The 282,394-nt window shown below is 46.4% G+C and overlaps 13 protein-coding genes across 30 annotated transcripts; 5 read left to right on the forward strand and 8 right to left on the reverse strand.

Annotated features, from left to right (window-relative positions):
- Positions 18,950-26,674, forward strand: MCAM (melanoma cell adhesion molecule). Of its 2 annotated transcripts, XM_018059666.1 has the most exons (16): positions 18,950-19,016; positions 20,833-20,957; positions 21,047-21,251; positions 21,337-21,407; positions 21,520-21,607; positions 22,676-22,855; positions 22,958-23,079; positions 23,164-23,326; positions 23,422-23,540; positions 23,614-23,755; positions 23,893-24,014; positions 24,122-24,263; positions 24,352-24,423; positions 24,582-24,729; positions 25,020-25,137; positions 25,618-26,674. In XM_018059666.1, exons 1-16 carry the CDS (start codon positions 18,950-18,952, stop codon positions 25,645-25,647), a joined length of 1,914 nt encoding a protein of 637 aa, XP_017915155.1. In that variant the 3' UTR covers positions 25,648-26,674. The 2 variants fall into 2 exon arrangements, with proteins under 2 accessions (XP_017915155.1, XP_017915156.1); XM_018059667.1 differs by lacking the exon at positions 25,020-25,137.
- Positions 27,043-115,498, reverse strand: CBL (Cbl proto-oncogene). 2 transcript variants are annotated; one of them, XM_018059664.1, is made up of 17 exons: positions 115,194-115,498; positions 95,249-95,496; positions 59,846-59,992; positions 57,560-57,716; positions 56,614-56,735; positions 56,144-56,281; positions 54,162-54,249; positions 53,671-53,802; positions 53,273-53,476; positions 48,901-48,960; positions 48,144-48,275; positions 47,678-48,058; positions 45,869-45,963; positions 37,985-38,125; positions 37,500-37,600; positions 36,402-36,584; positions 27,043-35,415 (listed from the first exon to the last, which is right to left on the reverse strand). In XM_018059664.1, exons 1-17 carry the CDS (start codon positions 115,380-115,382, stop codon positions 35,135-35,137), a joined length of 2,799 nt encoding a protein of 932 aa, XP_017915153.1. In that variant the 5' UTR covers positions 115,383-115,498; the 3' UTR covers positions 27,043-35,134. The 2 variants fall into 2 exon arrangements, with proteins under 2 accessions (XP_017915153.1, XP_017915154.1); XM_018059665.1 differs by lacking the exon at positions 48,901-48,960.
- On the forward strand, positions 122,105-126,418 carry CCDC153 (coiled-coil domain containing 153). 4 transcript variants are annotated; one of them, XM_005689542.3, is made up of 7 exons: positions 122,117-122,198; positions 122,500-122,581; positions 122,985-123,050; positions 123,444-123,563; positions 124,261-124,353; positions 125,819-125,949; positions 126,221-126,418. In XM_005689542.3, the coding sequence occupies exons 2-7, from the start codon at positions 122,512-122,514 to the stop codon at positions 126,347-126,349; spliced, it is 609 nt and encodes a 202-aa protein (XP_005689599.2). In that variant the 5' UTR covers positions 122,117-122,198; positions 122,500-122,511; the 3' UTR covers positions 126,350-126,418. The 4 variants fall into 4 exon arrangements, with proteins under 4 accessions (XP_017915160.1, XP_005689599.2, XP_017915157.1 ...); XM_018059668.1 differs by having other exon boundaries at positions 126,226-126,418; XM_018059671.1 differs by lacking the exon at positions 122,500-122,581 and having other exon boundaries at positions 122,105-122,198; positions 122,980-123,050; positions 126,226-126,418.
- Positions 126,950-132,430, reverse strand: PDZD3 (PDZ domain containing 3). 2 transcript variants are annotated; one of them, XM_018059674.1, is made up of 11 exons: positions 132,333-132,430; positions 131,929-131,956; positions 131,705-131,778; positions 131,163-131,374; positions 130,676-130,868; positions 130,448-130,584; positions 129,998-130,202; positions 129,569-129,765; positions 129,248-129,472; positions 128,905-129,105; positions 126,950-128,653 (listed from the first exon to the last, which is right to left on the reverse strand). In XM_018059674.1, the coding sequence occupies exons 1-11, from the start codon at positions 132,412-132,414 to the stop codon at positions 128,624-128,626; spliced, it is 1,584 nt and encodes a 527-aa protein (XP_017915163.1). In that variant the 5' UTR covers positions 132,415-132,430; the 3' UTR covers positions 126,950-128,623. The 2 variants fall into 2 exon arrangements, with proteins under 2 accessions (XP_017915163.1, XP_017915164.1); XM_018059675.1 differs by having other exon boundaries at positions 127,794-128,653; positions 130,676-130,742.
- Positions 132,851-149,115, reverse strand: NLRX1 (NLR family member X1). Of its 2 annotated transcripts, XM_018059672.1 has the most exons (10): positions 149,014-149,115; positions 147,066-147,193; positions 146,438-146,507; positions 145,877-145,965; positions 144,744-145,363; positions 143,549-144,364; positions 135,600-136,195; positions 135,273-135,359; positions 134,256-134,507; positions 132,851-133,928 (listed from the first exon to the last, which is right to left on the reverse strand). In XM_018059672.1, the coding sequence occupies exons 2-10, from the start codon at positions 147,133-147,135 to the stop codon at positions 133,607-133,609; spliced, it is 2,922 nt and encodes a 973-aa protein (XP_017915161.1). In that variant the 5' UTR covers positions 147,136-147,193; positions 149,014-149,115; the 3' UTR covers positions 132,851-133,606. The 2 variants fall into 2 exon arrangements, with proteins under 2 accessions (XP_017915161.1, XP_017915162.1); XM_018059673.1 differs by lacking the exon at positions 147,066-147,193 and having other exon boundaries at positions 149,014-149,094.
- ABCG4 (ATP binding cassette subfamily G member 4) lies at positions 155,479-169,814 on the reverse strand. Of its 3 annotated transcripts, none has more exons than XM_018059677.1 (15): positions 169,604-169,814; positions 168,622-168,874; positions 163,476-163,593; positions 163,233-163,365; positions 163,051-163,101; positions 162,526-162,671; positions 161,251-161,374; positions 161,010-161,124; positions 160,668-160,810; positions 159,628-159,726; positions 159,258-159,426; positions 159,071-159,171; positions 157,646-157,804; positions 157,350-157,468; positions 155,479-157,127 (listed from the first exon to the last, which is right to left on the reverse strand). In XM_018059677.1, exons 2-15 carry the CDS (start codon positions 168,857-168,859, stop codon positions 156,935-156,937), a joined length of 1,908 nt encoding a protein of 635 aa, XP_017915166.1. In that variant the 5' UTR covers positions 168,860-168,874; positions 169,604-169,814; the 3' UTR covers positions 155,479-156,934. The 3 variants fall into 3 exon arrangements, with proteins under 3 accessions (XP_017915166.1, XP_017915165.1, XP_005689597.1); XM_018059676.1 differs by having other exon boundaries at positions 155,479-157,212; XM_005689540.3 differs by having other exon boundaries at positions 156,959-157,212; positions 169,522-169,782.
- HINFP (histone H4 transcription factor) lies at positions 185,289-194,884 on the reverse strand. 2 transcript variants are annotated; one of them, XM_018059679.1, is made up of 10 exons: positions 194,779-194,884; positions 191,296-191,480; positions 189,036-189,265; positions 188,665-188,776; positions 188,313-188,465; positions 187,718-187,795; positions 187,512-187,632; positions 187,288-187,426; positions 187,071-187,195; positions 185,289-186,259 (listed from the first exon to the last, which is right to left on the reverse strand). In XM_018059679.1, exons 2-10 carry the CDS (start codon positions 191,468-191,470, stop codon positions 185,842-185,844), a joined length of 1,551 nt encoding a protein of 516 aa, XP_017915168.1. In that variant the 5' UTR covers positions 191,471-191,480; positions 194,779-194,884; the 3' UTR covers positions 185,289-185,841. The 2 variants fall into 2 exon arrangements, with proteins under 2 accessions (XP_017915168.1, XP_017915169.1); XM_018059680.1 differs by lacking the exon at positions 194,779-194,884 and adding an exon at positions 194,338-194,769.
- Positions 199,511-209,555, reverse strand: C2CD2L (C2CD2 like). 2 transcript variants are annotated; one of them, XM_018059681.1, is made up of 14 exons: positions 208,775-209,555; positions 206,694-206,789; positions 206,006-206,125; positions 205,732-205,842; positions 205,528-205,644; positions 205,319-205,430; positions 205,068-205,176; positions 204,096-204,160; positions 203,875-204,002; positions 203,611-203,785; positions 202,588-202,689; positions 202,307-202,443; positions 201,934-202,219; positions 199,511-200,634 (listed from the first exon to the last, which is right to left on the reverse strand). In XM_018059681.1, the coding sequence occupies exons 1-14, from the start codon at positions 209,126-209,128 to the stop codon at positions 200,423-200,425; spliced, it is 2,124 nt and encodes a 707-aa protein (XP_017915170.1). In that variant the 5' UTR covers positions 209,129-209,555; the 3' UTR covers positions 199,511-200,422. The 2 variants fall into 2 exon arrangements, with proteins under 2 accessions (XP_017915170.1, XP_005689695.3); XM_005689638.3 differs by having other exon boundaries at positions 199,537-200,634; positions 202,307-202,440.
- DPAGT1 (dolichyl-phosphate N-acetylglucosaminephosphotransferase 1) lies at positions 213,264-218,885 on the forward strand. Of its 3 annotated transcripts, XM_013969550.2 has the most exons (10): positions 213,266-213,532; positions 213,648-214,338; positions 214,638-214,758; positions 214,924-215,137; positions 215,405-215,551; positions 216,720-216,804; positions 217,354-217,542; positions 217,857-217,944; positions 218,111-218,266; positions 218,350-218,885. In XM_013969550.2, exons 2-10 carry the CDS (start codon positions 214,178-214,180, stop codon positions 218,413-218,415), a joined length of 1,227 nt encoding a protein of 408 aa, XP_013825004.1. In that variant the 5' UTR covers positions 213,266-213,532; positions 213,648-214,177; the 3' UTR covers positions 218,416-218,885. The 3 variants fall into 3 exon arrangements, with proteins under 3 accessions (XP_017915171.1, XP_013825004.1, XP_005689595.1); XM_018059682.1 differs by having other exon boundaries at positions 213,264-214,338; positions 215,017-215,137; XM_005689538.3 differs by having other exon boundaries at positions 213,266-214,338.
- On the forward strand, positions 218,978-220,943 carry LOC108637680 (histone H2AX). Its single transcript, XM_018059684.1, has one exon. The coding sequence runs from the start codon at positions 219,704-219,706 to the stop codon at positions 220,133-220,135; it is 432 nt and encodes a 143-aa protein (XP_017915173.1). The 5' UTR covers positions 218,978-219,703; the 3' UTR covers positions 220,136-220,943.
- On the reverse strand, positions 221,246-228,563 carry HMBS (hydroxymethylbilane synthase). Its single transcript, XM_005689536.3, has 14 exons — positions 228,346-228,563; positions 225,926-225,979; positions 225,507-225,579; positions 225,090-225,139; positions 224,945-225,000; positions 224,486-224,563; positions 224,198-224,275; positions 224,008-224,083; positions 222,776-222,889; positions 222,494-222,532; positions 222,254-222,373; positions 221,973-222,026; positions 221,753-221,839; positions 221,246-221,666 (listed from the first exon to the last, which is right to left on the reverse strand). Exons 1-14 carry the CDS (start codon positions 228,376-228,378, stop codon positions 221,493-221,495), a joined length of 1,086 nt encoding a protein of 361 aa, XP_005689593.1. The 5' UTR covers positions 228,379-228,563; the 3' UTR covers positions 221,246-221,492.
- Positions 231,630-242,255, reverse strand: VPS11 (VPS11, CORVET/HOPS core subunit). Its single transcript, XM_005689535.3, has 16 exons — positions 242,007-242,255; positions 240,861-241,009; positions 240,628-240,763; positions 240,142-240,305; positions 239,301-239,548; positions 238,359-238,560; positions 237,809-237,960; positions 236,468-236,654; positions 235,655-235,801; positions 235,172-235,360; positions 234,905-235,066; positions 234,347-234,486; positions 234,052-234,254; positions 233,753-233,924; positions 232,288-232,510; positions 231,630-232,165 (listed from the first exon to the last, which is right to left on the reverse strand). Exons 1-16 carry the CDS (start codon positions 242,191-242,193, stop codon positions 232,001-232,003), a joined length of 2,826 nt encoding a protein of 941 aa, XP_005689592.1. The 5' UTR covers positions 242,194-242,255; the 3' UTR covers positions 231,630-232,000.
- HYOU1 (hypoxia up-regulated 1) lies at positions 242,381-262,949 on the forward strand. 5 transcript variants are annotated; one of them, XM_013969493.2, is made up of 26 exons: positions 242,381-242,399; positions 252,335-252,431; positions 252,675-252,768; positions 252,958-253,036; positions 253,187-253,341; positions 253,465-253,541; positions 253,979-254,160; positions 254,400-254,515; positions 255,595-255,787; positions 256,003-256,137; positions 256,290-256,372; positions 256,465-256,597; positions 256,747-256,934; positions 257,211-257,349; positions 257,872-257,932; positions 258,070-258,149; positions 258,661-258,846; positions 258,992-259,164; positions 259,247-259,334; positions 259,457-259,579; positions 259,711-259,844; positions 259,925-260,009; positions 260,639-260,879; positions 260,972-261,019; positions 261,293-261,346; positions 261,460-262,949. In XM_013969493.2, the coding sequence occupies exons 2-26, from the start codon at positions 252,341-252,343 to the stop codon at positions 261,528-261,530; spliced, it is 3,009 nt and encodes a 1,002-aa protein (XP_013824947.2). In that variant the 5' UTR covers positions 242,381-242,399; positions 252,335-252,340; the 3' UTR covers positions 261,531-262,949. The 5 variants fall into 5 exon arrangements, with proteins under 5 accessions (XP_013824947.2, XP_017915176.1, XP_017915175.1 ...); XM_018059687.1 differs by lacking the exon at positions 242,381-242,399 and adding an exon at positions 251,271-251,362; XM_018059686.1 differs by lacking the exon at positions 242,381-242,399 and adding an exon at positions 251,369-251,500.

The raw sequence follows: 282,394 nt of genomic DNA on the forward strand, positions 1-282,394 counted from the left end.
TTTGTCTTCCTCTTCCTTTTGAGATTTCCCCTCTTTCTCGAACCACCAGACTCCAACTTTCCATTGTTATTATTTGTTTGTTTATTTCTACTGCACTGGATCGTCATTCCTACATGCAGGCTCTCTCTAGTTGCAGTGCTCGGGCTTCTCACTGAGGCAGCTTCTCTTGTTGCCCAGTATGGGCTCTAGGGCATGTGGGCTTCAGTAGTTGTGGAGCCCGGGCTTAGTAGTTGCAGCTCACAGGGTTAGTTGCCCCTTGTCATGTGGATCTTCTGGGACTAGGGATCGAACCCATGTCCTCTACATTGGTAGGCAGATTCTTAACCACTGGACCCCCAGGGAAGTCCTCCATTGTTGTTTGATATACAGAATAGTCTGTTTCTACCCCCAATTCCCTCTAAACTGTAGCCACAAAATCCTCATTTCTCTACACAAAGGAGAATAATATAAAGATTTGTTTAACCTTCTGTCCATATCACAGTCTGTTGTGGTTATTGTTGCTGGTGGTTTTTTTTTGTGGGTTTTTTTTTTTTCATTTTCCCCTAATCTGAAATCTTAGCGAAAATGCCCATCTCCTCTTCAAGATACTTGATCCCACCACCCATAACCTGTCCTCTCCAAAAATTTTACTTGTCCAATGAATACTATTGTGTTTTTAATCTATCTTCCTGAAGCACTTGACACCAGTGACTTCCTCCACCGTTGGCCTCTGGACCTTACCCTCTCTTGTCTTCTTTCTGTGCTCACCATGGCCCCCTCTCCTCTCTACCAGTGATTCCCAAATCTGTGTCTTCAGCCTGAATTTGTCTTTCAAAGTTCAGGTTCCAGCTGCTTCCTTAACAGCTGCTGGATAGCCTACTGGTGCTTCAAACTTAATGTGTCCAAAATCAAACTCAGCAAATTTGCTGTGCCTACACTGTGTGTACTTAACCAGCCAGCTTTCTGCACCAAGAAAGACCTTGAAGCTGGCAGGATCCTCTAAGACAGTATTTCTATTAGCCTGGGACCAAGGCCTTACCTTTGTGATCTGAGACATCCTTAAACAAGACACAGCCTTGGACTCTGTTGGCATTCCAGCAGTAGACAGCCAGAGGTTACCTGTGGTCAACATTCTTTGGGTAAATTACTATGGGTGAATTACTGCAAAACGCTCTCCATCCCTATGCTAGAAATATAAAGTACCATGTGACCACAGAGCAAATGAAGTGCTGGGATGACAACCCCCTCCCCCCCACTGCTTGGGAAAACCAAGGCACTTCTTGATTCTGAGAGGTTGTAAACACTCCCTTTGAGGTGATTGTTGTGGTTTGGACTTAAGCACTATCTCTACTGACTTGATAATATTTCTTTCTCTTCCAGGACTGTGTTTCAGATAACAGCTAGTTCAAACCCACTGCTGCCAAAGCAGGGGTCATCTCTATTTGAAAATATTTTTTAATGTTTATTTTTATTTATTTGGCTGCTCTGGGCCTTAGTAGCAGCATGTGGGAACTAGTTCCCTGACCAGGGATCAAACCCAGGTCTCCTGCATTGGGAAAATGGAGTCTTAGCCACTGGACCACCAGGGAAATCCCCATCTTCTATTTGAAGGCTGGAAGACTTGAGAGTATTGGTCAAAAGAGCTAACACCAGGCTCCCCTGGTAGTCCAGTGATAATCTACCTGCCGATAACAAGAGACATGGGTTCAATCCCTGATCCGGGAAGATCCCACATGCCACGGAGCAGCTAAGCCCATGCGCCACAACTATTGAGCCTGAGCTGTAGAGTCTGGGAGCCTCAACTACTGAAGCTCATGTGCCCTAGAGCCTGTGCTCTGCAATATGAGAAGTCGCTGCAACGAGAAGGCCACGCACTGCAGCTAGAGACTAGCTCCCACTCGCCACAACTAGAGAAAAGTCTGCGCAGCAACGAAGACCCAGCCAGAAATACATAAATACATAATTAAGTCAATGAATAAAATTAAATTTGAAAAAGAAAGAACCAACAGCAACTGACTTTAGGGAGGAAGTTCAAATTGCTTATGAGTGTGAGTTGTAGTGGTTGAGAAAAAAGAAACCAGATCTGGAGAAAACTTAATGCCTGGAGGCGCTATCCTTGCAGAATTGTGTCATGGAAGATACAGTGGTATGATCTAAAATGCTCAGGCATCTGCCCAGGGGCCTGCTGCAACAACAGCTGGTTTCTGCTGTTGTGCCAAGTGCAGGGCTTTTGTGCTGCTAGGTGAGAGATACGGGCTGGGACAACAGAGGGGGTTTTTAGAGGTTGTTCAGGCTTGAAGAGATGGGGTGAAACCAGAAAGACTGTCTAATTTAGGAGTTTTGCTTTGTGGCGCTGTGTCTCCTATAACCCTCCCTTTTATCTTCCCATCATGTGTTCAGTAAAATCCGTATCACTGCCATGGTCTTAAGAGTTTGATATTTTTTTTCCTTTTTGATTTAATTTGGCCTTTTAATTATGCAGATCATTTACCAGATCCCCAAAGTCAAACTATATGAAAAGGTATATTCCTAAAAGGTTTGTGTCATGGTCTGTGTGTGGATTGGAAAAGTTTCCAGATATGAGGCAGAATGAGAAGAGACTGAAGTTTATTAGAGTGGGAGACACAGTTAGAACAGAGAGCTGGCTCAAGAGAAATCCAACCCCTTTCAAGGGCTAGTAGGCAATTTTTATAGCCTCAAGACTGAGAAAATTCCTACTGGAAGGGTGGCATTCAGTTCAATTCAGTTCAGTTCAGTCGCTCAGTCATGTCCGATTCTTTGCGACCCCATGAATCGCAGCATGCCAGGCCTCCCTGTCCATCACCAGCTCCCGTAGTTCACTCAAACTCACGTCCATCAAGTTGGTGATGCCATCCAGCCATCTCATCCTCTGTCGTCCCCTTCTCCTCCTGCCCCTAATCCCTCCCAGCATCAGAGTGTTTGCCAATGAGTCAACTCTTCGCATGAGGTGGCCAAAGTACTAGAGTTTCAGCTTTAGCATCAGTCCTTATAAAGAAATCCCAGGGCTGATCTCCTTCAGAATGGACTGGTTGGATCTCCTTGCAGTCCAAGGGACTCTCAAGAGTCTTCAACACCACAGTTCAAAAGCATCAATTCTTCAGCGCTCAGCTTTCTTCTCAGTCCAACTCTCACATCCATACATGACCACTGGAAAAACCATAGCCTTGACTAGACGGACCTTTGTTGGCAAAGTAATGTCTCTGCTTTTAAATATGCTGTCTAGGTTGGTCATAACTTTTCTTCCAAGGAGTAAGCATCTTTTAATTTCATGGCTGCAATCACCATCTGCAGTGATTTAGGAGCCCCCCAAAATAAAGTCTGACACTGTTTCCACTGTTTCCTATCTATTTCCCATGAAGTGATGGAACCAGAGGTCATGATTTTAGTTTTCTGAATGTTGAGCTTTAAGCCAACTTTTTTCACTCTCCTCTTTCACTTTCATCAAGAGGCTCTTTAGTTCCTCTTCACTTTCTGCCATAAGGGTGGTGTCATCTGCATATCTAAGGTTATTGATATTTCTCCCGGCAATCTTGATTCCAGCTTGTGCTTCTTCCAGCCCCACGTTTCTCATGATGTACAATGCATGTAAGTTAAATAAGCAAGGTGATAATATACAGCCTTGACGTACTCCTTTTCCTATTTGGAACCAGTCTGTTGTTCCATGTCCAGTTCTAACTGTTGCTTCCTGACCTGCATAAAAGTTTCTCAAGGGGCAGGTCAGGTGGTCTGGTATTCCCATCTCTTTCAGAATTTTCCACAGTTTGTTGTGATCCACATAGTCAAAGGCTTTGGCATAGTCAATAAAGCAGAAATAGATGTTTTCTGGAACTCTCTTGTTTTTTCGATGATCCATCAGATGTTGGCAATTTGATCTCTGGTTCCTCTGCCTTTTCTAAAACCAGCTTGAACATCAGGAAGTTCACGGTTCATGTACTGCTGAAGCCTGGCTTGGAGAATTTCGAGCATTTCTTTACTAGCGTGGCATTAGTGATTGGTTAAGATACTATGGTCATTTCCTTGGTGGCTTAGATGGTACAGAATCTACCTGCAGGAGATGCAGGTTTGATCTATCCCCTGGAGAAGGGAATGGCTACCCAACCACTCCGGTTATTCTTGCCTGGAGAATTCCAGGGACAGAGGAGCCTAGCAGGCTTACAGTTCATGAGATCACAAAGAGTCAGACATCACTGAGCAACTAACACTTCACTTTTTAGGATGCATTGGGTGGGTATTTTACTTAATATGGGGTCAGGGAACTGGCTAGTTTAGATCCGAAGGCTTATGGCAGTGGTAGATACAGGGCTCCGTTAGTGGCAGAGATTGCTGTCCTGTGACCTGGGTATAGGGCTCCACAGTTTGCTCTCACCCTGGCCCCTCCACCCCGTTCCCTTCGAGTAACACCCTTAGCCCCACAAATCGCAAACACACTGAAAACTATTTTCCTCAATCGGCATCTGAGGCTTGGCACTGGCACAAGAGAACCCAAACCCTAAACATCGGCTCTAGTAATAACACTGTTCAGGCCCAGAGAAGCACTTCACATCTCATAACCCGTGTCCTGGAAACATGAGGTGACTGTATCCAAATGACACAAAGTTCTATGGTTTGTGCCACGGGAGAATTTCAGCCACTGAAGCACTTAGGGAAGAAAAGAAATACGTTAATTAACTAGTCAAATCCTCTTGCTTTTCCTCCTGTTCCAATTTGTGGTTCCAGAAGTACTCCGAAATTAATGTGGTATATGCAATAGTGGCTGAGGAACATTTGTAATATTAATTCATATTTTTTAAAATTTGTCTATATATGCGTCTAGATGAAACATGCTCGCGATTTTATTGGCTTTAGTCCTATTCTGATTTACAGGAAGGACTGAAGAAAAGCAACTTACGATTTTAGGCATTGATTTAAAAGGATGTTGAAGGTAAGTTGATAATGCGATTGACACGGTTAGTAAAAATAAAGATGGACACGGTTAGTAAAAGTAACATGAACAAGGTCATTTTTTTCACGAAAATCCAGAAACCTTTTTTTGTACCGTATGCCATGTATGGCACATAGTTATTTGTTACTATGACCTGACCTCAAGTGTGGTCATCATGGCTTTCTTTGGAACATTAAAAAGATTATATACAGAATTTTCTGGATCTTCCCAAAGATGAAATATCTTAGGAAAACACATATCACATTTGACTTTACAACACTCTTGGACACATGATGAGAATATTGGCTAAATGCTATTAAAACAAGTAGATTTAATTAACACATGATACTAAAAGAAGAGTTAAGCAAAACAACAGAAAGCTCTCAAATAGTTTCCACGTGGTCCCAAGTGGAAAATGAAATTATTCTTGAATGTGTGCTACCCACAGATATTTGAGAGGGACTGTTTGTTAATAATATTGAGAAAAGTTTAACGAATCTAAACCTAAGTTTGATTGTTTTAGTTTCTTTGTTTTTTCACAATTGATGAGCTAATACTAATACATTATTATTACTAACTGAGGTCCATAGTTTACATTAGTGCTCACTTTTAATGTGGTGCATCCTTTAGGGACTTCCCTGGTAGTCCAGTGGCTAAGACTCGAAGTTCCCAATGCAGAGGGGTGGAGTTTTATACCTGGTCAAGGAACTAGATTCCAAATGCCACAGCTAAAGATTCCCACATGCCGCAGATCAGATCCAGCACAGCCAAATACATAAATAAAAATAAATATTTTGAAAAACCCTGAAATCTGCTGTAGATCCTATGGGTTTTGACAGATGTATTATACCATGGCCTACCATTACAGTATCATGCAAAGTATTTTCCCTGCCCTAAAAATCCCCTGTGCTCCACAAGGATGACCCTTTCTTGCCTCCCCTCCAGCCCCACTTCGTGGCCATCACTGATCTTTTTGACATCTTCTTCGTTTTGCCTTTTCCAGAATGTCATATCACTGGAATCATGCAGTATGTAGTCTTTTCAAATTATCTTCTTAGCAATAAACATTCGGGCTTCCTCCATGTCTTTTTGTGACTTGATAGCCCACTTCTTTTTAATCCCTGCGTAATTCCATTGTATGGATGCAGCTACCAGTTTGTTTATCCATTCTCCTATTAAAGGACATCGTGATTGCTTCCAAGTTTTGACAATTATGAATAAATCTGCTACAAACACCCATGTGGAGGTTTTGTGTAGGACTAAGTTTTCAATTCATTTGGGTGAATACCAAGGAGCGTGATTAATGGATCTTATAGTAAAGGTATGTTTCACTTTATAATAAACTTCCAAACTTTTCCAAAGTGGCTGTGCCACTTTGCATTCCCATCAGAAATGAATGAGAGTTCCTATCGCTCCACATGCTCTCCAGCACTTGGTGTTGCCCGTGTTTTTGAACTTTAGCTATTCCAATAGGTGTGCATTGCATCTCACTGTTTTAATTTGCAATTCCCCAGGCTTCCCTGGTGGCTCAGACTGTAAAGAATCTGCCTGCAATGCAGGAGATATAAGAGACACGGGTTCGATCCCTGGGTCGTGAAAATCCCTTAGAGGAGGGCATGGCAACCCTCTCCAGTATTCTTGCCTGGAAAATGCCCTGGACAGAGGAGCTGGTGGGCCACAGTCCACGGGGCCGCAAAGAGTCAGACACGACTGAAAAGACTGGGTACAGCTAAGCACTCACCACTACTGAACTGTATGTTTAAAAATGGCAAAGGAGTTAAATTTTACCTTTTTTTTAAAAAAATTACCATTAAAGAAACAAACAAAAAACTCTACTTATGCTTTTACCGTTTGACCCAGAAATCCACCTCTAGGAATGTACCGTTAAGACACTTTCAACAAAATGAACATTTATTGTCACATTATTTATAATTGCAAAATACTGGAAATTGTTTTTGGCCCCTCCTGTATGGATTGTAGAGTCTTAGTTCTTGGACCACAGCAGTGAGAGCGCCACGTCCTAACCACTGGGCCGCCAGGGAATCCTCTTGCGTCATTTTGACTTTTGGAAGCATGTTAATCGCCTACACACTTAAAATATTAAACTAAATCAAAATATGAGAAAAAAAGAAACTGAATGCAAACAGAAACAAATGAACCCAGCTGAATTTCATATGAGTGATATAACCACATAGCAAGGAGGGAAGTATACCCTGTGTCTCAGACGGTAAAGAATCTGCCTGCAATGCAGGAGACCGGGTTCCGTCCGTGGGTCAGGAAGATCCTCTGGAGGAGGGAATGGCAATCCACGCCGGTGTTCTTGCCTGGAGAATCCCATGGCCGAAGAGCCTGGTGGGCTACAGTCCGTGGAGTCACAAAGAGTCGGCCATGACTGGACGACAACAGCACACCACACACCCTCAACCTGGGGGAAGTAAACACCTCTTGGACTCACTTTACTAGGCTTACTTTTTATAGTGTATGACAATTTTGAAATATTGTTGGGAGCCAGAGTTCTTCGTTTGGATAAAGGGATTCATGAATATGAAATACAGGAAGGTAGAGAACCGCATGAAACTGGATCAAAATTGTAAGCTACCAGTATAAACTCATGCTTTCTATAATAATAATATATATATTAGATATACTATATATTAGCTTAGATGTATTATATACATAGTATATGTGATTATGTGTGTCCATTGAAAGAACCTAGAAGCAATAAAACCCTAGAAGCAAGACGCATACCTAATACTCAGATGTTGGTTTCTACCATTCCCCACTAAAAGAAACAGGGTTCCTGGGGAAAAGAGTTGATTATAGTGGCTGATTATAGACAGAGAAGGTAGAAGGTTGACAATTCTGCCAGAAATTAAGTAGCACCAAAAATTATGGGGCAGGGGCCAGCAGACTGGGGGTGGGGGTGGCTGTGTCAGAGGATGCAGAAGCCAGATCAAAGGTGGCCACATCTGGGTTGATTTCAGCATCAAAATGAAAAAGGACCATAATGGAATAAAACCCACTGAATAAAATGGGAGTCCATGAGTCCAAATATATTACAAAGAATATAAATAAACAAAAACTAGAAAGGAGGGCTCTTGTTTACAATGGAACACTGACTGATACAGAAGGAGGGAGGCTGACGGGCGAAAATTGTCATTTCAAACCATCAGAGTGACTTCCCGAGGGGTCCAGTGGTGAAGATGCTGCAGGTCTAATGCAGGGGGTGCAGGTTCAATCCCTGGTTAGGGAACTAAGGTCCTGCATGCTATGGGGTGTAGCCAAAAAGTTTAAAAATCATAATAAATAAAGCCACCATGGTAAAAATTGGTTCAGACCAGAACCATTACGGGATGCTAACGTATGTATTACTTATATAATATTTCAGCCTGGGTTGCATAACCCTACTTCATGCACAAGATTACAACAGACAAACCCGGATTGACAAATATGAACGCAACGTCTGAGGAACCGTTGCAGATTATAGGGAAATAACGAGACCTGAAGACTAAAGATAGTAGAGAAAACTGGACTGCATCCTATCCTAGAGAGAAAAGACCAGCACTACAGTGGACGTCTGGGACTCTTGTCAAACTGGATATGGATTATAGACTAATGTTTTGTATCAGTTTAAATCTTCTAAATTGGATAACTGTATTGTGATTATATGGGACAATATCCTTCTTCTCAGGAAATATTGAAGTATAAAGGGACCTACGAGCACACTGTATGCAATCTACTTTCATGATTTAGAATAATTATACATATGTACACACATCAAATAAAACATTTTAGTTAAAATTTAATATAAATTTTAATTTAGAGAGAATAAAAAAGCAAAATCTGGGGAACTCCCTGGTGGTGCAGTGGTTTGGACTCTGAGTTTTCACTGCTGAGAGTGTGGGTTCAAATTCTTGGTGGAGGGACTAAGATCCCACAAGCCAGGTAGCTTGGCCAAAAAAGAAAAGAGCAAAATCTGTGCAAAACATTAATAATCATCTTTGATTCTAACTAAAGAGTATACAGATATGGAATTTAGAAAGATGGCAATGACGACCCTGTATGCAAGACAGCAAAAAAGACACAGAGGTGTATAACGGACTTTTGGACTCAGAGGGAGAGGGAGAGGGAGAGGGTGGGATGATTTAGGAGAATGGCATTGTAACATGTATACTATCATGTAAGAATCTAATCGCTAGTCTATGTCCGACGCAGGATACAGCATGCTTGGGGCTGGTGCACGGTGATGACCCAGAGAGATGTTATGGGGAGGGAGGTGGGAGGGGGGTACATGTTTGGGAACACATGTACACCCGTGGTGGATTCATGTCAATGTATGGCAAAACCAATACAGTATTGCAAAGTAAAATAAAGTAAAAATAAAAATTAAAAAAATAAATAAATAAGAGTATACAGGGAGTCTACACTATCTCTGCAAACTTTCTGAATGTTTGAAATTATTTCAAAATAAAATTAAATATATAAAAAGAGAAGCTAAAACAAGGAAATAAAAATGTTTGCAAGGGCATAAAGGAAAAGACTCACATGCAAATAATCCCCAAACTAATTTCTCTTGAGACTAACTTCTGGCCAAGTTCAAATTACAGCTTCAATTGCAGAGAGATTTTAAGAAATGTAACAAAACAGTACTCTGGTGTTTTTTTAAAATAAGAGCTCAGCATTGAATAATTTGCAAGTAGTAAAATTTAAACAGCAAATGGATCTAGATATTGCTTTAAAGGCTGTTGAAAATTATTATGATAAAGACTAACATGATGAAAAAGTATTTTCAGGGGTAAAATATTTATTATCTGTGACTCCTTTATAATGTTTAAATGTGAGGTGCAAAATTTATGATTCAGTCATGAATCCAAGCATTGCTTTAAAATTGTTAGTAATAATTTCAGTTTGGAGCAACATTTCTCTAAATTTAAATTTATTTTTTAAAACAGCTAAAAACAATAACTCAAGAAAAGTAAATTAACTTGGCATTCCTAGCAACAGAATATGCATTATGAGATTTTTATTATACAAAGTAATTAGGGATTTTGCCAAAATGAAGACAAGAACATTTTATTTAATGGAATATTATATAATAACTTATGAGTTGCACGTGCCTTTATTATCCATCCCAACGTTGCTGGCCCTTCTTGAGGACACCCAGGCATGCATAATGAAAATTAAGTTAAATTATCTTGAATATTTTGCTGACTTTAAGTCATACAAAAACTGTGCCATTACATATCTTTTAATTTTGTCATTAGAAAGCTTATTTGTCAAGGTAAGAGGGTAGAGCATGTTTAAGAGTTAGCTAGCCTTCAAATTGTTCTTGCCTGGAGAATCTCAGGGACAGAGGAGCCTGGTGGGCTGCCGTCTGTGGGGTCACACAGAGTCAGACACAACTGATGTGACTTAGCAGCAGCAGCATCCTTCAAATAATTCAAACAGCTTGACATACAATATGTGAACCTTCATTTATATCTGACCTGGCCACACAAGTATTGTAGGTTTTGGTCCTTTAATTACTTCTATTTGAAAGTACAAATAGATGTTGATCATATAAAAATATTTATCTATTTTTATACAAAAGGTAGCATTCCACATATAGCACTATATATCAAGCTTTTAAATTTAGAACTATATTCCACACCAACCATACCTTAATAAAAATGTCAATGAGCCTCAAGTAAATAAATAAAATTATATTCCAGTGATCATTCCATATCAACATATAGGGAGTGTCCTTATCCTTTAAACAGCTGCGCAGTACTCCAGTGAGTAGAGTTAATTCAAGGACTGCATAGGGGACTCAGAAGTGTTGTGTCCCATCTCAAGTCAGATGTGGTAGAGGGAGAAGGCTGCCAAGAGAATCTCAGTCATGGTGGGTGACATAAGGGACCAGATTCCTCCCAAGCTTATGTTTTATTCTAGTGTGAAGCTTTTATGATCAGATGGATTGGCATGTTCAAAGTTAAAATAAGGCCATACCCCAGGTAGAGCAGGTATAACCCAGGTAAGCAGCAGCCTCCCAGAAGCGGCTGGATGTTTCCAACCTCAGTCACCAAGAGACAGGACAGATCTGGGAGGGGAGACAGGACCTTAGAAAGTGGAACTTTTGGGGGGACTTCCCTGGTGGTCCAGTGGCTAAGACTCCATCCACGCTTCCAATGCAGGAGGCCTGGGCTGATCCCTAGTCAAGGAGCTAGATCCCACAAGCTGCAGTTTTAAAAAGATCCTGCATGCTGCAGCTAAAAAAAAAGATCCCGCATTTGGCAACGAAGATCTCCCATGAGGCAACTAAGACCTGGCACAGCCTAATTCATTAGTTTAAAAAAAGAGAAGAAAAATGAGACCTTTGGTTCTGTCCCTCTGTGCCTGAACTCAGATGGAGGTAAACTGATTGGCAGGAGATCCCCTGCTCAGAACCGTTTATACACACCCTGCTGTGCTAAACCATTTATCAGGGTCTACAAATCCGGTGTAATCTGGCCTCATACCTCACTAAATTCATTCCTCCCTTGCAGGATATGAACCAACCACTAGCCGTCTCCTGCACAGAGGATGGTACCATACCCTATTTACCTGGTTACCTGCCATTACCCCTTAAAATGAAGGTAGGCGTCAACTCTTCCAGGAAGCCTTCCTTGGCCACTTAAGGCTGAGTTAAGTAACTGTTTGCATTTGTGCACCCTAGTACTTGCACATTATATTCTAATTGTTTACTTGTCAGTCCCCCTCACTACGGCTTCCTCAGTGGCCCAGCATTCACAAATCTGCCTGCCGTGCAAGAGAGGCAGGTCTAACGAGGCAGGTCTAACGCCTGGGTCAGGAAGATCCCCTGGAGGAGGGCATGGCAACCCACTCCAGTATTCTTGCTTGGTAAAATCCTGTGAACAGAGGAGTTTGGCAGGCTACAGTTCATGGGGTCACAAAGAGTAGGACACGACTGAAGCAACCAAGCACGCATTGCCTCACTAGAGCACAAATCTCTTAAGCCCATGAACCTTGTCTAAATTATGATCCCATCCTCCGCCCCCAAGCTTAGTATCTGACACACGACATCCTAGTTCAATGATGAGACAGAGAAAGGAGCTGCCACAATGCCCTTTTCCTTCCCCCTCTGTGCACACGTCACCTCTGTTTGTACCGCAGTGTTGGCATCACTCAGGATGAATTGAAATGAAGCCTAAGACTCTGGCTTCTCCAACTGATCAGTTCTGTTTTTCCATCCTCCCATCCTACCTGCTTTCTGTAAGATGAGAGAACAATTTAAACTAGGGGCACCAGGGGGCGCTCTCAGGCAAGAAGAAATAGAGAAACCCTTCAGTTCAATGGCTCAGTCGTCTGACTCTGCAACCCCATAGACTGTAGCATGCCAGGCCTCCCTGTCCATCCCAACTCCCGGAGCCTACTCAAACTCATGTCCATCCTGTCCATGATGCCATCCAACTATCTCACCCTCTGTCGTCCCTTTGTCCTCCTGCCTTCAATCTTTCCCAGCATCAGGGTCTCTCCCAATGAGTCGTTTCTTCGCATCAGGTGGCCAAAGTATTGGAGTTTTAGCTTCAGCATCAGTCCTTCAACTGAATATTCAGGACTGATTTCCTTTAGGCTGGACTGACTTCCTTTGGGATGATTCCCTTTAGGATGGAGAAAGCCTTATAAACCTCAATTCCAATTTCGTTACATCATTGCTCAAGAACTTGCAGTGGGTCCCCACTGCCTTTTCTATCTTAAGATCCAAGTTCCTCCCGCCATGACTTTACCCCACCTCATGTGCCCAACCTCTCCCGTGGATGCACCCTCTACCCTCTTGAATCTCTAGTTCGCCGTGTAACACTTTATTTTAGCACCAGCTGTTTGTATGAAGGTGGTGCCAATAGGTGGTAGCGGTGGCTGACGCTCTCCTCAAGACACTCTAAGTAAACATACAATGAAAGTGAAAGCGGTGAGCTGGCTGTGCAAACAGCAATTCATGTCTGCCGGCCTCCCGGCGTCAGCCTGACCTTCTAGCCAGATGCTGATGCTGAAACTCTTTAATACCAAAGAAGCAGCTGCCACCGTGTGTGTCCCTTTCTTCAGTCTCCCCCTTCCTCTCCTTGTCTGTGCCATTTGCTCTGCTTGGAATGATCTAGCCTCATTCCTCCCCTATCTAAACTTGACTTTTCGCTGGAGCCTCCACACGTTCAGAAAGGCTTTCCTGGCTAGTGCAGGCACCGTCCATAGATGTTCCCTCTTATGAATCCCTGTTGCATTTCCTGTTTATACCACATAATTCGTTGGTATTCAATCTGTTGCTTTCTTTTCCATGATGTGTTTACTTAATCCAGCTGCAAATTATCACAGGTAGGGGGCCCATATTTGAGAGTTGGATCAATCTTGGTTCAACTTTTAGTTCCTTGGAGTGATCAAAAAAGTTCTGGAACTAGACAAAGGTGATGACTGCATAACATTGTGAGCAGGTTTGATGCCACTGACTTGTACACTTAAAGTGGTTTAGGTTATGCGTATTTTACCCCACTGAAGAAAATGTAGCTCCATTACTCACAGGCTGTGCGACTTTAGGTCATGTAACTCTTTTCAGGTCAGTTTCCTCATTTTTTTGTTGCAAAGATCAAGATAAACATTAGCAATGAAAATGATCCTTAAGTCATGGGCTGAGTTGTACAGCCCTGTGAAAATCTTAGCTATGAGTAGCTTCTTCTCTCATTCTGAGCACTGCCATGTCCCTTCTCAACAGTCACTGGTTTGGCCACTCACCCAAGATTAGTTAATTAAGTGGCAGGGAGATCTCAAAGCCACCAATTCCTTCATGGAGTTTACAGCCGGGTATTGGAGACAAGCGCTTCTGAGGTGGCTCGGTTGGTAAAAGAATCCACCTACAATGCAGGAGATGTGGGTTCGATCCCTGGGTCAGGAATCCCCTGGAGGTGGGCATGGCAACCCACTCCAGTACTCTTGCCTGGAGAATCCCACGGACTGAGGAGCCTGGCGGGCTACAGCCCACGGGGTCACAAAGAGTCAGACACGACTGAAGGGCCTGGGCACATGTGCGTGCTCACACACTGGAGACCAGAGCTGAACTAGCTCTTTCCAGTGTGATCGGGACATAGAAGGAAGGTGCCAGGGAGAACGCAGGCCCAGTCTGACCTGGTCTGGGGATTTTCTCTGACTCCAAATCCTGTGTTCTCTCCACTTTTCAAGTTCCCTTGAGGCCGCGGACCCTGGAGACAGGGTTCAGTGTCCCTCTCCCCCCAGCTTGCTGTTCCCTTCCCCCCACCTCTCTGGCAACCTCCAAGGCCAGCTGTGGCAACAAGAGAAGGGGTCACAGGCCCTGCCAGAGTGCAGTGGAACAAGGCTCCCCTGCTCCGGGGCTCTCCCTGGGTTGTTCATAGCTCTAGGTGTCTCCAGGGGTGTAGCAGAATCTGGGATCACTAGGCTTCCTACAGGCTCCTCTCAGTAGACTAGCTGGCCCTTCCTCAGGGACAACTCAAAGTCAAAATTTAAACAGCTCTCTGGGGACACTCCTCCTCCTGGGTGATGGTATTTGGGGAGCGGATGTGAACTTCCCCGAGGGGGAGAGATGTAGGCTCCAGCTTCCGGCCCTTTGCCCTCCTCCCTGCCCCCAGCTTGCTCTGTTCTCCAAATTTAGGATGGGAGGAAGAAGTGGGAAGACGTTTGGGTCCTCAGAGGCCAGAGAGCAGAGACCCAGGACCAGAAGCAAGACAATCCTTTATCACAGCTGACAGGAGCCCCCAGCCCTGTCCGAGGCTGAAATCCTGGCTGGATCATCCTTCCCTCCCTTCCATCAGAGGTCTCTGCGCACCCCCCCAACCCCCAGAGGCAGTGCTCAGGGACTCCCCATGTCATGTGGCTCTCTCTCCAAACTCCACCCGACTCCCACCCTCAACTCAGCTCCCCCTTCTTTTCCCAAAGCAGAGACTGAATCACCTCTACCGGCCCTCGCTGGGAAAGGCTTGGAGACCGGATCTGGGGCTTCCGGAGAGCCCCCAAGGTCCCCTGCCTGAGCCCCTCCCCGGCCCGCAGCAGCCTGAGCATTTATGGTAATGTTTGGATTGGGGCAAGCTCAGCCGGATGCCCCGCCTTCCCCGGGCAGGACCTGGGATCCCCTGGGCTGAGGCCTTGGGTGCTGGAGGGCGGCCCACGTGGAGAGGGAGAGGGACCTGGGGTCAGAGAGGACTAGAGGGGACAGTCCAGGCCCGAGGGACGGCTCAGCAGGGCTGGGGACTAGGATGGGAGGGATGGGTCCCCCTCTGCACACCACACTCACTGCGAACCCTCCCTCTAGTTTATGGGTCCCTAATCCCCAGGAAGAGTCCCCATGCAGCCACATCCTCTTTTCCCTCTCTCCCCCCACCCACTTAGCAGGGAAGGGGCTGAGAGGAGAGGCCGGCAGCTCCCAGGGGAGTCGCTGGAATGCTGGGAGCCTGGGAACGGACCCTGCAGTGTCCCTGGGAAAGCCAGGCTGTGGGAATCCCACCCACAGCCCCCTCCCCAGGATGCGACACCGGATGCCAGAGACAGATCCCACCTCCCCAAGAGGGGCTTCTGTGAGAGTGGGAAAACCCCCCTGTCCCAGCCCCAGCCTGGCTCGACCCCGGAGTTCAGTAGGCCAGCTGTGATGGAGACGCCCCCTCCCGCGCCCTCCTCTCCCCACTCGGCTCTGATATAATCCCGGTCATTGTGCCACCTCCCCTCCCCCGCCCCTTCTCTGGACCCCTGTACAATGAGGCCTTTGCCTCCTCCAGCACTCAGGGTGGAGATGAACTCACTGACGGTTTCTCCAAGTTTAAAAATAGCCCCTCCCATCTCCCCCCCCGCCCCACCCACCACCAGCAGCACAAGTCACCCTCCTCCTCTCCCATGGTGTTTCTGGGGCGCAGCTCAGTCCAGGCCACATCTCCTTCCTGCCTGGAGTCAGGTGCGAAGGACATGGGTGAGACCACGTCCGGCCAAGACAGGGGCGGCTTCCCCCTATTCAATCTCTTCCCCAACATTTTCCACCCAGCCCCCCAATATCCGGTTTCCTGGCCCGAGGCTGCCTCAGCAGCAACTGCCCCCCACCCTCCTCCTACCCCGTTTTTTCACTCCCTTAGCACAGTCTCCTCCCAGCTCAGAGCCCCCGACACTGGAAAAAATTCTCTTACCTCCCCTCCAAAGACTCAGACTGAACCCTATTTTTAGGCCAGGCCGGGGGGTGGCGGGGGGAGGATTCCCCAGCCTCAGTCATCGCCAATATTGCTGGCCCACCCCCTCCACCCCATAGTGCCTTCTCTTACTGCAGATGTAAACTTGTCTTTATCAGCTTCCTTCCTCTGCTAAGCCTGACCTTCTCATATCCTCCTGGTTAAGGCCCCTCCACCGGACGGGGCTGGTGGGAGACCACTGTACCCAGTATGAGAGAGGACTCCTGGGTTTAATCTCACCCCAGCAGGGCTAACCCCCCGGGGCAGGACTAGCCTTGTCTTTTTACCTCCACCTCCACGTGGGGGATGGGGGTGGTCCCACATTGTACAATGAAATGAAAGCCCCCACTCACCCCAGAGACAGGAGTTGAGGGACTCAGACAGTGGCCACCACCCCTCGCAGCCTCAGTTTCTCTACCTGTGGTCAGACTTATGCCCAAGAGACACACCAAGGGCCTTCTGCACCCCCTGGGTCTGCCGTGGGAGTGAAGAAGGCAGCCTTCCTACCCATTCCTTCTGGAGAGAAATGAGGCAGGGGAGTTAGGGCTCTGGTCAGGGGCTCTGCTGATCCTGGCCTGCATCTGGGCAAGGCTACCTCCACCAAATCCAGGCACACCAGTGTCTGCAGATGGAAAGCCCAGAGTGGCCTCCTTGGCGCTCCCCTTCTGCTGGACCTCCATCCTCTCTTGCTGAAAGTTCTTCCCCAGAGTCTGCTTCCTCTCTTTCCTGCAGATGCCCATCTCAGACACCCTCCACCTCCCGCTCCTTCACCCTGTGCTGCCCTCATTCTGCTTGCTTCTGCCTCCAGTCCCCTCTGAAGCCTCTCCAAGGACCTGACCTCTTTGGTTTGGAATCCTAGCGCGGCCCCACTCAATGAAGCCTTCTTGAGGTTGTCTGCCCCCTGACCTCTACCACCCACTCCCTGGCAGCCCAGAGCACCTAAACTACTGGCTTCCCTAAAGGACAGTCTCTCTGCTAGTTTGGTGGGGACGTGTGGGACACAGAGGTCACCCTGGGCTCTATCCTCACTTCCCTTTCACCGCAGAGGCAGCCCCACCACCCCCTCCTAGCTTCACTCTTCTCACAACGGAAGAAGGATTCTGAACCGACCGTCCTTGGTGGTTAGCTGGCTTTGCTCTCAGGCTGGAGAGAGGAGAATGATTAGTTAATGGTGTTAAGAGAAGGCAAGGGGGGTGGAGGCAGGGAAGCAGAATACTATGCCCAGCTCTGAGCTTGCCAGGGCAAACAGCATCCTTCAGCCATTCCCATTCCTGCCCCTGCAGACAAAAACAAACGCATCCATTCCATTCTGGGCCCTGGGCCAGTCCATACATTCACTCTGGAGGAGGAGGAAGCACCATCATTCTCTTACCCCCCACCCCCACCCTGGGCTCCAAGCCCCTGGCTTGGCCTGCCTGGCATGGCCTCTGGCTGAAAATTAATGTAGACGGAGGAGGGGAGCAGCAAGGATCTGAAAGATGAGGGCTGATGTGGCTCAAGAGTCATCTCGGCGTCATCAAAACACCATCCCGGAGCATCCTCTAAGTCACCTGCCCATTTGCTGCCTCACCCTGCTCCTCCCCCACCCAGCGGCAAGGCTGCCCTGCCTAGGACAGGACTCTATTCCAAATCCAGGCCTCCTTTAGACCATCCCAGTTAGAGGGGTCCCAGCTGATGTGGACCCCTTTCCCAGGGTCAGGGAGCTGGGGGTCTGTCTCTATGAGACAAGAATCAGTCTCGCTCTCCAGAGCCTCAGTTCAGGTTCAAGGGGCCCGAAGACCCAGGTATTGGACATAAGGGGAGATGCAGGTCCCCTCGCCTCACTGGGACAGATTCCACTTGGGCAGGGCAGCCTGGAGTCAGTTCTGATTCCTCCTCCAAACCCCCCACCCTCAGCTGCTGGGGGGCCAGAGCCCTGCTGCAGGGGGTTCCATCAACCCTCAGCAACAGCAACAGGTATGGGGGGAGCAAGCTGGAGACCTTGTGCCAATTAACTCATTTTTCTCCCTCTTTTCTTCATTCAGGGGAAACTGAGTCCCAGGTTGGGTTCAGTGAGTGAAGCCAGAAGAAGCAGAAACCTCAAGATCCAGGCTCAGTGGGACAAGTGTGACAACTTCGGGCCTGTGAATTCAGCCCCTCCCTGCTTCCTCTGGTCTGAGACTTGCAGGAGCTGGGGATGAAGGGACCACCCTTAGCGCGCCGTCTCCACTCCCCAGTACAGATGCCTCTGGCTCTGTGGGCCTTGGGCCCAGGGTTCTTCCCTCACAGCGGCCAGGACTGCAAGACTTGGGGGCAGTGCCAGGCCGCCGGCCGCCGCAGTGGTGCAACCGTTCTGGGAAGCCCGATTTCTCTGGGGCAGAGGTCCGGGGGAGTGGAGGAGGCGGCGGGCAGAAGAGCTTAAAAGGGAGCGAGGTCCCCATCAAGGACACTAAGGACCTGCCAGTGGCTCTTCCGCCAGGAGGTCCCCCAGGGCTACAAGGGCTGGCTGGGGCTAAGCGGGGTCTCTGACCCGGCGGGACTCCAGCATCCGGGCCAGCTTCTCCCTGCAGCCGCCTCGGAGACACCTGTCACCGCCCCCTGTCCGTTCCCTAGCGGGGGGCTGGGAGGAAGGCTCCGGCCTAACCCCGCGCCGCGCTGTTGCAGCTCCGGGCATCTCGGCGCCGGGCCCGCCCCCTAGGGCTACGGCGCGCCGGGCGGGGGGTGGGCTGCGCGGGGCGTGGCGGGCGGCCCGGGCGCCCGGGCCCCCTCCCCCGCCCCCCTGACGTCAGCCCCCGGCGGCCGCGAGCTCCCTCACTTGGCTCTCGCCCTCCGGCCGGGAAGCATGGGACGGTCCGGGCTCATCTGCGCTTTCCTGCTCGCCGTCTGCTGCTGCTCTCGCCGCGCCGCGGGTGAGTGAGCTCGCTGGGGCCTCGCACCCCGAACGGTCCGGCTGGGCGGTCTTCGGCGGAGCGTGCCCGGGAGCAGAGCCCGCATCCCGGCGGGGGCCGGGGCTTTGCGCGGCGGCGTGCGCTCCTCCTCTCCGGGTCCCCGGCACCCGGCGCCTTGCGCGCGTATAACTCTTCTTTATGGCCAGTTTGCAGCCTCTGTTCCAGACCATCCCGGGAGCAGGACTGGGGAGACGGGGAGGGGGCTGCTGCCTGCAGCGGGAAGGGGTGGAGCAGAGTCCCTTCGGGCTCTGGGGAGAGTTTTTCTTCAGGTGCTTTCTCGGGGGCGGGGGGCGGGGAGCGTGATTGGAGCCTTGGCGGGAGGGGCAGCTACAGCGCATCCCCAAATCCTGAATTCCGCGCCCGCCTGTTGCTGGAAAACGCAGCTTTCTTAGCTGGAGGGGTGCACCGACCCCTCCCTTTCCCGCCTGGGCTTCGAGCCAGGCTAGAGGTGAGCGCGAGGGGGAGGAACGGCGGCTCCCGCCCTGCCAGGGCGTTGGCAAAGACTGGAGCGCCGTGTGGGTCCCCTCGCCCCTACCCGGGTGACGGGGTCACAGGTGGCAGGGACTAGGGATCGCAGAGTCCCGGAGTGCGAGCGCCCCAGACTTGTTTGTTACACGTCCCGGAATGGGACCAGATTCAGGTGGGAAAAGGGCCCCGGCACCTCGGAGTTTTTCTCTGAAACTGCCTAGGAGCCGGGCGCTCCCGGGCTCACCCTACCCTTGTATGGCCGCAGTGGTGTCGCTCGTTTCTCTTGGCTCCGTTTCCCGGGTTCTAGCCGCTGGCTGGCTGGGAAAGGGGAGGTCTGGGCAATACCCAATGCCATGGCTTCGTGCCCATGCCAACAGTGTCCCTGGGGTACCCTCGGTTGCTGCCTTCAAAGTCTTTCTGGGGGATGGAGGGGAAAGGGCTGCATGGGGCTCCAGTGCTGCAGAAGGTCCAGCCCCACCCTGCCCGGTTCTTCTAGGGCTGGGGAAACCGAGTCAGGGAGCTGAGGCTTTTGCTCTGGGCTGAAGACCACTCCAACAGCCCTCATTGTATGGGAGCCAGCCCAGGGCAACCACCCAGGCACCCAAGTCCAACCAGATGGTATGGAGTGACATCACCTCCTTGTGGGGCGGGCAGGACACTGGCACCGCTGACGTCACTCTTGCCCACTGCCTGGCCCTTGCCCTGACCCCTGACCCCGACCCCAGGGAGAGGTTCTGGCCCCTCCATGACTCTGACCCCTCCTGTGCTCACAAGACTCCCAGGATGGGGTCCCTGAGAGTGTGGGAATTCACAGAGGTGCTGCTTACGGAGCAGGAGATAGGGGTCTCCTGACCAGGGCTGCCCACTGGGGTCTTATGGGGGGGCGTTGGGGGGCAAAGGGTAGAGTAGTGATGTCTCACCCTTGTGGGGACAAAAAGGGCCTGTGTGCCTGGGCCTGGCACGTGCCTTGCATTCCCTCACTCTGAGCTCACCCAGGGAGGAGGGGGCCTGGAAGGAAAGGGGCCTTCCTCTTGGCCCACCCTCTGCCAGCCTCATCTGGGAGTTCCTGGTGCTCAGGGTCTCTGCTCCAATGACCAGAAATGTCCATCCCCAGCTCCCTTGAGCCAGAAGAGGGCCAGTCCCCAGGTTGGGGGGTCATACAGAGTGGTTGAGGCTTAGAGAGGACAGCGTGCCCTTCGAACCCTCACTGAAGTGGCAGAGGGAACAGCTGCTACAAGTGGGTGTGAGCGAAGGGCATGGTGAGCAGCTGGAGCTCACACAGCTGCTGGTGCCCCCCCGACCCCCCCAGGTGTGCCCGGAGAGGCCGAGCAGCCGGAGCCCGAGCTGGTGGAGGTGGAAGTGGGCCACACGGCCCTTCTGAAGTGTGGCCTCTCCCACGCCCAGGGCAACCTCAGCCATGTGGACTGGTTTTCTGTGAGTGCAGAAGAGGGCAGCAGGGGCGGGAGGCCCTGCCCTTCATGTAGCCCCAGGACCCTCACCCCCGCCCTGCTGCCTCCGCTCAGGTCCACAAGGAGAAGCGGATGCTCATCTTCCGTGTGCGTCAGGGCCAGGGCCAGAGCGAGCCTGGGGAGTACCACAACCGGCTCAGCCTCCAGGACAAAGGGACTACTCTGGTCCTGACCGGCATCACCCCCCACGATGACCGCATCTTCACGTGCCAGGGCAAGCGCCGGGCTCAGGAGCACCGCATCCGGCTCCGTGTCTACAGTGAGTGCCCTGTCCGTGCCTTGTGGGCAGCGAGGGGCATGGGAAGCGGTGGTCCTACATGCCTCCCCATCTCTCTCCCTTGTAGAAGCTCCAGAGGAGCCAAGCATCCAGGTCAATACCTTGGGCATTTCTGTGAACAGTAAGGAGCCTGTGGAGGTGAGGTCTGCTGGGGTGGCCCGGGGTTGGGGGAGGCGGGTAGGCAGGAGCTAAGAAGGGGCAGCTTGGCCAGGTCACAGAGTTAGGAAGCCTCACACCCTGCCCTCCTTAGGTTGCCACCTGTGTCGGAAGGAATGGGTACCCTGTTCCTCAAGTCACCTGGTACAAGAACGGCCAGTCCCTGAAGGAGGAGAAGAACCGTAAGTCATCCTCTCTGCCCTTAGAAGCCATGCTTGCGGCACTGTATGGGGACCGCTTTGCACTTTTACTTTGTGTTTTTGACTGCACTGTGAGGCATGCCGGATCTTAGTTCCCCGACCAGGAATGAAACCCATGACCCCTGTGTTGGGAGCATGGAGTCTTTAATCACTGGACTGCCAGGGAAGTCACTATTGTATTTTTTTTTTTCAAGTACACAAGCCATCCATGAAAATATCATCATTAGGGTTCAAACTGTACAGAAAATCTAGAAGGAAAATTTTCCTTCCTGCCCCAGACCCCCCTCCCAGAAATATCTCTGCTGTCAGTGTGTATGTATTCTTTCAAGCCTATTTCTAGGTCCTTACTCACCCATGTAAATATATCTAGGACTATATAGAGTTTTGTTTTTTATTACTTAAATCAGTGGTTCTCTTCTAAGGCTGATCTTGCTCTCCTCTGGGACACTTGGCAGTGTCTGGAAATATTTTTGGTTGTTGCAAATAGCGAGATGCAACTGGCATCTGGGGGGGGGTTAGTGAGGCCAAGGATGCTGTAAACATTCCACAGGGCACAGAGTACTTCTGGCTCCAGATCTCAGTGCTGAGGTGGAGAAACCCCGATCTGAATGGCACGGCCTGCCCTACACTGTTTCCCTTTTGACAACAAGTCCTGGAAATCTTGCTGGATCGCTCTGTTTAGAACTACCTGATTGTTTACCTACTGCCCAGCATTTCACAGGGCTGAGCTATAATGTAATATATAATATAGCTATAATATGATCTAGCTAACCATTCATTCTGGTTAGTAGATGTCCAGACTGTTTTCTCTGTATTTTTAAATCACTGCAGTATTATTTGCACACACCCTTGTATGAGTGCCCACGTGTGTTTGGGGTAGGTAGCAAGCAGTAAAGAGCTGGGTTGAAGGGTTGCAGGTGGCATTCGTAATGATCCGTGGCCCTCTACAAGGGCTCCCTGCCATTCCTTCCCCGACTCAAGATGCCACAGGGTGGGGATGGAGGCGGAGCGGAGACTCACCGAACCGTTCTCCCCTTCCTCTCTGCCCAGGGGTCCACATCCAGTCATCCCAGACGGAGGAGTCGAGTGGTCTGTTTACCTTGCGCAGCGTTCTGCAGGCGCAGGTGTCCAAGGAGGACAAAGATGCCCAGTTTTACTGTGAGCTCAGCTACCGGCTGCCCAGTGGGAACCACATGAAAGAATCTAAGGAGGTCACCGTCCCTGTTTTCTGTGAGTACCGACTCTTCACAATGGGGCTGAGTCCTGCGAGCATCTGCCCACCCAGCGCAGAGGCCGCTCTTGGGCTGAGAACTGTCCCCTTTGCCTGTGCAGACCCGGCAGAGAGAGTGTGGTTGGAAGTGGAGCCTGAGGGGATGCTGAAGGAGGGGGACCGTGTGGAAATCAGGTGTTTGGCTGATGGCAACCCCCAGCCCCACTTCAGCATCATCAAGCAGGTGCGGGGCCCCCTGTTCTGGGTGGAGGCGGGCATGCAGGAGTGGCTGGAGGTCTGCTCTGATCACACCTTCGTCCTCCCCCAGAACCTCAACACCAGGGAGATGGAGGAAGAGAGGACGGATGACAACGGGGTCCTGGTCTTGGATCCTGCACAGAAGGAGCATAGTGGCCGCTATGAATGTCAGGGCCTGGACTTGGAGACCACAACATCGCTGCAGAGCGACCAACAGGAGCTGGTGGTGAACTGTGAGGGGCTGGGGGCCCAGGACAGGGGGACCAGGCTGGGGCAAGAGGGAATCCAACCCGCCCTGTCCTGCCTGACCCCACTGCTGCACCCCCAGATGTGTCTGATGTCCGGGTGAGCCCCGCAGCCCCTGAGAGCCAGGAGGGCAGCAGCCTCACCCTGAACTGTGAGGCCGAGAGCAACCAGGACCTTCAGTTCCAGTGGCTGAGAGAAAAGGTACCCAGGTGGGCCCAGGGCTCTGGGGGTTGGGTGGGCCTGGGAGTGACCTCTGACCCATCTCTCACCCCAGACAGGCAAGTTACTGGCAAAGGGGCAGGTGCTCCAGTTACACAGCCTGAAACGGGAGGAAGGGGGAGGCTACCGCTGCCTGGCCTCTGTGCCCAGCGTTCCCGGCCTGAACCGCTCCCAGCTGGTCAACGTGGCCATCTTTGGTGAGGCCCTTGAGTTGGTCAGTGTTTTCAAGCTCTTTGGGGGCCAGAAATCACCTGTTGCCCTAGGGCACTCTGGTGTGGGAGTGGGTGGCGGGCGGGCAGAGTGTGCTGTCTCAACCTGCCCTACCCTTACACAGGGCCCCCGTGGATGGCATCAAGGGAGAAGAAGATGTGGGTGAAGGAGAACTCAGAGCTGAATCTGTCTTGTGAAGCCTCGGGGCACCCTCGGCCCAGCATCGTGTGGAGCGTCCACGGCACGGTGAGCAGGCACACGGCAGCCTCCCAGGTGCTGGGCCGTCCCCTTGCAGGCTCTGCAGCCACTGCCCGACACCCTCCCACCCCTGAGCTGCGTCTCTTTCCTTGCAGGCAAGTGAGCAAGACCAGGAGCCACAGAATGTCCTGAGTGTCCTGAACGTCCTGGTGACCCCAGAGCTGTTGGAGACAGGCGCTGAGTGCGTGGCCTCCAACTCCCTGGGCAGAAACACCACCATCATTTTCCTGGAGCTGGGTAAGGGCCGGGTCCTGCAGAGGGGGCGGGGTCGGGCTCATTCCTATCCCACCCTTGACCCCAGTCCATTTCATGTCTTCCACCCCAGATTCCAACAGAACCACCAACCTCAGTACCTCCACCATCAGCCCCCCTGCCAGAGCCAACGGCACCTCAACAGGTGAGCTGGGCTGGACCGGGCATCCTCATTCTGCCCTGCCCAGCCCAGGGGAGCCCTGGGCAGCTGCCTACCTTCCATCAGCCCTGGACTGGGCAGGGCAGTGATGGTAATGTGGCAGCCTGGGGCAGGGAGTGACTCTGAGTGTCTCTGTGGAACAGAGAAGAAGCTGACAGAGCCGGAAAGCAAGGGTGTGGTCATCGTGGCTGTGACCGTGTGCGTCCTGGTCCTGGCCTTGCTGGGCGCTGTCCTCTATTTCTTCTACAAGAAGGGCAAGCTGCCATGTGGACGGTCAGGCAAACAAGAGATGTAAGCACGGTACCTGGCGTCTTGCACACCCACCCCCCATCTCACGCTGCCAGCTTGTTGCCTCCTCAGGGACGTTCCCCCGCCAGCCCCTGGCCCACTCGCCCGGGACACCTGCTTTCCCACCACTACCCAGCTCCTTCCACACACTGCTTCCCTTCTTCCCTGCTGCCCTTCCCCAGCTGGCCCAGAACACCCAAGGGCCCGTCATCACCCAGTGCCCCATCCCTCCTGACAGCCCCCCTTCCCTTGCCCTCAAGTTGCCAACCTCTTGCCTCCCTCCCTCCTCCCAGCACGCTGCCCCCGTCTCGTAAGAGCGAATTTGTAGTTGAAGTTAAGTCAGATAAGCTCCCAGAAGAGATGGGACTCCTTCAGGGCAGCAGCGGTGACAAGAGGGCTCCAGGAGACCAGGTAGGAGGCAGTTCCCGTGGCCAGAGCCTGACAGTCTTCAGGGATTGGGAGCAGCAGGGGCTGACGGTTGCTGAACACTAACTCTGTCCTTCATCCTTCCCCATCTCCAACGGGGAGCAGCTCCCACCTTGTCTCCCTAACACTACTCACAGCTGGTAGGGCCAGGCAGGTGGCTGAGGGACCCCGGAGAAGGTAGCCCCCAGGACCAAGAGCAAGACCCAGTCTATCACCACTTCCTGAACGGCGCTGGTGGCTCACATCACTAGGTGTGACGTGCGGCCCAGTGTGATTTGGGGTCTCATCTCTCATTCCCTGCCCTGCCACCCCCCGCCCCCACCCCACCCTGGCTTCTTCCCTCCAGGCGCTGCACCTAGTCCATCAGCTGTGGCTTCGGTCCCTCCTCCCTTTTAGTGCTCACACCTAAACCCTGGTCTGTGTCTCCGAATTCCTGCCTCACTTCTGCTCTTCACCCCTCTTTAGGGAGAGAAATACATCGATCTGAGGCACTAGCCGCTGAATCACACTGCGCTCCCTGTCCTGCCTGGAACCTCCCCTGTTCCCTGCTCAGCCTCCTCCCCAGCACTCAGGATGGTCGCCAAAGCCTCTAAAGTGGACTACTGAAGTGGAGAAGACACCCCCCGCCCCGCCCCCAGCTCACCTGCAGACCCTGTTTCAGAGGGCACGTGGGCTGGGACCTGAGCTGTCCTGAGAAAGACCTCATGTGGCCCTGGAGGCCCCCTCTTTGGGGACCTGTCCACCACAGTCTCAATTTGTTCAGACCAAGGAGGGGCCTCAGTATCCCCGAAATGCATAGGAGAGTTTCTTACAGAACTTGTTTTCTCTTTACACATTATGGATGTAAGTACCTGTCTTCTACCAGCAACCAAATTAGGTAGCCTGTTCATCTTGAGCTGACTTCCTGCTCCAGGGCTGGCTTCATAATCCAGTTGTATCGCTGAAGTGTGGTTGCAGTGAGCCCAGGCCTCTCTCCGCGGGTGAGGGTTGCTGCTCACTTCAGCTCTGGGGAGACCCCCCCCCCACAGTAAATGGAAGCAGCTGCCTGCCTGCTCCTGGAGTCCCTTTTGCGACACTCCTTTCTTTCCCTGGGCAGAAGCCAGGACCTGGTGGTGGTCCTTACAGGACAGTCAGTAAGGATGCCGGGCACAGCTTTCCAGAGTGAAGGCCGTTGGGCCCGAGCACCCTCATTCACTTGGCTCCCCCCACCCTCTCTAGGAATCACGTTATGACTGAACGCTGGGGGTAGGGGCTGGAGATGAGGTCCAGATTGTCCTTTACAAGGGTTAAAGCTATAAAGTTATATTAGCACCAGGGTTCTAATGAGAGAATGGTACTTGGAGATGAGAAATGGGCCTGGCTAGAGCTTTGGGGCGTGTATGTGTATCTGCGTGTATGTGTGTATGCGTGTGTGTGTATATATACAGTTTTGTTAGGTTGTAAATTTGCAAATTGTTTCCTTTTTATATATGTGTGTGTATATATATATATATATGAAAAATAAAGCTTAATTGTCCCTTAATCTTCACTGTTTTTATTCATCATGGGTACCACAGCAGCCTGCGGCCTGCAGTTGGAACCATGCCAAAAGGAACACAGAGCCCTTTGCAGTTGGGAGCAGGGACCAGAGGTCATCTCTGCTTCTCAGCAGAGGGCTCGAGCTCTAACACAGAGGATAAGCTTGCTCCTTAGCACAGAGCTGCCCTGATCAAGGCAGCTTGCAGAGTCTGGTGAGCTGTCGGCAAGAGTTTTTGCCCCTTTCCTGTCGCTTAGACGGCCCTCCAGGAAGCAGAACAGACGTCTGGTGATGAACTGGTGGGGTTATACATCTGACCCTGTAGTTTCCCAAGGTATTACTCCCTGACCCAGGAATGAGCAAGAACTCTGGTCTGCTACAACAAAAGAAACTTTATTTAAAAATATTTTTTACAGACATGGGTGCCTGAAAAAGCTCTTTAGTTAACTGTGTATGGAAGTGAAAAAAATTAATAAATAACATTAGTATAACAGAACCTCTAAACATTAATACATTGGCAAAACAAAATGGACTTAAAATGAAAATGACTCTTAAAGCTCTGCTATTCTCTGTAAGAATATTTACCTTCTGTTTTATTCTTTACAGGTGAGAATGATTAAATACTGCTAATATAATTTTTTTATATTAATGACACATTTTTAAAATAGTCCACAAAAATCTCATCTAAGGTTTCATGTTGTTTTATTTTTAACACTGATATACAAATGGGACTCTTCATTCTGGAGAAAGCATCAAGTTCTCTCCAGCCCCACCCAGGCCAAGAATGTCAAAATCCTGAATAAAGGAGGACTTTGAAAAGAACTGTTTCTATCTCCCAATTCTTTATTAAGTTAAAGGCAAGGAAGAACTGAGAAGAGGGGAAGAGACAAGTAAAACATCATTATACAGAAAACTTTTGTTGTTGAGATCTACAGTGGCCACCATACTGAGGACAGGCTTCTGTTCCGGCACGTGGTCCTTGCCACCCTGCCCAGGGGAAAACTCACCCCTGCAGAGGCACTATCTGCTTAATGCTCTACGACTGAAGTTTTCAAATGAAAGGAAAGCCAAGTCTTAAGAGAGAGGCAGGAGGTCTAGGCCAGTTCAGGATCCAGCATAAAGACAAGACATAACCTCCTCTTCTCGGGAGTCCACCCGACACTGTTCCATGTAGTTGGGTCATTGACGGGATCGGGAGGCTGGGTCACTTGAGGCAGTCCAGAGGATCCCTGGCAGTCATGGAACGTTCTGTCTCCTCCTGAGTACAGAACATCCAACCTGACAATTAAGATTCTGACTGGAGCCAACCAAACCATCCTGGGGTACAATGCTCATTTCTTCCAACTCAGCACTGGGGCTGGGAGAAGGGACCGCTGACCCGCTGCACCTGGGTGCCACCACCCCGGCCGCACGGAGACACTTCCTCTCCCCTAGACTGGAGAACTAATGACACTCAAGGTAGAGGAGCTAAGACTCTGGTATTTCCATATTAAGTCCTAAAATGCAGCCTGGGATACAGTGCTGCCTTAGAAAGGCACAAAATGTTTGGTTTTTTTTTTTTTTCAGTGTGCTAAAAATTGTTTTGTTTTGAATAAAGGAAAAAGATATATAAGGTTAAAAATACCAAGTCACCACAGCCAGAAAGCAGAGGGAGGAGGTACCTCCTAGCTGCCACGCCCCTGCCACACATTTCAGCAGGAGGCCAAGGCCAAGACACTAAAACAAGGCTGAGACAGGCAGGTCAGGAGGCATCCACTCTTGTGGGCCTGGCGCCTGCAGGCTCACTCACCCCGACAGCAGAAGGAAGAAGCCAAGGAAGAGAATACACGTGGTCTACAGCCTTGTATGCAGTCCCCTGCCTCATCAGCTTCCAGACAGCCGTAAGCGCAGCTTCCTCAGCCACAAAACGCGGTCAGAGGGAGGTGGGGAGGGGGGACTGACACACAGGGCACGTTAGCACCTATGTCAGAGCGCTGGGTGCAGGCATACACATACCCCAGGCGGGGACCCAGCATGAAAGCGGCGCCAGGCCTGGGGAGGCTCAGACAGCCGGTACCGAGCAGGATCCCCTGGCCTCCCAAAGTGATCCAGCGGCAGAAGGAGAATTTGTGAAGGGCGCCTCTCACATTTTGGGGGCCAAATAAGAATCTGGGGCCGGGCATGAGAACTCTGATTTGTTCCACTGCCAGATCAGTAGGTTGGCGTTCAGCCTCTGCTCTCTACACACACAGCGAGTGGTCAGCTACATTTTTCTCAAGCAATGAACAAGGGAAGGGGCAGCAAGATGTCCAAACAGTTGTTAGTCTGTTAGTCAACAGCTGGCCCTTTGGCACCGTGTTCTCCAGAAGACTGGCAGGGGGCCTCCAGGCAGGCCTGGCTCTCCCCACCCCCACTCCCCCACTCACTCCTGGGCTACTCTGTGGAAACAAGAAACACTGGTGCTCCCTCTCTGAAACCAACCCAGACTTCCTAGGACTCAGTGAAGGCAAGAGGCACTGCTGTCCCTCTGCCCCTGAATTCTGGAGCCTAGAAGGGAATTTCAAACACACAGGCCCCAACCTTCACCACGGGCCTCAGCGTGTATCTTTGGATTATTAGGTGACTTCGATGTACATCAAATGACTCCAGTAGTTTAAAAAAGTTTTGAGTAATTATGAAATGCATTAATAACAAGGGACAGGCTCTGGGATGAGAGAAATAAGATCAGAAGATTCAGGCAAGCAGAAACATGGCTTTAAAAAAACAACAAATAAAGGCTTTACTACAGGACGACAAAGGAAGCAACCGGACAGAGAGGACAGATGCATCCTGTCGAAAGAGCTCTCAGCAGCAACTCTCAACTGGAATCTATACCTAATTCACATCCTGGCAACTGTCCCAATGCCATAAATTCTTACTGCAAAGTAGTTTCTGAGGTACCGCAGAAGGCCTGCCTAAGGACATCACTGCAGAGGAAAGACTAGATGAAAGGATGGGGAGGAGGACATGGAAGGACTGAGGCCACGCGCCCGGAGAATGAGTATGTTCTCAGCACTAAAACCTGAAGAGCGCCCAGAAGTCCACGGGCAGGGGTGACAGGGGATTTGTGATCTGCTCTCTGAAGAAACCGAAAGACAGCCAGAAACCTGAGATTAAATGAAGGCTAAGAAATGTCACCTAAGAACAGATTAGCTCTGGAACACGAGAAACGGGTCCTGAAGAAAGAGGCAAGAAATCTTGGATGCCAGGACTCATAAAGGAAAGAAAAACAGGCCATAAAGAAACAGTGAAGACAGTAACCCAAGTTAACGTTAACCTAAGCGTTTCTTCAATGTCCCAGACACAGTCCCACGCCTGCCTTTCCCCTCTCGAGAAAGCAGTATGGTAAACTTTACTACTAAAGCATTGGTTTGGCCAAGAAGCGCATCTGGGTTTTCACATCATGACATCACACACAGAAGCTGATTGAACTTTTTGGACAACCCAGAATGATTTAGGGTCTCTCTCACCTCCAGTCAGAACCTCCCACTGCCCCTTCTTCCCGCCTGAACTAACATGCGGCTGCCACCCTGTGTGGCAAAGGCTGACTGGTTGGGTGTCCACACCTGATCAATATGCTGGGCTGATGACAGTCTTCCTTGAGAATATGAACAAGAGGAGCTGGGTATCTGTTAAAGTGATGCTCCCTAGAACTGGGGGGTCATGAGGACTTGAGGACTAGGGTTCCGATTTCAGGGCCACATATTACTGACAAACAGATTTCCTTGGAGGAGAAAGGTCAAGTTGCAAAGTTTCTCAGCTCCATGCAGAATCAGCTGTACGGCTTCGCTGGGTTCTGGGCGACAGTCTGCATCCTGATGACTCCCTCCTTCCTTCTGCTTGAATTCTTCTGTTTCTTGTATCCGAAGGGCTGCTCAACAGGATGGTCAAACATACAGCCTTGACCTTCTTCCACTATGCGCCCTCCTCCATGCATTAAGTGGCAACATGCCTTTCTAACATGAGGCTGCTAATGTATACTGAGATCAAAGTAAGAGTAATGCTTTATGCTGAGAATACTTCAGATCGAATTTCTAGGGCACGAAAATCCAGGAGAATTATGGGTTGACTCTTACACTAAGTTCCAGGGTCTCTCAGCTCCATACTCCTAGAGATACAGGCTGACATTTTTGAGAACTGAGTTCAGGCTACCTCACTGCCTGGCTCTTGGGAGACCAAACAACTGGTGGACGATCAGGACCCAGAGACAGGTGCTCATCCTCCTCTCACAACTTCAGCCCTTCTAAAGAGACACAGGATTAGCAGAAAGGTTGTGGAATGACTGAAAACCAATTCCACACAGGATGGGAGATGGCTAAGAGGTCCCAGAAGGGTCATAAGAAAACCTCCCAATAAAGGAAAATAGGAATACAAGCAGCTGAGTAAAAAGATCAAGGAAGGCACTAGAGTGGAAAGGGGACTGTAGGCAGATGCTTTCCTTAAACATCTGACTGCCCTACTGTGCAACTCTGAGCCGATGAACAGACCCACCAAACAGACTGTAAACACATAAAAATGGTGGGTAATCCATGAGACTTACATGGAGGAATCTCCCAGACACTGTCAAAACTATAGGAAGATAACAGGGGTTAAGGGGAGCATCTTGAACTGATTCTTAACCAGGACAGCTCTATAAGGAAACGCATGTCTGCACAGAGCTGTGACTATAAACTGCACAACTGAACCGGGAATGGGTATTTTAGGGCCAAATGGACATGCTAGACAGTCCAAGTACAGTTCCTCAACATCAGTAAACCGCCCTGTGGAGGCAGGGGAGAACACAGAGCTGGCACTTCAGGCTCATGGTGTTCACTCATAACCACCTGCTGAATGACACACACTCTGTGAGACCCAGGCCAGTGGTCAGAATATCATTATTCCATGGGCAGTGCTCACTGCAGAGTCAGAAAGGCCAACAGCCTGAGAGGAGATTTACAGTTTGGGAAGAGGGCCTGTACCCCTTTGCCTCTCATGACGTGAGGTAGGAGAATATTCTGCACTAAAACCATTGCTGGTCACATGCAAAAAAGGTCTAGATCTTGTTAAAGGGAACATACAGCTGGTCCCTACTTTGCAAGCAAACATATAAAATTCATGTGTGAGGTTTCTGATTGGACCATAAAATATATTTTACTTTTCTATAGAGGAAATAAATATTTTAAGTATGAGAAATAGCAACCCCCCTAATTTTTCTTCTAAATCCACAAAACAGCTAAATGATACTAGCAGTACTATCCCACGCCCTGGGCCCTGGTGTTAAGAGTCTGCATGAGAAGCAGAAGAACAGAAGGATGGCACAACACGCAGAGCAGGGTTGGGGGCACAGAGAAGATGGAGGATGGGGGAGAGAATGGCCACCCGCAGGTGGCCATTTATATTGATATAAATATCAACAGATAAATGCTGAGACGACAGACTGCCAAATCTATTATTTACCTAAAGGGAGGTAGGTATATCACTGAGCCCACAGGTTTTTCCCACCTTGAGAACCCCTGACTTTAATGGAAGGAGTATGGCAGAGGCAGTGGATGAAACAGCCACCCAGCATCAAGGAGGGCTGTGGAAAGTAGTCCAGGGAGACATGGGGAAGTAGGGTTGAACCGAAGAGCCTAATGCATTTGAGCAAAGGGAAAACAGCAAAGTGGTTTTTACCTTACTTACCTGATAGCTAACAGAGGAGGAACCATTTGTAATTTAGAGGGAGAAAGGGGATGTGATTGCTCCAAATGGCAAAATTCAAAGCCCACTTGTGAAAGGGCAATAGCAGAACCAAAGAATTAAAAATTGCCACACAAACTGAGGATGAAGAATGGGTGACTGGTGCCTCAAAGGAAAATTTAAGAAATTTTGGTTTTGGAAATATCCTCAAAACAAGAGCCATGCAAAAACTTGCCTGAGGCTCACCTGGCAATCTCAGGCTCAGACCCAGGCATGAACTCAGAGCACCCTAAGGAACCTCTCACAGAAAGGTCTGAGACCTGAGTGCCTGCAGATAAACAACCAACAAGCGAAGAACCAGGCCAAGCAATGGTGCATATGTTCAACACCAAGTCTGAGGGCTGACCCAATGAACCACACAGGTACTCAATGAACTGTTGAGTACTGAATGACCCAATGAACCATTATGGAAAAAAAAAAGAATAAGCTTGCCTTTAGCATATATACGTAAGGACATAATCTTCAAAGAAGATTCTGCACGCACTCTGAAAAGACGAAGGACTTGCAGGACCACTGCTTTGCTCTCCTGACAGATCTTCAGGCTACAGGCAGTATCCGCAGACGAGGAAAAACTCCAGCAGCAGAGGCATGCAGGCTGCCGCCAGGTTTTCTAGTTCCTCACCTAGGCCTTCCACATCTAAACAAAGTGCAAAATGAATGCTGCCGCAAGTGAAACACTACACTGGCTTTGAGTGGGAGACACTACGGTCCTCTTTCCTACTCTCTGGCTCTTTCCTCTGCCCCTCCACCCGGATTCAGGCCCTCCTGCACCTGCTGGGGGCTGTGTCATTTTCTGCCACAAAGAGAAGACAATGGGTAACCACGGCAATTCAGCAAGAATCCCCAAACCATCCACTCTAGGAATGCAAATGGCTCGGAGGCAAGAGGAGAAAAACAAAAGATCTAAGAGTAACTGAAAGCCAAGAAAAGAGTTAGGAAAAGCTTTAAGTCCAAAGATGATAACATGGGAAAGAAACCAGATGCGAAGTCATTTCTGTTTGGATTGTGAGACAAAACCAGGTTTTAGATTGTGAGGCAGGTGGGTTTATCAAGGAGCAGGCTTGTTTCTGACCAGGAGGAAGGCCACCCACTGCCAGGGAAGTCAGTTAAAAGGCTCGGGCTGGAGAACTAACTGAAATCAAGAGGTTCCTTGGCAGCATCCACAGGACAGACGAGCGAACTCCGAGTCTTCTTTACCAGCTGGCAAGGGCACAAGCTGCAGGGCTTGTCATGTTGTCTGAGTGCAGCAAAGGCATTGATCACACCAGCGATGTCTAAAGACCACGGGGAACGCAGTCCCTAAAGAGCATCTGAGAGCTAGAGGGAAAAAGAATGGGGACGGGGAGGAAGAAGGAAATGCTACATTCCCAAAGCCATAGGCACAAAGAGAAAAGCGAGTCGCCAGGCAGCACCAGTGTAGGGTTGGTGCTAACTGTCAGCAGAATGCTGTGCTACCCTGGAGTAATACCCCCAGCTCCTTAAAGAGGAAAGAAAAAACTCATCTCTGAAAATATAACCTGGCTCATTATCACAGGGAGACACCCATATAAGCTGAAATTCACTGGGAAGAAAAGCTGAAGAGAGAAATCTTTATTGTCTGCTGTGTGCATTTTATGTATAACAAGGTAGAGAGCGTGTGAACGGAGCTTCCTAAGTGCTTCATGGTATTTGGGCCAGAAAGCCATGCTGGAAACAAATGATTTCCCCTTTCCATTAAGTAGAAAATCTCATGACCTACATTAGAACACATACCTGGCACCAAGGCAACTGACTCCCGCAGACTACTTTCTGGGGAGAGCATGGAATGTATCTGAAGGCCTCTATCTCATATCAGTCATTATGTAATTACGATAATTAAAACATCTTTTTAAAAACAGATTCAATGTTCCTATAGAAACAGTGCTTCGGAGTGACCAGTGTTCGCTGAGAGTATCAAACAGGACCATGACAGAGCAACAGTACTTTTTCCCCATCTATCTACCAAACAAACCAACACCATCACACATTATAAAGAACATCCTATAAGCTGCTTGGCGTCAGTGAGGCTGATCATAGCAAGCCCACCGCCAATGACGGACACTAAGGAGAAGGAGGACCGAGGAGACAGGGAAAAGACAGAGCGGGGTGGGGGTGGAGGGGAGGTGTTCTAAAAATACAAGACTTCAGCTATGCACATGGTAATCTAAGCCAGAGGGGAGTGTCTGAGTTGCAACGCACGCTGGGGTTGGGGAGAAAACCACAGTAGATGGAAGTCTTTAAGATTCCTTCCTAAACCTCTTGTGCTAATTCCCTGCCTGGAATTTACACACACAGCAGGTTAATCTTATAATCACAGGACACACAACCACAGACAGACGGACAAAACGCACACAACCATATCCTTAACCCAAGAAAGTCTTAAGTCCTCAATTAGGATTTACAGCACAGTACTTCTGCTTTCTGGACTGTTCCCCAGGTAGGCTACCATTTCACAAAAATCCACTCTTTCCAAGTGGGAACTGAAGGACACCTTCAAATGCACTCTTAAAACAAAGAAAAGAATCAAGCCTCCTAGCTGTTCCGTCCTCAGTCCACTGCTTTGAAATCTTGGAACCACAGATGTGATACCCCACAGACAGGGTAAGATCTCACTGTGAAGTTTCCAAAGGAACCTAGCCGCCCTTTCAGGTGCTACTTGAGCAAGAGCTCCCGGCTCCTCGGTCTTCTAAGCTGCAGCAGGGAGGGGGTGTGCTAGGTGGCAACATGGGCTGGAGAAGAAATAGAAACGAATTCCCGGAGGATGTTTTTGGCCATTTCAATGTTGTTGTGGGCAATGACCAAGGCTTTCTGAATGTCCTGATAGGAGTAGCCCTGACTCAGGAGGCTCTCGATCTCGCTGGAGAGCTGCGGGGAGGCGGCGGCTGAGGCGGCAGCACTGCTCTGCTGACAGCTGCCTGCTTTCCGTTCAGAGTTGATTCTCCGAGGGAACGGCTTGGGTGGCCTCTCAGGAACCTGGGCACTCTCAGTGAAGTCTGGAAGAAACCGGAAAGAGAATATTTGCAAATCTGGAGGTGGGTGGGGGTGGGGAGAAAGCCTCATCTAATAACGATGTGTTAGTATGAGATATTACTGACCCACTGTCAGTCGGCTCCATGTGTTCTTCAGTCACACGGCTGGGTTTTTACAGCTTTAAGGGTTTTAGTGTACAGCCTTCCTCTCATGGCAGGACAACTTTCTAAAGACACCATGCACTTGCCCTACTGACAGGGACCACGCTGCCCTGCACACACATCTGCAACACACTTTACATTGAGCACCAAATTTTCACATGCATTACTGCCTAAATAAGTCAGAAAACATTTCTGAGGGGCCAGAGCAGACACTAGATTTCTCCTTTTACAAATCAAGGAATAGAAATAAGCCGAGGTCACAGTGAAGAAGCATTAAACAAGGCTGGGTGGCAGGGAATCACTGCCTGTTTGGGCAATGGATGCCATGTATCTTTTTTCACCAGCTGTCCTAAAGGCTGTCTTCCGTTACTAAAGTGACAGAAACTCTGGCCGCTGCGTTCCCAAGCGGCCACAGGTGCAAGAAGGACAGCCCTTAACAGTCGAGGTCCAAATGTGGGCTGGCTCCAGGCCCACTCAGTGTGCTCTCCAGAGCCAGCACGCCTCCCTTCCAGCGGGACAGGGCCTAAAGTCAGGAATGTGTGCTCCGAATCATCAAGCTGAATTATCACTGTCATCACGGATGCTCAGGTGAGCCAGAAAGCCTACTACCCCCAGCATATGCAGAGCCAGGGTGTAAGGAATAACCTTATTTCTAAGTCAGGCAAAATTCTCAAGAGTCTAAATCAGCTTTAACTTCCCAATTTGGGCCCCAGGACCAGCTTTCCTCCCACTTTGGTCCACTCCTTTCGGCTACTGACTTACTGTCACTTGGCAGCCATCTCTGTTTTGATATAAATAGGGAGCCACACAGCATTTCTAGGAAAACCTGAGGGAGCCTGGAGACTCACGTGCTGGGGGATCACCTTCCAGGGACAGCCAGCCAAAGGAGGAACTGGCGTTGGAGATGTCGGAGAGCGTGCGGCGGGCCAGCACCGCAGGCACGGGTGGCTTGGGGACATCATACCCGTCCTCTTCATTTTCTGACTCCTCAGGGCCAGTGTTGGCATGGGCTGCAGCCAAATTCCCGTCACCTAGAGAAAAGTTCGTGCAGTCATCCTCTTTTTCTAACGTACTTCTCTAACATTTCAGGACAGGGACATCCACTCATCGAGCATATATGGCATCAGTTACTGAATATCCATTATGGGCCAAACACTGTGTGGCCCTGTGGGTAGAAATAAAAGAAACAAGGAACCTAAAATCTGCACCAATCCTGCAGCTCTACTTTTCTAAATATGTCAAAAGCTACCCTGGCCAAGGTTAACAGCCACTGAAATCCAAGACTCAAGCACCACTTTACAGCATTCAGTCAACATTTTCATCTGCATTTCACCTTGGAAGATCAGCCAAAGGGCCCTGTTGTATGTACTGCCTTCCTGAACTTTCAACTTGGTAAGCTAGTTAATATGGGAATTGAGTATTCACCACCCACACACACAAGAATTTCATCAATGTTGAAAAGCAATGGGAGTAAGAGGGAGCTAGCTGCCAGCACTGCAGGTCCAGGCCATATAACACAAGGGCCGCCAGGCCCTGCAAGGATGAAAAACCCAAATGGAACTGGCTGTGTGAATGAGAAGTAAAAGAGAAGAAAGGCCTTTACTGCCATAGATCAAAGATATTTTGCAAAGAAAATTATTTATGAATATTCCACTTAGGTCAAGCTCTCATTGGCCAGACATTACCAGCTCATTCCTCCGGCACATCAGTGATTGTTAAAGCAGCAAAACTGGGGACTTCCCTGGTGGTCCCGTGGCCAAGACTCTGTGTCTCCAATGCAAGGGGCCCAAGTCTGATCCCTGGTCAGGGAATTAAGATCCCACATGCCACAACTGAGAGTTTGCATGCCACAACTAAAGATCCCACGTGCTGCAACTAAGACCCGGCATAGCCGAATGAGTAAATAAATTTAAATAAGTAAATAAAGTAGCAGAATGACTACTCACCAAAGGTACCACTCTCTGTGACGGACGGTGCCACCTGGGACTGAATATTATACATGGCTTCGTATGTGCAGCTATCCATCTGCTGGTCACAGTCACACGTTCTGGACCGGAAGGAAAGTGGCATAATGATCTTCAGAAACAGAACTCTGTTATCTGCAGACTTAGCAGGAGTCACTTACTCACAACTTCTCTAGACCCTGATTCTATCGAGATAACACTCTCCCTTCACCAGTGCCACTACTAGCAAATATCATAAGATTGACTCCTATTGTGAGTAACAGCTGTGAATGTTTTTGAAATTAACTGTGATGCTGAAGAAACGTTAAGTGGAACTGCTTGCAGCTGCAAGAAGCTTAAGACATTAGCGGCTACACACATCTTTCTGCTGTATTTCTGGCTGGATAACGCTATGTGCAGGCAGCAAGCCAAGCAGGTGAGTGAGTTGGTGTCAACTGAATTCCCAAACAGGACTGTTGTGAACCTACCGTGAACTCTGCGCTATCTCCGGAGGCCACTTCACTTCTGGCTTTTGAAGTCCCACGGGCCTAGAGGAAGGAGTCATATACTCTGTGTCCTCTTCACTTTCACACTGCTCCCCAGGGGGCAGCTTTGGCACAGGAAGAGGTCTGGAAGAGGAAGAATAAAAAAACAGAAAGAATGAACTGCTTTGCAATTACCTGAAGTAATTCGAAAATCACTGTGGCAGAAGAAATATATAACATCCTCAGACGTTCAAGATACTCCTAGTAAAAAACAGCAAGCATGATTCTAAACACATAAGAATGGCAATGAGTATATTACCTATTGCCAATTACTGTCTGACTCTAGGTGGTAAGATTCTGCTAACTTTCTTTAGCATTGCTCACCTGTGTTTTTTAAATATTCTTATAACACACTATTTTCATAAAGAGAAAAAGGTCATTAAAAGGAAAATTTTAATTACAATTCTTTTTGTTGATGTTAATAAAATATAAAATTGCACCATTTACTCATTAAGCATTTTGGCAATACATACGTTGAAATATTCACATTCTTCTGTCACAGTAATTCTACCTTGGCTCCATCTCTGGCTATGTAGAAAGACACACTGAAGTCAAGTCACTACATTAAAAGCTTTCACACAAAATAAATAGCCAACAACAGGAATGATTAAATATGCGATGTCATAAACTTGCGGAAGATAGCGAAGGACAGGGAAGCCTGGCGTGCTGCAGCCCATGGGGTCGCCAAGAGTCGGACAGGACTGAGCGACAGCAAACCAGTCATGGCACGTGATGATACGCAAGTGCCAAAAGTGAGGATTTTGAAGAACTTTTTAACTGGAAGGAAGAAGCGCCCAATATATAATGCTAAGTTTAAAAAAAAAAAAGGGAAAACATAACACTATATTGATCTCAAACATAAATGCATTTTACATCCCTGCAGCCATGGCCAAGTAGCAAGTATTGTCTGACTGTCTGTCTGTAACAGGCAGCTATAAAAGCAGGAAACTACACAGAAGAAAGAAGCAGAGGCATATTCTCTTTCCAGAGGCAAGGAGAATACGCTGCAATAAGCCCCGCATTAGGAGCTCTGAACTTGGGCTTTCGGTGTAGTTTTCAACAGACTGAGGAGAGAGGGACTGGAATCTGGGAATACCCCGATGGCCAAGACACAAGGAGTCAAAAATCAGACACAGGTTTGAAATGCTGCCTGCAATTTTCCCTAGAGCTACTGTGAATCCTTAAACCATATATGCATGGGACAAGATCCTGAGAAACCAAGCAAAAAGCAGCAGTACTTTGGCTGTCTTGCCAAACTAGAGAGACAAAGTTGAAATATGGCCTTTAAAATAGTTATAGTTTATATGTGCAAGAAAAAAGAATTTTATAAGAAAGCTATACATGAAAAGTCTAGAACCTAAAAACACAGTATTTGTTAGATGGATTCCAGGGCAGATTAGAAACTGAAAAAAAAAGAAAGAAAGAAAAAGATTAGGCAAGTGAAATAGAGTAAGAACTATTCCAATTCAAGTAGAGAGAGGAAAAAGAATGGAAAACATGGAAATGAGCAAAAGAGCTACACGAGGTATGACGAGAAGACTGACTTTCAGGTAACTGGAGTCACAGAAGAGAGACTGCACTGCTTCAGTCTTCCGAAGAAACGGTGCACGCTGGAAACTAAGCCGACACTGTGAGTCGACTACACTCCAATAAAAACGTTGAGAAGGAAAAGGGAAAGAGTGGCTGAGATTTCCCATGCTGATTTTTTTTTTGGGGGGGGGTTGGAGAGAAGGGGGCTGCACTGCACGGCTTATAGGATTTTAGTTTCCCAACCAGGGACTGAACCCAGACACTTGGCAGTGAGAGCACAGAATCCTAACCACTGGGCCACCAGGGAATTCCCAGTGACTGAGATTTCCTAAAACTGATTAAAAACATGACAAAATCCATAAATTCAAAAACCTTAAGCATAAATATAAAGAAAACTACATGGGCACATTATAGGAAAACTACTGGGATCCAAAGACAAAAAGGTGTTATAAGTAGTCAGAAAAGGAAACATTACCCTTAAAGGAGCAACATTACGCTCATTTTCCAACAGAAACAATAAAAATCAAAAGGCGGTGTGATGATATTTTTAAAGTGCTGAAAGACATGGGTTTAAATTGTATTGGTCCACTTTTATACACATTTTCCCCATAAATGCGTATTATAGTAGTACACAATCCATACAGTTGGTTGAATTTGGATGTATAAGTGTGGATACAGAGGGTATATTGTAGTCATATCTGGATATTCCAATACATAGTGGGTTGGTGACCCTAACTCCTGAATTGTTCAAGGGTTGAATGTACTATATTTAGAAAAAATATCTTTAAAAAATGAAAGATATAAAAAATAAAAAATTTAAAAAAAAATAAAAAATGAAAGATAAAAGATATTTTAGGTCAAAGAAAATTTAAGTGAATTCATTAATAGAAGATATACTAATGCAGCCTCCTCTTTCTCTCCCTCTGTTGCTCTAAAGGAAGTTATTTAGGCAGAAAGAAGAAGATTTCAGATGGAATGGTGGCAAAGCAGGAAGAAATTAAAATACTAGAGGATAAATACATGGAAATTTAAATGTCCTTAAAGTGTTAAGAGGCCCTGATTCCAAGTGGACTCTAATGATCACGAGTCAAGGGTATATGTTGGAATCCCGAAGATAACTGTTAAAAGAATATAAGGAGTGAAATGGTATAATAAAAACTATTTTACTCCCAAAGAAAGAAACTAGGGGGAAAAAAATGAGCAAAGACAGGAAAAATGGGGCAAAGAGTAGGGAACACATATTTTAAAACAAAAATGCTAGACAGGATTTAAGGGGGAAAAAAGCCAAAAGGTATATCTATATATACTGCTTACGAGAAACATACCTTCAAACATCCCCTCAGCAGGAAAGTTGAAAGTAAAAGGATGGAAAAAGTTCAAGCAAACACTAAAACAGAGCTGAGTCCAGGGGTTAGGACTATGATATAGACATTTTAATATAAGTCAAACTCCATGGGGTCACAAAGAGTCGGACAGGACTTAAGCAAATGAACAATAACAATAAAGCAAACTAAAGCTAGTTAGAAGGACAATCAGAGAGTGAATGGACTAACAAGAGCAATGATTATTTAGTCAATAATTCTCAATTTCTGTGTACCCTAATTACATAGACTAATACACATACAAGTACACAGAAATAAGCAGAAAAAACAGAGACCCACAATTATAGGTGGAGTTATTAACATAATGCCTCTTAGTATTTGGCAGAACATGTAAATTAAAAAAAAAATCAGCAAGGAAATAGTACATTTGAATACTATTAACAAACGACATATACAGAATGTTGTGTCCAACAACTGCAGAATATTCAGTTTTATAAAATGAAGGTGGTAATAACACATATGGAATTTACCATAAACTAGTCAATAAGGAAGGTCCCACAAGTAGCACATATTTAAATCACAGGGTATGGTTTCTGACCATACTGGAAGGAAGCTAGAAGGCAGGAACAGAAAAATAACTAGAAAATCTTCAATATTTGAAAATCAGGGAACATATAAACAACTGATGAGTCAAAGAAGAAATCACAAAGGGAAAATCATCATATAATTTGAAGTGAATGATAAAGAAAACATGACTTGTCAAAATCTGCGGTTTACAGCTATAGCATCTGCTATGGCCTGACTGTGTGGATCCTTCCCAAAACTACTGTGCTGAGGCCCGAACCCCCAGTGTGGCTATACGTGAACATGGGGCATCTGAGGCAGTAACTAAGGTTGGATGAGGTCATGAGGATGGGCCCCAACCCAACAGGATGGTGTCCTGATATGAAGAGACACCGGAGAGCCTGCTGTTGCTCTCTATACCCCTCCCTCGACACATGGATGAAGGAAAAGCCATATGAGAACACAGTGAGAAGGTTATGCGAGCACGTAAACCAGTAAGAGATTCCTCACCAGAAACCAAATAGCTGACATCCTGATAGATCTTGGACTTCCAGTCGCCAGAACTATGAGAAAATTAGATTCTGCTGCTTAAACTGCCCAGTCTGCATGCAGTATTTTGTTATGGCAGCCTGAGCCTATTAAACACAGCAGCCAGCTCATGGAGCTAGAAAACTAACAAATAAAGCCTAAAGAAAGTTGGAAGAAAAAAATATAAGAGGAGAAAGCAATGAAACAACTAAAGCAGATACCCAATGAGGATTCTGGGAAGATGGTAGAAGTTGTCTGATGTAACCCTTTTGGAACTCCAGAGTCTGTTGAAGGCTTGTAACTGCCAGGTAAAGGTCAGGATGCTAAATTGCTATTAATTTCAGTTCTGAGCATAGTAGCAGCTATCCATTCCCAGCCCTTGTCACAGGGCAGGCAGCTCTACAAACGTTCCTAGAGCAGCCCACACATAATATTCAGGAGTTAAGGTGGACAAAAAGGACTCAGCCCCTCAAGTATTGGGAATCTGTGTTCTGATCACGGATTGCTGCTCCTGTTCACAGAGGTGCTGACAAAGGCCACTGCTGCTGCGCCTCCCTGCCCTGTTCTAAGTCCCTCCCATACCGGCTGAAGTGACTTCTGTGAGACTTAAAGGAAGATATGGAGAAAAATCAACAAAACCCTGTGGAACAAAATCAAAGTATCAATAGAGACAGTAACACCTAAGAAGAAACAAAAAAGAAATTTTAGACTGAAAAGTACAAGTGAAATGAAAAAAAAAATCACTAGAGGCATTCAAAGGTAGACTTGAGCAGTGAGGAGAAAGAATCAGTGACCTTGAGAGAACAATGGAAATTATCAAGGCTGAGGAATAAACAGAAAGAAAAAAAGACTGAAGAACACCAGAGTCTAAGGGAGCTGCGGGACATACCACCACCAAAGGACCAACATACACACTGTGGGGGTCCTAGAAGAGAGAGAGAAAAGGGGCAGAGAGAATAGATGAAGAAATAAGGGCCCCAAACTTCCCAACTCAACGAACACAAACATCTGGGAAGTCCAACAAACTCCAAGTAAAAGGAACTCAAAAAGACTCACACTCTTAAAAGACAAAGACAAAGAAAGAAGCAAATCAGCAGACATGAGGGATCCTTAATGGGATTATGAGCAGACTTCTCATCAGAAACTTCAAAGGCCAGAAGACAGTCAGCTTATATATTCGAAATGCTAAAAGAAAAGAAGCTCTCAACCAAGAATCCTACACAGGCATACCTTATTTTACTGCACTTCACAGACGGCACTTTGTTGGGTTTTTTAATAAATTGAAGACCTGTGGCAACTGTATCGAGCAAGTCTACTAGCACCGTTTTTCTAACAGCATTTTTCCACTTCATGTCTGTGTGCCACATTTTGGTAATTCTCAAGATATTTCAAGGTTTTCCATTATTATGTTTGTTACAGTGATCTTAGTTTTTTAGCAATGAAACATTTTACATTAAGGTAGGTGTGTGTGTGTGTGTGTGTGTGTGTATAAAAGCTAGTATTGTTGTAAGAGTGGTTTGTAACTGTACCTTTTTTTTTCTACATGATTAACAGACCAATGCATTTAAAATGAAAAAAATACATAATTAAATAGTGTAAAAGCCAGTATTACTGTAACTTTGGTTGGCACCTCTAAATCTCTCTTTCTGTATAAATTTTAGGAAACTAATGCACTTAAAAGAACTAGATCATAATCTAGTTTAAAAGAACTAGGGGCACACAATATATCAAGATGTAATTTACTGACTCAACAACCAAAGGGGTGTGGTGGAGCAGTAAAGGAGCAGAGTTTTTTACATGCTACTGAAGTTAAGCTGGTATAAATTCAAATTATATTGTTACAGCTTTGGGATGTTACGTATAATCCCTATGGTAACCACAAAGAAAGAATCTATAGAATATACACAAAAGGAAATGAGAAAGGAACTTAAAACATTTCACCACACACACAAAAAAACTAAACACAAAAGAAAGTAATGCAGGAAATGAGGGACAAAAAAACTACAGGGAATACAAAAAACAAACAGCACAATGATAGAAGTCCCTCCATATCAGTAACTGCTTTAAATATAAATGAGCTAAACTCTCCAATCAAAAGACAGAGACTGGCAAATTGGATTAAAACACACGATCCAATGATACGCTGTCTATAAGAGGCTCATAAGAGGCTCATTTGAGACTCCATGACACAAACAGGCTGAAAGCCAAAGGATGGATTAAGTTATTCTGTGCAAATAGTAGCCAAAGGGGTGCGGGGAGGAGGGAGCTATGCTAATATTCAGACACGATAGACTTTCAGTCAAAAAAGGTTACAAGAGACAAAGAACATTATACAAACTGAAAAATTTAACAATTATAAACATTTATACACCTGAGATCAGTCCTGGGTGTTCATTGGAAGGACTGATGTTGAAGTTGAAACTCTAATACTTTGGCCACCTGATGCGAAGAGGTGACTCACTGGAAAAGACCCTGATGATGGGAAAGAGAGGAGAAGGGGACGACAGAGGATGAGATGGCTGGAAGGCATCACCGACTCAATGGACATGGGTTTGGGTGGACTCCGGGAGTTGGTGATGGACAGGGAGGCCTGGCGTGCTGCGGTTCATGGGGTTGCAGAGTGGGACGTGACTGAGCGACTGAACTGAACTGATACACCTAATGACAGGGGATCCAAATATCAATATGTGAAGCAAAACCTGACAGAACTGAAGGGAGAAACAGACAGCTCTACAACAACAACCGGGGATTTCAACACCCCACTCATAATCATGAACAAAACAATCAAATGTAAGATAAGTAAAGAAACAAAGGACTTAGTACAATAAACCAATTAGACGTAACAGACAAACAGAAAAACTCTGCTCAACAGTAACAGCACACACGCTCTTCTCATGCACAAACAGGACACCTTACAGATGGACAACATGTTAGGCCACAACTAAGCCTCAACAGATTCTTTAAAATATCATACAAAACATTTTCTCTAATCACAGCAGATAGTTACAAATCAATTTTTTAAAAAAAGTAATACTGAAAAGTCACAAAACTGTGGAAATTAAATGACACACTCCTGAATACCTGTGTAGCTGAAACCATACTGGCTCCATTCTGTGAGCTCCATCTACACCTGCAGTCCCGCGCCCTCCCCTGCTCTGTGACTGGGTTTAGCCTGCTCACAAGGAATAGGCCCAAGCCAGGTAAGTTCCCTATCAACCTTTACCTGTATTTCATCTGATATGAAAACTGAACAGCAGCTTCGGCTGACACAGATGATTAATGGTCTGTGAGGAATAATGGCAAGAGATTCTCCCCACAGCTCGCCCCACCGGGTTCCTATTGCTACAGACACACTTCTCCTTTAGGAGCCAGATTCTATCTTCAGCTTTAGCCCCTTTATACCCCCTTGTTCCCCTTTCAGCGGCGTGCAGCACAGCTACAATGCCTCTGGATGGCTGTCTGCCCAATATCCTGCCTATATGAAAGTTTTCCACAATACACTCCACGTTGTACCTTATTTTGCTTTTTCGGTCTCAAAGTTCCTTCTCATTTTTTGTTGTTGGAAGAGGATGTTTGCTATGACCAGTGTTTGACAAAACTCTCTTAGCCTTTGCCCTGCTTCATTTTTATTTACTCCAAGGCCAAACTTGCCTGTTACTCCAGATATATCTTGACTTCCTACTTTTCCAATTCTACTATGTACATATGCACAGAGAAGATAATGGAAAGAAACAGTCCAATACGTGACAATTTTTAAATAACAGAAATACAGGTCGATTTTTATTTTCTTCTTTACAACCCTCTGAGTTTTCTAAATTTCCTATAAACAAGTTGTTTGAAAGTATCAACTCCATTGTATGAAATACAGTTTTAGGAAACTTACCTGGCAGCCAGAGAATAAATGGCATTGGCAGATGCGGAAGGTTTGATTTTGGGATGCTCACACTCTGCACCTGCTAATGGGCTGCTATTCATATTCTGCAAAGAAAAGAGTTTAAAAAAAAAACAACAATATTCTTAATATAGCTAAGCATCTCCTCTTATTTAATCTATACAAAATAACAAGAACAGTCATATAGACAGAGACCTCATCCTCAATGCCATGCTTTGGGCTTACTATATGTGACAAAAGTATAGCTGAAGGTTCAAACATAAGGGTTAGGGAGGATAGATCTAAAAATGAGGCAAGGAAATGGGAATTGTCTGTTTTGATTCTAGAAAGATTTGAGGAAACTGGCTGTCTGCACAAATACCACCCTAGCTTTAAAAATCTATGTATTTTTCTATGTTGATGCCACTGAAAGTCAAACCTAATCCATTCTCACTAATTGAGACTGCCTATCCCATAAATGCCACTTAAATGCTAAGTTACGTTCCCCCTTCCCTTTCAACCAAGAAATACACAGTTCATTTAAGGACCACAGCATTTCTCAACTTTACCCTTCAATTCGATCTTCTTCTTGGGTTTCTAACTATCCACTGGCCAATTCTTCCTTTAATGGCTCGTGTCAAATTCAACATGTCTATCCCTAGTTAGCCAGGTTTAAAACCTCGGGTGTGTGCATATGTGTATATATGTATATGCGACCTCTCATACTTTTTTCCACTGACCAACTGCTTTCAAGACTCACTGGGTCTTTGTTTCATGCTCCCTAAAGTCTCTATCTATAATCAGGCTCCCCCTTCTGCTCCTGGACCAGGAGTCTCCCTCTCGTTTACCCTGTACCAGCTATGTGGAACCTCTCTGTGATTACAACCACAGACTCTCCCCAACTCAATCTGCTTTCCCTCCATCCCCTGTTGCTCCAAGTCTTTGCTCAGAAATGTATGTCGCCCCTTCATGTCCCTCCCTGTCCCAACTCCAGCTTTCTCTACACCATTTTCACCCTATTTTTCTCCACAGCATTCATCAGCATCCAATATCTTTTCTATTTTATCGTTTATCCTGTTTATTTTCTATCCTTCCTCCAGTAGAATGTAAATTTTTTGAGGGCAAGATTTTTTGCTGAGTGCATAAAGAACCAACAAAAGAAGGAATACACCGCTCCCACCCCTAGTTCTATCCCTTATCTCCTGCTTATCCAATGGACTGCTAACCTGTCTTCTTTCAATCCATTCTCTTTCTAATCCATTCTGCGTTCTATTCCTAGATTCCGCTCTTTAAGCCATCATTTTGGTCACATTACTGCACTAATTTAATCTTTACGTACACCAAATAAATTCCAGTTCTTCTGGGAGAGTGCCCTCTAGTCTAGCAACAGTGTTCCTTTCTAGCCCCCTTTCCTACTCTGATACACAAAACTTCTCCTCCTCTCAAATTAAACACTTCTTATTCCACAATACACCTTAAGCATTTCTGTCATTGTAGGTCTATCTTAAAACAGTATCCACTTTGGAAAGGATACTTAAAATTCAGATGCCACTCTTCTCGTAAAGCCCTCATGATTGCTCTATCTGGAAATAATCTTTTCTTTCTCTAAAATTAAAATGTTTTCTATTTATATAACTCATGGCAGAAATATGCTTATTGCATTCACAAACATATTAACAGATATATTTCTTGGAAACAGGAATTATATTATCTCTGAATCCAGTATAAAACATACCATAGAACATTCCCCATCAATGTCATCCACAAATATTTGTTACTAAGAAAAATAATTTCAATAATTTCAGTATAATCAGGACTCACCATGGAGGTATCCAGATTGAATGTGCTTCCGAGCCTAGGCGTATCGGTTCTGGGTTCCATTTGTGAGGGCAATGAAAATGGAAGTGAATGCCGGTTGGTTAATTCTCTCCCTGTCCAGGGGTCACTAGGATTTGGGGCAACTACTGGTACTTTGGGGACTGGCCGATGCAGCCACGACGTTTCTCCAATGCGGCCAGAGGGGACAGGGGGCAGTTTGTCTCTGGAAGGACAGTCGCCCGGTGTACAAGGCAAGGGGCGTCTCTGAGGCCGGGTTTCTGCTCCACCAGAATACGGCCGGTCTGGAGGGGGTGGCGGTGGAAGATCTCGAAGAGTGGGAGGTATTGGTAATGGTTTGTCCTTATGAAGAGAGCCAGAAGGAGCCTATGGAAGCATGATGGAAGTAATCAAATTCCACTAATCCACAAAAAAGAGTCAGAAAAAACTGTAGAAATGGATAACGCTTTACCTTAGAAGCAGTTCCAAGAACAGAAGCACTTGAAGGGATAGATATTCGCTGCTGCAGAAGGTCAAGTCGTGGTGGCACTGGGGGAAGGGAAGCTTGCGGGGCCATGGAGAATGGAGAAGGAGGTCGTTCCACCTAATACAAGTGAAAATTTCCTAATAGGTTATTCTTGTTTGGAGGAGGGGTAACTCTCAACTCCTGAATATGTAAAGAAGTATAATATGAACAGTGAATATACCAATGAGCTTGACTTTGGCTTACAGAAGTGCTTTCTGAATTATTTATATGTTACCATAAGAGGGCGCTCTCAATCACAAAAGTACCATAAAGATACAAGCTACAAAGCTTCTATCTAGAAACTGCTGTGCTGTAAGAAGCTTCCAAGCTGACAATTTAAAAAAAAACTACGATTTCACATCTCTTAATCTTCAGAAGAAGAAAAATCTTTTCAAGATTAAAAAAAGAAAGTCGTATTAAAAGAAAGGGATACACATTAATCTCTCAACAAATCATCTAAGAAAATTATGCTTAAGGAGCAGAATGAAGAAAAAAATCAAAGTAAATAAACTCTCCAGAGGTTATCATGATTTAAAGAAAAAAAGAGATTTATAAGATAAAGTGATCGATGGTATTATTAAAAAGCATCTTGTGATCTTCCAAAGAAATGTTATTTTGATTCAGTAATTAAAAAGGATGATTTTTTTGTCAATTTGTATTCCAAAAATTGTGTCAAATCAAAAGAAACAAATAAATGTATAACCTTTTCCATTTCCCTGCCCACAGCAGGGTGATGAATAGCTGATAAGCTTGTCCAAGTAGGCTGTCAAGAGATATACGAGAATTTATACAAAATACTACTTTGCATTTGCATTTCCTGAAAGCAAAACAGATGGAAAATAGGCAAATATGTATTACAAGCACTTATGTAAAATGACAGAAAAACAACCATCTCCACATTAAGTCCTATCATTAATGCCAAGTGGGGAATGAGGGGAAAAGCCTGCATTACAGGCTGCTTGCTCTGACTCACACAAGAACACGGCCTCCACACCAACGGAGCATGAGCAGCGCCGCACCCCAAGGGTTAAGAAAGTGGAAAGCCACACTCACTCTCCCTCCATCACCAATATCTAGTCAGTCACTGCACCTTCCCAGTGGCTCAGACGGTAAAGCGTCTGCCTACGATGCGGGCAGACCCGGGTTCAATCCCTGGGTCAGGAAGACTCCCTGGAGAAGGAAATGGCACCCCACTCCAGTATTCTTGCCTGGAAAACCCCATGGACAGAGGAGCCTGGCGGGCTACAGCCCATGGGGCCGCAAAGAATCAGACTGAGTGACTTCACTTTCTTTCTTTCACTGTATCTTGTTATTTTTCCACAAAAGAATGGCATATCTGTATTTTCCTTTTCATTCTACTCACCAACCTCAGACCTAATTTATCAAAACCACCTTCTAACGATTCTCCCAACTTTCTAGTTTCTTATCTCGCCAAATCATTTTGCTCACCATTACCAGCTTAACCATCCTTAAATCCTCACTAGTTCAAAAACCATCCACCAGTAACTCCTCCTTTCCCATGTCATAAAATGTCACTTTCCTACCTGGCTTTCACGAGTCTAATTTGGTCTCCCTAACCAATAGCGTTTTCTGTAATTCTCTATTTTGGAATTCCTACCTCCTTAACTTTCTTCAAGTTGTTTCTCAGTTTGGAAGGTCCTCTCTGCCTATTTTGATCCCCCTCCCCAATCATCACTTCTTCTCATCCCTAAAGGGCAGAGGGTTGAGCTAATCAATCATATTCTTCAATTCATGCCTCAATATCATAACCAATCCCTAAAATGTTCTCTTATCTCAACATATAATAAAGCTCCAGAAAAGGATAAAAGTGCATACGAGGAAGAAATTACAAAAAAAAAAAAAAAGTATTTGCAAGACCTAAGGGATATAAATATCCATACAGAAAGTGTTCATTACATAGGTAGCCCAAAGAAAGAAAAGAAACCCATAACCAGCCAAACAACACCACCCTTTTCAGGGAATCAAGGATAAAGAAAATATTCTACGGCTTCTGAGGACAGAGAGAAAGGAGGCACCAAAGAGCAAAAATTTGCTAGAAACTAGAAGTCACTGAGGCTGTAACAATTCACAGAGGTGAAAATTTTTTTCAACCCAGTAAGTCTACATTTAGACAGTCTGAGGGCTGAATAAAGACATTTTTAAGATATCAGATGTCTCAAAAATTTCACCTCTCACCTTTTCACAGCATGCTATTTTGAGAGCATACTCTACTCAAACAAGGAAGTTAAAGCAAGAAACAGAAAAACATGGGAGTTACGAAATCCAACACAGATGAGAAGCAATGACGTCCCATGATGATGGCGAAGAGAGACTTCAGGGTGACAGAAGGCAGCACACCCAGTGGAAAACCAGTCCACACTGGAGCCAGAACACGACAGGCTCCCATACATCAGTATACCACATTATACAGTATCTACTTTATTAATACATGCATAGAATTTACTCCATAGAAAATTATATCAAGAGGATGTTTGGTAGTGACAGGTACAAACTGAAAACTAAGGAAATAAAAACAAATCAATTATTTCAGAAAAGTGGAAGGTTGTAAAACAAAGCAAAAGTAATCACATTATAGTATATACTTGAAACAATAGGGAGCAAAAATCATTTAAACACTGAATACTGACTGAACCAAAAAACATTCCAATTAACTACAGTCGGAAGTTAGGGAGTAGGAAGGAGGAAGATAAGAGATTCCAATCCTTTTCTAAACATATAACTAATATCGAAAAATCAGGAGAAAGCAGTATAGCCTATGGCTAAGGAACAGCTTTAGGAATGGAAAAATCTGAATGGGACATAGGAGCTCGAGGAGATGGAAGCAGATAACCAACATTTTTAGCAATTCTTTTCAACTTTAAACAACAACAAAAAAACCATGTGTATTTATCACAAGGATATTTTTAAAAGTAGATTCACTATTTTAACAACAAATCAAAATTAAGCAACAAAACAACAAGCTCCTGGGATGTGACGAAGCAGGTCCTCTCATAGTTGCATATACTTTAGGAGTGACCTTAGGACAAAAAATACAGGGAACAAATTTTAATGTCTATCCAAAAAGAGTTAAGAGATATTTTTACTCTAATATTTTATCCATACAAAGTAGATAATGAACTATAAGGTACAAAGAATAAGATGAAACACCCACATAGAACCTACCTTTCAGCTAAAAAAACGAAATACCATTGCTTTCTGAAATTCCCATATGCCCCAGCACTAATTATATCCCTCTCCTCTCTCAAAGAGTTTAAATGGACATACTCTCATCTAGCAATCCTACTGTTAGAAATTCACCCTATAGACAGACTTGCAAAAGAACGCCCATAAGGGTCAACTTCTAAAAATTTAAAATGCAGTACTCAAATAGTCCAGATTTCCTCAACTATCCATATAGCATAGACACATTTATGAATTTCTGTTTCAATGTGTTTTTAATTCCCAAACATCCAAAGCAATTACTATGTGCTCACTTGTGAGTAGCCAGTTACAAATGAGAGGTGACTCTTGCCTTCTAGAACTTACAATGGGAAATGATTATTTTTTGGTCACACAACATGGTGTGTGGAATCTCAGTTACCCAACAAGGGATCAAACCCAGCAGTGGAAGCAAGGAACTGTAACCACTGCCATGCAATTTCCAGGCATGGACTGCCATGCAATTTCCAGGCATGGACTGCCATGCAATTTCCAGGAAATACTTTTTATTGCCAGGTGGTAAATTCTATGGCAGACATTTCACAGTATCCCAGAAATACTCAGCCAGACCTAGATTATATTTGGGTAAATATGTGTGAGTTAGGGGTAGGAGAAGCAGGGTATAGTCTGGAAAGATTTCTCAGGATATGAAAACTGAGCTAAATTACATAGAAACTATCAAGACAAAAGCATGGAGAAATCTTTGATGATTCAGCTTCCATAAAACACAAAGTGGAAAGGATTATCAGGGCAAAGTGCCTAGAACAGAGAATGTACTGACTAACCCATTAAGTAATGAGAAGTCATTAAAGAGCACGAGGCAAAGGAATGACATGATCAAGGTGTGTGTTGTAGATCAATGACTCTGGAAACAGGGAGAACCTATGCTTCTGAGAGCCTGAAATAAGGCAGTGGCATTGAGGACAGAGAGGAAGATACAAACGGGACACAATCACTGAAGAGAATCCCACCCACCTTCTCAGGATTTATTGAGCACCAACCATGCACCAGGTAGCCAGGTGCTGACACAAAAGAAAGATTCTTCTGCACCAAAAAATGCCTCCTATGAAAGCTGTAACAGCCTAAACTACAGAACTGATAGCATATGAGAACTTCTGTCTGCCCTATATTTATTAAAATCTTCGGTGACTGCCTTACTTTGAATTAGCAAATAAATCTGTTTTATCCTACCACTGATGTAACAGAATCTGGTCACATCCTTTCTTGGCCTTTATCTTTCCTATCTTTACTAGGGCCTTTCTAGTTAGTTTAGTCTCTGTACGGTACCTCCTACCGCCCTCCAATCACTTTAGTTGCCATTTATTTAGTTGTTAACAAGGCCTTGTTTCTCCTGCCTAAACCTTACTTTCCATTGCCAAGACTCCACTAGAGAGAAAAACAAGGAGAAAATATTCTAGTCACAGTAGCAAGACACGGTCCAATTCTTTTACTCCTCCTTCATTTTCTCCACCAAGCTATCCGAATAGAACCCAGTTCTAAGATACAGACAGTAAGAGCATGGGCCTGGAAGGCGGGATGCCTGGCCACAGATTCTGGCTCAACTTACTAGTAGTGTGACCTTCAGCAAATTCCTTAACCTCATTGTTCCTTGATTTCTTCAATTGCTGGATGAGAATAATAATAGCTTCTACTCATAGGGTTACATGAATATGGATAAATATAGGATTATGAGTTAAAGTAGTCAAGTATTTAGCATGGTTCTCTTTCACATGGTAAATGTTCAGTAAATATTAGCTATTATTACTCCCTGTATTTTAGATGTTGTTAAGTGATTTACTGCTTTAGGACATAGCTGATGATAGATTTTGCCACAATCTATTAAACTGCAGACTTACCTTGGCACCAGCCAATTCCTTCATCATGAAGAGAGAATCATCAGCTCGTTCATCATCATCATCATCATAGTTTGGGGAGGGAGCTCCCTCTGCTCCTTGCCTCAACAGGCTGCCACTTCCTCTAGGATCAAAGGGATCAACCACAATGGGCTCAGTACCTTTAATTTCACATCGGCAGAAAGGACAGCCCTGGCCTTCTGATTCCTACAAAGGAAACAGACGCATCTGAAAGTTCTTAAAATATTTGTCCACTAAAAATACAGTACCTAAAAATGAAAAAAGCACCAAAAGTTTAGAACCTACCCCACAAACCATTCTTTATATCCATAAAGGATATACAATCCCCAATTCTTCACTGTGATTATTTAGCTGAGAAAAAGCATGGTTTGGATCCATACCTGCCAGGATGTTAGACAGGATGTGCACATGAGGTGGCCACAGGGCTCGATCTTCACATCTTTATCATTCTCAGCACATATTTTACACAGTTGGAATGTGGAGCCCATCTCACAGTATAATTCATATTGCTCCTTTGATTAAAAAAGAAAAAAGAGATTATTCGGTCTGCTACAAATATTTGTTGAATGAATGACTGCAACTATAAATGCTAAAAATAGGAAAACTGAAGATGGTTACTTGTTAACACTAATCTTTTGCCTGGAAACAGAGTGTCACAACAGTGAACAGGTAAAACAGAAAGCACCTAGTCTTGGTTCTATTTTAAGAAACAGGGTTTAAAAAGAGACCACATACACGTAAATTCACTAATCTAGTCGACGGTTTAAAATTTTAAGTGTTCCAATCACTTAATATAATTCTGTCAGTTCTACAGAGTAATATACAGAAGGTTGGGTCTAGAAATATGATTAAAATGGAAAACAAAACTCACCTGGGTCACTTTGATGTGGTCTTGAGGAGTTGGTTCACATAAGCCTGTCAGGTCGGGATTCTGATTCCGTCCATCAGGAAACAAATAGCTGTAAAAAGAGTAACCAATCTTGGGGGTCTACTGAAGCCAATTTATCACTGCTTACTAATACAGACAAATGTTATCTAGGAATTCTCTCACTCTAAAAGGGCAATTTAGGAGAAGTGCAAACAGAAATTTTATTAGTACTTCAAAAAAATTAAATAACACAGATCAGTTCTAAGAAGATACTCTTCAAACACTGACATTCTTTCTCCAGGGTGTCACAGGCTCTATTTTAATTAAGGGGTTGACAAGCGTTTCCTGTAAAGGGCCAGTTAGTAAATGTTTCAGGCTCTGCAAGCCACATAAGTCTGTGTCACATAGTCTTCGTGGTTTTTTTTAAACAACATTCTGAAAAGGAAAAACTATCTTAGACACAGACTAGAAGACCTAGTCTGTGCGCCATAACTTACCAACTCCTATTTTTATCTGTGGATGACCACAGATTAAAGTGTGAATTCTCAATTTAAAAAAACGACATTTGCTTCAACCAAAGACCTTAAAACACCCTTGTTTACAGATTTAACACTAAGAGACACCAATTTGAAAGAAAAGTAACAAGAAGCAAATTAAGCCACTGAGATCAACTACCAAGAAGCTTCTAGCATCCAATTGCTCTGACATCTAGTGAAGTACCCCTTTCAGTTCTAACATTACTGTAGAAATGATGTGTAGTGGAAAATGGATTTTCCTAATCACTTTAAAACACAAGTAGTTTTCTCATACCTGGTCAACTGTTAGTATTCTTAGTGGTAACCAACTGTTAATCAATTTGAATTCCCAAAGAAATAGGAATTCTAGAATAAATAGGAACTTAAGTCATAAATATTATCAGAGATTACAAAAACCCATAGCCTGAAGAAATTCTGCTGAATTAAAATGAACATAGGATGAAGGCCTGAGCCTGCTGCCATCAGGAACATTTAAGTCATCCTAATTTTGCCTAGTCAAATAACTGGTAACATTTTCTGCTAAATGGTATAGAAATACATTTAAAAAATATTTCTCTATTTATTTATTTGGCTGAGTCAGGTCTTAATTGCAGCATGGGAGATCTTCACTGTGTCATGAGGGATCTTTCACTGTGGCCCTGAAATCTCTAGCTGCAGCATGTGGACTTAGAAGCTCTGCAGCATGTGGGATCTTAGTTCCCCAACTAGGGATCGAACCCATGTCCCTTGCACTGCAAAGTGAATTCTTAACCACTGCACCACCAAGTGACACAGACTTATGTGGTTTGCAAAGACTGGTGAAATATTTACTATCTGGCCCTTCACAAAAAAAGCTTATCAACCCCTTGATTAAAATACAGCCTGTGGCATTGTGCCCTGGAGAAAGAATATCAGTGTCTGGAGGACAATGCTCATGTTGTCAGTGTTGTAGTAGCTCACTCCTGTCTTTGTGTCACTCTTTGTGACCCTTTGGACTTTAGCCCACCAGGCACCTCAGGCCGTGGGATTCTCCAGGCAAGTGGGTTGCCATTTCCTTCTCCAGGGGATCTTCCCAACCCAAGGATCAAACTCGTGTCTCCTGTGTCTTCTGCACTGCAAGCAGATTCTCTACCTGTTGAGCTCTAGGGGAGGCCCCTGTGTTTGGACAGTACTATATATTTTAAAATCTAATATAGACCTGAAAATAAGTTAACGTGTAGAAAAAAAAGAAAGATAAAATCTACTCAGGGTAACAAGGGAAATAGTAGAGGAAAAAATAATTTCACTCAAGGAATCCTTTTTAAATAAAAACAGAAGTCCTACAGAAGTTGAAAATTCAAACAATATAAGCTGTTAATATGTTTCCTGAATCTTAACCTGTAGAGAAAACCTGGAATAAAGTTATTAATGATGCAGTTTCACAGCCCTAAGTTCCTAGACTCTAACAGAGGATTAACAGTAGGTACTCACAAGCCTTCCCTGAAGCCATCAATCAGCGCTTGGAAGAGAGGTTTATTGTGAGGGATTGTCTGAAGAATGTTCCCATCAGCAGTGACATACCCAATAGCCCACTGACCCAGACGGGTACAGCTCAGCCGGAAAATGTAACTGAAAACAGAGAGAAACAAAACCTTGATTACATATGCTTGCATTAGGGGGAAGATGAGACAGAGACAAAAATCAAAAAGACCATCAATAATAGATTCTTCAGTGACTCCACACCAAAAGGAAAAGGCACAAAAGCTTAATTCTTAAGTGGCTTGAAAGCATTTATCAAATCATAGTATCTGAATAAGTCAATTCCTCTGATAAACAGACATCAACCCTACCACAGAAATGTAACCACTGGGGAACTAGGGAAAGATCATGTTTCCTCCTTTTCAGCAAAGGTCACAGAATAAAATTCAGGTGAATAAGCCTCTTTGCTTCATTCCACTGACCTGCCAGGTTTGTGAATGAATTTCTGGAGTCGTGCTTTCACTTCATCATATGTCAGGAAAGCCATGTAACCAGGATGAGTTACAGCAAGGCTATTCCAGTTCCTGAGCAAAGAGGACCAGGGCTAAGGAAACAAGAGACCAATCAGACCATCCGGCTCCAAACATACAACCAGCCTCAGAGCAATGAAGAACAAAAGGAAAAACCACCTCAACGCTCAAATATAAATTCTCCATTTAGTGTCACAAATTTTCAACCATATTGTTACTTTAAGGGAAGATAAACATGTTTGGGAAACAAAAACTTTGAAAAGCTAAGAAGAAAATAACACACAGGGAGAAGCCTAACTGTGCAAAATACAGAAAATTTTCAAGCAGCTCTAACCTGCTGGAGCTATTAGAGTAATGATGAGGTTAAACAACAGACAAAAACAGAGAAAACAGGGCAAGGCCTGATGTGCAAGTAATAAGTTCCCAATAAAGGTTTATGCAAGGTAGCATATACACACATTATTTTTAGAAAAGGAAAGGAGTTGTGAACCATCAATGCATCTCAGTATTAGTCAAGAATTTTAATACCACAGGAGAAAAAGCTGGAAACATACATAAATGTCCAGTAACTGAACTCAGGAAGTATATTATACCCATTTTCAGGGTAAAATACAACCATTAAAATGATGCAAAGAAAAAAAAAAATGATGTAAAGAAGAATATTTAACAACAGAGAAATATTATAAATATGAGAATAAGCAGATTATATAGTTACTCTTTTTACATATATATATAAATATAAAATACAGAGTAGTTTTAACCTTTTTTTAAAGTATAGTTTCTAGAATAAATACTTTTATAACAGGCAAACTCCCAAATGTCCAGATGTTATTTTTTTAAAAGCTTCCCCTTCAGAAAAGTGGCAATAATTAGTTCAGCCAACATTTTAGCATCCTACCTGAAAGAGTCTTGTAAAGATGTCGAATTCAAAAACTGAAATATAATCATTGCAGGTCAGATCAATAGTGGATTTCAGAGCCATGGCCTCCAGCCCAGAACTGATGGGATGTACTTCATGAAGGGCCTGTCTGAAGCTCTTCCAAGGGACTATCGTCCTAGGATTCGGGTGGGGGTGAGAGAGAAGGCACAGAATAAGATAGCAGATAATTCCAGGCATTACTACAGTCAAGGAAAACAGTCTCTTTAAATTCTCAAAATCTACTTCAATTTTCCTAGAGAAACTGAATTATATTTTGCATTGATAACAGAAAGGGCATAAATGATATGTGTCTTAACTTCCTGATGAGTAAATTAATAATAGAGACATCTTTTCCCACTTTTCTTTGGCAGAGTGCCACATGTTAATCCCCTTTCTCACCTTCAGACATTTGTTGTATTAGAGAAGCAGGAAGAGAGATGACATTATCCTTTTTGTATTAGAGATGTAACCTGCGGCCAGATCTTCACTCACTGTGTTTAAACTAACCTTTTAAAGCACATAAAACACTCTTATTCTTTTGAGGAACCCACACTATCAAGGACTAGACTTGAGGAATATAAAGCTTAAGGTACAGGAAGAAAAGAGTTCTGATACAAATGAAGAAGAAATTATTTAACAAAAGAATGATTAAACTCCAGATGTGGCTAGCAAAGGGTACTGCGGGATTTCTACTTCTCAAGATTAAAAAAATAAATAAAGTAAAATCTCATTGCCTTTATGTATTCACCTGCCTGAAAGTAAGAGATCAAGTGGCAATTCAAACTCTAGAAAGCAGATAGTTACTAAGTTAAAGTAACAAAGTTAAACTCATGCCTATCCTCTTCAACTAGGTTTTTTTAAATCACTAATTATTCTATATCTGATGCTTAAACACAACTTTTTAAAATAAAGCAAGCATTTAACATACATCAAATCAATATGCAGTATATACCTGAGACTAACTTAACAGTATACATCAACTATATTGCAATTTAAAAAAAAAAGCATTCAAAGAGAGACTTACATTAGGATCTGTATACTCAACTGAAAAATTTTATTGTTTTCTACTTTTTCAGTTCTTTAATTTAAAATTTCAGAGTATATTCAAGAACATTCATGTTAATACTTAAATCACGGGCTTCCCTGGTGGCTCAGTGGTAAGGAATCCGCCTGCTAATGCCGGAGACATGGGTTCAATCCTTGTTCCTATTCCAGGAGGATCCCACATGCCGTGGAGCGGCTGAGTGAGTCCCTGTGCCACAACTACTGAGCCTGTGCTCTGGAGCCGGGAATCTGAACTACTGAAGCCCTCATGTCCTAGAGCCTGTGCTCCACAAGGGAAGCCACTGCGATGAGAAGCCCATGCACCACAATCAGAGAGCAGCCCCTGCTTGCAGCAACTAAAGAAGAGCCTGTGCAACAGCAAAGACACAGCACAGCCAAGTACATTTTTTTTTTTAATAAAAAGGACAATATAACAAAGTGGAAACACAAGCCACAGACATCTCTAATGTTAGTGACTAACACAAGCCACAGACATCTCTAATGTTAGTGACTAACAAAGAATTAGTATCTTACAATAGGAAAAACACAAGTCTATAGGAAAACAGACAAGTCAGGAATAGAAACCGCCAAGTCAGAAAAAGAATCTAGACAGGTGACAAATGTGAAAAGGTGCTCAAGCTCCCTTGTCATTAAGAATATAAAGCAAAATATGATACCAATTCATATTACCAGAGTTAGCCGAATTGCAGAGCTACTGGAACACGTGCATGCTACTCACAGGAACAGAAACTGGTACAACCACTCTGGAAAGCAGTTAGGCAATGTTTGGCAAAGCAGAAGATGTGAAACCCCCTGACTCAGCAATTCCATTCCTAAGTATGTAAGTATTGAGAAACTCCTGCATATGAAAGCAAATACAATTTTGTTTTCTCCCCTGCATATGAAGGGAAATACAATTTTCTTTTCTGTAGCACTGCTTGCAATAGCAAATACTTTGAAATGTATGTGTTCATTAACAGCATAATGGATGAGGAAAAAGAGAACAGCATGGGTTTCAAGAGAACTGCAAAGGTCTATCTACTTCTCTAAGGAAAAAAACACAAACATGATCAGAACAACAACAACAAAAAAAACTAGGCTAATACCACAGTTGGGAAGTAGTTATGCATATATTCATTATTTTTCTGTTTCAAACTAAACAAAAACCCAAAACACAAGCTTCAGTTCTTCACAGTTCAAATTCATTATTTTGACACTTACTTTTCCCCAAAAGCTTTTCTCCAAAATTCTGCAGCATCTGCTTTAGTAATCCGAAACGTGTCTCCTTGAAAGAGTCCACTTGGGAAGATTCCTTTTAGTTCTGCCAGCATGTGGCTGAAGATCAGGGACAGTTTGGTCAGGTTTCGCCTAAAAATGATCAGAAGTGCAATGGTTAAATGAGCACATAAAATTATTTTTATTTTAAATGTGCTGAATCCACTACACCAGGTGTGTGATTATAATGCAAGAAAGACTGGTGCATTCACTAAAGTCCACTCCTGTCCCTCCGTTCAAATAGGCATTAACAGGTAAATAAGAAAAAAAAATTTTAACAGTAATCTATTTCAAGACTTTTAATCTTAAATTAATCAGGCCTAATAACTGAGCATAAACTTCTATGAACAAATCTACCTTTTTTAGGCTGATAGATAAAAGAGGACTCAACCAAAAAGTGTAAGAAGTTGTACACTGCTATAACCATTCACTCACAAAAGGGATGTTAGAAAAGCAAAATATATTATTTCCTGCTTTGCATAAACTAATCTGGATGTTTAACTTATCGCAACTCATCTAAATTAAAAATAAATAAGCTAACACCCAAACCATGTAAAAATTTCTAAATAAGTGCACATGCTACTACTATATTTTAACAAGTTAACTTTAGCCTGACCACCTCTGTTTAATGGTTGTGGTTATAAAGTACCAATTCAATACACCAGATGATGTCTCTGCTTTCAGGTGTGTACTTAAATCAGATTATCTCGGTAATCTTTAACGGTACTGCTACAGAACAAGATACAGATGTCTTAGATATTGCTATTCACCAAACCAGCTACTAGTGCAGTTGCTTAGTTTCCCTTGCCTCAACAATTAGTATTTATGTATTAAAAAGTCAATTCTTGTCATACAAGTAGACAATAAAATTTCAAGTCAATCCATGATCAATTTTATTGCCTCAAAATTCTCTTTAACACAGATTTTTCTTTTCACCATTAGTCCCATCTTTGTCCTTCCTAGATAAAATGCTGCACCAAGTCCCTATAGCCCTAACTTTTCTGCAAAATATTTCTGAAATCTTTCTAATCAGCTTTTCAACAAATCAGCTTAAGTTTTCTGGTATCTGTCTTTTGCACTTGAATCAAGTTTTACTCTTTCTAATTTTCCTATTTCTGAAAGCACCAAAAAAGTGATAAAATCAATATTCATTGAAGTCAGTCTAAAATAATTCATATGCCAAATAGCTCAAGTAAGTTGTAAAGCTCAAGTAAGTAAGTTGAAAAACACAATCACTTATCCAATCCCTAAACTCCATTAATTGTTTTCCTCTTGTTATTTTAAGAGCCTTCAATTGTTGCTGGTTAGGACAGTTACTGTTTTAATAAACAGGAAACAAAAACAGAGACTATTGATATATATAGATATATCTCACAGATAATAATATAGAAAATCTGCAAAGCACAAATTATTCCCAATGACTTCCCAAAGTCTTCAGCAGGACACCAGACTACACAATGCACTAAACCCTAATATTTACATAACATTTTCCCAAATGTTAATCCTTAAAGATAAGCAAGAGAGAGTCCTGATTCCCTTAAGATATGCTAAATTGCTGAGAACTATGTGTTGTAAAGAACTATGCTAAACAGCACAGCAGAGTAACATACATGACAGAAAATACGCATATTACAGTTACAACAGAGATCCTTTTGGAAGAAACAGTCTGAATCCTACTTCTTCCTGAAAATGTCTTTCCTTAGTTTCTCCGGTGTCATCCTCTCTTGGTTCTCCTACTTGCTTTTGTTCTTCCTTTGGTTTTCCTTTCTATCCTCCTAAAATAGCTATTTCCCAAGAATCTGCTCCGAACTGAAGAATCTGCTCTCCATTTCCTTTCTCTCTCCATGCACTCTCTTGAATCTTCCTTTGCTAACTCAAGGACTCAAAAACTGGTTTGCAAAAGATTCCCAAATCTTAGGGCTTGGTAGCTTTCCAACTGCCTACTGTATTTCTCCAATCAAACGCTAGCAACTCAAAGCAACATTCTCAGACTTAAAACTAACCTTCCTTGAGTGACGCGTTAATAAATTTGGAATTTGAGATTAACAGATATATACAGTTCAATTCAGTCACTTGGTCATGTCCAACTCTTTGCAACCCATGGACTGCAGCACACAAGGCCTCCCTGTCCATCACCAACTCCCGGAGTTCACTCAAACCCATGTCCATCGAGTTGGTGATGCTATCCAGCTATCTCATCCTCTTTAGTCCTTCTCCTGCCCCCAATCCCTCCCAGCATCAGAGTCTTTTCCAATGAGTCAACTCTTCGCATGAGGTGGCCAAAGTACTGCAGTTTCAGCTTTACCATCAGTCCTTCCAATGAACACCCAGGACTGATCTCCTTTAGGATGGACTGGTTGGATCTCCTTGCAGTCCAAGGGACTCTCAAGAGTCTTCTCCAACACCACAGTTCAAAAGCATCAATTCTTCAGCGCTCAGATTTCTTTATAGTTCAACTCTCACATCCATACATGACTACTGGAAAAACCATAGCTTTGACTAAATGAACTCTTGCTGGCAAAGTAATGTCTCTGCTTTTTAATATGCTATCTAGGTTGGTCATAGCTTTACTTCCAAGAAGGAAGCATCTTTTGATTTCATGGCTGTAGTCACCATCTGCAGTGATTTTGGAGCCCCCCAAAATAAAGTTTGTCACTGTTTCCATTGTTTCCCCATCCATTTCCCGTGAAGTGATGGGACCAGATGCCATTAAGTTTTCTGAATGTTGAGTTTTAAGCCAGCTTTTTCACTCTCCTCTTTCACTTTCATCAAGAGGCTCTTTAGTTCTTCTTTGCTTTCAGCCATAAGGATAGTATCATCTGCATATCTAAGGTTACTGATATTTCTCCCAGCAATCTTGATTCCAGCCTGTGCTTCATCCAGCCCGACATTTCGCATGATGTACTCTGCATATAAGTTATATAAGCAGGGTGACAATATACAGCCTTGATGTACTCCTTTCCCGATTTTGAACCAATCTGTTGTCCCAGTTCTACCTGTTGCTTCTTGACCTGCATACAGATTTCTCAGGAGGTCTGCTATTCCCATCTCTTGGAGAATTTTCCACAGTTTGTTGCGATCCACAGAGTCAAAGGCTTTGGCATAGTCAATAAAGCAGAAGTAGATGTTTTTCTGGAACTCTCTTGCTTTTTCGATGATTCAACAGATGTTGGCAATTGGATCTCTGGTTCCTCTGCCTTTTCTAAATCCAGCTTGAACATCTGGAAGTTCACAGTCCACATTCTGTTGAAGACTGGCTTGAAGAACTTTGAGCATTACTTTGCTAGCGTGTGAGATGAGTGTGATTGTGCAGTAGTTTGAGCATTCTTTGACATTGCCTTTCTTTGGAACTAGAATGAAAACTGACCTTTTCCAGTCCTGTGGCCACTGGTGAGTTTTCCAAATTTGCTGGCACATTGAGTACAGTACTTTCACAGCATCATCTTTTAGGATTTCAAATAACTCAACTGGAATTCCATCACCTCCACTAGCTTTGTTCGTAGTGATGCTTCCGAAGGCCTACTTGACTTCACATTCCAATATGTCTGGCTCTAGGGGAGTGATCACACCATTGTGGTTACCTGGGCCATGAAGATCTTTTTTATATAGTTCTTCTGTGTATCGTTGCCACCTCTTCTTAATATCTTCTGCTTCTGTTCTGGACCAGAAATGGACCATACCATTTCTATCCTTTACTGTGCCCATCTTTGCCTGAAATGTTCCCTTGGTATCTCTAACTTTCTTGAAGAGATCTCTAGTCTTTCCCATTCTATTGTTTTCCTCTATTTCTTTGCATTGATCACTGAGGAAGGCTTTCTTATCTCTCCTTGCTATTCTTTAGAACTCTGCATTCAAATGGGTGTATCTTTCCTTTTCTCCTTTGCCTTTAGCTCCTCTTCTTTTCTCAGCTATTTGTAAGGCTTCTTTAGACAACCATTTTGCCTTTCTGCATTTCTTTCTCATTTTACCTTTTCTTATACATACTACCCTGATTCACTTTTTCATCTCTGAATCACTATGTATTTGTTCCTTAATTTGAAAAAGACTCAGCTTAAATGTCACTTTCCTAAGAGGCTAGCTAGAAGTAACAAACCTCTAAAATACCCTGAGGATTTCCACTGCAGTTCTTCTCCATGGCATCTGAGCCCATCCTGTACTACAGTTATCTGTGTACATGAGGGCTGAATTCGTTTCTGATGTGTATTTATATCCTTCTGGCATCATTTCTAACCTTTAATACACCTCCAGAAAATATGTGACTGCATACTATTTGCTAGGGACAAGGGATGGATACAACAATGAACAAGACAAAATTTGAGTGGTAGCAAAAGCTTTTCTTTAATTCAGTATTTGAAGGCAGTTTTAGAGCACTGGTTTTACAGCACTCCCATTTCCTTGGTATCAGGGTTGTATGAGAAAAAGGTTTTGAAGAAAAACAAAGCAGGGCATGCGAAGAGAGGCCTGTATGGTTGCCGTCTTTAGAGAGGATGGTCGTATACAGTCCTCTCTGAGTGGTGATTTTTCAAGCCAATTCTGAAGTGAAGGTAGGAAGCCAGTGTTTGGGTGACTGGGCCATGTCAATATCTTTGAGTTTTCAAATAATTTTCCACTAAGAATCTACCAGGTATCCAGTACTATGCTGGATCAGAGATAAAATACACGAACCAAAATATAATGGGCCAAAAAGTTATTTTAATTTGTGGAGTAAGCCACAACAAGAAGAAAGTTATTGACCACAAGGATATAACGGCACTAGGTGCATAAGAACAATCTGAAGTGCTGGCTGACACAGTTACTGAAAATCAATTTAAAACATTTTCCTGTTCAAGGATGCATCCCCCAAAAAGCCAGCTTATATTTCTTAAAACCACCAGAGATGTGCACCATAAGCATCACACTTCTTAAAAGGAAAAAAAAGAAACTATAAAAGCCCATGCATGGATCAGAGTATTTGATAAGTGGTCTGAGTTGCAATTCTATTCAAAAACATTTTAAGGCAGTAGGCTTATGGTTCAGTGCCTTCAGGGCAGAATTTAACCAGCAAAATCTGTCTAAACTTATAAACTTAGAGCAATGAAGCATGATGGATATTTGGGCTTATTACAAGTAAGAAATTACATTTCAAAATTCTGTCAGCAGTTACTTCAATTATACAATGTGTTCTAACATTTCTCCAAAGATCCACAGAGGAATACAACTATTCAATTTTTCTTGTAAATGCACTGAAGACAAAACCTTTCTTAACTTTTGAGTGGTAGCAAAAGCTTTTCTTTAATTCAGTATTTGAAGGCAGTTATTCTTACTACCCTTAACACTAACCTTCACATCTAAGTAACTGCAAATTCTACTCTATTGCTTCCATCTTTCTTTTCTCTTGTCGTCTCACAACTTCCCCAGAATCAATGCTGATTCAGTATGCAGTGTCAGTTTTTAAAAAGGTTCAGAACTGGTGTGAGTTCTCCTCCCCAACCTCAGGTCCTACTCTAAAAGCCAAAGTACCTTTGTACCTCAGGCCTAATGTAACGGTATACATTTTTCCATGCATACTTTCAGCTAAAAGGGACTAAGATGTACGTGTCACCAATACATAAGGATATTGAAAATTAAATAACCACTGTTCCTGTTTTAGCTTCAAAAGTAAAAAGATAAATACAACCTGACAGAAACCACAATCACCATTTCTATAGATCAAGCAAGACAGTGTTGGAAAGTAGCCTTTATATTAATATGAAACAAACAGAAAACTCCTTAAAGGAGGCCAACCAATGAATTTTCTATTACACAAAATACTAAAACACAAGATGCCATGTTACTCTTGGCCACAAAGTACTTTGCACAAAGGAAATGGAAAAAAGAACATAGTATGGGGAGATGTATTAACCCTCTATATTAAAGCGTATCTATTAATGTTTAAGTTAAGTACAGAGAACAGTACCATTCTTTTTTGTTATAATGAGAATGTTCCATCCCAAAAAAAGTTTCAAGAAAAAGAAATTTATTAATTTTATATATTAATTTTGAGAAATTAATATTAAGAGATTGAGATCTAGAAAAAAATTTAATGATGACTTACAAAACAATCAGTCCAATGTATTCATAAAGATATTCCCATAGTTCCTTTTTCTGAAACTACATTTTGATAGTCAGCTGCTGTCATTCAGTGGCTAAACTGTGTAACTGACAAGCATGCTCTGTTTATTCTTTCTGCAAAACAGTACTTGAAAATATATATGATAATAGTCAAGACGACTAGGCACTTCGCTGGCAGTCAAGTGGCTAGGATGCCATGTTTCGCTACAGGAGGCACAGCTTCAGTCTCTGGCCAGGGAGCTAAGATCCCACATGCTGCGTAGCATGGCCAAAACACAGGGGGAAAAGACAACTCGAAATCTAAAATGCACTTCCTGGTCTCCCATTAACTTACTGTGTCCTGCAACAGTTATTTAAACTTTCTGAGCCTCCACTGACTCAAATGTAATATAAGGAAACTGGAACCAATTACTCCCAAAGGTACCTTTCCACTTATAAAAATGTATAAATGTATGTTAGTTATTATCACTGATTTGAAACTGGAAAAGAAACCTTAACTTCAGCAGTTTAACTGCATAAGACTGAAGAAGTCATGAGAGAAAGGCAGCACTTTACCCTTATATGACAGAGGGCTAGAAATAATGTCAAGAAACAAGAATTTTTAAAAGTACATTTTATTTCTGCCTGCAAAAATTTAATAAACTTACATCTTATGGAATTTAAAAAGTTAACCGTATATGGGGATAAATTAAAATATTGTTGTCTACTCCAGTACTAGGGGTCTACTAAATTCTAGAATATGTACTGAATTATTTTACTCAAAGAATTTTATCATTTCTGAAAAAATAACATCAAAAATCATCCCAGTTAAGTGAAAATATTGTCACATGTGAAAATGGTTCAAAGCGCAAAACTTTTATTTGTAAAAAGTCAAGGAAGTGCAACTTTCCTCTTGAAAACAATAATTTAGGTAACTGTAGCATCTAGGTGATAGGTATATAATTATTGTAAAAATTTTTCCCAATTTTTCTGTATGACTGAAAAATTTTATAATAAAACATTGGTGGGGAAAACCCCAATAATCTATTTTAATAGTATCTGTAGACCCAATGATCCTGTACTTCCCAGGAAGTAAATTTCAGAATGATTAACACTTAATACAATGCTTGACAAACAAGCTAAACACCATTATACAATACCATTTTGGAGCAGTCAAGTATTTCCCAAATAAGGTCACAATATAACTCCCTCTGCCACTCAGTCATGGTGTGAGCTGTAAAACCTCCACAGATGATGAGAAATAATCATACTGCTCAACAGTGACATGATCAATGCTTTTAGGTATTTCATTTACTGGTACCATTTCAGGGATAACTGTGTTGCTTTTTCTATTCATTAAACTCCAAAACTTTATATGCAAACACCAGTGTCATCCAAAGAACGCTGAGTGAGAACATACTGAGATGACATTTATAACTCAACAGCAGCATCCTCTGCTCACAGTAATCAGCTTTAAAAATAGATACAACGGAACTTCTTTCAGCAAAGCTTCACAGGAAGTCAATGAAGTACTGTTTAACTCTTATCTGCTTAAGCTGCTAAAAAAAAAAAGGAGGGAGGTGAAGCAAAAACCATCACCTATTGAGAAGAAAGTACTAAGCCAATATATCTAAAAATATCAATGACCTTTTTTACTTAACACATATTAAGTGTATTTGATAATATACTAATGGTCATGCTTTTGAGACCCCCCAAGTTACACGGTAACAGATTAGAACAGTATTATTCAGAGCATTTGGAGCCATTTCATAGAATTTTAAACCTGAAGAAACACTAATCTCATTCACCAGGTAAAGGGGAAGGCAGCAGCCTGCAAAACAATCTCCAACATGACCCTCTAATTCTATTACAACCTTAAAACATAGACTCAATCTCCTTAATCTCCCTACACCAAAATCCTCAATGATTTACCAATAACTACTAAAAATGTTCAAGCTACTCTGCTTATAAGTCTAAGCATGCACAGACTGATTCACTTTTCCAGACATACACTACTCAGTATTTCCCAAAACATTCTATATTTTCCAGGCCCCAGGCCTATGGTGATGGTGTTATATCAATAATCTATGTCTCTCTTTCTCATAGTAACATTAAGAGTTTACTATGGATCAGATACGCTCTTCCGGCGGCTCAGGCAGTAAACAATCTGCCAGCAACGCGGGGGACCTACGTTCGATCCCTGGGTTGGGAAGATCCCCTGGAGAAGGGAATGGCTACCCACGCCAGTATTTTTGCCTGGAGAATTCCACGGACAGAGGAGCCTGGCAGGCTACAGTCTATAGGGTCTCGGAGAGTCAGACACGACTGAGCAACCAACACTTGCACTTTTTTCATGCATCAGGTACTTTGTTAAGCTATATGTATACCTCATTTAATTCTCATAATAATGCTTTGAAACAGAAATTACTAATCCTATTTTACAAGGAGAAACAAAGACTTTAGTAACATCAAATAAGCTGTCCAGGTCACAGAGCCAGCGACAGAGCAAATCTGTGATTCAAGAGCTCAGGCTTGCTGGTGTGATATGTATCATTTCCTTTCCAAGGACTATGGTTACAGAAATCTTGCCCATTCAAAATTCATTTTAAATGCTATCTTCTCAGAAATGTATTCCCAGTCTTCATTTAGTGTCTACTTTCAAACTCAGACACACGCCTGCCGTGCCTCACAGCATCTTGTTCATACTTTGCACTGGCTTCATCATGTTCCACTGTGTATCAGGTGTCTTATTCCCCAACAAGATGACAACTCCTTAAGGGCAGGCGCAGTGAAGGTGTCTTATACACTCTATCCTCTGCAGTGGTGAGCACACTGCCTTGCACTTAGACAGTCCATAAATTTATAGGATTGAAAAATATTCCTTATTTTTTAAATAAACATTTTATTGTGGGATTTTAGATTTACAGAAAAGCGGAAAAGATGGTACAAGGCATTCCCCCATATACCCCTCATTCAATGGTTTCCCTTAATAGTACCATCTTATATTTCTGTGGTACATCTGTCAAAACTAAGAAACTATCAGTACAGTGCTATTAACTAAACCCTAGACTTTATCCAGGGTTTACCAGTTACTTTTTCCATTAATGTTCTTATCTATCCAGGGATCTAGTCTAGGGTACTACCTTATATTTATCCACACATCTCCTTAGTTTCCCCTGGTCTGTAATAGTTCTTCAGTCATTCCTTATTTTTCATGATCTTAAACTGTTTTGAGGAGTTACCAGTTGGTATTTTGTAGAATGTGTCTCAGTTTCTATTTAGCCAATGTTTTTCTCATGTTTGACTGGGGTTATCAGCCTTATGGTCACAATATCACAGAGGTGCCTATCTCATCACCTAATACTGGAGGGTACATGAAGTCCCAGGACATCACTGGTGATATTAACTTTGACCACCTGAGTTAAGGCACTAAGGATTTGCCATGCTTCTCCACTCACTACTGGAAAAGATTTACTATTTCTTCCCACAGATACATTCCTTCTTTCCTAACTCATGTAAAGCAGGTCACTTATACTCATCACTATTTTTAAATGACTAATGTGATATTCTCATTAAAGCACACACTATAAAAACATAGTATTTATAAGTTAATATCTTTGGTTTTTAGTGCATTTGGAAAAGACAAAAACAGCTTAAAACTCATTGAAACATTTAGCAAATGTTCACTAAGTTACATTAACTTAAGGTACTATCATCATTATTTCCTAAAGAGGTCAAGAATATAATCAGACTTCCCTATCTTTCAAAATAACCTCTGAATTTACTCAACCCACATTCTAAAAGATAACTATGTAAGTTACATACACTGGAGCATCTGTCTGCAGCTAAAAGCAAATTAACCCTGAGAACTGATTACTGTTTCTCTGTGTGCATGCTTAGTCGCTCAGCTGTGTCTGACTTTTTGTGATCCCGTGGACTGCAGCCCATCAGGTCCCCCGTCCATGGGATTTCTTAGGAAAGAATACTAGAGTGGGGAGCCATTCCTTTCTCCAAGGGGTCTTTCTGGAGAAGAAGCCCTCGAAGGATTGAACTTTCATCTCTTGCACTGCAGGCAGATTCTTTACGGTCTGAGCCACCAGGGAAGCCCACTATTTCTCTACATCACTGACTTAAAAGAATATACAAATACATAGTAACATAATACCGAAATCTCCAAAACTTCTCACACCCCTCAACAAGTGACAAAAACTACCGAGCACCTTCAGAAGTTTTATCCCGTGAACTTAAAAAAAAAAAACAAAACTTTAAAATATACAAATACACAGTCAAATTATATACCAAGGAAGAGACAGCTCTAATAGAATCTAATCAAATACGTAAAAAGCATATCAAATTGTCTTTAATTATTTAACTCCTGAGTATATGATTTATCAGACATCCATTTCCATTTCAAATACATGGCTTCCCAGAACAAACACAGAGCAACTTTGCTCAAAAGTTGGGAAAGAAGAAATTTTCTATATCTAACTGAATCTCCTCTATGTGGAGGCATCAAAATCAGAGAATCTTTATCACTGCCATTTTCTGCAATGTATTTTCCATGAAAAATAATTCTCCTCAAGTTCAAGAATCTATGTCTGTACAACTCTGGTGTTAGTATTTTAGTTAGTAGTATTTAATTAGCAGCATTTTACAAAATTTAATATGGTTTTATTAAAAAGCTATAGTTAAAGACAATGTCAGATAACACAGCAAAGAAGGTCTTCCTGGCCCTGACCAGTTGTCAAAGCAAACTCACACATTTAGGCAGACTTTGCTGAGGACTAGAGTAAAGTAAAGTAGACTGAAGTGTCAAAAGAGCATGGGTGGGAGAACCATTAATTAAAACTAGTATGTTTTAGGAGGCTTCTTAAAGAATAGATGGGATTCCAAAAGACAATATGGGAGGGCAAGGGATTCCACGTCAAGGTAATGACCAAGGCAAAGGCTCAGCAGAAAAAAGTTCAGGGACCGGCAAATAGATGGACATGGGCTTCCCAGTAGCTCAGGGGTAAAGAATCCATCTGCAGGGCAGGAGACACAGGTTTGATCCCTGGGCCAGGAAGATCGCCTGGAGAAGGAAATGGCAACCCACACCATACTCTTGCCTGGAAAATTCCATGGACTAAGGAGCCTGGTAGGCTACAGTCCATGGGGTCACAAACAGTCAAGACACCACTGAGCGACTGAGCATGGGCTAGAATGTAGAATCATGGCAGCACGTGATAAAACTGAGTAACACAGGCAGGACTGAAGATGTAGAGATTTAATTACCAAGATGAGAGAGATTACAGATGCAGCAGGAAGTCATTAAGGGTTTGGAACTGAGGGGTGACATCGAATCTGTTTCAAGGCCATAAATGACAGCAGTATGCAAGATGAAACAGAGAGGAAATGACAAAAGCAGCAAGCTCAATCAGGATAGTACTGCAGTAGAAAGGTAACGGGAGCCCAAAAAATGGGCAGTAAAATAAGACAGATTTGAGAGAGACTGCAGAAGTAAAATCAAGAAAATGAGATGATTAGTAGGAGGGAAGAGATGATGAAACTGAGCCTGCGCAGCTGAGAGTAGGGTCTTAAAAATAATATGTTAATAAAGCTAATACTTTTTAAAAAAACTTTTTGTTTTTTTTATTGGGGTATAGCCGATGAACAGGCTTCCCTTGTGGCTCAGCTGGTAAAGAATCCCCCTGCAATGCGGGAGACCTGGGTTCGATCCCTGGGTTGGGAATATCTCCTGGAGAAGGGAACGGCTACCCACTCCAGTATTCAGGTCTGGAGAAGTCCATGGACTTCTGGAGAAGCCCATTGGGTTGCAAAGAGTCAGAGGACTGAGCGACTTTCACTTTCTTTCATAGCCAGTGAACAATGTTGTGGTAGATTCATGTGAACTGCAAAGGGCCTCAGCCATACATATACAATAAAGCTAATATTTTTAAAGGGCTTACTGTGTGTCAGGCATTTTACATTTTTTATTACTTAATTAATTTTCACACACAATCCTCTAAGACAGATTCTGCTCTTACCCCCATTTTATAGATGAAAGAAACCCTGGTTGAAAGAAATTAATCTAAGAGTCAGTCTCGTAACTAATGCCTGTCACCACTATATAATCCTAACCGAGGGAACTCAGAAGAGGAAGCTGGTTTGCTAATGAAGAGGACACATTCAGTATTCAGACATGTTGAGTGTGAGATGTCTGAAAGATATTACTATCGCCTGTCTAGCAGGTAACTTGGGAAGGAGGTAGCAAGTAGAGAAATAGATCTGTGAATATCTCTATAAGGCTGTGGACGCTGTTGAGAATGACCTATCTGCTAATTCACTCACATGGGATAATCAAAATGAAATGGAGCTTTTATCAAATCAACATACTGCACACTTTAAACTTACATAACGCTGTATGTCAGTCACATCTCAATAAACTTCTAAAAGTTTAAAAGAAACTGAAACACCGTTTTGGAAAGATTTGGAATTTCTCCCTTTGGAAGTATGGGGGTATGTAGGATGGAGTCAGAAAAGGACAAGAGGTGGCAGGCTTCTCTTATTAAAAAAAAAAATATATGTGTGTGTGTGTACACACACACACACACACACATATACATATCACCCTAAATACTTGCTCCAAAGAAATTAAAATACATATCCACACAAAGACTTGGACATGAATGTTCCTGTTAGCTGCATTTATAGTAGCCAAAAACTGGAGACAACTAAAATGTACATCAATGGATAAACAAATTGTGGTAAACCCATATAACAGAATTCTACTTAGCAAACAGAGGAATAAGCTACTCATATGCAACGTGTGTATGTGTGTATATATATGTAATTATTTTATCGATCCAGTGACTTTTTGTTTCCACCACAGTTCAGTTACTACCTTAGTACAAACAACGACCATCCCTCCCAGATTACTGCATCTGACCCTTGACTGGTCATCTTGCTCTTTCTGCATTGCTTGGCAACGAGCTTAACTAGGACCAGGGGCTCCTCCTAACATCTTCCCAAGGAACCGCCACCTCCAAAGTCTCTAGTTACCAGGCAACTGGTTCTCAGCAACTCCTATAAAGAGGTGGCACCAAACATACTTTCTACCTCACGTATCACATCGACCCCCATAAACAGAGTGCAGGGATACAATGCAGGAAGTTGAGCCCCTTTCCTGGAGCTCACTCCCAAGACACAGCCAACTGTGCTTGAGCACTTCTCTCCACAAGACACCAAGAAAATAGGTGTCTCTATACAGGCTCATCCTTCCATTTATGAATTCAAGCCTGATGTTCACCTAGAATGCACTGAGAGCAAGATTTCAAAAATGCTTGCTGGGACTTCTGGGGCAGCCCAGTGGTTAAGACTCTATGCACCAATGCAGGGGGGACTGTTTCAATCCTTGGTTGGGGAACCAAGATCTCACATGCCGTACTGCATGGCCAAAAAGCAAAAGTTAAATTAAATTAAAAAAAAAAAATACTTGCTGAAGACAGCAAAAGAGACACAGATGTAAAGAACAGACTTTTGGATTATGTGGGAGAAGGCGTGGGAGGAAGGTTTGAGAGAATAGCACTGAAACATGTATATTACCATATGTAAAACAGATGACCAGTGCAAATTTGATGCGTGAAGCAGGGCACCCAAAGCTGGTGCTCTGGGATAACCCAGAGGAATGGGGTGGGGAGGGAGGTGGGAGGAGGGTTCAGGACTGGGGGACACATGTGCACCAGTGGCTGATGCATGTCGATGTATGGCAAAAACCACACAATACTGTAAAGTAATTAGCCTCCAATTAAAATAAATTAATTTAAAAAAATACTTGCTGAATGAATACTTGCATAAAGAAAATTTTAGTAGCCTTTGAATCATGCCATTTCTTTTTTAAAAGTAATGACAAATATACTATACATGACATAAAATTTATTATTACTATTTTGAAGTGTATATGTACGACATTTCTCTTAACATTTTCCCCCTCCCATAATTTTTCAATGAGTGTATATCTCTAAGTTTTAAAAAACCAAATACCTAGGTCCTGTGGTATTAAGCAGTGCCTTAATCACTCATCAAATCTATGCAACCTTAATCTAGTAATAAAAAATAAAATAGGTAATATTCAGTCATATACAGGCCTAAAGAGCCCTTCACAATGTTTCATGTCAAGAGAACTTAGCTTGGGGCTTCCCTGGTGGCTCAGTGGTAATGAATCCACCTGCCAATACAGGAGAGACAGGTTCAATCCCTGGTCTGGGAAGACCCCACACACCACAGAGCAACAAATAAGTCCATGTGCCACAACTACCGAACCTATGCTCAGAGACCGGGTGCCATAACTACTGAAGCCCGCGTGCCCCAGAGCCTGAGTTCTGCAACAAGTGAAGCCACTGCATTAAGTCCACACACACTGCAACTAAGAGCAGCGTCCGCTCATTGCAACTAGAGAAAAGCCCACGGAGCAACGAAGACCCAGCACAGCCGTAAATACATACATAAATAAAATTATTTTTCAGAAAACAGAGAACTCAGTTCAAACTCACTGTTAACAGAAATAATGATGAAAGATTTCCTTTCCTAAAAAGCCACTAAAAAGCGGCTTTTTAGTCACGCCCTTTTAAGTTAGATCAGAAGAATAGAAGAAAAGGGATCGCTACAATCTGGCTCAATGTTACAGGGTACATAAAACATTCAACTAATTATTTTAAATGTAAATAAGAAAAATATCATAAGAATAAGAATGAAACAAGTTAAGAAATAGTAACTCTGAATACTTCAGTTCAGTTCAGTCACTCAGTCGTGTCCGACTCTTTGCAACCCCATGAATCGCAGCACGCCAGGCCTCCTTGTCCATCACCAACTCCTGGAGTTCACTCAGACTCGCGTCCATCAAGTCGGTGATGCCATCCAGCCATCTCATCCTCTGTCATCCCCTTCTCCTCCTGCCCCTAATCCCTCCCAGCATCAGAGTCTTTTCCAATGAGTCAACTCTTCGCATGAGGTGACCAAAGTACTGGAGTTTCAGCTTTAGCATCATTCCTTCCAAAGAAATCCCAGGGCTGATCTTCAGAATGGACTGGTTGGATCTCCTTGCAGTCAAGGGACTCTCAAGAGTCTTCTCCAACACCATAGTTCAAAAGCATCAATTCTCCGGCACTCAGCCTTCTTCACAGTCCAACTCTCACATCCATACATGACCACAGGAAAAACCATAGCCTTGACTAGACGGACCTTACTCGGCAAAGTAATGTCTCTGCTTTTGAATATGCTATCTAGGTTGGTCATAACTTTTCTTCCAAGGAGTAAGCATCTTTTAATTTCATGGCTGCAATCACCATCTGCAGTGATTGTGGAGCCCCCAAAAATAAAGTCTGCCACTGTTTCCACTGTTTCCCCATCTATTTCCCTTAAATCATTTAGGTATATTTTATTAGATGCTAAGCAGGATGAGTGTTTTGCATGTAAAAGGAGTAGGGGAAGGGTTTAAACAAAGAGAAAAGAAAAATGCTAATGGGAGTTTTTTATTCCATTTCTTTAACAAATTTAATATATAGGGTTTTAAGCTTTCTGAACAAAACATACACTTCAGGTTCAATAAACAGCAAGTAAAACTATATATATATATGTTTCCAGGATTCAAGTTTACTCTGTTTCTAACATTTTCACACTACTAGGTATCTCCAGCAAGCATTTGCTGCTTTGTATACTATTGTCCGGCAAAAAAGACATTCTTGTAGCCAGCTTTTGAGCTTATGCTTTAAGATGTCCTAATTTAAATGCAGTTGTAGACTTCACAAGTATTATGGTTTTGGAGCAAGTCTTGGTTGGCACTATTAGAGCAAAGTGATTACAAAAGGCTTTCGCACATCCTACTCAACATTCACTGCCTACTTCTCTATACTGCTCTGGTCTTATAAAGTCATCACTGATTCTTTGAGGGGAGGCAAGGGCCAGGGTACCTTCATATTCCCTCTCTATCTGCATAATCAAGCCTATGTTCTGTTAGAAATATTCTGAGTGAAATTCTCTTGCTATGTGAATACCTAATCCTGCAGTAGATCACAATATTGAATATTTGCCTGTTCAAAAGACAGGTCTATTAAAATGTTTTAACTTCCCCAAGTTTATGTAGTTTACCATTTCATATACTACTTGAAATATGGCCTCCAAGGGATCGTTTCTGTAATATGAAATGAAACACACAATCATTATTCCTTTAAATTCAAACCAAGAAAACCAAAGTAATTGTTAATAAACACTTGGGAGACTAGCTTAAATTTAAAAGGCCCTGACACTAAATAACTTCATACACTTGGGTGACGTAGTCTAACCTTCTGAGCTTTGGTTTCCACATCTATAAAGTGAAAAGGCAAAGGTCATCCTCTTTTTGTTCAACATAAAAGAGAGTGCCCAATTGATAAGTGTGGTGAGATAGGGAGTCAGTAAAGATTAGACCACATTTGAACTTTTCAGGCATACAGCAATCACATGATAAATGTTAATGATATTTGAATCTGGAAAACTCAAACTCCAAATTAAATTTTAGACTGAGACTCTTACTTTCACCCAAGGTAGAATTTGCAGAGACTGGATATGTCCTCTCTGAAAGAACTAAAAAACTGGACAGAATATATAAAATAATGGTTTCCAGACTGTGGACATCATGCAACAGAGGACTGTGATCCCTAAGAGAGGGGAAACAAATGGAGGTGAACCCTTATGACTGATTACACTTACTGCCTGGAGTTTCCAGGTCTCAGTACTGGGAGGGGGGACCTAGGCAGGACCTGACCATCTCTTTAGTTGAGAAAACAGAATTGAGTCTGGGGAAACCACGGCAGCTGAAGTTCTCAGTACAGAATACAAGAAAGGAGAGACATGCATAGAGAGCACAAGCTCAGGAAATCCACAGCTGAGCACCGATAAGCAAAGGGCAACCTGAGGTTGGGGACGACCCATATGAAAGGAGTACAGGAACATGCCCCAGTTCTCACATAGGAGGTGGCGGGAGGAATCTTGTAATTCAGAGAGCACAGGTAGTTCTGGCACGCAGCTAGATTAAAAGCTATTCATCTATCTGGAGAAAACTCTTAAATTTGAAGATATATGCCCCCAGTGTTCATAACAACACTATTAACAATAACCAAGACATGGAAGCAATCTAAACGTCCACTGACAGGTGTATGGATGAAGAAGATGTGGTATGCATGTGTATGTGTGTATAAGTGTATACACACACAAAAAAAAAACGGAATATTACTCAGCAAAAAAAAGAATGAAATAATGCCTTTTGCAGCAACATGATGGACCTACAGACTATTATATATCTTCCGTCACCCTGTTTGTTTGAATATATACACTGAGCACACCATGAGATGAGCTGGGCTGAATGAGTTACAAGCTGCAATCAAGATAGGTGGCAGAAACATCAACAACCTCAGATATGCAGATGATACCATTCTAATGGCAGAAAGTGAAGAGGAACTAAACAGCTTCTTGATGAGGGTGAAGGAGGAGAGCGCAAGAGCCAGCTTAAAACTAAATATTAAAAAAACCTAAGATCATGGCATCCGGCCCCATTGTGCTATGCTTAGTTTCTCAGTTGTGTCCGACTCTTTGTGATTTGCGTTTCTCCAGGCAAGAAAACTGGAGTAGGTTGCCAAGCCCTCCTCCAGGAGATCTTTCCAACCCAGAGATCAAACACAGGTCTCTCGCATTGCAGGCGGATTCTTGACCATCTGAGTCACCAGGGAAGCCCAAGAATACTGGAGTGGGTAGCCTATCCCTCCTCCAGGGGACCTTCCCGATCCAGTAATTGAACTGGGATCTCCTGCATTGCAGGCAAATTCTTTACCAGCTGAGCTACCAGGCCCTATTACTTCATGGCAAATAGAAGTAGTGACAGATTTCCTCTTCTTGAGCTCTAAAATCCCTGCAGATAGTGACTGCAGCCATGAAATCAATGATTGCTTCTTGGCAAGAAAGCTATGACAAACCTAGACAGTATGTTGAAAAGCAGAGACATTACTCTGCCAACCATATAGTCAAGGCTATGGTCTTCCCAGTGGTCACATATGGCCGAGAGAGCTGGACCATAAAGAAAGCAGAGTGCCAAAGAATTAATGCCTTCAAACTGTGGTGCTAGAGAAGACTCCTGAAAGTCCCCTGGACAGCAAGGCGATCAACCCAGTCAATCTTAAGGCACATCAACCCTGAATACTCATTGGAAGGACTGACATTAAAGCTGAAGCTCCAGTATTTTGGTCATCTGATGTAAACAGCTGACGCACTGGAAAAGTCCCTGATGCTAGGAAAGATTGAGGGCAGAAGAAAAAGAGGTTGTCAGAGGATGAGATGGCTGGGTGGCATCACTGATACGATGGACGTGAACTTGGGCAAACTTCAGGAGATGGTGAGGGACAGGGAAGTCTGGCACGCGGCAGTCCATGGAGCTGCAAAGAGTCGGACACAACTGGGCAACTGAACAACACATTTATATCTGTGTATATACACACACACAAAATGGAATATTACTCAGCTAAAATAAGAACAAAATAATGCCATTTGCAGCAATATGATAGACCTAGAGACTATTAAGTGAAGTCAAGCAAATATCATATATCACTTATGATACAAATGAATTTATTTACAAAACAAAAATAGACTCAGAGACATAGGAAAAAAACTTATGGTTACCAAAGGAGATAATGGAGGAGCACAGGTAAATTAGAAGCCTGGGATTAACATATACACACTGCTATACATAAAAGAAATGACAAGGACTTACTGTATAGCACAAGGAACTATACTCAGTATCTAAAATGGAAAAGAATCTGAAATCTCTCTCTCTCTCTCTCTATATATATATATATATAATTACACCTGATATATACCTTAAATTAATACAACATTGTACAAAATTAACTATACTTCAATTTTTGAAAGGTTAATATTTTCTTTTAAAGTTATTCTGGCCTTGCCTAACAAAGTTTAAAATTGGAGAAGGAAATGGCAACCCACTCCAGTGTTCTTGCCTGGAGAATCCCAGGGACGGGGGAGCCTGACGGGCTGCTATCTATGGGGTCCCACAGAGTCGGACACGACTGAAGTGACTTAGCAGCAGCAGCAACAAAGTTTAAAAGGATCAAACTATTCAGCTATATCCCAAAATACAGCTCAAGAATATTTATAAGGATACAGAAGTATAGAGCACCTACCATAGTAAAATTAACAATGTCTAGCATCCAATCAAAAATCAGCAAACATGAAATGAAGCAATAAGCAAGTAAGGATAAGAACAAATCAACAGAATTAAATCCATGAGTGACACCAATGACAGAACAGACAAGAATATCGAAATAATTATTTAAACTATATTTGTATAAAAAGGCAGAGACATTCTTGTACATGTTGAAGATAAAAGACATAAAAAAGATCTAAACCTACCTTCTGGACATGTAAACTAAAATGGAAGGGATTCTCAGCAGATTAACTACTGCAGAAGAAAAGATTAATTAACTCAAAAGCACAGTGATAGAAAATCCTCAAAATAAAACACTGGGAAAAAATGAAGAACAGAGTACCAGTGGCCTATGGGATGACATCAAGTAGCCAAATATACATATAAATGGAGCCCCCTAAGGGGGAAAAAAAATTTTTTTTCTGAAGAAATTAGATAAAGATTTTCTAAAACTATGAATTTTAGACTAAAATAGTACAAAGAACAAATTATGACAATGTCATATCTCTTTCCCAAGTCCAAGAAAGACACTTCTATTCCACGTTTCTAATCCAACCTTTACCCACTGAACTCCTCAAAACAACAATCTAAGCAGCTACACCCTAGCTATAGGACCAGCAATTATTAAAACCTATTTACCAGCCTTGATATTCTGTTTCCTTGAAATGTATAATGGTTCAAACATAAAAGAGGGTTAAGATTAGCCTGCCTTGCTCCAGGATTATGAGACAGTACTGGAACAGTATAACATCAAGTCACTCTTTCTAAAAGAAACTATATCAAAATAACAGCAGCATGAATCACTATCTTTTTCCTTGTACTACTTTTCAGTTCTCTATAACGTGGCTGTAGCACTTTTAAAACTTGTATATCAATATAGTAGTTCTCAAAGTGTGCTATGCAATCCCTAGGGGTCTTTGAGACCCTTTCAGAGAGTTTGCAACATCAAAACTATTTCCATACTACTACTTAAGACGTGACATGATTCATCTTTTCCACTGGGTTGATACTTGCACCGAAGACACAGTCAATGGTGAGTTGTGTCTTGCTGGTGTCCTGGCTGAATCAAGGCAGGAGCCCTGAACTGCACACGGAGGCACCGTATTCATCACCATGATTTGCAGTAAAATTAAAAAAAGTGCTAACTGTACGTCAGAATATCCTTGATGAAACAGGAAACACCATTAACTTCTTTAGATTTTGAATATTGAGAATATTTTTAAAAACATGTCTGACCAAATGAGAAGTACCCCAGAAGCATTCTCGCTGTAATAACAATTGTCCTCACAAAAAGCATTCGTGCCATGTTTAGTTAGTTGAAAAAGCTGCTTTTTTTGAGGAATATCTTCTTTTGCAAGCCATTTTTAAACATACAATTCTGTAGCATTAAGTACATCCACAATGTTGTATAACTATCACCATTACCCATGTCCAGAATTTTTCATCATTCCAAACAGAAATGTTAGCAATAACTACCTACTCTCCCCCTGCCCAGCCTCCTGGTAACCTCGTTTCTAACTTTCTGTCTCTAAGAATTTGCCTAGTCTAGATACCTCATATAAGCAGAATCTTACAATATTTGTCTCTTTGTATCTATTTCACCTAGTACGATGCTTTTAAGTTTCAGCCGTGTTGTAGCATGTATCAGAATTTCATTTCTTTTTATAGCTGGATAACATTCCATCACATGAGTACATCACTTATTGCTTGTCCATTCATCTACTGAGGGACACCTGTGTTGTTTCTGCCTTTTGGCTATCAGGAAGAATGCTGCTATGAACACAGGTGCACAAATATCTAAGTCCCTGCTTTTGATTCTTTGGGGGTAGATACCTAAGCGGAATCAGTAAAGCATATGGTAATTCCACTTCACCTTTCTGAGGAACCACCAAATTCTTTACAAAGTGATTGCACTACTTTACATCTCCACCAGAAATGGAAAAGGATTCCAATGTCTCTTCACCAACTTTTGTTAGTTTTGCTTTCCTCATAACAGCCACTCTAAAGAGTGTGAAGTGGTTATCTTGTGGTTTTTATTTACATTTTCTTAATGACATGGAGGATCTTTTCATGCACCTATTGGCCAACTACATAACTTCTTGGGAGAAGTGTCTATTCAAATCTTTTACTCATTTTTGAACTGGGTTTGTGCGTGTGTGTTTCTATTGAGTTGTAGGAGTTCTTGACATATTCTGGATTTAAATCCCTTATCTAATATAGGCTTTGCAAATATTTTCTCCCAGTTGGTGGTTGTCTTTTCATTCTCTTGTTAGTGTCCTTTGATGGATAATATTTTTATATTTTGATAAAATCCAACCAATCAAATTTTTTTTTTGTCTGTGCTTTTGGTGTTGTAACTCAAGAAATCACTGCCCAATCCAACATCATGAAGATCTTCACCTGTCTTAAGGGTTTAGTATTTAGCGCTTTAATTTTGGTCTTTGATCATTTAAAGCTAATTTTTATATGCAATATAAAGTGAAAGTCTAACTTCATCCTTTTAATTGTGGTTATCCAGTTTTGCTAACACCATTCGTTGAAAAGACTTGGCACCCTTGTTGAAAATTAATTGGCCATATGTATGAAGGTGTATTTCTGGGCTCTCTGTTTTATTCCATTTGTCTATATGTCTATCGCTATGCCAGTACCACATCATCTTGATTACTGTAGCTTTGTAGTAAAAGTTTTGAAATCAAGAAATGTGAATCTTCCACCTTTGCCCTTTTTCTAAATTGTTTTGGCTTTTTAAAGTTCCTTAAGATTCTTAATGAATTTTAGGATTAGCCTGTCAATTTTTACCAAAATGGCAGCTGGAATTTTAACAGGAATTGCACAGGACCTTTAGATCAATGTGGGTAGTACTACCATCTTAGCAATACTGACTCACTCCTAATCTATGAACATGACATGTCTATTTATTTGGGTCTTCTTTAATTTCTTTCAGCAGTATTTTTTTTGTTTTCAGTGTACAAATCTTTCACCTCTTTGGTTAAATTTATTCCTAAGTACTTTACTCTTTCTGATACTATTATATGAAATTGTTTTTTCTTAGTTTCATCTTTGGATTGTTCATTGCTGCTGTGTAGAAAGAATATAATTCAGTTTTGTGTTTGATCTTGAATCCTGTAACTTTGCAGATATCATTTATTGATTCTGGTAGTAGTGGTTCTTTTTTAATGGATTCCTTAAGATTTTCTACAAACAAGATCATGTCACGAGCAAACAGAGATAGTGTTACCTCTTCCTTTTCCATGTGGGTGCTTTTAATTTCTTTTATTTTGCCTAATCACTCTGGCTAGAACTTCATATGCTGAACAGAAATCATGTTGAATAGAAGCAGTGAAACCAGACGTCCTTGTCTTATTTCTCGTTTGAAAAAAAAAATTATTTATTTGGCTGTGCCAGGTCTTAACTGTGGTATGTGGGATCTAGTCCCCTGACCGGGGATTGAACTTGGGCCCCCTGCATTGGGAACATGGAGTCTTAGCCACTGGACCACCAGGGAAATCCCTTCTGATGTCAGTGGAAAGCTTTCAGTCTTTCACCACTGAGTATAATGTTAGCTGTGGGATTTTCACATATGGCATAGAACACCATTTTTGCTTCAAAGAATGACTAATAGATAAAGTATGGTTACTCAGACTCGGCTATTTAGCAGTTTCTCCAAAATAAGCAAAGTGACTTGTCACTTCAAGGAAAACAAGTGATTGCCCATCCTCCACTATGAGCTTAACAGCTTCCAAATGAAACTTTTCTAATGATGTTTAACTAATGAATGTGATTATACAGTCATGTGTCAACACTTGGAAAATCTACATAACCTAGTGAACCAATATTTTCCAAGTGATTAAGGGATGACGCTATAAAACCATGCACGGGTAAAAGATTCATTCCAAATGCAACACAGACCAATGAATTTTGATGTAACCAAGTACAAAATGTTGTCTGAGGCAGTTTAAGAGGTTTGTGAAAATGGAAAGATACTTATTTTTTTTAATATTTCCCAAGGAGTTCCCTTAGGAACTAGTGGTCAGTTTCCTTGGTTGCCTACTGGTTAGAATTCCAGGCTTTCACTGCTGTGGCACAGGTTCAGTAGCTGCTCAGGGCACTAAGATCCCACGAGCCACGTGATGTGGCCAAACAAGGGGAAAAAAATTTTTTTTTCTATTAAAATGTTTTCAGGTTTAAAAAACTATTTTATGTTAATATGTAATGGGCTTATTATTAAATTATTTTCATTTTCTTGGTTTTAATAGTGAATATGATAAATATTGATAGATATATAATCCACATACATGAAAGTTCTTTGAGGTCTTCTTTGAGGAAAAAACTATATCAATTAACAACAGCTCTATACGACAATGCAGATATTTGTTTTAAAACAAACAGTACTTTAGGCACTAATATTCAGCCAAACACCTACATTAGAATTTCTTAAGATCTTATTATCAATATTAACAATTAACCACAGTAATTTATGATTAACTGGTCTGTAAGTGCTGTCATATTATAGTTGCACAGGATGGTGTTAAGAACTATTTTTTTTTTTTAGTTTTTTATTTTTTTAATTTTAAAATCTTTAATTCTTACATGCGTTCCCAAACATGAACCCCCCTCCCACCTCCCTCCCCATAACATCTCTGTGGGTCATCCCCATGCATGGTGTTAAGAACTAAATGTGACTCTTCACCTTCATTAAACTTCACCCTGTCCATTTGAGCCCAGTTCTCTAGCCTCTCGAGCTGAGAACTTGGGACTCTGACTAGGTTCACTGAATTCAATTGAACCTACCAATCATGTTACTACAAGAAATGGGAAGTTCAGGATTGTCCTTGCAAATCCAAGTTGTCACCTAAGAAGTATCACGTCTTTTTCTTCTTTCAAAAAATAATTTGGTTGATTATATATTAGTTGGAGAAAATTGAGAAAAGATATAAATAGAAAGAAAACTAAAATTACCTCTAATTCCAATACCTAGAAATAACTACTGTTGATATTTTGGTATCATTCCTTCCATGTTTTTTCTATATTTCTTAAATACATTTTACAAAAATGTGATCTTATTAGTTACAGATACAATTCTGTAGCCTCTTTTCCTTTATAAAAATATTATAGTCATCATGTTGTACATTATATCCACAGGACTTATTCACCTTATAATTAGAAATATGTACCTTTTGACATTTTTACTATTTCTTTAATATACTGCCTATCAAAAATCTTTATTGACAGAAACTTTTATGTCTACATAGCACACCTTATCTTCTCTTGTGTATGTAATTTATCTTATGTTGGACATTTAGGTTGTCTCCAGTTCTTCCCTTTTATAAACAGCATCTAAATGAATAGCTTCGTAACTGCATTTTAACCCAAATTGCTCCTCTGTTCTTTCTGATAAATCACCCTCCAGAAAGGCTAAACCAGTTTCATTCTACCACAACCAGGTATGAGTACTCACATTCCTGTACCCCCTCCTTTGAAACATTAGTTATAAGTAGATTTTCCTTTTTTTGTCTTTTGCCAATTTTACAGGCCAAAAGGAAATTTTTTACGACTAACAAATTGATAGAAGGGCTTCCCTCGTAGCTCAGGCAGCAAAGAATCTGCCTGCAATCCACTTCTTTCATGGATTACTTATTTCCTTTGCTAGTTTTGTATTCAGAGAGAATTTGAGGAGGGGAAGGAAGGATATTTCTTTTTGTTTTTTTTAACTGAAGTATAGTTTATTTACAATGTTGTATTAATTTCTGCCATATAGCAAAGAGATTCAGTTATACATATCTATACATTCTTTTTTATATTCTCTTCCATTACAGTTTATCACAGGATATTAAATATATTAAATATAGTTCCCCATGCTACATAGTAGGACCTTGCTATTTATCCATTCTATATATACTAGTTTGCATCTGCTGACTCCCAAATCTCACCCACCTCCCTTCCTTCGGCAACCACAAGTATGTTCTCTATACCTGTGAGTGTCTGTTTCGTAGATAAATTCACTTGCATCATATTTTAGATTCTTCATGTAAGTGATATCATACAGTATTTGTCTTTATCTGACTGACTTTCACTTAACATGATAACCTCTAGGTCCATCCGTGTTGCTGCAAATGGCATTATTTCATCCTTCTTTTATGGCCAAGTGCTATTCCATGATGTGTATGTACATCTGTGTGTGTGTGTATTCCACATCTTCTTTATCCATTTATCTGTTGAAAGATATTCAGGTTGTTTCTATGTCTTAGCTATTGTGAACAGTGCTGTTATGAACATAGTGGTGCATTTATTTTTTTGAATTATTGTTTTCTCTGGATAAATACCCAGGAATAGAATTGCTGGATCATACGGCAATTCTATTTTTAGTTGCCTTTTTTTTTTTGAGGAATATCCATACTATTTTCCACAGTGGCTGCACCAATTTACAGTTCTACCAACAGCATAGCAGGGTTCCATTTTAGAGAGAATTCTTTTGTTTTTGATTTTTACTGTATTGGCTATTTTAATCTATTCTCTACTTTCTTCCTTAGTTGTGCCCCCTCTTAAATCTCCTTTGATTTCTCTCCCCAACCAGATGTCCTGACTTTAAATACTATTCTGAATATTACCAAAATTCTCTCGCTATTCCAGATCTCTCCTTCTAAACTCCAAACTCTAATATACGCAATTGCCTGCTTGATGTATCACCTTAGATGGCTCATGAAAATATTTCAAACTTAAAGTTGTTCAAAATGGAACTCTTTATTTCCCTTACTCTCAACTTACTTTTCCCATCTCTACTCTGAATTCTCCATTTTAGTAAATGCTGCCACCAGTTGGCAGAGTTAATGACCACAAACCTACAAAGCATCCTTGATTCTTCCCTGCCCCTTCTTCTCACCATTCTCTTGTCCAATCCATTAGCAATTCTTATTGAGTCTAGCTCCACTCTATTTCCCTTCCTTTCAGCTTTCTCATCCTTAATCTAAGTTATCTTATCTGGTCTATAGCAGTAACCTTTTAACCTATTCCCTCTACTTTCATCACTGCTACCTCCACAAGCCTAATCCATTTCCGACACAACAGCTAATACTAGCACTGTAAAATAAAAATCAGATCATGACTTTCCCTTGTTATTTATACCTTTCCATGGCTTCCCATTAATTACATCATCCACGTGCTCAAACCAGAAACCTAATCCAATGCATTTACAAGTCATGTTATGCAAGCTTTAAAACACCTCAAGTTCTGCCCAAACTCCTCAACACAGATCTAAGACACCATTATCTACCAATAGGATTTGCCGTACTTGTTGACACCTATTTTCAGGCTACTAGGGGAAAACTACAGCAGTAACAAATTCTGCCATTTCTTTGTGAATCACCACTCTTCCACTGGAGGATAACCCGGAAACCAAACGAATACTGGTTCAGTGGTTATATTTTTGAAGCAAATGTAAAGAGACAGAACATAAGGTTACAATTTTGTTGTTCAATCATTAAGTCATGTACAACTCTTCACAATAAGCATCATGAGAAAAGGGACTATCTTCTGTTTATTGCTCTATCAGTGCTCCTAGAGCAGTGTCTACCACAGAGAAAATACTCATTACTATTTTTTCTTTAATGAATGGTTAGCGCATAAGCTTTTATCTATTTCTGAATTCTTCCTGGCTGAATATAACAAATCCAAATTTTGATAATTTCAGCTTTAACCACCTCTAAAAAGATAATATACATGCAACAGAAAAGTTTAATCTAACTTCCAAAATGAATACAATAAGACAATGACAATACTGTAAGATAATTTTGAAATTAACTGCACCATATAATCCCACTCAGCTTCTACTATAACATCCTGCACACTAAGGAAAACAGGTGCAAAAACCAGAATTAAAGATAAAAGGCAAGAAAGCAGCTTATGGTTTTCACAATTCATCTTCTACTAAGTCTAAGAAGAATGAGGGCAAATCTGTCTTCAGAGAAGTTAATTCATCTAATATCCTCTCTAAAATAAAAACAGGAAGTAACTGTATTGTATACTGAGATACTTACGTACACTCTTCTACAGAATATTTAAGGCATAAGCTCCTTAACATCCAGTCAGGGAACAAATTCCCTCATGTACACAGTTTGAGGGAACAGATATGTTCCCCAAGCCATAGCAGGCTTGTTTAGAAGTGACACTTTGCCCATGTTTGATTAATCATAGAACTAAGTTTTTCTTTTAGAGTTGATTGGTCCATAGATAATCAATTGGTCTATACCAAGCCTAAAACAAAAGGGGGATCAAGACACAGATGCTCTGCTATGGTGGAAACCTGTAAGATGTAAATCTTGGGTTTAGCAGAGGCCAGCTGTTGCTCAGTCACTGAGTTGTGTCTCATTCTTTGTGACCCCATGGACTGTAGCATGCCAGGCTTTCTGTCCATGGGATTTCCCAGGCAAGAATACTGGAGTGGGTTGTCATTTTCTTCTCCAGGGGACCTCCCAGCCCAGGGATCAAATCCACATCTCCTGCATCGGCAGTGGATTCTTTTACCACTGAGTCACCGGGGAAGCCTCTGGCAGAGACCAGATTTCCCCACAATTCAGATATTAATCTGCATTGAGAGAATGCAGGTAGTGTCCTGGCAGGATTCTCAACCCTGATTTCAGTTACTCCTTGGGCTTGCCTGCATTCTTGTCCTTAACGCAACTCAAGATACTCACTTTTTCTAGAATTTCAAGAGTCCAGAAATTTTCCTTTCCCAAGAAGAAAAACCAGGAGCAAACCATAAAAGGCCTATTAACATTTTTTTGTGATAAAAAAAAAATTAAAGAAATAGAAACTTTCTCAACCTGATAAAGGGCATCTATGAAAATCCCACAGTTAACATCATACCCAGCGATGAAAGGCTGAAAGCTTTCCTCCTAATATCAGGAACAAGACAAGGATGTCTGTTCTCACTACTTCTATTCAGCATAATTTCTATCCAACACATGAGGTTCTAGCTAAAGTGATTCGGCAAGAAAAAGAAATTAAAAACATCTCCATGGAAAAGGAAGAGGTAAACCATCTCTATTTGCACATGACATGATCTTGTTTGTAGAAAATCCTAAAGAATCCATTAAAAAAAAAAAAAACCTACTACTACCAGAACCAATAAATGATTTCTACAAAGTTACAGGATTCAAAATCAAACACAAAACTTCACAAAACTGAACCATATTCTTTCTACACAGCAGCAACGAACAATCCAAAGATGAAACTAAGAAAAAACAATTTCATATAATAGCATCTGAAAGAGTAAAGTACTTAGGAATAAATTTAACCAAAGAGGTAAATGATTTGTACATAGAAAACAAAATGCTGCTGAAAGAAATTGAAGACCCCAAAATAAATGGGAAGTTAATCCCACGTTCATAGATTGCGAAGACTTAGTATTGTTGGGATAGCAGTAATTCCTGCACTGATCTAAAGGTCCTGTGGAATTTCTATTAAAATTCCAGCTGCCCTTTTGGTAGAAATTGGCAGGCTAATCCTAAAATTCATAAGAATCTCAAGGGACTTCAAAAAGCCAAAACAATTTAGAAAAAGGAGGAAATTGGAAGATTTACACTTTCTGAACAAAGGTACAGTAATTAAGATGATGTGGTACTGGCATAAAGATATATATACAGAAAGCTAAAGTCAGTTGCTCAGTTGTGTTTGACTCTTCGCAACCCCATAGACTGGAGCCCACCAGGCTCCTTTACCCATGGAATTCTCCAGGCAAGAATACTGGAGTTGGTTGGCATGCCCTTCTCCAGGGGATCTTCCCAACCCAGGGACTGAACCCAGGTCTCCTACATTGCAGACAGATTCTTTACTGTCTGAGCCACCAGGGAAGGCATAAGGATAGACATATAGACCAATGAAATAAAATAGAGAGCCCAGAAATACAACTTCACACACATGGTCAATTAACTTTCAACACGGATGCCAACTTCATTCAGTGAGAAAAGGACAGTCTTTTCAACAAATAGTGCTGGAAAAACTGGATGACCACAATCAAAAGAATTAAGTTGGACCCTTACCTTACACCATAAACAAAAATTAACACAAAATGATCATAACTGTAATCTTCATGATCTTGGATTAGGTACTGGTTTCTTTGCTATGAAGCTTCCCTGGTGGCTCAGACAGTAAAGAATCTGCCTGCAATGCAGGAGATCTGGGTTTGATCCCTACATTAGGAAGACCCCCTGGAGAAGGGAATGACAATCCACTCCAGTATTCTTACCTGAAGAATTCCATGAACAGAGGTACAATCCATGGGGTCACAAAGAGTCGGACACAACTGGGCAACTAACACTGTCACTTTCACTGTTAGCTATGAAATCAAAAGCACAGGAACCAAAGAAAAAAATTACTGCACTTCATCAAAATTAAAAACTTTCATGCTTCAGGGACATCCCTGGTGGTCCAATGGCTAAGACTCTGCACTCCCAATCCAGGGGGCCCAGGTTCGATCCCGGGTCAGAGTACTAGATCCCACACGCCACAGCTAAGAGCCTGTGTGCAGCAACTAAGACCCGGTGCAACCAAATAAATAAATAAAACACTTCTCTGCTTCAAATGACACTATCAAGAAAGCGAGAAGACGACCCACAGAAGGGGAATAAAGTTTTATAAATCATGTATCTGGTAAGAATCTGGGCTCCCCTGAGAGCTCAGTTGGTAAAGAATTTGCCTGCAATGCAGGAGACCTCAGTTTGATTCCTGGGTCAGGAAGAGTCCCTGGAGAAGGGAAAGGCTACCCGCTCCAGTATTCTTGGGCTTCTCTTGTGGCTCAGCTGGTAAAGAATCTGCCTGCAATGCAGGAGACCTGGGTTCAACCCCTGAGTTGGGAAGATCCCCTGAAGAAGGGAAAGGCTACCAAATTATACTACCAAGAAAGTGACAAGATGATCCACAGAATAGGAATAGTTTTACAAATCATATATCTGATAAGAATCTAGTATCCAGAATATGTAAAGAACTCTTACAACTCAACAATAAAAAGACAAGTTGTTTTTCAGTCCTTAAGCCGTGTCTGACTCTTTGCAACCCCACTGACTGCAGCACACCAGGCTCCCCTATCCTCCACTATCTCCCAGAGTTTGCTCAAATTCATGTGCACTGAGTCAGTGATGCTAGCTAACCATCTCATCCTCTGATGCCCCCTTCTTCTTTTGCCTTCAATCTTTCCCAGCATCAGGGTCTTTTCCAAACAGTAAGCTCTTTGCATCAGGTGGCCAAAGTACTGGAGATTCAGCATCAGTCCTTCCAATGAATATTCAGGGTTGATTTCCTTTAGGATTGACCAGTTTGATCTCCCTGCTGTTCAAGGGACTCTCGAGAGTTTTCTCCAGCAACACAGTTCAAAAGCATCAATTCTTCGGCACTAAGCCTTCTTTATGATCCAACTCTCCTATCATTACCTGACTACTGGAAAAACTATAGCTTTGACTAGATGGACCCTTGGAGAAGGCAATGGCAACCCACTCCACTGCTCTTATCTGGGAAATCTCATGGACGGAAGAGCCTGGTAGGCTACAGCCTAGTAGGCTAAAGAGTCGGACACGACTGAGCAACTTCACTTTCACTTTTTACTTCATGCACTGGAGAAGGAAATGGCAACCCACTCCAGTATGCTTGCCTGGAGAATCCCTGGGACAGGAGCCTGGTGGGCCGCCATCACGGGGTCGCACAGAGTCGGACACGACTGACGTGACTTAGCAGCAGCAGCAGTAAATGGACCTTTGTCGGCAAAGTGATGTCTGCTTTTTAATATTCTGTCTAGGTTTGTCATAGCGTTCCTTCCAAGGAGCAAGTGTCTTTTAATTTCATGGCTGCAGTCACCATCTGCAGTGATTTTAAAGCCCAAGAAATAAAATGTCACTGCTTCCACTTTTTCCCCTTCTACATGACATGAAGTGATAGAACCGGATGCCAAGTAACCCAGGTCAAAAAAACAAGCAGAGGATTCAAATAGACATTTTTCCAGAGAACATGCACAAGCAGAGAATAAACATATAAAAAGATTGCTCATTTTATTACTTATTAGGGAAACGAAAATCAAAACAATGAGTATCTACTTCATACCCAGTAAGATGGCTATAACAAAAAAAATAAAAGTATCAGTGAGAAGTTGGAACCCTTATACATTGCTTGGGGAATGTAAAATGGTGCAGCTGCAGTGGAAAACAATTTGGTGGTTCCTCAAAATGTTAAATACAGAATTACCATATGACTCAGCAATTCCACTCCTAGATATATATCCAATAGAACTGAAAACATATAGTCTCGCAAAAAATTGCGCATAAATGTTCATAGCAGCATTATTAGTAATAAAAGCATCCAAATGTCTGTAATCAAAATGTCAATACAATATCGATAAAATATAATTACAATACAATATAAATACCCTGGTAGCACAGTGGAAAAGAATCCGCCTACCAATGCAGGAGACACAGAAAACCCGGGTTCGATCCCCAGGTCAGGAAGACCCTTGGGGAAGAAAATGGCAACCCACTCCAGTAACCTTGCCTAGGAAATCCCACGGACAGAGGCGCCTGGTGGACTATGGCCCATGGAGTCGCACAGAGTTGGACATAACTTAGCGCGCGTGCACACACACACACACACACACACAAATACAATATAAATATAATTTTGCCATAAAAAGGAATGAAGTAATGATCTATGCTATAAGATGGATGAATGGGAAAACATGCTAAGTCAAAGACACTAGACAAAAAAGGCCATATGTAAATGAAATGTCTATTACAGGCAATGCACAGAGACAGAAAGTAAATATTATTGGTCATCAAGGGCTGGGGAGAAGCAGGAATAGGGAATGGGGAGTGACTGCTAATGAAAATGAGGCTGCTTTCTGGGGAGATAAAAATGTTCTGGAATTAAGTGGTAGTGACGGTTGCACAACTTTGTGAACACACTAAAAACTACTAAATTATACACTTTAAAAGGGTGAATTTTATGGTATATGAATTCTATCTCAATTTTTAAAATTGCATAGGAAAAAAGCCTCCTAACAACCAAAATACAGATCACAAAGATCATAAAGCCATATATTTTCCTTTACTAAAAAAAATTGTATTCTCACCTCAAATTTATTTATTCCCACTTTATATATAATTTGTACAAGCCTGGTTGTATGGGCAAAGCCTATAGTGGATTAAAAGCTTTATATTAGGGGAAATGAAATTGATACCAACAGACATATTGACAGTAAGATTTTTTTTAAAAAGCAAAAGAACTTACAAGCATCTAGTGAAGGCATGTAGTAAGAGCAAACTGGTTTATGCGTTTCACTGCATGTATGTGTGCCTGCTAGGTCGCTTCGGTCATGTCTGACCCTTTGTACCCCTACAAACTATAGCCCGCCAGGCTCCTCTGTCCATGGGATTCTCCAGGCAAAAATATTGGAGTGGGTTGCCATGCCCTTATCCAGGGGATCTTCCCCATCTAGGGATCGAACACTTGTTTCTTATATCTCCTTCACTAGCAGGTGAGTTCTTTATCACTAGCACCATTTGGGAAGTCCCATTAGGTTACGCTTACTAATAACAAACAGCCTGACACAACAATCTATGTTTATAGTAATAAAAGTAATGAAGATGATTAATATAATAAGAGCTAACCCACTCATTATTTTCCATACGCCAATCACTGTTTTAAGTATCAAACATTTACTTATCAAATTCCCAACAAGAAAATTCACTGTTCTAAGTACCAACATTTACTTATCAAATTCCCCACAAGAAAAGCTATATTATCTCATTTTACAGATGAGGAAACCAAGGAATCACACTGCTGCTGCTAAGTCACCTCAGTCATGTCCAACTCTGTGCGACCCCATAGACGGCAGCCCACCAGGCTCCCCCATCCGAGATTCTCTAGGCAAGAACACTGGAGTGGGTTGCCATTTTCTTCTCCAATGCATGAAAGTGAAAAGTGAAAGTGAAGTCGCTCACTAAGTAAGCGGAAAAGTTAAGATTCAAACTAAGGCAGTTGGCTTCAGAGTTAATCCTCTTCTTAACCAGTAGACTATCCTGCCTCTCAGTGATGAACTATCAGTCATAAAAATTAAAAAAAATAAAATGTCAATGTTCACTGTGCTCCAAAAAGATTGAAAAATCTACAATTTTTGTTTCATCATTTTAAAAAAGCTGCAGTCCATGAGGTCACAAAGAGCTGCACATGACTTAGCAACTGAACAACAATTCAAAAAATAAATAAATAAAACCTTTCCTATAGCAGCATGTTATCAACAGGAGAAATTCTAGAGGTCAAAAAACAGCTCTTTACAATCTGACTCCAACCTGCATTTCCAGCTTATCTATCTCCCCTAGTTCTAGCCAAACCAGACTGCTCACGTTCTTTAAACAGAGCCTGCATTTTCACGCCACTGTGTTAAAGGCCTTTGCTTCACTTCTCTGCCTAGAAAATTCCTTCAAAAGATCCTTCAAAATCTAGCTCAAATAATACTTTCTCTGTGCCACATTCCCTGATGCCACTAGGCAAAACTGTTCACACAGCATTTTGTATATATTTTTATTAAAGCATTTATCACATCAGAATTAAATGCTTAACTCTTCTTTTCACCTCCTAGAATTAGAACCTAGTACACTGTGGATGATAAATAAAATTATTCTTAAGTTACAGTACTTAATAAAGTCCAAAATTACTTTTATTTTAATTTAGCAATACAAAATGACTGATTAGTTAACGTCTAAGTAGTCATGGTTTTAACAAAAGCCATAAAATTTAAATAATTTGAGTAGACAAAGGTCATTTTCATATAAATTAGATGTTATAAAAGTTCCTACAAATAGAATTCAGTCACCAGAAATCTTCTTAAGAAGAAAATTCTAATACTCTGGACCAAACCTGAGTCATTTGTCACAGTAAAGTTAACATGAGTAATGATGTGGGTAAAATTTTAAGTGAGAGATGAAAGTTCCCAGAATCTAAGCCAACAGAATCAAAGGCTACAAGGATACCATTTAGTAAATTACTCCTTGGCACACCGACTGAATGCCCTCAGAAATCATTGTCCCTCCCTATTCAAGTCACTCCTCAAGAGTAAGTTACTCCCTAAAAAGTTCTAACAGAATTTATATCTTATTACTTGTTCCAGGTAAGTTAATATTTAATTCCGATTGGACAAAACACAATTATACGATACATGCAATCAATCTATTTCTCTCCCCATACGTAATTTACAACAACCAAGCCAATAACATACGGAACCGCCAATACAGTTTTTAGCATATAATAACTACAGAAGAATATTTAATGGTTCCTCAAATATTTATTGCATTAACTGCATTTTGCCAATTCTATTTGAAAAGTATTCTACTCTTCTCTATTTGAAAATCTACTTTACCTATAAAGGAAATGTCATTTCACTTAGGTTTAGTTTTTTTTAAAGTTATCCAAACTACTAGCTAATTTTTTTCTATTATCCCCAACTTATAACTTTACTTAATATGCTACCAGCTCAGGCAAATGAGGCAAATGAGGCTCAGGCAATGGAGCTTGTGGTAAAGAACATGCCTTCCAATGCAGGAGACGTATGTAAGAGACACGGGTTTGATCCCTAGGTGGGGGACGATCCCCTGGAGAAGAGCATGGCAACCCACTCCAGTATTCTTGCCTGGAGAATCCCATGGACAGAGGAGCCTGGCGGGCCACAGTTCATGGTCCAAATCTGACCCCTTACTATTTACTGTCAACTCCAACTACTTTCTTTCAAACTCTCACCTATCCACAAACTTCCGGATCTCTAAAAAACCGCCTGTCTCCAGCTCATCTTCCTGACTGTAAGTCACTCACTTTTCAGAGGTAAATAAATGATCAGAGCTAGGGATGGATCACTACCCTTCAAGGCAACCTTTAACACAAAACACAGCTTTAAGTCAAAATGTAATCTTTGCGTTCTATTTCTGTTGACATTAAATTAAAACCAACTCAACTATTTCCATGTGTTACCCATTCGGGCAGTCACAGACCTGAGTAAATATTTGTGTAGTATTCTCCATTACCTAGGCTGAGAATTCTCCTCATACATTCTTTCTTTCCCCTCCTTGAAGAGGCTTATGGTCTGCTTAGTTTTCTTCATCAAATTCTCCATGAACACCCTAAAATACTCATTTTCTCCAAGTGTCTCCATCTTCCCCTCATATCTTGACAAGATAGTGCGGAGATGCTGGTAGGTATCTGGCAGCAGGTCTAAGATATAAGGTGGGCTATTCTTTAGCGCCAGCTTTGGGTTCTGACACAACCGCACCACCTGCAACAAATGGAAAAGAAGGACTATTACTTGGAGGATCTTACGGGCAACTTCCTTTTTTAAATTTAAAAAAGTTATAAAATATGTGCTCTTTTGCAAAAATACGAAAAATGCACAAGAATATAATGATCCATAAACACCCCCCCAATCACTTTTAGCAGTCCCCCGAAAGGGTGGGTTCTTAAAACTGTATTTAACAGTTCAGATAACACACAGAAGACTAAACAATTGGGGTGGGGGAGACACCCACACACATGCCTAAAAAACGCTAGACGAAGTACAGCAAGTTTCTTTGAAATGCATGGCTCATCCCACAACAGAACAAAGAAATTTTCCAGGGGCACAAATAAAGAACATGGCTGCCCTGGGAGGAAAACCTTGGAAATGTAGGAGCCTAGAGCTTTGACGATCACTGGGGGACAGGAGCACAGACTCTTGGACCCAGCAGAGTTGAAACCAACTCTTTCAAGACACCATTTCTTCCCATTTAAATGCAAGACTCTCAGAATGTTTGCCTGGTAATTTATTTTACCTTCTTTTAAACTTTTTTGAGTTCTTAGCTTTAAGTCGGTCTCTTTTAAAAAACATATAATCAGATTTTTTTAATCCAATGTAACAATCTTTGTCTTTTTGACTGGTGACTTTAGTATATTTTATATTTGTTATAATGGTTAATAATTTGTATTCATTCTTATTCTTATTTAGCACTTTCCATTTACATAGATTTTTCTGTGTCTGAAAAAAACATAAATTAGCGGAACAATAACGTCTATTTCAGTAAAGAAATAGACCCACACATATATAGACCCTTGACTTATCACAATGGAGTGACGATCTTTCCAAAAACAGTAGTGGTACAATCACACAGGAAAAAAAGAAAGTCAAACTAAACCCTCACCTTATACTATATAATAAACAAAACATATCAAGGACTTCCCTGGTGGTCCAGTGGTTAAGACTCTGTACTCCCAATGTAGGGGACACAGGTTTGATCCCTGGCCAGGGAACTAAGACCCCATGTGCTATACAGCATGGCCAAAAATTAAGATGAATAAAATAAAAAGAATTCACTCTTCAAAAAAAGGACAAAACAAAACCAAAAACCTAGATGGGTTCTAGACCCAAATGTGAAAGGCAGCTTTAGAAGATAGGAAAACTATCTTTCATTACCTCATGATGGAGAAAAAATTCTGAAACAGGACCATAAATACACTAGCAATAAAGGAAAATATTAAACTCTACTATACTCTAAAAGAATTTCTAGATACCATGAAAGAGTGAAAACGCATGTACAGAAACAGAGAAGATATTTATAATATGTATATATTAAGACATATATATATATCCAGAATATATAAAGAGCATCTACAAATCAGTAAGGCAGATACAACCTAATACAAAATGAACAAAAGACTTGAACAAGAACACAACAAAAGAAGATATCCAAATAACCACTAAACATATGAAATGATCCTTGATCTTATTAATCATTTTAATTTCATTAAAATGAAAATCATATGCTCACAACTACCACTACACACACCAAACTGGTAATGCTAAATCACTGGAAAGGAGCAAGGACCTTCAAATACTACTGGTGGGAATCTAAGCTAATAAAACCACCCTGAAAAACAGTTCAGCACTATATTGTCAGGCTAAAAGATTCATATGCTTTACCAACCTGCAGATCTCCACCTGGAAAGGTATACTAGGATACACATACAAAAATATTTAACAACTAACAACTACCAACAACCCAAATGTCCATCAGCAGTAGAGTGGATAAACTGTAGTATATTTATTAGCAATAATACACTACGACATTGGAGAAGGAGATAGCAACCCACTCCAGTATTCTTGCCTGGACAAGGACAGAAGAGCCTGGCAGGCTACAGCCCATGGTGTCCCAAGAGTTGGACACGACTTAGTGACTACACCACCACCACCATACTACCACATGGATGCTCCTCTCAAAACAGATCTAAAGAAACCAGAAAACAAAATATACTTAACACCATTACTCATATATGACTACACTACTGTTACAAAGATTTCCCATTAAATTGTTGAGATATGCATACATGGATGGTAAAAATATAAGTAACAGAAAAAAATAAAATTTATCTTATTTGCAGCTGATATAACTGTCCATGATTAAAATAAAGGAGAACTGACAAACCATTAGAAACAAACAGTCTAACAGGTTACTGGATTCAAAAATAACCTGGATTCAAAACCAATAAACTAAAACAGCATTCATAAATAAGTTTAAAACATGATTTTAATTGTTGTCATTTTAAATGGCTTAAATAAAATTTTAAGGCTCCTGGGAATACATCTAACAATTTGCAAGACTTTTATGAAGAAAATTATTAAACTTTACTAAAGAACGTAAAAACAGAAATTAAGGAAGAATTGTACCATGTTTAAGGAAATGTCACTTCTCCCTCAAGTTAGTATATAAATGCAGGGTACTTCCTATCAAAACCCCAAAGAGCTTTTTCGCAGAACTTAACAAGTTGATCCCAAACTCACATGGAATAAAAAGAAATGAAAACCAGTCAAGCCTATTTTGAAGTAGGAGGTATTTACCCAATGGGCTATCAAGACTCTTTCATATCTTACAATTAAAATAATGTGGTATCGGCCAAAGACAGATAAATGACCAAATGAATAAGAAGAGAGACCAAACAGAGACACACACGTATAGAAATTCAGTATCAGAAGCGGCATTACAAATAAGACCAAGAGGAGTTCCCTGGTGATCCAGTGGTTAGGACTCTGCACTTCTACTTCCGGGGCGGGTCCTCTCCCTGGTCAGGGAACTAAGATCCTGCATGCCCTGAGGCATGGCGAAAAAAACAGCAAACCCACAAATCAATTAAAGAGAAAAACTACTGGAAAACTGGTTATCCATATGGAAAAAATATATCCCTTACACATTGCATAAGAAGTAAATTTCCGGTGAATTAAAGATTTTGTGCAGAGAAAAGGCTTTGAAGATTTTCGGAAAAAAATTTGGAAAATATTTGTTGAACTTTATGATCTCAAAGGGGAAGTATTACTTAAGACACAAAAACAAATCATAACCATAAACAAAACAAAAGACAACCCACAGAATGGGAGAAAATGTTCTCAAACAAAGCAACTGACAAGGGATTACTCTCCAAAATATACAAACCAGCTCATTCAGTTCAATTTCAAAAAACAAACAACCTAATCAAAAAATAAGAGGAAGATCTCAATAGACACATCTTCAAAGGAGACATACAAATGGCCAAACACATGAAAAGATGCTCAATATCATTAATTAGTAGAAAAATGCAAATCAAAACTACAGTTAGGGGTCACCTTACATCGGTCAGACTGCTCTGCTGCTAAGACGCGTCAGTCGTGTCCGACTCTGTGCGACCCCATGGATGACAGCCCACCAGGCTCCCCCGTCCCTGGGATTCTCCAAGAACACTGGGGTAGGTTGCCATTTCCTTCTCCAATGCATGAAAGTGAAAAGTGAAAGTGAAGTCGCTCAGTCGTGTCCGACTCTTCGAGACCCCATGGACTATAGCCTACCAGGCTCCTCCGTTCATGGGATTTCCTAGCCATCATCAAAAAGTCTACAAATAGGGGGCTAGTGGTTAGGATTCTGGGCTTTCAACTGCATGGCCTGGGTTCAATCCCTGATCAGGGAACTGAGATCCTGCAAGCCGAGCTGTGCACCAAAAAAAAAAAAAGGATTCTTACATTTAAGGCATGATTTTGTTGTGCAGAATATAACTGGCTTCCTTTTAATCCATCCTGACAATCTTTGGTTTTAACTAATTTGACCTGTTTACACTTCAATTATGAAACTTATTATTGCAGGTGAAATACTGCCAATTTCATATGGTTCACTTAATAAGTTCTGACAGTACAGTAAGTAATAAAATAATTTACTGTTTCCAATGTGTCTCTCTTGTTTCACATTCCTTTACCTTCCCTTTCTAGCCCTTATTTAGTTTACACGTTTACTGTCCCATTTTTCACCATTAGCTTGTCAAATATATATTCTTCTGCTACTCTTTAAATGAACACCTTAGTAATTATAAAATGCACTCTGATTCATGAAAACTTGTATCAAGTAGTACTTTTACACTTCCCAGACAATGCAAGGGACGTGGAGCACTCACTCCATTTACTCTTTTCAAGTCATGTGCTATTACTATCATACATTTTAATCCCAAATAGCATATCAAGTTCATAAGTCATTACTATTTATTATTTTATACAGACAACATTCATTCCTATTTCCCCACATAACCACCCTTCATCCTCTTCATTGCATCTCAAATCATTTTCCTTCAGCCTCAAGAACACCCTATGCCCTTTAGGGTCTAGGCTATGGGCTGTAAATTCTCCTCAGCTACAGGCATACCTCGGAGACACCACCATTTCCAGACCAAACCACTGCAATGAAGGGAGTACTGCTATAAAGCAGCTCACACGAAACTTCTGGTTCCCCAGTGCACATAAGCTATCTTTATATTACACTGCAGTCTATTAAGTGTCCAATAGTAATGTGTCTTTTAAAATAGTATACATACCTTAATTTTAAAATATTTCTAAAAAACTGCTAATCTTCAACTGACAACACAGAGCTGCCACGAACCTTCAATTTATAAAACATGTATTATCTGTTAGGTGGAATAAAATGAGGCATGCCTTCTGGATACCACTGCTCCTGTTGAAAAGTCTTGCTGTCAGTCTCACTGCTGCACCTTTGAATATAAAATGTCTTTTATTCTGTGGTCACTTATAAGATTTCTCTTTTCTTCGGGCTTTACTAATAATGTGCCTCAGTGCAGTTTACTCTGGATTTTTCCTGGTGTTGAGAACACTTTATGACTTCACTTTCACCAGTTTTGGAAAATTCTCAACCAATTTCCCATCAAATACAGCTTCTGCCTCATTCTCTCTATTCTCTTTCTCAATTTCAAGTACTTGTCCATGAGAACTTTACTCAGTATTCCATACGTCTCTCACACTCTCCATCCTTTTGTCTCTCAATGCTTCAGTCTAGATTTTTTTCTGACTTATCTTCCACTTCACTAGTTTTTCCTTCAGCTTTATGCTGTTAAACCCAACCACTGAGTTCTTTAACAATCAGTTCTTAACAATCAGTTCTTCTGTTTTTCAGTTCTAGAATTTCTATTTCATTATTTACCATTTCAGATCAATTTTACTTTCAATTCTTCTAAGACATTTATCATAGATATAAACCCATGACTGACAGCTCAAATATCTGTACCCCTTGTATGTTTCTATTATCAATCCTTCCTGTTCATTGTAGTTTACCTTTTCATAAGCCTTCCTAATTTTTATTGAGGACTGAACACTGTATATAAAAAATTATAGAGATAATCTGAGGCTATGGATGATATTATCCAGAAAGGATTTGCTTTTGCTTCTAGCAAACAGATTAGCTAGGGACATGAGGAATTCTAGGTTGTCTTAATCTAACCCAAAATTGAGATTAAAAAGCTGGGTTTCAGTCTTCAGTTCCCTGTAAAGACAGAAGTAAATAACTCCTATAATTCAGGCCCTCAGGGACTCAACCCCCAAATCCAGAGTGTTTCCCTCCACCGTGGTAGGCCCTAATTCCAGTTTTTTGTCCTCCATGACATGAGCATTTTGAAAATTCTATTTGGCCTCTTCACCTATTGCTTTCAGGATCAACAATGACCTCATGGGCAAGGCAGCCTCAAAAATCAGGCTTACCTTTCAGAGCCTTCCTTATCTTCCAGATCCTGGCCTCTAATTCCTCATCGCCTTTATAGCTCTTTGACCTATTCTAGCTTCTCTAGTTGCCAGCAGCATTATTTGGTTCCAAACAACCTAGTCTAACATTGGTAGAAGAAGAAATCTGACTTCCAATGCTTTAATTCATATTTTTAAATGCCTATTTTCTTGTGTCACCAAAAGCTTATATAAACTTTTTAAAGACATCTAAATGACTGTACTCTATGGACATACTGCATCTTAAACCATCCCCTCCACTTTAACATTAATATTGTTTTTAAGTCTTCACTATTACAAATATGACTGTGATGAACAACGTTGGAATCACTAGGTCCATCTAGAACAATTGCAAAATTCCAATTTAGTTGCTAATTGTTCTTCAAATGATGTAAGAGCATATGAAAATTTTTTAACTAAATGTTTTATCCTCTGTACATCATTTCCTGTACTCTTGAAACAGAGCCCTATATAAGCCTAGCAAATAAAGACAAGCTGAATCAACAAAAATATCTGATTTATGAATATTTTAACAGTGTTTTAGGAAGCGGCTCATCCTATTAAGGGTTTCAAGCCAAAAGGGAACAACACAGCCAAGAAACAGGACTCTACCTCAGAAGACAATATACTTGAAATGCAACAGAGTTACGAACTCATACTAATTTTTAAAAAGTAGTCTTTGATTTATAAGTATTACATTCCAAAATCTCATTTGTAAGGCAGGTATTTATGACTGAGAATATACATTTATAATAAAAATTAAAATGGTAGGTTCTTAAATTGGTGCACAGAAGGAGTTAGGGGAGAGTGACATTGAGACTAAGAGACCAAGACTGAAGGTTTTATCTTCAGAGACTACGGAATGTGTTTCACATGGATAAAGAGCCAGAAGAGAAGATAAATTAAATGGGGTCTACAACCCAGCTAGGAACACTAAACACCTAATACCAAAGAAAGAAGGGACACCTTCTTCCCCTAAAACAGGAAGAAAGGGAGCGAGGACAGGTTGAAACAGACACAAATATTTAAGAAGATTGCACCTGGTTTTGATTTTTCTCAGTGTACCCATTCAACAAATATGTCAGGCACTAGGACATAGAAGTGAAAATACAATAATCCTGAATCTGAGTGGAATCAAGCAATAAACAACAAAAGGAAATCAGTAAGAAAAATATCAACTTCTTTGCAGATAATTAAAATAGAATAATAAGAAAATACTGAGTGACACTGTAGCATAGTGAGTAGGGAAGGCTTCTCTAAGATGAACTTAGGCTCAGTTAAAATTGCAGGAAGGAGCCAGTCACGTAGAATCAGCAGAAGAGTAGGCCAAACTGAGAGAACAACCAATCCAACAGCCCTAGAGTGGGAACAGGTTTGGATCTGAGGAACAGAAAGGTCAGTGAGACTAAAATGTAAAGAGCAAGGTAAAGAGGGTCATTAAGAGAGAGATGTGGAGCATGAGGGAATTAAAAAGCAGACAGTAAGAGAAAGCCTAAAATATAAGTGTTTATGTGTTGAACTGAAATGTTTTAATACAACAAGATTCTACCAAATAGCCGCATCAGAATGTCCTATTTCTGTCTTTTACTTTCAGTAAATTTCTTAACCTCTGAGCCTCAGTTTTCACCTGTAAGACAATAATACCCATCTCATAATAAGTGTTTATGAAGGGACTGCACAATTTCAAAAAAAAAGCAGACATTTAAGGCTCGTCCCCTCCCCATTTCCATACAACTTGACCAGGTTTATCTGCAGGTTACACAGGAATTATCTATTGAAGACAGGTTAGACCTCACATAACCTTTTGATAACTCCCAGAAACTGACCCCGTTATTCCTACCATCCTGGCCATGCTGCAGGTAGCCTTCCAAACGTGTATGATCTCAGACTACTTCGTAACCAAAAGATAGAGAAAAGGCAGCAAGCCTCCCAAGAACAGGGTGACCAACAACCTGCAAAAGCTATAGTATCCACTCCTTCAAAGGTTCAAATCAAGCAGAGGTCCCTCCAAATTTATTATACCCAAGGCCACACACCCCTAACCCATATATTCTCCCTGCTGCTGCTAAGTCACTTCAGTCGTGTCCGACTCTGTGTGACCCCATAGACAGCAGCCCACCAGGCTCCTCTGTCCCTGGGATTCTCCAGGTGAGAACACTGGAATGGGTTGCCATTTCCTTCTCCAGTGCATGAAAGTGAAACGTGAAAGTGAAGTCGCTCAGTCGTGCCCGACTTTTCGAGACCCCATGGACTGTAGCCTACCAGGCTCCTCTGTCCATGGGATTCTCCAGGCAAGAGTACTGGAGTGGGTTGCCATTGTCTTCTCCTATATTCTCCCTATTTCAAAGCAAATGTATTAAGAATTCAAGCTAAAATGCAGTATTTGCCTAATGCCTCTGGGAAAAAAGGTATACTTCCTTCCAATAACAAAACTAAACTAAAATTGTTCTGTCCAACCTATAGTAAGCAAACCATAAATGCTGTTAATGACAATGAACTGAAAAACCATATTACCCCTCACAACAAACAGATTTAAATATCATGAGGCCTAAAATGCCTCCTAAACACTTGATTAGTTCACATTTTTGAACCACCACCATCCCATGGTACATCCCATGAATATTACAAGTCCCTCCTTAGAATGTGACCTCATAAAGATCGTTTGTAGATTAAATATCTGCTTTTCTCAAGATATTTCAAAGATAAATCATCACATGACCAGGAAAATCAGCACTCCACTGACAACTCTTGAGTCTTTAGCACTAACACAGACCATAAAAAAAGTATATAGGTTGAGTAACTTTTTTGATATTAAAATCTCCAGAAAAAAAAATTCCTAAATATTTAGAGCCTCTAGGGGAAAAGTTTCCCAAAGCCTTTGTGAATAATTCAACTCAATAGTTAACAAACATCAAAAGCCAAAAGAACCTGCCTTTACTACTTAGGGATACAAGGTGGCTCAGACGTTAAAGGCGTCTGCCTACAATGTGGAAGACCTGGGTTTAATCCCTGGGTCAAGAAGATCCCCCTGGAGATGGAAATGGCAACCCACTCCAGTACTCTTGCCTGGAAAATCCCATGGATAGACAGAGGAGCCTGGTAGGCTACAGTCCATGGGGTCGCAAAGAATTTTAAACACTTAGTTTTCATTAACCTCTGAAGTACAAATGAGCATTCTGAGCTTTAAAACGTCACCAAAAAAATTTCTGAAAGATATTTTCCTTGTCTATTCTCCATTTGCCTAATTTTATTTTGCTTTACAAGTCCTGGAATAGCGAAAATGGCTTCCTTTTGTTTACTTCTGCCTGTACATTTACAGCATCACTCAGAACAATGTCAAAAAGAAACACACTCAGCTCCGGGAAACCAACAATATACTTGTACAGCTGCCATATACTCCATTCATAATAGCTTCCTCACTGGCCTAACACCTCCCTTTGCTTCTGCCAAGGGCTCAACAGTCAACAAAAAAAAATTTGGAAAGTGCTATGATTACAATAAAGAGGAATAAATTATGGTTGGAAATTGCCTAATTCTACTCTGAACACAGAATCTTCTACAACACTAAGGAATTAAATTTCTAGTTAGGCAGAAAACTATAAGCTTATAGTTTTAGTATAACTTATAGACTATGAATGATTAAGTATTTTTATCTCTGTAACCTTATCCATGGAAGCATTTTTCATTTCAAACTTTTTCGTACGATAAAAAGCATGATTAAAATAACCACTATGCTTCAAAAGCAAGTATTCAGTATGGTGAACTATACATAAAACACAGAAAATTTGATTTCAGTTTTAAAGAATCAGTTTGCTCAAGAGAACAGGAAGTACACCAGAAAGGACTAGGAGCCAAGAGACCTGGGTCCTAGTCTGGTGACTGACATTAACTGGCTATGTGACCTTGAGCAGGTTACTCATCTTTCTAGGACTCTCTCCTTCTACAAATTAAGTTAGATCAATTAATTTCTTAAAGTCTTCTTAAAGCTTCAAATTTTAGAAACTAATCAACTTAGAAACTTAAAAGAGATTTTAAGTTTTACAAGTGTAACTACACAGTGAAGTATTTAAGTGAAAACAACTCCTGACTTTTTTCAAAGAGAAATCAGAAACCCACATTTTTTAAGAGAAACATATCATCACTAGTAATAGCCCCAAGGAAAAAAAGGCTTTTACTCAAATTACTATTCTCCATTATTGATTTATCAAAACCCATCCAGGGACCTGAACTATAACTACTACCCAGTTCAGTTCAGTTCAGTTCAGTCCTCAGTCGTGTCCGACTCTTTGCAACCCCATGAATCGCAGCACGCTAGGCCTCCCTGTCCATCACCAACTCCCGGAGTTCACCCAAACTCATGTCCATCGAGTCGGTGATGCCATCCAGCCATCTCATCCTCTGTCGTCCCTTTCTCCTCCTGCCTCCAAAGCCCTCCCAGCATCAGAGTCTTTTCCAATGAGTCAACTCTTTGCATGAGGTGGCCAAAGTATTGGAGCTTCAGCCTTAGCATCAGTCCTTCCAAAGAACACCCAGGACTGATCTCCTTCAGAATGGACTGGTTGGATCTCTTTGCAGTCCAAGGGACTCACAAGAGTCTTCTGCAACACCACAGTTCAAAAGCATCAATTCTTCAGCACTCAGCTTTCTTCACAGTTCAATTTTCACATACATACATGACCACTGGAAAAACCATAGCCTTGACTAGATGGACCTTTGTTGGCAAAGTCAAGTCTCTGCTTTTGAATATGCTATCTAGATTGGTCATAAGTTTCCTTCCAAGGAGTAAGAGTCTTTTAATTTCATGGCTGCAATCACCATCTGCAGTGATTTTGGAGACCCCAAAAAATAGTCTGCCACTGTTTCCACTGTTTCCCCATTTATTTGCCATTAAGTGATGGGACCAGATGCCATGATCTTAGTTTTCTGAATGTTGAGCTTTAAGCCAACTTTTTCACTCTCCTCTTTCACTTTCATCAAGAGGCTTTTTAGTTTCTCTTCACTTTCTGCCCAACACTTCTCAAATCTATTTCTGCTTTATTGACTATGCCAAAGCCTTTGACTGTGTGGATCACAATAAACTGTGGAAAATTCTGAAAGAGATGGGAATACCAAACCACCTGACCTGCCTCTTGAGAAACCTGTATGCAGGTCAGGCAGCAACAGTTAGAACTGGACATGGAACAACAGACTGGTTCCAAATAGGAAAAGGAGTACGTCAAGGCTGTATATTATCACCCTGCTTATTTAACTTATGTGCAGAGTACATCATGCAAAATGCCCAGTTAGATGAAGCACAAGCTGGAATCAAGATTGCTGGGAGAAATATCAATAACCCAGATATGCAGATGATACCACCCTTATGGCAGAAAGTGAAGAAGAACTAAAGAGCCTCTTGATGAAAGTGAAAGAGGAGAGTGAAAAAGTTGGCTTAAAGCTCAACATTCAGAAAACTAAGATCATGGCATCTGGTCCCATCACTTCATGGCAAATAAATGGGGAAACAGTGGAAACAGTGGCAGACTATTTTTTGGGGTCTCCAAAATCACTGCAGATGGTGATTGCAGCCATGAAATTAAAAGACGCTTACTCCTTGGAAGGAAACTTATGACCAACCTAGACAGCATATTCAAAAGCAGAGATATTACTTTGCCAACAAAGGTCCGTCTAGTCAAGGCTATGGTTTTTCCAGTGGTCATGTATGGATGTGAAAGTTGGACTGTGAAGAAAGCTGAGTGCCAAAGAATTGATGCTTTTGAACTGTGGTGTTGCAGAAGACTCTTGAGAGTCCCTTGGACTGCAAGGAGATCCAACCAGTCCGTCTTAAAGGAGACCAGTCCTGGGTGTTCATTGGAAGGACTGATGCTAAGGCTGAAACTCCAGTACTTTGGCCACCCCATACAAAGAGCTGACTCATTGGAAAAGACCCTGATGCTGGGAGGGCTTGGGGGCAGGAGAAGGGGACGACAGAGGATGGGATGGCTGGATGGCATCACTGACTCAATGCACATGAGTTTGGGTGAACTCCGGGAGTTGGTGATGGACAGGGAGGCCTGGCATGCTGCGATTCACGGGGTCTCAAAGAGTCGGACAAGATTGAGCGACTGAACTGAACTTCTCAAATACCACCCAACACTATTTATTAAAAACACTCTGCCACTTACAACTAATTATCAATCTCATTATTTTCATTTATCACATTAATCACAGGACAAAAATACAGTCAATAGGAAATTAAACAACTGACATGTGCTTATAGCTTAACTGTGCAGTTTTTATATATGGATTCTGTCTTTAAAAGGAAAAAATAATTCTCTTCCCAGACTTATCAATGCAACTTCAAAACCAAATACTTAGCATGAACTAGAGATTAAATTATTTTAGCATCATTTTTGGATGTCAGACCCTAATGAGAGCACAACTGTGAATCAGGATATTGTAGAGTCTCCAGTTTGGTCTGAAGCACCTCCCCAGTTTCAATTCCCTTTCTGGTCTCAAGGATTAGGTAAAGATGTGCCTGATGGTTCCCATGGTGTGGGGTATAGGGAGCAGGGCTGGGATTCCTCAGCCGGTATAACTTCAGTTCTATCTCTAGTTTGTAAATGTGAGCATTGGCTCATTCTTAATTCCCTAGCACCCAGCAAGAAGTTCAATGAAAATGTGATGTGGAAAGGTGCCAACACAATTTTCACCTAGAGAAACTAGGAATCAGCTACCATATTTAAATCAACAAACTAGACAAGGATTGCAGATAAAAGCGGATTTTTTGGAAGGCAATGTGCCAATACCTACTTTTCAAAGTTTAATGTATGATTCCCTTGACCCAGTACATTTCATTTCTAGAAGTTTACCTTAAGAATTCCTAGAAACTGCATAATAGATTGTCACTGTAACACCGTTTCTAATATTAAAAATCAGAAACAACCTAGAAGACTATGATTTATAACATATCCATATTATAAAATCTTAAATAAAACTTAAAAAAAGAATTCAAGGAGACCTACATGTTGTATCAACATAGATAATCTTTTCATTCTAGAAGACTTTTGTTTAAAAATCCCACTTTTGCTTAACAATGTATTTTATATGTATTAAAAACATTATATATACCACTTATCAAATTTAAGAACATAATATCTTAAACGTAAATAAGATACTCCACTTTTTTTAAATAAAATTTGTCAAACTTATCTAAAATAAAAGTAACTGTGGAAGGGGCCTTGCTTCTTGAAGTATGATCCATGTCAGCAACAGAGTTTCAGGCCCCACCTCAGACCTATTCAGACAAGATCCACAGATCTGAATTTATGTTAAAGTCTGAGAAGCACTGGTTTATAAAACTCACTTAACAGAGTCTGAACACCAGTTCAAGATCCACATTAAAAAACAAAACTATGAGTTGGGTGGCTTATCTTACTTAATTTCTCTGAATCTTGTTTCGATCTCATAAGACACATTATTTTGAAATTTTTACTGTATCAGGAGATGTGAAATTGTAAACTGCTCCACAATATAAGGAATTAGTAGTTGTCAGTCTTCGCGACTAAATGCTAAGAAGGCAACAACTTGTTCAGAGCCATTTAGAAAAAGGAACTGGAGGGATGGACCCCAAATAGTAGACAGTGGTTACCTCTAGAGAGAATAGTAGTTTAGGGGTAGGGGACTAAAGGGAGACTTACATTTTGTTCTATATATTTTATGATCCATTTCTCATAAAGAGTGATGTATTTGTATACTGCTATTCAGATAGGTCTAAGAAGTGAAAGTCACTCAGCCGTGTCCAACTCTTTGTGACCCATGGACTGTAGCCCTCCAGGTTCCTCTGTCCATGGATTTCTCCAGGCAAGAATACTGGAGTTGGTTGCCATTTCCTTCTCCAGGGGATCTTCCCAACCCACAGATCTAACCCAGGTCTCCCGTATCGTGGGCAGACTCTTTACTGACTGAGCCACCAGGGAAGCCCAGGGCTAAGCAAGGAGGCAGGAATTAGGATCCCATCCCCTTCACTGAAGGAGCAGCGGGTTGGCCTCATTTTAAGATTTCCTCATGGCTGATCCCAGAGCCACAGGGAAGGTCAGGGGTGGCTGTGAGGAGGCGCCCGAGGTAGTGGACACTGCTGAGTAAGACATGCCACCCGTCCCAGAAGTTGCAGAGGGGAGACCCCGAGTCACTGCTGATTAAGGAGCTTCTATAGTGGTGACATTCCATCTCCTAGGGCTTGACTCCCCATGGGTGTGCACCATGAATGCCATCACCCCTTTCCCCTCCTCCTTTTGGAAGCTGCTGCAGGAAGGAACATTGTGGGGACAGAGCTGAGGCTGGCTTCCAGTGCTCCTGGTTGACTACTCCCACCTATTTCCTTCCAGCACAAAATGTGCTAATCATGAAAATATTTCACAATGACTTGCTTGTTATAATTCCCCTCTTCCAACAAACCTAATGGAGATCAGAATTAATAACTTCATTGGGAAATGTGAATGAAATTTAGGCCCAGTTTTCAAACAAATACTTAGACCATTTTTCTTTCATTTATTTATTTTTTTTCATTTTTCTTTTAATACTTAGTTCATTTTTCTTTGAATGCTCTAGGTTAGTCATTAGTGGACATTCTCATATGGTTCACTGTAACATGAACTCCACTGAAAGTAGACTTGGGGAACCAACTTGCCCATGTGTATACAGCTAACAACATATGAAAAACAGGTTTCATTATAGCAAGAGTCACCAAAAACTTCAACCAAAGCCACAAAATGAACAGAGCAGATTATCTTCTTCCCCAGCCTAAACCCTTCAAACTTTCTATCATGAATCACATGAAATGCTCAGTGAGCTCACATTTCACAAGAATTAAGAGAGAATATTACATCCATTGGGGGAATTCTTAACAGGTTTGAAAACAACACCATCTTTTTTTACAATGACTATGTATCACTTTTATAACCAAAAGAAGGTAAAAACTACTTTTAGCAAATGTTATTTTAATTCAACACTCAAAAATAAAAAATTCCCTACCTTATCCCCCTAATTAATCACACAGAAAATAAGGGAGCATGTTTCAATCTCATTTTACTTTATTAAAATGTCTGCACTTCATTCAGCAAGTATAATACTATATATCAGACACAGGAACTGAAGTTAAGACAAAGCCTTGATCTTGAAGAGATCTAGTGAAGGAAGAGACAGATGAAATAAAAAGTGATAAATGCTACCACAGACAACATGAATTAAGTATCGTAGAAAAATAACATGCAGAAGCCGCCACAATAACCATGCAAAGTAACCAGTACACATAATTTGAAAAGACACAAATCTTTAACTTAAAAGTAGATACTTCTTTTAATGGTACTAGTTAAACATCATGTTAATATCATTTAAGAAAATATCTACTTTGTGTGTGAACGGAGGTGTGAGAGTATGCATGAGGATTGCTGTTGTATACCTACACAGGTCACTTTCTGAAAAATGACTTTCATTATCAAGACTGTTGTATACCTGAGAACTTACTGTATGGAGGAAATAACTAAGCCTTGTTCAGTTGCTAAGCTGTGTCTGACTCTTTGTGACACCATGAACTGCAGCATGCCAGACTTCCCTGTCCATCACTGTCTCCCCGAGTCTGCTCAAACTCATGTCCACTCAGTCGGTGATACCATCCAACCATCTCATCCTCTGTCTTCCCCTTCTCCTGCCCTCAATCTTTCCCAGGATCAGAGTCTTTTTTCCAGTGAGTCAGCTCTTCATATCAGGTGGCCAAAGTATTGGGAGTTTCAGCATCAGCAACAGTCCTTCCAATGAATATTCAGGGTTGATTTCCTTTAGGATTGATTGGTTTGATCTCCATGCTGTCCAAGGGACTCTCCAGGCTCTTCTCCAACACCACAGTTCAAAAAAGCATCAATTCTTTGGTGCTCAGCCTTCTTTATGGTCCAACTCTCACATCCATACTTTGACTACTGGAAAAACTTTGACTGTACAGACATTTGTTGGCAAAGTGATGTCTCTGCTTTTTAACAGGCTGTCTAGTTTTGTCATAGCTTTCCTTCCAAGGTACAAGCCCCAACTAAGCCTTAGGAGGTGGGTAATCCTGGATTCTAAGTCAAGCTCCCTATTAACTAAGTAACATAACCTCTTCAAAGCTAAGTACCCAAAAAAGAGGAATGATACTGCCAAAGAGCTAGTGAAAGAAATTAATGTAATTAATAATGATTACCACTTGCATACCTCTTCCTTTCAGTTTTCCTTTGGGGACATACAAAGCAATTTCATTTAACAAATATTTACAAATGCACTTACTATTGTGTAAGACCTCGTGATTAGAGACTGCAGGAGATAAAGAGATTACAGCTGTTGTCCTCGTGATATTTACATCTTGAGAGGTTAGGATAGAGAAGAAATATGTGCATTTTTTTTTTTAATCTTTTGGCCAAACTGCGTGGCATGTGGGATCTTAGCTCCCCAACGAGGGATTGAACTCATGCCCCCTGCACTTGCAGTGCAGAGTCTTAACCACTGGACCACCAGCGAAGTCCCTGTACGTGATGTTTAAACTTAAGAGATCCCGTATCGCACTGAACATCCTTACTCAGTCACTTATCACTATAATGGAATCTCCTGGAATGCAAGAATTTACACGTAGTGCTATCCTTGGGATTTAGTGAGCATGCAAACATAGGGGAAAGGTAAAAAGGAAGGGAGAAAGCAATCCAATGAAACATACGGATTCATAAATTCTGTTACGTGCATTTTACTTCCAAAATACAAGTAGTTACTTAAGGTGCTTTTTTTTACAGCAAGCCAGAAAAGGTAAGTAGTAAGAGGATTATCTTTTTAAAAAGCTTTTTCAAATCCATGATTTAAAAGAAAGCATTTTTCCAATAAATTATATTCCATTAAATAAATCAATACCTCGAGGTTTTACTAACGTAAGCTAATTTAAAATAAAAACATAGCAGGGACCTAAAATACTGCCGGCATGACGCTCTACTTCAGTGGTGGACAAACTAAAACGTGATGGATTTTTCTGTACACCTGCAAGATAAGAATGGCTTTTACATTTTGAAAGAGTTGTAAAAACAACAGCAGCCAAGAATATAGAACCGCATAGGTGGCCAGCAATGCTTAAAGTATTTACTACCTGTTCCATGACAGAAAGTTTGTTAACTCCCACTCTATCTCACAATGGAATTTTGAGTCTCTCACTAAACTCAATACTTGATGTTTCCACATTTACATTTAAGGCAATTATATGATTGCTTTCTCTACCCCCTAGCCAGTTGTCTATTTCCTTACTAGCCACTTTCTTCACATATGGGTAGCTTCACAAATATCAATTACAATATACTGGGATGGCAAGGAAAAAAAGAAAAAAAAACTATAGAGACTGAACCACATCTTCTGTTTAATAACAAGCATCCTAGCACAAGCATTTTTCCAACAATGAGTTCAAGTTTTGCAATGGAATAGTAAATTGAACCTACACTGACCAGAACCCATGACTTAGGCCAACTTCTCCATCCATGTATATCAAATACGGAGGAGAGGAGACAGTTTCCAGTACTAAATCAATAAGCTGATTAATAATAGGCTGGAATAATATTCACCTAGCTTTAATGACAAGGTTAAAACAGGTAAGAGATGGTGACTTAGAGCTAAATTCAATAAATGAGTGGGACATTTGTGGATTTAACACGAAGTTCTTCATCACTTGTATTATACAACATGAAGTCAAGAAGGGTTAGTGATACATTCAGACTGTCAACAATAAAGTGAAAAAAGAGAACATTTATGCTCAAAACATCAAGAGTAAAAGAGCACACTCTAACAACATTACAGGAGTATTCAGAAAATCTGGAAAGCAGAATAAATCTACCGGATTAATACATCAGAAAGAAGAAAGAAGCTTTCATTTCAGCACAACCAGTAACATGTGATACAGGGGCACAGACTACTAAAAATCATCTTTCAAAACAATCAACACAAGAATAAAACCACCGCTCTTCCTACACTAGAATGGAAAAGGTAGAAACCTACTTTCCTTCAACTATCAAAACCTGAAAAGCCTTTGACTCAAAACAGAGGTCTTTATTCTTCCCAAATAATTAAACATTCTGCAGAAAAAATCATACTACACACTCTTTAAAAAGATGAGAGTTAAGGCTTAAGGGGTGGGGACAACCATTTTAAGGACTACAGTTACAGAGACTCTAGAGTTTGACAAAAAGTTTTATTTTTAAGGAGAGGTCTCTAATCAATACAATCTTGATACATTGCAGGTTGATACCTGTGTCTCAAATGAGAAACTAATTAGAAATGCAAATTTCAGGAGAAACATTTTAAGTCAACTCTAAATCCCCAAAATGCAAACCTACAATCTTCAGACTTTGAATATATTCAATATATATTTTTAAAGTATCAATGCACTTAAAATTCCCTTAACTGCCTACCTTTCTGTAATGGTTTTACTGCAATTTCTAAGAATGAAATTAGCATTGTAACAGTAATTACAATACCAATTACTTAACATGACAAAAACCAGCCCTGAAAAAGTAGCTTCTGAAGCCACTGGTATGCACTACAGGAGCGCTAGTTCACACAGGACTTATTAAGTATTTCTACAGCACATTTATATCTGCCAAGTGCTTCATAATCACTTTTATTAGCTGTTTCTAGTCCAAAGCAATCCATGAAAAACTTTACAGAAGAGGAACCTAGGCTCAGAGAGGAACCAAAGAAAACCAATTTTACTGTGGAGGAAATAACACCATTCTCTTACAATATACGCCTGATCCTTCTAACTATCTTTCATCTACAGAATGAATTTTGCAAAAATCAGTTATTGATAAATGTTGAAAAACAGAAAGGAAAAACTGAATGCTCTGGAACAAACCGTTAAGCTTGGGACTAACTACTATCTTTCATTATACAGACATACTCTAAGGAAGTAAAATTCTGTCAAATGCCAAGCTTAAAGTGAAGTTATTTTTTACACTTGCTAAAAAAAAAAAAAAGTAATCAAAGCAGCTCATCTAACAATTTTAAAGTCAGGTTCTGTAATAAGGAGTCGGGATAATTAACAAAAAAAAGTAGAACCCAACAAAAAGCACCGTGTATGAGGAGGAAGTTCTGAAAGGAGTCAGAATCTGCTGCTTAACCCACTCGGTCAACGTATCTCTCCGAAGATAAAGGTTATAACCAGAACTTGTGGTTTAATCAGTGCATATCTCAGCACCAGCAATGGATCCCATCCAATGTTTTGGAAGAGAAAAACTTGAGCCAGCGCTAGATGTGGAGGAAAGTTCCTTCCTCGGTCCATTTAAATATTCCCATTTCTTTTATCTCTGTCACATCTTAATGACAAGGGAAGGAAAAAAAAAAAAACAACAACAATTGTACGCTCACCCAGAGCAGTCTGCCCGCGGAGTTGTCAGGACCCCAGGTCTCTCCACGAGAGCCCGTAAAACCCAATTCCCTAATTAGAGCCCGTCCAGCTCAGTCCCAGCCGGTAAATCAAGCGCTCTTCTCACCGCCCCCTCCCTCCTATCTCCCGGGGCCAATTCCGTGACCCACATCCCTACATCCTGCGCAGAGCCCCAAACTCTGCAGCCCCACTAGACTTCCGCCCCGGTGGCTCCCCAGTTAACCTCCCCCAGCCCCCACCCCATCTTTGTCTCGCAACCCCAAACACACCACCTCAACGTTCCCCCCGACTCCCAACCGCAGCCCTTCCCCCTCCGCCGACCCCCGTCCTCCTGATCTCCTCCCTACCCCCACACCCCCCAGCCCTCGGCCCCGTCACCCCGGCTCCTCGCCTCCCCAGCCTTGCACGACCCGTCCCCTCCCCCAGCTTCCTCCGTCCCTTCCTTCCCCTCCCTCAGCCCCTCCGCCCACGCCCACCCCTGCTCCCGCGGGTGCTCCGCAGGGCCTTTCACCTTGTCCATGAGCTTCCAGCACTTCTCCACCATCTTCTTGTCCACGGTCCCCGGCGGGTGGGGGCTGAGGTGGTGGTGGTGGTGGTGGTGCGGCTGGAAGGCGTCCTTCATGAGCCCGATCAGGCCGCCGGAGCCCCCGGAGCCGCCGCCGCCCCCGGCCCCAGAGCTCTTTTTCACGTTGCCGGCCATGGCCCGGGAGAGGGTCAGGGCCCAGCCGCGTCCGCCGGCTCCGCTCGGCTGCGAGTGAGGGAAGGAGGGCGTGAAGGAGGGGCCTCTCCCGGCCGCCGCCGCCGCCGCCGGCCGTCCGGCGGAGGGAGGGGCGGCCGCGGGGAGGGGAGTGGGCGGCGCCGGACGCGCGAGTCCGCGCGGGCGCGCCCCCTCACAGAGCGCGAGCCCGGGGGGAGCGCGCGGGGCTCGGAGAAGCGAGCGGCCGCGTCTGGACTGAGGAGCGGCCTCTCCTGCGCCTCCCCCTTCCCGAGTCACCGCGCCCGGAAAGCCGCCGCCAAGTTTCCGCGCCGCCTCCCCCGTCCCTGCCCCCGGGGGGCGGGCCCAGGCCGAACCGTCCCCCTTCGCCCCCTGCTGGAAGAGTTGGGGAAAGGGCGGGGCGGGGCTAACGTGGAGTCTGCGCACTAGGCAGAAGCCGGCCCTCCATGTTCCTTCTGGGTTGTGGGTTGCCAGCCCTGGAGGAGGTCGTTGGGCTATTTAAGTTAAGACGGGTAGAGCTAGGAAGTTCCACTGGTTAATCAGAATGAGAACAAAGGCCTCGACCAGTTCTCCCACAAAGTGATTGTAACCTCTTCTGAGTTACTGATTCTGAGTGGTTTTTTTCAGAGGGTTACCCACATGAACCTCTACTTTAATAGAAGAAATTGATGCCTGAGTTGTGAGTCAACCTTCAGTTTCATGTATATTTCAGGCTTGTGGTGAGGGGTCATTTGAATTCTTTTTTTATTTTTATTTCTATTTTTAATTGAAGTATATTTGATTTACAATGTTGTGTTTCAGGTGTACAGCAAAGTGATTCAGTTGTATATGTACCTATTAATATATTTCAGATTCTTTTCACTTACGGTTATTACAAAATATTAAGTATAGTTCCCTGTGATACAGAGTAGGTCTTTGTTGGTTATCTAGTTTATACTGAGTCTTCTTAAAAGGGAGTCTACTGCACTATTTTACCTATAATGATTCTTGGAAAGGATTTTAGAAGAAAGGAGATTTGGGAATTTGATGAGAGTCAAATTTAGAATGGCATCTGAGCTTAAACTTCTTTTTCTAAACTTCTGGCTTTGTGAAAGCTCCTTTCTACATTATGAAAAGAGTGTGTGTTTTAGGTGGGGAGTGTGCGTGCTCAGTCATTCAGTTGTGTCTGACGCTTTGTGGCCCCATGGACTGTAGCCCATCAGGCTCCTTTGCCCATGGATTTTCCAAGCAAGAATACTGGACTGGGTTGTCATGCCCTCCTCCAGGGGATCTTCCCCATCCAGGGATCAAACCCACATCTCCTGCATTGGCAGGCAGATTCTTTACCACTAGTACCACCTGAGAAGCCTTAAGAGAACATCTGCATGCATGCTAAGTCGCTTCAGTCCTGATGCCCTCCTCCAGGGGATCTTCCCAACTGAGGACTGAACCCACATCTCTCATGTCTCCTGCATTGGCAGATGGGTTCTTTACCACTCGCACCACCTGGGAATCCCCATTTGTTAAAAAAAAAAAAATTAAGATGTGCCATGGAAAGAATCTCGATGTTGTCTTTACCCACACCTGACAAATTAGGAAATTGAACTTTATTTGCTTCTCCTAACATTGTGGAAGAAAAAGGGAAGTTTTTTCCCCCACTCCCTCGTGTTTTAAACTCCTAGTTAAGTCAGGACCAGGCATGGGAATGCTGCAGATCATTGCATCCTGATTAGACCTCAGAAAGGCTAGCGCCATCAGGCCATGAGTTCTTCTTCCAGGCCCTTTGACCTTCTGAAAAAAAAACACTTCCCCCTTTTTTTGCCTTAAGATTCCCTTGATTAGCACCTTGTTCTGCAGGTGGGTAGGTCAGTTATCAGGCCCTGACCACAGAAACCTTGAGCTTTGAGCCCTGGCCTGAGGAGGCCATGCCCCTCCCAGGAACAGCAATGCAGTTCCCAGTCACTTCCACTTTTCTAGTCTCAAAGTTCCGTTGGAAGAACTTTGAAAAAACAGAACTTCCCTCCTGAAGAAGGAAGTGCCCTGCCCTAATTTGCTAATTCTGAGCCTCAGCTTTGGGAGTTTGCAGGCCCTGGTGTGTCAATAAGTACTCAGTTCCGCCTTAGAGTCCCCACCTGGCTCTTCTACAAAGCTCTTGACTGATTAGGGAATTAAGCTTATCAAATGATCCTAGAAGAGAGGGGCGAAAAAATATCTCTGAACTCAAAGACTCTTCAGCCAGACATTCTTATTTGTAACTTAGTGGCCTGTATCTACAATTGATTGTGGAGTCAGAATTATCATTTCCTATCAGTAGAATTTCCATTAATCAGTACTTACCTAGAAAGAGTTAGAATGGCTAAAGAAAAAATACAGGCAAAGCTCTTATATAATTGTCAAAACTTCCCACCCCTGATGCGTCCACCCTTAGTTGTAGGCCCTCCTTTCCTCCCACTGCGTCTATAGAAACCTTTTCCTTACTGATTTCCCTGCCACTTTAAATCCATTCTGTCACCAGACCAGTGTTCCTAAAGTATACTTCTGACAACAAAAAAACAATAACTTTCAGCACTCCCCATTGCCTCCTTAATGAAATTAATAGTCATGCTCTAACTCCAAACCACCTTGCAGTTTTATACTATTCTAGCACATATATTCTATGCTGGGTGACTCACCAAGTCACGAAATACCACAATTCTTTTTTCATCACCGTTACTCAGAGCATTCCCTCTGCCTAAAGAGTGCAATGAAGTCCAATCCATTTTTTATACTTAAATGTTGTCCTCTTCATCAGACACTCCAGCTAGAATAATTCTTCTCTCCTCTAAATTTCCATAACCATCTCTTTCTCACCTATCACACATTAATTTGAGGGCTTCTCCGGTGGCTTAGCAGTAAAGAATCCATTTTCAACACAGGAGACTCAGGTTTGATCCCTGGGTCTGGAAGATCCCCTGGAGGAGGAAATCGCAACCCCCTCTAGTATTCTTGCTGGGAAAATCCCATAGACAGAGGAGCTTGGCTGGCTATAGTCCAAGGGGTCGCAGAGTCAGACACGACTGGAGCAGCGGAGCACACATGCGGGCATTAACTTATGCTATACTGTCCTATCAACTTTGGTCTTCCACAGTACCTAGCACACTGTAGACATGCAAGGGGACATTTTCCCCCTCATAGTCAAATCCTAGATTTAATAGAGTATAGTTCAGTTTAGTTCAGTCACTCAGCCGTGTCTGACTCTTTGCGACCCCATGGACTGCTGCACACCAGGCTTCCCTGTCCATCACCAACTTGTGGAGCTTACTCAAACTCATGTCCATTGAGTCAGTGATGGCATCCAACCATCTCATCCTCTGTCGTCCCCTTTTCCTATGGCCTTCAATCTTTCCCAGCATCAGGGTCTTTTCCAGTGAGTCAGTTCTTCACATCAGATGGCCAAAGTATTGGAATTTCAGCTGCAGCATCAGTCCTTCCAATGAATATCAGGACTGATTTCCTTTAGGATGGATTGGTTGGATCTCCTTGCAGTCCAAGGGACTCTCAAGAGTCTTCTCCAACACCACAGTTCAGAAGCATCAATTCTTTAGTGCTCAGCTTTCTTTGTAGTCCAACTCTCACATCCATTCATGACTACTGGAAAAACCATAGCTTGGACTAGATGGACCTTTGTTGGCAAAATAATGTCTCTGCTTTTTAAAATACTGTCTAGGTTGGTCATAGCTTTTCTTCCAAGGAGCAAGTGTCTTTTAATTTCATGGCTGCAGTCACCATCTGCAGTGATTTTGGAGCCCCCAAAAATAAAGTCTGTCACTGTTTCCATTGTTTCCCCATCTATTTGCCATGAACTGATAGGATGCCATGATCTTCGTTTTCTGAATGTTGAGTTTTAAGCCAACTTTTTCACCCTCCTCTTTCACTGTCATCAAGAGGCTCTTTAGTTCTTTTTCACTTTCTGCCATAAGGGTGATATCATCTGCATATCTGAGGTTATTGATATTTCTCCTGGCAATCTTGATTCCAGCTTGTGCTTCATCCAGCCCGGCATTTCGCATGGTATTCTCTGCATATAAGTTAAATAAGCTGGGTGACAATATACAACCTTGACGTACTCCTTTCCCGGTTTGTAACTGGTCTGTTGTTCCATGTCCAGTTCTGTTGCTTCTTGACCTGCATACAGATTTCTCAGGGTGAGAAATTAACCCTTGGAGTTGCATATGAGCTTGTGGCTCATCTACACCATCTCTGGCTTGGTTTAAGGCTTCCAGTTTGTATCACGTTCAGTATGGTCTGTATATTATAGAATGGGATGGTGTAATTTGCACTTTGCTCCTGCTGCAGCAAGCCATATTTCTTTTAATGCATGATGACCTGTGTCTCACACCTGAATAAAGTAGAGAGGGTGACCTTCTCTCTGTGTCTCTTTAAAACCCCAAAATGGGATCCTATTTAAAGGAAGGCAGAATTCTGCTGAAATGATCTTTCCTCTTTTCACTTCTGAACTGAGGTTAATGAAAAAAAAAAAAAAAAAACGAAAGATTGACCTTTCTTTCCCAATTTTCACTTGGCTTGTTTTCAAAATGCACTAGAGATTGAATCGTGGAGCACAGTGTCATTCTCATTCCTGGATGATTCTAGAGCTGGCTCAGCTTGTATCGCATCATGTGATCCGTGGCACTCTTCTTATTCCATTTCACCTTCACCCCAAACCACATCCTCATTCTGCACCTGAAAGTCAGTTGACTGAACGTATTTGAAAAGTAAATGCTCTTCTGAGACACGACATGTTGTTTATTCTCTGTAATCTCTTCCTCAGTATGTGACTCCCTGCCTCAGCCTAGCAGAGACACTAATCGTTCTATGGAAAAGTCCCCAGCACAGAATTCTGGATGAGGGGAAAGACAGAACAGAGACCTCTACTGCTTTTCTACGCGGGGAGAGAGGGTTGTCGGTGGGGTGGGGTGGTGTGGGGAGGGCAGGAGTAAATGAAAACATGCGTCAAGGTTAGAAGAAAACTCTTCTTCTGATTTGGAGCATGTGGGCAAGATTTTCTGACACTGAAATAGAGGAACAGTAAGCATCACGAAGAACAAGGCTGGCTCTTCCCTTTACTCTGTAAAATGTCCCTGGGGTCAGAGAGGTATCCTGCAGCTGTGAAGGTGACAAATAAATATCCTCAGGCTCTGCCTGAATCTGCTACCACCCAGAAGAAGGATTTCCGACCCCCACCGCACCCCTGGCCCCCAAGATCTCATGGCTGTTTCTTCAGATCTGTTCTTGATAACAGGCAATTGACCAAAACTGTTGAGGAAGACAGAGAAATATCTAAAGAAAGAGTCTGCAGTTCCCTAAATCCACAAGGGGGAAAGCCCTGAAGTTTCTGCTGTTTTCATTTTAGCCACTTTGGTGTTCACAAATCTGGGTGGCAGACAGACAGCAAAGGCTCCCAATTGCAAAAGGCTGGAGAGAGGGGTTTTGGGGAGGGAACAGCTAACCAGAGCAAGCCACTCAGCATTCTCCCTTCCCCAGATTTATTTTGCCAACTATTCGTGACTCCAGCAAGATGCTAGGCAGCACCCCTAAATGAGGGGTGCCCCCAACATTGCTCCATAAATAATTTAAATAGAAAAATTCAGGAGACTTAGTAGAAGGTCAAGAAAATCCACTAGAGGGAGCCCAAATCAACTCAATGCCACAGGGAACCAAGCTGGTTATTTTCTCAGCACCTGTCTGAAAATCAACCACAGACAGGAATAGGGAGAAAGAGGAAATATATTAAGTCACCATAAAAGAAGATAGTCCTGTAAATACCTGGTGAAAATCCAAGCCTTTCAAGATTTACAAAATCAAAGATTTAAAGATTTAGGAAACCGAGGCTGAGCAAGGAAAATGACACCCAAATTTACATATCTGGAGAAGGGTAAGGATGAGAACTCAAAAGCTCCTGTCTCTAACCAGTACCCTTTCTTCTTGATTTGCATCTATGTCAGGATAGAAGGGCATGGCAACCCACTCCAGTATTCTTATCTGGAGAATCCAATGAACAGAGGAGCCTGGAGGGCTACAGTCCATGGGGTCACAAGAGGTTGCAAGAGTCGAACATGACTGAAGTGACTTAGCACAGCACCTTGAGGTCCTAGGTCGAACTCTCCTCTGTGTCTCATTTATCTGAAATAGGAAACTCTCTCAACCACCGTTTCCTGAATTTCTTTCCCTCATTCACCATAGAATACCTTCCTGAAAGGGATCTTCAATTTTAAGCCTATTTAATAATGTCATTTTGTTGATGAGACTTTGGGAAATGTAAATCACCCCAAATGGCTACCATGAGTTCTTTTCCTCTGTATCAGCGCAATAGCATTATTTTGGATGTGTAAATCTATAATTTGTAAGCGTCCAAATTGCAGGCAGTGCTACATAGAAGTGAATCATATTTAATCAGTTCCAAAGCCCTTTCTCCTCAAGCTACACTTAGGATCTGGGGACGAGAAGAGTATTGGCCCTCTGAGACCTTGGTATTTTAAGCATTGTATTTAGCCCCTTCTACCAGACACAATTATAACGACTGAGCAAGCATGCATGTACCTTCCTATCAGCTCCATGTTTCCCGGTTGCCTGGACAACGTGCAGCCTCCAGAAGCCCAACCTTCCAGTTCTCAGTCCCACCCCCAAATGAAATTTGCCACTCTGGATTGGGTCCCAGAACACAATCTCCTCCTCCGGCTCCTAGCTGGTTGGGCCTTTTCTCTGCCCCTCCTGGAAAGTGGGTCACACCACAGGGAGATACAACAGAGACAAGTGAGGGTCTTGGAGGAAGGAAGAGGCAGGGTAAGGATAATGGGAAGAGAGAAGGGGCCAGGTACTGAGCTTTATTTTCTCTGAAAGAGGGTTGAGAGGAATGATTTCTGTACTTAGAGCTTGACTGGTAGAGAGAAATGGGTTCATCCTTCCCCCTGGCCCCAGCCTTGCCTAAGTTTCCAAGGAACCAAGAACTGAAGCTTCTGGAAAGTGTAAGAGACAGGCTTGGAGATGAGAGCACTAATTCTCCTGGGACTCCTGGTTCAGTCTAAGGAGTCAGGAGAGCGTCTCCATGTCCAGACCTAAATATGAGCCCCCTCCCTCCCTCCAGGACAGGAAGGAGATGCCACCTAAGACCAAAGAAAAAGGGACAAAAGCTGGGGCCCAGAAGAAGAAAAGAAATGCAGGTGCTGGTGAGTCAGACTGGGTGGAGGTGGGTGCCTCCCAGCCTCTCCTTGTTCTGGCTCAGAGACCTCCAGAGAGAATTCATCCCTCTGCGTGACAAGATGGAGCTGTCTTGGCCTTCCCCCTTTATATCCATATTCAGGTGACATGGAGCTGGGAACATGGGAAAATCAGCACCCATGAATCCCTTCTGGCTGTGTGCCTTCCTTGTATATTCATTACAATCTTTCAAATACCTACTGTGAGCTGGGTAGTGAACTCATTAGGCTTTGCTGTCAGAGATCCCTCATTTAATGGTCCTCGTATCTCCCACACAAAAAAGAGAAGTCCAGGGTACAGGAGGAGGGTGGGAGGAGGGTAGGGAAGGCTGAGATCCTGACAAGCTGAGGGTCTGCCGTCTTGCCAGGGCAGATGTGGAGGCTGAATCCATGCACAGGCTGGCACTGCTGGAAAAGGAGGTGCTCCAAGACCGCCTGGGTAAGAAGGGTGGAAGTTTGGCAACAGAGACAGTGGGCATTTGTGTATCCCTGGGAGCTTAAAGTTTTGGAACAATGGTGGAGGGCTGAGCTGATCTCTAACCATCCCCTAATGGGGAAAGATTGTCAAGAGCTGGGGTCATGAGGACAGGGTGGGCCGTGAGGGTTGATAAAGAAAGCTAACGTTTATAGCTGGAACACAGAGGGAGTTTTTCCCTCTTAGTAACAGAGTCTGTGGGATTCTGAGGCGGGGAAGGGAAACAGAATGACGATGAAAGACTGGCAGGCTGCCGCCAGGTTTCTGAAGGCGGACAGAGTCCATCAAGGCCATGGGGGCTGATTGATTGAGTGGAGCCCCCAGCCAGTGCAGAGGGCTGCTCTGGACTGTTCACAGCTCTGCAGAGGGATGAAGCCCGCCGAGCCAAGGCTTCGGAAGACCAGCTGAAGCAGAGGATCAAAGACCTGGAGGCTGAACTGGAGGGAGCCCGGAGCGAAGGGAAGGCCATATATGCAGGTGTGAGGTTGATCGAGCAGGTGGGCGGGAGACAGGGGCCCAGAAGAGGACAACTGGGAGGGCCCAAGGATGCTAGAAAGGGAGACAAGGAGGACTTCGAACCGCCATACCTAGCCTCAGCCCTCCCTGCACCCACAGGAATCCTGAGGGGGCCTTCTGTGGTCTTGGGCAGGAACCTTCTGTGACATGCAGTGCTTTGTGCTTGATGTCCCGTGGACTATGAAACGCAGCCCTAGCCTTTATCTCACTCCTCCCGTGGGAGTGGGTGGGAAGGAGGGCCTGAATTCACATACTGAGCTGCCATAGCGGATGGGTATCTTGTTTCCTAGCTCTGTCCCTACCTTCTCAGATCACCACAAGAATCCAGAAGACTTTTTTTTTTAAGATTTTTTTTTTTTTTTTTTGGTGGACCATTTTTAAAGTCTTTATTGGATTTGTTACAATATTGCTTCTGTTTTATGCTTTGGTTTTTTGGCCCTGAGGAATATGGGATCTTAGCTTCCAGATCAGGGATCAAATCTGCGTCCCCTGCATTGGTAGGTGAAGTCTTAACCACTGGACTGCCAGGGAAGGCCCCCAACAGACCTTTATGCACTTGTCCACTGGACCAAGCAGAGCCCCCCCCACCCACAACTTCCTGTCCTTTCTCCATTGCTCTCTCCCCACCTGGGTCCCTGGCCACCCACCGCTCTGCCAGAGATGAGTCATCAGTGCCGGAGCCTGCAGGAGGCGATGCAGACTCGCACCAGGAAGCTGGAGGAAGAAGTGAAGGGCCTGCGGGAGCAGTTAGGTAGGCTTCCCAGGTGGCCCTAGTGGTAAAGAACCCGCCCGCCAATGCAGGAGACTTAAAAGATGTGGGCTCCATCCCTGGGTCGGGGAGATCCCCTGGAGGAGGGCATGGCAACTCACTCCGTAGTCTTGCCTGAAGAATCCCATGGGCAGAGGAGCCTGGACAGCCCCATTCCATGGGGTCACAAAGAGTCAAGCACTAACCGAGTTAGCACGCACACACAGCACACCCTGCCCTCACAGCACTTTCTCTCAGAGGATCACACTGATGTAGTCCAGCCTGAAGAGGTGGAGTCAGAATGGTCTTTCTTTAGAAAACTGCAATTTAAGCTCTCATACTGTCTTCCCCCACTGACTCTTCTACTACTTGCAACAGAAGGTTCAGGATAGCAAAAAATACCCAATCTTAAACTTTTAGTTATAAATGAAGAAGACCTAACTTTCTCACTGCACCTCCCTCTCTCAATGGTCTCTCTAAAGACAGTTCTTACTCCCCACTGCCCCCATGTCTCTCACGAGCAAAACACATTCTCTCTTAGTTTGGCTGATGTTTAGAATGAAAGCAAGCTTGAATATAACTGTTTGAAGTACTTACCTCCGTATCTTCAAGACCTAATGTGTGATAGGTCCTGAATAACTATTTGCTAATAAATAAATGAGCTTCTAAATAAGCAACAAAGCAAAACAAAACAAAAAACAGGAAGCTTTTGCTCTCTTCCATCTTGGTAACAGGACAGAGTTGAAAAATTTTAGCGTGGAACGGATTTTCCACAATTTTGCCCTCAAAGGTTTCTTATCCTAAAGTAGCTTTAGTTTAGCTTTAGATATCCAAGAGTTGCTTATCTTCCCACGCAGACCCTGAGTTCCTTTCCTAATCTTTGCCTTATCTCAAATGCAATCAGCATTTTTAAGCACCTCCTACATACTAAGTGCTTTCCCACACATTATCACATTTTTTAAAATGTCTTTTTATTTATTTGTTTGTTTGGCTGCCCCCAGTCTTAGTTGGGAGCATGTGAACTCTTAGTTGCAGCGTGGGGGATCTAGTTACCCGACTAGGGCTCAAACCTGAGCCCCCTGCACTGGGAGCGCAGAGTCCTAGCCACTGGCACTGGGGATGTCCTCACATTATCACATTTAACTCTCAGAGCACACCTGTGAAGCATGTGTCATTTTCTCTATAAAGAAGAAGAAACTGAGTCTTAGAGATGTGTCAGATGTTACACAAGTAGTGAATGGCAACCTGATTTGGGAGCCAAATCTCTTGTCCCAAGCACCCCCACCCCTCTCCTGTGCCTTAACGGTATATGTCAGCTCTTTATAGGAACTAGCGGAGGTTGACGGCTCTGGGGAAGGCTGGAACAGTCCTGCTCATGTTGTGCTCTTTGGGTGGGAGACTCTGTTCAGAGGCAGAGTGTCACAATCCTGTCCTCCTTCATCCTCCTCCCTGGCACCATCTCCCCCAGAATTGTGCCAGAGGGAGGCTGAGGCTGCCCAGAGGGAGGCCAAGCAGGCCCTCGGAGAGCGGGACCAGACTCTGGCTCAGCTTCGGGCCCACGTGGCAGACATGGAGGCCAAGTATGAGGAAATCTTACATGTAAGCCCTATCCTCTGAAGACCAGCCATCCCAGGGCCCAGCCCTTCCCCATCCCCACAAATCCCAGCGAGTATGACAATGACAGACCAGGGGGAAGGGAAAGAAGCATCTTCACAGGGGATTCTGCTGTGTCTTAAGGGGGTACAACCATGCCTACCCACTAAGAATAAGAGCTTGAAGAAAACACTGGCTGGGAAAGCTTACAGACCAGGCTGGGGGCACCCCTTACCCTACCCTCTTCCTTCCTGAGATTGAAGCTCGGTGTCCGCAGGACAGCCTGGACCAGCTCCTGGCCAAGCTGAGAGCCGTGAAGCCTCAGTGGGACGGGGCTGTGCTGAGACTCCATGCCAGGCTCAAGGAGCAGCTCCGCCAGTTTGGACTCAACCCCCTGGATCTTTGAAGCCATGAGTCTCTAGTCTCTGCGGCCCTCTGAGGCCCCAGCAATAAAGCTGTCTTGATGTAGACCTCAGCAGGACTGTGAGCTGTGTTTTTTTGGCAGAGAGGAGTGCCTCTCATGGGAATATCTCAGTTCTGGACTGACCCATTATCCTGAAGATGGAATAAGAAGAGAGAAATTTGACAAGGTCTCAACTTCTCTCCTAGGGAGTCTGGGTCCCACCCCTTGAGTCCTTTTGGTCACCCTATCCCCACCAGCACCAACAAAGGCAGCCAGATTTGTGGATAAAGGCTATTTCTATAAAGGACTAACAGTGACTAGGCACCAGCCCCCACAATCCTCAGGTGCCCACAGAGGGAAGGTGCAGCTAGTCTCCAAATTCTTATAATATACCCAACATCCTGGAGTCATGCTTAGAGAAAGTTCCAGATGGCTTCAATCCTAGCCAGCCCCACAGCCCACCTGAAAATGGAATACTCTCTGCTTCTCCTTTATTTTACTACAACATTCTCAGTTCTACTTCATTTCCGGTTAAATATGGAAGGGGGAGATTTTGAAAAGAATTCCCAGCATTGCCTTGTATTGAATTTATAATATCATTTAAAAAGTTTACTTAGTCTAATTAATTTTGTATAAAGTAGGAATAACCAAATATATTCTAACTGTTTTGCCATCTCTTGGGAATAACAGAATATATATTCACCGTAATAGAAACAGCAGAAACAGTTCATTTTCACCCTCTGTAGATTCTTCCTTTCAGTAAGTTGTGTTTCATCCTTACAGACTGATCTTTCAGGTAGAACAGGTGGAGGTTTAGGTAGAAATGAGCATCAGGATTCTACTCACTACGCACAATTGTTTCCACTATGCACAACTGTGCACCTTTTAGCTATGGAGCTTAAAAGGCTTCCTGGGTAGCTTAGTAAAGAATTCACCTGCAATGCAGGAGACCTGAGTTCAGTCCCTGGATTAAGAAGATCCCCTGGAGAAGGAAATAGCAACCCACTCCAGTATTCTTGCCTGGAAAATCCCGTGGACAGAGAGGAGACTGGCAGGTTACAGTCCACGGAGTCACAAAAGATTTGGACGTGACGGAGCAGCTAAACCACCACACCACCATGGTGCTTAAACTTTCTCCAAGAGAAATGAATATAACACATTTTAAAAGGGGGGAGGGGGAGATTTCCCACAACAAGTAATTCTCTGTAGACATAATTTAACTTTTGTGTTACAATCTAACTCAATTGTGGCACTATCTACCTGGCCATAGCATCAGACCCCAGAGGTTAAGGGTTCAGTCCCACGAGACTGCCCTCAACCTCAAATACCAATCTTAAGTCCAGGTTGTCACTTGTGCTTTTGACTAACTGGCTATCAATCAGTGATAGCCACAACCCCCTCCCTAGGGTTCAATCATTTGCTAGAGTGATTGAATTCAGGGAAATGGTTTACTTACTAGATCACCATTTTATTACAAAGGACACAACTCAAGAACAGCCAGATGCAAGAAATACACGGGGTGGGGTATGAGCATGGAAGCTCCATACCCTCTACAGGTGTGCCAACCCCCTGCCCCTCCATGTTTTCATCAACAAAGAAAGCTCTCTGAACCTGTGCTTCTGGGTTTCTATGGAGACTTCATTAGGTAGGCATGATTAATCAATCCATTGATCACTGGTGATTAATTCAACCTCCAGCCCCTGTCCCTTCCCAGGAGACTGAGGGTGGGGGTGGCACTGAAAGTTCCAGCTTGCTAATCACATGGTCGGTTCCCCTGGAAACCAGTGCCCCATTCTTAGGTGCTTGCCGAAAGGTACTTCATTAACAAGGATAGCTGTAATTGAACGAGCCTTATTATGAATAACAGAAGACACCTTTATCACTCTTATTACTTAGGAAATCCCAAGGATTTTAGAAGCTCTCTGCCAGGAAAGGATAGGAAAACCTAATATATATTTCTTGTTATAAACCACAAAATCACACTGTTCATCTCAAGCAGATCTTCATCTTTGGGGCACAGCTCCCAAAGACCCCACCAGACCTCCAGAATCAAATGGGAAGCTCCCTCACGGGCCCACCTGAGGGCTCTGGCCACACCCTCTTCCAGGAGGTGGAGCCACGGGAAGGGAGAGAGACCTTGAACAATCCTGTGACTGGCGGTATCAGGAGTCCTAAAGCTGCAGCTTCTGGTTTAAAGAGAGCATCTCAGCTCCCACCACCTCAGGCTGGAGGGTGAAGACAGGGAAGCTCGGGCAGATCATTGCCAAGCATGGGGTGCTACAGCAGATCTGAAGCCAGAACCCCATCCTAAGCAAAGAAAGAAGGGAAGAAGTCATTCAGGGAACAGAAGGTTCCTTTTCCCTGTCCCCGCCTGCACTGGAACGCCCAGGCATAGGGCTTCTTCTCTGGGGTCTTTCTGTTCCCACCTACCCTGGCCTAAAGTCCCAACCAGGGTCCCCCAAACGGCTTCACCTTGTAGCCTCCCGCTCTGCCCTCCTCTCTGACCACGTCCTCTCCTCTTCTGGCTGTTCACAGTTCATCCATCTCCTCTTCCTCACCTCTCTGGACCCTGGGGGAATCCAGGCTTCCAAGCCCTGCTGAGATTTGGCCGCCAACTTCAGGCATAGGGGTGGCTTCGCCTCAGCCAGCTGCTGAAGTCTTTCCTGGTCATTCTCTCCACCCATGGGATACCCATTCACCTCCAGAATCACGTCTCCTGTTTGCAGCCCTGCCTGGGCAGCGGAGCCTCCTAGGGTCACCTGGTGGAATAGGTGGGGTCTAGAGGAGCCTGGAACACCACAGAAAAGTTTGCTGGGTATTCTGGAGCTCTGGGAGGGAAGCAGAAGGCTCATCAAGAGGCAAAGGATTGAAAACATCCAAGGTACCCGGGGCATCCGTCACCTGGGAGATGAAGAGACCAGGCCTGCTGGCCACACGGCTGAGTCGGAAGCCATAGCCACCACCAGGCCCAGGGTACAGGAAGCATTGGCGGAAGCTGCATGGGACAGGAGCCACTGTTGTGTCGACAAGTGGGCTGTTGGTCTCAACTGCAGAGGCTGAGCCACTACCCCGGGGAGAGTCAGGAGCATCCGTGCTCTCCAAGAAGAGGAGCGGAGACAAGCGAACCTGGAAAAGAGGAACAGGACAAGTCCGTGCTCCTCCCTAACCTGAGCCCTTGCTCCATTCCGGCCCCGTCTCTAGCCCCGGCCCCTCAGCTCGCACCATACTGAAGAAGCGGTCAGCCTTGGGGTCGACGACAATGAGGGAGACGCGGGAGCCCTGCGCCCGGATCTTGGACACTGTCTCCTCGTGGCCCAGCCCCTCCACGCTCTCCCCAGCCACAGCCACCAGCCGGTCCCCAGCCTGCATCCCGGCCTTCTCCGCTGGCAGTCCTGGGTCCACCTCCCAAAGGAACTGACCTGGGACGCAGACATCCTCATGGCTCCTTCCCCCGCCTTGTCCCCCAGTGCCAGCCCAGGCCACTGTGTGCACACTGGGGGACTGACCCTGGGGTACACAGGAGGAGGAGGAGGCCCTGGGCTGGGGTTCAGCCAGGGCCACCACTTGTGTGCACTGAGCGGTGGATGCAGACACTGGTGTGCCCACCCCAAGGCCCGCCCTCCCACCCCTATCCCCAGGGCTCCCACTCACCGAGGCGACCGTCAAGGCCCTTCTCCTCCCGGAGCACGAACCCGAAGCCCTGGGGCCCTTTCTCGAGATGCAGACAGCGGGGCTTGGTGGGCAGTGCCCACCCCTCTGCCAGAGGAGCAGCCAGGGGCATTCCCAGCTGGCGACACTGTTCCTCCACCTCTGGCCCTGCCACCAGCAGGGTCACCTGCTTGCCACTCTGCCAAAGCTGTGGGGACCCAGCAGGGCATCAGCATCAACCAACTGGGGAGGGAGGGCAGAAGCAGGCACCCCCTCCCAGCCCTTCTTCCTAGGCCCTAGAATGAAGCCCTCAGGAGGGGAGGGGGGTGGCGAGCACAGAGTGGAAAGGGAAGGATGGTGATGGAGGTACAAGATCAGACTGGGAGACTGAGAGCCTGCTTCCCGAGACAGGGACAAGCCCAGAGGGGTGAGGACAAGAGGAAGCAGCCATACCTTCCTGCTGAGTTGGTTATGTGTGAGCTTTTCCACACTGACCCCATTCACTTCTAGCAGCCGGGCCCCAGGGGGCACTCCTGCCCGCTCAGCTGCTCCTCCAGTGCTCAGCACTAACCAGAAAGGACCCCGATGTCCTGGAAGCCCAAAGAGTGACTTTCTGCCTGCTGTCCACCCACAACAGGGCTCAGAGCCCCCCTGCTGACCCCTCCCACGCTCTAAGCTCACCTTGGGTGACACTGAAGCCAAAGCCGCCCTCGTCTTTCACTACGTGGCACAGCCGAGGCCGGACCCCCTGGCCGAGAGGGGGACAAAGGTGGCTGTTGTTGTTCCCCCGCTGAGCTCGGGCCACCTCGTGCACGTGCTGCGCCAAAACTGTCAGCAACACCCGAGGCCCACTGGCCCGGATCCGGCGTATCACCTGAACAGCAGGCACGCGGGGTGGGCTTGGGCCGGCCCCTCTTATGAAGGTCCCCTCCCTAGAAGCTACACTCTTCACCATGGGAACCAGCTCTCTGGAGGCCTTCACCCAGCCATTCTGACCTGGGACATCCCTAAATTCTGGGAGATGGGGGAGGTGAACCCCCACCCTCCCACCTCCCATGTGGGAGATACGTCACCCCCACATACCCAGGGAGGTGACCAAGAGGCTTCTGTCTCCCCCAGGTGCTACAGAACGTTCCCTCGTACTACTGGGATTCCAGCCCAACCTCACCATCAAATAATCTTCATGTTCCACGACATGGTTGTTCACCCCCAGGATCCAGTCTCCTTCTCGAAGACCCTGGCGCTGGGCGGAAGAGCCTGGCTCCACCCTGCACACCACATGCCCAGCCCTGCCCGGTTGCCGCTGCAGGTGGAAGCCAAAAGTCCTGCCCTCCTCTTTATTCAGCAGGTAGAAGCGAGGCCGTTCCAGGCTCGAGAGATCTGGATGGAGAGGTGGGCAGCAGAAAATGCGGAGGAAAGGGGACATGACCCAAGTCACCTTGTGCCTGGTAGCCCCTGCCTATGTGATTGAACAGCGAACAGGCTTCTGCCCAGTTAGGTGTTGGGTAGTGGGGCTGAACACAGCCCAGGCAGAGTGGCTAGGACAGAAGGAAAAAGCCCAGCCCCCTTCCTCCTCCAGGTAGTCACTCCCCACCACGGCTGTCATCAGAGGGAGACAGTGAGTGGTTTCCAAGGAGACAGGATGCTTTGTGGTGCCCTGGTGGCTCTGGGGAAAGGAAGTGGTTGCCCCAAGGGGTTGGGGGAGGTTACCAGAAGGGTCGTAGTCTTCAGCCAGGGAGAGGACAGGATTATCAATGCCCAGCTTTGGGTTAAACTCAAACTTCCTGCAAGGAGGCAAGTCACGCAGATAGGAGAAAGCTGACATCCAGACTTGGGTCCCAGGCTCGCCTTGAGGTGCCAAAGGCAGCTGATGAGCCTCCCCAGCTTCAGTTCCCTCCTCTCCTTGCCCCAGTCTTTCACAGCACGGCACTTACAGGGCCAAGGAGGCTGTGTCCTGAAGATCTGCCAGGCAAAGAAGGGGTGAGGGGACAAGAGGCAGTCTCCCCACCGAGACTCCACTTCCATGGTCGTTAACTGAAAGGACTTAGGGGAACCCCCAAGTTCAGGACTTGCCCTGTGTTCTGCTCCCAAAGGGTCTTCCCTTCCCCTTCCTTCCACTCCCTGGCCCAGACCTGATATACACAGAAATCTGAGCATATCAGATTTCAGGGCGTGGACCAGGAAGGCAGACACATCCACCCACTCACCTCTCACCTCCTAACTTCCAGTCTGTTTTCAGGGCTCCAAGCCCCAATACCAAGTGTGTCCTAGTCCCAAACCCTTCCAATCCACCCTCTGCCCTGAAGTCCCCTCAGGAGGGTTTCTCCCGGCCTCCTACCTGCAGCTGCCTCCATGGCTGGATCTGCGACCCAGCGCCCAGTGTAAGGACAAGGTCCATCGAAACCAGCTGATCCTCCCATCTACCCCCGCCCCCACGTCCCGCCTCCTTCAAGACACTGCCTTAGAAGCAGCTGGGTAATGGTTAAGGGGAGGAGAGTCTTGTCTTCTGGGGAAGTGTGTATGTCCTTCCCGCCCCATTCCTGAGCCCTGACTTTCTCAGGAGGCTCTGCCGCTGTCCCAGGTACCCCTCTGCGCAGAGAAAGGTCACTATAATTGCTGGTCACTGTAATTCCAAGCCTGGGATAAGTGTATGACATGGGTGACAGAAGCCCTATGGCCCAATAAGGCCACCCACCAACCCCAACATCTAGTTCATGTACCACCCCCTCCCCAGCCCTCACTGCCTCTGAACTTAGTGCCCAAGAAACAACTGCAATAGAAAGTGGCCAGTGGTCTAACCAGAATGACCAAGAACAGCACCCTTTCTTGAAAGCAACAGGCAAAATAGAGGCCACAGTAGTTGGAAGACACAGCTCTTTAATAGAAGCAAGTCAGTGCCCACGTCCCTAGGGGCCACCGAGCTTGGGTACCATTGGTGAAAGGGGGATGACGGTGAGGAGACAGCACCAGTGAGAGAGGAAAGTGGCTGCTGGCAACCTGGGTGTCCCCAGAAAACATAAAGGCAGGACACGGAAACCCTCCAACACATCTGGACAGCAAGTCCGACATGAGAAGAGTGCCCCCTGGTGGCATGATCAGAGAGGCGCTTGGTGGTGCTGCTACAGGACAGGTGTATTCCCTGAATAGCTCAGCGGTAAAGAATCTGCCTGCAATGCAGGAGACACAGGAGACATGGGTCCAATCCCTGGGTTGGGAAGATCCCCTGGAGGAGGGCATGGCAACCTACTCCAGTATTCTTGCCTGGAGAATCCCATGGACAGAGGAGCCTGGTGGGCTACAGCCCAAAGGGTCGCAAGGACTCAGACACAACTGAAGCGACTTAGCATGCAGGTACACACGCTAAGGGACAATGTGGCCACCAAATGCCACATCTTTCAGCCCTTCTAGCCGAAGGGAGGTGAGGCATGTTCCACGATCCTGGAAACTCCAGACTCGGAACATGGTTGGACATGCCCTAGGAGAGCAACTGGCACACCTGTGTGCACATTCCATCCATCCCCGGAATGGATCTTTCTAGAAGTAGTAGTGGAAGGTAGGGAGTCACAGACAGAGAGGACGTGGGGCCAGGGGACACACACTGCTGCCACGGTCTCAGCTTCCAGGGCCGCCCAGCTGCTCCAGGAGGGCCCTGACCTCGCCCTCCACCCGCAGCAGCTGGGCCTTACGCCAGGGATTAAGGGTGGCTCCCCGGTTGTCTTCCAGATCCCTCAGCAGCAGCTCCAGGTGGCGCCGGACCCGGCTGCGATCCCAGCTGTTGAGGTTCCGCTGGACTTCACCCAGGATCACCGACCAGTACTCGGACACTGCTGTCCCCTCCGTCAGCGACACCACGACCCGGGCACCGCCCTCTGCAGTGCTCCCCAAGTCCCGCAGGGCCTGGCGGCACTCTGAGCTCAGCTCGTTGAAGTAGAGACTAGTGGGAGAGAGCAGAGTAGATGCCACTCAGTGGGGCTCCGAGAAGGAAGGCGGAGGGCGGGTGGACAGAAAGCGAAGGGTCTCATAACTCATCCCCTAGCTGTGGAATGCGATGGGGAAAGTGTCTGCAATATGCCAGAGACAGAGGGCGGTGGCCACTGGGAGGCAGGGATGGCACTAGAATTCAGTGGGACCACAGTCGATAGGAACCAGGCCACCAGGACCCTAAGAGAAACAGTGGTGGAGAATCAGGGCAGGGGAAGGGCCCATCACGGATGGGGGATGGGGAGATGGGACAGGGTGGGGTAGGGGCAGGAAAACTCACTGCAGCAGCTCCAAGGAAGGGTGCTTCCAGGCAGCCTTGGCTAAGGCCAGGGCCGCCGTGTCACCAGCGCCGTTGTAGGCCACGTTCAGCTCCTGGAGCTGTTGGTTTCGGTCCAGCTGGGCAGCCAGCAGCTCCAGGCCCTCATCCCCAAGGCCCGTGTGCAGTAGAGAGAGGTGTTTCAGGGAGGTATTTCCTGCCAGCCCCTCCAGCAGCAGGGCCACACCTGCCGCCATCAGTGGGTTGTTGGACAGCCTAGGGCCACAAGCAGTCTAAGGTTATGAGAGCTCCTAGCAGATGCCCTGTGCTGAGCACCGGGATTTGGGCCTAAAGGGTGCATCACCTGGGGCAGAGACCAGCCTGGATGCAGAGAAATGCAGGCCAGGAAATGAGAAATAGGGGTAAGCTCACTGCAGAGGGGGAAGAGTGAAATGGAAGCTGGCTTCTCCCTCCCTTCCTCCTGCCTTCCATTCTCCTTGTGACACCCCCCTTCCCTTTCCCCTCTCCCCCTCCCCTTCTTCCTCCTTTTTTCACTCCCTTCCAATCCCTGCTTTGCCCTCTGTTCCCAACTGCCCCTCCTTCTTCCCACCCCATTCATCTCCCCTTACTCCAACCTGAAATCAGGAACCCAGGCATCTCGGTTGCTAGTCAACCAGTCAACACTTTGGGAGCATCTATTGAGTGCCCAGCATCAGGGTCAAACTCGCGAGGCAACAGGGAAAATCCTGGGAGGGAATCAGTGGTGCTGTTACCAGGCAACTGGACTGGGTGTTATTCCACTGGCCCCTCCCCAGGCTGATTTTAGCCACGTGAGAGGTGGCTACGACCTGTGGTACTTTCCCCCTGCCTGCCTGCTTGTACTAGACAGGGAGGATTGGGGAGAGGAGGGTGGGGGGAGTAAGGAGGGTGGGTCAGGGTCTACTCCTGCCTTGTTTATTACACCAGGCATGTTGGGAAGTGGAGAGCCCACCCTTGACCATAGCTGGCCAGCAGGATGGAGCCCCCTGCACAGGCACTCACCGCAGGGTGGTCACTTGGCACTGGTCATGTAGCAGCAGGTCGCGGAGGTCCCTGCAGGCCTCGGGGCCCAGGCTGTTGAGTTGCAACCTAGAGCAGAAGGTGGCCAGAGGGGAGGTAAGAAACCAAGGAAGGAGTTCAGCCTGGAGCCCGCCCACCCACCAGCACCCTCCCTCATCATGCACCTCTTGTAGCCCACAGCTGCGTCCCCTTCCGTGGCTCTTGTCACCTCCACCCACACCAGACTCACCCCACCCCTTGGTCCTTCCTCGCTCCCTTTGGTCTCCAGAGAACCTTTTCCTCTGCCCATGCAGGAGGGCAGGGCCTCACCCCAGCTTCCGGGCACGCAGGAAGACAGGCGTGAGCGTGCGCAACCCAGCAGGATCCAGCTGGCAGGAGGCCAAGTTCACCTCATCCAGGTCATGCCTTCCACTGCCCAGGACAGCTGCCACCACCGTGCACTTGAGGGGCGTCATGCGCACGCCTGCCAGGTTGAGCTGGCGCAGAGAGCCAAGCACCTCGGCAGAGAAGCGCTGATTCTGGAACTCATAGTGGAAGAAGAGGTGGTCCAGGAGCTCCGAGGGGGGCAGCACCTGCCGGCCCAGCTTGCCCAGCTTCTTCTTGATGGCCTGGGCATTCTCCAGGGCATCCAGGGTCTTGATGGGGCAGCCAAGCTGAGCCAGCACTGCCCGGTTGTGGGCAGACAGAAGCCCGCCCATGAACATGGGGAAAAGCTCAAAGACTTCATCGTCTGGAGGCTCGTCTGGGTGGCGCCGCGGACCTTCGACGCCCAGGATACTAGCACCTATCTGGTCCAGGACATCGTCATTGTAGTAGTCCTCCTCTCGGAACATCTCCAGCACCATGGCCTGGGCCACTGCCTCGCGGCTCTTACCCACCACACGCCCAAACACTCGTGGAACCACCTGGAAGGGAAGCAGTGTGGAGGACTGGGGGGCGGGTGCAGCCTCCTGCTTGCCTTCCAGCCTTCCTGCCTAAGCCTCACGGTCTCCTCTAAACCGGAGCGTGCTTTGTCAGCTCACACCACCCGCCCCTCCGGCAGCACCTTCCGTGGCTCCCCGCTGCCCATGTGAAATAGAAAACTGCAGAATTTGCCCCCAACTGGACCTTTCCAGAGTCATCTCTCAGCACTTGTCTCACTTACTCCAGACATAAGGAAATTCTTTCTTTTTCCCTAACACCCCTTCTGTTTCTAAGTTCAGGGTTGGTGGAAAAGAATTAGCATATATTCTAATGCATTTAGCATATATTCTATGCATTTAGCTTGAAGAAATTAGCGTATACTATTCATCTAGCCTGGTCCCAGGCTGCTGCTGCTAAGTCACTTCAGTCGTGTCCGACTCTGTGCGACCCCAGAGACGGCAGCCCACCAGGCTCCCCCGTCCCTGGGATTCTCCAGGAAAGAACACTGGAGTGGGTTGCTAGGTGGTATAAATATATCACCATCTTCAACATCATCACTGTCATCACAGCAGCAATGACTGATGTCACTCCTACTACTTCAGAACCTTCATGACTTGACCTGATGAAATAAAATTCATATTTTAAGGTAAGACAAGAAAAATTCAAACATAAACTTTTTCTCTGCCCATTTGGGCCTCCTCCCTTCCTTCTGGTATGCACTGTGCCTCTCCATTCTACATTTAACTAGACTTCCCCAGTGGCAAAAATACCTGCCACAGAGATCAGTTTCTTTTTCTGGTGTCAGTTATGTGACTTCTTTGAAGATAACATTCCTTTTTCAATCCTCTAAGGGGTCACGATGATCTACCCTTCACCTTGTATATGCAAACATCTTAGGTGAACTTTATGTAAAATGCCAATATGTCATTTTCCTTGAAACTATCGATTGATGCAAAACAAGATTTCTCAGATGACCTGGGAGGATACTGGGCCTCACCTCATGGGAGATCTTAGCTTCAATACGTACTTATGATCTTATCAGTGCTATTAGGTCTATTACTTATTCAGTTCAGCTCAGTTCAGTCACTCAGTCGTGTCCGACTCTCTGCGACGCCATGAATCGCAGCACGCCAGGCCTCCCTGTCCATCACCAACTCCCGGAGTTCACCCAAACTCATGTCCATAGAGTCGGTGATGCCATCCAGCCATCTCATCCTCTGTCATCCACTTCTCCTCCTGCCCCTAATCCCTCCCAGCATCAGAGTCTTTTCCAATGAGTCAACTCTTTGCATGAGATGGCCAAAGTATTGGAGTTTCAGCTTCAGCATCAGTCCTTCCAATGAAAACCCAAGACTGATCTCCTTTAGGATGGACTGGTTGGATCTCCTTGCAGTCCAAGGGACTCTCAAGAGTCTTCTCCAGCATCACAGTTCAAAAGCATCAATTCTTCAGCGCTCAGCTTTCTTCACAGTCCAACTCTCACATCCATATGTGACCACTGGAAAAACCATAGCCTTGACTAGACAGACCTTTGTTGGCAAAGGAATATCTCTGCTTTTGAATATGCTATCTAGGTTGGTCATAACTTTTCTTCCAAGGAATAGCGTCTTTTAATTTCATGGCTGCAGTCACCATCTGCAGTGATTTTGGAGCCCCCCAAACTAAAGTCTGACACTGTTTCCACTGTTTCCCCATCTATTTCCCATGAAGTGATGGGACTGGATGCCATGATCTTCGTTTTCTGAATGTTGAGCTTTAAGCCAACTTTTTCACTCTCCTCTTTCACTTTCATCAAGAGGCTCTTTAGTTCCTCTTCACTTTCTGCCATAAGGGTGGTGTCATCTGCATATCTGGGGTTATTGATATTTCTTCCAGCAATCTTGATTCCAGCTTGTGTTTCTTCCAGTCCAGCGTTTCTCATGATAGTACTCTGCATATAAGGTAAATAAGCAGGGTGAGAATATACAGCCTTGACGTACTCCTTTTCCTATTTGGAACCAGTCTGTTGTTCCATGTCCAGTTCTAACTGTTGCTTCCTGACCTGCATATAGGTTTCTCAAGAGGCAGGTCAGGTGGTCTGGTATTCCCATCTCTTTCAGAATTTTCCACAGTTTGTTGCGATCCACAGAGTCAAAGGCTTTGGCATAGTCAATAAAGCAGAAATAGATGTTTTTCTGGAACTCTCTTGCTTTTTCCATGATCCAGCGGATGTTGGCAATTTGATCTCTGGTTCCTCTGCCTTTTCTAAAAGCAGCTTGAACATCTGAAAGTTCATGGTTCATGTATTGCTGAAGACTGGCTTGGAGAATTTTGAGCATTACTTTACTAGAATGTGAGATGAGTGCAATTGTGTGGAAGTTTGAGCATTCTTTGGGATTGACTTTCTTGGGATTGGAATGAAAATTGACCTTTTCCAGTCCTGTGGCCACTGCTGAGTTTTCCAAATTTGCTGGCATTTACCTATTTTATGACTGTTGTTCCCTGAATTACCATGTGACTGAGCTTCAGATAAAATTCATGATTAGGCAACTTGAAAGTGAAAGTTAATCACACAGTCTCATCTGACTCTTTGCAATCCCATGGACTGCAGCCTGCCCGGCTCCTCTGTCCATGGAATTCTCCAGGCAAGAGTGCTGGAGTGGGTTGCTCTTTCCTTCTCCAGAGGATCTTCCCTACCTGGCCGAGTCTCCTGCATTGCAGGCAGATTCATTACCAACTGAGCCACTAGGGAAGGCCAGGCAACTTGAAATACTGATCAAATATATAGTTCTATAAGATGAATGACTGTAAACTGTAACTCTAGATATGGGATGAAGCAACAAGAAGGAATAATTTTCTGGATCATAACAGACTAGTAAGACAGGCAGGTCAGAGGATTTTGGCTACTGTTAACAAGGCCTAGTCCAGTAACAGCACACTGAGTGACCTGGGAATGAGCAGTCCTAGTTCCCTGGAACAAACTGGTCACAAACTGCCTCCCAAACCTTGATCAAAATTAAGAGTGAAAGGGAAGGGATTGTAAAATAAAGAATGTCGCCCACCACACAGTTCTACAAAATCAAGTCATCAGCCACTGCAGTTGCTGGCCTACAATAACCTTGCAAGGAATTCAGGGCAAAGATCAGGATGAGGCAATTTGTGCTCTGGTTGAACTGACAGCGAAAGTGAAAGAGGAGAGTGAAAAGGCTGACTTAAAACTCAGCATTCAAAAAATGAAGATCATAGCATGCAGTCCCATCACTTCGGGCAAATAGAAGGGGAAACGGTGGAAATAGTGACAGAGTTTATTTTCTTGGGCTCCAAAATTACTGCAGATGGTGACTGCAGCCATGAAATCAAAATTCGCTTGCTCCTTGGAAGAAAAGCTATGACCAACTTAGCATATTAAAAAGCAGAGACATTCCTTTGCTGACAAAGGTCCGTCTAGTCAAAGCTATGGTTTTTCCAGTAGTCATGTATGGATGTGAGAGTTGGACTATAAAGAAAGCTGAGCATGGAAGAATTGATGGTTTTGAACTGTGGTGTTGGAAAAGATTCTTGAGAGTCCCTTGGACTGCAAGGAGATCCAACCAGTCCATCCTGAAGGAAATCAGTCCTGAATATTCATTGGAAGGACTGATGCTGAAGCTGAAGCTCCAGTACTTTGGCCACCTGATGCGAAGAACTGACACATTGGAAAAGACCCTGATGCTGGGTAACATTGAAGGCAGGAGGAGAAGGGGACGACAGAGGATCAGATGGTCGGATGGCATCACCTACTCGATGGACATGAGTTTGAGCAAACTCCAGGAGTTGGTGATGGACAGGGAAGCCTAGTGTACTGCAGTCCATGGGGTGGCAAAGAGTCAGACACTACTGGGCGACTGAACTGGACTGAAACTGACAGAACTGGTCGTTAGATATTTTCAGGAGTTTTTATGAACCTGGATTCTTGCATCTTTCCATACTTAGGAAAGCACTAAAACCATTAACTAAGATGTCTGTTCCTCATGACTAGATGGGGCTTCCTAGTGGCTCAGTGGTAAAGAACCCATCTGCCAAGCAAGAGATGTGGGTTCAATCCCTAGGTCAGAAAGATCCCCTGGAGAAGCAAATGGCAACCCCCTCCACTATTCCTGTCTGGAGAATACCATGGACAGAAAAGCCTGGTGGGCTACAGTCCATGAGGTCACAACACGACTGAGGCAACTAAACACACATAGACACACACACACACACTCCCTTCAACAAAACAGTATATGTACTGGTCTCCCTCTTTACCGCTGAAATAGTTCTTAGAACTCTCTGAGAGACTGTCTCCCAGGTTATAATCCTCGGATTGGCTTGAATTAAAATTTCCATTTCTTTCTTAGATATGTTACGGAACCACTGACCGAAGCGGCCCTCCTTGACCAGAGCGATGATGACCACTTGCATGAGTTATCTCACAGTAGGAGGTCCCAAAGAGGAACATGGTGCTGCTGCTGAAAACTAACCTGGAAAATCTGGGAGGGGCCAAAAGGAGGGAGGAGATGCCAGCCCCATAATACTGTCCTACTAACCTCCCAGAATCCTGCACACTGGAATCCATCTTGGCTAAGAGATGCACACGCCACTTGGAAGGACCCTGAGTCAGACTAAATATGGGCCAAGATGATTGACCAAAGACAGCCCAGAAATTAATCTCATCACCATAACACCTGCGACTGTGAGTCACAGTGCAGAGCAGTTCTGCTTCTCTCAACCCCCTTTCCCACTGCTCTCTGCCTGGACCTCCCTTCCCAATAAAGCCTCTTGCTTTGTCAGTATGTGTCTCCCCAGACAATTCATTTCCAAGAGTCAGACAAGAGCCCACTCTCAGGCCCTGGAAAGGGTCCTCCCTCCTGCAACAGATGGACGATTGATTAATTTTTCATTGACAGGCCCCTGCCAACCACAGCGCCTTCATCACAGCCTCTCACTCGCTCTGCTCTTGTCCTCTCTGCTTCTCTCTCTCTCTCTTTTCTGTCTTTTTGACAGTGCTAAGATTTTTCCTCCCTCGAAGCTACATCCTCTTCCTGGAGTGTTTTCCCCCCAGTGCTTCTCCTGGTTAATCCTCCAGGGATCAGATTAAATGCCCTTCCTACAGAGCTGCTTTCCTTATCCCCTTAAATCAGGTCCCTACCTTACACACTTCCACAGCACCTGGAACTTGGCTTTCCAGGCACTTCCCAAGATTTTTAATCATATGGCTATGCTGACATGTTTGTGTTGAGACTGCATGATCAAAAAAGACAAAAACCTGGGGTTCTGTTAGGTTTCTTCCTCGGAATCTAACATGTTATCTAGCACACAGCAGGCACTCAAATATCTGTCGAAAAAAAATGAATGTTTGGGAGGTTGGTGACATCACCTCCCATGTTTGCAATGGTTCTGAGAAGGACGGACCTCCAGCCAGAGCCACGAGGTTGTTCTGTGGCACCTCTTCTACTGATGTGCTGCAGTCCATGGGGTCGCAGAGAGTCAGGCACGACTGAACAACTGAACAATAACCTCTAATGCCTGCCTTTTGGTTTTTTTCACTTGTTATAGGCAAGGTTCTCACCATGGAGGTAGGGTGTCCCTCCCCCAACCATCATCTGGACACAAGATACGAAAACAGTCACTCTGGGAAGATGAATCAATAGGCTCATATAGACACAGATGGGACCCAACCTCTGCTAGGCAACCCTCCCTCCAAGAGGGGCTGGGGGTGTGGTGCCCCCTCAAGTAATTGAGCGGCTTTCTGAATCCCGTCAGGAGACCGCAACCTCACTGCGATCCAGATGAAGCAAGTACATCCTCAAAGGGGTGGAGCAGCCTCAGCAATGGCCATTACCTTCCTGCCTGGGTTGATGCTGTGAGAAGCGATGGGCTGCCTGAGCCTGTTTATGTTTAACAGCAAAAAAAAATTTTAAGCTTTTTATTTATTTTTATTATGCTGCATTGGGTCTTACTCTCGGCATGTAAAACCTTAGTTGCATCATGTAGGATCTAGTTCCCTGACTAAGGATCAAACCTGGACCCCCTGAATTGGGAGGGTGGAGTCTTAGCCGCTGGACCACCAGGGAAGTCCCTAACAAACAATTAAATAGCACTTACTATGTGCCAGGATCTGCAGATGAAGACATTTAACCCTCATATTGGGCCAATGATACAGATACTTTATTTTTCCAGTTTGGAGTAGGAAATGGCAAACCACTCCATTATTCTTGACTGAAAAATTCTATGGATAGGGGAGCCTGAGCCGGCTACAGTCCATGGGGTTGTAAAGAGTTGGATATGACAGAGTGAATGAACACACATTATTCCCATTTAACAGATAAGGACCTTGAGACACAGGGAGATTAAGTAACTTGTACAAAGTCACACAGCTAGTTAAGTGGCAGAGCCTGGATTTGAACCCAGGTAGCTGTGTTATAGAATTCCTATTCTTAACCCTGACGTTTTGCTGCCTATAAAAAGGAAAACTTGTTAAAATTTTGTCCACTTACCAAGGCCCTGCTTCTTCAAGATAGGTAACTGAAACATTTCTACAGAGGACTGGGGTTACCAGCAAAGCACCACAGCTTCACAGAAATATCCATAGTACATCAGTAAAGTTTAGCAGAAAAAGCACAGGATTCGGAACTATAAAACCTGCACTCAGATCCCAGTTATTCTACTTACTGAGTGACCTTGGTCAAGTTACTCAGCCTCTGCGAGCCCCAGTTTCTTCATCTATAAAAAGGATTATAATAGTGTTTCATTTACAAGGCATCCGGCAGACATCAGCTGAGAGTGGATATTTCTTCCCATCAAAAACTTAGTGCGTCTGCACTGCTCACAGTACAGTCCTCAGGCCTTGTCATTTGGTTTCTGGAGCGGACCTGCACCCTGGATGGATTGTCCTAAATCAATTACCAAGCCATTTATCCTCCTGATATAAATGAATAAAACGGCATCTGCTTTATAAACCTGTCTCTGGTGATTAAGTTAGGATGAGACGTCACCTCTGAGGAATAGATACAGTTGGGTTTCTGGACCTGCAAAGCACAGGACAAACCCTGGACTGTAGTGACCCCTGCCGCCCAGCAACGAAGACTAGAAGGAGAGATATTAAACCACCCCCCAAACCTATCAGAGTTATGGGATTGTTATTAATAAAGTCCCTGCACCCTCAGATCCCCCTCCAAGCGTTCCCCAGCCTATGGCTTCTCTCTCCCTCTTCCTTATACCCCAATCCCATTAAAAGCCAGACTGCCCAGATCTGAAACAGAGCCAAGAAGGAGATTCACAGTTATGCAGGGAAAACAGGTTCCTTCTGGGAGAGGAGCAGGGGGTGAACAGGGAGCAGCCGGGGGTCCTGGGGCTGTTACCTTGAGCAGGTTGAAGAGCAGCGGCAGGGCCCGCAAGGGCAGCAGCTTGGCCATGATGCCCAGGACCAGGCTGACATCCTCCCCGACACGGCCCACGAGCTCGGCCACTTCCTTGCCCACCCGCTGTAGAGTCGTCTTCCGCAAACCCAGCACGATGTAGAGGGCAGCCAGGTATTCTTGCATGGCGGGCACGGTGAACACGAAGGTACCCGCGTGTCCTGGCTCCACACACGGGGCCAGAAAAAACCGCAGGGCGTCTCGGCGGAAAACGCGCAGCAGCTGAAACTCCTCTTCTGTCTGGACGCCAGCTTCCAGGCAGCCGCGCACGTCCTCTTCAGAGAAGTAGGTCTTGCGGGAGGACACACCCTCATAGGCCAGCTTGCCCATAGTTCGGGCCGCATAGGCCATCAGGGACAACTTGGAGGGGTCAGTGCTGTCCAGCATCTCCCCACTGAAGTTAAGACGCAGGAAGCTGGTGTAGATGCTCGTGAGGGTCTGGCCGGCTGGCGTGGGAGCATGCAGGAAGTGCAGGGTGGCACAGACGAGCCAGCAGTAGGAGGGCAGGAAGCAGGCAGCGGCGATCTGATGGTGCCCTTCCAGGTTCCGGGTCAGCATCTGCACCAGGTGGTCGCGCTGAGCCGGCGTGACCGACACCCCCCCGGCTCCGGGCTCGCAGTCTGGCTGGTTGAGGCGGAGCTGGAAGTAGAGCTTCTGGAGGTTGGTATCGGAGAAGCCACAGATCTCGCCATAGCGGCCCACGTACTTGCTGGGGATGCGGCCGATGGCAGAGGGCCGGGTGGTCACCAGAATGCTGGCCTGGGAAGGGCATGGTGGAGGGTTAAGAAAGACCCTGGTGTCCTCACTGCCTCACTTGCCAGGGAGGAGAGTCCAAGGGTGAAGATGATGATGACCTCAGTAATAATAACTCAGACTTACTGTGGATCCACTATGATCCAGGGCACCGTGCTAAGCACTTCATATGCAGCATCTCATTTGATCAACGCAACTCAAGAAGAGAAAGAAGTGGAAGCCTGGAGAAGCTACTGACCAGCTCAGTCCCACAGCTCAGAAGCGGAGGGGAAGGATTTGAACTAACCCAAAGCCTATGCTCCTATGTATTAAATATGTGGACCCCGAACACAAAAATCCTTAGGAGGCAAGTTAGGGACACCAAATCGGGGCAGGGCACACTCACCTCAGGCAACATGTATTTGCGCAGCAGGTTGGTGATGATAGCAGCTGGTGCCTCTGGCTTCTCAGGGTCACTGCAAAGCCCTGTGCTGGCTAATGAGAAATTGAGGTTGAGATGCTCCAAGCCGTGGAGCACAAACAGCAGGCGGGAGCCGGCAGCAGCCATCAGAGGCAGAACCTCCTTCAGGGCAGTGTAGCGCTGGGCTACAAGTTGGCACAAGGAGGCAGGAGCAGGGCCCAGGGATGACAGGTCCTCACAGGAGAAGGGGATGAGCAGCTCGAAGGCTGGGAGCCGTCCATAACACCAGTCCAAGACCATCTTGCGCACCAGAGTGCTCTTGCCTGTGCCCACGGTCCCGTAAAGCACCACCGTCTGCACCCGGCGCCCACAGGCATCTGGGTCAAAGAGCTGAGACAGGGCTAGTGGGGGGAGCCCAGCAGAGGGTGGCTGACGCTCCAGGGCCAGTTCAGCCAGTGGGCGCAGCAGCTCATCAGGGGTGCTCTCACGGATCACAGGGTCTACATGGACTGTGTCTAGTGCAAAGGTCGGGCCAAACTGGCGCTCTTCCCTGGGCAGCCGACTGAACCACTCGGCCAGATTGTGGCGGTGCCGCTGGAGAGCTTCTGAATGGGAAGGCAAGAGGAGAGAGGGGCGTCAGGGAGAGGGGCAAGGAAACCCAAGAGCTTAGGGAGATGGTAGGGTCAAGCTGCCGAGTCAAGAGATGCTGGAGTCCAAAATGGTGCTGGACATACAAGACTCGCTCAGAATGTCCAGGAAGTTCAGACCCCTGTGACAGGAAGTGGGGAGCCATGGGATGAGTGACGGTGAGTCTGGGCTGACCGGTTGCACGATTATCTGTGCATGATCACCCTGACAGCTAGAGGCAGTGTGTTGAAGAGAGGGACGATGTGTGCTTTGTACATCGTGAGTGTGCACTGCACGAGTGTCGCAGGAAAGGGTACACAGATAGATGGATAATAAGGCCAGGGAGAGTGGGTCCACAGATGGCCGAAGGTAACAGGTGCTCTATACCACCTTCCTGCTTGCTTCTCTGCCCACCCTCCCCGAACCCATCACACCCCCTGGGATCCCAGCAGCCCCTCTCCTCAGGCTGACTGAGGAGCCAGTCCCTTTACCAGATGCAGCAATGCCCCGGAACAACTGTCCGTGCCTCCCGCATGAAGGACCATTGCCCACTGAGCTTCCGTTGTGGCGTATAAAGGCCCTGTGAGCAAAGAGAGGGAGTGAGCTGGGGCTTGGCTGTTGGGCTCAGGCTCCACAGAGGCTCAGAGTCCAGTCCTGCCTCAGCTGATAGACTTCTGGCTTCCTGAGATCCAGCCCTGACCATGGACATCCAAGTCCAAAGCCTTGTCTGACTCTCACACCCTTCCCAGGGCCTGAGGTCTCGCCCCTAGCCCTCCAGCTCCCCACTGCTCCCTGCCTGCCTGGAACTCAGGCTAGCTTCTGCCGGACTCCGCCCACCTCCCACCAGTTCTTCCTCTGGCTGACCACTGTGACTTGCACCACGGATGATGTAAGCCAACTTCCTCTTTAGGTCTAGTAGCTGACTCTCCACGCTCTCTACCCACCGAAGACCAACCTCTCCCCAGGGAATCAAGCTCTCTGCAAATCCTGACCCTTCCCAGGCTACTCTTCTATGTCCAGATGTGTCCTAAAGTATGACACCAAGGCCTCACCTCGGGGACCCAAGAGGGCGCTCCCCTTTAAGAGGCCAACTCCAGTGAATCAGGAAGGGGACACGTTCATCTACAGAGAGAAAGAAGAAGGAAGAAATAGCATCAAGAACTCACCCACATTAGCTCAACGATATATAGACCCCCACATCTACGTCAACCCCCGTCATCATTTGCTCTCACAGCATCACGAACTGCCCCTTTGCAGCAGTTATTATATTTCATTATGTAATTATTTCATTAACATTCATTCACACACCCATTCTTCCATGAGAGCGGGGATTACATCTGTTTTGTTCATAATTATCTACTTAGAACTAAGCACAGGGTCTGTCTGGCACACAGCAGGCACTCAATAAATATCTACTTAACACAAAATGAAGTCAGACAAGTGTTCCTGGGCTTATGTAGCTACAGGGACCCTCAAAGACCTTCCAGTTCAACTCCCTTAGTTTAGGATGGGAGAAAGGAAGCTGGGGAGGTGCAGTGACTTGTTCAAGGTCAACAGCTAGTGAATCACAGAGCTGGAACTAGCACGCCTGGTGTCTGGATCCCTGTTCTCCTGGGGGTGCCGTCTGGGCTCTGAAGATGAAGGGAGAGTTGGAAAGAGAAACCCCTGCTTCCTGCTCACCTGCTGGCTGGAGTACTCTTCCTAGACCAGGGCTCCAAGAGGCTCTGGGCAAATGGCAGCCCCACCTCATGGCAGGAGAAAAGGTCAGAGCCTGCGGGACTGAGCACACCGCCTTCTAGCCTGTTCCCCTGCAGGAAAAATGGTATGAATGGACCTCACACACCCCAACTTTTCCACCCCACCTCCCCGAGCAGGCCAAAGGGTGGCCTTCCTCCTCAAGAGAACATTAGCTTTTCCTTAAGTGTCAGTGTCGCCAAAGCCCTGGCCTGGCCTTCAGACCTGCCTCCTCCACATCCCCCACCTGAGTGATCTCATTTTATCTCCTACTACCCACTGCTTCTACCCTATGGCTTCATGATCGCCTTTCTCCTGAGTTCCAGCCTAATGAACTATTTAGTTGTCCTTAAAAAAAAAAAAAAAGTTATTTATTTTGGCTGCACTGCAAAGCATGTGGGTGGGATCTTAGTTCCTTGACTAGGGATGGAACTTGTACCCCCTGCAATGCAAGCACGGAGTCTTAACCACTGGACTACCAGGGAAGTCCCCCTTGTTGTCCTTTTCTTCTTTTGCTTGGCTTCCAGCAAACTCATAGGAGTTCTGTGTTCATGTTCAGAAGCTTTTCTGAGCCAACAATTCCCAGTAAACAATCATCCACTCTCCTCTAAAGTTTTTCTGTAGCTATCGGGTCCTTTTAGCTGGGTTTTAATAGTTTGACCGTTTTATCTTCTCTGTGACTTTTATCTAACCTGCTTTTCAGGCTGGCATAAATAATAGATAAATGAATTAAGGACTTCCTACTTGGTGTCTCCATATGGACATCCTGCCTGTGCTTCAAGATGCATGCTCGCAGAACTGAACTCAGCATCCCTCGTCCCTGTTCAGCTCCTTTACCGCACATCTTCCCAATCACATGATTTCTTCTTGAAATCTGACCACTTTGTCTTCAAATTCTTCCCTCCTCCTGCAACCACTGGAAGCAGCCCGGCCACTCCTCCTCCCCATTCTTTGCCAGCCTGTTCCTGTTGCATCATCCCTCCCACCCCTGTGCTAACTCAGACCCTCCCCAGACTTCCGGGGACCCCTCTTCTCTTTACCTTCTCTCTGCCTTCAGTGCCATTCCATTCCCATCCCTCATCCCAGCCACCAATCACCTCCCTAAAATCCTCGATTGTATGGAGTCCAAATACCTGACCTACAACTGCTATTTTTCTGATAATGCCCCTGACCGGTGCCTTATCCACCAGGCTTTGCGAATCTTGCTTGCACTTTACTAATTTTGTTCATACTCTTCCATCAGCTTGGAAAGACCTTTCTCTCCTGCCAGAATCCTACCCAAGCTTTTAAAAACTGCTCAAAGTCCCTCTCTCCTGGGCAGTCTTTCTCCATCCCTGAGTTCCCTTAAATGAAGCACACAGCTCTTTGGCAGCCGGTCTCCACTGGGATGCGGCTCTTTAAGGGCAGGACACACTTAGGGAGAAGTGGGTACACTGGGCCCTCTTGCCAGCAGGGCCAGCCAGTGGAGGTGCAGGCTGGGGCTCAGATCTGGAGTCCCGGTTGCAGAAGAAGGGTTAAGAGGCGGCCCTGGCAAGCTGGAAAAGCTCGGGGAAACTAGCTCACTGGGAAAAAATCAGACGCAGGGCCTCTGATTCAAGATAGGACTGTGGTGGGGGCGGGGGTGGGGAGGGTAACTTTCGGAGGATCACCCCTGGTCTCCAGAGCAATGAGAAAAGAAGGCACCGCAGGAAAGGTACCAGGTCTGTGCTCGCACAAATCCTGAGCCTTAATCCGGGACCCCAGCTTTCCTTGTTCAAGTTGGTTTCAGACCCAAGAGGAGAGCCCGCCACAATGGCCACCATTCAGCGCACCGCTGCGTCCTACGCAACCCCGGCAGCCAGCTCCTTGCGGCTCCAGCCCAGCCCCGCCCCGTCCCCGCTGCTTAGACCTTTACCCGCCGCGGTCCAGGCCGGGAGCGGTCGCCGCCGGAGTCTCTCGCTTACTCGCAGAGGCCCCGGCGCGGCGCCGCGCTTCCTGCCCGCCCCGCCCGCCTGCGCGGAGCCCTGCCCTTTCTGGCTACCCGCCCGGCAGCGGGCACGCGCGAGAACGCGCCTCAGCGTTCCGGGCCTCCGGGTCCTGGGACGAGGGAGATAGCGAGACAGGCTGGGGTCCCGGAGAGCAGGCCCGGGGCGGGGACTTCTTCCGCTTTCGTCCGGCCATCTCCCCGCGCCTCCCATGCTACTGTCTTCTGCAGGTCACCGAGCGACAATCTCATCCCATTAGTCACCATCTCTCAGGCAGGGCTTCTTGCAACGCCCATTGTACAGATGAACGCACTGCCGCTCAGAAAGGTGAAATGACTTGCACCGCCGGTTGACCAACTTGGAAGAACCAGATCAAGAATCTGGGGCCTGGGTCTTCCTACCTCGGACCCCTGGACCTTCCCGAGGCGATCTCACTCCCTCATCCCCAGAACATTCTTCCCTCTGTGCGTCTTCACTGCTTCAGCCTACCTCCTGGCAGAGATCTTGGGATCTTGGGTCTTCTCTCTGTACCTGGCTCTCTTCACCTCTGCCCAGAACCTCTGTCTGTGGCTTCTGGTCACTTGCCTCAAGGAAGAGAGAAGAATGGGGCGAGGGACTGCTCCCACCTCTAACTGCCCTTCTTGTCTGGCACCCAGTCATAGCCTAGCCCTGGGGCTCCCTGGTCCTCAAAACCCTCACTCTTGTCCCTGTGCTTCCATACCTGGCATGCTCAGGACCCTTGAAGCTGAGGGAGGCGTCACCCGCCACCCACAGCCAGGGCATGCCTCCGCAAGCAAACACAGGTGTGCGCTGAACAGAGGCGTGCAGTAGGGAACTGGTAGAGAGGCAGCCGGGCAGGGCTGGGAAGAGAGGGCTTTGTGATCTTGATTTCAGCGAGGCAGCAGTGAGCAGTGGCTTGAAGCAAGATCTTAATTCCCTCTCCAGGGACTGAACCTGGGTAGCCTGGATGATAAACAGAAATCCTAGCCACCAGACCAACAAGGGCTAGAGGCTAGAAAACATTTTTCCCTGGATCTTTGCCCCGGGTGAAAAATACATGTATCACAGAGGCAGAAATTGTAAATGTTGGTACAAAGTATCATTAGAGACATAGCACAACAGGTGGGAGAGCATATAGAGAAATGGTTTGTTTAGTCAAGGCAGAAGCAAGGCAGAGATGTACACCCGGAAAGAAGGGGTGTACCCCTTAGAGAGGAAGAGGGCAGTAAAATAGCAGTGAAGTCATTTATATAGGTCAGTTCTTCTGGGTCTTTGTCTTCCTTCAGCCAATTACCTGGTTTCTTTTTCTTGACATACCCTGGGACCCTCCCCTGGTTGCACAGGCATCCTTCAGTCAAGATTTATCTCAAAATGAAGGCTTCTGGGAGGCACAAGACTCATTCATTATTGCCTGGAATTATCCCCTGAATTTTGACCCTCAAGGAGCCTTTCTGCGCATGTGTAGTGTCTCCTTTTTCCCAAAAAGGGGGGAATGGAGATCCCTTAATCCTTTACTCGAACAGAGTTTTGCACATCTTTGTCCTTGCCATGACTATTACCTTGACAAAGACTGGGGGGAGGCTGATTATAAATTCCTCAACTGGAGCCTACCTATCTCTTATATCAGGAATTGCAAACAGTAGTTAACTATCCAGGCTGAAGGCCGCTTCTTCCAGCCCCATGAAATGCAAACAGGAGCCCAGTTGTAAATGTCTAGGCTGGAGCCCATCTATCTCCTGACTCAATCTCTACTCTCCATCCTCGTTTACTTTTTTTTTCCCCTTGTTTACTTATACATGTAAACATCTGTTCTTTCACCAAACATGTGTATTGGGCTAAGACTGAACATCAAGAACAAGAAGAACTGTTGTAGCCACGCGTTCCAGGAAACAAACTCACTCAGGACAATGCAAATAGTGGAGTGCAGCTTATTACACCGGCGGGCCCAAGGCAGAGTCTCCTCTTAGCCAAGGACCCTGACCAGCATTTGTGAAAATCTTTTATACCCCATGTATACGTGTCTGAACCCACCACTCCAAATTCCTTGAGACTTACATAAACCAAGGAAAATACAATCCCAGTAACCCATCATTCACGTGCTACGTGCTCATGTGCTTAAACAGTCCAACAGTTAGCCAACAATCAACAAACCCAAGGTTACACTCCGACAGACACAGAAAAACTTACAGCCTGTCTGGAGGAAGGGTGATTAGTGTAGGTTTTCTCTTAGGTGATGAGTCACCTAGATATGATCTTCAATGTTCTCCTGTCTAGAGGGGGTCTTATTCTTCTGTTGTTTCCAGAGGTACTAAACACAGAGTTCAGAGTCCATTGGAAAGGTGGCCGAGCATGATCAGCATGAACAGGTCTAAGATGGAGTCCAGGCCCTATGAATTCCTTCTTCAGAACAAGGACCAGACTAGAGCAGCTCCCCTCTAGGGGACCCAAAGGACCGTGCTTCAGAGGCAGATAGAAGCCTTAGGAAAGTCTGGGAGAGGAAGTTACTAACTGACTGTGACCCGGAAGTGACATTTAAACTGGATCTTAAAAAAATAAGATGGTACTCAGCCCAAAAAAACAAGGAAATAATGATATTTGCAGCAACATGGATAGAACTAGAGATGATCATACTAGGTGAAGTAAGTCAGACAGAGAAAGACAAATATCATATGATATCACTTATATGCAGAATCTAAAAAAAAAAAAGATACAAGGAGGGAGGTTCAAGAGGGAGGGGACATATATATATCTATGGCTGATTCACGCTGATGTATGGCAGGAACCAACACAATATTATAAGGCAATTACCCTCCAATTGAAAATAAATTAATTTTAAAAATGAACTTATTTACAAAACAGAAATAAACAGACATAAAAAGCAAACTTTGGTTACCAAAGGGGAAAGAGAAGGGAGGGATACATTTGGACTTTGGTATTAACAGATATACATTACTACATATAAAACAGGGACTTATCTGCAGGGTCTTCCCTGGAGGTCTAGTGGCTAAGACTCTGCGCTCCCACTGCAGGGGGCCCAGGTTCAATCCCTGGTCAGGGAACTAGATCCAACATGCCACAACTAAAAAGGTGCCACGTGCTTCAATGAAGATGGAAGATCCCACTTGCCACAACTAAGACCCAGCACAGCCAAAAAAATAAATAAATACTTTTTTTTTTAATAAAAAGTAAAAATAAAATAGATAAACAGCAAATAGCACAGGGAATTATATTCAGTATCTTGTAATAACCTATAATGGAAAAGAATCTGAAAAAGAATATATATATAATTTAATATATATATTAAAAACTGAATCACATTGCTATACACCTGAGACATTGTAAATCAATAATACGTCAATTAAATTTTTTCTTAAAAAACCAAGGAATGAAAGGGCACTCCAGACAGCAGGAAAACAACATATTTGATTTCAACAGAGTTCTGAACAGGGAGTGGGAGGGGAAAGGGGTGAGGGGAGAGGAGGCAGAGTGACCCTGCGAACGCGGCTGTAGGGCCTGGGAGGCCCCTCTAGCTTCCCTCCACTTCCCTAGCCACGCGAGGCAGACAGGCCTCTGGCTGCGTTACTGGACCCAGTACGGAACAAACCATTTCTCTCCCCCGCCCCCTCAGCGGGGACGGCAGCCGTGCAAGCTCTATTCGTGACATATAATTTGGCCTCTTGCAGACAGAAGCACTGTGAGTCATGCTACGGGCATGTGCTCTGTTGTCTGACCTCAGGATGGGGCTGCAGGTGCCACGGAGCCACGGCACGGAGATGAGACTTGGTCACCGCTGTCCTCCTGCCCCTTGCACGGACCCTGACGCAGAAGGTGGCGCCATGTTGAAGGAAACGATCTCTGGGTCCAGGAAGGTTGGCATTCAGGGAGAGTGGGTCCATTTCAAAACATGTTTGAAAGCCGCCCCGCACCTCCGCAGGGTACTGGGCCTGGGAGTAGAAATTGAGAAGGCTCTCGGTGACCAGAGCATTGCAACTTGAGAGCTTGCTCAAAGCACTTCTCCAAGCCTTGGTTTCCTTCTCTGTAAATGGAGGAAATGATCATACTCCTTCTCTCAGCCACAGGGGGTTGCTGCAAGAAACAAAAGTGCTTTCTTCCCAATTAGGTGAGCCACTCTACGAATGTTCTTTGTGCCTGAAGGGCCCTTGCTGGCTCTGGAAGGGCTGTTCATTTCCTTTAGCTCCTAAGGGAATGTACAAATGTGTGAACTTATAAGTGTTACTCTTTTGAAAGTATTTTAAATTTCATCTTAAAAGAGAAAGAAGGGACTTCCCTGATTGTCCAGTGGCTAAGATTCTGCGCTCCCAATGCAGGGCCCCTGGGTTCAATTCCTGGTCAGGGAGCTAGATCCCACATGCTGCAACTAAGACTCGGTACAGCCAGATAAATAAATATTAAGAGAGAGAGAAAATAAAAGTGAAGTATCTTAAGACTATGTAGTGGTGGGATTTTGTGCCTTCTGACTTATGGGAGCCATCTATAGGCATTATGCCAGGGAGAAGGTGGCACCCAGAGTGGCCCTTAAAGCTAACTACAATGCCAGGAGCTAGGACTCAGACTTCCCGCTTCCCAACCCCCATGCCCACCCCCATAAGAAACTCAGTTTGTCCATCTCCAGCCAAGAACCCAGCCAGTCATAGATTGGGCCCTGCTCTAGCCCAGGGCACTAAGCTCTGCCCGTGGCACTACTAGGGTACTCTGGGCAACCAGCAGGACTGATGCTGCCCTTTCCTTCAGTCCCCAAGCTCAGGATGAGGAGAGAAGAGGGTGAGACAATGTATTCCTTCTTGGGTAATCCTGCTACCAGCCCTTAAGGCCTTCCAGACAATTGCCTACTTCAAATCTCAGGCCAATTGCCTACTTCAAATCTCAGGCCACAGTGACAGAGACAGAGTATGGGGACAAAGTAGGTGATTAAATAGATAATCCCACTAGGCAATTGTAAGTAAAGAAATATGGGAGACCCCTGTAAGTTAATGGGTACTCAAGAAAGCAGGTTTGCTTAACCACAAAACCACACAGGCTTGTTTAGTAGTGAAACCATGCAACAGAAGCACAAGACATGCTCCAAAACAAGAAAACAATGGTTAATGATTCCTAGGACATGCCCTCTGCACACATAAACAAAATCTGGTCCATAGTTTGTGGACCTAGCTTGACCACATAGGGACAAGAAAACTCCCCTGCCCAACCTGGAGAAGGAGCTGATGATAGAAGCACGATGTCAAAGACAAAGAAGTTCCTCTCCGCTTCCTCATTTTTCTTTTGATTATAAAACTGTAGCCCAGTAAGTTCTGGGTGAAGCATCCCTTGCCTGCCTGCTTGTAAGTCTCACGAGCCTCCTATTCTAATGAATCATTTCTCTCTATCTTCTCTGTGCTGAGACATAAAAAATTATGGTACCAGAGGTCTTCGGAGCCCCCAGACAACACCAAATGGTTTCAACCAGAGCAGTCCTCATGGCTGATGGGTTGGCCCTGGAAGTGTGGCTCAGTAGGAAAGAAGTGAAAAGGAAATGGGGAAAGCTGTGCTGAGCTCAGTGGGGTCCCTGCCACTTCTTATCCTGGGGCTTAGGCCCCTGGAGCTTTCTGCTTCTCACTGCTTTCACGACTCCTAACCCTCCCCTCTCTCCCATAGGCACAATCGGGGAACCAGGGTTCAGTGAGTTCTGAAAAGAGAGCCAGCTATCAGTCAGGCACGAACACACCCATGCAACAGACACAGAACCCATGCACAGAGCTTGCATGTGTGTGTATGTATGTGTATGCTTGCTGTGTCTGACTCTGCAGCCCCATGGACTGTAGCCCTCCAGGCTCCTCTGCCCATGGAATTTTCCAGGCAACAATACTGGAGTGGGTTGCCTTTTCTCCTCCAAGGGATCTTTCCCACCCAGGAATCAAACCCACGTCTCTGGAGTCTCCTACATTGGCAGGCAGATTCTTTACCACTAGCGCCACCTGGGAAGCTCACAGCTTGCAGATCCACCGTAAATAAGCATCATCAGCTGATGCCAAGGATGAGGCAGGAGGCAGAAGACCTGGTTGCCAGAGCTGATTCCCACTTCCATTAACTCAGGGCCCTTTGGCAAGTTACTTAACCCAAGCCTCAGCTCTCTTATCTGCAAAATGGGTTGTCATGAGGGGTAATGCGGGTTTGATCTGAGACTCCCTTAAGATAGTGAACATAAGCATTTGTAAGATGTGGAGCATAATACAGATATCTCATAAGTTACACACTCACCAGCTTGATTTCCATCTAGGACTTCCCGTCCATTGCTGCCACAGCTCCCTAAAGCGCATAGACTTCTTGCCAAGAGCTTTGAAGACCACCTCATAGCCCATGGTACCGAGTGCCAGAGCCACACACACTTCCACACAGCATACTGTATAAATATAGGTTTTATTAATAATGAGTGAAATCCCACAAATACAATGGGCATCTCTGTGTGATGGGGAGAATCCGCTGCAGGGTAAGGAAGGTAGAGAGGTATGTGCACAGGAAGAAGGGCTGACAAGCGCCCTAAGGGAAGAGGGAATCAGCAGTAGAATGAGCCTGGACCCCAGCCACCCCAGGAAAGTCAGACATGTTCCAGGTGCATCTGTCACTCCGGTGCCCCGGCCATGCTGCTCTGACCCCCAGGGCCCACCTTGGCTGATAGGAAGCAGGTAGCAGGACAGGGACAGGAGTTTGAATGAGCAGCAAGTGGCCGTGGAAGGGGTGGAGGAGTGACACTGCCAGCTTGACACACAAAAGAAGAGCCGTGGGGTGGCAGCGACCACGTCCAACTTATGCTCGCGCTTTGTGCTTGTGTGGGGTCCTGACGCCAGGGAGCTGGTGCCCTGTGCCACCCCAGGCTTGGGAAGGAGGGGAGACGGGGGGGTAGACACCTGCAGCTCCTGGAGACGGCCTGGGCAGCATCAGCCTCATCCTTAGAGTCAAAGTGGGAGCCCCAGGAAGAGGTTGGCATTGCCCTCCCCACAGCACCTGCCACCACCATGCCACCATCACCCTTTCTCTGAGCCATCGGGGGGACGGCGAGTGTGTGTAGGGTTGAGATTGCCTGTTTGTGTGGTGTATATGCGCCTGTAACTCAGGACCACTGCGGGACCACACGAACAGCAAGAAAGGAGGCTTGGGTCTTTGCCCACTCACCACCACCGCCTCTACCCCACCCCCACCCCCACCCCGGAATAAAGTGCATTCTCCACTTCCAGCAACAGATGGGAAAGAAACAGAGACGTTATTGCAGTGGAGCCACAGGCCCAGCCCCCACCAGAGGGGTCCGGGGGACAGCCCAAGGCGCCAGGCCTCTCCAACCCCTAGGACTGCGAGGGATGGTCCAGACAGATCCAGACACCTGTCCCAACAGATTGTCCAGACCAGCCAGGGTCTAGGGGTGGAGAGAGGTGAGGAGAAGGAAGAAGAGACTTCCAGAGCCTGTCCCTGCCCCATTCCAACAGAACATCTAGGGGACCTCACTGGGACCCAGCCCTAGAAGCCCAACCTTATAACAGCCAGTTTACAAACACTTGTGTGGTGGGACCCAAAAGGGGGGCCACTTTGGTCAATTGTAAGAGGGGCCCTGGAGAGCCAGGGGCTCCCAGGCAGACAACAGAGGAGGGTGTTGGGGGCGGGGCAGGAAGGAGAGTGACAGCCTGCTAGTGGTCTTCGCATGCAGGTGTTGGAGAGAGGAGGGAGGAAGCTACAGACTGCATCAACTTGGAAAGATTTCTGGGCATGGCAGAGAGGCCTGCCACCCCCACCCCTAGGGCCAAGGCTGGGAGCGCAGTCTGCCAGCCAGCCTGCAAAGGAGCTGAGAGAAGGGAGGGCCCAAGTCTACAAGGTTAAAACAGTCCCGAAGGGCTGGGGCCCAGGCCAGAGCAGAGCTCTATCTCTCAGACTTGATTCGGTAGCGGAGCACAAGGTACGCCAGCAGCCGCAGGAACAGGAAGAAGATGCCCAAGGCCAGGAAGTCCATGTAGAGCTTGCCATCTTCGACGTCCATGGCTCGGAGAATGTTCTCTGGCTTCTGGAAAGGGCAGTGTTCCGTCAGGCAGCTCAGGTCTTCTCGCCCCATGCCATATATGCTCAGTAACACACCCTCGAAGCCATACCTAGGCAATCATAGGCATCAGAGCAGGACGCAGAGCACAGGGCCCCTGCCACCTGGGCAAACTGCCAGAGGCCAGGTGCAATCTCTCACTTCCTGCAAGGAGGAGCAGGGGCGGATGGTAAGGGAAGGGGTACTGACCTGACATAGGACAGGTAGGAGCTCCACTGCAGGTAACTGGGGATGGTTTTGAAGCTGACGAAAAAACCGGAGAACAAGAGGACGGGGACAGCGGTGACAGGACCCATAAAGGTGGCCACCTGCAGGGGAGGGAGGAGGACCGGGCCATCACAGGGGTGACCAGGACAGACTCAGGACCGGGGCTGAGGGGGTGCCCAGACTTCCCAGAGATCCATCCCATTCCTTAGGCCAGCCCCTGCTTCCTCCCACAAGACTCCGACCCCTCTCTTGGGGGTCCCCACGTGCCAGCCGCTCACCTGTAGGGAGCTGGAGGCACCTCCAATCAGCATCCCCAAAGACTGGGCCACCAAGGCCATGGAGGCACCCAAGGCTAAGAAGAGCAGGAAGCGGCTGGTCTCAGCCGGCTGGCTTGTCATCCAGTACACGATACTGCAGTACACAGCTGGGCATATCACCTGGGGAGCAGGCACGGGGCTGGGCAGTGGCCAAGACCCTCCACTCCACCCAGGCAGGAGCCTTTAGGACAGCGATTGCTAGAGTGTCCACGCCTGGTCCTCTGTACTCCTGCTCATGCTGTCACATGAGCCTGACACGGGTCCCCTTCCCTGGCTCTAAGAACCTCATTCATCTTCCATCAGGCCCACTCAGACCCATGCAGGCCTGGTGACTTCTTTGAAGATCCATCCCATCTGGACCAGTGTATTCTTTATATTGTTAATTCCTTTACATATGAGAGCCTTTTGTCCCAATGTACGTGCTAAGTCACTTCAGTCGTGTCCAACTCTTTGCAACCCTATGGACCATAGCCCACCAGGCTCCCCTGTCCATGGGATTCTCCAGGCAAGAATATTGGAGTGGGTTGCCATACCCTCCTTCAGGAGCTCTTCCCAACCCAGGGACTGAAGCTGTGTCTCTCACGTCTCCTGCATTGGCAAGCGGCTTCTTTACCACTAGCGCCACCTGGGGAGCCCTTTGTCCCCATCAGTTCCTGGGCAACAGGGACGGAGACTATCAAGTGGAGGAGTGAGGGTTGTTCCCTGTACGAGGCCCTCAACCAAGAGGCAACCAGAAGCCAAGCCCCCGCTTGTACTCTTCTCACCCTGGCACAATGCACCCTGGCCCTGGGGAAGGAACACCTCTTCTAATTTGCTCAATGGGTGACCCTGGTGCTTGGAAGAGGGTGGTGGTGGCCATAACAATCAAACCCAGCAAACATTATTGGGTACTTCAGTATGTGCCAAGCACTATTCTAAGTACTTTACCTGTATTAACTCATCTCATTCTCATAAATAATCCCAAGGTAGATATTATCATCATTCTATGTTACAAATGGAGACACTGAAGCCAAGAGAGATTAGGTGACTTGCCCAGTGTCTCGCAGCTAACAAGGAGAGCAAGGCTCCAGAGCCCATGCTGCTCTCTGTTGCCTTGAGTAAGAGTCATCTGTAGGGCTATTATTTTCCTCATGTGTTGTTTGCCCTCTCTTATTCCCACTGGAACACAAATTCCATGAGGTCAAGACTACTTCCGTCATTATTGTTGCTGCATCCCCAGGGCCTGACAAAGAGCCTGGTGCATGGTTGGTACTCACCACCTCTTGCTAAGTAAGCAGAAGTGAAGGGAAGGATGGCACGTAACAAGGTTGAGGCGGGGGCAGGAAGTAAGGATGGAAGGAGCAAGACAGGAGGGAGGCAGCAGGGAGGTAGGAGGAAGAGGCTCACTTGGAAGGGCACATCAGCCATGGTCTTGGCCAGGAAATACATTTTGAGGCTGTACCAGTAGTTGAGATGCTCCCTCAGGAAGACTGCCATCTCTAAGGGGACTGAAGACACAGGCTGATGAGGCATAGCACCCTGACCCTACCCCATGCTCCCCACGCCCTCCCATACCCAGGGCATCTCAGCTCACAGGTGAGCACAGTTGGCATCATGGCGGCAAACATGAGGAAAAGAATGGAGAAGAAGAGGCAGCCGGTGTTGTTTAAGACCTTGTTGGCATCGTTGCCAGTTTGCAGGTAGAGGAGACCAATAAGCACGCCAATCACCACATGGGATATGAGCCGCAGGTGGGTCAGGACCTGTGTGAGGGGTGATCATGAGGAAAGAGGATGGATCACAGGCTAGGGATGGGTGAGTCACACTTGCATAGGCACAGAGACCCACGGGAGCACTGGGAGGCTGCTGGGAGGGCGACCCATCACCATCTCCCCTGTTGGGATCCTACACCACACAAGGCCAGGCCAACACCAGCCTCCCCCTCCTCCAACTTGATGTCTCACCATGTCCCTGAGGATGGACAGGAAGTTCCTTTTGAAGAGGATGCAGAACTGCGTGAGAGTGCTGGTGGCAAAGGTGTGGCTTTCAATGGCATCCACTTCCTGGGGAGAGGAAACTGGATCAGGTGAGGGGCTGCCCCACCCACCCACCACACAGCCAGCTCAGTCGGTAGGAAAACCCCTGAGCCTGTCCCCAGGGACAAGGGTCCTCCACAATTCTCCACCATTGAGCTGGGTACCTGGAAGCTGGCCTTAGAGGTAAGAATCAGAGTGAGATTCAGAGAGACACAAAGAGGAAGTAAACAGAAGTGGGGAGGGAGGAGACAGAAGGGGAGTCAAGGACACCTGTGGTGGCTACAAATAGATCAGTTGTTTATTCTTAAACTTTATTTGACTGAGCTGCATGGCTTGCGGGATCTTAGTTCCCTGACCAGGGATTGAACCCACATCCTAGGCAGCGAAAGCACAGAGTCCTAACCACTGAACTGCCAGGGAATTCCCAGTCATTCCGGGGAAATTTTAATCCATTGAATACGTTTATCCTAAGGGCATAATACCTTTATGCAACCAGTTTCACGATACTATTTTTAACAGCGGTAATGATGACAACAGCAACAATAACCCTCCTGGTCCCCTGGGGTCACAGGTTCTCATTTAAGGAAAACAGCCAGCTAGAGTAGGAAGAGTGTTGTGTGACTAATCTAATTAGTCCTCCCAATAAGCCTGTGAAATAAGTATCATCACCCCCAAGTTAAAGATTACAGTAAACCACACTGGCCACAAGGCCAGAGACAGATTCAACCTTGCTTACCAGGTGGCACTACAGCTGCTTGGTAAGAATTTGTTGAACAAATAAATGAACGAGAAAGCCGAAGCTCAGAGAGGTTAAGTAATGTGCCCAAGGTCACACAGCTAATAGTAGGTCTATTCCAAGTACCCAGTGGTTGGCATGCCTCTGGGGCACAGCCTCTCTGGCTGGGCCATGTCCACGGTCCTGTCTCCCCTCCCCAACTCTGCATCCTGCTCCCTCCACCCCTACTCACCAGAGGGCAAGGGGGACAGAGGGTGGGCACCTCATTCTTCTCAGGGCCGCTGTTCTTCTCTGCCATGGCACAGAGCCCATTCTGCACAGCCCTGAACAGCAGGGGGTTCAGGTCTCCATACTCGCCAGAGGCCACCTCGATGACTGGGGGACACAGAGGGGGTGCACTCAGCTAAGGTATCTCCTTGCTTCCCAAGGGCAAGCCAGCCGTTCCTTGAGTGTGTGTGGAAGGCAGGCGACAGACAGTGAGATCTCTGCCCCCAGGAGGTTCAAGTACATGATCTGGACCCCTGAGTTTGGCCCGCCACCATATCCCAGCCTGGACCACCAGGCCCCTACTCACTGAAGTCAGCCGGGTTGTGGTAGGTGGGGCAGTGCAAACCGAGCCCCTTCAGATAGGGGATCAGGTTGGTGACCATGCCCTTGAAGATGCACTGACCCTGGCTCAGGATGTAGAGCTGAGGTGGAAAAAGAAGGCCAAGAAAATAGCACAAGTGGGTCAGGCAGGTCCCACCACACCCTGACGGACCCCCGGCCCCCTCCCCATCGCTGGTCAGTCACCTTTGAGTCCCAGAGACCCTCACCTTGTCAAACATCTCAAAGAGCCTAGCACTGGGCTGGTGGATGGTGCAGATGATGGTTCGGCCCCCCTGGGCCAGGGACTTCATGAGGGACGCCACTTGGAAAGAGGAAGCACTGTCCAGGCCACTGTCCAGAGAGAGGCCACCAGGGGGCAGGGTGAGGTGTGTATGGCCAAGGGAGTGTCTGGATGGGGCAGCTGCTATGAGGGCGAGGGAGATGGCAGGAAGGGGGTCACTCTGGCCACCCCTATATCCCATCCACATTGTATGATTCAGGTGTTTAGAGGTACCAAGAAGCCCAGACTACGGTTAGGTGCAACAAGCAATTATTAAGCACTCGTTGAATGCCAGCCACTAGGATTACAAGGGCAAATAAATAAGACATAGATTCTGGTTGGAAGGGAGAGAGAGAGAGAAATGCACAGATCATTTGAGACAATGTGGACCATGCTGTAGAAACAGGGGGTGAAATGTAGGGGAGAATTCACCTCCGCTGTACAAAGGTTTGGGAGAGGAGTCAGAGGAGGGTCCTGAGTGAGTCTGGCAGAAGAAAGAGCTAAGTCAAGTGAGGGGGCAAGGGCAGGTGCAGTGGTGAAGGGCATTCCAGGCAGAAGGCACAGCATGTGCAAGGCTCAAAGGCATGGAACACACGGCTTGACGAAGAGAATAATAAGCGATTCAATCTTATTAGAGCATAAAATACAAGACAGCGTGAAGCAAGATGTGAGGCCAGAGAAGTAGGTTCAGCCCCAGACCTTGTAAGTCCTCTGCGTTTATTTTGAGGGCAAATGTGAATCGTTGCATGTTTTTAAGCAGAGGAGTAAGTATTGCCAGACTTGTCTTTTAGAAAGTTCACTCTGGTTGCAGTTTGGAGGAAGGATGGGCTGGGAGAGACTGGAGACAAGGAGAGAGGAGTCTGTTGCAGAAATGCAGGCAAGAGTTGATGATGTCCTGAATTTAAGCACTGGCACTAAGAATGGGGGTGGGGTGAATCTGAGAGATGGAGAAAGAGGGTAGACTCAGCAGGACTCTGTGATTGATTGGCTGTGGGGGAGAGAAGGAGCGGGTGGCATCAGCCAGGGAGGACATGGGGATTTCTGCGAGGGTGAAGGATAGGGCTGCTAGGCAACAGGCTTGGCAGGGGTGGAGCCCTTCTCTGGCCCCAGGAGGCTGCAAATTCGTGCTCTGGTCTCCAGCAGTGGAGCAGATGCAGCCTCCAGTTCTGGCTCTGGGCCAGAGGGGAGGGGGCAGCCCAGTAGGAGAGGAGGGGAGAACTACCTGGTGGGCTCGTCAAAGAACATGACAGGTGGGTTGTTGACCAGCTCCAGGGCAATGGCCAGGCGCTTCTTCTGCCCACCGGAGAGTAGGGCTGTTCTCGTGTGGGAGCAGGACAGCAGGCCGAGCGCCGTCAGGATCTCTGTCACCTGGCCCAGCCCCCGATCCAGCCCAGGTCAGCTTCAGAGTCTCTGCTTCCCCCCAGCACCACCCCGATGTATTTATTTATTCAAAATATTTGTTAATTGTTTTATTTTTTTGGCCACCCAGCACGGCATGTGGGATCTTAGTTCCCTGACCAGGGATGGAACCTGGGACCCCTCCAAGGGACGCGTGGAGTCTTAACCACTTGGCCACCAGGCAAGCCCCACCACCCCAATTTAAATAGGCATCTCCCTTAAATCCAGCATCCCAGCCTTGGCCACCCCTCTCCTCCCACCCAAATCCCTCGATCTGGCACCCCAGATCTCAGGGCCTGGAAAGGGCAGCCACCTTGTTTCCCCACCCCCCCACCCCACCCTGACTCACCAGCTCCTTCTTCACCTCCTGCTTCTCATTCAGTTTCAGGTTAGCAGAGACCTGGAGCCCAGAGAGAGGGCGGATCAGATAGGCGTGGGGGCAGCAGGGCCTTGACCCCTTGGCCAATGGAAAGGGTGGGGACGGCAGGCGCCTGGGGGACAGGGAGGAGGCAGGGGCTGCCCAGCTCTCACCATCATGGCTTCCAGCACCGTGAGGTGCGGCAGCAGGATGTCTTCCTGCATGATGTAACAGGACATCTTGCGGAAGGTCCTCAGTTCCCGTGGCTTCCCGTTGACCAGGATCTGCCCCTTCATTCCAGACCCCCTGCAGGAACGCCGGCAGTTAGGGGTAGAGGTCAGGGAACCTCTACCGTGCTCCCCAGGGCACCTCTCTTCCTGGGCCCTGCCCCCACTCTACCCCAGCCTTGTCCTTACCTGTATCCTGCCAAGAGGTTCATGAGCGTGGACTTGCCAGACCCTGAGGGGCCCATGATGCCAATCATCTCCCGGCAGCAGAATTTACCTGATAGGCACTTAAGGAGGGTCTTATAGCCTGCAATGCGGGAGGGAGGGAGGAACTTTTGATCAGCGCTTCAGTGAACAGAGACACCTCAAACTCTTAGGAGCCATGGCTATCAGTGAACTAGGCAGTCTCTACTCACCGTGACTTGGTTAGGATGGCAGAGTGACCCTCAGAGCCCCAGTGATGACCTGTGCCCTCTCATTCTGTCCCCCCAGAAGCAACCACCACTAATGTCAGTGTGCCCGAGTTGACAGCACTCTTCTGAAAGCCGTGGGAAAACCCCCGCATCTGATGGATGGGCATGGAGAGGGGACCCAACAGAGGACCCTACTTCTCTTCTACAAACCCGGCGGTCACTCTCTTACCTGCTCCAGGAAGGCTTTTCCAGTTTCCAGGCTGAGCTAGCCAACTGTCCTCTATTCCCACAGCACTTCTCATACGCCAGCATGTTTGTTACTTGAGGTGCCTGCCCCTCAGCCCCCTCCCCCAGCCTCTTAGTCAGTGAGCTCCTTGGGGACAGGGTCTGTGTGTGTAACCTTAGCAAATTGGCTGACATGTACTAGATGCTCAATAAGTGTTTGTTCTGAATGTGTGTTCTCAGAGCCTTGGCCTCCATCTAAAAGTCTTTCATCAGTGTGCTCTGTCTCCCCACCAGGCTTATCTCAGCAGCCCCTACTGTGGCCCAGTAAAATCTCACCTTTCACTCGCTGGGAGGCAGCGTACGCATTAAGAGTATACATTTGGAATCAGTTGGATCTGTATTCAAATTCTGACTCCACACTCACCAGCTAGCTGTGTGACCTGCGGCAAGTTGCTTAACCTCTCTGAGCTCCAGGTGCCTCCTTGTAAGATAGGTAGTATCTGTCTCATTGGGTTGCTATAAAGGTTCAATGAGATAATATATGTAAAGCAGGGCTTCCCTGGTGGCTTAGTGGTAAAGAATCCTCCAGTGCAGGAGAAATGGGTTCGATGCCTGTACTGGGAGGATCCCACATGCTACGGAACAACTAAGCCTGTGCACCACAACTACTGAGCCCGTGCACCACAGTTACTGAAGCTGCACACCCTGGAGCCTGTGCTCTGCAACAGGAGAGGCTTCCGCAATGAGAGGCCCTCGCACAGCAGCTGGAGAGCGGCCCCTGCTCACCACAACTAGAGAAAAGCCCACACGGCAACCAAGACACAGCACAGCCACAAACAAAGAAATTAATATATATATACGTATGTATGTAAAGTCTATGATGCAGTGCTTGGTACATAGAGCGCATTAAAAGCAGGTGACATTTTAATGTTAATTCCATTTGACAATGCTTACTGATATACACTACATTCCAAACTCTGTATCAGACACTTAACCAAAAAAAAAATAAAAAGAGGGAGACACAGTTCCTACACTCAAGACAGTGATAGTCTAGGTAAAAGAGATGGACAAGAAAACATCTATGGGGACTTCCCTGGTGATCCTGTGGCCAAGACTCCACACTCCCAATACAGGGGGCCCAGTTTCAATCCCTGGTCAGGGAACTAGATCCCCCATGTCCCAACCAAGAGTTTGCGTGCCACAACTAAAGATCCCACATGCCACAATGGAGATTGCAGATAGTACGTGTGGCGACTGAGACCCAGTACAGTCACATAAATAACAAGTAATTTTTTAAAAAAGAAATCATCTATAGATCTGAAGAAAGATAAAGTAAAGGTTATCATACAAGCATAAGTCTTGTGCAATGAGAATTTATAAAATAGAACTGATGAGGGTAGAGGGGCAAGGGGAAAATCAGGAATGGCTTCATGGAAGAGGTGGCATTTGAGCTAAGTGTTGAAGAATGAGCAGCATTTCAAAATGGAAAAGGAAGGCACAGGCTCTCCAGGCTTTGGGAGGAAAATGCTGCTATACAACAACATATATGTAATACAATCCAGGGAGCAGAGGGCAGAGATTCCACAGAGTCAACTGCCAAGACAAGGAGGTGGAGAGGAAAGATGAAGTCAAGGAGGCTGGCCTTGCCTGCCCTGCTTACAGGCCTGCCTCAGTGAGGTTGAAACACCAATCCCTACCAGCCAACACTCACTACCACTCTCTCCCATCCCCTATGGAGCCCAGTTCCCTCCATTCTACCTCCGTAGCAGAGGCAGTGAAGGGATGTGATCTTTCACCCTCTCTCCACAGCACCCAGCTGTCCTTCTGAACACATTCCATCAGACAGGGGATCTTCTGGTGCCCACTGTGGGATCCTGATCATACTAACTGCCTGGATAGTGCTTTCTGGTTTACAAAGCTCGTGGCCTCAGTCACTGCTATTGCAACGGATGAGGCAGCTAGGGCCCAGAGACATCCAGTGACACCCAAAGTCACACAGCAAGTTCTTTACTTGGAGAAGGGACGTCATGAATTCCAACCCTCTGCTTCAGTCATTGTCACCATCAATCAGAGAGACGTGTGGCTGTGCACACCAGCATATGCCTCTCAGAGCTCCACACAAGAAGTGGTTTCTTTTGCAGGGGAAAAAATTGGCAATGATAAACCTTCCCCTCATTTAATTACCACTAAGCATTCGATTGAACTCTGATGTCGAATTCAAATATTATCTTAACGCTTGCCTTTCACAAAGCATTTTCATGGCTGATGTCTCAGCTGAGCCGCACAAGCCCATGCAGTGAGAATTCTCATCATCCCTGTTTATCGGCGAGGAAAGTGACAGCAAAAGAGGGTAGGCAGCCTGCCCAAGATCACGCAGCTCAACTGGCTAAGAACCCATGTCTTGGGACTCCTGCTGGACCCCAACTGCTCAACCTGGGAAGGGCCTGCCTCCCAGGCTTTCAGGGTGGAGACCCACCAGAGTTCTAGCTCTGCCCCCATCAGTAACTTTCTTTGCAATTTTATGAAGTCACTTACTCTTTCAGGGCCTCCATTTCCTCATCTGTAATATAAGGATAGAAGTATCTCCTCCCAAGGACTAAAAAAAAGGTTATTATGACTATTAAGTGAGATTAATAATAATTAATAGAAAAGTGTTTTGAATATCAAGAAATGTCATATATAATTAGGAGAAGCAGGTGACAAATTCTGACCTGGGAAAGTCAGAATCTCCCTTTCTCCATGCCCCTTATTCTTTTTCCTCTTGAAATGAGTGAATGTGCCTGCATGCTCAGTCATGTCCAACTCTTTGTGACCCCATGGACTGTGGCCCACCAAGCTCCTCTGTCCATGGGGATTCTCTAGGCAAGAATACTAGAGTGGGTTGCCATTTCCTTCTCCAGGTGATCTTTCCGACTCAGGGATCAAACCCGTGTCTCCTGTGTCTCCTGCATCAAGAGGCAGCCTCTTTACCACTGCCTCTAATTGCTCTCTATCCTCCAAAGAAAAGGACAGGGATTCACATGAGAAAAGCAGGCAGAGAGAGGAGTACAGAGGGCAGAGAGAGGGACAAGGGATGCAAAAGATGGCAGAATGGCCAGTAGAACAGAATGGGGCTGGCAAGGGCAAAGGAGGGCAGGACCTGGTCGGGGTGCCCATTTGTGGCTAGTGAGTTGAGTTAAAGCCACCAGAAAGTTGGCCCATCTAGACACTTCTTTTGCATTTTCATTTCTCCTAAAACTGAAAGTGTTAGTTGCTCAGTCATGTCCAACTCTTTGGGGTCCCATGGACTGTACCACTCACATTCCTCTGTCCATGGAATTCTCCAGTCCAGAATACTGAAGTAGGTAGCCGTTCCCTTCTCCAGGGGATCTTCCCAACCCAGGGATCAAACCCCGATCTCCCGCATTGCAGGCAAATTCTTTACCGTCTGAGCCACCAGGGAAGTCCTAAAAGCTGAGGGTTAAGGAAATAACAGGTACCTCCTGATTGTGCCCCAAACTGGCTTCAGGACCAAGGGCACTAAGCAGAGAGCCCAGATATCTCATATTCTGGTGACTCAGACCCTGTGATCTTTTGGTCGATCTTTTGGTCGATGGGAGTGAGGGTTGGGAGTACGGAGAGAATACAGGCTCAGCTCTGCCCTGAAGCACCCCAAACATTTCTTAAACCTCAGAGAAGAATGCCCCAACTCCACCCCTGATCCGCACCCAGGCTCTGGGGAAACCCCAGCTTCTCTATTCTCAGCTCAACCTGCCCAGGGAAGGGGGAAAGGGTGAGGAGCAAATGAGGGGAGATGGTGAGGATTCAGAGAATTTGGAGCCTCAGGCTATCCCATTACCCACTTGTCCTAAAGAGAGAAGCAGTGAAGATGGGAATGCTTAACAGGGAAGATAAGAGAGAGAAAAGAGCACTGCAAGGAGAGCTGGGAAAACTGGCTTCTGGTCCTCACACTGCCACTTATTAGCTGTGTGACATCAGTCAAGTTACTCAACTTCTTTGGGCCTCAGTTTTCATATTAGCAACATAGAAAGGGCTTCCCAGGTGGCTCAGAATCCACCTGCAAAGCAGGAGACCCAGGATCTATTCTTGAGTCGGGCAAATCTGGAGAAAGAAATTGCAACCCAGTCCAATTTGCCTGGGAAATACCATGGACAGAGGAACCTGGATGGCTACAGTCCATGGGGTCTCAAAAGAGTCGAACAAGGCTTAGCAACTAAACAACAAGATGTCACCTATCCTACCAACCCTTCACCCTCCCTGCTTTGGAGAACTTTGGCAAGAATGAAGTAAGAAGACAGGAATGAGAACATCTTTTAAAATTAGCAGTGCTCCATAGGGCCAAGGATTTTTGCTAACCACTGAGGACAACCGCTGCCGTACAGCCCAGTCTTTCTCATATCCACCCTAGAAGGTAGGAGCTCTACCTGAAACAAAAAAGGACAACTCCTCAAGGACCAGAAGCAATAGCATCAACTTAGAAGAGGAAATAACCATTGAACCTAGTGTCCCCTGGTGCTTACAGGTGTGAAGGGAGCTCAGACCCTGGCACCTCAGCTGTCTGCAGAGTAAGTGAGAGCCTGAGATTTTAGTGGACTGGCTCCTGCAGGATTTGTAGAACAGGGGACAAACCCAGGCCTCCTGTTCCAGAAGAGGCAAATCATGGGGGCCCACAGCTCCCCACCAGACTGCTCCCTTACCCCGTTTGCGCCAGCAGGGCCCCTCCCTCACGGAATAGGACAGCTCCACGAACTCAATGTCCACGGCTGAGCGCTTGGGTAGGTGGGAGAAACGCTGGGCTTCGGTGATGTGGTTCTCCACCTTCTTCAGGTGCGTGGTCAGCACAGGGGGCTCCGCCCCATCTTCCAGCGCCACGGCCATGGCCACAGCTCCAGGTCGTAGTCCACAGACCACGGCCTCCAGAGTCTTCTCTGCCATCACGCCAAGTCCGGCCTGAAGGGAGAGGCCCTGCTCAGTTTGGGGCAGACCTCCATCCCTGGCTCGGAGCTCCCTTGCTTTCTCTTGTGCCCTCGCCTCCCCGCCTCCTTCTCAGGGTAGATTGGCTACCGGAAGCTCCCACGTCCCACCTCCAGAGCATCTGCCCTCCACCGACCACCACTCCCAGCGCAGCTTCAGCTTCGTTCAGTCCCCACCTCTCCTTGGTCCCAAGCAGCCCCAGCCCCAGACGGGCCCCTTGAAGCCGGCACCCGCTCCCTCCTGCCCTCGGAGGCTCTAATCTCCTTACCCTGCAGGCCAGCAGTCTCTGGGGACTGGATGGGGCGCGGCGGGGATGGGGGTGGGGGTGGGGGTGAGGACTGGGGGTGCAGCAGCCTCTGCCTGCTAGGAAATCAGGGTAGCAGGGTGACCGCAGGATGGACCAGGCAAAGGCGGAGGAAGGGGAGGCTCTGGGCCTCCTGCTGCGCCGCCCTCCCCATCTCTAGGCGAGGTGCCCTGGCCAGTCCCTCCTGCCGGCGGCCCTGGGTCCGCGCGCCCTGGACTCTCGCCTCGAACGGGCTCACCACCCGGACTCAAAGCCCACACTGCCAACTAAACGCCGCATTGGGGGTCATTCCCCTCCCATTTTCCGCAAGCCTGGTCACCTTGAGGCGCCCTGGGCTGGTGCAGAGCTGAGATGATGAGCGCTGCCACGGGCTGAGGATGGAGACTCTAGGTCCTCCTTACCTGCCTCTGGCTGCGGCACTGGGCCCGGTGTCCCGGCTCCCGAACCCGGCGGCCGGGCCGGGGCGGGACCGGGGCGGGGCAGGCGACAGGGGAGGGCTGGAGCCTCAGGTCAGAAAAGAGATGACAAGTCTGCGGAGGGGCGACTGGGGCGTGCCCCTATCCTTCTCGGCCGTGCACACGCTGTTCCCTAAGCCCGATCTTTGGTGCCTTGTCCTTCCGAACCCGCCGGCTCTCGGCCGAACCTTTATGCGCTCTTGCCCAAGCTGCTGCCAGCCGGTCCTGCGGTTCTTAAAGGGCCCACGCCGCCCCGCAGCCAGGGGAAGCGAGGATGGCGAAGGGGAGAGAAGCGCCGGCTACGCGGGGTGCGGGAGAGAGTGCAAGTGTGGACCCAGGACTGGAGATTGGTGGCAAAAGGCCGACTCCGAGGCGGTGAAGAGAGCTGAAGTCGCTCAGTGGAGACAGGTCCCTGATTTTCAGACTATACAATGGTGGTGGGGGAGGGGTTGGAGGGTGCAGATTCCGTCACTCTCAAGGGATTGTGGAGCTGCCAGGCTGTCTGCACCACCACCCCACCCCCCATCAGTTTCCCTCAGTTCTGGCCCTTGAGCTCAGCATCCCCTAGGAATTCCCAAGCAAGAGTCTTGGGACATCCTCCCCACCTCCCCTTTCCCTCTCTGAGGACCAGGAGACCAGTCAAAAAGGGACAGAACTGCTTTTGGAGAATTCAGAGGCAGCTCCAAGGTTAAACCAGTACCCAGAGCCCAGCCTGCTCCGGCTGATTGACATTTAGTCACTAAGTCATCCAGTCTTTGCAACCCGGTGGACTGCAGCCAGTCAGGCTCCTCTGTTCATGGGACACCCTCACCCCCACCCCAAGCAAGAATCCTGGAGTGGGTTGCCATTTCCTTCTCCATCTCCGACTGTAGAAATCTCGGTTCTCCCAGGCAAATTCGGGCCTTTAAGACAGGCAACGCCTGATGCTGGAGGTACGTGTGCGCCAGGGCGTAGAGCAGAACACTGTGTTTGGCATCTTCTCACACACGTGTACATCATCACCCTCACCCTACAAGCCTTTAAGACCCCAGAGCACCCAGGGGCTTCCCCCTACCCTGTGCCTTTCTCAGGCATCTCCTTCTGGCCCCAGCCTGCCCCAGCCCTGGTCGTCAAGGGGTAAGTAGGCTAGCCAGCTGAGACACGTGACCTGAGCTTTTAAGTTCCCACCTGTCACATAGCAAAGATGGATGGTTGGGGAGGCTGTTGCCACTGCTGAGGCTTCTCCTTACCGCAGCAGAGGTTACTAGCAGTCAAACCTCTGCCCCGCAGGTCGCACCCCCGTCCCCCAGCCTCTCTGCAGCCTGGAGTCTGGCGGCCCCTGCAGGACACCTCCAGGCCCTGCCCTGTGACTTAGAGGCCAGGGATTCAACCTGAAGAGATGAACGGTATCAGCGAGCAATGGGACAGCCTCTCAGTTTTCTTGGACTGCCTATTTATTTCAAGCTTAAGATTTTCTTTTATACTTTAACAAAAGCATTAGGTCAGATGTTTGACATTTTCAGTTCCCCCTCATCCAGATTTATTATGTCCATAAATTATTGTTCTTCAAACAGAGTTCCTGCTTCAGTGATTCTCTCGGAATCAATCTTACCATCTATTATCTACTTCTTCTAATGTGTCCTATAGTTAACTTGTGATTTACATTGTAACTCATGCTACATTCCTCAGTTTACTACTTATCTTCCTAAGTCCTGTTTGCCCCTAACATCCTGAGCTCACTATCTCTTAAAAAGGCTTCTAGCTGTAGTGTCTCTAAAAATTCCTAACTTCTATAAGCTATAGTAAAATATGCTAACTTTACAACATTCCTTAAATCTTTAATTTCTAACTGTTTTAATTATTTCTAAGCAAGCCCTAAATTCAGTAAACTCCTTTGCCATAAACATTCTCCTCACAAATAGGCTTCAGATAGCAATCCCTCCCATGGCCTTAAGCTGCGGCCTATGTGCTCATCCTGGAACACTCTTTTGTAAAAGTCATTAAACAAATGTCAATGATTAACTTTATGAATTATTTTCTGAGCACAGCTGCAGAAGGCTTTGTGCCTTCTCATGCTCCTCTCAAGAACAATAAGCACGTTAATATTCCTTTTCAGTCAACTCAGCCGAGGAGAGGAAAAAACAAGTCAGAATTACAAGGCCTAACTCCTTCATCCCGGGTCCATGCCTGCGGAATGAGGGGAGGGGTCTGGGGCTGTGCCTCCATTTGGTCCGTAATGCCTAACGTGGCTCCCGACATTACAGTTGCAAATAGATTTCAGGTCCAGTCCTCTCTACCTTCCTCTGATCCCATGCCCCACATCACCACTGTTCCCCAGGACCCTCTATTCTCCAAGGTAACCTTCAGTCCTCCCCACAGTTGCATTATCTCATTTAAATCTCACAGTATCCCTACAAGCAGGTGTTACAACAACTCTTTACAGATAAAGAAGCTGAGGCATAAGTTTCTGAGGTTTCTGAGGTTAAGCCATGTGCCAAGAAGACATATCTAATAGGCAGCAGAAAAGGGCTTAAACCCTAAAGCCCTCACTTTTACCCGCTCTGCTGTGAAGCCCCTGGAAAACCTGTTCCAGGACTGTCTCCCTCCACTCTCCGGACAGGCTGTTCATAACCTTCACAGCTTAAGGACATTCTCCTCCATTCCATGGCATATAACCTGACAATTTTCAGGAAAATTTCCTCCCCTTCTTAGGAATGCTCTGTCCCCGTTCCTCAGGTCAGACGTCCCTATCCTCAGAGATCAACATTCCTAAGTCTTCTACCAGCTTCCCACCCTGTGTGATTCACATCCTCAGCCCCAGAGCAGTGGTCCCCAGCTTTGGTTGAGACTAGGCATCACTTGGGGATTTTCAAAAGATGCTTAGATAACATTCTAAAGCAGTTCATGCTGATCCCTAAGGTTGGATCCAGGTATTAGTATTTTTAAATGCTCCCCAACTGATCCCACTGAGCAGGCCAAGTTGAGAGCCACTACCCTAGATGAAGCTTCCAATTCCCTGGGTTAGAACACCTGTCATATGCCTACAGAGGGTAAAGCGTCTGCCTGCAATGCAGGAGACCTGGGTTTGACCCTTGGGTAGGGAAGATCCCCTGGAGAAGGAAAAGGCACCCCACTCCAGTACTCTTGCCTGGGAAATCCCATAGACTGAGAAGCCTGGTAGGCTACAGTCCATCGGATCGCAGAGAGTCGGACATGGCTGAGCAACTTCACTCTCTTTCATGTGCCTACTATAGGCAGTCTCTTCCCTGGGACATTCTCTAGGACACAGGACACCCTCTCCCCATTTTGTGAACACTTCTTTCATGTCCTGAATTTGGAGTTGGAAGATGTGCATTCTACCCTTGGTGCTCTCACTAATTCTGTACTGAAGCAAATTTCTCTCCCTCTCTGAGCGTCATTCAAGTTGTGGGAATGATAAAAATCCTGCATATCTACCTCAGAAGGTTCTTATGAGATTCAAGTGTTCAAGTGCCTAGATTGGTGATTTTTCATTCTCAAAAACAGATCATGCATCCTTACTCTCTAAGTCTTACTTTCTAAGCCAGACTTATCATGGTTCAAAGTCATTTCATTTTCCCCAGAAGAATCTCCCATTTCCTTGGCAAAGGAAAGGGAACTACATTTTTTGAACGTCTCCTATGTGCTCGGCTTTCATCTTAGGGATATGAGCTCTGAAGAAGGACCTAGGTCTCTCTCTTTCTCCCCTGAATTCCCAGAACTTGTACACAGAAAACCCACTCTATAGCTATCTGTTGACTAAATAGTCTAACCAGTCCTCATACCTTTAGAGGCCAGTATTTGTTACTGTGATTGTTTTATTTGGCTCCACCAGGTTTTAGCTCTGACCAGCAGGATCTTCAATCTTCATGGTGACATGCAGGGTATTTAGTTGCTGCCTGCAGGATGTATGGTTCTTTTTTTGTTTGTTTTTTTATTTGCAGCACACCAACTCTTAGTTGTGGCATGTGGGATCTAGCTCCCTGACCAGGGATTGAACCTGGGACTCAGGCACTGGGAATGTGGAGTCTTAGTCACTGGACCACTAAGGCCAGTTATTATCCTCTCATGTTTCAGATGAGGAAACTGAAGCTAAGAAATAGTGTGAGGTCATACAACTCACGTGGTGGATCCAGGGATCCAAATCCAAGACTACACATTCTAAACCATGACTTGGTCTACAATGCCAAGCTTCCTCAGTCCCTGGTAGTGTCAGCTTCCCATTTGATGAAGCAGATCCATCTCCACTCTCCTAAACAGGCTTTTTCCCCTTCTAGGATACAGAAGTTTTCCAACCTTCTAGAAGCCACTAGGGTAGACCCTTCTCATCTTGGGAGATACCTCCAACTCCCTCCATATACCTTCCCAGACAGGACTTTTGATTCCATAGTATGCACACCTCTAACTCCTAGAAGAGGCCTTGTAACTCAAGAATAGTGGTTCTCAAGCTTAGCACACATGAGTATCCCCTGGAGGGATCCTTACAACACAGATCTCAGTCCCCGACCCCCCAGAGTTTCTGATTCAACATCTGGGGTGGGGGCAGAGTATCTGCATCTCTAATAAGTCCCCAGGTGATGCTGATGTTGCTAGTCTGGGAGTACATTTTGATTTCTCATCCCCCAAATAAACTTCCAATCTCTTACCCTGGACTTTTCCTCAATGCCTCAATGAACCCTTCCACCTTTCCTCAAGTAGACCTCCTCTGTTCCCTGTCATTGATCCTCTTCTGTCTCTAGGATCCTCCCCAGTTCCCATTCCAGAACCTCCCCTCCCATCACCACCAAGACAGCCTCCATCGAGGACAGGCTCCCTAGACCCAGATAGGTAAGTGTTGATGGTAATTGGCTTACGAGGAGCAAGGCAGAAGCAGAAAATTCCTGTCTCAGCTTAGTGCCAGGAAGTAATCAAGCAGACACAGAGTGCTCTGGGCACGGATTTGTGGGAGAAGCAGTTGATAAGGAGATTTATGGACCTATTGGGAAAAGGGAAGGGTATCAGGATCCTATGGGAGCTGGGCAGAAATTGGACTGAGGACTTTGAAACTGACTCAGTTTTGCTTCCACCACGCCAGGTTTCTTGTCCACCAGGACAGCCTCTCATCTTTGGATAGATTATTATCAAGTGTATTTGTCAATGGAAGGACCCTCTGCTGTCTACTTGGGGAAATGGAAGAGAGTGGTGAATGAAGAGGGAGGTGTTGGAGGTGGGTAGTAAAGACAGGTGTAGGCACCTGAGTCCAGGCAGTGGAGTGGTATCTACAAAGAGTCCCTGATGTTACTTAAAAAAAAAAAAAAAAAAAGCACTTTATTGTTAGGACTTCCCTGGTGGTGCAGCGGACAAGAATCTTCCTGCCAGTGCAGGGGATATGGGTTCGATCCCTGGTCCATAAAGATTCCACACACCATAGAACAACTAAGCTCATGCACCGCAACTACTGAGCCCAGAGCCGAAACTATCGAGCCCAAGAGCTGCAACTACTGAAGTCCGCATGCCCCGCGACACGCAACCGCAGCTCCCGTGCCTACGTGCCTCGCCCCGGCACCTTAGGGCCCACAAGACACGACTACTGAGCCTGAGCGCCGCAGCTACAGAAGCCCACCTGCCTAGAGTCTATGCTCTGCAACAAGACAAGCCACTGCAATGAGAGGCAACAGCAACAAAGACCCAGGGCAGCCAAAACTCAACTAACTTTCAATACTTTGTTTAAAAAATCAGAATACGACATATATAACACAATCAAGCAATACTGAAGTATATTTTTAAAGTGTGTGGAGAAGGAAATGGCAACCCACTCCAGTACGCTTGCCTGGGAAATCCCATGGACAGAGGAGCCTGGTAGGCTACAGTAGGGTTGCAAAGAGTCAGACGCACCTGAGCGAATTCAGTTTCAGTTTACTGCCAGACATACTGTGTAATAGAGAGTAATGCAGTTGTCAATAGCCTAAGTGTGTTTAAGGGTCAGAGGCATGAAATCCAAACAGCTTTTCCTGCGTCATAACAGTTGCTTATAGGTAAGTCCCATTAGAAGAACCTGAGGCCAAGATACTGGGCTTCAACGTAAGAAAATAAATAAATAAATAAAGTGTAATATTTCTCTCTCCATCTCTTACCTGTGATGTACTGCCATTTCCTTTTGATAAGAAGAAAATGAGGGGTTCTTCAAAGGTGCAGAATGCCAAGTTTCTCTGCCCAAGTCATTGTCTCTCGTTCCTTGAGAATCCACACACCTCTGCCTCCCAGTCTCAGCTTGCCATCTTTCTTTTCCTAGAACCTGAACTCCCACCACACCCCTTTGTACCCTTTGCATGGAACCAGCCTGAGACCAGGTGTCTGCCCAGATTTTCTCTGTGACCTTTTCTCCTGCTCCTAACATGGATTACTCACTGGAGGCTGAGAAGAAAGGCTACAGCTAGTAGGGGTTCAAAATGCTTTATTTCCCTTGGTCTCCGCTACTCCAATGACCTCTGTCTCCACTCAGCAGCCTGCTTCCTTGTGGACATACTCCAGACTCTTAATAGCTCCATTTAAAAATGTCCCTTTTCACACACACGTACACACACAACCCAGTCAAAAAATGGAAAGAAGACCAAATAGACATTTCTCCAAGGAAGAAATACAGATGGCTGATAGGCACAAGAAAGATGCTCGCCATTACTAATTATTAGAGATATGTAAATCAAAACTAATGCCACTATGAGGTACCACCTCAGCCAGTCAAAATGGCCATGATTTTAAAAGTCTACAAATAACAAACGCTGGAGAGGGTGTGGAGTAAAGGGAACCCTCCTAGAGTGTTGGTGGGAATGTAAATTGGTGCAGCCACTATGGAAAATAGTATGGAGGTTCCTTAAAAAACTAAAAATAGAGCTACCACACAATCCTGCAATCCTACTCCTGGGCATATATCTGGAGAAAACTGTAATTCAAAAAGGTATTTGTACCCCAAAGTTCATAGCAGCACTATTCACAATAGTCAAGACATAGAAACACCCTAAATGTCCACTGACAGATGAGTGGATAAAGATATGGCACCTACATACAATGTAAGGCTACTTAGTCATTCCAAAACAAAATCCATTTGCAGCAACATGGATGGACTTAGAGATTATCACACTAAGTGACATGAGTCAGAAAGAGAAAGACAAATTCCATATGATACCACATACCATGAACTTATCCACAAAACAGAAACAGACTCAAAGCAATACAGAACAGACTTGTGGTTGCCAAAGGAAAGGGAGGTTGAGGGAGGGATAGAGCGGTATAGGATTATATATAAAGTGGATGAACAATAAGGTCCTGCTGTATAACACAGGAAGCTATTAAAATATTCAATAGCTTGTGATAAACCATCTAGTCAAGGCTATGCTTTTTCCAGTAGTCATGTATGGATGTGAGAGTTGGACTATAAAGAAAGCTGAGTGCTGAAGAATTGATGCTTTTGAACTGTGGTGTTGGAGAAGACTCTTGAGAGTCCCTTGGACTGCAAGGAGATCAAACCAGTCCATCCTAAAGGTGACCAGTCCTGGGTGTTCATTGGAAGGACTCATGTTGAAGCTGAAACTCCAATACTTTGGCTACCTGATGCAAAGAACTGACTCACTGGAAAAGACTCTGATGCTGGGTAAGACTGAGGGCAGGAGGAGAAGGGGATGACAGAGGATGAGATGGTTGGATGGCATCATCGACATGGTTGGACATGGGTTTGGATGGACTCCGGGAGTTGGTGATGGACAGGGAGGCCTGGCGTGCTGCAGTTCCTGGGATCGCAGAGTCGGACACGACTGAGTGACTGAACTGAACTGAACTGTGATAAACCATAATGGAAAAGAATCTGAAAAAGAATGTATATATATATATATATGTATGTATGTATAACTGAATCACTTTGCTATACAGCAGAAATTAACACAACATTGTAAGTCAACTGTACCTCAGTTTAAAAAAAAAAAACAACACCTTAAAAATATCCCTTTGTTCTGACCACCTTTCCCTCCTGCCCTCTAATCTTCACAGGTTCACTTTATTTGACTCTAGCTAGCCTCCGAGGGCCTCCGTGTCCAGTGTTGGTGTCACTATCTATCTCTGGGTGCTCTAATTACCTTGCTCCTTCTCCCTAGGCAATTCATGTCTAGGCTGGAAGATCATGGTTAAGGATCAATCCGGTTTTCTTTCTTCTTCTTTTGCTCCAGGAGTGATGATATCGGCTTCAAAAAGGTGTCTGTTTGTGTTGAACTTGCCTCTGCCTGTTCTTAGATTTCAGCTTTGCTGACTTGTCAGGTGATCTATCCCACTCCTATATCTACTGATGGTATTTCTAAAACTTGACAATTCTTATAAAGAAACAATCCAACAGGTTATCCCTCAGTCACACTAATCCCCACTCTATCAAGAAAACAGAGACCTCCAGGCATGAAATGCCCCTCGCACCTTATACCTCCTACAAACTAAATCCATGTCCTCTCATTCTGTCTTCCCACTACTTTAAAGAAGGGGTGTCTCCAGTCCTTTCCAAGCTCCTTCTCTCCACTTGTCCTGCATACTCCTTTCCCAGTCAAGAAATGCAGCTATTTAGCATGCTAGGAAAAGTTTTCACAAACCCCTGAACCTCCCTCTCAGCCTCACCTCCTCTGCCACTGTACATGAAATGAGTATGCTTCTCATTCTCCAAATGCACCATAGTATTCCTGATCTTGCCCACATTCATTCATTCACTGAAAGTCTATATCCTCTACATCATAATCTGACAGAAATGACTTTTTTCCCCATGACTATTTCTCCTTCTTCTCATTTTGGAGAAATATTTCTCTTTTCTACTGGCTCAGTTCTTCCTTGCTCTTGTCGGAGGTTAGGGACTTGCTCCAAAGAAGAGAAAAGAAGCATTAGCTTCCACCCTCTTGGACCACCTGCCCTCTCTTCCTACCTTCACCCCATTGTGAAGAGTGAGACAGGTGTCTCCTTAATCTTCAGGCACCACGATCTGACTCTAGATGAAACTCTAATCAAATTAGTATTGGTAGGCTGCTCCCTCCAGGGATCTGCTCTCACCCACCCCCAGCCTCTAATATCTTCCACAGGCATCTGACTGCTTAGACTCAATACTCTGTCTCTCCAGTTTAGCACTTTCTAACCCAGGTACACAGAGCCCTGGATCCCCTCCTCCTGGAGAGCTAGAATCATACAGTATCAGGTCAAAATGTCTTCTGCTGCCCCCATGGTCCAGACAGAGCAACGGGATTTGGTGTGGGTGTGACCCATACAACTGGCAGGCAAGGCCCTTTTGTCCTGACCCTGAAAGCTCTGCTCAGATGAGGAATGAATGGCATCAATAAATGCTGGAGTAACCACTCAAGGGGCAGCCCACGCCATTGCTTAGAACACCAGCAAAACATGGGCACCAAAAAAAATGAAAGAAAAAAATTGATGCCAGAATTTGATAGGTTATAAATATATGTTTGTGAAAGCATAATTGCGCTGTTCTTCCTTATATTTGCTTCCCAGTTTAATATTTTCATTTTGAATTATACACAAGAATGGGGCTCCTGGAGCACCATACTCTCATCAGGGCTCAGAGGTTTTAGTCTTCATCTGGTCTCTTTTTTTTTTTTTGAGAAGGCAATGGCACCCCACTCCAGTACTCTTGCCTGGCAATTCCCATGGATGGAGGAGCCTGGTGGGGTACAATACATGGGGTCGCTAAGAGTCGGACATGACTGAGCGACTTCACTTTCACTTTTCACTTTCACGCATCGGAGAAGGAAAGGCAACCCACTCCAGTGTTCTTGCCTGGAGAATCCCAGGGATGGGGGAGCCTGGTGGGCTGCCGTCTGTGGGGTCGCACAGAGTCAGACACGACTGAAGCGACTTAGCAGCAGCAGCAGCAGGTCTTTTTTTAAAATAATTTTTAAAACTTAATTATTTATTTATTTGGCTGTGCCAGGTCTTACTTGTGGCCCTTGGGATCTTTGATTGCAGCATACGGAATTTTTAGTTGCAGCATCTGAACACTTAGTTGAGGCATGTGGGATCTAGTACCCTGACCAGGGATGCAACTCAGGTCCACCGCATCAGGAGCACAGAGTCTTAGCCAGCCCTCGTCTTTATCTGGTCTTGATTAGGAGAAAGGTCTCTAACTGACCTTTGTTTGGGGGTTTGCCTTTGGCCCTGTTAACGTGCCACTTTGAGACAGCTGTCAATTGCGTCTAACAAGTCAAAATTTAATGAGGATAAACACGAGAGCCTGCTGTTAGGCCCAAGATCACCACTGCAGACATCCAAAGTGAAGAAGCATGGTTTGGGCAATAAAAACACATATGAAGGCTTAGGTATGTCAGAGGGCAGTGGCTTCATAATAAGCTGAGAACGTGGTATAATTACCAAAGCCCTAGGCCCCGAGGACGTGGGGATGGAACTGGGACCCCTAACCGCACAACACAAGGAAGTTTAGAAGAAGCTGAGGGTGCTTAGCACAAAGAACTTCTGTTGCTTCAGCTATCTGAAGGCCTATTGGGGGAACCAGAATTATACTTGTTTAGTGGAGGGAGAGGGTGTGGGGTAGCCAAATTAACACAGGATCCTAGAGGAGTGAGCCTGGAGACGCAGTAGCTTTGCTTACGGAGTCTTCACTTGCTTTTCCTCTCTCCTCTGGGTTGCCAGTTTTTAAAATTACCTTTTCAATGCCTTCTTTATAAAGTTATTTTTTAATTGAACTATAGTTAATGTGCAGTATAATATGTTATAGGTATATAATATAGTAATTCACAATTTTTAAAGTTATACTCCATCTGTAGTTAGTATAAAATATTGGCTATATTCCCTGTGTATACAGTATATCCTTGTAGCTTATTTTTTCTTGGCTGTGCCACTTGTGGGATCTTAGTTCCCTGGTGAGGGATTGAACCCAAGCCGTCAGCAGTGGAAGCACAGAATCCTAACCACAGGACCGCCAAAGAATTTCCTCTCATGGCTTATTTCATATATTATAGTTTGTATTTCTTTTCTTAAAATATTTTTATTTGTTTTTGGCTGTGTCCAGTCTTAATTGGGGCAGGTGGGATCTTCCTTGCAGCATGTGTGATCTTTTATTATAGCTGGCAGGCTCTGTAGTTGCCACACATGGAACTTAGTTGCTCTATAGCATATGAGATCCTAGTTCTTAGACCAGAGATCAAATCTATGTCCCCTCCATTGGAAGGCAGATTCTTAACCACTGGACCTCCAGGGAAGTCTCTTCTTAATCCCCTACCCCTATCTTGTCTCTTCGCACTTTCCTCTCCCAACTAGTAACCACTCATTCATTCTCTGTATCTGTGAATCTGCTTCTTTTCACTAGCTTGTTAGTTTTTTTAGATTCTACAAATAAGTGATATCATACAGTATTTATCTTTCTCTGATTTACTTCACTTGGTACAATATCCTTCAAGTCTATCCATATTGTTGCAAACGGCAAAATTTCATTTTTTTACGACTGAGTAGTATTCCTGTATATATATGTATGAAGATCATGGCACAGAGACCTCCAGGACAATATGAAACGCTCCAACATTCGAATTATAGGAGTCCCAGAAGAAGAAGACAGAAAGAAAGATCATGAGAAAATCCTTGAGGAGATAATAGTTGAAAACTTCCCTAAAATGGGGAAGGAAATAATCACCCAAGTCCAAGAATCACAGAGAGTTCCAAATAGGATAAACCCAAGGTGAAGATCATGGCATCTGGTCCCATCACTTCATGGGAAATAGATGGGGAAACAGTGGAAACAGTGTCAGACTTTAGTTTGGGGGGCTCCAAAATCACTGCAGATGGTGACTGCAGCCATGAAATTAAAAAACGCTTACTCCTTGGAAGAAAAGTTATGGCCAACCTAGATAGCATATTGAAAAGCAGAGACATTACTTTGCCAACAAAGGTCCATCCAGTCAAGGCTATGGTTTTTCCTGTGGTCATGTATGGATGTGAGAGTTGGACTGTGAAGAAGGCTGAGCGCCAAAGAATTGATGCTTTTGAACTGTGGTGTTGGAGAAGACTCTTGAGAGTTCCTTGGCCTGCAAGGAGATCAGCCCTGGGATTCCTTTGGAAGGAATGATGCTAAAGCTGAAACTCCAGTACTTTGGCCACCTCATGTGAAGAGCTGACTCATTGGAAAAGACTCTGATGCTGGGAGGGATTGGGGGTAGGAGGAGAAGGGGACGACAGAGGATGAGATGGCTGGATGGCATCACTGACTCGATGGACGTGAGTCTGAGTGAACTCCCGGAGTTGGTGATGGACAGGGAGGCCTGGTGTGCTGTGATTCATGGGGTTGCAAAGAGTCGGACACGACTGAGCGACTGAACTGAACTGAACTGAACATACATACATACTACGTCATCTTTATTCATTCATCTGTTGGTGGACATTTCAGTTCAGTTCAGTTCAGATGGACATTTAGGTTGCTTCCATATATTGGCAATGGTAAATAGTGTTGCTATGATAATTGGGGTGCATGTATTTTTTTGAATTCATGTTTTTGGTTTTTTTCGGATATACATTCAGGTAGAATTGCTGGGTCGGAGAAGGCAATGGCACCCCACTCCAGTACTCTTGCCTGGAAAATCCCATGGATGGAGGAGCCTGGTAGGCTGCAGTCCCTGGGGTCGCTGCAAGTTGGACACGACTGAGCGGCTTTGCTTTCACTTTCACTATCATCATTGGAGAAGGAAATGGCAACCCACTCCAGTATTCTTGCCTGGAGAATCCCAGGGACGGAGGAGCCTAGTGGGCTGCCGTCTATGGTGTCGCACAGAGTCAGACACGACTGAAGTGACTTAGCAGCAGCAGCAGCAGAATTGCTGGATGGTATGGTGGGTCTACTTACAGTTTTTTGAGAAACCTCCACACTGCTTTCCACAGTGGCTGCACTGATTTACATTCCCACCAACAGTGAACTGTTTCTCCACATCCTCACCAACATGTTCTTTTTTGATAATAGCCTTTCTGATAGGTGTGAGAAGATATCTCATTGTGGTTTTGGTTTGCATTTCTCTGATGATTAGCAATGTTGAGCATCTTTTCATACGCCTGTTGGCTATTGTTTTGCTGAAAGTTCTTAGTTTCGTTTCAGGTTCGGAGGATTCCTTAACAAAAGTAACCACTCATTATACACAAATAAAAAATTTGAATATTTAATAGAGAAGTATCTAACTTACTTTCAACATACAACCATTAAAAGAGAAATAGAAACAGCAGAGAGAAACACCACATACATCACTGAACCGGACTAACATCCAAACAGCACTGGGATGTGTAACAGCATCTGGAGTCCCAACTGAGAAAAGGTCCCAGGCAGTGCATCCACCCACGGGCTAGACTTCAAATTGCAGTTCTGGGGACTCCCTGTTACAATCCCAAGCTTCAAACTGACATCGTCATGTTTACAAGAAAAATGCAGCTCTAGTTTTTAACCTTTCTACAAAGCTATTTATCTTGTGAATTATGAAATTTTTCAGGTCCTGGGGAGTTGGCCAGATTCTCAGGGCTCAAGAGAATTTCAAGATTCAATCTCTATCTTATCTATAGTGTCATGCACCTTACTGGAACCAATTAGTGCATTTGCAAGCAGGAACATCATAGGCAAGGGAGGTCAAGGCAGTGATAAGGCAGGTCATAAGCAAGGTCAGAGGCCTGCTCCGCTTTCTTGTCTTTGAAACCTGAACAAGACTTCCTCCATCTTAATTTCCCTAACAGTTATCTGCATGTCATCTTTGGAAAAACATCTATTCAGTTCTGCCCAATTTCTAATTTTTTCTTTTTGAATTGAGTTGCATGAGTTGTTTTATATATTTTGGATACTCTTTGAGTATCATTTGCAAATATTTTTTTTTTCCCTCTGTGGGTTGTCTTTTGTTTACAGGTTTTCTATGCAGAAGCTTTTAAAAATTGGGTCCCATTTGTTTAGTTTTGTTTCCTATACTTTTGGAGACAGATCCAAAAATACGTTGCCACAATGTATGTCAGAGTGTTCTGCTTGTTTTCCTGTAGCAATTTTATGGTTTCTGGTCTTACATTTAGGTCTTTAGCCCATTTTGAGTTTATTTTTGTATATGGTGAACACATTGGTGTTTCTTGAAGGGGCTCTTGCAAAGGCAAATGAACATCTACACTGATTTGACCTTAAAGCCCTCAGGATTTCTGCCTGAATTCCTGCAGCAACCCCTTAACTTCGGTTGGCCTGCTCTCTCATTCCCCATCATGGCCAGAATCATCATTCTAAATCTTGATGCAGTCCTGCCGGGTGGCTTTGCTTTCTTTCCCAGTCTTCTTGCTCTCTACAACCTACGGCCCTCAGTGCTTGAGACCACGAAGTCCCTCTTTAAATTTCAGGCCTAGTGTCTTCCGCCTGGAATAACCTGCCACCCCTTTGTAGATGGTAGCTCTATTCGTTTCTTTGCCGAAGCCCTTCCTGAGCCCTTGGCCAAGTAATCCTGTCAGCTCCTTCTTTGTCTCCTCAATGAGCCCTGACCAGACACTCACTTAGGTCTTTCCTCACCTATGCACTGCAAGCCCCTCCAGGGCAGGTCCTGCCTGCATTTACCCGTCTGTCCATCTTTGTACCCTTAGAACTCAGTAAATGGCTGATGGAATTAACTGACTTTTCTTCCTGAATTCTTTCAGCAACAGGCACACAAAAAAGTACTTTTTTGTAGTAAGAACTACATTTAATTTTTGAAGGGGGGTATAGCTTCCTGCCCATCCAAGACCCAAGAATATTTCCTTGATCTCTTGAGAGCGGCAGAGACTCTTAAGAGTGGACACAGTGCTAAGATGTGACTGCTGTGGCTGCTAAGTTGTTTCAGTCGTGTCCGACTCTGCGTGACCCCATAGACGGCAGCCCACCAGGCTCCCCCATCCCTGGGGTTCTCCAGGCAAGAACACTGGAGTGGGTTGCCATTTCCTTCTCTGATGCATGAAAGTGAAAAGTGAAAGTGAAGTCACTCGGTCATGTCCAACTCCTAGTGACCCCATGGACTGCAGCCTTCCAGGCTCCTCCATCCATGGATTTTCCAGGCAAGAGTACTGAAGTGGGGTGCCACTGCCTTCTCCGAAGATGTGACTAGATAGGCCTAAAAGAATGGTTCATATTTTGAAAGTTTCCAACCCCTTTAAGAATCTACTGAAAAAACAAGACCCTTTTCTTCAGGAAAACACACTTTCAGACACATACCTTTCTAACTTGGTTCTGGGACTCCAAGTACCCGTTCTTCCCTACGACCATTCACACCCACCCCTCCCCGAGCTGCCTCTGTAGAAGCCCTACCCCAGAAGCGCCGGGCTCTACCCAGCACCAGAGCCCCGAGAACGGTCACAGTCGGGTGCTCATCTCCCTGGTGCGCTCCAATTGTCCATTCCAGCACTCTACTGCCCACTGCTGGCCTATGCCTGGGACCTCCATCTCGGTGGATGTTCCGAGAGGAAGTGGAGAATTTCACCAAAGGTGGGGTGAGGGGGAGGGAGGCAGGGAACAAAAGGACAGTTAAAAACAAAACCAACCCCAGTCACTAAAAAGGGAAACAAGCCTAATTATTCTGCTCCACTTCTGGGCAGCGGCATCTCCTCATTGCTAATCCACCAAACATAAGGAAGAAGAAATGAGTAACAGCCCACACATTTCTTTTATTACCAAAAACAATTGTTATGCACAAACTCAGTGCCTCTAATCCCATCCCTGAGGATAACCATGAAAGTCCTTGGGGCTATAAGAGGAACCATTCAGAGGGAAATGCCTTGGCTGGTTTTGAGGAAAGGGCCCTTGGAGGGATCAGTTACTTGGCATCCCTGGGACCAAGGACCCCTACAGATAGGAATGGATGTGAGCTGACTATGGATTTTCATCCCTGTTCTAGCATGTCTAGGGGATTAGGGTTTTAAGCCTGACATTAGTCCTCTCTACAGGAACACACACACAACCAGGGTGCCCCCCCCTCAAAGAATCAAAACTCTTCAGGATCACCAAAGAATGTGGACTGGCTGAAAAAGGACGCCCCTTAGCCCGCTGAGTGACGCAAGCTGGCTCCAGAGTGGACCACGCTACTCTCAGCACCACTCCTAAAGGCATCCGTTGACAAGGACTGCCCACTAGGGGCGCTGCCACCAGCCTGGCTCAGACTCCAGGGCCTGGAGGTAGCAAGGGTCAAGGCCTGCAGCCTTCACACCATCTGGACTTCTGGCTCTTCAGCTGCTCCCTGAAGCTCTCCCATGACGCCGCCCGAGGGGGGCTCAGAGGTGGGTGGGGGCTCTCCTGGGGCTTCGAACAGCACGTAATAGACGACCTCCCGCTCGCCCTGGGCGTTGGTCTGGTTCACCACGTGGATGATAGGGCTGGACGTGTCCTGAGAGGCCGGGAGGGCTATGCCCTCACTGCCCCCACCTTCCTCTTCAGCTTCCTCCTGGGGTCCTGGCTCCCCGGGCACTGTTTCCAGAATGATATCCTGCAGGCTGCTCTCATTCAGGGATGCTCCCAGGCCCGATCCCTCTTGTGGCTGCCGCAGCAGTTGCTGGGTCAGCTCTACACTCTCATAGCGAACCAGCTGCAGCCTCATGTAGCCATCCTCATGCTCCTTGTACCTGGTGAAGGAGGAGCACGGAGGGTACAGCAAGCAGGGGCAGGGGGAACGGCGGGGACGGGGGGCAGACACAGGCTGTAGACTGGCAAGGTAAGGGATAATAGGAGGGAAAAAGCCCTGGGATTCTAAGTGATGGGTGTTAAAGACAAAAAAAGAAGTCTTTATTGTATAATATTTAGAAGAAAAGGCAAGAAAGCTCATTACTCAGAAAGGAAAGGGAGGGACTTCCTTGGTGGTCCAGTGGTTAAGAAGCTACCTTCCAATGCAGGGGATGGGGGTTCAATCCCTGGTGGGGGAACCAAGAACCCATATGCCACAGGGCAACTAAGCCTATGTGCCTCAACTAGAGAGCCCACACGTCGCAACTAGAGAGCAGCCTGCACTTCTCTCTAGAAGCCTTCACAGTAGGGCTGCAATGAAGATCATGTGTGCTGCAACTAAGACCTGATGCAGCCAATATTTTTTTAAAGAAAGAGGAAAGGGAGGGGAGGGAAGAGAGGAACTGTTTGTGTTGGACAGTAGGGCTGTCAAAGGATTTATAGAAGGTCATGAAGCTACTGATTAGGACCCTTGGCTCTGGGCTCTGGTTCTGGCTGCAGGGCTTTGGGGATCATTTATTGGGTTTGGTATTGTTTCCTGGATTCAAAAATTAGAAAAATACTCTTTGCCCCACCAATATTTTGGAGGTTCCTCGAGCCTAAATGGAGACAGTGGACATCAGAGCACCATCAAATTCAAGGTTTTTAAATTGCTGAAAAGTATGAAGAAAAAAATGCAGAAATCCGGGTATGGGGGGAGATTGAGAGACATACCGAAAGCGGGGGTGCCCTGAGGGCCACTTGAACTGGTGCTTCTTGCGAAGGTGCACAGTGAGGTTGTTGCCCCTTGTGAAGCATTTGTCACATACGTGGCATCTGTACCTCGGCTCTGAGTCTCCCTGGTGGGGAGGGGAGAGTGAGGCCAGCTTCTCCCCACCCCAGGCACCCCCCACCCTTCTGCCGGCCCCTCCCTACCATCAGCCCCACTCACTTCATGCACTTTTCGGTAATGCGACTTGATAGAGTACAGCGACCGGGCAGTAAAGGTGCAGTTCTCGAAATCACAACTGTAGGCTGGCTCCTTGCTATGGGTATCTAGGTGCTTCCGGAGGTCAATCAGATTCTTGCAGCTGCCAAGAAAGGTTAGGAGGGATCAGAAAGCATGGGGGATCCTGGAACCCAGGTTTTGTGATTTCCCACCCCGTTTCCTCTTACCTGTAGTCACAACAGTCACATTTAAAGGGACGGGCCTCGCTGTGGCGGAAGCGCATGTGGTTTCGGAGGGAGGAGGGCAGCGGGCAAGTCATGTCACACAGAGGGCACTTGTAGTGGTTCACTGAGGGGCAGAGAGGAGGCTGTGGCCGCAAAGCTCGCGGAAGCCTGGAGGGCAGGCCCGGAGGATGGTGTGGCCAGCTACTCACCATGGTTGCGCATGTGGTCCCGCAGCAGCCGCTCCGTGGCAAATCTCTTGGAACAGTGAGAGCACTGGAAGTGCTGCTCTGCAGGGGGTCAGGCAGAAGACAGGTGGGGGGGTGGCAGAGAGGAGGAGAGCATGCTGGGAGAGAGGAACCCCCCCAAGGCAGAGGGAACCCCCCCAAGAAGAGGGGAGCTTGAGGAACTATGGATGGACCTAGTATCATGGAACGAGCGTGGGACTTGGAGCGGAGAACCTGAATCAGAATTCTAGCTTGCCCACTTACTAGCAGTGTGATCTTAGGTAAGTGATTTAATCTGAGCCTCAGTTTTCTCATCTGCAAAAACGGGGGATAAGAAGCCTACCTCATAGGGCCGCTGTGAGGATTCGCTGAGATAAGAGCCGTGGCACAGAGTAAGCATGGAGTGACAACGTCTAATGAGTCCCCATCAGCAGAGACTGTGCCAGGTGACTGAGCCCTCAAGATAGATATAGCTAAGCTGCAGATACCTTGAGGGGCCCCCTCTCCTGAGAACGTGCCCCCAGCCACCACCCCAAGTAGGACAGCCTGCACCTATGCCCCTTCTTCTTCGACTGCTTACGATCCAACGAGGACTGGCGACGGATATGATCTAAGAACTTGGTGTTGTTGGCAAACATGCCCCCACAGGTGGGACAGGCCACCACCTTCTCCTGGGTATGGCTGCGGAGGTGCTCTCGAAGCTTAAAGCGGTCCTTGAAGGTGCAGGTACAGCCTGGGAAGGAAGGCCTGGTCAGGTCCAGCCACAAACCCCCAGAGTAGGGTCTGGTACCCCCAAGTCTCTCCAGCCACCCCCAAGTCTCTCCAGCCAGCAGCCAACCCTGCCCTGCAGGACTGGTCCTGCCCCTAGCTGCCCTGGTCCCTTAGCAACCCCAAACTTTCTTTAGAAGCCAGAAATTAAGGAGTGGGCCTACCTTTCCAGCCACAGAGCACCACATTGTTGTCCTTGCCAACTACTTGGTATTCACAACACAGGCTATGCGCTTCCACGTGCCGGTAGAACCACTCGGGATTGTCGAAGGAGTTCTGTGCCAGGAGCAACTTGGGGTAAGGACTGAGGATGGGTGGAGGGACTCCTACTCCCAGGTGTCCAGAGCGGGGCTTCTTGGTTCTCTCCCAAATTAATTGGTGGGGATAGGAAAGTTTGAGCAAGGGGCTACCCAGAAAGGAAGGAAAGCTACTAGCAGGAACTTTAGGAACATAGCGTATCCCAGAAAGGATTAAGGAGTCTTGAGTTAAGATCCCCAACCCCTCTCCATCCCTACTCTTGGCTCTGTCTGCTGACCTCACAGTGCTCCCACAGACACAAGAAGTGGTCGGGGATGTCAGGGATGAGATTGCGGCTCTGGAAGTCCAGGATGCAGGGGCTGAGGTCAGCCTGGCTCTGCAGGGCCTGCAGTCCCCACTGTTTCAGCTTGGTGTGGTAGCAGTGGAAGTAGACGTGGCGGATGAGATCAGCAGAATTGTCCGGAGAACAGAAGCCACACTCCCGCCACAAGCAGGAGAATTCTTCCTCTGCAAAAAGGGGTTTAGAAGGAAGCAACTGATACCTTTCCAAAGCTCTCCTTCCACTTAGCAGCAAGGGACCAGGCTGGGATGACCTGGTATACCAGGATTTCATCTAGCAAATGCTAGCATTTAATGACTACTACTTGTATGCCAGGCACTGGGAATACAACAAGTACAAAAAGAGTCCCAGTCCTTACCCTTGCACAGCTTTCAGTCAGGAAGAAAAACACATCAAAATAATCATGTGCATAAATATAAAACTACAACCAGGTGGAGAGGAAGCATGGTCTAGGCAGGGAGACAGTGTGTCCACAGCCCAGTGCCAGTGACTCAGACACAGCAGGTGTGGCTGGCATTTGCTACTGTGGCTTGGAGTTTCTGCTGTTCCCTGAGGAACCTGGGATGCCTCCCACTCCTTCCTGTCAAACCATAGGTCTTTCTTTCCCCCATATTCTGCCCAAGATCAGCCTTCTCCAGGAAGGCCTATCAGCTATTCCTGTCTACTTCCTATCTCTCTAAGCACCAAATTTTCAGTGCTCTATAGAGGTTTACTTGTTTTGAAAAGTAGGTACTTTTAAAAATATAATAATCATCTAACTCCCCTTCTATATAAACATTACTTGACTTTTGAAGCTATTAGTTATAGGTTACAGTCACTAGATTCAAACGGAATTTGAGGTGGGGAAAGGAGAGCTGTCTCTATACCTTCTGTAGAAGTTTTTTTCAAACTGTGTTATGACTCATTAGTGGGTAGTGAAATCAATTTAGAGGACTGCAAATCACAATTTCTTTTTAATTAGAGAATAAAATAGAACAATTCAGAGAAAATTTAATCAAGGCAAGGATTGTTTTCAGTATTTCTTAACTTCTCTATACAGGGTTGTGACATAAAATGCATTCCTAACTGGTGGTCACTGTTAAATAAATACATAAAAACACTGCCAGAGAGTGAAAAAAGCAGACTGCTGAGAGGGTAACAGGCAGGAAGGCCAGGGGTCTCCAAACGGAGGAAATAGCCTGTAAGTGTCAGACATTTTTCTCTCTCTTAAGCGGCAGGAGGAAACAAATTGGCGATACTTTTTCCTTCTCTATACAAATTTAAAAGGAGGTTTCTCTCAAAATTCTGTGTTGCCATAATGACATCTGGTTTCACCTGAAGTTAACCAATGCCTTTTTCTTATGGAAATGTTTATCTTAAGCTATGCTAATGTACTATGCATTTACCCCAAACTCTGTTTTCAAGTCAGTTCCACCTTTTGGGCTCAGAACCTATTTGATAAACCAGTATGTTATACTCCGATATTGTTCCTCTAATCTATGTAAATGAAACTATTTGTATGGTGATCTGCTCTTCTTCAAGATTCAAGTTAATCATTTTTGGCCCAAGATAAACCATTTGGTGCCAAGATTATCCCAAAATACATCTTATGGGTGAGGGGCCTGGTGCCATTCTGAGTTTTGAGACATTTCTTTCATTAACAGGCTGCTTGTGACTATATAGCATCCAGCTGAAGACTAGCAGGGGGGCACTCTTTCTGCCCCCTTCTGATGCCTATGTCAGAAGCTTTCTCTATCTCCTTTATACTTTAATAAAACTTTATTACACAAAAGCTCTGAGCGATCAAGCCTCGTCTCTGGCCCCGGATTGAATTCTTCTCCTCCGGGGGCCAAGAATCCTGGCGTCGTGATTCAACAACCTTTCACTACCAACAGCTTGTACAATATGATCCTTAAAAAAAAAAAAAAATCCTATCAAATTTATATATATACATGCAGAGAGAGGTCAAAAAGAATGTTCACTAAGGTACTGTCAGTTAATTGACTTTTAACGGCAAGAGGAAAGGTTCATTCCATATATCCTTGCTGAATGAGTTTTCCAGAATGAGTCTACAATGTTTTTATAAACAAATTAAAAAAGCACAATTAGGAAAATAAACCACCACTCTCACTGGCTGCCTTCTCTCCCTGTGGCAAGGAGAGTCAGATTTTCCACCATCCCTTGAACTCTTTCCTCTTCCTGTGTCCTGCTTCCTTACCAAGCAGGTCCTCCTCCTCCTCTTCTTCCTCCCCAGAGCCCTGCAGGTGCTGCTGCAGGTGCTGAGTGACATGTTCGCAGAACTCCTCCATGGCCGAGCACACAAAGGAACAGGACCCCCACTCACACTGCAGCCCCAGGTTCTCCTTTCGGGGAACTTTCCCAGGCGGCGGCATGGCCTTCACCCTAGAGAAGGAAGAAATCAGCACCTGTAAGGATTCCACCCAAGGGCTGCTGGGGGTTAACACGGGACAGCCAGCCAGCCTAGAGCCAAGAGCCAAGAGATGTTTTTCAGTGACCTGTGAGAAACGCTGTGCTTTTTCAGTAAGGACAGAGTAGCAGTTCTTCAAACCCCTGGAAGCTGTTTGGTGTTCTTGCGAATGGAGAATACAAACTGACATTACTGAGCATGTGCCAGGCTCTGAGCTAAGAACTTTAACAGACACTTTTTCAAGGAGCTCCAGAGCAACCCATCAAGAAGGAATTACTCCTACAAAAGGCAGAACAATGCTCAGGTTCAAAAAGATGGCTTTGAAGACCCAGAGCTCAGATTCAGACTCCTTTGTCCACCACCTACTTAGCTGTGTGACCTTGGCCAAGTAAGCTTAACCCTTCTATTCCTGAACACCCTTATTTTCAGAATGGGGATAACAAACCCTTCTGCTTTTAATCTGCTATACGCCAAGCACCTACTAAGCACATTGTGTCATCTAATTACCAACACCATCCTGTGAGGGAAGTACTGGTTTTAATTTCATTTGTAGATAAGGGCATAAGGCCTGGAGAGGTTAACTGGTTTGCTCAAGATCACACACCACAGGGTAGGGTTAGGTCAGGCTGACTCCAAAGTCCACATTTTTCCTATGCACACAGATGAGCCTAGAAGCCCCTTATTTCTCACTGGATCACATCCTAAGTACTCCATCAGACTTATGAAGTGCCACACACACTCCTTTTGCCTAACCTATCTGATGCTTTACTTCACCGCTGCCCTAATATCCTCTGAACAAAAATGTCAATTCTATTTCACATAAGAGGCAGTGTCTGTCCAGTTTATACTGGGTACACACAGCATTAGGCACATTTAGGTGGGTAATAAACATTCGTTGAAGAAAGCTGAATAAAAAACAAAAGGTTCTCAACCTTTAATATGCACACAAACGCAGAGGTTTCCACCTCCTGCCCTAGTGATTCAGATTTGGGAAGGCTGGGGTTAGGCCTAGAAATCTGCCCTTTAACTCAGCAGCCCAGTTGTGATGGGGCCTCCAGAAGCAGAGTCTGAGGAACAATAAAAGGATAGTTTCCCTCATTAAAACAAAACACAGAATGACAGGTGACACTGCACACAAAAATCTCTGGGGGAAGAAAAGACACTAAGAGGCCCTGACTCCGTCCCCTGAGCATCACCTCCTTGAGGATTCTCACCAACTCTCACTGTGGTACCCAGGAAGGGAGTGCGGTATTGCTCCTTCTGGCCTTTCAGAGAGGCGGGAACTCTGAAAAAGAACTTTAGTATACAATGAAAGGGGAAAACCCTAGAAAATACAAAACGCATAAAATCTTTCATACTTACAAGTATAAGAACCTACTATATCTAACTGGTTACCAAAGGAACCCCTCCCCTTTTTTTTGTCCACACCTCATGGCATGCAGGATCTTAGCTCTCTGACCAGGGACTAAAAAGGTAACCCTTGCCTTCCAAGCATGGAGTCTTAACCACTGGACAACCAGGGAAGTACCAAAAACCCCTTTCTAAGGATGCCTTGAAGAAATGGCAACCTATTCCAGTATTCTTGCCTGGAAAATTTCACAGACAGAGGAGCCTGGTAGGCTACAGTCCATGGGTTCTCAAAGAATTGGACATGACTGAGCAACTAGGCACAGCACACAGCAGCACAGAGGGTGTAAGAAACCTGGGCTTCCCTGGTGGCTCAGTGGTACAGAATCCACCTACCAATGCAGGAGATGCAGGTTTGATCTCCAGGTTGGGAAGATCCCCTGGAAAAGGAAATGGCAACCCACTTCAGTATCCTTGCCTAGAAAATTCCATGGAGAGAGGAGACTGGAGAGCTACAGTCCATGGGGTGGCAAAGAGTCAGACACGACTAGGCATGCACGCAAGCATATGCCAAGCACTGTTCTAAGTGTCTTATATTTATAAAAACTCATTAGTACAACAATCCTATTGAAGTAGGCAGCCTGATTATCCCACTTTACAGCCCGGATAGGTTAAGTAATTTACCCAAGATCACAAAGCTAGGAAGTGATGGAAACAGAATTCAAAGCCAGGGAGCATGGCTCTGTTCTCCTCCTCCATCTGCCTGTCTTACCTTTTTATGTTTGATTCCCTCCTCACCAAAGACATCATATCCATATACACAATACCCAAAGCATGCTTTATTGAGTGGCTATTTTGTAAGTTTCCTCCAATAAGCTGTGAGCTCCTAGAAAGCCTGGTCTGTGCTCTCTTCAGTCCTAACTGCAGAGCCAGCACACACCTACTAAGAGCTCTTTAAATGATCAAGTAAATCTATAACATTATTTTACTTTTGGACAAATCACCTAGCTTCTCTGAACCTGTTTCCTTAAATGTAAAACAGGATATAAATATCACAGCAGTGGATGAGGGAATCGATTGATATGATTAGAAAGCTCCAACATTTACTAGCCCTGTGATCTCAGGCAAGTCACTTAAGCCTGGGTTTCCCACGTATTATTAATACGAGAATAATCATGCCCGTTTCACTGAACTGATTTATGGATTAAAACACATAATGGATATTAAAATGCTTAGCCAAACCCAACAAGTGTTGGCTCTTCGTATCCTTGCTTCTAAGAATTAGATGATCCAAGAACAAATGCTACAAAAAGATCAACAAAAGGAAAACCCGAAGGATTCCTAACCCTTCCTTTAATAGGGAATCATGGTAAGAAGCAACGAGCAAATACTTGAGTATAAATTGCAACGCAAGGCACCGAGAATGAACCCTGAATGGTATGCAAGAAAAGAGGGACCAAGGTCTGGAACCTTCTAAGGACTCACAATTTGGCCGAAGAGATGAGATTCTGACGTGTTTAAACAACCACCAAAACAAAGCGCCCGTTGAGGGGAGCTGGACAGGGAGCTGGACAGGCGGCAGGCTAAGCAGGAAATGTTGCCCTTAGCGGTGGGGACTGGGCCTCTGGAGCACAGGTAGAATTCGGAAAGAAGGAAGGAGACCATTCGGGCAGGGAAACCTCCCCCTTTCAGCCCCGCTGGCTTCCCCCTAAGGCGTGGCGGCGATCGTGCTTCAGCTGCAAGGAAGCCCCAGACTGGAAAGTAAGTCGGGGTTGGGGGCTGGGGGCGCTGCTGGCGCCAGGCAGACAGCGTGGCCGAGCAGCAAGAGAGCGCCTCGCCGAAGCGACCGGAAAAGTGCCTGGCTTCGGCAGCCGGCCCAAAAGACAGACCGATGCTACCCCGCCATCCCCGGCATCCCCTGCTTACCTCCCGTCAGTCAGCTCCCGGGTCTCTCCAGCTCCCCTCCCACCTCGCACCGTGTCCGGGAGGGGAGCTGGAGTGACGGCCAACGACAGCCAATCGTCGCTCTCAAGTCCCTCTAACAGCCAATCGCCGCTGCTACTGACGGAACCCGTGCGCGACCAAAACACGGAAGGGGCGGGAGTGAGCGGCAGCCGGCCGCGCGGGAAGGTAGCGGTGTGGACGCCGCGAGTCTGCAGGCTAAGCGCAGGCCGGTTTCCCTTGGGCCCGAATTTCCCCGACTGCGCAGGCTCGGCGCACGGCACCCACTGGGCATGCGCCGAGCTCGGGCTGTGAGCCGAGAGGGGTCTCCCTCCTCCTGTTGGTTACAGCTCCAGCTGGCCGCGTGGGCGTTGAGACAGAGGTAGAGGCGGAGGAAGAGGCGGAGGAGGCTCGGTGCCCAGAACAACGAACCCTGCTCGGCCCAAACTGGGGGTCCTTCACCTTCTTAATCTTGCTGTTTCTTAAATATCAGTATTCCTTATGCCATCTTCTCTTCCTCCCACAACTCTGCCTCCTTTGTTACCAGTCTCAGTGAACGACTCCTGAAACCTGGCAGTCATGTCTGATTCCTCCCTCACACGTCATATCCATTCCATTGCCAATTCCTATAAATTCTGCCCCCTTAACACAGGATCTCTCAAGCTTCCCCCCCTCACCCCACCCTTTCTTGAGCTTCGCAGTCCCATCTCTTGACCATTAGCTACGTCCATCCCGGATGTCTACACTGACCCAACTGGTTCCCTGCGGTCACTCCTGCTTCCCTCCAAACCATTCTCGACGGAACTCTCAAAGTGATCTTTGCAGAGAGCAAATCTGATCAAACCACCACGCTGCTTTAAATGCTCAAACCATACGAGGCTCTCTGGACCCTTCAGCATCTGGGTCCTGCATACTTCTCCCCATCGTATCTTGAGTGCTTCTCGACCTCTCTGCTCCCCAGCTCCGCATTTCTTTCAGCTTCCCCACCACACCTAGCCGCCTTTCCTCTGCTGCCTTGTACTTAATGTTTCTTCTGCCTGGAACAATCTTCTGAAACTGATGGGAACTAATTCCTACTCATTCTTCTGGTCTCAAAGAAGAAGCTTTTTTTTTTTTTTCCTGGAAATCTTCCTGGACATCCTTTTTCTGTGTTTCCCTATTACAGATCTATCACACTTCCCAGGTGGCGCTACTGGTAAAGAATCCTGCCAATGCAGGAGAGGCAAGAGAGGAGGGTTGGATCCCTGGATGGGGAAGATCCCCTGGAGGAGAAAGTGGCGACACACTCCAGTATTCTTGCCTGGAAAAATTTCCTGGACAGAGGAGCCTGGCAGGCTACAGTTCATGGGGCCACAAAGAGTCAGACATGACTGAGCACACATTGTATTGTATTTGCCTATTTAACTTGTCTGCATTCTGCACTGACTCACTCACTCAGTTCAGTGAGGGAGGACAGGGAGTGTGTGTATGTGTGTGACTTTCTACAACCCCATTGCTTAGCCTAGTAACTGAAACTCAGTAAGCATCCAAGACATATTTGTTTAAAAATTATGTACCCTGCTGCTGCTAACTCTGTTCAGTCGTGTCTGACTCTGTGCCACCCCAGAGACGGCTGCACACCAGGCTCCCCTGTCCCTGGGATTCTCCAGGCAAGAACACTGGAGTGGGTTGCCATTTGTTCATTAGGACTGATATTATATTTTCTAGCCTAAATATAAGCCTATATAGTTTACAAAATCAGAAAACCCGTTAAATGTTCAATATAAATAAAATGAACTTAAAGATGCCATGAAAAGTAGAAGTCACAAGAAAATCAGAAATTTGTGCATGAAATTTTTTACTAACAGTGATTAACTTTTGTCCCTATTTTAAAATAAGAGTTTTAAAATATAATTCAAGTAACAAAAATGTTTTATCAACTTTATCCATTCAAAAGCACATAGCTTTAGTAATACTTCACAAATTGCCAACCATGTTTTAATTCAGAATTAAACCACCATAGATGGCTCTTGGCTTTAATTTAACAATTCCTGAAGAAAAATTCATTCACAGAGCTGTGTAGACTCAATTTTTACAGAGAAAAAATTTCAGGATATCTCTGAAACGCACACGTTTCCAAAACTTGAGACAGTGCTTTGCTGTCTAGCATAGTTTACTTCCATCTCAATCTGCTTCTCTTGAAAACAGGCCACAACTTTGGCTGGATAATTCAAGACACATCCTGAGATTTGTTCTTAAAAGCTGCCACAAAACCTTGAAGCATAATTCATACTCATCAAAAACTCTGGATCTCTCCTGAAAGTAGAAAATGGATAAGCTGAATTATGTTTTGTGTTTCCTCTGCGTTCATTTTTTAAATGTCTATTTTTGAAAAGTGATGAGACTCTTCTTCACTACAAAATAGTGCACCGGGCAGCTCAGCACTGGAAACTAAGTTTTCCAGTCATCAACAACTCAATCCACAGATCCAGGAGGAACCTGAATACCTGGCCTCTCATAAAAAAAAAAATTTCATCTGAAATTTTGAGTTCAGTGTGTTGGCTGTCTTGTCATGTTGATAAACAAACTGCTCCTCTGTGAACAAATAAGAGTTTCATTTCTTAGATCAGGGGAAGGAGCTTGACAAATCTCTTTGAGTTTTGATGACTAGAATTTGGCATGTTTCTCATACAAATTGGGCTTCCCTGGTAGCTCAGCTGGTAAAGAATCTGCCTGAAATGCAGGAAACCCTGGTTTGATTCCTGGGTCGGGAAGATCCACTGGAGAGGGATAGGCTACCCACTCCCGTATTCTGGGGCTTCCCTGGTGGTTCAGCTGGTAAAGACTCCACCTACAATAGGGGAAACTTGGATTTGATCCCCGGGTTGGAAAGATCCCCTGAAGAAGGGAACAGCTACACAGTATTCTGGCCTGGAAAATTCCATAGACTGTATATTCCAGTCAGTCAGTTCAGTCGCTCAGTCATATCCAACTCTTTGCAACCCCATGGACTGCACCATGCCAGGCTTCCCTGTCCATCACCAACTCCCGGAGCTTATTCAAACTCATGTCCATCGAGTTGGTGATGCCATTCAACCATCTCATCCTCTGTCATCCCCTCTCCTGCTGCCTTCAATCTTTCCCAGCATCAGGGGCTTTCCCAATGAGTCAGTTCTTTCCAATGATTCAGTGGCCAAAGTATTGGAGTTTCAGTTTCAGCATCAGTCCTTTCAATGAATATTCAGGACTGATTTCCTTCAGGATTGACTGGTTGGATCTCCTTGCAGTCCAAGGGACTTTCAAGAGTCTTCTCCAACACCACAGTTCAAAAGCATCAGTTCTTCCATGCTCAGCTTTCTTTATAGTCCAACTCTCACATCCATACATGACTCCTGGAAAATCCATAGCTTTGACTAGATGGACCTTTGTCGGCAAAGTAACGTCTCTGCTTTTTAATATGCTGTTTAGGTTGGTCACAGCTTTTCTTCCAAGGAGCAAGTGTCTTTTTTTTTTTTTTTTTAATTGGAATGCTTCACGAATTTGCATGTCATCTTTGCACAGGGGCCATGCTAATCTTCTCTGTATCGTTCCAATTTTAGTATATGTGCTGCCGAAGCGAGCACAGCAAGTGTCTTTTGATTTCATGGTTGCAGGCACCACCTGCAGTTATGTTGGACCCCAAGAAAATAAAGTATAGTATAGTCCACGGGGTCACAAAGAGTTGGACACGACTGAGCAACTTTCACTTTCACTCTGTACAAATGAACCAAATATCCATATTCTGCCACCCTTTCAAAATGTTCTGTATGCTCTGGCTAGTATGGACAGGAACATGGGGGAATATTAACAACTCCAAGCTGACTCACCAAAGGCAGGTACCCTTAAAGCCTCTGTGATATAGGTTAGTCAGAATGTCAAGGCTGGAGTGACCTGGAAGATTATCTCGGCCACTCTTCATTTTAGAGATGAGGAAGTTGAGGTCCAGAAAGGAGAAGTGGACTTCTCAAGGTCACTTGCAGGGTCTGTGGTAAACCCAGGTTTTCTGTCCCTGGTTCAGTGCTCTGTCTGACATCCTGCAGCAGCTTATTTGCTTCAAGTCCTGAGTAAAGTCTGGGAGAACAGGAACCAGGATCCTCGAATTTACTAGTGTTGTAATCCCCTGAAACTTGCCCTCATTTAGGAGTGAAAGACTTTTTTATTATGATGAAACCCTTATGAGACTTCCCCCTTCCAATCTGTCTTTTCTGAGGCAACAGCTCACCCTTATTGAGTGCTGACTGTATGCCAGCTGAGTTCTAAGCGCTTTGCTCATTTACTTCTCACCCACACCAAATGATAGCTACTATTAATCACAGTCCCCACTCTACAGATGGGAAAACTGAGGCACTCTGAGGTTACATAATTTCCCCAAGGTCATGCAGATAATTATGTGTGGACCTGGGACTCAGATCCAGGCTAGATCCAGAGCCTCTACTCCAGACTCTCCTATATTCTAGGAGGAGCAGCCTGTTCAAGGAAGGGGAATGAAGATGCTTGTACTAGCTGAAAGGCTTTTTTTCTTCCTGATTGAAATTATCACTACAACTTGACCTTTCAAAGACACTGTGCTCCCATTCTCTCTCCACATGTCCCTCCCTCTGTGCAAGAACTTCACAGACCCAATGTATGTGTCACCTCCCCTACCTGGGTCCCTGTCTCTGATTCTCCCACTCGATTGACACCACAGCCTCACTACCCATTTGCCTTTCAAAGGATGACCATTTATTCAGTTTATAAACTCCAGTTTGACTTTAATAAATTAAATTCCAAGCCATCACACAGCAATGGACATCATCATCTCCCACTATACAGAGGGGCAACCCTACTCTTGCTCCATCATCACCCAGTCTGTAAATAAGACTCCTAAAGCCATCTCTCTGGGGAAGGCTTCCCAGCAGGCTCCTGGCTCCCTCCTTCCAACAGAGCCACTGGTCACAGAGAAGGCATCAAGTACAAAAACGGTAATAAAGGGGGAGGGAGGGATGAGGAGCAGAAGGGGAGGCAGGGAGTGGGGAGTACCTGCCCCCCATCCCGGGCACCAGCCCGGCATTCTATGAGCTGCCAATGTCCTCAGAGGCAGACACTGGTGCTGGTCGGGGTGGGGACCTGAGGGAGGTGTGGGAGCCCCATCCCAAAGGGAATTGCCAACCCTCCTCGGACAGGAGAGAAGGGTCACCTGGGAGAGATGCCCTCTATCCACTGTTCACTGAGGGGCCGGGACCACACGTATAAATAGAAAAGAGAATAAATAAGGGAGAAAGGATCATCTGAGGAGCTGAGCACCCTGGGACTCCTCTGAGGGGGTGGGTGTCAACAGCAGGCAAACGGGCCTGAGGAATGCCCACAGGTGTCAGGACAGAGCCTCCTCTTGCTCCCAGCCACCCACTCCCTCTTCTGTGTCCTTGGCAACGGGTGTCCACTTCTCATACGCTTCCCGTTGCAAGTACCCTTCCAGCTGGCCCCACAGCCCAGGGTGGATAGGGCTTCCTGGAACTCGGGGGGCTTCCCTGGCCCAGGCTGTTGGGAATCCAGGGAGGGGAATGGAAGGGAATGTGGGGAAAGGGCTGAGAGGACTCCCGCTCTCTCCTAGCTCAGAGGGTGAACAGGGCCCTCAGAGCTGAGGGCTGGGGTTGCCATTGGCCTTGGGTTTAGATTTGAAGGAAAAGCGCTTGATAAGACGTCGAGAAAAGCTGCCAGCCTTCTTTCGGACGCTGGGTGTGGTCGCCGTGTTGGAGAGGTCATCGTGTGATTGGCTCAGACCAGCTTCCTTCTGACGTGGCCTCCGGCGGAAGATGAGCTTCGTGCCGCTGCGCAGAAAGCTCACTGTAGGGAGAGAGGGGAGGCTGAGGGGCGAGGTGGGGAGCAGAGCGTGGAAGAGCATGAAGGGGCCCAAGGCATGGAACAGAAAAAACATGCCCTTTCTGCGAAAAACATGGCGGCGCTCGTGGGGTTCTGTGTGCACTCCTGAGGAGGAATGTCCCAGGGCTGGCTACTCTGTGAGGACAGACCCGACAGTTGGGCCTCTTTACTATAGAAAGAAAAAAGCTGAGCAGAGGTGTTCCTAAAAGCCTATAAAATCACAAAGGGACAAAGTGGGTTGACCTTGATTGTTGACTAGATTCCAGGATGTGAGCAAAGAGCAGTATGTCTGGAAAACTTTAAAGGGGTAAATTCAAGACCAATATAATGAGAAAGGTGCTTACACAGCAGGCTTTGGACTTAGGACCCTCATTATCCCAAGAAGTGATGCAGGCTTAAATCATAAATAGTTAAAGACATAAATCATAAATAGTTAAAATAGTTAAAGACGCACTGGCAGAGGGAGGAGGATATTTGGGGCAAGTCTTACCACCTTATAAAGTAGAACTACCGCAGGTATGCAGCGACTGTGTCACTGCTACAGTCACACTCCTAGGGTTGGCCTAGGGAAGGATTTCTTATAGCGGAGAGAGTACAGAATGACGAAAGGAAAGAGAGAAGAAAAGAATAAGGGAAGGAAGATATGCCCTTAGATCCGGGAAGAGAGAAAAACAGAGGTTTTTTAAAAAAGGGAAATAGTTTTGCATCTCTTCTTATTACCCGCGCCTGTAAGATCCAAGCCAAGACCCAATGTAGCAAGACCCCAGTCTTTACTCTGGCGTGGCTGAAACAGGCTGGGAACTCTGATGACCCCTTGGAGGAGGAAGGAGGAGACTGGCCTGAGGCTCCCATGTCCCTAAGTGTCCAGTGGGACCCAGGTGATGAAACTGGGCATCAAAGCGGGGGGAGTGGAACAATGGTAGCACAATAATTAAGAATTCGCTTGCCAATGCAAGGGACATGAGTTCGATCCCTGGTTGAGGAAGATTCCACATGCCTTGGAGCAACTAAGCCTGTGTACCACAACCACTGAGCCAGAGTTCTAGCTCCTGGGAGCCACAGCTACTGAAGCCTGAACGCCTAGAGCCTGTGCTGCACAACAAGAGAAGCCAGCACAATGAGAAGGCCACACACTGCAACAAGGAGTAGCCTCCACTCTCTGAAAATAGAGAAAGCCTGCACGCAGCAACCAAGACCCAGCATAACCCCACAATAAATAAGTACATTTTTTTAAAAAAGGAAGGGCTGCCAATATCACCCCACCTTTGTGATCCTTGAGACTGCGGGTTTCCAGGGCACCAGTAGACCCTGTTTCCGACTCAACATCATCCACAGAGGGCCTCTCAGAAATGTCCGAACGTGTTGTCTCATCTGCTTCCTGGACACTTGTGGGACTGGAGAGGGCATCTACGGGTCCTGGGGACATGGCTGGGGGGTCTGAGGGAGGTGAGGAGGGACCTCCGCTGGGCCCTGCATCATCCTGTATTGAGGCGTCCAAGGATGCCGCATAGCCCAGGGACAGTGCCAACTCATCCTGAGCGATGGGCACCTGGCAGGAAGGACAAGTTTTAACGGGCAACAGTGACCCATGAGGGCTTTCTCCTGAGCCCCCCTCCTTTCCCCGGAGCCCTGTTACCTTGGAAACACCCGAGATGATAAGTGTGCTACGCTTGGTGGGTGTCTTCTTGGCTGCCCGCCCACTGGGTTCAGTCAGCTGGCGAATGGCTGTCTCTGCTACAGGGTCCAGGCCGTTGGAAAGGTGGCTCTCCCCTGCTGGATGACGGATACAGAAGACGGGCAACCTGACTCCTCTCCAGCTCCTTCTTGGACTTGAACTCCTGTGCCCCCCGCAAATTGGTTTTTGACTCCGGGACTCCGGTGTCAACCACCACTCACACTTCCCAATTCCCTACTCACGGCTGCTGCTGTGGGACGTGCTGCTGGGGCCACCACTCTCACTCAGCACCGTCGTCGTCTTCTCGGTCACCTCAACCTTGGACGGGGAGCGGGAGGGGGAGTCTGGTGGGTGGGGGAGGGTCAGTGAGCTGGGAGGTGCTTTAGAGTGGCCCCCACCCCCTACTGTCTTTATTGAGAGGCAGACTTTGTCTGACTCATGACTAAGGCATGATTAATCACAGGGGTGACTAAGAAGATGCCACGGGGACAAAAAGATACCACAGGAACCAATAGGAGTGTGGGAAAGAGCCAGGGGGCCCACCAAGGGCATGAAAATACCGAGAGTGTGCAGAGATGGCATAGGGGTCCAGTGGAAGGAGGGGTAATGCCATGGGACCCGTAGAGCTGGGAGAAATGTCATGGAGAGGCCCTGGAGTAGAATTGCCACTGAGGTCACTGGGTGTGTTGGAGGGTCCCAAGGGCTGCTAGAGGTTGAGGGGTGAGAGAGGGGCGATTAGGCAGCTGGGGCTGGGAAAAGGGAAGACAGACGTGTGAAAAGACAGAGGGGAACTTGGGGAGGTGGAAGTATGAGTACTGTTGTGGGGGCTGGTAGGTCCAGGCTTAAAGGGGAGAGGGCTAGTTAGGGAAATGGACAGATGTACAGGAAAGTTTAGGGCTTCCCTGGGGGCTCAGATGGTAAAGCATCCGCCTGCAATGCGGGAGACCTGGGTTCTATCCCTGGAGCAGGAAGATCCCCTGGAGAAGGAAATGGCAACCCACTCCAGTATTCTTGCCTGGAAAATTCCATGGACTGAGGAGCCTGTAGGCTACAGTCCATGGGGTGGCAAAGAGTCAGACACGACTGAGCGACTTGACTTTCACTTTCAAGGGAAAGTTTGAGAGAGGCATAGGCAATATGGAAGATGTGGTCAGAAAACAGGAGGAGTTGGAATGAGGGCTTTCTTTGCCCCCTCCCTGTCCTGCCACAGATCTGCAGTCCAGGGCCCCTGGCTAGAGCTGGACTCCCAGGCTCCTCCTCTTTACCTAATTTGCCATCTACCCGGGGCCGGGACTGGACAGTGGTGACTGTGGTGACAATGGTGCCATCCGGCATGATGGTCCGGTCCAGCTCAATCTTCTTGGTAGGTGTGATGCTGGGGCGTGGAGTCGAGGGGGTGGAAGTGCCCAGGTTCCGGGGGGAACCCTCCTCATACTGAAGCTGCCAAGGCGGAAAAAGGAAAGAGCCAGGGCCTCAGGACTGGCCTTCCCCTGGGTCTTCCCGTTTCCCCACCGGGAGCAGCTTCTCACCTCTATTGCCATGGTGGCTGCCTGCCCCAGGGCTTTCCCCGGCCCAGGGGTGAGTGGGCACACCTGTCTTCGGGACAGTTGTCTGGAAGGGGAGGCCACAGACAGTGTGGCCTGGCCCAAGAGTTCAGCTGGGGAAAGGGGTGGCACTGTGAGTTGGGTCCATGACCAGGCAGCCCCACTCAGCACCCACCCAGAGGTGCTCCTTCCTGCCCCATACTCACTGTCTCCACAGCCGCTACTCCTCAGCACTTTGAGGATCAGCTCCCGGCTCTGGGGGCCCAGATCCCTGTGGCCAACAAGAGGTGGGGCAGGGAGGGGGAAGATTAACAAACTGAATCCACCCTTGAATTGATCACAGGCCAGAGGCAGAGAGTGCGTGCATGTATGCTCAGTTGTGTTTGACTCTTTGCGACCCCATGGAGTAAAGCCCACCAGGCTCCTCTGTCCACGGGATTTCCCAGGCAAGAAAACCAGTGAGTTGCCATTCCCTCCTCCAGGGGAGCTTCGAAACCTAGGGATCAAACCTGCATCTCCTGCGTTGGCAGGCAGATTCTTTACCACTGAGCCACCTGGGAAGCCCAGAGGCAGAGAGAGATGGATGTAAATAAGATGGAACAAGTGCTCCAATATGCTTCTAAATACAGACTCTTCCTTAGAAAATGGGACGGGGCTGAGCAGGGACCATACTCCTCAGCTGGGCATTCAGAAATTCCAGGTTCCTGCCTTTCCAGTCTCTATGTTGACTCACCTTCTTTTTCTTTTACTCAAGTTGTTCCCTCTGCCGTGAACCCTTGGTCTCTCACACTCTGTTGAAATCCTACTTTTGTTCAAAGGTGTGGTTTAAATGCCACTTCCTCCATGAAGCCTACTCTGATCTTTATTTTTGTGGAATTAAGCTCCCTCACCTAAGCACGCCCGTGGCACTTTTTATAAACCTGGGCTGGAGCACTTATACCGTCTTCTTGATGCACATCTGTCTCTGCTTTGAGCTGGTGATCAACTCAGGGTTGAGGTAGGTGCAACTTGATCATGTCTGTAGCCCTTGGGACTAGGCCAGGGCCTGGCATACAATAGAGGCTCACAGCAAAAATTAAGAGCTGAAAACAGCTGATTCATGTCAGGGCTCTGCTGGAAGGACTTGATCTCAGTCCACGCATGGGAGCAAGGGTGGGGGCTGGGGAGTCACTCCTTACAATGTCAAGTCCTCGCTCCACTCCACCTCAGGCCCAGCCCTCGTGGGCTTGGTCCACTTCTGTTGCATGGGGTTGTCGAGCTCAGCTACACAGCACACTTCCCCAGTGCCTGTGAGGAACCACAAACGTAAAAATGCTCATATCCAAGCTGAGAGGCCATTGAGTAGTAGAAAGGTCATACCCTGGGCAGAGGGGCCAGGAATGCCTGCAGCCACAGCCTTGGTAGCCCACCAGAAGCTTCTGGCTCTCACCTTCCAGCTCACCTCCCAGGTGAGATGCTCGAAGCTGCCTTAGGAATAACCGGATAGGTCTGGGGATGGATGGCTGGGCCTGGGGCGCCATGGGTGGCTTCTCACTGGGAACCTAAGAGCAGGAGGAGGTAAAAAGAGCTGCAAGAATCCCAAAACAGTACACTGGAGACAACATGCACGCAAACTATTTGCTTTGAGTGCCTACTCACCAGGCCCCCAGGGGCAGAGCAAGCCCTGAGGTTGACCATCATAGCTGGCTGGGTGCTGACTATGGCATCCTCAATCAGCTCCTCAATAGTAGAGAGCTCTACTTGCTCCTCACCTCTCTGCAGGAAGGGGAACAAGGAGGTGAGGCCCTCAGCTCTGCCTCCCCCTCCCTGTTCTGTCTCTTCTTTCCAGCCCTTCCCCCTTACCTCTCTGGCTTGCAGCTTGGGAAGCACCGTCAGGCTGAGATCTGGGCGATCAGTGAAGGCCCAGGATACAAGCAGGCCTTCGCCAAGGATTTCCTCCAGGTTGACTTCCAACTGGGGACAAGGGATAAAGGGACTGGGTTGACTTGCCCGACTCCTCCAACCCCTTAGGACCCTCTCTTCCCAAATTCCATCTTAGAGAGAAACCAAACCAAAAAGGCAGAGGCAACTGAACCTCCCGCCCCCTGCCCAACTCCATTTCCCACACCCCCTCCACCTGTGTTGGTGGCAGTGTCAGAGTGACGTGGTAGGTCTCCATGGAGACGGCAGCGGGGGACTGCTGGGTCACAGAGACTGGGAACATCACCTCCTCAGCAGAGAGCTGGCAGTGCAGCACCTGAGACAGCCAAGGCACGGAGGCAAGGTCAGGCATGGAGGAAGATGCTCAACTCGGCCCAGCCCTGTCCTGCCTGGGAGTGGGTCAGCAGACCCCTCTCCAGTTTCCCTTGGGAATCACCTTTTGGAGGGTCCAACTCTTTTGCAACTCCTTTGTGACCCCAAGGACTGTAACCCGCCAGGCCCCTCTGTCCATAGCACTTCCCAGGCAAGAACACTAGAGTGGGTTGCCATTTCCTTCTCTGAGGGGATCTTCCCGACCCAGGGATGAAACCTGAGTCTCCTGCGTTACAGGCGTATTCTTTGCCACTGAGCCACCAGAGAAGCCCTTGGAGTGGTCATAAATTCATAAAAGAATGATAAAATTCAGACTTCTCCAGAAAAATGCAGATATGCACACAAGTACTACATTTTGCCTGTAACTTCAATGGGATTCTCTGACCTCCTGAAGCCAATTCTGGGATTCCTAAGGCATTCACAGACTTCAGGTTAGAACCCTCAGAGTAAACGGAACTCAGGATCAGCCCCCACCCCAGTCCTAAAGAAGGCAGTACCCATCAGACCCTTACCATGGTGCGCTCTGATTGGTCTATGCAGGTCACATGACTGATGCTGGCTTTGGGTGGGAGTTGGGGCACCTCCTCAAAGGCGATTTGGATGGAGCTCTGGGGGAGTAATGTGGGCATAAGGTCAGGTCTCTGGAGCTGCCCCTGCAGGGCTGACCTACTCAGTTGCTGGCTAGGCCCTGGCACTGCAGATGCTTCAGCTGCAGGCTGGCTTCTGGCTCCTCCTTGGCACAGGGCTTTAGGACAGGAAGTGTTTCTTTTGAATCACACCTCTTCAGGGGTCTGCAGGTGTGAGGCAGACCTGGGGAGCTAGACCACCTCAGAGACCAGATCACCTTGAGCTGAAGACCCTAGATTCCTCCTTGAATGCCAGGAGCCTTCCTCCTCCCCCTACCTTCTTCCCTACCCCTGAAGAAAGGTGTGCATAGAAAAAACAATAATAAAGGTGTTGGTGCCACCTATATATCCTAGCTGGGCAGGGAGAGACACGCTGAGCCAAGGGTGAAAGCAGTAGAGCCACTTATTCAAGACAAGAACTAAGCCTTCTTCCAGCTAAATGGGATGTGGAGGCACAAAGTATGACTCTACCCATATTCTTGGAGATGAAGGCTAGCTCAGCATGGGGGAACTTTACCAGAGGAACTGGGAAGAAAAGCAAGCTCAGAGGGCTCAGCAGCCAGGGACCTGGCTAATTCCTCAAGGCAGAGAGCAAGGTGGCATTAGGGAGCAGAAAGCTGCTTAGCTTAGGTGTTGTAAGAGCTTCCTAATTCTTCCATAGTGGAAGCAAGCTGCTGCAGCCCCATCCAGGGAGCAGGATGGGAAGAACTGAGGAGGGGGCACAGACAGAAACAAATCCACAGGGCTCATTTGCCTGGCAAACTGGGGAAAGCCAACTTCTCTGTTACTGTAGCAGTCTTGTCCGAAGGTCAGGCCAAGGGAGATGGGTGGTTAGAACCCCAATCTTCCCACCCCCTCCAAGGGAGGCTAATGTCCAGCTGAGTCAGCTGTCTTGGGGAGTCAGCTGTCTTGGGGAGTCGGTCGTCTTGGGGAGTCAGTCCTGACAGAGGAACAAGGTACAGGGAGAGCTGGGTGGAAGACTGAGTTCATGGTGCAGACTGACAGATGCCGTCTGGCTTTCTGGTCAGCTGGGTGAAGGAGGAAGAGCACTTTCTTGTGTGTCTACTTCTGTTTCCAGGCATCTGGGCAGCTAGTTGAGTGAAGCCCTCCAACTAGTGGTGGCTGGAAATGGAGAACCTTCTGAGCGAGGCGGTTCACAGGCTGTGAAGGCCAAGAAGAGTGGGGACCCCAAGACAAGGAGGTCTCACTTCCCACTCCCACCTCAGTCTTATGACCATGCTTCCTGCCCCACTTCCTAGGAGGCCAGCTGCTGGTGGTGCAATGGGAGGAAGTAGGCTGGGCTGGTTTGTGACTGACCCTCAAGGGACTGCTCTAGGCTCATATGCTGGGAGGGCCATGGATTGTCAGTCTCCTTTCCACCTGAACACCTTTCCTTCCACACAGACATGGCAGGGAGCATGAAGAAGGATGTGTTAGACTGGAGCAGTGAAATTACTGAGGGATGGGGTGAAGGGTGGGATTCAGGCTTCTCAGGGACCTGCCTGGTCACACCAGGGATCTGGGGCATGAAGTGCTGACTGGGTGTGGTGGCAAGAGGACCAGGCAGATTCTTTCACAGGTGCACCTGTCTCTTTTCTATGCCTGCCAGCCCTGCTCTCCCCCCACTGCCCCCCCCACCCACACACACAACCAGCACCTAGGCTAGGCGGAAGTGCCCTGGGGCACAGGGATTAGCGTTGCTATGAGAACAGCAAGTTGTGCACCGGTTTGGAGCCAGAGTACCTAGACCACAGGAATAGAAAATTTGGGATATAGCTGGATTTCCACAATGCCCAGTCACACCTGCACCCTTCTCTCTGATCCCAGAGGGGAAGAGATGCCATGGGGTTCCTCAGTTGATCCCCACCCCCATACGATCCTCCTGGCCTGAGCAGTCCTTCCTCTAAAAAAAAAAAAAAAAAAAAAAAGGCAGAGTGGGGGGACCATCTAGGTCCTGTCCAACTCACCCCATCCCTGCAGGCCTGCTCGTTCAGCGCTCGAACCCAAGCCCGCTGCCAGTTCTCCCGGAAAGACTTGAAGGCGAAGAGAGATGCCAGAAGGCCCCGGACGCCTGGCTCCTCGGGTGCGCCGGCCCGAGTCGCCCTTAGCCTCAGCAGCGAGCGCCACACGCCCAGCTCCCGCAGGGAGACGGCGGGCTCGGCAGCGAAGGCGGGTCCCTGGCCCCGGCCCCCGCGGGCCCGCGCCAGCCACAAGCTCCGGGCATACTGCAGCAGCCAGCCCAACACCGTGAGCAGTGAGGCGGCGAAGAGGATCAGCAGGGCTGCCCAGCCCACGTCCCGCTGCCCCCAACCCGGATCCATGCTCCGCGTGGGTTCCGGTCCCGGTTCCAGCTCAGGCTCAGCCGCTGCCCCGGGGGAGCATGGCCCGGGCGGGCCGCGGGGCGGGGGCGGGCTCCCCCGGGGCTGGGCGCGCGGGATTGGGGGCTCTCCGAGGCTGGGTGCCCGGGACTAGGGGGTGCCACAGATCGAGAAGAGGAGGTTCCTGGGGGGTCGCGACGCCGGGGTCCCTCTCTCCGTAGTCCGGGGCCCTCCTCGGTTGATCCGCCAGTGCGACCCGGGTTAGTCGCCGGCCAGCGCCCGACTCCTCCCACGGCGGGCGCCCCGCCGGACCCGGGCGGAGACTCGTCTGCAGAGACGCTGTGGCTCACGGGCCGGCACCGGCTCCCGGAGGGCTGCGTGCGCAGAGCTGACACTGACAACACGGCCGGCCCCCCGCCCCCACCCTGCCTTAAAGGAGCCGCACCCGCGGGGGCGGGGCTTAGGGAGCCGGGAACTCCAGCTCTGGAAGACTGTGGGAGGAGGAGCGGAACGGGGAGGAGGTCCCTGGGTGGGAAATAGGCGGGATCTTTAACTACCCCGCCCCATCCTGGAATCGGGGGTACTCCTGCTCCCCTGAGCTCAAGGTAAGAGTAAGCAAGAGTAACTGCACTCAAAGAGATGCCGCCTCTGCTTTCCCCTACGCTCCTTAGCTTTCCATAGTTTGGACGCCTGTGGGGTTAAAAAGGAGGTACCCCCTGTGGATAGCATCAACCCCTTATCCCAACACTCCCAGGTTCCGTAGCTTCTTGGTTCCTAGCCGAAGCTAGGCTCTGGGTGTGTAGCTGCAGAGCATCTGTCCTAAACAGAAGCGCCTGGCAGAGGTCCAGCTGATACCCACCTGAGAGAGGTTGAGAACATGGAATATTGACCCCCCTCATCCTAAGAGACAGCCTATTAACCTCCTTGCTCGTGTGGGTTTGTTCTGGAGATACTTCCCAAGCCTGGGGCTGCTTCTGTTTTTAAAAATAATGTATTTCCATAGTAACAGCTTCTGCCTAAGGAGCACGTGTAGAGGGGTTGGTAATGAGAAGGGAGCTGGCACTGCAGCACTGGACTATCAATAGATTCAGCCAGAGGACTGAAATATATGATATCTCAGCACGCATCCAAAAATGTTATAGGTACACTCTGGCCTCAGAATCCATCCCTTTTCCTAGATGTAAGGGGATGGATTCCATTCCTATAGGACAGAGGCTTGTCATTGCTTTCTGGAGGCAGGGGAAGGAAAATTCTACAAAAAGATTCAGAGGAATCTCCATTCCCCAAGAGGCCCTTTTTCTCTACATATATATGGCAGGCCTTCCTTAGAGAGGTAAACAGGAAGGTGTTCAGTATCTCTCTCCCAAATCCAGTCATTAGTCTGAGCAATGAGCACATGGAAGTGAACAATGTCCTCTTAAAGTGTGGGGCTGCAGAGCTAAGCAGAACCTGCCACGTTAGCGACAGGGTGCCTGAGCCATGGGAGGTGTACGAAAGCCTGGGGCATCCCCAGATTTCACTCTAAGGAATGGGGTGTGGGTGACCTTGCTGTGGCCCTGCCCATGCATCATCATTGGATTCCTCAAACTATAGGTTTCCCTTGTAGCTCAGTAAAGAACGTGCCTGCAATGCAGGAGACCGGGGTTCGATTCCTGAGTCGGGAAGATCCCCTGGAGAAGAAAATGGAAACCCATTCCAATATTCTTGCTTGGAGAATCCCATGGACAGAGGAGCCTGGCGGGCTACAGTCAGTCGATTGGATCGCAAGAGTCAGATGTGACTTAGCAACAAAACCACAAACTACAGAAGTCCTAGAGTGTGGATTTTAGAGGGCAAAAAAAGTGGGGACCCTGTATTAACTCATCTCTCTTCCCGCATATTCAGTCAAGATACTTTAAATATAATGAAGTCAACTCCTTCAGGAAAACAATCATGTTTATTTCAGTTTGTGTCCCTACAGTACTTAAAAGTTTCCCAAGCACAAATTCTTTGTACTTTTAAGAAGTCTAACAGAGGGACTTCCCTGGTGGTCCAGTGGCTGGGACTCTCTGTGCTCCCAATGCAGGACCCCCGATTTTGGTACCTGGTCAGAGAATTGGATCCCACGTGCCACAACTAGGAGTTTGCATGTCACAACAAAGATCGAAGGTCCTGCATGACGTGGCTGGGACCCAGCACAGCCAAATAAATAAATATAAAGAAGCCTAACAGAAAATATTCCAATATACATGTAAACACTGAGATATTCTATACTGTTTCCATCTTTTGAAAATCTATTTGTATCATCTAAGGGGAATGGGAGATCTTGGGGCTTGCTGATAAAGGAGAGGCAGGAAGAAGTGGAAAAAAGTAACTCAGCTGCCTGGAAAAAGCCACAGATATGGTCCTGTAAGTGTCATAGATCCAAACCCTCCAAAGCTGTCTCATTATGACTTGTTCAGCACTGTGAAACATTTCTAGGACAGTCTTTTCAGGCAATCGGACTTAATAATGCATTGGCTTTGCTTACTGGAAGGCACTCAGGGCTCCCTAGCAGGAGATGTGCATCTCAGACATTGCCTGCTCAGCCCAAGAAACCAGCTGAAACCATTGACAACCCACCTGATCCATGGATCCTAGGATGAGTATCAGCATATAGGCAGATGCTTTGAACTTGTATCAGGACAGGCACAAAATTTCAAGTGTGCCCAATCATGTGTTTGTTTCTCCTTGTGAGTCTGATAATCAATTGGGCATTTACCATCATGGGAACAAAAATATTCCGATTATATAACAAGTATCCAAGTAACCATGTTCTGATAGTAACAGGTATGCATGTTACTATCCATGAATCCCCAGTGTCTTGTTTTTGAACAAGTCCCCTACCCTCTTCCAGTGGAGGTTGTGGGGGAGGGCTAACGATCTCTGGAGAAGAAAGAGACGAAGGTTCCCAATGCCAAGATGGGAAGATTTATTAGGATTGGCCTCCTAATAAAACAGGAAATAGATACAGACTATTCCTCAGACCTCCAGGGAGTCTCAGCCTGCTCCTGATCAACCAGATATCTGAATGCTGCCTCCTCTGGGGCTCTCACAAGCTCCTCCTTTCCACCTGCTCCTGGTGTCTCACTTTCCCTGTTTGAAAGGCCCTTCCACTCTTGTCACATACTGAAATCTTTGGAGATATTACTCTTCCTCAAGGTCCTCTCACTTCCCCTGGTCACAACTAATTGTTCTCTCCTATTGCCCTCTGTACCTCTTTCAGATGGAGACTCATTATATGTGTTGATGCCTTCTATATAGATATCTGTGTGCTTACCCCCAGGGGGACACCCTGTGGAACAGAAAACACTTTGCCTCTAGGGAATTACAGATGCACACTCATGTACCCATGTGCAGCTAGCTGCACACTCACACACAGAAAAACAATACCAGTGGGATAATAAGTACTGAAAAACTGGTGGAATACAACTATCAATAATTACTGGCTTGATATATATATATAAGCCGTATATATGGCTTTATGTTGTTAGTTAGAGCCACCTTCAGATGGCTCAGAGGTTAAAGCATCTGCCTGCAATGCGGGAGACCTGGGTTCGATCCCTGGGTGGGGAAGATCCCCTGGAGAAGGAAATGGCAACCCACTCCAGTACTCTTGCCTGGAGAATCCCATGGGCAGAGGAGCCTAGTGGGCTACAGTCCACGGGGTCGCAAAGAGTCGGACACGACTGAGCGACTTCACTTTCAAGTAGAAAGGACATTTGAGAGACAAGAGGGACTACCTTTGGCCTAAAAAGAGTCAACCTGACTCCGACTTTTATTCCAAAGAATGAAGAAACTATCAGCATACTTGAGTTCTCTCCTCAACTTCCTCGTGATGATTTCTTCCCTGAGGACTGGAAATCATTTGCCACCTAAGAGCCTGTGAATGCGTAACAAGGGAAACAGGTGCCAAGCAAAAGGCACCTGACCTGGAGGGAGAAACCTGCCTGGGAACTCCTCAGGTTTACAAGAAGCCAGAACTTTGGGGTCTGGTTCTCCTGCTTAGTTCTTTCAAAAGCCTCGGCCTCACCTCCTCGGATTGGAAGGCTGCCACAGTCTAATGATCCCGCACGAAGGAAAGTCAAGTACTGGGTTAAATCCAAGACCTGAGAGCACTCCCAGCCCCATCAGTTCTGAAGTGCGCCGCTATGTTGCCCGGCAACTAACTGCTATTGCGGGGGTAGAAGGTGGGTGGGATGATGAAGGAAAAGTACCTGAATCAAGGACACCGGAAAACATGAAGTGGGAGGGGTTTTTCAAGTGTCGGCGCTTAAAATTTACATCATCTTCCAAACTGTAGCTGAGTTTCGGGGAACTGAGTTGTGTTTAGCTTGGCTTCCTTCTCAACGTTGACTACCTTGGCGACAGGTTTTCTACAAGGAGCAGGTGCTGCTCTACATCCTTATCCCGCCTGCCCTCCCCCTGCCCCTCCTGCTTCCTGTAGCCATCTTCCCTGTTCCAGAGGCGTCCCAGAGTAAACGCCAGGCATTGGCTCTTTTAGCGTGACCAGCAGAGGCCGACGGAGCTAAACCTGACGTGGAACCAAAAATAAGCCGCGTCAGACACGTGGTACAAGGAGGCGTTCATCTTGGAACCGGGCAAGGAGTTTTTCCGCTTTGGGCTGTACATTTCTAATATGGTGTTGCGAAAGAATCTGCTTTTGTTTGTCCTTCTTTAATTGCTTTTCCAGATCCCTGGTGATGATTCATCTCTCGAATCAGGGATTTGGTTTAAAATCACACTTCTGTCCCCACTATTATGCCCGTATTAAAAATGGCCGCCTCCTTCCACTGATAGTTGCTCTGCGAACTAGATCCGGGCGGAAACAGTGGGTAAGCAGAGGCAGAGGGGCAGAGCCAAGGTTGCTTCATAGAGGCTCGCGGGAGTCCCGAAGGCGGCTCAGGTCAGAGTTGTTGGGTTTTGCTCAGGCTGCTGTAGGAAGAACCAGCCTGTGGGGAGTGGCTACATCTTACTGCTGGAGCTTGCCCATTAGCTAAGAAGGCGGCCGAGTGGGCCCCCTGGCAGGTCACCATGTGGGCCTTCCCGGAGTTGCCTATGCCGCTGTTGGTGAATTTGATCGGCTCGCTGATGGGATTTGTGGCCACACTCACCCTTATCCCTGCTTTCCGAAGCCACTTCATCGCCGCGCGCCTCTGTGGCCAGGACCTCAACAAATCCAGCCGGCAGCAAATGTGAGGGGCCGGGCAGCGGGGGGGAAGGGGTGGGCAGAGGCGGGGACTGGAATGCTTGACTGCGCGCTAGACAAAGCGCTAACCTAGCAGCCAGCCCGGGATCTGGGAAGTGGAGGGCAGATCTGGTTAGTATTGGGGAAGGGATGGAGGCGGAAAGGTGGGACCCTTGGGTGTATCTGGGACTCCAGTGGTGGTGCCCTTCCCCGCCAAATTAGGTGACGGTACTGCTTGTATTAGTGAGTGACCACGCCCCCTTTCCTCTTTTCCCCCCCTTCACCTGACTTGCTGCTGGGCCACAGCCCAGAGTCCCAGGGAGTGATCAGCGGTGCTGTTTTCCTTATCATACTCTTCTGCTTCATCCCTTTTCCTTTCCTGAACTGCTTTGTGGAGCAGCAGTGTAAAGCCTTCCCCCACCATGAAGTAAGTGGGTTAGTGCGGGCGGCTGCCTGGGGCTAGGGCTAGGAGTTAGTGAAGTTATTTGGGTTTGCGGGGAGGAGCTGAGAACGGACGAAAAGACGGGTCTTCTTGAAAGGAATGGTGAAGTGGGAGTAGGCTGGAGCCATGACATGCCCGAGCCTCCCCCAGTTTGTGGCCCTGATAGGTGCGCTCCTTGCCATCTGCTGCATGATTTTCCTGGGCTTCGCGGATGATGTGCTGAATTTGCGCTGGCGCCATAAGCTGCTGCTGCCCACAGCTGCCTCACTACCTCTTCTCATGGTCTATTTCACCAACTTTGGCAACACGACCATTGTGGTACCCAAGCCCTTACGCCCGATCCTTGGCCTGCATCTGGACTTGGGTGAGTAGCACTGCCACTTCTGCCCCTATGACCCCTACTTCAGGGCACCCTTGCCTTCCCTGAGATATCCGGCCGAGCATCCTTCCTGGTGCTCCACATTCTCCTTCCTGTTTTGTCCCCACCCCCCACCCCTCCCCCCCGTGTCTTCTTAGATCCTTTTGTTGACCTTTCATCCTGCACTTGGTCCTCACCACTTTTGTCAGAAGAATATCCTTAAATCCTCATTCCACAGGCGGCATTACTTTTCTTATTGTCTTCTTCCCGCAGGGATCCTGTACTATGTCTACATGGGGCTGCTGGCAGTGTTCTGTACCAATGCCATTAATATTCTAGCAGGAATTAATGGCCTTGAGGCTGGCCAGTCACTCGTCATTTCTGCTTCCATCATTGTCTTCAACTTGGTGGAGCTGGATGGTAGGTGGGATTGGAATAGGGAGAGAAGTCTGAGTGTTAAGGAAGCGGCCTGATCTCTGGCTTTGGGGAATTCAGAAAAAATGTGATATGTGAGTAATTACGGAAAATAAGGGGAGCTATTTACTTATTAATAGTAAGTTACAAATAGTAACTAAGATTTGTTAAGTGTGAGAAAGAAAGCCTAGCATTTATAAAGGGTTTGTCACTAATAGGTAGGCCATAGCCTTCTCCTATTGAACATAAACAATTTTATAAAACCCCAAATCAGATAGGGTAACTCTATCTGTGACCAAAACCAGACCCTCTCTATAGCTGTGTCTGAGAATAGACAAAACCACAGGAACACAGTACATCTCACAATGACCAAGATCCCCTGCTGGCTAAAATGAATGGTTGCTGCTTCCTTCTGATAACAGTTCAGTTCTTCTCACTTCTTGGATAAAAATTATTAAGCTTCTCAATCATGGCACTAACCCTGCCGACAGCACCCAGTCCAGGGCAAAACTCTGTTTCCTTGCATCCTCTGCAGAATTACTTAAAACAAATCCTATAACAAGTCCTCCTAACACCTCCTTACTGAGGCATCCTAAGGTTCCCCACAGTGTGTGGGTTCCAAAGTGTCCCTTGTTACACCTCAGTAAACTTAGCTTTGCCTCCAGGCATGTTTCTAGTGGTCTTTGGCTGAAGGACCTCCATAAGGGCTTATTAAAGGGAAAAGAGGAAAGGGGGCGTGGTCACTCACTAATACAAGTTAAGCACGTTAAAAATGTAATCTCACTTTAAATTCTGTAGCAGCTCTATGTGGCAGGTATTTTTTATCAACTTTTTTCACAGATGAGAAACTGAGACTCGGAGAAGTTAAACGTGTCATGATAGGTTAAATGTGTCATGATCAAGCTCACTCAGGAAGTAAAGCTGATATTCAAACCAGGGTGTGAATGGTCTGAACCAAATGTAAGACAGTAACTAGTTTAGGAGGGGTTCATGAAAGAAGTGAAGTATTGGAAATTGCCTGGGCGATATACAAGGGGTAGTGAGTCCTTGAGACTTTAGAGAGGTGGACTGTATAGCTTGGGAAAGAACTTAGAGACAGAGGAAAATAGGACCATGATGTGCAGGGGAAGTGGACATCAACTTTTCCTTCTTTCTTTTCCCCCTTCTTCCAAAGGTGATTATCGTGATGATCACATCTTTTCCCTCTACTTCATGATACCCTTTTTTTTCACCACCTTGGGACTGCTCTACCATAACTGGTAAGTAGGCCTGTGGACGGGGGGACAGCTCTTTAGACATGTGGCAGGTATTGTCGTGATTGTGACCCATCTCCTGATACAGAGGCTAAACCTGCACATCTCTGTATTTTCTCTGGGTCTTTAGTTGGTTATATTGTTAAGTCTTGGGCTTCCCCAGTGGCTCAGCGCTAAAGAATCCGCCTTCAATATAGGAGACCTGGTTCAATCCGTGGGACAGGAAGATTCCCTGGAGCAGGACATGGCAACCCACCCCAGTATTCTTCCCTGGGAAATTCCATGGCAGGCTACAGTTCATGGGGTCACAAAGAGTCAGACATGACTGAGGGACTTAGCATGCACACATTCGTAAATCAGTCACTGGGGCAGATGCTGTGGAGCCCCCAGGAATAGAAGGAATCAGGGCCTTGGTTCCTGGAGAGTTGCTGGGAGAGTGGGAACCCTCTCTGAGCCAGATCTAGCCAGGGCTAGCCCAGTGCCCAGGATGTGTAATGTGAGATAAAGGATTGCTAACACCTCTTGCTGCTGGCTCAGATCCTCTCCCCCACGCAGGTACCCATCACGGGTGTTTGTGGGAGATACCTTCTGTTACTTTGCTGGCATGACCTTTGCCGTGGTGGGCATCTTGGGACACTTCAGCAAGACCATGCTCCTCTTCTTCATGCCCCAGGTGTTCAACTTCCTCTACTCACTGCCTCAGCTCCTGCATATCATCCCCTGTCCTCGCCACCGTATGCCCAGGTAGCTTTGGGGCTTGAAAGGGACATCATAGCTTTGTCACTTGGGCTGCCTTAGACATTTGCTGTGCAAAGGGAGTGGACCCAAAGAAGGGCTTTCTCCACACAGTTAGCCCTTTATACATTACAGAGCACATTTAGTTACATGATCTCATTTAATGTTCACAGCAGCACTGATCACACAGAAGTATGCAGCAGAACCAGAAATAGATCTCAGGGTGTTTGACTCTATATTCAGTGCTCTTTCTATGAGTTAACCACAGTGAGGAGAGTTCTTTGTGTAGTGGCCCAGTCACATGAAGCTCTCTTCCCCTGCAGACTCAATACCAAGACAGGCAAACTGGAGATGAGCTATTCCAAGTTCAAGACCAAGAGCCTCTCTTTCTTGGGCACCTTTATTCTAAAGGTAACAGGGTAACAAGGAGGTAAGGCTCTAGGCTGCCATTCTGAATTCAGGGAATGGGAAAACCTAGGCCTACATCAGACCCTAGGGGAGTTTGCAAGCATTCAGCAGATCCCATTCCTGAAGCATAAGTATTAGCAAAAGTTCTCTCCACCTTTGGCCTCTCCAGGTAGCAGAGAACCTTGGGCTACTGACGGTGCGCCACAGTGAGAATGAGGATGGTGCCTTCACTGAATGTAACAACATGACCCTCATCAACTTGCTACTTAAAGTCTTTGGGCCCATGCATGAGAGAAACCTCACCCTCTTCCTGCTGCTGCTACAGGTGCAATGCTATTGGGGGTGTGGTTTACACTTCCTTGTCTCCCTCTCTCCAGGGTTCTTACTATAGTTCGTTTCTCCTTGCAGGTCGTTGGTAGTGCTGTCACCTTCTCCATTCGGTACCAGCTTGTCCGACTCTTCTATGATGTCTGAGCCCCCGATCCATTGCCCTTTGCTTCACAGCCTCCGGGGTTCCTGACTCAGGCCAACATCTCCTGGACCAAGACTGCCAACTAGCCCAGGCCTCTCCCACCCTTCATTTTCCTCCAAATTTTGTTCTCAGCATTTCCTTTCCCCTGTGATTATTGACACGTGGGCCTGTCTTGCTCTCTAATGACTGGTGATTGGACTTTGCCTATGGCTTTCTTCAGCTTGCCACTCTCCCTCTCCATCCCATCTTTGCTGCCTCCTAAGTTGGGGTACTGTAGCTTTTATGCAATTGCCCACAACTCTGACACTCAAGGAAAATGCTGGACTTGGGGACAGAACCCTGGCTGGGGATAGAGACACAGGTTCAAAGGTGACTTGACATTTGACTATAAATTAAGTATTCTGATGATTAAGAGCAGACCGGGGGCCAGGTGCTCCCAGTGGTGACAATAAAGTATTGTCTTTTTCTTGTTGTTCCTATAGGTATATTTCCTATGTGGGCATTGTAGGGTGGATGGGGAAGGTTGAAGGAGGTATTTCCTCGGAGAGGATGCCTATCTCTGTCCCATCCTTTTTTCTTTCTTTCTTTCTTTTTAAGCGCACCAGGCGCCTCCTAGCAAGAAGTGATCAGAAAGAACAGACCAGACAGAACATGTTGAATAAATGTGAAATCCTGCTGCTTGGGTGGCATAAAGGGCCATAAGATTGGGGTTATCTGTTCTCTGGGGTAGGGTTGGACTTTAAGTGGGGGTCTCATTCCTTCCCTTTTTCACTCTTCTTTTGCCAGGTAGGAGGAGGGAGTGACGAGACCTAGGACAGGAGGCAGAGGTAGTTGTGGTGCTGACTCTTTTCCTTTAAAAATCTTAGGCCTGCCTTGCGCAGACTTCCCAGACGCTCTTGAGGTGGCTTCCGATTCTACCCTTCTTGTCTTCCGGTTCTGGTCTCGGGCTATAGCGTTTAAATCTGGCGCGCTTCACCTGGATTGGCCACAGCCGAGACTGGCTGGCTGTCGGGTAGTCTCTGCGCCTCCTCCCGTGTTCCCCGGGCAGAGGGTTTTCAAATTCGACCAATCGGCGGGCGCGTTCCCTCAACTGAGGCGCGTCACCGAAGAGTTAACCTCAGCCAACCAGAGGCGAGTATTCGAGAAAAGAGCCAATCAGAAAGGCGCGGGGGTGTGCCCTGAGGGGCTTATAAGGGCAGCCCGTGGTCGCGCGCGGAAGCGTTAGACTGCGGCGGGTGGCTGTTCCTGTGTTTTGTTAGCCGTCCTCACCGCTCCTCTACCTCATACAGCATGTCTGGCCGCGGCAAGACCGGCGGCAAGGCCCGTGCCAAGGCCAAGTCGCGCTCTTCGCGAGCAGGCCTCCAGTTTCCCGTGGGCCGCGTGCACCGGCTGCTGCGGAAGGGCCACTACGCCGAGAGGGTGGGCGCCGGCGCGCCGGTCTACCTGGCGGCGGTACTCGAGTACCTCACCGCTGAGATCCTGGAGCTGGCGGGCAACGCGGCTCGCGACAACAAGAAGACGCGGATAATCCCCCGCCACCTGCAGCTGGCCATCCGCAACGACGAGGAGCTCAACAAGCTGCTGGGCGGCGTGACGATCGCCCAGGGAGGCGTCCTGCCCAATATCCAGGCCGTGCTGCTGCCTAAGAAGACCAGCGCCACCGTGGGGCCGAAGGCGCCAGCGGGCGGCAAGAAGGCCACCCAGGCCTCTCAGGAGTACTGAGGGCGCCCGTGCCGCCACCGCCCAGCCCTCCCCTCTACACCACAAAGGCCCTTTTAAGGGCCACCACAGCACTCACAGAAAGAGCTGGGCCACTTCGGGCTCCCGGCCTGGCGGCCGCGCTCTCGTCCCTTCCCGGCCCGCCCCTCCCCCCCGCGGCTGGCTCCCGCCGAAGCCCGGCGGAGGGCGTGCGTTCGAACGCCGCTCGGCCCCGGGAGCGAGCTCGTGACTCGGCCGGCTTGGCCCCAGAATGCCGATGGGCTGCGGGGAGGCCGCGGCACCTTCCGGAAAGCAGGGCCGGGGAGTGCGGGGAGGAAGGTGAGTCGGTGCGGACGGTCGCCGGCGAGGCCGTGCGCTCTGCTTCAGCTCGGTGCTTAGGACAGGACTCGATTGTCGCCGCCGGCGGAGTCAATCGGTTGCTTCATTTCGTCCCGGGACCCCTTTTGTTGCCGGATCTCGGGCCTCGCGCGTCCGCGTTCCCTCCATCTTCATTCGCAGGCCTGTGCACGTACTGGAAGAAACCCTTCGCGGCGTGACCGTCTCCAACACTAGCGGGTCCTGGCGGCGTGGGGTCTGCGGGAGCCCTGCCCCCGGGCCCGCCCCTCCTCCCCGCTCCCTTCCCGTCGGGTCCATTCCGCCTGCCAAGCACCTAGATACCAGCACAAGTCCGTTAATCCCCGTCTGGACTGAGCCGCCTTTGGCTTCGGAACTGGAATTTTGCAGCTAACCCATCCAAAACTAGTACTTTAGGTATTGGGGGGAGTTTCAGATGGACTAATTTTATTAAAGGGTTGTTTTTTCCTAAAGAAAAGTGAGGTGTCTTCATTTTGCGAAAGGGTTGTAGAGTCGACTCTGTAGATACCTGAAGGTAGTGGGGGAGGGGAACCGATATAAGGCTTTACTGTTAACTGGAGCGACAAATTGTAGATTATTAAGATGATGGCTTTCTTGGCGTTCCCTGGGAGACACTCGATTCTGTCAAAAAAATAGGAACTACTGACAGAAGGCGTTTTTCAGGAGAACTTTGAAAGGGTCCTAGCCTCAGAGATCAGGCATAAATAAAGAGTTTTGAGTTTGTCTTTCCTTTTCTGCAGCTCCACCAAAAACAAAAACCACCTTTAAATTTGGTTTATTAGTAGAACTGGTTACATTCAAAGGCTGTGGCTTATTATTAAGATTTTTTTCTCTAGAGAGGAAGCCCCCACCTACTGGGGAGGCAAGGCCCCTCGGTGAGACAAGTCTCTGGAAGTCTCTGCCCCTGCAGTTCAATCCTGTGGGGGTAGCCACTCCTCAGGTAGCAGAGGGCTGGGATGTAGGCACTGGACACCAGCAAGGCAGGCACCTGTGCCCCACAGACCAATTAGTGGGCTTCATTGAGCTGCCGTGCAACATCCAAGATGTTCTTGGCTCCTTTGTTCAGCAACAAGGTGGCCAGGCTGATGCCCAGGTTCTCAGCAGCCAGCTGGGGTTGTCGTGGAATGTTCCGGGCAGTGATGCCCACCAGCTGTGGATCATCTTCAGGGCCATCTTCATGCTGGGCAAAGGAAGAAGGGTTGGATTTGGTGAGAAGGAGAGGGGAGGTAACAAAGATGTGTTTCCCCCACCCTGCAGCGTTGGCACCTGGACAGGGACATGGATGGTGGTTTGCATGGTGTCTTGCATGGTCTCTGCGCCATTCAGGCTCCAGACTCCTCCAGTCAGGTACAGCTGGGAAAGAAAATGGCTGCCTCAGTAAACTGTAAGAGAACTGCTTAGAAACCTGTGCTCTTCATGCTGGTGGATACACAGGGGAAATGCCAGAGTTCCTTCCCTGCCCTCCCATCCATCTCCCCCTGCTTACTTGCCCATCCTTAATAGCTGTATGCACTGCCACTGGCACACTGCAGCCTCCTTCCTGCAACAAGTTCTCCCTGTTAGCTTAAGACCCTTATCACCACCCTGTAACCAGAGCCCACAGAGACAGACAGACCCCTGCCAAGGATATAACGGAAAATGAGGCAGGGGCCCAGACCTGGGTCCTGTCCATTCTTAAAAGAATGAGTTAGGACTAAATACACAGCAGGAGAAATCTCCCCATTACCCTTCCTAATATCCACCCCTCCACAGGAGCACAGGTCCTACCAGGTGCCTCAGGAAGGATCGTTCAGCAATACAGCGAAGTAGAGTCTCAGGATCGTGCAACACACCCACCAAATCCAAGATATCCTGGTCTTTGGCTCGAACTTCCACACCCAGAGCCCCCTGATGGGAAAATAGCCTAAGATACCACTACCAATCTTTCCCCAGCCAATGGAGCTAAGGGACAGTACTTGGTTGAAAACAAAAGGAGTCACAATACATGGCTTCCCTGATCAAGCATACCTGACCCACAGCATACATGCACTCCTCAGGGTGCAGGATCTGTGGGAGCAGAAGAGGCAGTCAGAAGGGTGGAGGTAGGGGTGCCTAGAAGCACACAGAGCTGAGTTGGGGTTTCCCTACCTACAGAATGCCTGGATAAGCAAAAGTGGGAGTCTAACCTCTGATCCCTAACCTTGCTAACCTGGGTCTCATTTCCAGCTTGCACTGGTTAGAGATGGGTATTCAGAAAGAATATAGGCAGGAAGGAGATGAAGATAACTAGAGAGGGGAGAGGGAACCTACCTGCCCCACCCGGTTCTGCCAGCCCATGCGCTGCAGGCCAGCTGCGGCCAGGATGATGGCACTGAACTCCTGCAGCTCATCCAGCTTACGCAGCCGTGTGTTGAGGTTTCCCCGCTGTGGAGAGACACTAAGGACCACAAGCTTTGGGCAGGCTGGAGCCTGATGCTGTTTCCTCTGCCTGAGTCTTTCTAGCTGCTAACTTCTCACCTTTTGAGTTCTCAGCTTGGTGACAACTGCTAACACTTACTCATACTTGCTATATGCCACACACTGTCCTGAAGTGCTTTATATACATCAATTCATTGAATTTTCACTACATCCCTAGGGTGAAAAGAGTAGGCAGTAGTATTATATCTCCATTTTACAGATGAGGAAATGATACAGAGAGGTTTTTAAGTTATTATATTTAACCTTACCCAAGGTTACAACACCTCTTAAGAAGCCTTCCTTGACCCTCAAGTCTGTGTTTAGATATTCCAGCTAGAAGCCTCCAGAGAATTCTCTACTTTCCACATTGAAGGGCTTAGCAAATATTACTTTGAAAATCAGCTTTACAAACAGAACTGTAAAAATCAAAACAATATGATGGAATATAAAATAAAAATGGATTTATGGTTACCAAAAGGGAAAGTAGTAGGGTAGGAATAAATCAGGAGTTTGAGATAAGCTGATACAAACTACTACATACAAAACAGATAAACAGCAAGATCCCACGGTATAGCACAGGGAACTATGTCCAATATCTTGTAATAAACCACAATGGAAAATAATATGAAAAGGAATATGTATATATATATGTATAACTGAATCACCAAATTACCAGAAATTAACACGACATTGTAAATCAACTATACTTCAATTAAAAAGTTTAATTAAAATGGAAGCAACTGCCAATCTCACTGCCTCCATGTAATCATTATTCAGCATCACTCTGGATTGTCAATTCCTGGTTGTCTGTCTCCAGAACTAAAATGTAAACTATGTTAGGAGGGACAATGCTGATCTTGCTCACCATATCCCCAGTGCCAGGCACTTGCTTGGGACTAAGAAACCATGAAAGGATTATGAATGGACGGATGGATAGATGGGTGGGTGGATGAATGGAACGACATGCAGTCCACTGCATTCACAGTGCACTTCCTCTGGAAGTCCTTCCCCCTCACAACTCCCAGGGCCCTCTGGACTTTGTCTTCCTCTTTGGCTGCTGCCTCCTCCCTTCTCTGAAAGGATACAATATTCCTGAACTCCAGGTGTGGGAACTTTCTCTGCAGCTGGGCTGCTCTCCGCAGGGAGCTAGTTCCTACCACACTGTGCAGAGAGATGGTTTAAAATGAGATTTAACTCTAAGCAGGAACTGTTCTGAAATCTCCTCCTTCCACCCCTCCATCTGCTGTACATATCCCAAGATGCCTGTCCACTTACCTCTTCTCTGGCAAGGTTTCTAGAGTCTTCCCAACAAATTTTGGGTGAAAGACAACAGCATCATAGGGGCTCTCCCGCCTGGAGATGGACAGGTTATAGAATGAGGGAGAGATCTCAGTTCAGGTCATTTCCAGTCTTTCTCAATAGTGTCAACTAACTAGCCTTTTCTGAGTTTTCTGCCATGCACGACATTCCTCAGGTTAGGGGAGACAGCCTAGAGACAGAAGGCCAAGTCCCAAAGGGAAAAGTCAAGGTTAATGTGATTTCCCTGACTGGCAGAGCTCTTACTTGCAGACAGCTCCAATGGTGAAGCCAGGAGGAAGCACCGTGGGCAGGTCCTTCAGCGAGTGAACAACCAGGTCCACTCTAGGGAGATGGGAGAGAAACAAGAAGAAGGGGTCTGAGCAGCAGGCCCCAGCCCTTCTCTGCTCACTCCTGCTTGTATGTCACTGGTGGAGCCTAGAGCAGTCCAGGAAGCGGGCATTTCTGAGAACTTGGGTCCCTGAGACTTGCTCCCCTCTTCTCTTCCCTCTCACCCCCCTCCCCCAGCCAGTCCAGCACCCTAGGCAGCAAGATGGCTCAGATCCAGGACTCTCTCCTTTTCTGAGGCCTGAAAAACTCACATATGGGCCCCTCTCTAGCCTATCCAAGCCTTTAAGCCTAACAGTCTAGCTGACACCCAGATGTGATGTGCACTGGGGTCCTAGTGAGAGCTTGGGAGGGCTTCATGCTCCCGATTTCACTTACTCATTCCTCTCCAAGGCATGCTCAAGCTCCTTGGTAAACAGGCTCTTTTCTCCAATCTGCCAGGCAAGAATGAACTTCAAGGTGAATCTTTGAGGGAAAGGAAAGAGGACCAGGGAGGAAAGGGTTGGATGAAAAACGGTGTTACCTTAGAGAGCGCAGTATCAAGAATCTTGTCGCCCGTGGTGGACATAGCAACTGAAGAGAAAGTCAACCAATTAGATGCTCATGGAACAGCATTTATTGAGCCCCTGCTAAGCCCAGCACTTGTGCTAAGATTGGCAGTGGATACTAAGGCAGAAAAGCGCCAGATCCTATCCCCTGAGAAAGTACAATCTAAAAGGAAGACCAGACACAATCATAAAAAGACCCAAAGCAGAAGATGTTAAAATGCTAGGCTACCCCAGGTAAGCTCAAAGCTGGAGGTGTTTGGAGGAGGAATGGGCCCTCCAAACTGGGGACAGCCAACAACTCTCAGAGGCAATGGGAGGCTCTGGTCAAAGAAAGCCCCCTCCAGGGGGGTAAAAGCTTCCAAACAGCTTCCATTCCTGTCCAGAAAACTCACTTATTTCAAACTGCAGGCCTGGGTATAAAGCTTTCAGCGTTGCCACCACACTGTCCGTCTGTATGCGAGCCAGCTGGGGGGGAGAAATTTAGGTTAGCCCTGTAGTCTGGCCACTGCCCTAGGCTCAAATCCTCACAGGGTCATGGAGATCCTGAAGGGATTGGAATTCAGAGAAGGCATTGAATGGCTACCTAGGAAGGGGAGGGGTCTGGACTGGGAGTCCTCTGTATCCCAATAACTTCCCCAGCCTAGGGACTCTTTACAGAATGCCATCTGTCATTCTGCATGGGATTTAATGCTCAGTCACCCCATTTCCTCCATCCCCAGGCTGCTGAGAACCCTCTGGGCCCCCCAACTTATAATACTAGGAACACAGAACTCTTCTGACAAACCTCCTCCACCCTGGTACCTGCACTAACCTGGCTCTTGCGGGTACCCACTCGAATCACTCTCATCTTTGGGGTGTCTTCTTCCTGCAAAAAAAGTCCCCAGGTTACAGTCCCCGCTGCTGTTCGAGGTCCTCAAAACCTTGTCCAAGAACCAGACTCACTGGCTTGGAATAAAGGAACCTCAGCCCCTTCCCTGTGGCCACGTGAGCCTCAGAGTGGGGAAAGACTCTCCAAGACAGTCCTTTTACCTTCCCTAATACCTTCTGCCTCCTCACGGATCCAGAGAAGCAGAGACCAGAGAGAAGCGATAGTAGGACCCGCTGTTGCTGTAATGACAAGGACACTAAGCCCTGAAGCTCATCTAAGCAAAGGCACCAGGAATGCTGCACTCAACCAGGTGGACAGAGAGATAAGGCCCATCAGCCTGGCCCCAGAGAGGGCGGGCCTGCAGCAGGCAGGGGCAGGGCAGCTGGGGCCACACAGGGGAACTTGCGCTGAGTCACTGAGGACAAGTTCAGCATCCCCAACAGAGCAGCACTCAAGAAAGCTTCAGTGCTACCTAGACCTACCCCATAGCTGCCACACTATGGATCCCGTAATCTGGTTGGCATGCACATGTAAAGGACTGGGGCCAATAGATCTGACATACAGTCCTGCTCAGCTTCTTGGCAGGGTGACCTTAAATTCACCATCTTGTTTTTCATCTATAAAGTTACTTGTTCATCTATAAAATGAAGTTTGCAGTCAATTATCTTCTGCTTTTGATACTCTATAAGACTGAGAGGATAAGCTGTCTAATGTCCCTTCACCTAGAATGTGGCCTCTGATTTCACCAAGGAAATATTAGGATGTCATAGACCAAGCCAAGAACTCAATGGGACATACCTCTTCCTCTTGTCAGTGTATCTTGGACAAATGTATTCAGTGCCAATCAGGGAGAACAGAGTTCTCCAGTCTGAGATTCTATTTCTTTCCAGATCAGACCTTAGCCCCTACAGACACTATCAACTTTCCCTATTCTGGAATCTTCATCCGATGGAGTTCTTCTGCAGCCAGGTATCTGGGGCCTCTGTCACTAGAGGAGGTAACAACTAGTTGCTCTCAGACTCTAGTCTGCTCCACAGCTATCACTTCTCCAATAAATAAACCCTAGGGTACCCTGAGCAAATTAGACTAAGCTCAAAATGCCAAACATGGCCACTAAAACTCTGGGCCACAAGGAGCCCACAGAAACATCCCATAAACTGCTATGTTCAAACAATCCCTTAATTTTATTGATTCTGCACAGCATATTCAAGTCAAACTCTTCCAGTAAAAAGATCCTTATCAAGTACATATATACTAGAGCTATTGCTATTAATCTTCATAACAACTTAGCAGGTAGAGAGGAACCATGTTACAAAAGCAAAGGCTGGCTGTGAAGAGCAAAGCAACTTGACCAGGGCCACAGGTTAAATCACATGGGTGCATGCATGTGTAGGCTCAGTCGTGTCTGACTCTTTGTGACCTCATGGATTGTAGCCCACCAGGTTCCTCTGTCCATGAAATTTTCCCAGCAAGAATGCTGAAGCAGGTTGCCATTTCCTACTCCAGGCGATCTTCCCGACCCAGGGGCTGAACCTGTGTTTCCCGTGTCTCCTGCATTGGCAGGCAGATTCTTTACCACTGAGAGCTGGAATCACATCGTTACTCCTAGTCCAGCGCTCAGGTATGTCAACAATGGCAAAGAATCCCACTCCTTACCAGCAGGTAGTTCAGGAAGAGATAAACTGCCGCCTCCCTCCTTTCTTATCTCAGGCTGACTCTGGCCTCACCAGCTCTGCACTTTGCATCTGCACAAGCCCAAAGCTAGGACCCCAGGCTAAGAATAGGAAGGCTCGAGGGCACTCCCCACCCACAAAGGTAGTAACTCAACGGTGCCTCAGCTGGGGAATTTTGAGTGTAGGTTGGGGCTAGGTGGCCGTTAAAAGAAAAAAAGGGGAGAAGGTGCACTTCCAAAACGTTCGTGTGTAGTTCAGAGACTTAGAGGTATGCTCTCCTCTCTCGATCCTAATTGCCTCAGGCCGATCTCGAGTGAAGGGATCCCATGGAATAGCACCCTGTCTCGTGTACATGAATTTTCCTGGGTTGGGTCACTAAATCTAGAGCCGTGGACTCCAGGCCTCATGATGCCAGATCCCCGCAGCAACGAGGTTCCCGTTCCAGACAAATCTTCTGCTCTTAAGTCTGTCCCCACTGTTCACAGATTCCCCCAGGGCTACACGGATTTTAAGGGCAACCCAGCTACTGGCCCTTTAAAAACTATTCGGGCCAAAGCGGGGGGGTGGGGTGGGGGTGGAGACAGATCACCGTCCCGACCAATAGGCGACGGAGAGTGGCGACTTGGGGCCAATCGTTGCACCGCTAGTGCGGAAGACTGAGGTTGAGAGGGTCACCGGCTCTGGACTCACCGCCGTTGCGGCCGCGTTGCCATTACCAGACATGGCTGTGTTCGGCAGGTAGGCCGGGGGCTGCCGCCAATGTCCTCCGGTGTCGGGGAAGCCGAAGGCCCCTGCCGGCCGGACACTGGGCTCGCGCAGGTCTCCAGCTTCTCCAGCAGCCACACACTCCCGGCTCCGCTAAGCGACTGCGTCACTTCCGGCGCCGCCAGACAGGGCGGGACTTCCCCTGGGCGGGAATTAGAACGGTTGCGACAGCGAAGACCTTACCCTGGGTTACTATCGCTACTGATATGGCAACCTTGCTTATTTAACTTAAATGCAGAGTACATCTTGCGAAATTCCGGACTGGATGAAGCACAAGCTGGAATCAAGATGGCCAGGAGAATGATCAATAACCTCAGATATGCAGATAACACCACCCTTGTGGCAGAAAGCAAAGAACTAAAGAGCCTCTTGATGGAAGTGAAAGAGGAGAGTGAAAAAGCTGGATTAAAATTCAATATTCAAAAAACTAAGATCATGGCATCCGGTCCCATCACTTCATGGCAAATAGATGGGGAAACAATGGAAACAGTGACAGACTTTATTTTCTTGGGCTCCAAATCACTGCAGATGATGGCTGCAGCCATGAAATTAAAAGACGCTTGCTCCTTGGAAGGAAAGCTATGACAGACCTAGACCGCATATTAAAAAGCAGAGACACTACTTTACTGACAAAGGTCTGTCTAGTCAAAGCTATGGTTTTTCCAATAGTCATGTAAAGATGTGAGAGTGGAACTATAAAGAAAGCTGAGCTCCGAAGAACTGATGCTTTTGAACTGTGGTGTTGGAGAAGACTCTTGGGAGTCCCTGGACTGCAAGGAGATCCAACCAGTCCATCCTAAAGGAACTCAGTCCTGAATATTCATTGCTAGGACTGATGCTGAAGCTGAGGCTCCAGTACTTTGGCCACCTAATGCAAAGAACTGAGTCATTGGAAAAGATCCTGATACTCGGGAAGATTGAAGGAAGGAGAACGGGACGACAGAGAATGAGACGGTTGGATGACATCACCAACTAGATGGACATGAGTTTGAGTAAGCTCTGGGATTTGGTGATGGACAGGGAAACCTGGTGTGCTGCACTCCATGGGGTCACAAAGAGTCAGACATGACTGAGCGCCTCTACTCCCCAAGGCTGGCTCTGGTCTTCATTGTTTGAGACCCAGGCCCAACTGTTCATTTTATTTTTACCTAGCCAGGAGTACTGATGTCCTGTGGCTAAAATACGCTCCCCAGATTTAGCCACAAAATAAGCTGTTGTCCCTACTGCCCCCCAAAAGTAAGTCAATAAGCCAAAAGTGGGAGTCCCCGAGAGGAAAAGGATATTAAGCCCTACTATGCAGGGTCGTGGACTTCCCAGGTGGCGCAGTGGTAAAGAACCCTCCTGCCAATACAGGAGACACAGGAGATTTGGGTTGGATCCCTGGGTCCAGAAGATCCCCTGGAGGAGGAAATGACAACCTACTACAGTATTCTTGCCTGGAGAATCCCATGGACAGAGGAGGCTGGTAGGCTACAGTCCAGGGCGTCTCAAAGAGTCCAACATGACTGAGCACCCATACGCCTATGCAGGGTTGGAAGTAAGGCTAATTGAGCAATTTACCATGCCACCAGGCTAGATTCAAAGTCTACAAATGAAAAGGCCTGCTCTGGAAAGTTAATCATCCAGAATTCTACAGCTTTATCTCCTTAGTTGTGTCACAAGCAATTAGTGCAGCTTATGCAGTGCTTCTGCTACAACCCTGAAGTAGGCAACATTTTAATTTCTATTTATTTTTAAAATGTTTTATTTTTGGCAGGGCTGGGTCTTCATTGCTGTGTGGGGTTTTCTCTAGTTGCACTGAGCCAGGGCATTTCTATTTTCAAAATGAGTCAAAACTGGCTCAGAGATCAAAGGTCATGCCTAAAGACAAATAACTGTGAAAAGGGAGTGCCAAGACATTAGTGTTAGCCAAGAAAGGACTAGTTAGTAACGCTTTACCCATTAACAGCGCTAATAACCATGTATTAACCACTTCCACAAATCTGGACACCTGTCATCCATACCAGCCCCTGAGGGCTTAAAGTGTCCAAACTTGACTTACCTGTGTGTGTCTCAAAAGCACCTAGTATTTGACAGAGATGTTTTGCAGCTGAACTTTAAGAGAGATGGGGTCATCAACAGCCCCAAACCAGCCCCAAAGCAGATGAGACCTGGTGGTGTCCCAAAGCTACCTTTTCTTCATCACCATGCCAAGATCCCTGCCCAAGGGGGCTATCTGTACACTAGGCACAATTCCTGCTGTGTGCAAAGAAGCATGGAAGACTGTCATGCCCAGGCTGCCCCCCAAAATCTCTGTCCCTTTTCTAGTCTGACCTGTCAACTATCTTTTGAATTCCCTTACTCCCCTCCTTGCAGGGAGGTGTCTTTAGAGCATGTGCTCTCTCCATTCCTTCATCAGTGAATAAAGTTTCTGCTCCGCTACACCAAACTTGATTTCTACTGGCATTTGCAACTTCAAGCAAAGGATCCATTGAGGAGTTACCAACTTGCTGGGGACCAATAACACAATAACAACCATACCAGAAAGATGTTTTAATTCCTTACGCATAGACGAAGACCTGAGGTTCAGAGAATGTTCAGAATTGCCCTAAGTGAAACTAGGATTCAAGCTCTGGACAGCTGATCCAAAGTCTGTATTCTCAGCTGCTACCAATGTAGTGCACTCCACCTCTTCTAAATACTGCCTAAACCACAATGTCCAAGTTACTTCTTTTAAGCAAACAGACCCATAGGAGCAATTTTCCAACGGGAAGTGTAATCCAGATGACACACAGACACCTATAACAACACAAACTTCAGCTGACAACTTTCAAGAGAGAGAAAACTGTTTCATAAAGGCCCTTTTTATCCTGCTTATCATCTGGTACTGAATACAGCAAGACACAAACCCACCCATTAAGAAGCTTCAGTCCAAGGCCCCTCACCAGAATCTGCCTCCTGCCTGAATACCTAGTCCACACTAGAGCCACAGAGACCAGCCACACTACAGAGCAGCCTTAGTCCAGGCTGCTCTTGGGTCTCAGGCCTTAGCCTTTGCAGACGTTCTTCAGTAAACTGAACTGTGCTAAATGCCAGAGGCCCGACTCGTTACTGGTGTGAAGTCTCATTAACATCTTTAAGGAACTCTATAGGAAGGGAAAGGATGCTCTAGGAGCGCAGAGGGAAAGAAGTACAGTTTGCAGTTAAGAATCACCAGGAAGTCTCCATAATAAATCCTTCAACCATGCAATCATTATATGCTTTTATTTATAGACTCTGGGAGCCAGGACCCAAGCACAGCCTGGTGCTCTTGGATACGGAATAAAGCAGCTATTGTCCAGACTCTGAGGTTACTGAGGTACCCTCCCCCGCTGGTCTGGAATGATCTACACTGCTCAGAAAGGCAACAGGAGGAACGGTGGATTGGCCAGCCAAAGGAGGAGGCAGGAAGAGAAAGTCCCCTTAAGTCCTGAGGGCAATGGCATCAGATGAGAGGGGGTTCCTGGGCAGGTCTCCCCGACTCCTATGCAACAGCTCTGTCTCTGTCCCCCTGTGTCCCTGCTGCTGGGCCTCTACCATCATACCCCTTCCCACTAGCTGCTTAAGTGCCCCTCCTGGCGTGCATGAGCAAGTCCCGCTGCAGCCCGGCCTCCATGCTTGCAGTCAGTCGGGCTGTGGGCGGGTCGGTCAGCAGAGTCAATTTGTTGAAAACACCTCGGCCAAAGTAGTCAGCAATCACAGAGAAGCTGTCGTTGGAGCACTTGAGCTGAGGAAAGAGAAAAGGTCGGAGTCAGAACTCAGAGGCGGAGGAAAAAAACACAGTAGCCCTCCAGCACTCCCCGCCTCCCAGTAGGTGGGGCAGTCATGTGGCCACGCCTCCCTCCCTACCTGGTGCTGAAACTGATCGTGGAGATCTCGCTTCTGTTCCTGGGCCCGGATCATATCCATGACCTTGCGGTTTTCAGGGAGGCAGGTGGGGCAGTCAGCGTCACTTTCCGAGTAACTCTCAAAGCAGTGTTGGTGGAAGGAGTGGCCGCAGAGAAAGTGGACTGAGGGCAGCTCCAAGGCACTGTTACAGATGCTGCACTTGGTCTTCTGGAAAATCTTTGGACTAAAGGCAAGGGAGACCAGAAGAGTGGCAAAGAATGAGGGCAGGGCCAGGAGCCATGTGGAAAGAGGAGACAGCTCAACGAAACAAGGAGACGTCCCCATTAAGGAACGACAAGGGACTCCCTTGAAGGTCCAGTGGTTAAGAATCTCCTTGCTAATGCAGGGGACACAGGTTCAATCCATAGTCTGGGGCAACTAACCCTGTGCCCTCCAATTACTGAGCCCATGCTCTAGGGCCCACAAGGCGCCAACTACAGAAGCCCACACACCCTAAAGTCCATTCTCATCAACAAGAGATGCCACCACAATGAGAAGCTCAAGCCCTGCAACTAGAGTAGCCCCTGCTCACCACAACTAGATAAAGTCAGTGTGCAGCAACAAAGACCCAGAGCAGCCATGAATGAATGAATGAATGAATAGGAACTACGAGCCCTGCTCTTCCTACCACCTAAAGGAGGTCACAGGAGGACCCCATGCTGGGCTTTCAGGGAGTCTCAGCACGCCCCCAGCATGTCCATCCAATCCATTGGGGGGATTGCTCTCTCTTGCAATTTCCACTATTGCCACTAAATTATCTTTCAGGTCTTAATTGCATATGACCCTTTCCCTTTCAACAAAACCTTTCCTGGCCACTTGATCAATTACAACACACCTAACCCCTCACCCTATTCCTCTTCCTCAATTTTCTCCTTAGAACTTAGCACCATCGAACACACTACAATAGTTTGCTTATTTAACACATTTACTGTCTATCTCTACCTCCACAACATAAGCTCTGTGAGGGCAGGGCTTTTCTATGTGTTAAGAATGAGGCTTAGGACAAAACGGACTCAGTAAATATTGATGGAATGAAGAAACTGGACACGACTTAGTGACTAAATAACAATAACAAATATTTTATAAAGCTAATGACAAAGTTAAGGGTTAATGTCTACTATAAATACTTGTAAACTGTCCACTTTTTTGTCAACGTTTTTTACTTCCAAGGGCTTCCCACCACAACTTAGATGTGTGTTTAGGAAAGGTAAAATATAGGCACATCTAGAGAGAAAAGTACCTGCTACAAGATAACAAAACCCAATAAATCATGTTCTAGGTAATAAATCATTCTTTGGAATTCCCCCATTAAAACAGATCTTCAAGAATGAAATGTTGAAACTGATTCCATATAATCCTCTGTATGTAAAAAATGACACCCTGTGAAGAACAAGCTTATCCCTCTACACTCCTGGATGCCAAGTACCTTGCCTTCAGCTCCTGGATCTCCTGGCGGATGCGGGTAGTCTCCTCTCGGTAGCGCCGCACCCGGAGCTCGTCCTGGGCGATCTGCTGGCTCTGTTTCTGCAGTTTTTGGACCAGGTAGTCCCGGATGACAGACAGAGTGGCCGTGGAGTTATGGGCCAGGGTCTGCACCACTGAGATGGGAGGAAGCAAAACCATGAAGCATGCAGCTTTCTGGACAAAGCTGAAGGACCCCTACCCCGGAGCCCGACCGCCAGCAGCCTGCACCCACCTAGCCACCCAGCCCACCCCTCGGAATACCTAGAAGGGGCGGCATGAGGTTCTTGCTCTCGATGTGCTTGAGCACAGCCGCCACATACTCCTTGCAGTCCTCCTCCTTGCGGGCAAAGTAGCTGAGCGCCTGCTCCCACAGGGAGGGCTCCTGCTCCCCGTGGCGCTCGCACACGGCGACCACCTGCCGGTACTGCTCGTGCTGCATGTGGTAGTGCATGATCTGCTGGAACCTGCGCCGGGCGGGGTGGGCGTCAGCGGCCGACCCTCACTCAGGCGAGTGCCTCAGCTCTGCCCCCTCCCCTGAGGACCCCCTGACTCTTACAGTTTGCCCTGCTCATAGAGGTAAAGGACTCCATCCTGGAAGTCGTGCATCTGGCAGAGGACCAGGGCCTTGTCAAAGACATCACAGAAGCGGCCACTCTTCAGTAGGGAGATGGCCTCTGCGTGAAGCTTCTCTTTGACCTAGAAGAGGAGGGTGGAGCTGCCGGACATTAGGGGAAAAGTGACCCCTCAGCAAGTCAACTACTCTTCCCCTCACTCCAATTTCCTCTATTTCTTCCCAGTATTTATTTATTTAGGCTGCGCTGGCTCTTAGTTATGGCATGTGGGATCTAGTTCCCCGACTAGGGTTTGAACGCAGGCCCCCACATTGGGAGTGAAGAGTCTTAGCCTGCCTAAAACTCCGGATTTAGACCAGCAGTGAAAGTGACTCAGTGGTGTCTGACTCCTTGCAAGAAAGTCTTCAATTTCCTTTTCATGGGGAACCATTTAGCCCCTCAGGGTGAGGTGTTATTGATCTAAAGCGAGCAAGTGGCAACCAGAGAAGAAATGGAAGTGCTATATTTTTCTCAACACCTCTGGTGGCTCTGCCAGGCTTCACCTGCGGATCCTCCTCGTGGGCCCAGTTCTGGAGTCGCAGCTCAAGCAGCGTGTCGTAGATGCCCTGCGGGGAGTCAGGCTGCACCTCGCTCATGTGCTCTAGGAACGCTTTCAGCTCTCGAGGGTTGTTCGCAAAGATGGGGATGAACTCCTCCGAGTTGGCCTAGGATGGCAAGGGATGAGAGAGGAGGCCAACTGAGTGGGCCTGCTACCCATGCCCCTGAGATGACCCCCGTATGTTCAAAAGCCATTCTCCCTGAGGCCTCACCCTGCAGCCTGGAGCCTCCCTATCACCTCGGCCTTCAAGGCTAGGCCGATAGTCGGTACAGAGTCCCTTCAGCAGCTGGGTCGTCTGCTCTGGTATATGGTGCATGAGGATCTTGCCATAGCGTTTCATGTTGCTCTCAGCCTGCTCAAAAGGCAGCTTGCCGATATACCGGAGGGCTTCCTGATAATTCTGTGGGGACAAAAAGGGCAGCAGAATTGCAGGCTCCTGCCTCACCCATCAAGACTATTTTCTTTTTTGAGCTCCCTGTGCGGATTCTCCAGTTGTGGCGCATGTGGGTTCAGTGGCCCCATAGCATGCGGGATCTTATAGTTCCCTGACCAAGGACTGAACCCATGTTCACTGCACTGGAAGGCAGACTCTTTAACCACTGGGCCCCCAGGGAAATCCCAGGAGGTACTTTCAGCATCCCAGGGATATCCCAGAAAAAGAACACAGCCTGCCCGAGTCAGGAGGCTCACCTACCTTGATGTCCTCTAGCTGGATCTTCAAGTACCACTCATGATGAGCATGGTTCTCAGCCAAATAGAGGGCATGAGAATAGTAGCCAGCCTGCCGGAGGACCTTGATGGCTGTCTCCACATCAAAGTGGACTTCACTCTCACTCTTTGTCTGTCAGGAAGACATTAGACAAAATCATTCACAGGTTGCGGCTGGGCAAGGAAAAGGAAATATGCATCTCATTCTAAGACCAGATTCTTAAGGTAATAGTAAAGTGGATTTTTTTTTTTTTTTTTTTTTGGCCACACTGAGTAGCATGTGGAAACTTAGCTGCCCCACACAAGGGAGTAAACCCCGTGCTGCCTGCAGTGGAAGCAAAGACTTAACCACTGGACTGCCAGGGAGGTCCCAAAGATGATTCTTTTAAAAGATAAGTTATCCTGCCTCTCCGTGTTTCTCTGCCTCTACTGTTAGAGGGATGCCTCTGGGGACACTGGGCTTCCTGGGGCTTAGATACCACGAGAAGTTCTGGCATCAAGAAACAAGAGCAGGGGAATTCCCTGGAGGTCCGGTGGTTAGGACTCTATGCCTTCACTGCTGGGTCCCAGGTTCGATCCCTGGTCGGGGAATGAAGATCCCACAAGCCGCACAGCACAGCAAAAAAAAAAAAAAAAAAGAGGGGAGACAGGAGAGAACTCACAGAAAAGGCTATTTCTCTTCCTTGCCTACAGACCAGAGGACCAGAGGATTCTGGTCCCTAAATACAGGCAGCTCTTCCCTCTCCCTGCAGTCCTGGTGAAGCCCCTCAAAGAACCCTCTGCCAGCACCACCCTGCACCTTGATGAACTCCTCCAGCTTCGAGCTGTCCTTGAGCTTGGTGTAGCAGTTGAGCAGCAGGGTGGTGTGGTCGGCATTGGCCAAGGACTGCCGGTGCAGGGTCTGCAGGTAGGCTGTCAGGTTATGGATGCGCTGGGCATCGAGGAACTTGCGGATCACGTACGATGGCTCCAACTTTCCAATGGTTCTAGGGAGACACGGGTGTCAAACAGCATCAGGGTCATCATACTTCTCAAACTTTCATGTGCGTAGGAATCGCTTGCAGGTTTCAAAATGCAAATTCTGTTTCAGCAGGTCTGGGGTGAGGCATGAGATCCTGCAATTCTCACAAGATCCCAGGTGGTATCGATGCTACTAGACTGTGGGCCACAGGAGCATCGAGGCTCCAGAATACTGGTTTTTAGACTTGACTGAAAACAAGAACTCTAGAGAGGTTGGCAAAGAAGCTAGACAGGGTTTTAGAATTCTTCACTAAGTCAGAAACTAATTAGTACCAAGGAAAGAAACTGTGGAAACAAGAAATGAATACCCTTTTCCCTTTAAAGAATTTTATCAAAATGGGTATTAACAAAGGCCAAGCTAACATTTCGGAGAAGGCGATGGCACCCCACTCTAGCACTCTTGCCTGGAAAATCCCATGGACAGAGGAGCCTGGTAGGCTGCGGTCCATGGGGTCGCGAAGAGTCAGACACGACTGAGCGACTTCCCTCTCACTCTTCACTTTCATGCACTGGAGAAGGAAATGGCAACCCACTCCAGTGTTCTTGCCTGGAGAATCCCAGGGACGAGGGAGCCTGGTGGGCTGCCGTCTATGGAGTCACACAGAGTCGGACACGACTGAAGTGACTTAGCAGTAGCAGCAGCAAGCTAACATTTAAAATAACAGGTACTTTTCAGCTCACTTCCTTGAGAGCTTTCCTAGTAGCTCAGACAGTAAAGAATCCGCCCACAATGCAGGAGATCTGGTTTCAATCCCTGGGTTGGGAAGACCTCCTGGAGAAGGCTACCCACTCCAGTATTCTTGCTTGAAGAACTCCTTGGACAGAGGAGCTTGGTGGGCTACAGTCCATGGGGTCGCAAAGAATCAAACACAACTAGTGACTAGCACTTTCACTTATCATCAGCTCAACTGCACACTGATCATGTAGCATCTGACCCTAAATATTCCCTTTCTAATAAGGTATACTGTCTCCTCATTTGAGGCATCGCAATTTATGTAGGAAAAAAGAACAGTTCATGATGGAGTCCACTGCCTGCCCCAGTCCCCAAGTGCAGGTTTCAATCTAGCTGGCTCTCTGTTCCCACATTCACAGGTATATCCTAAAGCGCCTCCAGACTGACCGGATATACTGCTGGACAGCACCATCATGGTTGCCCTTGCTGTAGAGGTGGTCCCCATACTGCATGAAGATCTGAGCCAACCCATCGCTGTCCAGATGCTGGCTCTTGGCCAGGTTAATCGCCATCTCAAATAGGTTCTTCTTAAACAGCATCTGGAAAGGAATAGAGATTAGAAAACTGGAAGAAGTAGGCCTGAGAAGACACCTTCCCAGAATGCATCCACAACACACAAGCAGACGGTTATGAAATTCCAATCAGCCTAGATCTTAGGGTGAAACCCCCCGACACCCCCAAGACTAACATCAGCTCACCTCACCAGGTTCTCTGCAGGCAGGCAGAGTGGACCCTGAGAGTGGGCTCAGGCCCCCAGCCATTGCTTCCCTCTAAGGCCACATCCCAGGCCACTGACCTTGGAATCTTACCCTAAAGAGGCTGAGTAAGGATGTGACCCAAAGGGAAGGAAACACCCTGGCCAAGGCGACTTGGGGAGTCTGTTCCTAGAGCCGTGTCTGGGTGCCCATAGCCAGCTCTGGGAACCTGGTGGCCTTGCCTCCAGTTTGGTCTGTGTGTCCTTCTCCTGCAGTGCGTGGACCCGCCCATCCCGCGTCAGCACGTACAGGGAGCCCCACTCAGCAAGCACATCCACTACATCTTCAAAGACGGCGCTATAGGCTATGAACTTGTTGCACAGGTCATAGATGTTGAGAATCTGTTTGTCAGAGCTCTGGGAGTCCCGGCTGGTAAACTCTGACCTGTGTGGGAAAGAAAAAAGCACCGGATATTTATCTGTACCACCTTAGTCTCAGCTCCCCTCTATTTCCTTTCCCCTGACAACTCTGGTGCTACCTACTCCTCCCAGAACAAATCACTGCTAGCAGCTCATCCTGCAATACACAGCATGGTGCTAGCAGTTGTGGGAAGAGTATGTGTAGACCTGGTCTTACCTTTAAGGATCCTATAATTAATACAGGCAACAGACTGAAAACTTAAGTACATTCCAACATCCAAGATTTAACAAATAATTAATGCCTGGTATATGGAGTCCACTAGGCCTGGTACTGAATGAAAACTAGTATCTGATAAGGATCACCTGCATCACGCTGAAGATTCTGTCCCACTTTCTGATGACTCAGGAAAGAAAAAAAAAAAACCACCCTGTGTTGCATCTCCCAGCACTTTCCAATCTCTCCACTACTCAATCCCTTGTTCCTCTACCCAATTCATTTCACCCAAGTAACTAAAAACCCAATGCCAAGTCCCAAATTCCCTGGAGCATTCTAGTGCAAAAGGATTGCTCAGCAAATGTCTGCAGCAAAAGCACACTTTTCAGCAAAAAAAAAAAAAAAGTTATAACTGAGTCTAGGTGTAAACAGCTGTACAAAAAGTACAAAGTAGGGGGTTGACAGGATGTAGGCATTAGGAGTTTGAAATAAGGTTAATTCTAAGGAACAAGCCCAGCCCACTCCCTTTTGCTTCTCCATAGAATCCTTACTTGGGAGAAACCTTCCGGTCACGGGAGACAATGACAAGATAGCCTCTAAACCAGTGAGCGATGAGTTTATGGCCCTCAAAGGCAAAGCAGGGCCCACGTTCATCAGGCTGGTACAGATAGACACATTCATCCCCTGCCACTATGAACTGCAGGTCCTGAGAAGGGTCGCTGAGGGCTGAGCAGCGCAGGCCACAACCATGGGTGTCCAATTCCACACGAGGATAGTCCTTTCCAGAAACTATGTAGGACTGTGAGAAGTAAGAGAGGGGTTAACAGGCTCCCTCTGAGGAGGTAGCATCTAAATGTTCCCAACGGTATCCCCACCTCCATACTGGTTCTCTTAATTCTTAGCACCCAAGACTACCTGGATGTTTGCCTTCTCCCTTAAATGGGCCATTACCATCAGCCATCTACTAAATATATAAGCAGAACCCACATTTTCTTCCTCTGTATACACTATCGCTACTTATTTGGCAAGTAATAGAATTTTACTGCTTTATCAGAAAACTCTGGCTGAAAAGAAAACAAAACTATTGGTGTGAGTAAGCTGTTATATTAGAAGCACAAGAACCAAAGAAGTAATTTGTCCCATGTCACTTAACAAGCCTATTTGAAGAAAAACTTATGTCTTCTGCTACAAACCCAAGAGTTCTCTTCCTAGCTCTAAATCTTCCCAGTCTCCTAAGTAAAGAAATAAAATATTAAGTTAGGCAAATGATTCAAGGCTATATGATTAAAAATATAAGAACCTCTTTTGTCAGTTCCTTACCCTAGCCCACTGAGCAATTAAAAAAACCTTTCCTACTGCCCCAACAGTCATACCAGGAGGCGCTGGTCATACCTGAACATTCTCAGTTGTCACAACAAACAAGTGAGTGGTCTTTCCCGCTTGGCGAAAGGCCAGTCCAGTAACAGGATAGTTGCCCTTGTGCAAAATCTGGGTCTTGCTATGTCGGTCCCGAGTGATGTCCCCTTTGTTCAATGTAACACTGCCATCTGTGAAACCTGTAGGAGAGCAAGGAACAGTATTTTATTGAGGCTGAAAAGGTACGGAAGCAGAAAAAGACCTTTAGAGGCACTTTTTAGAAGTGACTATCTTTCTCCTCATACCCAACCTCTCCAGTGGTTACCATGAGGATTAGAACTCACGGACTCATTTTCAAAGAACAAAATGAAATGCTTTCCCAACCCAAACTTTAAAATCTCAAAAGTCCTCACTTCAGTACAAAACGGTCTCATGAAAACAGTGAAAATGAGCTGTAGAAGCAACTCTGAAGGAAATCTATAAAGAATCATGGGGTGTTAGCTTTGCCTTCTTTCTTCTTACCAATGGCCATAAAGTTGAGATTTTCATGGACAGTCAAACAAGATACAACAGTCGGTTCTGTCCCCGGGATGGCAGGGAAGATTCTAGTGCAGAGTGGATTGCCACCATCTCTCTTCTCCAGGTTCCAGATCTTTACCTGGGGACAGATCTCAGATGTGTGAATGCTAGTCACCCTCCAACAAATAATCATTCCCAGGCCTCTGGGTCTTTCAGGTTTCCTTTCTAGGACTCACCAGGGGGTTGATGCCCTCTTCATCCTCTCCAACAGAGGCCAGAATATTGTGCTGCTTCAGTTGGTACAGGTGTGTCACCCGTAGTTTGTAGGCTTGGAAACCCGTAAGCTGTAGGGAGCGGGGCAAGAACCAGATCTGGCCTTCCATATGTGCAGAGCAGTCAAGGAGCCTCCTTTCCAAGGGGAGATTCTTACATTTAGGCCAGAACGGAAATAACAACTACCCCCAGGGCTTCCCTGGTGGCTCAGATGGTGAAGAATCCACCTGCAATTCGGGAGGTTGGGAAGATCCCCTGGAGGAGGGCATGGCAACCCACTCCAGTATTCTTGCCTGGAGAATCCCCATGGACAGAGGAGCCTGGCCAACTACAGTACATGGGGTCCCAAAGAGTCAGACACAACTGAACACAGCACAGCACCCCAGTGGCTTAGCTAGTAAACAACCCACCTGCCAATGCAGGAGACGCAAGAGACGGGGGTTTAAACCCTGGGTCAGGAAGGTGCCCTGGAGAAGGAAATGGCAGTATTCTTGCCTGGGAAATTCCATGGACAGAGAAGCCTGCATGGGCTGCAGTTCATGGAGTTGCAACGAACTGGGCATGACTAAGCACACATGCACAATAAAAACAAAACCTATACAACTGTTTAAATTTTTCAAGGGTTTTTCCACATATCATCTCTGGAAACGCCTCATTTTCAAAACAGAAGAAAGGCCAGAGTTTAGGGGCAGCATTATACAAAACAAAGCAAAAGAAATCGTGGTTTCATTTAACTCTTCCCCCACAATATGGGCTGGGGAGATAATGACACCTTACATATTCATCTTTTAAACTCAACTTGCATCTGTTCTTTTGATCGACCTTAAAAACAAACACCTTGCCCAACTGTTATTTTACGCCCCTTTTGCAGATAAGGAAATTGAAGTCCAGAGAGGTTAAACGACTTGCCCAGGATTGTTCACTCATTTGGCAACAAGTTAAAGAGAACGGACTTCCTCCTTTCTTCCCTCAGACCACAGAAGGAACACCGAGCGCCCATCTAAAGGAAACTGGCACGTAACACGAACCCTTCTGACGGACAGATTTCATCTCAGCTGGATCTCTTCAGGGATTCGAGGAGGAAAGGGACAGCTCCAGAAGAAGGATATCTCCAAAGACTAGGCTCCCTCGGCCTGAGTCGCAGACTGTGATGCCAGGAGGGAGGCAAAGGAACTTGGAAGCAGCGGGTCCAGAAGCAGGCGCGGCCCCGGGAGCAGCCCCATCATTGCCCTGTGGCTCCTTCACCAGCTCCTTGTCGAAGAAAACGAAGCGCCGCCACTGCAGGTAGGTCGCCATCTTGGCCGAAGGTCCCCGCCTCCGGGGAGGAGGTCACATGACAGGAGCCGGCGTATCACATGACCCCTCGACGTCCTGGAGTCTGGGTGCACCTGCGCTGTCCTCTCGAAGTGACGGTTTCCCGCTGTTGGGACAGTGGGCGCGGCCGCTTGAGGCAGGGTTCACCACCCGCAGCTCGCTCCGCAGTTTTCGGTTTTGCCGGCTCTGTAAGTGCCTTGGCTGAAATGCTTCTTAAGAGCTAGACCTTCACCTCTCTGGGCATCAGTTTCCTCTTTAATTAAATTGGCGGGCAGTGAGGGATGAAGATGAGGGATGACACGTGGTTTGTGAATTGTAACCCGCTGTGCCTAGATGAATTACCTTCTGCATCACAGGACTGTTTTGAGGCCTAAGTGAATCTATGTATATGAAACTGGTTTTTCGGCTGTAGGAAAGGAGAAATAATATTAGAGGTTTGTGTCTGCCACCAGGTACAGATTGTAACTACAGTCAGTGTGTTTTGCCTCTGTCAGAGGCATGGTGTTTATTGGGCACCTAAAACATGTTTCTTAAGGAAGCTGGGAAATACTTCTGGGGCACAAATTCCAATAACCTGGCCTTTCTCTCCTTGCCATAATGACAGGGTATAAGCAGAGTATAGCAAAGAGCCTTGAAGCCGCAGCACTGGGCACTGCGTGATTTTACAGGTGACAAGGGTCAAAGACACTTCATGGTACCCACGGGTCCCAACTTGGGCTAAACCAGCTGTCTCTGTGGAAAACTGCAAGTGTACTGTTTTTGCGCCACTGGTAGCTACAAATGGGAGTGACAGTCATTTGAGACAGTATGCAGTATGAAAAAGTGGCCATATGATTAGCATTTGTGAAGTTTATTTTTGCATCCCTGTCCCCCACAGCCTATTTTCAGAACATGTTAGGCTTTATTCCCTCCCCAGATTCTCAGCAAGCAGGGCCTGTGTGTTGCTTACCAAGAACCAGGTCTAACAGCCTAGTAGATGCTCCAAGTGGATTGAAGCAATGAATGTAGATGATTTTCCTCTTACCCTCTCCTTGATCTAGTTGATGGAAAAAGTTGTGTCTATTTGTCTAAAGAAATAAATGAGGGGAGAGCACACAGATTTCCTGATTTACAGCCCAGATTTCTTTCTTCTTTGTCACGTCGGTATTAGTACCATTTTGAATCTCAGTCTCTGAGCAGAAGCACAAGTAGGGTCTAGATGGGACCCGATTTCACCTTTGAGTTATGTCCGTTATTAAGGCTATGGATAATACTTGTTAAAGGAAGCAAAGTGAAAGCAAAGAGAGATGTGAACAGCAGAATGACATCTTTGTTGTTGTGTTTGCTCCCCCTACTGTCCAGTGGTAGAGGCTCTGATGTCTAAGCCACTGGATCTTCTGTTGGTACATAAAATCTTCTGTTGGTCCTCCAGAGGACCCATGCACCTCTTCAGACTTGCTGCCTTCCTTCCTTCCTTTCCTCTTTTTGACAAATATGTCTTTGGTATTCCTGAAATTGTACTAAATGCCCAGCATATATACATGAAATAGACATGGTGCCTGCTCTTCAGGGAGCTTGACCACCACCATAGGAAACAGACATAAACAGGACTGACAGTAATGAGCCTTTAAATTTCTTTTTTCTTAAATTGAAGTAAGTTGATTTAAAAATAAATAAATAAATTGAAGTAAGTTGACTTACATTGTTTCAGGTGTACATCAAGGTGATTCAGTTATATATATATGTATATATATACACACACACATACACACACATATAAATATTCTTTTTCAGATTATTTTCCATTATAGGTTATTACAAGGTATTGAGTATAGTTCCCTGTGCTATACAGTAGGTTCTTGCTGTTTATCTATTTTATATAGTAATGTGTATCTGTTAACTCCAAATTCCTGATTTATCCCTCCCTTCCTTTCCTGTTTGGTAACCATAAGTTTGTTTTCCATGTCTGTAGTCTAGTCCTGCTTTTTAAATAAGTTCATTTGTTCATACTGTTTTAGATTTCACATATAAGTGATGTCATGTGATACCCATCTTTAACTTACTTCATTTAGCTTTATAATTTCTGTGTCCATCTAGGTTTCTGCAAAGGGCATTATTTCATTCTTTTTATGGCTGATATTATTAATATATACCACATCTTTATCCATTCGTCTGTCAAAGGACATTAAGGTTGCTTCCATGTCTTGGTATTGTGAATTGTACTGCTATGAATATTGGGGTACATGTGTCTTTTCAAATTAGAGTTTTCATCTTTTCCGGATACCAGCCCTAAATTTCATGTAGTGAATTATACCTAATGAGGTACTTTCCCTCTCCATTGACTCTTCATAGCAACCACCTGCAGAAGTATCATTATCTCTGATGAGAAACAGTCTCAAAGAGGTTCAGGAATTCTTCAGTTCCCTAACCTTTAATTAAATAACTCACCGGGGGTGTGAAGCTAGGCTACACTTGTCAGAACATACACCAGGATTTGTCTTTTAGGTATGCTTGTCTGAATCCAGGCGCTTCAGTATAGTGAGGATGTAAGAAGGCAAACTACACAGAGAGTGATTGTGTGTATAAAATCACTTCCAGTTCTGCACACTGAGAACTGGAGTTCTGAAGGGACTAAAGGTAAAGAAGCAACTCAAGTCTTTAGCTTGAAATTAAAGAGATCATGACTCAGAATCAAGAATTACCTAGCAATGCCCTCTCTTTTGCCCTTCAGCAAACTGCTGCCCATGATGTACAACAGTCATATCCACTACAGCAAAATAGGAACACTTCTTGTTCCAGCTGCAAATTTTTATTTTCTATCATCCCCTCCCCCCATCTGGCTCTCTGAATAGAAACTATTTTCTTAACTACAGAAAAATCTGTTTTTTTTTTTCTCTTAGCCCCTAAAAAGGCTAGCAGCAGTTTCCACTTTAGGAATAAAAAGGCCAACCTAATAAACTCAGAGGTCTTATAGTATAAGAGAGCGCAAGGCTTCAAGGCAACCATAAAACAGGAGAAAGGAGCAATTAGCTGATTATTGATTGTTGAAAATCTGGCCTGCAAGAGGGAACTCCATCATGAATTTGGTAAAGCACTTAACCAAGCTTTTAGCACTGCAATAGTGCATATCTTTTAGTTTTATTTCTCTAGACTGAATTTTTAAAAAAAAGCTAATGTATATTGGGTCCTTAGGATTCCCTAGCGCTGTGTGAAGCACTTTACCCCCTTCTTTAATTTTGACACCAACCCTGTGATGCTGAAAGCTCAGCTTCTCTGCACACAGGTGCTGAATCAAATCTCAGAGTTTTGAGTGAAGTGGAAAAGGATAGCTTTATTAGTTTGCCAAGCAAAGGGGGCCACAGTGGGCTAATGCCCTCAAAGTTGTGTGTCTCCACTTGGAGAAGATAGTGAATTTTATAGTAATTGTTCAAAGAGGGCGTGATCAGTTTGTGGACATTCTTCTGATAGGTTCATGGTGATGCAAGTAGAAATTAGCATAATTAACCTTCAGGTCAACTAATCTGAGGTCTACATGCTTGTGGGCAGTATACCATCATTAACCATGTCAACTTCTCTCACCTGGAAGGGGTTTCAGTATCTGCAGAATAACTCAAAGATATTGTTGTGTGTATCCATTGATGGGGAAACAGGACCTTGCCCCAAGATTGCTCTTGAGTTTGCTTCTCCCTGGTCTCACATCCCCTCCCTTCCCTAGTTAACAACTGCTTGAATCTGCCTACCGGAACTCAGGGCAAGTGATGGAGGCTGAATGAAGGCTGTTTCCTACAATCAAAGCAATAGGGACACAAAGCCCTTGTGCCCAGGAGCCCCACAGGCCCTTTTTGGTATGACCCGTGAGGCATGTACCTGCATGCCTCTTTGAAAGATATTGAAACTGAGGTTTCAACTGAGCTACACAACAGACATTTCTTCTGTAATTCTAAAAATATTGCTATAAAAGTAGGGATAAAAAAACTTACCCTAGTGCTTCTCCTGCCTAAAGTTACAGTAAATAAACCATCGAGTCTTTCGTGTGACACATACAAAATAATTTCTGAAATTATTATTGAAGTGTAACATACAAACAGATTAAGTATACATACTACAATCCATTGAATTTTCACAAAAGCCATTGCAACCAGCATCCCCAAAGCCAGCCTTATGCCCTCTTCTTACGTGAAAGGGTAAGTACCATCCCAGCTTCTATGACTAGAATTTAATTTTGCCTGTTTTTAAACTTTATCCAAGTGAAGTCATAAACTGTGTGCTCTCTGGTTTCTGTCTGCTTTCACTGAATACTGTTTGTGGGATTTATTTAAGCAGTTGAATGTAAGAGACCAGTTGCTCTGTAGAATTCCACTGTGTGAGTGTACCACTATTTATTTGATCCAACTTTTTTTTTAACAACTTCACATGGCACTCAGGATCTTAGTTCCCCCAAGGGATCGAACTTGTGGCCCCACCAGTGACAGCACCAAGGCCTAACCCACTGGACTGCCAGGGAATTCCCTATCTATACAGTTATTGCTGGGCATTGGAGCAGTATTCCATTTCAGTGCATTTTGAATTAAGCTATTACAAAGTCTCAGTGAACAAAGTTTCTTCGTGAATATGTTCAAATAGATATATACCTAAGAATGGGGTAACTGGGTGACAACACTTTTTAAATTCTCCTGGACCAGGATGTTCACCATAATTGACACTGGCCTCAGCCCATGACATGGTTATATAATGTATGCATGGTTTATAACGTATTCATGTGCTCTGACGCAGGTGTTCATTTTATTCATGTTCTGTGAGATGGCAGCTTTCTTCCTTGGGCTTCTGCACAGTGTAGGGGAGGGGAGGTAGTCCTCAAACGTTATTACAGGTTTTTCTGGAGCAGAGCTAGTGGATTCAGCTGTCTTGTGCTGTGCCGTGCTTAGTCACTCAGTCGTGTCCGACTCTTTGCAACCCAATGGACTGTAGCCTGCCAGGCTCCTCTGTCCATGGGGATTTTCCAGGCAAGAATACTGGAGTGGGTTGTCATGCCCTCCTCCAGGGGATCTTCCCAACCCAGGGATCGAACCTACGTCTCCTGCATTGCAGGCTGATGCTTTACGGTCTGAGCCACCAGGGAAGCAGCTGTCTTGTTTCATCTAAGTCAGATGTTCTACATTAAAATTTTCCTACTGTTTTACACCTTGCTCTTGTGAAACTCCCATCTGGTCAGAGAACAAAACAGGTGACTCCCCAGAGCAATTGCACCTGCTGCCCCTCCCAGGGGGACAGACACCCAGGTTCAGAAGCATAGCTGCTGCAGACTGTGCTCCCACCAAGGATATTCTGGGAGTGGGAGCTCAGATAAGGAGCAGGGCAGACTGACTTTCTTACTCTCCCAATAAAGCCATTCAGTGATCTCAAAAATCTGTGGAAAATTCTTAAACAGATGGGAATACCAGACCACCTTACCTGCCTTCTGAGAAATCTGTATGCAAGTCAAGAAGCAACAGTTAGAACCAGATATGGAACAATGGATTGGTTCCAAATTGGGAAAGGAGTACATCAAGGCTGTATATTGTCACCTTGCTTGTTTAACTTATATGCAGAGCACATCATGCGAAATGCCGGGCTGGATGAAGCACAAGATGGAATCAAGATTGTTGGGAGAAAGAAGTAAAATAAAGTGAAAGTTGCTCAGTCATGTCCGACTCTTTGTGACCCCATGGTCTATACAGTCCATGGAATTCTCCAGGCCAGAATACTGAAGTGGGCAGCTTTTCCTTTCTCCAGGGGATCTTCCCAACCCAGGGATCGAACCTAGGTCTCCTGCATTGCAGGTTGATTCTTTACTAGCTGAGCTACAAGGTAAGCCCTCCCAGAGAGAGATCAATAAACTCAGATATGCAGATGATACCACCCTTACGGCAGAAAGCAAAGAACTGAAGAGCCTCTTTATGAGAGTGAAAAAACTGGCTTAAAACTCAGCATTCAAAAAACTTAAGATCATGGCATCCAGTCCCATCACTTCATGGCAAATAGATGGGGTAACAATGGAAACAGTGATAGACTTTATTTTTGGGGGCTCCAAAATCACTGCAGATGGTGACTGCAGCCATGAAATTAAAAGATGCTTGCTCCTTGGAAGACAAGTTACGACCAACCTAGACAGCATATTAAAAAGCAGAAACATTACTCTACCAACAAAGATCCATCTAGTCAAAGCTATGGTTCTTCTGGTAGATAGGATAGTTGGACTATAAAAGAAAGCTGACTGCTGAAGGATTGATGCTTTTGAACTGTGGTTTGGAGAAGACTTGAGAATCCCTTGGACTGAAAAGAGATCCAACCAGTCAATCCTATGGGAAGTTTGTTCTGAATATTCATTAGAAAGACATGCTCCAGCTGAAGCTCCAACACTTTGGCCACCTGATGTGAAGAACTGACTCATTGGAAAAGACCCTGATGCTGGGAAACTTTGAAGGCAGGAGAAGGGGACAACAGAGGATGAGATGGTTGGATGGCACCACCGACTCAATGGATGAGTTTGAGCAATCTCCGGGAATTGGTGATTGACAGTGAAGCCTGGCGTGCTGCAGTCCGTGGGATTGCAAAGAGTTGGACACGACTGAGCAACTGAACTGAAAATCATTCAATAGGTTTTTAATAAGTGTGCAAAACTGGGAACATACTTGTTTCCCAACAGATTGACCTCTGAAGGAAAGGATAGGTCATCCCCATCTCTGGAATCCCAACACTTAGCACAATGCTTGCATGCAACACAGGGCCAATAAATGTTAAAGTGCACATTCTGTTTGAAAGAATCTACCCTACTGAATTGGAGAAGGAAATGGCAGCCCACTCCAGTACTGTTGCCTGGAAAATCCCATGGACGGAGGAGCCTGGTAGGCTGCAGTCCATGGGGTCACAGAGTCGGAGGACACAACTGAGCGACTTCACTTTCACCCCACTGAATAGGTGGTCAAAAGTAGAGTCAGTTATCGAGAAACAAAATCTTGGGGACTTTCCTGGTGGCCCAGTGGTTAGGAATCTGCCTTCCAATGCAGAGGACACAGGTTCAGTCCCTGCTTGGGGAACTAAATCCCACATGCCACTGAGCGACTAAGCCTGCGCACCACAACAGGCTTAGAAAATAAGCAAAATCTTTCTCTGTGGCATTGAAATGACAACTTCTATGTTCATCAGTATGACTAAACAACTCCCATGCTATGGAATGTTCTATAGCAGTAAACAAGGTGAATCTGTACACTGGTATGGAAAATACACCATGATTTATTTTAACCAAAGAAGAAAAAAGCAAGTTGCAAACAAGCTAATTATATAACATTTTATCATTTAAAAAAGACAGCAGCTACATATTTCAAGAGGCATACATGTATGTAAATAGAGGAAAAGGCCTAGAATGTTACACATCTAATAACAGCAGATAACTCTAGAGATTGTGGATATTATCAAAGAGATTTAACTTTATCTGGCATATTAGAACTTTTTACAAGATTACATTTGTATATTATTTGTGTAATTAAACTGTATTAGTTTCAAGCGAATTTCTGTTTCTACCAATTTCTCTACTACCTGAAGACTGAATTACTCTAAAAAGGAAGGAAAATAGACCTCCTCTTGATACTGCCAGTAGGTTGATCGTCTAAGCATAGACACCAGACTCAAATCTGAACCCAGCTGGATCTGTTTACTTTAACCTTTGCTTTTCGTCGCTTTTAGTCACTAAAAGGATGCTGTCTGCAACTGTACATATATATAATGACCTGGCTAGGGGAACCTGCCCCCCTGCCTGAATGTTAAAGTGCCTTTATTCAGCTCCTAGGGATACACTCTGACCCTGCCCAACTGTGAATGGTTACAGAAAAGAAGAAATTAACACATCCTTTCCCTGATGCTTATTTTGCAGGATTTATGGCCTTTTTACTTTACTTCCACACCACCTCCTCCTCTCTGTTCCATAAAAGAAACTGACATCCAGACCCCAATCAGATGGTACTCTAGGGTGCAAGACTGCCATTTTCTTGGTTGCCAGGTTTTCCGAATAAAGTCTCTAGTCTTTGCCTCAACATTTTGTCGTCCAACTACTGGCTATTAGACAGAGTTTGGATTCTGTAACAGCCCTAAGCATTATTTAAAAATGTAGGAAAAGGACCAGATAAGATTTCCTTAACCAAGCCTGGGCTGTCATAGCCAGGGCCTTCACAAGAACCTTCTGTAAAGGGAGGCCAGGCAACGATTTCATGAGAGGAAGCAGTGATACCATATTTAAGAAAAGTGCGCTGATGTCAATAAAACTGGAAAAAGAAAGTGTGCTCTCTCAGGACCATGCAGATTTCTATGGGCTTGTGAAGTACAGAGAGGGGAGTTAAGAGCGCCAGAAACCTTTCCGAGGTGCTTTAATTCAGAAAGAAAGTGCACAGGCATAATGGAAGAGAAACAGGAGGTGGTGCATCTGTGCTTAACCAATTAACAGCCTCACAAAAGCGGCTTTTGTGTCAGGGAGTTGCAGTTCGGAATGTTCTTTCTCAAACTGGAGTAAAGAGTCCAGGCCAACTTCTGCCACTAATACAAGCGTTATCTCCGACTCATCAGCGAGCATCTCTCTTGGTGGCTTTAGTTTCCGCAAAGAAAGAAAGCGGGGGTTAAGGTGGACTAAGCAGTCGTTCTCTGATTTCCAGCCAAAGCCTAGGGCAGTTCAATACCGACCAGCAAGCTAGCACCTCTTCCGCGTGGTTGCCTCGGGGATGCAAGGATGCCTGCTCCTCGGACGGGGCTCCCAGATGACCAGAAGAGGCCCCAGTGTTGGACCACCCGTTTGCCGACTCGCTCCAGGCACCAGCCACTCCAGACCCGAGCAATCAGACCTTCAGCGCCGCGGCCGGAAAGGTCCCTCGAGCGCACCGGGATGGACGCTGGGCCGCGCGTGACGTGGACCAATCGGCGGCCGGGATCGGCGGTTTTCCTCCAACTGATTGACTGGCCTCTCCTTCGCCTTCGCGGCGGCGGCCGGAGACGGAGGAGGGGGTGGGCCTAGGACGTGGCCCAATGGGGACGCGCGCCGCGGCGGTGGGGGGCGGGGCCAGGCCCGCGGCGCAGGGCCGGGCGGCGGAGGCTCCAATGAGCGCACGCCGCGTCCGGGGCCGGCTGGTGCGCGAGACGCCGCTGAGAGGTTGGTGGCTAATGTAACAGTTTGCAAGCGGAGGGGAGTTGTGGAGGGCGCAGGTTTGGGGGGCGCGCTGCTGGCCTCGTGGGTTTGTTCGGAGCTGCGTTTGTCCCAGAGCTGGGGTCACGGGAGCGGAGGCAAGAGGTAACGGGGGTGGGGATGGTGATGGAAACCGGCCACCCCTTAGAGGAGGCAACGTGCTAGCTCCGGGGGCGGGTCAGTAGCGGGAGTGAGGGCCGCACGGACGCCGGTGCGCTTGGCCCCGCAGCTCGGTCTCCGGGGTGTTCTCATGCCTTAGAGGTGGGCTGGGACCCGTTTCCGGGAGTGGGAGCCGCCGTCTTTGGCAGGTGAGGCTTAGGTGAATTCGGAATACTAGCTGCCTTCTCGGCGCGGAACCTTATCGTTCCAGGCACAGCGGCTGTGTGTAGGCAGCGGGGCCGGGATGGGATGGAGAAGGGGAGCGGAACAACCCGAAGGGGTGCTGAGGCCGAGGCGTGCCCTTCTTCCATCCCTGCCTCGTCCAGCGTCACTATCTCAGTTCCCGTCCAGGCCCGGCCAGGCTTTCCGCGCCAGCGGGGGAGCTCCAGGTGTAGGGAGGTAGTCTAGTCCTGAGCGGGGATCCCTGGCGGTACCCCAGGTGTGTGACAGCAGGGACAGTGCTGGGGTGCGCCCGTAGAGCTGCCTGTGCAGTGGGCGGAAGGCCTTGGTCTCCGTCCTCCTGGCCTGTTACCATCGCTGTTTAGGGATGTGGCCAAAGGCTTGGATCCCCGGTGTTTCACCTGGGCCTTCCTGTGGCCACTTCTGAAGATGGTGAGAGTGCTTGGTTCTCATTAGAAGGGAGGGGAGGGGATGTAGCCTATCCTGCCCTGGATGAAGATGGAGTAAGTATGAATTTTAAAGCTTCTCTGTTCTGGATGAGGTTCTGCCTCCTTCACTCAGGGAATCCAGTTACAAGTCTTGTTTTTCTCCTCTCCTAAGGACACAATGGCAGCCACAGTCAGAAGGCAGAGGCCGAGGAGGCTAGCCTGTTGGGCCTTGATGACTGTGCTCTTGGCAGACCTGTTGGCATTGAGTGGTATGTGCCCCAGCAGAGGCGTCAAAAGAAATATGAATGAGTGAATGATGGATGATATGTGGCGGGCAGGGGTAATGAGGCTGGTGAATGGGAAACCTTTCGGCTCTTAGGTTGCCAGACCCAGACATTTTTGTTTGTCTGCTGCTGTCTTACCTTCTCCATGGAAAGCGGTATGCTTTGATTAGTGGGGCCTCAGGAAGGCAGGGAAAGAGGGGCTAATTGACAGATCTGTTTCCCCTTCAGACACACTGGCAGTGATGTCTGTGGACCTGGGCAGCGAGTCTATGAAGGTGGCCATCGTCAAACCTGGAGTACCCATGGAGATTGTCTTGAACAAGTGAGGGCGGCCCCAGGGTCGGGTGGGGAAAAGAGGGTCCGCACCCCAGGCCCAAGTGTGTTGTTGGTAGTGGCCTCAACAGACTTTGTGTCTGCATGATTGTGGGGTGTTGTATGTACGTGGGGGTGTTGAGGCTCCTGAGAACACACCGTGCCATAGGCACATGGCCCCAGTGTGTCTTTTCCTCAGGGAGTCCCGGAGGAAAACCCCAGTGACTGTGACCCTGAAAGAAAATGAACGATTCTTTGGCGACAGTGCGGCCAGCATGGTGAGCTCGCAGCCCACCCCTTCCCAGAAGCAGTGGGCAGGAGAGGCGATGGCAGACTCCAGAGTCTACTCCCTGATCGATCTCCAAGGTAGGTAGGTGATGGCAGGTTTGGGAGTCTTAACACTCTGTTCTTTCTTTACCTCTTCTCAGGCCATCAAGAACCCAAAAGCAACGCTGCGTTACTTCCAGCACCTCCTGGGGAAGCAGGAGAATAACCCCCATGTAGCCTTGTACAAAGCTCGTTTCCCCGAGCATGAGCTGGGCTTCGACCCGCAGAGGCAGACTGTGTACTTCCAAATCAGCCCGTGAGTGCCCTGCTGGGGAAGGTGGGCTCAGGGGGCCTGGTTAGATCCCTGTCAACATGTGTTCACCACTGTCCTTGTGTGGATGCTGGGCTTTCCTCTCTGCTAACTATCCCCCTCCCCCAGGCAGCTGCAGTTCTCGCCGGAGGAGGTCCTCAGCATGCTTCTCAACTACTCCCGGTCTCTGGCTGAAGATTTTGCAGGTGGGTGGCCAAGGTGGAGCCAGTGGCAGCCACGTTCCCTGGAGACTCAAATGAAGGCAGGTCTGAGTCCCCAGGAACACTTAGTAACATCTGATGACATTTTTGGTTGTCACAACTAGGGAGCTGCAGCCACTGTCATCTACCGAGTAGAAGCCAGGAGTGCTGCCCAACTTCCTAGGCTGCACACCTCTGCCCCCCAAAACAAAGAATTATCTGGCCCAGGGACTTTCCTGGTGGTTTAGTGGTTAAAACCCTGAGCATCCATTGCAGGGGACACAGATTCAATCCCTGGTTGGGGAATGAAGATCCCACATGCTATGTGGTGCGGCCGAGAAAAAAAAATACTATCTAGCCCAAAATGTCAGCTGTGCTGAGACTGAGAAACCCCCATCTAAGGTGTGGAGCTGGTGGGAACCCTGTTCTCTTGTCCCCTGTAGAGCAGCCCATCAAGGATGCAGTGATCACTGTGCCAGCCTTCTTCAATCAGGCTGAGCGCCGAGCCGTGCTGCAGGCTGCGCGAATGGCTGGCCTCAAGGTGCTGCAGCTCATCAATGACAACACCGCCACTGCCCTCAGCTACGGTGTCTTCCGCAGGAAAGATATCAACAGCACTGCCCAGGTGAGCCAGGGAGGAGCTGCCGACTGGCCTGGCCGGGTGGCTGAGTCTGATGATGGAAGCCACTTGGCTTGATTTACATCTTATTTGCACTCTGGCCCTTGACAAATGTGGCCACAGCCCCCTCTCAGCTCCTTTTGGAGCTGTTTGGCTTTCATTCAGTGCAGCCCTTTGGAGGCAGGCAGGCAGGCACCCTGGAGTTGTGTTCGGTTCTTGTGACAGTGGCCTTGATGTCTCTGCAGAACATCATGTTCTATGACATGGGCTCAGGCAGCACTGTGTGCACCATCGTGACCTACCAGACAGTGAAGACTAAGGATGCGGGGATGCAGCCACAGCTGCAGATCCGGGGCGTGGGGTAAGTGGGTACTGCGAGGCGGGCTGCTTGCTGAGCTACCCTTGGGTCCGGGTTTCTTCTTGGAGGGTCAGCTGCCTCACTTTCCTGCTCCCTGCAGGAGAGCTCTCCTGGCTAAAGCATCAACCTTTGTAGGATACGTCTCCCAAGGAGCACGAGGTAGATGGAGATACGGAGAGACAGTTTGGGAAGGTTGAGGGCAATGAATGTCCCAAGCTGCTTCTGAGGAAACCCATCAGGCCATAGGCCCTATGAGGAGTGTGAGCTTCAACTATGTCTTTGTTCTTGGCATCTTTGGTTTCCTTATTGCTGATGTGATGTTATTTCATGAACCCATTGTTTACTGTCCACCTTTTCTGCTTCCACATGAGTCTGAACTGCTGCCGCCTCTCACCTGCAGAAGAGCAGATCTCACTGCTGCCGGTGTGGCCTCCCTCCAGTTCTTTTTCCACATTTCAGCCAGAGGGTTCTTTTCAAACCTGTCTGTATCTCATTTCTTTAGAAACCCTTCAGTGGCTCTGCACCTTTGTCTTGGTTTATAAAGGCACCTGTATGTGCCCTGACAACTCCAGCTTGGCTCTGACCCTGAGCTCCAGCCGTCTTTGCCCTCCATTGAACTTACACACTCTTGTTCTCTCACACCTCACCCTCTGCCTAGAATGTTCTTTCCTCTCTTCTTCACCTCGTTAACTCCAACTCACCTTCAAGTTTCAGCTCCAGGATCACTTCTTCACCGAACTTTCCCAAACATCTCTAAATAGCTGAAATTTCCCTTATGTATGTTCTAGTAGCATCATCTGTCTCTCTGTTATAACACAGAGGATTGCTAAAATTTCACAGTGTGGTTGATGGCTGAAATTATAAACTGTTTGATAGCAGGGAGCCTGTCTTTTATTTTCCTTCTTACAGTTGTATTTCCAGAGACAAATACCTAATTTGATGCATAGTAGTTGCAGTTGAATAAATGGCCAGATGGACTGTCACTGAGAGGTGTTAGCTGTGTGGGTGAGAGCCAGGTTCCTGTGTGGATGAAGGGACCCCGTGTGTTCCTCACACTTGTCCTTCTTCCCTTTCCTGCACAGGTTTGACCGTACCCTGGGGGGCCTGGAGATGGAGCTCCGCCTGCGTGAGCACCTGGCCGGGCTTTTCAACGAGCAGCGCAAGGGTCAGAGAGCAAAGGACGTGCGAGAGAACCCTCGTGCCATGGCCAAGCTGCTGCGTGAGGCCAATCGACTGAAGACCGTTCTGAGCGCCAATGCCGACCACGTGGCCCAGGTGCTCACACGTGGCTGTTTGAGGGCAAAGATTCCTTGCCCCCCACCCCCAGAGGGTGGAGGACCCTGCCACCCTGAGCTCAATTTCGGGGTGGCCCTTCCCTTGTTACCGTGCTTCCTGCCTGCGTCCCAGCATCCTGTTCCCTTGGTGTCTCACCCACCCACCCAGAGAGCAGGACCCGGGTGAGTGCTCTGACCTTCCTGTTCCTTTCCCAGATCGAGGGCCTGATGGATGATGTGGATTTCAAGGCAAAGGTGACTCGAGCCGAGTTTGAAGAGTTGTGTGCAGACTTGTTTGAGCGGGTCCCTGGGCCCGTGCAGCAAGCGCTGCAGAGTGCAGAGATGAAACTGGTGAGGCAGGGTCATCGAGGTGGGCGTGACGGGGAGACAGATGGGATGGAAAGTGAAGAGGTGGCAGGGAGGAGGGAAGAAGTCAGAGAAGAGTCTGCTGAGGAGGAGGGTGACCTCGGAATTGACCCATCCTCCACTTTCTCCCCCTGCAGGATGAGATTGAGCAGGTGATCCTGGTGGGCGGGGCCACTCGCGTCCCCAAAGTGCAGGAAGTGCTGCTGAAGGCTGTGGGCAAGTGAGTGTGGGGCCTGAGCAGCAGGAGGGCTGAGGGGAGGCGGGCCAGGCCAGGCTGCAGATGGATGGTCCTGAGCCTTGGAACGTTCACAGGGAAGAGCTGGGGAAGAACATCAATGCCGATGAAGCCGCTGCCATGGGGGCTGTGTACCAGGCAGCCGCGCTCAGCAAAGCCTTCAAGGTGAAGCCTTTTGTCGTCCGGGATGCGGTGATCTACCCCATCCTGGTGAGTAAGCCTGTGTGCTGGCGTGGAAGGCTTCCCATACCTCTCCCAGGGCCATCTCGAGCCTGTCCCTCTGTCTTCCTGCCATCGGCATTCCCCATCCCAGACCCTGCTCTGCTTCTCCACTGGGCCTCCCCTCTCCTGCCATGTAGGTGGAGTTCACGAGGGAGGTGGAGGAGGAGACTGGGGTCCGCAGCCTGAAGCACAATAAGCGCGTCCTCTTCTCTCGCATGGGACCCTACCCTCAGCGCAAAGTCATCACCTTTAACCGCTACAGCCATGACTTCAACTTCCACATCAACTACGGTGACCTGGGCTTCCTGGGGCCTGAGGATCTTCGGTGAGGGGGTGGGGCCAGATGGGGACTCGGGGGAGGGAGGGGTGGGGTCTGCGAGTGACACCAGGGAAGCAGCCTGTGGGCTTGGGCTTGGGTTTGGGCTGAGCTTCTCCTCTGGGGGTGCTTCCATCCTGAAGGTGTCCTGGGGGAGGGCCCCTTGTCTCATACCCGGAGGCTATGTAGGCTAGAGCTTGGAGGCAGGCTTGTGGGGGCCTCCCCTGAACGGCTTTCTGCCTTTTTTTTTTTTTTTCCCTGAATGGCTTTCTCCTCCCCACCCAGGATATTTGGCTCCCAGAATCTGACCACAGTGAAGCTAAAAGGTGTGGGCGAGAGCTTCAAGAAGTATCCCGACTACGAGTCTAAGGGCATCAAGGCTCACTTCAACCTGGACGAGAGCGGCGTGCTCAGCCTGGACAGGGTGAGAGCAGGAGGCCCCATGTGCCAGGCGGGGCCCAGGTGCTACCAGCCGCTTCCACAGCGGCTCCTTGTATTATTCAAACATGGTCAATAAAATAGGTTTGGGAGTTGGATAAATCTTGAGCTAAACAAGGGATCTGGTGTGGGCCATCTCAGGCCTGTGAGTGCTCATGGACGTTGTAATTTTCAGGGTCTAGGATGGCTGAGAAACCTGCTTATTAACAACAGTTCACGGGATTTGTATCTTTTAGAACATACTGTGGGCAACCATGGCCTATTCTGTCGAGTGGAGGAGTGTGAGGGTGAGGAGGGGGAAGCTCCAGTCTCCTCCTCAGAGGGCTTGTAATCAACTGGGGTGGAGGAGACTCCATCCAGGAGCCCTTGGAGGAGGCAGGGGAGAGGACAGGCTAGCACAGCTGGAAGTCACATGGTTGTGCCTCAACAGGAACCCGCCAGGCAGGATGTTTGTGGAGAAAAGGTGGGTTAGCATGTGCTTGTCTTCACCTCGGATCCCTGTTTTCAGGTGGAGTCTGTGTTTGAGACGCTGGTGGAGGACAGCCCAGAAGAGGAATCTACTCTGACCAGTAAGATGAGCAAGTGCACGTGTGCGAGAGAGTGTCCTTGTGTGCCTTCCAGGGAGGTGGGCAAGCCTTGCCCTTAGGGTTGGGGGTGGAGTCACTTCTGTGGTGCTTCTTAAGTCTTTGGGTTTTCCTCTTTCTAGAACTTGGCAACACCATCTCCAGCCTGTTTGGAGGTGGCAGCACACCAGATACTAAAGAAAATGGTACTGACACAGTCCAGGTAAGGCCAGGATGGAGTCAGGGGAGCACAGAGGACGGTGCATGGGACCAGGCGGCAGCAGCAGAGGCTGGGGGTTGGGTGTCGACCCCAGCTTCTCAGGAAGTGATAGGCCCCGCCTCCTCTTAGCCTGTGGAGAAGGGTGTGGCAACCCACTCTAGTGTTCTTGCCTGAAGAACTCCATGGACAGAGGAGCCTGGTTTCTACAGTCCATGGGGTCGCAAAGAGTTGGACACGACTGAGACTTTCTTTCTTTCTTTCCTCTTAGCCCAAGCTGGGTTCACCACACCCTTCTCTGGACTCTGAGCCATCCCAAGGCTCACCGTCACCTTCAGACACTTTTCCTCTTTCCAGCTAGACCGCCTCAGTCCAGACGCCCATTGCCCATTTCCACACAGTGGTCCTCTGTCTTCCCCAAGCTGTGCCATAGGCAGTGAGCCCTTCAAAGCAGAGCCAGTCCTGCTCCACGGGCCCTGCTGATGACTCCTCAGAGGGTGTGTCTGCTTGTTTCCAGGAGGAGGAGGAAGGGCCTGTTGAGGGGAGCAAGGACGAGCCTGGAGAGCAAGCGGAGCTCAAGGAGGAAGCTGAGGCCCCAGCGGAGGACACCTCTTCGCCCCCACCCCCTGAGGCTAAGGGGGCTGCAGCACCTGAGGGAGAAAAGGCCACAGAGAAAGATGGCGGGGACAAGCCCGAGGCCCAGGTGAGCTCTCGGAAGAGTGAAGTTGGCCTGGACCCTGAGGCTGATGGGACAGGCGCCTGCCTTGCTTCTGTCCCTAGAGCCATCCCCACCTGTGGAGGTCAGGAGGGCTGATGCTTTCCCTGACAGCCTCGTCTCTTCCCCACAGAAGCCAAGTGAGAAAGGGGAGGCGGGGTCTGAGGGTGCCCCTCCAGCCCCGGAGGAAGAAAAGAAGCAGAAACCAGCCCGGAAGCAGAGGATGGTGGAGGAGATCGGGGTGGAGCTGGTCATCCTGGACCTGCCTGACTTGCCTGAGGACCAGCTGGCCCGCTCAGCCCAGAAGTGAGTAAAGGCTGTGAGCGTGCGGAGGGTGGGCACAGGGTGTGGAGTGGCACCCCTCACACCTGCTGCCCCTCGGCCACAGACTCCAGGACCTGACACTCCGGGACCTGCAGAAGCAGGAACGGGAGAAAGCAGCCAACAGTTTGGAAGCCTTCATCTTTGAGACCCAGGTGGGTGGGCTGGGACACAGGCCTGCCTCAGGACAAGGGACGGAGTTGGGGAGGAGGGTCCTGCCCCAAGAGCCTTGCCCCAAGGGCCTGCTGCACGCTTGAGCTCTGGTGCACCTCCCCAGGACAAGCTGTACCAGCCCGAGTACCAGGAAGTGTCAACCGAGGAGCAGCGTGAGGACATCTCTGGGAAGCTCAGTGCCACGTCCACTTGGCTGGAGGATGAGGGCTTTGGGGCCACCACAGCGGTGAGAGGGCTCCCAGGACGTGGTGGGCAGGATGGGGAAAGGGAAGAGAGCTGGAGTGTGAGGTCATAGAGAAGGATGCAGGGCTGTCGTCCCCTAACCCCTCTGCCCTCTCCCACCCCCACGTCTGTCAGATGTTGAAGGAGAAGCTGGCTGAGCTACGGAAGCTGTGCCATGGGCTGTTTTTTCGAGTGGAAGAGCGCAAGAAGTGGCCCGAACGGCTGTCTGCCCTGGATAATCTCCTCAATCATTCCAGCATGTTCCTCAAGTGAGCGGCCTCTTTGCTCTTCTTCCCCACTCAGTCCCACCCCGTCCCTCCTGGGCTGACTGTCTCCTCTCTGACTGCAGGGGGGCCCGGCTCATCCCAGAGATGGACCAGATCTTCACTGAAGTGGAGATGACAACGTTAGAGAAAATCATCAACGAGACCTGGGTAATCCCCATATAAATACTTAATTGGAGGCTTACCTGGCAAGGTGGGCCGTCCTTGGCAGTGGGGGAGATGCAGAGAAATGGAGACTCAGCAGTCGTTGCCTTCTCACTTGGCAGCTCATTGGAAAGGCAAAAGATGGCTGCATTTGAGATCACGTCTGATCAGTCCCAGACCAGGTCATAGGCATGAGTCGTCGATTAGAGGGGTAGTGGAGCCCATCCCCGCGGGGTCAGAGAGAGCTGCTCTGAGGAGCTGGGCCTTGAACTGCATGCAGAAATTGGGGCAGGGTTTGGGGAGGTGAGAATGACTTGTCGTGAGATTGAGAAGCTGTTCTGGATGTGGGGGCTGTTTGTTTAACCAGAGCACCGAAGTGGTTGAAATAAGGAGGAAAATAAGAGGTTCAACTGTGGTTAGTCCATAGAAATAGGATGGAAGCCAGAAATAGGCAGTTTGGCAGTCCCTTGTGGAGAGCCTCAGAGGCCATCCTGAGGTATCTGTTTGCTTCTGGGGCTGACAGTGACGGGCAGTGATTTGAGGTCTGAGGGAAAGAGCCAGAGGTTGGTAGGGGTGTGTTTCGTCTGGGACAGAGGCATCTGCTGGCTCTGAGCCTGTCCTGACCTTGCCCACAGGCCTGGAAGAATGCAACCGTGGCCGAGCAGGCCAAGCTTTCCGCCACAGAGAAGCCCGTGTTGCTCTCGAAAGACATCGAGGCCAAGATGGCGGCCCTGGACCGCGAGGTGCAGTATCTGCTCAATAAGGCCAAGTTCGCCAAGCCCCGTCCCCGGCCCCGGGACAAGAACGGGACCCGGGCAGAGGCTCCCCTCAATGCCAGTGCCAGTGACCAGAGTGAGAAGGTCATCCCTCCCCCAGGTGAGGCCAGGGGACTGGTTCAGGCATCACTGGGCAGGAGGAAGCATTCCCTTCCCTCCGGGGACTACCTTTTCCTCCTGGTTTCCCTCCAGGCCAGACTGAAGACACGAAGCCCATCCCAGAACCTGAGAAAGAGACTGGTGAGCTGGGGAAGCGGATGGGGAACATGGACATCACTTAGCCCGAGGGGTCAGCAGACTAGCAGGACAGCCTCTCTCTGGACAGCCCTGGAGCTTTGAATAGCCTTTATATCTTGTAGATGGTTATTTCCAAAAACAGAATAGACCCAAGTGTGGCCCACAGATCCTAAAATACTGACATTCACTGTCTGGCTCTTGCCGGAAAAAGTTTGCCAACCCCTGCGTTAGCCTCTTCCTCCTTCTTGCAGACACTAACCTGTTCTTTCCGCAAAGCAGGACCTGAAGCAGCAGACTCTGAGCCTCTGGAGTTAGGGGGTCCCGCAGCAGGTGAGGGTGGATGTGGCGGGCTGTGCTGGGGGGCAGTGCCTGCCCTGAGCTGGGCCTGTTCTCTCCGTCTCACCTCCCTCCATCCTTTGCTCTCTTCCCCCAATTCCTCCCAGAATCCGAACAGAAGGAACACCCGGAACAGCCGACAGGACAGAAGGGAACTTTGAAGAATGATGAACTATAACCTCCCAGTTCCCCACTCATCCCTGCCCCCTTCTCTCACCACCTCTATTTATTAAACACCAAGGACTAGGGGAGGGTTGGTTCCCCGTCACCCCAGAGGCTTCAGTTCCTCTTCTCTCACCTGCGACTGGAGGTGCGGAGAAGGGGATGGAAGGGATGGCTTACTGGTTCCTTCTGGAATAGTTCTGTGGTTCAAATCGAAATCGTTCTGTTCCCCAGCCCCACCCACTGGTTCCCTACCCATCCAGGTCCTAGTTTGGGAAAAATCACTATTATGTCTTAATTCTTCGCCTGCGGGTAGGTGAGAGCGTGGCCATCAGTGGTTGGCTGACAGGCCTGCTAGTGGGAAGGGTGTCCTGGGTGGTTAGAGGGTCTCCAGGCTTTTCTGGTTGTCCTTCCCTCCCTTTTCCACCACGAGATCTATGCCATACAGGCCAGTGTCTGAAGAACCTTGCTTTCCCGGTTTGGTTTCTGAGCTCCTGTCTGTACTTTTGCCTCTTCCAAGGTTTTTTCCCCTAAAAATCCCCATTCCCATGCCTCCCCACTGTGGGTCTCCTTGCCTTCCTCTTGGAAGTTGGACAGTCCTCTGCCTCTTGGCCAGAGCCTGTCCATCTGGACTGCCTAGTCACTCGAGATCGACCCCGACCCACACGTACAACCCCAGTGGCCAGAGTAGGCAGGGAGAAAGTGAAGAAGAGAATCCAGCCGCCTCTCAAGGGAGTGAGATGTGTAAGAGCACTGTAGCTCCCCAGCCTGTGGACTCTGGGCCAGGAAGGGCGTGTGAGTGGCTGGCGCAGGGTGCCAGCACTCTGCAAGCGGCTGTTGGAATCTGCATCTTCCGGTAGCCTGGTACTCCATGGCCCTCGGACTTCTGCCCCCCTTCTCTCCCTGTTGTTCTGCCCTCTCAGAGCCTTTCCCTCACCCCCTGGCCCCCTGGGCTGACCAAAATGTGCTTTCTACTGTGAGCCCCTTGTCCCAAGACCCTGGGGGCAGGAGAGAATGTGGCATGAATGTAGAACTGCCGTCTCGCTCTCTTGAAGGCAGGCCTTGTGGGCAAAGGAAGAGGGTACAGGCTGGCCTTTTCTGTAGTACATTGGTCTGCTGGGATGGGGGCCCTTTACCCACCACATGGATGTCGGGCAGCCCACCCGCCAGGGTCCCATCTGTAGCAGGAGCCAGGGCTGCCACCCCCACTCCCAGGGCATGGGGGAGCCTGGTTGTATCTGTCTCGTCTTTTTTTTCTTTTTCTCTCTTTTTTTTTTTGCCACATTGGCAGAAATGTGCCCTAAGGGTTCTATCCTGTCCTTTATGTTTGAATTGTTTCACTAGCAGTTGAGGCTGGTTGGACAGATTTGAGTCAAATTGTACTTTGCTCCATTGTTAATTGAGAAACTGTTTCAATAAAATATTCTTTTCTACAGTTTTTGTGCCGTGATTTTTTTTTTTTTTAATGTGTTTATTTCTAGGACTTCCTGGTAGTCCAGTGGTTAAGATTCTGTGCTTCGCGCGCTGGGGGCATGGGTTCAGTGCCTAGTTGGGCAAGTTCCACATGCCACATGGAATGGCCAGAAGATAATATACATATAAATAATGCATGTTTATTATGACAAATTTAGAAGGTAAAAATTTGAATAACAAAATTACCTATAATACTACCACCAAAACATTGTTAACATTTTTGAGCTTAGTTGAGATTCATGCATGTAATTTTTCTTCATGAAAACAAAATTGTTTTATTTTTCCTCTGACATCATTTGGACCAGGTATTTTTAGATAATATTTGAAGTATTTTTAGATAATAACCATTTTTAAGGTAACAGTCTCATTTTACAAATAAGAAATAGCAGCAGTTCAAAGAGGTTGAAAGGTCCAAGGAATCAGAGGTATTGAGAGGCTCAGCTAAGTTTGAATGTAATGCTGACCCTATAACCCTTCTCTTGTTATCCTGACAGGAATGTGTTGCTACAGCTTCATCATATGTAGAACACTTGATTTGGTGGTTCATTGGTTGTGATGAAGCCATGTTTCACCAAAGGAAAGTCACTGTAGTCAATCATTTACGTGTCTAAGCAGTTGAATAAGAAATGACCATGAAGATTGTGTTTTTCTATAAAGCTTAAACAAGTTGGACAAGTTTTGAGCCTGAACCTTTTTTTTTTTCCCCAACAGACTTTTTAAGGGCAGTTAGGTTCACAGCAAAATTAAGCAGAAAGTACACAGAGTTCCCATATACCCTCTGGCCCCATACATGCACAGCCAACCCCAGTATCAACATCCCACACCAGAGCAGGTGGTTTGTTACGCTCTATGAACTATTATAATAACTATTACTATCTGTGATCTATCACATTGCATCATTGCATATAGAGTACTCACCATCCTAAAAATCCTCTGTGCCCTCCCTCCCTTTTATAACTCCTGGCAACCACAGATCTTTTTACTGTTTCCATAGTTTTGCCCTTTCCAAAATGTCATGTTGTTGGGATTCCTACAGTATGTAGTGTTGTTTTCAGGTTGGTTCCTTTCACTTAGTAATATGCATTAAGGTTCCTCATTGTGTTTTAGTGGCTTGACAGTGTCTTTTTAGCACTGACTAGTATCGCGTTGTCCAGATGTATCATAATTTAAACATTCACCTACTAACTGACATCTGGGTTGCTTTTTCAAATTTTGGCAATTATGAATAAAGCTGCTTTAAACATCTGTGTTCAGGTTTTAAGTTTTCCATTCATTTGAGTATGTAATTATGTATATATTTAAAGTTAACATCGTAACCATGTTATTAGCAATTTGTAATATATTCTTAGTTTTTAAATAATTCTATTGACTTATTTTTGGCTGCACTGGGTTTTAGTTGCTCTGTGTGGACTTTCTCTAGTTGCAGTGTGCAAGCTTCCCATTGTGGTGGCTTCTCTTGTGGAGCACAGGCTCTAGGTACATGAGTTTCAGTAGTTGCTATACGTGGGTTCCGTAGTTGTGGCAAATAGGCTTAGTTGCTCTGCGGCATGTGAAATCTTGGACCAGGGATGAAACGTGTCCCTCTCGTTGGCAGGTGGATTCTTATCCTCTGTGCCACCAGGCAAGTCCAGTTCTCAGTTTTTAAACAGCCATTTTTCTACAGGGTTGATTTTTTCCCTCTAGTTTCCATCATCAGGTGGGCATCAATAACAACTTTCCAGTCCACTGACTAGATATACTATGGTTTATGTAATCTTATCCTCTATTATTGCACACCTAGAGTGTTTCTGCTTTTCAGGATTATAGACAACAGGATCCAGACATAAGGTTGTATTCATGATCTCTTAGGTTACGTTAAAAAGGCAGGAATATTTAAGGCAACGGTTATCAGGAGTTGGGCCAGGGGCAGTTGGTAATGTCTGAAGGTACTTTGGGCTATTGTAACTGGGGAGAGGAGCAAGGATTTCTAATGAAAAGATGTCAAGGATGCTGCTAAAACATCCTGCAATGCACAGAACAGCCCCCCACTACAAAGAATTATCCAGCCCTGGGGAATTCTCTGGTGGTCCAGTGGTAAAGAATCCACCATGCAATGCAGGGGACACATCCCTGTAAGGGAACTAAAATCTCACAGACCTCAGAGCAACTAAGCCTGTACACCGCAGGTACAGAGTCCGTGCCCTTCGTGGAAAGACCTCAAGTGCTGAAACTAAGACCAGATGCAGCCAAATAAATAGAAAAGAAAGAATTACCCAGCCCCAAAAGTCAATAGGGTCTTCCCAGGTAGCTCAGTGGTAAAGCATCAGCTTGCCAATGCAGAAGACGCAGCTTCAATCCCTGGGTTGGGAAGATTCCCTGCAGGAGAAAATGGCAATCCACTCCAGTATTCTTGCCTGGAGAATCCCATGGACCAAGGAACCTAGTGGGCTATAGTCTGTGGGTTCCCAAAAAGTGAGACGTGACTGAGCGCACATGCGTGCAAATGTCAATAGTGCTGCATTGAGCAGCCCTGATAGTCCCATAGTATTTTCTTTCAATTCTTTGCTAATGTGTGTGGGAGGCAGCACTGTTCACTGATTAAGAAAATGGGTTCTTGGAACTGGGCTCCTGGCTATTCCTGAGACAAATCTTTTGGCTAGGGTATTTCTCACCTTTTTAAAGGAAGATGAGACCCAAGCTTGAATGATTTCTAGAAACCAACACTGCATTCAGTTCAGTTCAGTCCAGTTGCTCAGTCGTGTCTGACTCTTTGCGACCCCAGGAACCACAGCACGCCAGGCCTCCCTGTCCATAACCAACTCCCGGAGTCCACCCAGACCCATGTTCGAGTCGATGATGCCATCCAACCATCTCATCCTCTGTCATCCCCTTCTCCTCCTGCCCTCAATCTTTCCCAGAATCAGGGTCTTTTCTAATGAGTCAGCTCTTCACATCAGGTGGCCAAAGTATTGGAGTTTCAGCCTCAACATCAGTCCTTCCAATGAACACCCAGGACTGGTCTCCTTTAGAATGGACTGGTTGGATTTCCTTGCAGTCCAGGGACTCTCAAGAGTCTTCTCCAACACCATAGTTCAAAAGCATCAATTCTTCGGCCCTCAGCTTTCTTCACAGTCCAACTCTCACACCCATACACGACCACTGGAAAAACCATAGCCTTGACTAGACGGACCCTTGTTGGCAAAGTAATGTCCCTGCTTCTTAACATGCTGTCTAGGTTGGTCATAACTTTCCTTCCAAGGAGTAAGCTTCATTTAATTTCATTCCTGCAATCGCCATCTGCAGTGATTTTGGAGCCCAGAAAAATAAAGTCAGCCACTGTTTCCAGTTTCCCCATGTATCTGCCATGAAGTGATGGGGCCGGATGCCATGATCTTAGTTTTCTGAATGTTGAGCTTTAAGCCAACTTTTTCACTCTCCTCTTTCACTTTCATCAAGAAGCTCTTTAGCTCCTCTTCACTTTCTGCCATAAGGGTGGTGTCATCTGCATATCTGAGGTTATTGACATTTCTCCAGGCAATCTTGATTCCAGCTTGTGCTTCTTCCAGCCCAGCGTTTCTCATGATGTACTCTGCATATAAGCTAAATAATCAGGGTGACGGTATACAGTCTTGACATACTCCTTTCCCTATTTGGAACCAGTCTGTTGTTCCACGTTCAGTTCTAACAGTTGCTTCCTGACCTGCATATAGGTTTCTCAAGAGGCAGGTCAGGTGGTCTGGTATTTCCATCTCTTCCAGAATTTTCCAGTTTATTGTGATTCACATAGTCAAAGGCTTTGGCATAGTCAATAAAGCAGAAATAGATGTTTTTCTGGAACTCTGTTGCTTTTTCCATGATCCAGTGGATGTTGGCAATTTGATCTCTGGTTCCTCTGCCTTTTCTAAATCCATCAGGAAGTTCACGATTCACGTATTGCTGAAGCCTGGCTTGGAAAATTTTGAGCATTACTTTACTAGCATGTGAGATGAGTGCAATTGTGCGGTAGTTAGAGCATTATTTGGCATTGTCTTTCTTTGGGATTGGATTGAAAACTGACCTTTTCCAGTCTTGTGGCCACTGCTGAGTTTTCCATATTTGCTGGCATATTGAGTGCAGCGCTTTCACAGCATCATCTTTCAGGATTTGAAAGAGCTCAACTGGAATTCCATCACCTCTACTAGCTTTGTTCGTAGTGATGCTTCCTAAGGTCCACTTGACTTCACATTCCAGGATGTCTGGCTCTAGGTAAGTGATCACACCATCGTCATTATTTGGGTTGTGAAGATCTTTTTTGTACAGTGCTTCTGTGTATTCTTGCCACCTCTTCTTAATATCTTCTGCTTCTGTTAGGTCCATAACTTTCTGTCCTTTGTTGAGACCATCTTTGCATGAAATGTTCCCTTGGTATCTCTAATTTTCTTGAAGAGATCTCTAGTCTTTCCCATTCTATTGTTTTCCTCTATTTCTTTGCACTGATCGCTGAGGAAGGCTTTCTTATCTCTCCTTGCTATTCTTTGGAACTCTGCATTCAAATGGGTATATCTTTCCTTTTCTCCTTTGCTTTCACTTCCCGTCTTTTCACAGCTGTTTGTAAGGCCTCCTCAGACAGCCATTTTGCTTTTTTGCATTTCTTTTTCTTGGGGATGTTCTTGATTCCTGTCTCCTGTACAATGTCACGAACCTCCATCCATAGTTCATCAGGCACTCTGTCTATCAGATTTAGTCCCTTAAATCTAGTTCTCACTTCCCCTGTATAGTCATAAGGGATTTGATTTAGGTCATACCTGAATGGTCCAGTGGTTTTCTCCACTTTCTTCAATTTCAGTCTGAATTTGGCAAACACCACATTAATACTATAATTTTGCCAACGTGATAGATGAAAAGTGGCATCAATTTTATTTCATGATTGAGGCTGAGCATCTAATTGAAGAACCATTTCTATTCCTCTTCTTAGTGACATTTGTTCTCTAACATTTGTGCATTTTCCCACTAGGTTGCTGGTCTTAATGATTTTTAAGAATTTTTCTATCTATTAAAAATCAATCCCTTGTCCACCACTTGTAAATGTAATGACTTCCCTGGTGATCCAGTGACTAAGACTGCCCTTCCAATGCAGGGGTCCTGGGTTTGATCCCTGGTCAGGGAACTAGATCCCACATGCCACAGCTAGAGATCCTGGGTGCTGCAACTAAGACCCGGTGCAGCCAAATAAATAAATACAGAAATATTTTTTTAAACCTATAATAATTAAACCTGTACATTACTGGCATATAAGAAACATTATTATTAGCCAGTTACTAAGAATTCTGAAACAAAAATACAGGTGAAAACAACATGGGGATGATAAGCAGAGAAATTAAGAAGAAGGAATTTGTTTGTTAAGAGGATGATATCAATTTTAAACAGCTTAAGGCACTGATGGAAAAATCAGCATGACTATGGATCTTAATAATTGATGATATGCTTACAAAAGACTCACTTTAAAGAGACAAACAGGTTGAAAATGAAAATACTGAAAATGATATTTCATGCAAATAGTAACCAAAAGACAGCTGGATTATTTTATTATTATTGTTGAATACCAATTTAAACTTTAAAACCGACATTAAAGGGGACTTCCCTGGTGGTCCAGTGGCTAAGAATCTGCCTTGCAATGCAAGGGATGTGAGTACCATCCCTGATCCAGAAAGAGCCTGCATGCCAGCAGAAAAACTAAGCCCATTGCCGCAACTAGAGAGACCCTGTACGACCACGAGAGACCCCACATAATGCAGTGGAGAGCCCCTGTGCCCCAACTAAGACCAGATGCAGCCAAATAAATAAATAGTAAAAAATAAAATTAAACAAAAACAGACATTACAGGACTTCCCTGCTGGTCCAGTGGCTAAGACTCTGTGCCCCTAATGCAGGGGGTCCAGGGTCGGGGAACCATGTCGTACATGCTGCAAATAAGAGCTGGTGCGGCCAAATAAATAAATACATATTAAAAAATAAAACTGTATTTTGTGCTATATGAATTATATCTGAATTTTTAAAATATGTGTGATTAGTGTTATTATTTTTAAATTTGCTCTATGTTAGCAGTCATATTATAAAAAGGGTATAAAGAGAGAAATTTTTGTAGGGCAGAGTAGTGACTTATTTCTGTTTTTTCTTGATCAGTATCTTCAGAGTATTCTCTGTTTTTAGTTTTTCAAAGAGTCTAGCTTTGAGACACTGTATTATAGTTTGTTTTTGTTTCGTTAATTTCTGCTGTTGCTGATTCATTTTCTTTGAATTTATTTTATTTAAAAACAATCTTAGGGCTTCCCTGGTGGCTCAGTGGTAAAGAATCCACCTGGCAATGCAGGAGACATGAGTTTGATCCCTGGTCCAGGAAGATCCCACCTGCCACAGAGCAAGTAAGCCTGTGTGCCACAACTACTGATCCCCTGCTCTAGAGCCCAGGAACTGAAACTACTGAACCCATGTGCCACAACTACTGAAGCCTGCATGCTCAGAGCCTGGGTTAGGCAAGAGAAGCTACATCAATGAGAAGCACGTTCACTGCAACAAAGGGCAACCTTCGCTCATCGCAGCTAGAGAAAGCCCTTGCAAAGCAACGAAGACCCAGTGCAGCCAAAAATAAAATAAATAAATAAATATATATATAGTTTTTTTTAAGAACTGTAGATAATTTTATGTTTTTGATGATGTTATCTTCCTTCAGAGAAGAATTTCTTTTGAGTATTGTAGGTAGTATAGGGGGAAATCGCCTATTTTTTTCCTAAAACTGTATTCCCCAGTTTTATTGAAGTATATCTGTCAAATAAAATTGTATTACATTTAAACTGTATTACAAATAAAAGTGTAATATTATTTAAAGTGTAAAAGTGATGATTTGTTATATGTACATATTATGAAATGATTCCCAAATCAAGTTAATTAAGATCTACTCTCTTAGCAAGTTTCAAGTACAAAACACAGTGTTATTTACTATAGTCACCATGCAGTACATCATTAGATTCTCAGAACTTGTTCATCTTATATCCTTCGACCATCCTCTCCCCATTTCCCCTACCTCGTAGCCCCTGACAGCCACCACTTTGAGTTCAACCTTATACTTTCGTGCTGTGCCAGGTCTTAACTGCACCATTCAGATGCTCTAGTTGTGGTGCTTGGGCTTAATTGCCCTGCAGCATATGGGATCTTCGTTCCCTGACCAGGGATTGAACCCGAGTCCCCTGCATTGGAAGTGGTTTCTTAACCACTGGACCGCCAGAGAACTCCCCTTTGTCCATTTTTAAATTGGGATATTTGGGGGGGTTTTGCTATTGACTTGGAAAAGTTTCCTTATACATTTTGAAGGTTAATCCTTATTGGTTTGCAAATATTTTCTCTCATTCTGCACATTGTCTTTTCATTTTTCTGGTGGGGGGGCATGTGGCGGGGGGTTGTTTCCTTTGCCATGTAGAAGCTTTTTAGTTTGATGTAAGGTCCGTCTAGTCAAGGGTATGGTTTTTCCAGTAGTCATGTATGGATGTGAGAGTTGGACTGTGAAGAAGGCTGAGCGCCAAAGAATTGATGCTTTTGAACTGTGGTGTTGGAGAAGACTCTTGAGAGTCCCTTGGACTGCAAGGAGATCCAACCAGTCCATCCTAAAGGAGATCAGCCCTGGGAGTTCTTTGGAAGGAATGATGCTAAAAGCTGAAACTCCAGTATTTTGGCCAGCTCATGCGAAGAGTTGACTCATTGGGAAATACTCTAATGCTGGGAGGGATTGGGGGCAGGAGGAGCAGGAGACGACCGAGGATGAGATGGCTGGATGGCATCACCGACTTGATGGACATGAGTTTGGGTGAACTCTGGGAGTTTGTGATGGACAGGGAGGCCTGGCGTGCTGTGGTTCATGGAGTCGCATAGAGTCGGACACGACTACGCAACTGAACTGAACTGAACTGAATCTCATTTTTTTATTTTTGCCTCAGTTGCCTGTGTTTTTGGTGTCAAATGAAAATGAAAAAAAAAAGAAAAAACATTGCCACAACCAATGTCATGGAGCTTTTCCGTGTTTTGTTCTAGAAGTACTATAGCTTCAGCTCTTATGCTAAATTCTTTAATCCTTTTTGAGTGGACTTTTGTGTATGGTGTAAGATAGAAGTCCAATTTTAGATTTTTGTATGTGGATATCTCATTTCCCAAATGCCATTTATTGAAGAGATTTCTCCCATTGTGCATTCTTGACACCGTCACCAAAAATTAGTTGACTGCCTGCGCGTGTGCTCAGTCACCTCAGTTGTGTCTGACTCTTCGTGACCCCATGGAGTGTAGCCTGCCAAATTCCTCTGTCCATGAGATTCTCCAGGCAAGAATATTGGATTGGTTCCCAAGATCCTCCAGGGGATCTTCCTGATCCAGGGATTGAACCCAAGTCTCCTGTGTCTCCTGCATTGCAGGCAGATTCTTTATTGCTGAGCCACCAGAGAAACCCCAGTTGACTGCATATATGTGGGTTAATTTCTGGGTTCTCTATACTGTTTCATTGATTTATGTGTCTATTTTTAATGCCAGTATCATACAGTCTGATTATCCTAGCTTTGTCATATAATTTAAAATCAGAAAGTGTGGTACTACGAGACTTGCTCTTCTTGCTCAAGACTATTTTAGCTACTTGGGATCTTTTGTGGTTCCATATGAATTTTGGAATTGTTTGGAATTGTTTTTCTATTTCTGTTTCTATAATGCCATTGGAATTTTTATAGGGATTGCACTGAATTTGCAGCTAGCTTCGGGTAATATGAACATTTTAAGCATTATTAATTCTTTCAATCCATAGACACAGAATATCTTCCCATTTGTGTCCTCAAAGTTTTTCAAAAATGTTTTATAGTTTTCAATAAACAGATATTTCACCTCCTCAGTTAAATTTATTCCTAAGTATTATATTCTTTTTGATGCTACTGTAAATGGGATTGTTAATCTCTTTTTAGCCTTTTTAAAAAATTATTTTTGACTGGGTTGGGTCTTTGTGCTATGCCTGGGCTTTCTCCAGCTGCAGTGAGTGGAGGCTAGTCTCTAGTTGTGTTGTACAGGCTTCTCATTGGAGCGGCTTCTCTTGTTGTGGAGCACGGGCTCTAGAAGAAGTGGGTTTTGTAGTTGTGTCATGCAGGTGTAGTTGCGTTGTGGCAGGTGGAATCTTCCCTGACCAGGGATCAAACCTGTGTCCTCTGCAGTTGAGGGCAGATTCCTAACCACTGGTCCACGAGAAAGAAAGTGAAGTCGCTCAGTCGTGTCCCATTCTTTGCAACCCCATGGACTGTAGCCCACCAGGCTTCACTGTCCATGGGATTTTCCAGGCATGAATACTGGAGTGGGTTGCCATTTCCTACTCCAGGGAATCTTCCCAACCCAGGGATCGAGCCTGGGTCTCCCGAATTGCAGGCAGATTCTTTACCCTCTAAGCCACGAGGGGAGGTCCTTAATTTCTTTTTTGGAGCCCATCCAGCAGTCAGGCAGATCTGCCTCTTGCTTCAACAGTAGTTGGTCAGAACAGAGCAGGGGCTTTCCTTCCAGCCTCTGACCATCCTGTAACCTGCTCTCCAGTCACCACCTCCAGGACTATCTTCTCGGCCACCCTCTACCTCCAGGACCAGCCAACAGGGTTTTGTGTGGTGGCTCCTTACTGTCATCAACCATGAGCTCCCAGATTTGTCAGACCTATTCCACTGACATGGAGACTGCGGCCCACCATCCAGTCAACCAGCATCTGGGAGTCTCTGGCCTTCCACACTTACCTCCCTGGGCTTCTACCTCAACTGCAACAACATGGCCCTGGAGGATGTGGGCTGCTTCTTTCTGCCAGTTGGTCAAGAACTGTGAGGGCTCCAAGCATCTTTAGAAGATCAAAACCAGTTCACTTCTCTGACCTCTTCCAGGACTCAGAGAAGTTGGCCCAGTAGGGGTGAGGCAAGACCTGGAGGCTATGGAAACCACCATGGCCCTGGAGAAGACCCTGAACCAGGCTCTTCTGCATTTGCGTGCCCTGGGTTCTGCCCACACATACCTGGACGACAGCTTCCTAGAGGTGACACAGGCTGGGACTCAGGCCTGGGACCCTAGAGTGGAGTGCTTGTACCTGGACAACTGACTATATCTCTGCAGTAACAGAATACAAAGAAACTATAAGGGACTAAAAGCAGCTCCGTACATGCACAACTGGGGCAAACGGCAACCCACTCCAGTGTTCTTGCCTGGAGAATCCCAGGGACGGTGGAGCCTGATGGGCTGCCATCTATGGGGTCGCACAGAGTCGGACACAACTGAAGCGACTTAGCAGCAGCAGCAGGAATAATTTAGGAGAAGGCAGTGGCACCCCATTCCAGTACTCTTGCCTGGAAAATCCCATGGACAGAGGAGCCTGGTGGGTTGCAGTCCATGGGGTCGCTAAGAGTCTGACATGACTAAGCGACTTCACTCTCACTTTTCACTTTCATGCATTGGAGAAGGAAATGGCAACCTATTCCAGTGTTTTTGCCTGGAGAATCCCAGGGACGAGGGAGCCTGGTGGCTACCGTCTATGGGGTCTCACAGAGTCGGACACGACTACAGCGACTTAGCAGTAGCAGGAACAAGATACAAAAAGATCAAAACCCAACTGCCACTTCTGAGATGTCAGACCTGCACACAGCGTAACCAAGGGGTTGGGCAGATCACCCAAGCCACCCCTCCACCTGGACCCAGGGGACCCATCCTTCCCCTCCCCCATGTATATTTTTTAATGGCCAAATGGCAAATGCATTGGATCCTGGTTTCAGACTTTTTTAAAACTTTTATTTATTTATGTATTTTTGGCTGTGTTGGATCTTCATCGCTTCTCCGACTTTTCTGTAGTTGTGTGCAGGTTCTCACTGCAGTGGCTTCTCTTGTTTCGGAGTACCGACTCTAAGGCACTCAGGTTTCAGTAGCTGTATGTGGGCTCAATAGTTGTGGTGCATGAGCCTAGTTGCTCAGCAACACGTGGGATCAAACCCGTGTCTCCTTCACTGACAGGCGGATTCTTTACCACTGAGAAACCAGGGAAGCCCTCCCCTCCCCCATTTAAGGGACCAGCTTACACCTCCTGCCCGCCTCCCCCCTCCACCCCAACCCCACCGCAGGGAGTGAGCAAGGGCACTGGTTACTTGTTCTCGCTCCCTCCTGCTGTAGTCCCAATAAAGCCTTGCTGAATTTTTTTCCTGGCCTCTTATCAATTTCTACTGATTAAAGATTTCACGAACTCTGGTCTGTAACAGAGAAAGAGGTGAAAGTCATCAGGAAGGCGGTGGCCACATGACTAATCTCAGCAAGGCTGGCAGCCCCTGGGCTGAGATGGGCAGAGAATCCTTTCCAAAGGTCCCATGAGTAGCCCCCCAAAGCTCAGTAGCCTTTGAGGGGCTCCTCTGCATCTCCCCGGTATAAGGGCTTCTGCCTAAGCCTCTCCCTGCAACCTCCAGACAGGTTTTTAACCACCCTGGAGCCCACCAAATGGAAACAATAAAGCTTTTTGAAGAAAACACAACCTCTTTCCAGATAATTCTTGTTAGTGTATAGAAACTGGCTTTGAGTATTAATTTCATATCCTGCAACTTTACAGAATTCATTGAGATAACAGATTTGGGGTTTTTTGGTGGAGTCTTTAGAGTTTTCTCTATATAAAATCATGTCACTTGAAAACAGATAATTTTAAGGGTGGAGGAAGATCATAATGCAGCAGTCTCAGGACCATTTTACCTTCTTTTCTTTTTCTATTTTTTTAAGCATGTATTTCACTCTCACATGTGAGACAGACTGAGTAAATATATGTGATGTAAACGTCAGGTTTTTATTTCTTTCTACATGCCAAAGACAAGTAGAAAATAACACAAATTATCCTTTCGAGCTGATAAAATTCCTATAAAAATAATGATAAGTTCAGCTGTCAAAGCTAAATCAAATTGTCTCTAAATATAGTAGCAACCCAAATGTGGTGAGGCCAAGAAACATCACAGCCACAAAACTAAGGTTAACTGAGGAAATGGCTTGTTCATTTTGCCTTCTTAGAAATGATCCAAAAAACTGATAAGAACAGACACTACACTTGATCTTAGTCTAAAGACTTTACACTAACATATGTAAAATAGATAGCCAGTGGGAATTTGCTGTATGACTCGGGAAACTGGAACCTGGGCTCTGTGACAACCTAGAGAGGTGGGATTGGGTGGGAGGTGCGAAGGAAGCTCAAAAGGGAGGAGACATATGTATACCTATGGCTGATCCACGGTGATGTATAGCAGAAACCAACACAATATTGTAATTATCCTTCAATTAAAAATAAATAAATAAAAGAGATTTTAAAAAAAGTTAAATCTGGAACAGAAAAAAAAAAAAAAAAAAAAAAGCGCTTGCCATACCAGGATATCCTTACCTTCTGCAGAGAGAGCTAGGGCAAAGTGCTGGGGTTGGACAGTGTCATCCACTGCACAGACAGGGAGTTCTGCTAGAGGACAGCCAGGCTGCCCTTCTGCAGCCGCCCCAACCCACACCAGCTGCCCCGCTCCTGCCAAGATTTAGCGCTGAGCCCAGTGATTGGAAACCCACCCCCAATGTCCCACAGAGCAGTGCTGGAGGTCCAGGTGTGCCCAGCCCTCTGTTCAGGTGTTTTCTAAACTGCTGTCAGAGAAAGTGCTAGCAAGGACATGGGGAGAAGGAGGGGGAGTTGCCTCCCAAATAAAAAGTAAAAACTTATCAAGGACTCCAAAAAGCTGCTATGTATGTGGATTATCTCTTTCTGTATTTTTCATATTACAAGATTAAAACAGAGACAATTTAATGACTATTTAATTATGAATACATTTTAAATAACAGTAGGGTTTTCCTGGTGGTCCAGAGATTGGGAACCGCCTTGCAGGGGACACGGGTTCCATTCCTGCTCCAGGAGGATCCCACATGCTGCAGGGCAACTAAGCCCGGGCACCACAAGGGCTGAAGTCAGTGTGCTCTAGGGCCGGTCCTCCCCCACAAGAGAAGCCGCCACAGTGAGAAGCCTAGTCACCAGGCACCGCAGCTAGAGAGTTGGCCCCGCTAGCCACAACCAGAGAGAGCCCATGAGCCCCAGTGACGACCCAGCACAGTCAATAATACATGAAGTGAAGTGAAGTCGCTCAGTCATGCCCGACTCTGCGACCCCATGAACAGCAGCCTGCACCAATAATACATAAATATTATTAAACAATAAATATTATATAAATTTATATTAAAACAACACTAGTAAACCTACTACCACAGGTCAATGCAAATAACATATTCTCATGAAAAACAATTATATTTTCAGAATTGTGAGGGAATTCCCTGGTGAACCAGTGGTTAGAAAATTGTGCTTTCACTGCTGAGGGCCCGAGTCTCAACTCCTAGTTGGGAAACCAAAAAAAAAAGGAAGAAAGAATTTTGAGAACAGCAGGGTTGTTTTGCACCATGTTTGTGAATCTCTTTGATGTGTGGTTTGAAATCCTCACACCTGCTTCAGCATTCAGCTGCCACCCCTGCTATTTTGGTTGAAATATAGGAAGAACCTCCAGCCTCATACAGATATGTAGTTGGAAAAGGAGAAGTTGTTTAATAATAGCCTTTTCAGACAATTGTGAATATTCTTTTTTTGGTCTACACTAAATTAGACAAGTGGCAGTTTCTTAAAGATTAGTTGCAATGTGGAATCAGAAACCAACTCAGGAACTTTTCATATCTTATTCAGTTAAAAACCTACTGACCTATTTTGCACTTTGAAGGGATTTTTTTACCCCTGCATGATTTTTTTTTAATATCATGCATTGGTAATTTGGAAAGTGTTGGTTCACTGAATTACACAGATCTTCAAATGCTAACGCATTTCATGACACGATATCAAAAAATGATTCTGATAATACACCACCGACCTTATCAGAAACATGTTAAGATGGTGGGAAGTTGTCAAGCTCAAGCTTTATTGTTGGCCACAAATACTATCAGTTGTTTTCCTTGAAGTGATGACAGCTTACAGTGAACAGCGTAGGATTTGTGATCTCCTGGAGAAAAAGAAGATTTAGCTTTGGGACTAGGGACCAGGCTTGATCACTCAAGAGCTTTTGCGTAGCAGAGTTTTATTAAAGTATGAAAAGGGAGAAAGCTTCTGACATAGACATCAGAAGGGGAACGGAGAGTGCCCCCCTGCTAGTCTTTAGCAAGGGAATTATATACTTTTTAAATTAGTTATTACAATAAATCAAAAGAATGTCTCAAGGTTGTGAAAATTTTACCAAACCCACTTCCACAATTTACATTTTAGGATAACAGGATTAGAACTTAAAAATAGAAAGATCCTATCAGACCCACTCCCATAATATACATTCTAAAATGTCAGGATTCAGTTCAGTTCAGTTCAGTCGCTCAGTCATGTCCAACTCTTTGCGACCCCATGAATGCCAGCATGCCAGGCCTCCCTGTCCATCACAAACTCCCAGAGTTCACTCAAACTCACGTCCATCGAGTCGGTGATGCCATCCAGCCATCTCATCCTCAGTCGTCCCCTTCTCCTCCTGCCCCCAATCCCTCCCAGCATTAGAGTCTTTTCCAATGAGTCAACTCTTCGCATGAGGTGGCCAAAGTACTGGAGTTTCAGCTTTAGCATCAGTCCTTCCAGTGAACACCCAGGACTGATCTCCTTCAGAATGGACTGGTTGGATCTCCTTGCAGACCAAGGGACTCTCAAGAGTCTTCTCCAACACCACATTTCAAAAGCATTAGTTCTTCGGTGCTCAGCTTTCTTCACAGTCCAACTCTCACATACATGACCACTGGAAAAACCATAGCCTTGACTAGACGGACCTTTGTTGGCAAAGTAATGTCTCTGCTTTTGAATATGCTATCTAGGTTGGTCATAACTTTTCTTCCAAGGAGTAAACGTCTTTTAATTTCATGGCTGCAGTCAGACCATCTGCAGTGATTTTGGAGCCGAAAAAAATAAAGTCTGACACTGTTTCCGCTGTTGGAAACAATGGAAAATATCAGGATTAGTCAGAAGTTTTTCAGGAAGGAGAAACTGTCTTCAAGCAGGATACCCTGTTGTTATATAATCCCTAGTACAGAGTTTATACTGAGTTGTTTGTTGTGTAATCATCAGTTCCAGGCTTAAAGAAAAAAAATGTTTTTTGTGACTAAGACTAAGGAATGTAGAGGGATAAAAAAAAAAAAAAGAGTTTGTCCTTTCCTCCTCCTTGAGAATCCCAGACTCCCCTCTCCTCAGGGACCCCCGGACTTCTTATCAACCTGCCTAGGAATTGACTCAGTGACCGGGTTACTTTGTTCATTTTGGAGAAAATGTCTGCTAAATGCCCGAAGTCTAGATAACCATAGCTCCTCTCTCACTTGTTCTTTCAGGTAAAAAGCATGTTTCTTTGAATAAGAGGCTAATTCGGCTCACAACTCAAACAACTGCAAAGAAATGCACCAAGGAAATACATCCTTGGACAACCATGGTACTCCCAGAGGCAGCAGAAGTGTTTTAGGCATACTTCACGTTTCATCACACAAAACATTAAAAAGATGTGTATTCAGGAGTTCAAAATTAATAAATTTAACGAGTTTTCCTGCTTCATCAAGGACAGTCTGAAGTGAAACTGACTTTTGTCTCTTCTTTTTTTTAACTTTGTGCAGGGGTGAAGAAAACAATGATTACTAGTGTGGTTTGATGTCACTGCCCGATTCATGCCAGGGGGGCAGCAGCTTAATTTTCCATTGCTTTTGTACCATCAGTACAGATATTAATATGGTTAAAAAAAGGGCAAGTTACATCTCATTATTATTATAAAGATAGTTTTGACCTCCCTACCTCAAAAGACCTTGAAGATACCAAAGGTAATACTTTGAAAAACACTTAGTCCAACCAGGATTTGAGCTGATTTGACAGGACTTTAATTTTTAATTAATTATTAATCTATGTTTATTAAATTAATAATTTACTTTTTAATTTTTTAATTTGGCCATGGCAGGTGGCTTGCAGGATATCAGCTCCCATGACCAGGGATTGAACCCTGGCCATGGCAATGAAAGCCCGGAATCCTAACCACTGGGCCACCAGGGAACCCCCAATTATACTGTTGTCTTTGTGAAGGTTGCGGTATTTCATGTTGATCCTTATTCCCAGAATGTGATCCATCAGGTGCCCCCAGGTTAATGCCTGGGCAGGTTTTCAGGCTGCCTTCTCCTTGATGGCCTTGAACTTCAATTCTTGTCCCCCAAATCTTCGACTTTCAAGAGCAGGGATGAGCACCCCTCCCTCTCCACAGTTTCTCTTGGATTGCAAAAGCCTTTGTGAGACAAACAGCACCAAATGTTGGGTTCACTTCTTTGGGCTTTTCTTCACTCTGGGATCTTGACCTCTGCGGCAGATCTATTAGAAGAAATGACTCTAGTTCTTCACCTGCAACTTTTCGTTTATTTCTTTGGCTGCGTCGGGTATTTAGCTGTGGCACGTGGGATCTTTGTTGCTGCACGTGGCATCTTTGGTCGCAGTGCACAGACTCTCTAGTGGTGGCACAGGGGCTCCAGAGCAGGCGGTTTCGGTAGCTTCGAGGCATGTGGGATCTTAGTTCTCTGCCCAGGGGATCAAACCCTGGTCCCCTGCACTTCAAGGCGGATTCTTAACCACTGGAACACTGAGGAAGTGCCCATCTACAACTTTTGCAATGTGATTTTGCAACTCCTTTCATCAAGAGGTGGAGACTTTCCCTATCCCTTGAATTTTGGGTGGTGTTATAGTCTGCTTTGGCCAATAGAAGATGACAGAAACAATATTGTGCCATTTCTGGAACTAAGCCTCTTTAAGAGGCTGGCATGCTTCAGTTCAGCCTCAGACCCTGCTGCAAGAACTGCCATGAGAACAAACCAAAGCTACTCTGCTGGGATATGCAAGACCACATGGAATAGAAACTGTCTCACCTGAGTCCATCTTAAATCCAGACACCAGCCAAGTCACCTCCTGACTGCAGACATGTCCCCTGAGCCTAACCTGGATCAGCAGAACTGTCCAGGTGTCCAACTACCCCATGGACTTGTGAGCCATAATAGAATTCTTATTATTGTTTTAAACAACTAAGTTTTGGGGTGATTTTGTTCTATAATAATAGCTAACTGCAAAAGCTAATTGATACCTTGCCCCTTTGGTAGCTCTCTGAGACCTTCAAACACCTATTAATATTTTATATTTTGAGCAGCTTTTCTATTTGTTATTGGTGGGAAGATTGATCTGAAATAAGCTAGTCTGACATTACTCAAAGCAAAACATCCTTGATGACTTCTTGCTTTTCCTCATACTTTCATGAGACTGCTTCATCTTTTTTGGAATATTTAATATGTTGATTTTAGCTTCTTGGCCCACCAGTCTGCCTTGTCTCTTATGTTCGTGCTAAGCTGCTTCAGTCGTGTCTGACTCTTTGTGACCCCATGGACTGTAGCCCACCAGGCTCCTCGGTCCATGGGATTCTCCAGGCAAGAGTACTGGAGTGGGTTGTCTCTTATAGGCTGTTCAATTTATCTTATTTATTTTTGAAGTCTTTATTGAATTTGTCACAATATTGCTTCTGTTTTATGGGGTTGTTTTTTGGCCCGGAGGCATGTGGGATCTTAGCTCCCCAACCAGGGATCCAACCCACACCCGTGCCACCCGTATTGGAAAGGAAAGTCTTAACCACTGGTCCACCAGGAAAGTCCCTCAATTTGCTTCATCTATGTTTTTGCATTTATTCGTTTCTTTTTGGCTGTGCTAGGTCTTTATGCTGCACAGGCTTTTCTCTAGTTTCAGGAAGGGGGTGCTACTCCCTAGTTGCAGTGTGTGGGCGTCCCGTTGCGGTGCTTCTTGGTGCAGAGCACAGGCTCTAGAGCACAGGCTCAACAACTGTGGCCACGGGCTTAGCTGCTCCACAGCACGTGGGATCTTCCTGGATCAGGGACTGAACTTCTGCCTCCTGCTTTGACAGCCAGATTCTTTACCATTGGGCCACCAGGGAGGCCCTGTTTTACCTAAATTTAAAAAAATAATAATTTATTCTTATGGTGGTTTCTTCCCTAGAGTTTGCCCCCTTGAACTCATATTCCCCTAGGGATATTTGCTACTTTGGTGCGTGACTCGTGAGAAAGGGCAAGCATTCTGGTTGCTAGCACAGGCCCCTCCTGGTGAAGCAGGCTTGTATTCAGAGGAGGGTACGAGATGTGAAGGAGAGACGTTAAAATTATCCAGGGCAGTACAACTGCCTTTTGATGAGTTCTTTTCCTCACTTAGAATCATTCAGATTTTGAGGTGGTGAATTAAATGCTGCTGCTGCTGCTGCTAAGTCGCTTCAGTCGTGTCTGACTCTGTGCAACCCTAGAGACGGCAGCCCACCAGGCTCCCCTGTCCCTGGGATTCTCCAGGCAAGAATACTGGAGTGGATTGCCATTTCCTTCTCCAGGGATCTTCCTGACCCACGGATTGAAACAGGGTCTCCTGCATTGCAGGCAGATTCTTTACCATCTGAGCTATAGGGAAGTCCATTTCTTCAATACTGTTTATCTGGGGTTTATTCTGTGTGGGGTTTGCAACAGATATCTAAATGGATTTTTTTCCTAAATAACTAAACAATAATCTTACACCATTAATTAATTAATTACCTCCCCCCAGTTGGTTTATCATGGTTTAAATTATACATGTGAAGGCTGCTAGTACATCTTGATCCTTTTTACTGTCTGGCTAGTGACTTCCTTGGTGGTCCAGTGGTTAAGAATCCGCCTTCCAATGCAGAGGATGCTGGTTCAAACCCTGGTGGAGGAACTAAGATCCCACATGCCTCAGGGCAGCTAAGCCAGAGTGCCACAACTACTGAGCCCACAAGTAGGGAGAAGCCCGTGCACTGCAGTGAAGATCGCTGCATACCACAACTAGGAGCTGGCACGGCCAAATTAAAAAAAAAAAGGCCTGGCTATGCTCTACACCACATAATTACCATATCCTTATAATTGCTAATGTCTGGCAGTGGAAATTCTCCTCTTTACTCTTTTTAATTTGTCAAGTTTCTTACTCTAATTTTTTTATTTTCCCAGATGATCTCTAAAATAATTTTGCCCAGTTTCCAAGAAGTTTTACTGGGCATTTTGATTGGATTGAAATCACTTTTAAAAACTCAAATGAAGGGGAGTCTCTGATTGTGTAGCAGTTGGGACTTCGTACTTTCACTACTTGCATTCATTCCCTGGTCAGGGAACTAAGATCTTGCAAGCAGAATGGCCCCCATAAAAGGAAACAAACAAACAAAAAAAAAACTCCAAATGAATATAGAAAGGATTGATATTTTTGCTGTATCAAAATCACAGGTTATTTTTTAGGCATATAGTATGATTTGCACTTATTCACACTAGGTTTTAGTATCT

Source organism: Capra hircus, chromosome 15 (assembly GCF_001704415.2).
Source record: "Capra hircus breed San Clemente chromosome 15, ASM170441v1, whole genome shotgun sequence".
Taxonomy (NCBI): Eukaryota; Metazoa; Chordata; class Mammalia; order Artiodactyla; family Bovidae; genus Capra; species Capra hircus.

Bases quoted from the DNA above. Each gene is read 5' to 3' on its own strand.
- NLRX1 (XM_018059672.1), bottom strand. From the start codon at position 147,135: ATGAGGTGGGGCTGCCATTTGCCCAGAGCCTCTTGGAGCCCTGGTCTA. The intron at 146,508-147,065 runs GTGAGCAGGAAG...TTCTCTCTGTAG, and splicing joins AAGAGTACTCCAGCCAGCAG to ATGAACGTGTCCCCTTCCTG. The intron at 144,365-144,743 runs GTGAGTGTGCCC...TGCCCTTCCCAG, and splicing joins GCAAATACATGTTGCCTGAG to GCCAGCATTCTGGTGACCAC.
- HYOU1 (XM_013969493.2), top strand. From the start codon at position 252,341: ATGGCAGCCACAGTCAGAAGGCAGAGGCCGAGGAGGCTAGCCTGTTGG. The intron at 253,542-253,978 runs GTGGGTGGCCAA...TGTCCCCTGTAG, and splicing joins TCTGGCTGAAGATTTTGCAG to AGCAGCCCATCAAGGATGCA. The intron at 259,580-259,710 runs GTGAGAGGGCTC...CACGTCTGTCAG, and splicing joins GCTTTGGGGCCACCACAGCG to ATGTTGAAGGAGAAGCTGGC.
- CBL (XM_018059664.1), bottom strand. From the start codon at position 115,382: ATGGCCGGCAACGTGAAAAAGAGCTCTGGGGCCGGGGGCGGCGGCGGC. The intron at 57,717-59,845 runs GTAAGTGTCAAA...CCCGAATCCTAG, and splicing joins AGAAAAGCTTTTGGGGAAAA to GACGATAGTCCCTTGGAAGA. The intron at 37,601-37,984 runs GTAGGTTCACAA...CTTCCGGTCCAG, and splicing joins GAGATAGCGCAGAGTTCACG to AACGTGTGACTGTGACCAGC.
- LOC108637680 (XM_018059684.1), top strand. From the start codon at position 219,704: ATGTCTGGCCGCGGCAAGACCGGCGGCAAGGCCCGTGCCAAGGCCAAG.
- CCDC153 (XM_018059668.1), top strand. From the start codon at position 122,512: ATGCCACCTAAGACCAAAGAAAAAGGGACAAAAGCTGGGGCCCAGAAG. The intron at 122,582-122,984 runs GTGAGTCAGACT...TTGCCAGGGCAG, and splicing joins GAAAAGAAATGCAGGTGCTG to ATGTGGAGGCTGAATCCATG. The intron at 124,354-125,818 runs GTAGGCTTCCCA...CATCTCCCCCAG, and splicing joins GGGCCTGCGGGAGCAGTTAG to AATTGTGCCAGAGGGAGGCT.
- HMBS (XM_005689536.3), bottom strand. From the start codon at position 228,378: ATGTCTGGTAATGGCAACGCGGCCGCAACGGCG. The intron at 224,276-224,485 runs GTAAGAGCTCTG...GTCCATCTCCAG, and splicing joins ACCATTGGAGCTGTCTGCAA to GCGGGAGAGCCCCTATGATG. The intron at 222,374-222,493 runs GTATGCTTGATC...TTTTCCCATCAG, and splicing joins GCATGTATGCTGTGGGTCAG to GGGGCTCTGGGTGTGGAAGT.
- DPAGT1 (XM_005689538.3), top strand. From the start codon at position 214,178: ATGTGGGCCTTCCCGGAGTTGCCTATGCCGCTGTTGGTGAATTTGATC. The intron at 214,759-214,923 runs GTAAGTGGGTTA...AGCCTCCCCCAG, and splicing joins AAGCCTTCCCCCACCATGAA to TTTGTGGCCCTGATAGGTGC. The intron at 217,945-218,110 runs GTAACAGGGTAA...TGGCCTCTCCAG, and splicing joins TGGGCACCTTTATTCTAAAG to GTAGCAGAGAACCTTGGGCT.
- C2CD2L (XM_018059681.1), bottom strand. From the start codon at position 209,128: ATGGATCCGGGTTGGGGGCAGCGGGACGTGGGCTGGGCAGCCCTGCTG. The intron at 205,843-206,005 runs GTGGAGGGGGTG...CCTTGTCCCCAG, and splicing joins TGACACTGCCACCAACACAG to TTGGAAGTCAACCTGGAGGA. The intron at 202,220-202,306 runs GTAACAGGGCTC...CCTTCCTGCCAG, and splicing joins TCATCTCGGGTGTTTCCAAG to GTGCCCATCGCTCAGGATGA.
- VPS11 (XM_005689535.3), bottom strand. From the start codon at position 242,193: ATGGCGACCTACCTGCAGTGGCGGCGCTTCGTTTTCTTCGACAAGGAG. The intron at 237,961-238,358 runs GCAAGGCCACCA...ATTCCTTTCCAG, and splicing joins ACACACAGACCAAACTGGAG to ATGCTGTTTAAGAAGAACCT. The intron at 235,802-236,467 runs GTGCAGGGTGGT...TCTTCCTGACAG, and splicing joins AGCTGGAGGAGTTCATCAAG to ACAAAGAGTGAGAGTGAAGT.
- MCAM (XM_018059666.1), top strand. From the start codon at position 18,950: ATGGGACGGTCCGGGCTCATCTGCGCTTTCCTGCTCGCCGTCTGCTGC. The intron at 20,958-21,046 runs GTGAGTGCAGAA...GCCTCCGCTCAG, and splicing joins GCCATGTGGACTGGTTTTCT to GTCCACAAGGAGAAGCGGAT. The intron at 24,264-24,351 runs GTAAGGGCCGGG...CTTCCACCCCAG, and splicing joins CATCATTTTCCTGGAGCTGG to ATTCCAACAGAACCACCAAC.
- ABCG4 (XM_018059676.1), bottom strand. From the start codon at position 168,859: ATGGCAGAGAAGACTCTGGAGGCCGTGGTCTGTGGACTACGACCTGGA. The intron at 159,727-160,667 runs GTGAGTAGGGGT...TCCTCTCCCCAG, and splicing joins TCTGTCCCCCTTGCCCTCTG to GAAGTGGATGCCATTGAAAG. The intron at 157,805-159,070 runs GTGAGCCTCTTC...CCTGCTCCCCAG, and splicing joins TGGCTGATGTGCCCTTCCAA to GTGATATGCCCAGCTGTGTA.
- PDZD3 (XM_018059674.1), bottom strand. From the start codon at position 132,414: ATGGGAGGATCAGCTGGTTTCGATGGACCTTGTCCTTACACTGGGCGC. The intron at 131,957-132,332 runs GTAGGAGGCCGG...TTTGCCTGGCAG, and splicing joins AGCCATGGAGGCAGCTGCAG to ATCTTCAGGACACAGCCTCC. The intron at 131,779-131,928 runs GTAAGTGCCGTG...GCCTCCTTGCAG, and splicing joins GACACAGCCTCCTTGGCCCT to GAAGTTTGAGTTTAACCCAA.
- HINFP (XM_018059679.1), bottom strand. From the start codon at position 191,470: ATGCCGCCGCCTGGGAAAGTTCCCCGAAAGGAGAACCTGGGGCTGCAG. The intron at 187,196-187,287 runs GTGAGTGGGGCT...CCTCCCCACCAG, and splicing joins ATTACCGAAAAGTGCATGAA to GGAGACTCAGAGCCGAGGTA. The intron at 186,260-187,070 runs GTATGTCTCTCA...CTCCTTCACCAG, and splicing joins TCAGGGCACCCCCGCTTTCG to GTACAAGGAGCATGAGGATG.